Here is a 288,358-nt window from a genome sequence, read left to right on the forward strand (position 1 = left end):
GGTTACAGAGGGGGCCTAACAATATGAGGGCATAAAGGGGAGATAACTACTATATGAGGACACAGAAACGCTTTAACTGCTCAAAAAAGTTAAATACTCATCCATGAAGAGCACAGGGCACCAATGTTAAATCTGCCAATCTTTGTGTTCTCTGGTTGCAAGCACAACAAAGAGTTTTGGAAGTTGGGCCCTCATATTACCCTAATGGAGTCTGTTTCTGACAAACACATTCATATTAGTGGTCTGCAGGAGGTCATTTTTGAGGGCCATGGCCCTGCTTCTCTTGTTCCTCCTTGCACAAAGGAAGACAAAGTGGTCTTGCTGCTGGGTTGTTGCCCTCCTATGGTCCCCTCCACATTTCCTGGTATCTGCACCATGCTCTGGACACTGGAAACACACAGCTAACCTTTTTGCCACAGATCACTGAGCTGGGGCCTCCCGATGAGGGTAGTAGTAGGTGGTAGTACTGGGTAGGACCCGGGAAACCAGTTGCCAGATTTTAGGTCACGGTATTGGCACGAGGGGAGCTGACTAACCCACGGGAACCTGACCATGCGGGGCCCGGGCAATTCCTCGTTGTCCCTAGTCAAGGCACCAATAACTAGACCAATGCCAGCATTCGGAAATGACGGTATTTGTGCGTTTATTATAACTGTGGTAACCAATAGCAACAGTGTCTCTGGATGCAACCAGGATGGAGGCAGACTTGAATATAACTTGAGTATAACTGAGCAATGGGTGATGCTGCAGTAGGCTGTGATGGTATTGTTACTTGAAGTAAGGAGACTGAATGATGGGAGTAGTAGTGTCGGAGATACTGGGTAGAATGGATTGAACTGAATACTTGCTGATGATGAGAAGAGTAATGACTGAAGAACGGCACCCAGGCCTTTGCTGAAGATGAGAATCTTGAGAGTGAGGAAAGTCCCGACTGGACCGGAGTACTGTCTCTAGAACAGGGGAGCGAAACACCCTGAGCTGTGGCCTTGCTTGGAAGCAGCAGAGCACGTTCTCCCTCCTGAAGGTGGAGGAGAGAACAACACAACCTTCTCCCTTGAGGGTAGAGAGAGGACCACTGAGGTAGACAGGAAGTGACATAGCATCCCCAGCCAAAGCTCGACGGCTATTGGGGTTACTATGGCAGCCGATGAATAGTCACGTGACACTAAGCCCATTGCATCATCACACCATTAGAATACAGACAAAATGAATATGCATAAGGAAATAAATGAAATATTAGACCTGAATACTGAGGGGGGTGACATCATACAAACAGTTTGCAGTGGGACCACTTTTGAAGAACAGGAATAATTAGGAAATATACAAATAAGAACAAATCCTCTGTTCTGGGACACTGCATCACATTGATGTGCCATCCTGGATGAGCTGTACTATCCGAGCAACTTCTGTGGATTGTATACACCGCCTCATGCTGCCCCTAGGGGTGAAAGCAATGAAAAATGCTAATGTGACCAAAACAGCCGAAAAGGATGACAACAGAGAAACGGTCTGTGGTCTTCGCCTGCATGCGGGGTTGTATTGCTAATTGCCTATCATTTCTATCTGTTGTTTAAAGTGGTCCCTTTATTTTTTGAGCACTGTATATGTTGCAGGGAAATGATAGAATCAGGGATCTGATCAAATCCTGGGAAATGATGAAATAACCACACCGTTACATCATTTCCCTTAAGAAATTCGGGGATGTGATCAAATCCCTGACCCCTTTCAGGGAAATGATGAAATGAACAAGTCAGGAGTCGCCCGGCTCTATGTTTATTTATTAAGTAATACGACAATAGTTATTTACTTGAAACTAATTAACACAGGAAATAGGTAGTTAAGTTGATATTTTTACCGAATGTGATTAATAAATAACCATGTTTATTTATTTATTTATTTTTTTTATTAAAACAAGTTGTTGATTTGTGGCTGGCAACTCGAATTGCTGAGTACCTTACTTTTTTTTTTTTACAGGCACTTTTTTTTCCTTTTACATTGCATTTTGGACTGTTCACAGGAACACTTCTTTAAAGGGGTACTCCAGCGAAATGCTTTTTCCCAGTAATTGAAACACATTACAAAGTTAAATAACTTTATAATATGCTTCGATCACCTATCTGCCCCCCCCCCTTCCCTATCTTTTTCCCCCTCAACCCCCCACCAGGAAGTGAACTCATTCTTACCTAATGACTGTTGACCCCAGGCTGCTCTGTGGCAGCCATTTTGTGGCAATGACATCATCAAGAGGGAGGCTGGTCTAAGCCCTGTTAAGCCTCACTTTGTCAGATGACTCAGGTTGCTCAGCTCTGATTGGGTGAGCAAGATGTAAGCCATCTAACAGTTCTACAGAGTCAGTTAGACATCACAGGAGACAAAGTGCATCATGGGAAAGCCCAAACCAGGAAGTAAAGAAAAAACGGAGACACAAACTGGAGGTTCAGAGACCTGCAAACTGCACCCATATCCTTCTCCTATGGTATTGCCAAAAACATATAGCGTGCACCGGATTTTTTTTTTACAAATGTAACATGAATGGGCTCTGGCAGATTCCATTCCACAAACAACACTACATGCTTTAGTGTCGCCGACAGCTGCTTCCCCTTCCGACGCAAGTAACACTATAAACAATTGGCCCAATGGAGTAAGCAATGCTCCGGCAACTTGTTCATTTCATCATTTCCCTGAAAGGGGTCAGGGATTTGATCAAATCCTTGACATTCTTCAGGGAAATGATGTAACGGCGTGGTCATTTCATCATTTTCCGGGATTCTATCATTTTCTTGCAACATATATAAGGTCATAGAGGGGGCCTAACACTATATGGGAGCACAGAGGGCTATAAAGGGGTAGTGCGGCGCTAAACAATTATTCACAAAATAGCACACATTACAAAGTTATACAACTTTGTAATGTGTGTTATGTATGTGAATGGCCCCCTTCCCCATGTTCCCCCCGCCAATCGCGGCTGAGCTGCTGATAACGCGGCAGAGGGGGGCCGGCATGAGGGATGGATAAAGCAGTTCGGCCGGCCTCCCGAAGACTACGTCATTGTCCCAAGATGGTGGACGGGGGTCGACACGAGATGCGGTGAGTATAATGCATCACACTTCCAGGTCTAGCGTGGGTGGGGGGGAAATACGGGGAAGGGGGCTATTCACATACATAACAAAGTTGTACAACTTTGTAATGTGTGTTATTTTGTGAATGGCCCCCTTCCCCATGTTTCCCCCCGCATCTCGTGTCAACCCCCGTCCGCCATCTTGGGACAATGAAGTAGTCTTCGGGAGGCCGGCCGAACCGCTCCATCCGTCCCTCATGCCGGCCCCCCTCTGCCGCGCCATAACTGTGCTCAGCCGCGATTGGCTGAGCACAGTTATGCTCAGCCAATCGCGGCTGAGCTGCTGATGACGCGGCAGAGGGGGGCCGGCATGAGGGATGGATAAAGCAGTTCGGCCGGCCTCCCGAAGACGTCATTGTCCCAAGATGGTGGACGGAGGTCGACACGAGAGGCGGTGAGTATAATGCATCACACTTCCAGGTCTAGCGTGGGTGGGGGGAAACACGGGGAAGGGGGCTATTCACATACATAACAAAGTTGTATAACTTTGTAATGTGTGTTATTTTGTGAATAATTGTATTTTTGGGGCACAGAGGTGGCCTAAAGTACCATGTGAGGGCAAAGAGGGGGCCTAATATACATTGGGGCACAGAGTCGGTATAACACTATATAAGAGCACAAATACCTAATACTATATTTATTGCTGGATCTTATTGTGAGAGGGCTCTCTTACATGATGTAATTTAATAATACACACTGTGGTTACTATATTTAACCTTATAGTTTCTGTAGTACACATTTTTTTAATATTCTACATTAAAAGTTAAATTTTAAGAGGGGTGATTATCAAGGAGGTGTTTTCTGTACCCTGGGCCTGTGGATATTTGTTGTATACAGTAATATAGAGTACCTCCGCTTCACCTTCCATACTATATTTGGGGCATAGATAAGACCTAACTACTATATGGGGACAGAGAAGGGGCTGAACACTATAAGGAAGCACAGAGAACCCTAACAGTATTTTTGGGCACAGAGGTAGCCTAAACTACTATATGGGGCAGAGCGGGGGAGCCAATATACACTGTGGCACAGAGGGGGTCCAACACTATATAGGAGCACAAAGTGGGGCCTGACACTGTGTGAGACCTAATTACTATATGGGGGCCTAACACAATATGGGGGCACAGAGGGGCATAATACTATAAAGCGGATCACAGAAAGAGGATAACTAATCAATAGAGGCAAAAAGTAGGCACTATTAACTTATAGTGAGAGCTGTTTACTCGCCGTAATCAGGAATCGCATAATTTAATAGTTTGGGCGATTCTGCATGCGGCAATAGTAAATATGTTTATATTTGTACTTATTTTTATTTATAAAATGCAAAAAGGGGTGATTTAAACTTTATTATTGGATGTGATTTTTTTTTTATCAACGAAATCCCCTTTTTTTTACTGTAACTTCTATGCTAACTACACTGAACTCTCAAGAGATTAACCCCTTCAGTACTGCAGCATTTAACTATGAGTGACAGGAGCTGCACTCCTAACATAACATAACAATGGTGTTCCCATATGATGAATGTCGTAAATAAAGTGCAAGAATTGTGTTTTTTTATTTATTTATTTATTTATATAAGGAAAAATATCAAAATATCCCATCTACACTATGGAACAAATGAAAACTAGGGACTGTGGTGCAAAAAAAAAGGACCCTTAAACAGCCCTGTAGGTTGAAAAATGAAAGCGCTTTTGGCTTTTAGAAGGCGAGGATGAAAAAACAAAAAGACAAAAATGAGAATTGACGTGGTCCTTAAGGCCTAAATCCACTGTGTCTTTAACGGGTCTGTGTCTAAATCCTCTTGGTTAAATTGCTGGTGACATGTATTTTGCTCTGGCGTCAACATTCACGCCATCCACCAGAAACAATCTTTGACATCATCTAAACAACATCATTACTGGAAACACACACATCCCGCTATGAGATGAAAAGTGCGCAAAAAAGCCACTCCAGCCTGGACCACATTTAGATAAATTCAAGACAATGCAGATCCCTGACCTAGCATAAGAACTTGCACCTCTTTAATGAAGCCACATAATAGCTGCAACTTCTCTACTGGAAAGTACAGAAAAAAAAATTAATAAAAATTCAATACATGAAATAGCACTTTTGTGACAAAGATTGCCAATAAAAGTAAGCTAATGTAGCCTTATTACACTTTGGGGCCCATTTATCATCCGCACAATCCTTTTATGTGCTTGCGCATTTTTTCCGTACTGCACAAAAACTCACCGACCTTGCTCAAAATGTTTTGGCACACAGGCCTTGATGAATTTTGTGCTTTTTTTGCGTGCTTGGCTGAAAAACTATGCCAAGGTAGAAGTGGAGTACTGTTGCGGAATGTTTTGCATAAAAACTAAAAAAAAAAAAGACATGATAAATTTGGCTAATAAAGAAGCTAACATAAAACTACGCCCAAAAGCATTCGTAAACTGCTTAAAAATAGCGCAAATGCCATGGTAAATGTTGCTTGAAATTTTACACCATGGGCAAAAACACCAAATTAGCCAATATAATGGCACAAAGAGAATGATATCATAATTATAGTGCATGAAAAAGCACTACACTCACCAGCCACTTTATTAGGTACACCATGCTAGTAACGGGTGGTCTTCTGCTGCTGTAGCCCATCTGCCTTAAAGTTGGACTTACTGTGTGTTCAGAGATGCTCTTCTGCCTACCTTGGTTGTAACGGTTGGCTATTTGAGTCACTGTTGCCTTTCTATCAGCTCGAACCAGTCTGCCCATTCTCCTCTGACCTCTGGCATCAACAAGGCATTTCCGCCCACAGAACTGCCGCTCACTGGATGTTTTTTCTTTTTTGGACCATTCTCTGTAAACCCTAGAGATGGTTGTGCGTGAAAATCCCAGTAGATCAGCAGTTTCTGAAATACTCAGACCAGCCCTTCTGGCACCAACAACCATGCCACGTTCAAAGGCCTTAAATCACCTTTCTTCCCCATACGGATGCTCGGTTTGAACTGCAGGAGATTGTCTTGACCATGTCTACATGCCTAAATGCACTGAGTTGCCGCCATGTGATTGGCTGATTAGAAATTAAGTGGTAACGTGCAGTTGGACAGGTGTACCTAATAAAGTGGCCGGTGAGTGTATATTGTAATCCTTATTCTTCCAGCCATTCTTCTGCGATTAATACAGCCCGAACCACTTTGCGCACATACTCCATTCAAACTGCGTTTCGAAGCCCTCTGCCGTGACAGGTGTGCTATCTATGTTACTATGTTACCTGCCTACTGCTCCTGCCACACCTTGCCCGCCGTCACTAGCAAACCAAGCCAGGGGTAGCGTCCTGCGGGTCGCCTGCCGCAGCAAGCCCATCCCGCCTTGCGGCGGGCTCTGGTGAAAACCAGCGGCCCCTTAGACTCCGCTCCCTGATGCGGTTTATGCCCTCGCTAGTGACGGTACAGAGGATCCACGACTTCAGGCGTTACAGCCAATTGAAGATGTAGAAGATGAAAGGTCCTTACCCATTTTGTAAGATTGTCATGGTAACCAAACAATGCTCTTTACCATTATAAGTAGCAGAGTTCACTCAGTAAAGTAGCAGAGCTGAGCCAGCCGTGTAGCAGAGCCGATACCCGCACTACGTAGCAGAGCTGAGCCAGCTGTGGGACGATATCCAAGTTACTCTTAAAGGGACGGTACCCAAGTCACTCTTAAAAGGACAGTAATAAAGTTGTTCTCAAAGGTCGGGGTCAAAGTTGCTCTTAAAGGAACAGCACTAAAGTTGCTCTTCAAAGGATGGTACCTAAGTCTCTTTTAAAGAGACAGTACTTAAGCTGGTCTTAAAGGGACAGTATATAGGTCACTCAAAGCGTTGGCACCAAAGTCGCTCCTTAAGGGACTGTAACAAAGTTTCTCTTAAAGAGACTGTACCAAAGTCGCTCTTAAAGGGAGGGTATAAAGGGTTAAAGCTTCTCATAAAAGGGAAGTCACTGTTAAAGGGGCGCTCCTCGGTAAGGGGCGCTCCTCCACTGATTGGCTGAGCAGGACGTGAAGACGCTGGGAGCCCCGAAGCAAGCCAGAGCGGGGACCAGGTGACGTATAGGCTCCAGCGGCCGGGGGGTTAACAGGGCGGGCTGCGGACAAACTCGCAGCGGGATGTGCATCATGCTGCGAGTTTGTCGGCCCATAGAGTTCACTTGGCAGGGATCCGCAGCAGGTCTCGCTGCGAATTCAGAGTGAGAAATCTGCTGTGGATCCGGTACGTGTGAACGTACCCTTAAACCCTTAAATTTTCCCATAAGAAATCACTGATATGCAGACAATTGGTTCCACACCCCAAAAATAATGATTTTTTTATTCTGAATAAAATGTAGAACAGATGAAACAAACAATGAGAAACAGCTGACTATGTCATATTATAAGTTACTGTACAATACAGCAATCAGCATGTGGTGTATAATGTATAGTATGTGGATAAACCTGAAAAAACTGCCGCAGTTTGTAGATACAGGATGGAGATGCAGATCCCTATAATGCAGTAGTGTAGTACAACAGGCTAGAATAGAGAAGCAGGGCTGCTGTCAGAGGTCTGTGTGGTCACATGACAGCAATGGGGAAGGGGGATTCAGCCCGGACCAATCAGAAAGTGAGAATCACAGAGCTGTGCAGGAGGACAGTCACAAAAACTTCTCTATACGGCAGTGTGAATGGCTGAATGTAAGTGCAGTCACATTATAGCAGCAGTGTGTATAGTTGAGTGTAAGTGCAGGCACATTATAGCAGCAGTGTGTATAGCTGAGTGTGAGTGTAGGCACATTATAGCATCAGTGTGTGTAGCTGAGTGTGAGTGTAGGCACATTATAGCATCAGTGTGTGTAGCTGAGTGTAAGTGCAGGCACATTATAGCAGCAGTGTGTATAGCTAAGTGTAAGTGCAGGCACATTATTGCAGCAGTGTGTATAGTTGAGTCTAAATGCAGGCACATTATAGCAGGAATGGAGAGGATGGCAAACAAGGGCTGACAGAGTACACCCAGTACAGAGAGGTCTTAAACCAAAGCAATGCTCTTAAACCAAGTTACAATTTTGAAAAACTGTGAGCTCTTCTTGCAAAACGTTCTCAATCCAAGTTACTCTAAAAGGTTGTAGCTAAAAACTGGCATAAGACCATAATCAAAATCAAAATCCGGCGGGGATTCTACAAGAAACCTATCGTCGGAACCTCGCTGACACCCAACAGCAACTCCTGGTACCAAAGATTCCCCTACCCTAGAAGCTTTACGAGATTCTGTGGAACTGTATAAAGTGAATTTTATTACCCAATTTAATATACACAACCGTGAAAGCCGGTCCATTTTGGAGAAACACTGGAACATATTGAGATTAGATCCAGTGTTAAGATCCTTAATCCCTCAGAAACCTCGTATTACATTTAGAAGAGAAAAAACTTTCTAGCACCCAGTCGGTTGCAAGACCTAAAATGTAATAAAATAGGGGAGACACAAAGTGGGATTGTAAAAAAATGTGAAAAACTGGATTGCCTCTGCTGTCTGAATATAGGGGAGGATGTAAACGTTTCAAATCCAATATTTGGGGGGAGTGTTTCCCATTAAATCAATGTTGGACTGTGGATCACAATATGTGATATATCTTTTGGAGTGCCAATGTGGCCTTCAATATATTGGCAGGACGTCACAGACCCTTAGAAGGAGGCTGACAGGTCACCGATTTAATGTTGCCAATGGCTTCTTGAAACAATGGGGGAGATTTATCAAACTGGTGTAAAGTAGAATTATCTTAGTTGCCCCTAGCAACCAATCAGATGCCACTTTTCATTCCTCACAGACTCTTTGAAAAATAAAAGGTGGAATCTGATTGGCTGCTAGTGGCAACTAAGATAATTCTACTTTACACCAGTCTGATAAATCTCCCCCATAGTGTGTCCCGCCAAATGTTGGAAATGCACAATAAAGATTTTGGAGCCCTTCAAAGAGAATAGACAGAAGCTGCTGAATAGAAGAGAAGCCTTCTGGATATACAAATTAAAAACCTTGTTACCTGAAGGCCTCAATGAGGCAATAGCGCTTGTCACCTAGTAAGGTTAATAAAATATACCAAAAAATCCTAATAAGAAGTGAGAACACTGTCCCTATGCCTGTTCTACTTGTAGTTCTAACATAGTTCTTATGTTTTTTAAGGTACTGTCTATTGCTATTGTTTTTTTTTTTTTTAATGTAAGTTTACCACCTTGCTGCTGTATATAACCTCGCACTATAATTATTATCTGCATGTTATTCTGCCCTACTGTTTCCATTCAGTGACAGCATACAAGGTTGATGGGTGTTTCGATTCAGTGACAGCAAACAAGGTTACTAAACGTTTCTTCTCAGTGACAGCAAACATGGTCGCTGTTTACATTCAGTGACAGCAAACAAGGTTGCTGTGTTTTTCCATTCAGTGACAGTAGACATGGTTGCTGAGTGTCCCCATTCAGTGACAGCAAACAAGGTCGCTGAGGGTGCGTTTACACAGAAAGATTTATCTGACAGATCAAAGCCAGGAATGGATTTGAAAAGAGGATAGATCCCAGTCTTTCCTTTATGACCTGATCCCTGTTTAGAGTCTGTTCCAGGTTGTGGCTTCAAAGATCTGTAAGATAAATCTGTCTGTGTAAACACACCATGAGTGTTCCCAATTAGTGACAGCAAACAAGGTTGTTAAATGTTTCCATTTAGTGACAGCAAACAAGGTTACTATATGAATATCTATTTGAAGCATGGGAAGCTCTTGTTGTGATAGGGTACTTTGGAAGGTCTGACTATTTGTAATATAAGAACTTTGAGTATGTTTGTTGATTTTTAGCAATTTTATGAATAATGTTGGATCCATGCCGCATTGTGATGTTATGCCAGTTATTTGCTACAACCTTTTAATGGATACATAAAGATGTGGAAAACAGCAGGAATTTGTGTGCAATATAGTGGTGCTTTTATTAGCAACAAGAGTCCCTATTCCTGCGCCAAGGCTGAAGGCTGATCCACTTGGTGGATGCAAGTTGGTGCATCTATTCTCCTGTCACACACACACACACATCCCTGTTGTTACTCCTCTCTCTCTCACACACACACACCATCCTGTTGTCCCTCCTGTCACTATCTATACTCCTGACACACACACGTCCCTCCTGTCACTATCTATACTCCTGACACACACACGTCCCTCCTGTCACTATCTATACTCCTGACACACACACGTCCCTCCTGTCACTATCTATCCTCCTGTATCTCACACACACACACCCACCCCTGTTGTCACTCCTCTCACCATTTATCCTCCTGTCACACACACACATCGTCCTGTCACTATCTATCCTCCTCTCACACACACCCACACTCCTGTTGTCCCTCCTGTCACTATCTATACTCCTGACACACACACACACACACACACACGGCCCTCCTGTCACTAGCTATCCTCCTGTCTCACACAGACACACATATCGTCCTGTAACACACACCTGTCACTCACACACCCACCCACCTCTGTTGACCCTCCTGTCACTATTCATCCTCCTGTCACACACACACACGTCCCTATCCCGTCACACACATCCCTATCTACTTTCACTATCCTCCTGTCACACACATCCATATCTCCTGTCACACACACACCCATGTCCCTCCTGTCACTATCTATCCTCCTGTCACACACCCATGTCCCTCCTTTCACTATCTATCCTCCTGTCACACACCCATGTCCCTCCTGTCACACACATCCCTATCTCCTGTCACACATCCATATCTCTCCTGTCATACACATCCCTATCTCCTGTCACTATCCTCCTGTCACCCACATCCCTATCTCCTGTCACTATCCTCCTGTCACCCACATTCCTATCTCCTGTCACTATCTATCCTTCTGTCACACACCCATGTCCCTCCTGTCACACACATCCCTATCTCCTGTCACACATCCATATCTCTCCTGTCATACACATCCCTATCTTCTGTCACTATCCTCCTGTCACCCACATCCCTATCTCCTGTCACTATCCTCCTGTCACCCACATTCCTATCTCCTGTCACTATCTATCCTCCTGTCACACACCCATGTCCCTACTGTCACACACCGCTATCTCCTGTCACTATCCTCCTGTCACACACCCATATCCCTCCTGTCATTATCCTCCTGTCACACACATCCCTATCTCCTGTCACACACCCATGTCCCTCCTGTCACACACATCCCTATCTCCTGTCACTATCTATCCTCCTGACACACACCCATGTCCCTCCTTTCACTATCTATCCTCCTGTCACACACCCATATCCCTCCTGTCACACACATCCCTATCTCCTGTCACTCTCCTCCTGTCCACACACCCATATCCCTCCTGTCACACACTTCCCTATCTCCTGTCACTATCTATACTCCTGACACACACCCATGTCCCACCTGTCACTATCCTCTGTCACACACTTCCCTATCTTCTGTCACTATCCTCCTGTCACACACACCCATGTCCCTCCTGTCACTATCCTCTGTCACACACTTCCCTATCTCCTGTCACACACACCCATATCCCTCCTGTCACTATCCTCCTGTCACACACACCCCTATCTCCTGTCACTATCTATACTCCTGACACACACCCATGTCCCTCCTGTCACTTTCCTCTGTCACACACATCCCTATCTCCTGTCACTATCCTCCTGTCCACACACCCATATCCCTCCTGTCACACACTTCCCTATCTCCTGTCACTATCTATACTCCTGACACACACCCATGTCCCTCCTGTCACTATCCTCCTGTCCACACACCCATATCCCTCCTGTCACACACATCCCTATCTCCTGTCACTCTCCTCCTGTCACACACCCATATCCCTCCTGTCACACACTTCCCTATCTCCTGTTAGTAGCTTTCCTGCTGTCAGATATTTCCCTCGGTTATTGCTGTTCCTATTTCCAGTCACGGCTGGATGGCTACCACCAGAACAGCTGCACCGTCCTCTGCCAGTCCCAAAGTAAAGGTTACCAAGCCGTGCCCTCCCTCGCTCCCTCCTCAGGTGTCCTGAGCAAAACTCACATGACCAACCAGTCACGTGACCATCCCAGAAAGTATCTCTTCCTCAGCCAGCACCTCTCTCATAGACTGCAAAGATCAGGAAGCAGCTTAGTGGAACCTGGCGACACGTCCTATTGGCTGACACCTTTCCTTCCCCTGTGCTGATTTTTCCTCCTTGCTGTCATTCACCCAGTAAGCCCCGCCCGCTCCTTCCTCCATTCCTTACGACTCCCTGTAAACTTACACCACGGTATCTGTAATAGGCAGCTGCTCGTAGGCATCAGCCCGCAGGAACACAGGGGAGGAGGGCGCCCTGTACAGAGGACACAGCATGTCAGGGAACCTGGTGACAGATAACTTTGTATGCAGCTGAGGTGGGGGGAGCTCTGTGCTATGGAAGACATTGGGGAGTCCCTAGAGCTGCTTATCGTAGGGAGGAAGTAAGTTCAGTGAGGAGGAAGAGACAGTGTGTCAGTGTAACCCTATCCTGAGAGACTTGTCAGCCCCCCCCACCTGGTAGTCCTAGTATGGGGGGCAGCAGGGACCCCACTGTAGCTGGGAGGCCGGTCCCATTGTAGCTGGGGCTGATCTATCAGTCTGGATGTGTGATGACAACTCCTTCTGGGTAGTAAATATGGATGATAAGCTGGAGGAGATATTTGGGGATGAGGTGGAGAGCAGGAGCTCGCTGGAGGTGTACGATGAGATGGTCACCACCATGGCCGCAAGCATTTACTCTGAGCTCGAGAAACTAGTTGGCGCCTATGGCCAAGAGGCGGTTACAGGCCTGATGCCCCTAATGGTGTCTGTGCTGGAGAGCCTGGCAACAAGCTGTACCCGGGCCAGAGAGAAAGAAGACCAGCTGGAGATGGTCCAGGAGGACAAGCAGAGACTGCTGATCCAGTATGAGAGAGAGCGGGATGGACGCAAGCGAGCCGAGGAGGTAAGGTGGCACCTTGTACCGCACTCGCTTCTCACTTTATGCCTTTATAATGTCCGGATATTTTGGTTTGCGTTCACATTGAAGGGGCTCTCTCCTCCTAAATACGCTGACAGGTAAGCTGTGGTTATATGTACAGGTATGCTGGTTTTCTAGGTCAAATCATACAAGTGAGTAATATTAAAAGCAGCGGACATAGCCTATGGCACATCCTCCGCCATCATAGGGCAGAAGCTTATGTATTAAAGGGGCACTCCAGTGTAATAGCAGGTTCCCTCTCACTGCTGTCAGAGCAGGACCTGACTGGTCAGCTGATCACTGGCTGCAGGCGTTTCTCCGTCTTGGACAGTGACTGGCTAAGCAGGCTTAAACAGTTACAAGTCTAAGTGCAACCTGTATGATCAGTGAATCCGAAGCGTTAGCCCTGGCCGCTAGCTTTAATCTTTACTGATAATTGCAGGATGCACCTGGACTTGACACTGCTTAAGGCCATGTTCACATAACATGAAACACACAATTGCTGCTGTTATTGGAGATCATCCTGGCCGATACTGCAGAATTGGGATTTGACCGGAGCTGTACGCTCCATTGTGTGACTTGTCCGGCTTGTACGGCCGATAGCGATCCCAGCCGGAGTGCATACTATGTGTATACACTCCGTCCAGGATTCCCTCTAACTGCACTGCACGTAAGCTGTATACTAATCACAGCCTTTGTTGCACATCGGCAACAACGGCCATGATTAATTCTCAACTTACGTTATGTGAACATGGCTTAAGGGTGCGTTCACACGTACAGGATCCACAAGGGATTTGATCTATATAACTGAACGCAGAATCAAATCTGCGCCTTCAATTCTGCTGCAGATTTGCTGCGGATCCTATACATGTAAACGCACCCTAAAGAAGTTGTCTGGGGAATTTTTTTTTTTTTACATAAACATGTCTAGGCCCTGTTCACACACTGTTTTTTTTCCAATAAATAACAGCCATTGTTGCAGATTACAACCCCAGACTCTATTTATAAAAAAAGACTGAAATAACGTTGTTCTCTATAAGTGTATACATTCTGTATTCACTATGGCCGCACAGAAAACTGCCCTAGTCTGAGTTCTGAAATGAAAAACGTCTGTACTTACCTTCCTCGATCCCCCACATCCTCCGCTCTGCTGGTCTCTGCTGCAATCCATTTCCTGGGGCTAGGGACGGCATGAGACATTGACACTCAGACAGTACAGACTTTTTTTTTTTTTTCTTTTTAACTTTTTTTACTGGGCATATTTTTGTGAAAGAAAATCCCTTAATTAGTGACCGACCCTTTTAAAGCGGCAAAACCAAACCCAGTTGCACCCTTACAGAATGAAGGGAGGGATTGTGAAGAGGCGTCACTGCCCTCAGCATTTCAGGAACTTGGGAAAACCTCGGTGACAATTTGCATTTAAGAGTTAAAGCATTTTAGTACATTATGGAGGCACAGACAGATATATTAAAGATACTATATGTCCCCTTGACTTAAAGTGAATATACCATCAGGTACATTTGCTTTAATATGACCCACGGATATAACGGCACCGGCGCGGTCCGTTTTTTGAACCACGGCCTGGTTCCCATGAACGGGGCTGAAGCCCTGGAGGCGGGCCGGCCCACCCCCAGTGGGAGGAAATCTCCTCCATGACATGGCTGAATTAGAATCAATGGAGCCATGTCATAGAGGGGCGGGGGTTCCTCCCACCATCGGTGCTTCAGCCGCGGCCTGGTACCTGTGGATAGAACAGCTCTGTACACTGGAACCGCTGTTCACATAACGGACCGCAGCATCGGCTTCCCTGTGCAGGGACCGGTCTATCCATGGGTCATATTAAAGCGAATGTACCTGATGGTACAATCGCGTTAACAGACCAAAAGCCAGTACAATCTGCAGCTTGCATTTAATCCGAGCATGCCTGGCCCACCTTTATTAGGTATAACCAAGGGCAACAGGTTATCAATGCAGGCAGTTGGGCGATTAGGAAGTCAATATCTCTCAAACAGTACTATTTCAGAAATGCTTTTACTCTTAAAATATGTTTTATTTCACATAAAGCATCAGTTTAGACCCAGTTTGCATAATGACACTTGCCCTTTAAATAACCCTGTCAGTGTAAGATGCTCTGGGTTTATCAAGAAAGGTACATCTCTTAAAGGGGTTATCCAGGATTTAAAAAAAAAAACAACAAAAAGCACCACACATCTCCTCAGGTTGTGTAAAGTATTACAATTCAGATCTATTTACTTCAGTGCCACAGAGATGCAAAACCCAAACCCTTTTAATAAATCCGGGCACATGTTGGCTATTGTGTGCCACACTGAAATCAAAGCCTGCTCACGGCTGGCATACATTACAGCTAAAACTTACTTACACATCTGTGTGCAGGTGTAAGCTTCAGTAACTGAGGTGGCACATAAGAATCCACCCCCTTTCCACTAATCCCTGTCCACTTATGAAAAACGTTGCATGGGCAACATACAAACCTCCAAAAATTGGTGACTTTTTTATTTTTATTCTTGAAAGCAAGCATAAATGAATGATGAATTTCCTCTATGTTCAAATCATTTTCCGAATGTAGTCACTAGCCATCTATGTCCGAGCCATTATAGTCAGTGTGGCCCATGCAAATATAAGTCAGCATCCCATTTCGACTTTTTGCTGGCGTACATGTGCCATCCATGAAAACCACCAGAGCGCTCCTAAACATGCACAGAGAGTGTGCACCTGTATCAGTGTAGAGACTATAAAACATTACCCCACTATGTGCTATGGAGCCGTAATGCTACCTCAACATAGCCTAACCATACAAAACCACAAATAAGTTGAGCAAATTGTTGCACAAAATTATATCAGGTCGGTTTCACACGTACCGCATCACAGCGGATTTCACACTGTGAGTTCTGCAGCGAAATGTCATTTTTTATGGCTTCACATTATCACAGCGGATATATCATTAGGTTGGGAGAATGCTAAGCCTCTTCCCACTTAACCAAGTAGCTGCCAGGTTAATACATCACTTGCCCACGCTCCCGCTGGCTTCTCAGACTCCCGGCTCCCTGTGTCCTGCTCAGCTAATCAGTGGCTGCAAATTAGCACACTTGATTGGTTGAGCGGGATGTCGGGGAGGCGGGAGGCAGACAAGCAAGTGGGAGCGTGGGCAGGTAATGTATTAGCCTGGCGGCGGCAGGTTGTGGAAAGGGGCTTAACAGTACAGCGTATTGCAGTGGATTTCCCTGTGGACCTCAATACTGGCCTAAAAGGCCCCATTCAAACTGAGCAAGTACGGCGGAATTCTGCGGCAGAACTCTCCGTGGCGGAATCCCGCTGTGCTCAGTGTGCTGCTTTGAGTGATCACATGATCAGCAAGTAGGAAAAAGGACCAAATTACATAAAGGGCTAGTGCCTACTGGACTCTAAATAAAGTGCGATGCCCAAAGATGCAAATCTTATAATGCCCAAAGCCAGATCCAGATAGTTACCCACACAGTATACATTGTAGAAGTTGATGGTCCGGGACACCACCACCGCCACAACGTACGTTTCATTGTCCTTCGTCACCCCCAGACGATGGGCTGTGCTGTAACTGGTTGCTATGGGCAAATCAGACAGTTTTTGTTCAAGAAAGATTAATAATTTTGGTCTAGTGCATGTAGAAATACAAACACGTGAAGTTATAATTTTAATACTATAACATTAGAAATGGGTCGAATGGAGGACAGGTGATAAGGAATGAATGAGAATTCTTCTCTCCATAATACTACTTGCTTTAAATTAAAAAAAATTCTCCTTGGCTGTGTTCACATGCTGCATCTTTGCTTTATTTTTGGCTGCATTCCTTTGTAACGGAACAGAACATTATTCCTGCTTTGCCTGCGGAGAATGCTAAAAGGGAATCTGTCAGATGCAATTCCCATTCCAAACAGCTGGCACTGTTAGATGGCTGTGAGGACAAGGAGACATATGGTACCTTTCATTATTATTTGTGCTTTTAGAAAAATGCTTTTATTCTCCAGTGAAAAGTGTCCGAGAGGCTTTCCAATACTTCAGATTTTTTGAGGACTGAAACGCCTCCGTCCCGCCGCAGCCACTGATTGGCTGAGCGGGAAATCAGGATGCCATAGAAACAAACCAGGACAGAGCCAGGAATCACAGCGGATCTCGTAGCGTGAAATCCGCTGTGATTCCAGTATGTGTACAAACACCCTAAGAAAGAATATACAGCATACACAGGTAGAGACATACCCTTAGGCCATGTACCCACATGAATGTAAATCCATTCACCTTAAACTATACCCCCTTGCATTCTCCAGTAGCCACATGACATTGCCAAGATTATTGCCAACATTGTGTGGTCATCGGAGAACACAAGGGGATATGGCTTTATATACATTCATGTATATGCACGTGGGCAGGGGCGTAGCTAATGTCTCTTGGGCCCTGGTGCAAGAGGTCAACTTGGGCCCCCCCCCCTCCCTTCCTCAACCAAGCGATGTGCTATATATATATATAATCAAGACTGATATTGCCAATAATACCAGTATATAGGAAGGAAATATTACCGCCACACCACAGCCACCATATTGTTATTGACCAGATCCTGAATACTAAATCCAATAAAACAGAGTACCAGATAACAAGGTCCAAACAACACCACCACATACTGACTAATGCCACCGCTGCTACTGACTAATACCACCACATAGGGCTGGGCGGTATACCGCAAAAATACAGATTCCGGTTATTGGTTGTCGGTTAACCGACCTCAACCTAGCCAGGACGGTATATGCGGTAATTTTGTATTTTTAGCTTCCAGAGTACCCTCTCCTGTCTCCTCAGCGCGCTCCTGCACACAAACTCTCGGTCCGGCGTGATCGCTGCTCGTTATGTGCAGGGGCGCCGGTATCAGAGCGGGAGGAGCAGCAGGGTCCCGGTGAGAATGCCCGGGTGCACAGCCCTCCCCCCGCACCCGTCCAGTCCGAGCGCCTGCCCTCCCCCCGTCCCGTCCGAGGCCCGCCCCGCTGTACTTGTCCCTTCCGGCGTCCCTGCACACACAGGACATTAACATGTGCTGTGTGTGCAGGGACGCCGGTGTGCGCGCGGGGGAAATGGAGGAGCAGCAGGGTCCAGGGGGGAATATTCCTGAGTGCACAGCCTTCCTCCACACCCGTCCCGTCCGAACGCCTGCCCTCCCCACCGTCTGGTCCGAGGCCCGTCCCGCCGCACCTGTCTCGTCCAGTGTCCCTGCACACACAGGACATTAACGTGCATCCCCCGGCCGTGCGAGCGATGCACATGTTAATGTCCTGTGTGTGCAGGAAGTCGGCCATGTCACAGCTGAAGGTGGAGGAGCAGCACGTGGGGGCGGCTGTCCTGTAGTCCCCTCCGTAACAGTACAGGACTGTAACATAGGAGGAATAATTGGCTGCAGCAAGTAGGATAATAATTGGCTGCTGCAGCCCATCCATTCCTCCCATGTTACAGCCCTGTACTGTTACTGAGGGAACTACAGGTCCCAGCATGCAGCTTTCTGTATAGTAATACACCCCTGCCCGCCCCCCTATATAGCAATACACCCCTGTCCGCCCCCCCCCCCCCGTATAGTCATACACCCGTCCGCCCCCCTGTATACCCATACACCCCTGTCCGCCCCCCCCATGTAGTCATACACCACTATCCACCCCCCCCCTGTATACTCATACACCCCTGTCCGCCCCCCCAGTATACTCATACACCCCTGTTCCCCCCCCTCCGTATAGTGATGCACCCCAATCTGCCCCCCGTATACTAATACACCCCTGTCTGCCTCCCCGTATAGTAGGGCAGAGAGAGAGATAGATAGATGATAGATTGTACTGTACTGTCACTTGTATATACTATATACCCATCATATATACTCTGGGTACCTATTTTACATAGCTATATACTTGTATATACACGTCCTGTAGTGTGCACAGAGCTGTATGCTGTATACCTGTATATACACGTCCTGTAGTGTGCACATAGTTTGGGTTACTGCTCATTGAGTTACTGTACTTTTTTTTAAACTTTATTGAAACAAACTATCCCCAGTTTGGCACGGCCAAGTGGGTGTGGCTTGTAAAAGGGTGTGGCTTACAAAGGGGCATGTCATAGTTATCGGACAATTATTGTTACCGCAGCTACATACGCAATAAACCGCGATATTAATTTAGGCCAATATCGCCCAGCCCTACCACCACATACTCACTAACACCACCGCTGCTACTGACCAACACCACCGCTGCTACTGACCAACACCACCGCTGCTACTGAAAAACATCCACTGTACACAGATCACTATCACCTCATCCAGTCATATAGAGGTAGCCTCAGCTCTACACAGGTCCTGTACACCATATACACTACCGTTCAAAAGTTTGGGGTCACATTGAAATGTCCTTATTTTTGAAGGAAAAGCACTGTACTTTTCAATGAAGATAACTTTAAACTAGTCCTAACTTTATTTTTTATTTTTTTTTTAAATTCTTTATTTATCAATTTTTATCATAAGAAAAATAGTCAAGCGATTACAGACCGCAGATATACAGTGACTAATTGGACACCAACACGTACCGGTACAGTAGCCGCAAACAGCCAGCCATCATCAATAGTAAAATAACAAGAGCCACTACTCAGGTGTAGCTCTCAAACCTTTTAGAAAGATAACAATGGAAAAGAAATAACGAGAGGAAAGAGAAAAGAATGGAAAAGAGAAGAAGGAGAAGAGAAGAAAAAAAAAAGGGGGGGGGGAAGAGAGGGAGGGGGGAGGGAATAACACTCAGGGCTCCCGGACCGTCCGACGAAGTCCTTAGATGGTTAGAAGCTGCTTATACTCAGGAGACCCCTCAAAGACAGTCCAAGCCGTCCAAGCAGAGGCAAATTTGTCTGACCGTTCCTGTAAGGATGCTGTCAGCTCCTCCAACCTCTGAATGTCCTCCACCTTGCGAATCCAGTGACCCACTGTAGGCGGGATCCTTGACTTCCAATGAGCTGGTATGCAGGCTCTAGCTGCATTAACCAAGAATTTTAGTATGGACTTTTTGTATTGTTTAACAGGGATGTCTGATAAGTGCAGTAAAAAGAAAGCGGGAGTGTTTGGAATTTGAAGCTGTAGCTTGTTACTGATGACCTCATGAACCCCTTCCCAGAAGGGACGTAGTACTGGGCAGGACCAAAAAACATGAAGTAAAGTGCCCTCCTCCACACCACATCACCAGCAAACCAAAGGCACCTCTGGAAAGATTCTATGAAGCCTAACGGGCACATAATACCATCTGGCTAACAGTTTATAACCCGCCTCCTGAAATTTACTAGCAATAGAAGATTTATGCGTAAATTGGAACACCCTTTCTAACTGTTTGTCAGTGAATGTTATATTTAGGTCCTCCTCCCACTCGGCTATGAAGGGAGGGTGAAAGTCTTCAGGGGGTGAGACCAGGAGAGAATAAAATACGGAAAGGGAATGGCGCAATGGGTCAGATCCCAAGCAAATTGTTTCGAAAGACGTAAGGGGGCGGGCAAACCCCGACTGTGTCGGAAGTGTGAAAGTTGTCGTACCCTCCAGGCACCAAGACCAACCGGTTCCCGCACCTCTAAAAGTTCCTGAGCCGTAAGCCACCGATCGCCATGAAGGAAATCCTGTGCTCTGTATTTCCCTGCGGTCCGCCATGACCGAAATGGTCCCGACAGCCCTGGGTCAAACTGAGGGTTCCCCAAAACCGGAAAAAGTGGAGAGGGCCTAGGGGAAACATCCACCCTAGGGAACACTCGTTGGCAGGTAGCTAAAGTAGGGCCTATAGAAGGGTAACAAGACAAATTCCCCAGGTGCGCAAGATGGATCCAGGGAAGAGACTATGCCACCCCTATGTTTCGGTATGAACAGAAGAGCACGCGAGATCCTATGTGCCTTCCCTGCCCAAATAAACTTGGTCAAGTCCCTGGAGATGAGGCTAAAAAATTGGGTGGGAAGTTTAATCGGGAGGGTTTGAAGAAGATAGAGGATTCTGGGCAGCACATTCATTTTGTAAATGGAGTATCTACCGAACCAGGTGTAGAGGCCTTTAGACCACCTGGTTAAATCTCCATTGAAACTAGTCCTAACTTGAAACAAATACACTCTATACATTGCTAATGTGGTAAATTACTATTCTAGCTGCAAATGTCTGTTTTTTGGTGCAATATCTACATAGGTGTATAGAGGCCCATTTCCAGCAACTATCACTCCAGTGTTCTAATGGTACAATGTGTTTGCTCATTGGCTCAGAAGGCTAATTGATGATTAGAAAACCCTTGTGCAATCATGTTCACACATCTGAAAACAGTCTAGCTCGTTACAGAAGCTACAAAACTGACCTTCCTTTGCGCAGATTGTGTTTCTGGAGCATCACATTTGTGGGGTCAATTAAACACTCAAAATGGCCAGAAAAAGAGAACTTTCATCTGAAACTCGACAGTCTTTTCTTGTTCTTCGAAATGAAGGCTATTCCATGCGAGAAATTGCTAAGAAATTGAAGATTTCCTGCAACGGTGTGTACTACTCCCTTCAGAGGACAGCACAAACAGGCTCTAACCAGAGTAGAAAAAGAAGTGGAGGCCGCATTGCACAACTAAGCAAGAAGACAAGCATATTAGAGTCTCTTGTTTGAGAAACAGACGCCTCACAGGTCCCCAACTGGCATCTTCATTAAATAGTACCCGCAAAACACCAATGTCAACATCTACAGTGAAGAGGCGGCTGCGGGATTTTGGGCTTCAGGGCAGAGTGGCAAAGAAAAAGCCATATCTGAGACTGGCCAATAAAAGAAAAAGATTAAGATGGGCAAAAGAACACAGACATTGGACAGAGGAAGACTGGAAAAAAGTGTTGTGGATGGATGAATCCAAGTTTGAGGTGTTTGGATCACAAAGAAGAACGTTTGTGAGACGCAGAAGAAATGAAAAGATGCTGGAAGAATGCCTGACGCCATCTGTTAAGCATGGTGGAGGTAATGTGATGGTCTGGGGTTGCTTTGGTGCTGGTAAGGTGGGAGATTTGTACAGGGTAAAAGGGATTCTGAATAAGGAAGGCTATCACTCTGCAACGCCATGCCATACCCAGTGGACAGCGCTTGATTGGAGCCAATTTCATCCTGCAACAGGACAATGACCCTTAACACACCTCCAAATTGTGCAAGAACTATTTACAGCAGAAGCAGCAGCTGGTATTCTATCATAGGTAATGGAGTGGCCAGCGCAGTCACCAGATCTGAACCCCATTGAGCTGTTGTGGGAGCAGCTTGACCGTATGGTACGCCAGAAGTGCCCATCCAACCAATCCAACTTGTGGGAGCTGCTTCTAGAAGCGTGGGGTGCAATTTCTCCAGCTTACCTCAACAGATTAATAGCTAGAATGCCAAAGGTGTGCAATGCTGTAATTGCTGCAAAAGGTGGATTCTTTGATGAAAGCAAAGTTTGATGTAAAAACAATGTTATTTCAAATACAAATCATTATTTCTAACCTTGTCAATGTCTTAACTCTATTTTCTATTCATTTCACAACGTATGGTGATGAATAAGTGTGACTTTTCATGGAAAACACAAAATTGTTTGGGTGACCCCAAACTTTTGAACGGTAGTGTACATTACAGTGCAGTTACATCAGGTGACTCACATAGGACGTCTTCTCTGATCAGAGTTCTTCCCTTTTCATCTTCTTCTGTCCTGGGCCGTTATGAGAATTTCTCCGAGCCACAAATCCACAGAATCTGCCAGACAGACATGTTAGGCTCCTCACTTTGTCACCATCCTCATCTCTCTACACACTGCACATCTGTATTGACGCCTTTACACCCTCATTTAGTGGGTAGGCTGACTCTATGTGATCCCCTTATAGTATATGTCCCCCTCTGTGGTCTACTATAGTACATGCCCTATTGCATACACTCCCCATGTAGTCCCCCAATGTTTCCCCCTTATAGATGGCCCCTTATAGATGCCCCTTATAATGGCCCCCATTTTAATCCCCCTTATGGATGGTCCCCATTGTAACCCCCCTTTATAATCCCTCTTATAGATGGCGCCCATTATAATGGCCCCCAGTCTCTGCAAAAAAAAAACAAACACACAACTCACCTGACAACTCGCTCCCCCGCCGTGTCTCTCTCCTCCTCGCTCTGTCTGTCGGCTGCCGTGCAGCTCCCAGCTCCATGTCTGTCCCGTCCCCTGCCGCACACGCACCATAGAGCTTTGTGCGCGCCGGGATGGTACTTCCGGCACAGAGTACCATCCCCGGCGTACATAGAGCTCTATGGTGCGTGTGCAGCCGGGGACGGGACAGACATGGAGCCGCGAGCCGCGCGGCAGCTGGGGGCCGTCCCAGTCTCCCTCTTGTGACCGCAAGCAAAACCCTGCTTGCGGTCACAAGAGGGAATGGGAGGGGGGCAGTGCAGTGGCAAGGGGGGGCGTCGCGGGCTCCCCCTTGGTAGCGGCCCGGTCGCAGCTGCGACTGTGGTAGCTACGCCACTGCACATGGGAGTTCGGTCTACGGCTACAGTCACACGTTCCATAGTTATGTCCGTAATTGCGGATACATTTAGCCGCTTCCGGGTTAGTTTGGGTCTCCATGAATACGGAGACACAATGAGATGCTAATACGTGTTACCCTTTTTGAATCAAATGGGGGTCATGCACATTTAGCAGCATTGGATTGGATTAGCAGCATTTTAGTGTCACTGTCGTTTATTTATTTATTTATTTTTGCAGAAATCAATAGTACAGGCGATTTTAAGAAATTTTGTAATTGGGTTTATTAACTGAAAATGCATTTTATCATGAAAAAGCAGTTTGAAGCTCTCCCCCCTGTCTTCATGGTTCTCTTATGGAGAGGGGAGGGGTTGAAGGAGATGAGGCACCAAAACAGGACAACAAAGAGTTAATTTACAGATACATCATTTGGATATCTCTTTTGAAGTCAGTACTGACCTCTCTGACCTCTGAATACTGGCTTTCACACAGGTCCCGCTGTGTAATCCTTTGTTTTCTGCTCTCTGCTGGCGACTAATTTCCCTCCTTCCCCTCCCCTCTCCATAGGTTACACGGAGCTCGACTGATGTAAAAGAGTCGAGATTTTCTGATAATGAGCAGTGAATAAGAGAGAGTAGGGGAGGGAAAGTCTTTTTTAATGCTGATAAACCCAATCACAAAGTTTCTTAAAATTGCCTGTACTGTTGATTTCTGCAAAAAAAAACCCCAAAAAACGACAGTGACACTTTAAGGTTCTTTTACACTGGCCTATTATACAGCGTTCATTCGTGCGGCCGGATGCTCGATTGATCGTGTCATGTAAAAGCACTGCAGAGGAGCATCTCACTCCCTGATCGGCACTTGTTTGCGCCTGCGGACGGCTGAAGACTGTTAAGTGTAAAAGGACTAGCATAGTAGTGTTTCGGCCTGATGGTCTGACAGCAAAACCGCAAGGTAGCAAATTCTTTCAGTCTTGTTTTTCAGGATATTCCCCAGATGCTTCATCACTGTGAGATATGTAGAACTTGGAGGTCAGGTCAACACCTTGAACTGCTTGTCATGCTTTTCGAATGTTTCCTGATCCCATGTTTTGCAGGGTAATGACATCTTTATCTACCAGGCAACTACTCCTAGGGGATACATTTGTCATTATGGTGTTTAGGTGGGTAATACATTCCCAGCAGAACCTTTCACAATGGTGCCTGACTTGTTTTACCCCTTGGTGCCATCTTTCCCCAGGTTGGTGATGCACATTTACCCCTTTACTCACATTATGTAATAGAAAACATGGTTCATTAGAAGTAACTACCTCGTGGGATGTACAGGGGTCAGCATGGAAGCTTCGACTGGTCAGAAGTGACAGAGATCCTTAGGCTGTGTGTTCTTCTGACATGTTTTTGTGACAGACAGCATTATCTTTTAGTGATTTGTGCTGCTGTAAGGGCCCTATTACACGGAATGATAATCTGCCAAATCAGGCCGATTCGTCAGATTATTGCTCCACATAATCTTTTGGTCCTGATCGGCCACCATGCACATATGGCTACGTGTTATAGTGATGCATGACTGATAGCTGTGCAAAAAATAAATAACTTTTTACATTACCTCTCCATGCTCCCTGGTGTTCTCTTCTCCCTGCTCTCTGCAGCTGCCGGTGCAACATTATGGCAAGCCTCTAAAGTGACAGGCTGCTCAGCCAATCACTGGCTGGCCCGGGATTACAGCTGCCACTGATTGGCTGAGCAAGCTGTCACATCAAAGACTGCTATAGACGCTTCAGCGGCGGCTGTGGGGACTGGGGATAAGTGAAGAGAACATCAGGGAGCATTTAGAGGTCATGTAAAAACTTTATTTTACACCTTTAAAGCAAGTGCATAGCTAATGATGTCTGTGTAGCCCTTGCTGAATGATAATTGAGCTGTGTATAATGGTGCGTTTACACAGACAGATTTATCTGACAGATTTTTTAAGCCAAAGCTAGGAATGGAATTGAAAAGAGAAGAAATCTCAGTATTTTCTTTATGACCTGTTCTCTGTTTATAGTGTGTTCCTTGCTTTGGCTTCCAAGATCTGTCAGATAAATCGCTCTGTGTAAATCGAGCTGTCTAATGGTGCATTTACACAGACAGATTTATCTGGCAGATTTTTGAAGCCAACGCCAGGAATGGATTTGAAAATGGGAGAAATCTCAGTCTTTCCTTTATGATCTGTTCATGTTTATAGTCTGTTCCTGGCTTTGGCTTCAAAGATCTGTCAGATAAATCTGTCTGTGTAAATGCACCATCAGGGTCCATTTGCACAGAAAGATTATCTGACAGATTATCTGCCAAAGATTTGAAGCCAAAGCCAGGAATATGTATAAAAGATAAGGTCCCTTGTATTGTCAAGAAAATCAACACTGGTGCTATATGATGCTTCAAGATAGCAGCTAGATGTTAAGGAGAACCCTATTTGTATCCCCAGATAGTGAAAATACTAAAATAAAGTGAGCACATATGTGCTACATCCAGTGCTTGGAGTGATATTTCCGTAATAAATATGCCTATTGGTAAATATTGTGCATTCAAATATATTAAATCTCAGTCTTTCCTTTATGACCTGATCTCTGTCTATAGTCTGTTTCTGGCTTTGCATTCAAATCTTTGGCAGATAATCTGTCAGATAATCTTTCTGTGTAAATGGACCCTAATATGGCCCTAACTCTTTCCGCAATTGGGCCAGACAGACTGGCTTTCAGTCCCCATACACATGGCCTTGGACGCCCATCTTGTTGCTGGTTCACTGGTTGCATATCCTTCGTCCATTTCTAGAAGGTACTAAATACTTCTTACCTCAGAGCAGCCATCATAAATTGCCTTGTTTGGCCATTGAAATTTATCCCTAAGCCTGTGTGTCTACATCAGTGTTCTGTTCACTTCACCAAAATGGTAACATTTGCCTTGTCCTGGGGCCATTGTCATAGTTAACAGCAATCCTTTTTTGCAATGCATATACCTGCAAATTTATAACAAATTTAATCGATTGCCATGCCATGTTGCCGACATTATCAGCAACGTCATACGAGTATTGGTTAAGAATTGGGGGACCTGGTTGAGTTTGAAACGCATTCTGATTGTGAATAGGGAAACACAGCCTTCGAAGCTGTGCTCACACATTCATGGTGTTGGTGCGTTTTTTTAGTTTACAGTGTTGTTTGTGTGGGTTTACCATGTGTTCAGGACATATGGACACATGAGACAGTGAGAAAGAAGTTGTGTCTGATCTGTCACACAACCTGTCATGGTATCCAGAGTTTAATCAGACAAACTGCGTGCTATGCTCTGCCATTTAGTCCAAGATTTTTGATGGAACCTCCGATGCATATGTATTATGTAACCAGGACCTTATAAATAACATGGATTGTCTCATCACAATGGCATCTGTCAATGGGTGGGATATACTTGGCAACAAGTGAACAGTCAGACCTTGCTGTGTGTTGCAAGCAAAATAAAAAGGATAAGTATAAGGCTGTTTCCACAGTTGTGGTAGAGATCTGAGCTTTCCCATTGCTAGGGAAAGGCCTCCTGGGTTTTTGAGCCTGATTTACATGTTCACAAAAAGGATCATCTTGGCGCTGAGAAGGAATATGGCGATAAAAAAGGTATGCCCGAATTCGTGATGACTAGCCATAGGCTTACTTATATGTCCTGACAGGTCTGCTTTAAAGCGGCACTATCAGCAGGTTCTGCCGAGAGAACCTGCTGATATGCCACAGAAGCAAAATACCTTAGGAGTAGATTGATGCTAGAACCGCACCTCTGCGCCTCTGCATTGTTCTTAAATTCATTAATTGCCCCTATGCAAATTTGGGGCTGAAGAGCATTTGGGGCGTCGTCTGGGTCCGGGAGCACCACTTCGTTCTGCCCAGTCCACCCCCCTGCGCCTCCTCCCCTCCCATCCAGCTTGCCCAGCCAGCCTCCTCCTGTCCCGCCCAGCCACTCCGCCCACTATGCATATGCATTTATGCGTAGTGGGTCTTGTAACTGCGCCTGGAAATCGGCTGTACTTACAAGCATTTTATCCCCATTCCAGCGTGCCTGTCATCTGGCACCTCACCTCAGGGGATCTGTGCTGCCGCAGAGGGGTCTGATGATGCCTGTAATCCCAACTGTGTAATTCCGTGCTCGGTCAGGATTACAGGCCTCATCAGACCCCTCTGCGGCAGCACAGATCGCCGAGGGTGAGGTGCCAGGTGACAGGCACGCTGGAATGGGGATAGAATGCTTGTAAGGACACCTGATTCACAGGCGCAGTTACAAGACCCACTATGCATATATGAATATGCATAGTGGGCGGAGCAGCTAGGCGGGACAGGAGGAGGCTGGCTGGGCAAGCTGGACGGGAGGGGAGGAGGCGCAGGGGGCAGGATGGAGTGGTGCTCCCGGACCCAGGCGATGCCCCAAATGTTCTTCAGCCCCAAATTTGCATAGGGGCAATTAGTGAATTTAAGAACAATGCAGCGGCGCAGAGTAGCGATTCTAGCATCAATCTACTCCTAAGGTATCTGGCTTCTGTGGCATATCAGCAGGTTCCCTCAGTAGAACCTGCTGATAGTGCCGCTTTAACCTCTTAAGGACATCGGACGTACCGGTACGTCCTATGTCCTCACTTGCACTCCAAAGCGGGGCCGCGCGGCGGCCCCGCTTTGAAGTGCCGCGATCCCGGGTGCCACGTGTAGCCCGGAACCGCCGCTATTAGCGGGCACGGTCTGATCGCCGTGCCCGCTAATTAGCTAATCGGAGGCAGCTGTCAAAGTTGACAGCTGCCTCCGATTACCGGAGGCAACGTTTCCCTGGTGTCTAGTGGGGGAGATCGCTCCTCCGGGACCTTGTCCCGGAGGAGCGATCTCCGTTACTGATGCCGGCCGGGGACGCGTCCAAGATGGCGCCGTCCTCGGCTCGGCACTCGTTTACTTCCGGCTGCAGCAGCCGAAAGCAAACGAGTGCCGATCTCATGGATCTCTGCAGCATATCTATGCTGCAGAGATCTCAATGAGAGATCACAGTGTATATACTAGAAGTCCCCCATGGGGGCTTCTAGTATATGTGTAAAAAAAAAAAAAAAAGTGTTGTTAATAGTAAAAAGCCCCCTCCCCTAATAAAAGTCTGAATCACCCCCCTTTTCCCAGGTTTTAAATAAAAGTAAACAAATAAATAAATAAATAAACATGTTTGCTATCGCCGCGTGCGTAATCGCCCAAACTATTAATTAATCACATTCCTGATCTCGTACGGTAAACGGCGTCAGCGCAAAAAAATCCCAAAGTGCAAAATTGCGCATTTTTGGTCGCATCAAATCCAGAAAAAATTTAATAAAAAGCGATCAAAAAGACGTATATGGGCAATCAAGGTACCGATAGAAAGATCACATCATGGCGCAAAAAATGACACCTCGCACAGCCCCATAGACCAAAGGATAAAAGCGCTATAAGCCTGGGAATGGAGCGATTTTAAGGAACGTATATTGGTTAACAACGGTTTGAATTTTTTACAGGCCATCAGATACAATATAAGTTATACATGTTATATATCGTTTTAATCGTAACGACTTGAGGAACATGCATAACAAGTCAGTTTTACCCCAGGGTGAATGGCGTAAAAACACATTTCCCCCAAATAAAAGAAATGCGTTTTTTTTTTCAATTTCACCACACTTCGAATTTTTTTCTGGTTTCGCAGTGTACTTTATGCAAAAATTCAGCCTGTAATTGCAAAGTACAATTAGTGACGCAAAAAATAAGGGGTCATGGGGGTTTCTAGGTGGAAAAATGCATGTGCTATGACCTTTTAAACACAAGGAGGAAAAACCGAAAACGTAAAAACGAAAATGGGCCATGTCCTTAAAGGGTTAAGCAAATGGGACTCCAATCCAATGCAACGAGTTATAGAAAACATCTATATTGTATTAGATAAAAAAAAAAAATTCAGATGCTAGGTACCCAATAAAATAAAAGTTTACATTTGATTCTTCTTTGACATTTCATTTAAGACCTTCATGAGCTGGTAATTTATGCCTCTGGGACGACTGCCAGTACACGTAGTATATGTGTGCGTGTCCTCCTGACTTTATTGGGAGAATGTGACAAAGACTGTACGGCAAATCAGCTACTGTTTACTTCAATGGGAGTAATGCAGTAACCTGGCGTGGCCACTACACAGAAAATGGAGCCATCTGTCTCCATTCACTGTGTACATCTGGCCACTGCAGCTGTGTCAAACAGATAAAGATAGGCCATCAAAATGTTAATGGGGAAACCCCCTTTAAGGCTGGGTTGGCACCGTGTTTTGTACCTTCGAGGCATGGATACACTGGCAGAATCTGAAAACCAGCTGCTGACGCGTTAGTACTCGGATTGGCACAGACCTCATTCCTTTCAATTGCCTGAATAAAATCTGGTCTGGATTATATTCAGGTCCTTTTCCAGGGTTTTAATGATTTTGGCCCAGATGGATGAAAAGCGTAGTTTACAGCACTTTTTCGTCTGTGAATTGTATACGCTGGGAAAACAGGCTTGCTGCACCTCCCTGCCCGCTTGTGCAAAGATCTGTGCTTTTTTGACAATGTACACCAGGTACACTCTTAATAACCCTCCCCCCCAATCTATGGTCAGCAGTAAAATTAAAAGCTAGAAAGGCAGCGACCATCAATAATGCCTCATTCACACGTCTGTAGTGCAGCCACGAGTGTGGACCCGCGGCCGTGGACTGCACTACGAATGTGCTTCATTAGTGCTCTGTTTTTCACGGACCACTACATAGAGATCCATGCTGCAAATTTGGGTCTGCACCAGGACTTGTGTTTTTTTTTTGTTTTTTTTTACGGTACGGATCACGACCCTGTGCACACGTACAGACATGTGAAAGGGGGCATCGAAATCTATTGGCATAACTTTGAAAAGTCTGAAATCTGTGATGAGGGTTTCTTACTTGGTACCAGCTGGCACTCACTCTTTGGAACAGAAAGCATGTGTCTCCTTGGGGACCTTACAGCTAGTTTTACTTCCTAATTTGATGTTTTGCACAGTGGAAAAAGTTCTTAGGTATTTAAATATGTGAGTGACTGTTGCCCACAATGTCATAGTCACAACCGCCTACTGCTACTAGCTAAAATGAGAAGTCAAGTGTACAATACATGGTATCGTCATGACCGATTATTCAGACCTGGCTTTTAAGGGATTGTCCGAGTAAATATATTTATTCTTAGAAAAGTAGTCAGGGTGGGTACACACAAAAACAAAACAAAAAACAAAATAGAAAACACATACACACTCAAAAGAGGCATAAATGCATATGATAAAGAAATAGTTCTGCTATTATACAAAGTATAATAATAACACTTATCAAGTACTTGTATGGCGGTCTTACAGAAAGCTCCGCCCCCATGTTCTACGCTGGATTTACAAAGAGGCGGACCCATCTCAGTAAATCTGGGGCTGCCACACGGCGTAGATGGTGTAGATTTATGATTGGTGATGATTTATGCCTGCCAGTACGATAGTTCTCACGATCGGTCAGGGCCTGAAAGCTTTTGTCTTTTTGACATGTAAAAAGTTTTTAAAACAGTGACGCTATGAAATAAATACATGTTTTTGCGTCACCACATTTCAAGTCATATTTTTCTTTTTTTATTGACAAAGATTGATTACTATTATAGGCACCATTCTAGGATACATACAACATTAACCAATGACAGCTCAGGTTTTATATCAGTGATGGGAAAAAACACCATAATTTCACAATATTTATAGTTTAACCCCTTCAGGACCAGGCTAATTTTCGTTTTTGCGTTTCCTCCTTGTGCTTAAAAGGCCATAGCTGTTGCATTTTTACACCTACAGACCCACATGAGCCCTTATTTTTTTTTGCGTCACTAATTGTACTTTGCAATGACAGGCTGAATTTTTGCATAAAATATGCTGCGAAAGCAGAAAAAAAATTATATGCTCGGTGAAATAAAAAAAAAAGCAGTTCTTTTTCTTTGGGGGGGGGGGGGCTTCGTTTTTACGCCGTGCGTCCTATGAAAAAACTGACATGTTTTATATGTTCCTTAAGTCGTACAACGATATGTGACATGTATAACTTTCATTGTATCTGATGGCCTGTAAAAAATTCAAACCATTGTTAAAGGGGTAGTGCGGCGCTAAGAAATTATTCACAAAATAACACACATTACAAAGTTATACAACTTTGCCGCGGGTGAGTCCGGGGGGGGGGGGAGGGGTGGTGCTCTTGCCGAGGTGCCACGGGTGAGTCCGGGGGCATATGTGCCGCGGGTGAGGAGTCCGGGGGGGGGGGGGGGCTGAGGTGATGATTCTATGCATTCGGTGAGGGTGAAGGCATCTAGATAACAGCAAAACTGTGCAGAATTCATAATAAATTAATATTGGAAAGATGGAAAGCTACGGGTGGCCAACGTATTAATGCAAAATAATTTTTGGGGGGAATACCGCTTTACAGGGGTTGTACCATGAGGAACACCAGCTAGACATTCCCTTGCTGTTGTTATATAATTCATCTAATACAGGGACATAGAAGATTGTTAGTCCATCTAGTCTGTCATTATGTTATGTCCTTTATTTTTTATCTTAGGATAGATAAGTGTTTAGTTACTGTGAATTAACTAACTACATCTACTGGTAGTAATTCCTGGTAGTTCCTGTCCATAGAGTAAGGTCTATGATGTCTGTCTGCCCTTATGGAGCTCTTCATCATACAACCCCTTTAACTGCTTTATTAATCCAGTTACTAAGGCTGCTGCGATAAACTAGGACACTGTAATCTTCTTAGTCTTCATTGCCTGTGCTCTTCAGCGGTCATGCAGCTTTATCACGTACTCATAGGGCAGAAGTGTTTGACAACCACAAGGAGGGCTATGGCTGACAAGTATGGGGCGGGATGGGGGAAGGGTTGTGGCTAAGTACACTGTGTGTGTGTGGGGGGGGACGACCTGTGGCTGGCCACTACAAGGGTGTAAAGGGTGCTGACCTCTACAAAAGCTGTGTAATTTGCCCACAACAACCAATCACAACTCAGCTTTCACTTTAAGAGCTTATTAAAGGCCATATCTAGACCTCCTGACCCAGGTAGCAAACCATAGAATGGAATCTATGGGAGCAGCAGGGATGCGCGTGGCCGCCATCGCCCGTAAGCTGGTGCGAGCTGCGGAATCCGTGGCGGATGTTCCATCGGGATTCCGTAGTGTGCACATACTCTTCGGCAGTGATTGGCTGAGTAGTCTAAAAAGCAGGAGGTAGTGGTGACAGCAGTGGACCAGGTGACATGACACCAGGAGCTGCAAAGCACTTGGGAAGGTGATTTTACCTCTTTAAGAATTTTTCCAACAACCCCAGCCATATGCCAAAACTTCCTATGACCATCCCTTTACAACTTTATCCTTGTGATATCTGAATAGTGGTGATACTTAACCACCACGAAAAAGAATGGGTTGGTTCTTGTAACTCGTGTATTTGTATTCTGCTTCAGCGGTTCACCAATATTATCTACTTATCTGCCTTTATTTTCTTGTTGGGCTTCCTTTTTAGAGGTGTATGGAAATGGAAGATGGTATTGAACAGGAAAGGAAACTCTTCAAAGCCAATTTTCTAAATATGGAAGCTCAAACTAAGACCATGGAAATGAAAGCCCGCAGTTATGCCGATCAGAGTAAGTGCCAATGCTAATAAAAACCAGCACGGTAAGAACCAATACACACAATGGAATGATGAATTGTTAGAAGATGGCTGCGAATAAACATTTCTGCAACTTCCTCCTCCTCAAAATATCTTTATAATTAAATGGGATATTTGGGCAGCAAATGTATTTTCATAATTAAAGGGGTCGTCCAGGATAAATAATTGTGGATAGGCTGTCAATACTTGCCTGCTGATCAGCTGTTTGGCAGCCACACTACAGCGAGAAGAGAGACTGAAACAGTTAGCTCCCTCTCCCTGTATAGCAGGTGTCGCCCTCCTGCTGATCAACTATTGATAGCCTATTCTGTGGATAGGCTGTCAATTGTTTTATCCTGGACAGTGCCTTTAAGATCAGGAAGGTTGTAATAAAAAAAAAGAAAAGAAAATTCAGCTTATCACTAAATGTTGGTAACAGCAGCTCGGACAAGATGGCAGCAATACCAATGTGCAAAAATATAAAGAAAATTACAGTCAGAAAATAGAAACAGGTTAGAGAAAAGAACATGATTTAGTATCTGGCTGTAATCTGTAAAAGAAAATCTAGGCGATACAGTCTCCATTTACATCTTATGGCTTTTGTCCCTACTGCCAGCCCTGTTGGCATCCACCTTCTCAAGTCATACACAGATTCAATTTCTTCTTCTGTTGCTTTTATTGATTTACTGTCTTCCCTTTCTGACAGCCTGGATATATGTTATATGGAGATATGTTTGTTCGTATACACTTATTATGCTTTGTATGAGAGACATACGGGTGGATTACATCTGTCTTGGGGAACGCCCTGGATCTGGATCTGCGTTTGGTTGTATCAGGTATCAAGTTATACATATTTGTAAATGACTTAGTTCTTAAAGCGAATGTACCACTAGGTACATTGCTTTGGAGGTTTTCCACATGAACAGATTGGCACCAGTGTGGAGATGCCAATGGCGCATGTTTTTTTTTTTTTTTTTTTTTTTTTTTTTTTACCACCGTCCATTTCACACGCACAATGCTGGTCTATTCCCAAGCACCAGCTGAGCATGAAGCACTGGGGCAGGCCCGCTGCCCCCCAGTGCGACAATCTCCTCTCTGACGCGGCTCCATTGATTCTAATGGAGCCGCTTCACAGAGGGGGTTTTATTACATTGGGGGCTGGCGGGCCCGCCCCCAGTGATTTGTGCCGGCCGGTGTTCACGAATAGACTGGCACCGTGCGCAGGGCGGCGGTTCAAAAAAAGGACTGTACCACCAGCTTCCCTATGCCGGTGCTGGTCTGTTCATGTGAAACAGTGGTACATTTGCTTTAAAATCTCAAGCCTTCCAGTACTCTTAGGAAAATTATCATCAGGTTTGTACATATGAACCTGCTGATAGGTACCAGTATCGGTGGAGCTGCACATTCCAGCGCCAGTCAATATGCAAATTAGTCTATTCAGTGCACTGGGGGTGTTTCTCAGCTCCTGTCCGGTCCGGTGGCTGACTCCTATGATCCTTCCTACCTATGCATAGGAGATAGACATGACTTTTTATGAATAATTAGAGGGGCGTAGGAGACAGTGGTGGGGGGGCGGTCAGTGCTTTGAGGGACGCCCCCAGTGCACCAAACTGGCTAATTTGCATAATATCTTTGGATCAAACCTCAATAGAATGGCGCCACAGAGAGAAATAAGAAGACCAGCGCTGGAATGTGCAGCTCCACTAGTACAGGTACCTATGAGCGGGTTTACATGTATGAACCTGCTGATAGTTTCCCTTTATCAGCTGCTGTATGCCCTGCAGTAGGTGGTGTATTCTTTCCAGTCTGACACAGTGCTCTCTGCTGCCGCCTCTTTCTTCAAATCAGGAGAGGTTTTCTACTGCTCTGGACAGTTCCTGACATGGACAGAGGTGGCAGTAGGGGACAGGAAAGAAAATGCCACATTCTGCAGGACATACATTAGCTGATAAGTACTGGACTTGAATTTTTAAAATAAAAGTAATTTACAAATCTGTTCCCCCCCCCCCCCCCCCCCCCACTATCATTATCTGTGGTTTCCTGCAGAAATTCTCTTCTTACTTGATATTTATCTATTAACCAGGATTTTGAAAATTCAGACGTGAGGTCGGCCTCAGGCCTTATTTCCAGCGCAGAGGAGAACTTTTCTGGGCTCATATGACTGCTGGTCCATCCTCAGCTGTTCAGTACAGACAAATTTTACTTCCTTTCTTCATATAAGGACTGGGCAATATGGCCTAAAAATAAAATCACAATTTTTTTTTTCAAATTCTTATCAATATTAATCACTATTTTTTTTTCTGTTGACATACCATTACTTTAGGAAGTGGGAATCCACTTTTTAAAATGCTCCTTAATATCATATTGGCAAGCAAACTGTAACTTTCCAAGGATCATGGATACATAATATAACATTATTTTTTTTTCTTTATGATACTATAGGGGCACTACAGAGTGCTACAAGTACTGTGACCAACTACACGGTACAGAACTGTTATATGTACATCAAATAGCAGGGGAGAGGTATAAGATGGTTAGAGAGCTGGAAGAGGTGATAGATGAAAGCTAGGGGAGAGAGAGGATAGATGGATAAACATACAGAATACGCCCTATACACAACCTAATTGTCCGTATGCATATACTTTTTAGAAACCAGTAATTTGATCTATCGGTGAGAAAATGCTGGACACATTCATAGACATATTAAATGCTTTATTAATCATAGAGCAAATAGGCACATACGAGGTAGAAGTGCAAAATCACCTAGCGATTAGAGGACATAAAGTTATCAAACGGTATTACAATTATATGCAGCACATAATGGGCAGGGCAATAAATAGCAAGTAAATAACCCAACATACTAATCATAAACCAATGTATACCCAAGAATACAGGGGGAGTGCATTCTTCATCTATTGTGGAATCACTCCGAGCACATAGCTCCACACAAAATTGCTCTTCTACCCGTCCTTCACCACTCACAACCAGTGTCAGACTGGGGTATCTGGGGTCTACCTGAAGTAATGACCCTGGGGGCCCACCAATGAAGAACCAGTGAGAAAAGACATGTCAGTTAGTGTTAGTGCAGGTTCTTAAGCTGGGGGCCCACTGGAGGATCCTCTGGTGGGCCAGTCCGACACTGCTCACAAATGCAAAGCGATGATCTCACTAGTCAGTGCTATGCACTAGCATAGCATTGATCAGTATAAGCAATCTAACAATTGTGCTCTACATACATCAGACTGGTTTATGTTATAACCTATACAGCACACAGTTCAGCTGAAGTAGGACTGGGTGAATTAATTTGATTATTCGCCTTGTGTGATCATTTGAATGCAGGAGAGGAAGCTGGATGCCATGTGCACATTACATCCAGCTTGCCATGCAGAGATTACTCAGCAAAGATGGAAACTTTAAAGATGAGCATGTGACCAGTAAGATGCCTAGTGAACGCACACAGGGAATAGGCCTGCAAGAGATACATGTTAAAGAGCTCTGTGTGTGCAGTATACTGTCTTTAGCAAAGCTGTATTTGTGTGCGTTTGTGTGTAGAAAAGCTGGATGTTTGTACAGGATGTATCATGAGCACTAACCACCAATATAATTTGTTACTAATTAGTGTAATATTTGTTCCCTTAGTTGTTGGATTGGAGGAGCAGAAGGCACTTCTGAACAAGGATCTTGCCTCACTTACACAGCTCCATGCCAAGGTAACTATCTGATTTTTTTTTTCCTGATAAAAAATTTTCTCTGCTTCTGTAAAAACCAATACCGTAACATACATAAAGTATCACTGGGGCAACCAATTAGTTGCTGGGTACATTCATATGCTTAAAACTATGACAAAAACACTTTTATTTTGACGATGTGGTTTTGAATAAAAGTGTTCTAGGAACATTTTCTTTAAAGTGGTTGCAACTTTATAGTAAAATAGTTCAGTGTACAGTAAAATCTGCACAAAAAGCGTGTACCAGGAGCTTCAAAGCATAGGTTTTTAAGGCTGAGCAGCTGCATGCGCACCTTACATCCCTGAATATAAAGTAAAACAAGCTGTTGGATTCCAGAGCAATGGAGACTTGTTATGTGAAGGGGTTAATCATGCGGCTTTATTTTGCAGTGTTCTAGATAAATCAGGGTTTGGCAAATGATAGGAGAATGTTACATGCCTGGCGACATTGTGCCAACAGGATAGGATGGATGAAGCTCTGGGGTTGTATTCCAGGCGTTAGCCTAGGCCCTTTAGTTCTAGCAAAGTGAAATGTTGTTGTGGTTTTCATTTTGAATAATTTTCCAATCACAAGTTCAAGGGGTCGGATACTTTATAATAAAATTGCTCTTTGTCCAGTAGTAGGCTGGGTTCACACTACGTATATTTCAGTCAGTATTTTGGTCCTCATATTGCAACCAAAACCAGGAGTGGATTGAAAACACAGAAAGGCTCTGTTCAAACAATGTTGAAATTGAGTGGATGGCCACCATTTAATGGCAAGTATTTGCTGTTATTTAAAAACAACGGCTGTTGTATTGAAATAATGGCCATTATTTACTGTTATATGGCGGCCATCCAATCAGTTTCAACATTGTGTGGACAGATCCTTTCTGTGTTTTTAATCCACTCCTGGTTTTGGTTGCAATATGAGGACCACAATACTGACTGAAATATACGTAGTGTGAACCCAGCCTTAGTAAGTGTACTCATTGCACCTACTGATAGCAATTCCCTGTGTACCTCATAGAGCTATAATCAGACTCCTTCTCCTCCAGGCTGTGCTGCCCTGCTCTGTGGTGAGTCTGTCCATAAGATGTCCGACATGGAGGAGCATGTGACCATGCCCCCCCCAATGTTCACCACTGAGCTGGTATATTCCTGTGGAGGACAACAGGGGGGGGGGGGGGGAGACATGGTCACGTGCTGCTGTCAGTAAGTGCAAGAAGTACACTTTATAATAAAATTGCTCTTTGTCCAGTATTAGTAAGTGTGCTCATTGCACTTACTGACAGCAGCTCCCTGTGTAACTCATAGAGCTAAAATCAGACCCCCCCTCCTCCAGGCTGTGCTGTCCTGCGCTGTGGTGACTCCATAAGATGGTTGACATGGAGGACCATGTGATCATGCCTCCCCCCAGTGTCCTCCATAGGCATATACAGGCTCAGTGGTACACACTGGGGGTACGGTGGGGCATGGTCACATGCTCCTCCATGTCTGCCATCTTATGGAGGAGGGGAGTCTGATTTTAGCTCTATGAGGTACACAGGGAGCTGCTGTCAGTAGGTGCAATGAGTACACTTACTAATACTGGATAAACAGCAATTTTATTTTAAAGTATCCGACCCCTTTGAATTCTTTAAATTGAAAACCATAACAGAATTTCACTTTGCTGGAACTAAAGGGCCTAGGCTAACCCCTGGAATACAAACCCAGAGCTTTATCCATTCTCTTAGCATTTGAAAACCCTGATTTATCTAGAACACTGCAAAATAAAGCCGCATGATTCATCCCTTCACATCCTTCCAACAACAGCTTGTTTTGCTTTATATTCAGGGATGTAAGGTGCGCATGCAGCTGCTCAGCCATGAAAACCTATGCTTTGAAGCTTGTGGTGCACAGTTTTTGTGCTGATTTTACTGTCAGATGAGTAAACTCTACAGTTAGTAAGACAGCTAAGCAATGCCGACTTTTATGCACTATACTGCACACAGCACTTAGCCTCCCTACCCTATAACTTTATATAGTCTGCTACTTTATGGCTGACTTGCTGTGGTTTCAGTTCTCAATAATACCACTCGCAGTGGAAGATCCAGGAGAAAAGAAACTTCACAAGCTTCACAATGTTGCAGTGCTGGCATCCTGTTTCACTACCATGCATGAATTCTTTGAGCTCTATACAACGACATATTCTTTCACAAATATTAGTAAAGGCACACTGCATGGGTTGCTTCTGGATTTTTTTTAAATCCATGTATCCCAATACATTTCTCCATACAGTGTAGTTGGCTATCCCGCCAACAACCCTGTGCTTTATTAGTTCAGAGAGTGGAGAGAAGGGAATGAACCCAAGGCTTCATGAAGGGTAGATCACTTGGGCTGTAGATAGGGATTTAGGCTCTGGGGAAGAGGAGGGAAATCTCCTTGCTGTTAGATTTCTATTGCTCTTCCTTCAAGCTGTTCTTCTGTTCTTGTTCTGTGCTGTTCTGTGCTCTTTTTGGCTCCTTGTCTCATGAGTTCACTGTGACAGGGTTACCTCCATTCTCTATATTTTTTCTTCTATTTATGGGAGCTTTGCCTCAGGAGATTCGTCAAAACCATCTGTCGGTCAAGCAGAGTAACTAGTATTACCTCATTTGGTGGTTACTTTCTATCATTGGTTCATGGGATTTGATGAAAGTTACATGTGTTTGTCTGCTGCCAATGGGGTCACCATCTCGACTAGCAGAAGTTCCTGTAGGATGAAGCTGCTTGGACAGTTCCACACAAGATCTCCACCCTTATAGTTGCTGATGTGATTATACAGTTTCTGTCACGTACTTGCATGATAAACGTTTGATTGGATTCGATAACCATTTAGCCACCCTTTCTCAATACTTATATTCTAAGAACAGCAGAGCTGGGATGAAGTAGATGACACTGTAGTAATAGTTATGATGAGTGTGCTTTATATGGACAAAAACAGGAGTGGGTAAAGTCTAAGTTTATACAGGTGTGTTCCTAAATACTCCCGATCTCCTGTAGTTATCATGGCTAAACTGCAGTCTCAAATCAGAGCTCTGACTTAACTCAGCTGAGCATAAAGCAGACGTACTACAAAATGTGAGGAATGTAAATTGCAGGCAATTGTTCCCTGCAGGCACTGACATACATACGTATTTGTAACTGCTGACTGGACGGGGTAAAATGAATGCAACACATTATAAGGAACTGGCATATATAGCAGCAGTGTAAAGGTGTACGACCTATATACAACATGGCTACAGTTCTCATAATACCTCCTAATAGTGATAACGTTGTCATTCTTTTCTTTTGTGTATTCATATAGCAATATGTGAGTGTATAGTAAAAATCATGTCCTTATAGTATAAAATGGCTAATCTCTTTGTATGCATCCTGCAGATTGTAAAGAACTACAAAGAGTTAAGGTACCAAAGATCAATTTCTTCGGAGGCTGCTCGGCTCTCTGGGCGCAACACTTCACTGCAGGGCCTGTGAGTAGTGCTGAAATACATTTATATCATGGTTGCTGGCAGTTATAAATTGCAGCGACGTGATGCCGTCTATGCTGCTTGGACTTATTGACCTTTGTATCTCTCTTTGTCAAGCGTTCGCAATACTATATCAGTAGTGTGAATACATGTGATTGATAAATGGAGGGTTAAAGGGGAACTTTGCAGGGGAAAAAAATTAACTGGTGCCATAAAGTTATCAAAAAATGTAAATTTACATAAACGTAAAAGTGCTAGTGGAAATGAGCATATAGAATGAATATATATTTATTGACTATAGAGGATAAAAATAAGTGTATTGCATAAAAAGGGCACCTAGATAATAGGGGTTATATATCCTGCTAACATATAGTAGTACTATAATAATACTGCGGTACTATCATTCTTTGCCTGCACCACTGACCAGTGTAAATAACCTTTTTAAGTTATAGTCTAGTTATTGTTCAGCATAAAATCAGAACACACAAGTCTTTTTTTTGGAAAGTCTTATATGTCTGGCAGATAATAGACTGATGGAGATGGAGTTCAGATCACAAAAGGTTTCTGTAGCAAAGTACTACATGGTCAGTCCACCCATATGCAAAAAAAACCAAACCACTTGGTACCTGCAAAAAGGGGTAAGTGGTTGATTCGAGTGTCTTAAGTTGGACCCTTGTATCTAGTTGGACTTTTGTATTGAAAAATGAGCTTTGATTGCTTGCTAATAAGCAGCAGTTAATGGGATTTTCGCTCTTCAATTAGCTGGCCTTGGTGGCCAGCTAATTGGTAGCTGGCCTCTTTCAATATTCAGTGGTAAATCCTTCCAGTATACAGTGGCACAGGAGGTCGAAATCCTATCCAGAGTATGCATAGGATAAGGTGGAACTAAGAATGGGGAACCCAAAGTCCCCATAGAGTAGAACTGTGGGACGTATTCAATGGATTTCCATTCATTCTTTTTCCAGTTCCATGAGATCCCTGGGCTGTCTCACATGCAATGTCGGACTGGCCCACAAGAGGATCCTCCGGTGGCCCCCAGCTTTAGAACACTGACTGACGTGTGGTTTCTCACTACTTCTTTATTGGTGGGCCCCCAGGTTAATTTCCTCTGGTGGGCCCCAGATACCCCAGCCCAACACCGCTCGCATGCACTGCTCTTTTGAGTTTTATTCACAGGTTAGGGGACTGAAAGCCATGGGTAACCTTCAGCGAGTTCCTTTAACAGCTTGGAGCTGGCATAGTTTTTCTCTTATGATTTATGGCAGCTCCCAGGTATAAATCATAAGAAAGCTAGGATGCTATCATGGCCGTGTCCTCTTTGTTTCAGGCTCTGTACCATGGGCCCTGGGCTGTTCACAAAACTTGCCCCTCCTCTCCGTGCCATCTCTATAGTTCACACAGCGACAGGCATGCTTAATATTTTCTGAAACAGGCTTTAATGCAGAAAATTCCAGTGTATAACAGTACCAGAAAATTGAGTACTCTACACACCTATAGTCTTGCTGTTACCAAATACCATGCAGCTAACAGAAAAAGGCAGCACAAGACACCCTCCACCTGGCAAGTGACTAACTGGGGTGCCCAACCCAGATCCACAAACCAGATGCAAATCAACATCCCAGCCGAGTTGTTTCTTTATTGCAACCACACAAAAGTGCAGTTTTTAAGTAGAAGTGCCTTTTCGAAGCATACTTGAGAAAGGCGCTGGTGCTGACACATTGCACTTTTGCATGGTTGCAATAGTAGCTTGTGGATATGTTCCCACAGAGGGAAAATGGCCCAAAGACGATTGTTTAATGATAATCGCGGTCACAAATAATGATCATCAATGTTATTTGTGGCCATCATCATCAATAGACGTCCGTTTTTCGGTGATAAAATGTTTGCCATCGTTTTTCCGTTGTGGGAACATAACCTATATGTGACCAGACCTCTGACTACGCTGTGATCGTGATTCACTTCTGTTAATAAATGCAAGGTGTTAACCCATACAGAACTCCATATATAATACCATCATACTGACCATATCCAGTACAGTGAGACCAGCTCTATATGAAGACCAAATGATACCATCACACTATTATCAGATAATACTATCAAATAATTACTACATATTACTATTATATCCTTACTAAATACCATTATACCAAGGGCAATGGTAATACTGCCATACCATGACCAAGTATTAACCAACACTTAATGATTAAAGGAGAAGGGTAACATAATAAAGGAAATATGCTTACCGAGTTCCACCCCTGAGGCTCCATCCACTTTTTGAATAGTGGTGAGCGCAGTACCCAACAAACTGCAATTTTTTATTTAGAGTAAAGTCATCATAAATTAATTTCACATTTACTGATGCTGCACAATTAAAGGGGTTATCCCACGCAATGGAGAAAAAAAGGAAACCCTGGGGTATTACACCTCAGTCATTTTAATTCTTTATAGCCTATTTGTTTGCCACTCTGCAGCTCTGGTCTGTTTACTTTGTGTGGCCGGGCCCAGTGTTCTCATGTGACCAGGAAGCAGCTGTATTTCCCAGAAAAGCATTGCAATCTGGCACTTAGTAACTGCCTAAATAACCACAGATCACAGTCTCCCTCCACTGAACTGTATACAAAGTAGTCCTTCACACACCGCTCCAGATATCTCACTAAGGCCAGTTTCACACGTAACACATCTGAAGTGAAGCCGGCCAGGAAGGTGGGACCCTGTGCAGCAAGCTGGATTGAGGATGGGTGATGTATAAGGATAAGTGGATAAGTGTTGTAGTAGTACAGGTCTAGATGAGTGTGGGGGTGGTAGTAGTACAGGAACAGATGAGGGGTGTAGTAGTAGTACAGGAACAGATGAGAGGAGTATAGTAATAGTAGTACAGGAACAGATGAGGGGTGTAGTGGTAGTACAGGAACAGATGAGGAGTATAGTAATAGTAGTACAGGAACAGATGAAGGGTGTAGTAGTATACAAACATGAGGGGTGACTGGGGCAGACTGGGGTGACTCTGGGTCACTGGGGAAGCTGGGGCAGACTGTGGTCAACTGGGGAAGACTGTGGCTGATTGTGGCAGACTGGGGGTGACTAGGACAGGAGGGCACATACCCAGTATACCCTCCTTCACCTTCCACTCCACCTGGGCACGCACCTCCTCCTCCTCTCACCCCAGGCACCCTCCCAGCCACACATGGAGGTCCCCGTATTCTGAAGGAGACCGCAGGGACTACAGGATAGGGTGACATCGTTGCTGCGGTTTTTGGAGCTTTACAGTGGGATCGGGGGCCACAGTGCAGATCCCCCATCCTGCTGTACAGCTTCAGCACTTGCAGCAATGATATCACCTCTGCCCCAGTCACCCAAACCCAGCTGTCCCTGCGGCCTCCTCCAGTGGACAGGGACCTCCTTGTACAGCCAGGAGTGAAGCTTGTGTACTTTGGGGTGGGTCAGCGGTGGGGGTAAAGAAGAGGCTGCTGGGCGCTCTCCCTCCCCAGGCACTGCTTTAACAGCTGGAGGCCACCACCAACACGCCGCCCGCATTGCCCGCGCATACCCCTCCTGTGCATCTCCTGCCCACCTGCATCCAATTATTATTATTTTTTTAAATCGATTTACAATTTTCACAAAAAATCTAATCTAATCTCAAATTCTGTGCGATTAATCACCCAGCCCTACTACTAATATATACACAATATTTTTAGTGGTATAACCCCTTAAATAGTGACTCTCTAGGAACCCCCCCAAACTTACTATTTTATTATTATATAATACAGGGCTCCAGACTAAAAAATTTACCTAGGAGCCATTGGCTCCTAACCTGAAAAATTTAGGCGCCAAATAGAATATTTGGTCGCCAACATTTTAAACCATGTAAAATTAATGTTATGTTAAATGGGACTTACTGTGTGCAGAGGCCACGGCAGCATCCTCCTCCTTTAGATTCTCTCTTTTCTTAGTTTGAAAATGTTCAACATGGAAACTTGCAACCTGACAACCATATACAGTCTGACAACCATATACAGTCTGACTCAGTACTTCAGCTTCACTTGGCTAGCCTTTTAATGAGGCTTATTCTTCTGAACTTGAACTTAAAGGGAACCTGTTGACCCCCGTGCCAGGGTGACAGGCTCCCAACCCCCCGTTAGAGCCCCCTATACTCACCTCATCGCGCCGGGTCCCGCTTCTGAAGATGGTCGGGTCACGGAGATCTCAGCCGCTGCAGCCCGGCGTGCGCTGAGAGATGAGTCCAATGCTCAGAGAATGACAGGAGAGTCCAGCGCTCCGTCATTCTCTATGAGGGTTGGACTCATCTCTCAGTGTGCGCGCCGGGCTGCAGCGGCTGAGATCTCCGTGACCCGACCATCTTCAGAAGCGGGATCCGGCGCGATGAGGTGAGTATAGGGGGCTCTAACGGGGGGTTGGGAGCCTGTCACCCCGGCACCGGGGGTGACAGGTTCCCTTTAAAAGCTTGCAACAGTCTATACATACTGAGCTAGACTTATGACTGCAGCCACAGTGACCCCCCCACAAGATGAGTATATAGATAGATATATCTCTCACCTAGTGACTAATGCAAGTGACCCCCTACAATACAGACACCTGAGGGGCCCTGATAATAATAATTGTGCATATATCTATCTCCCAGTGTCTGCAGCCAGTTTGCCCTACACTTATAGATGGCCCCCTCCCCATTATAGATGCCCCCTCCTCCCTCCCATTATAGATACCCCCTCTCCCCCCCATTATAGATGCCCCCTCTCCCCCCCATTATAGATGCCCCCTCTCCCCCCCCCATTATAGATGCCCCCTCTTCTCCCCCCCTTATAGATACCCCCTCCCCTTATAGATGACCCCCTCTACCCCCATTATAGATGCCCCCTCCTCCCCCCCCATTATAGATGCCCCCTCCTCCCCCCCATTATAGATGCCCCCTCTTCTCCCCCCCTTATAGATACCCCCTCCCCTTATAGATGACCCCCTCTACCCCCATTATAGATGCCCCCTCCTCCTCCCCATTATAGATGCCCCCTCTTCTCCCCCCCTTATAGATACCCCCTCCCCTTATAGATAGCCCCCTCTCCCCCCCTTGAACATGGCCCCTCTTCTCCCCCCATTATAGATGCCCCCCCCCTTCTCTTCCCCCCATTATAGATGGCCCCCCCCCCCTTTCCTCTATGCTAAGCAGTATTTAAAAAAAATAAACACACAAACTCACCTGACAACCCGCTCCCCCGGCGACCCTCTTCTTCTTCGGACGCTGTCCCCGGCTGATGTGCGGCTGCCGGGGGTGTCCCGTCCTATCCCCGGCAGCGCCGCGCGTCAGTGAGCTCCCTGTACGCCGGGGCTGTGACTTCTGACACAGGAAGCGTCTCTGACGCGCGCTTCCTGTGCCGGAAGTCAGGGCCCCAGGCAGCTCACTGATGCGCCACGCTGCCGGGGATAGGATGGGACACCCCCGGCAGCCGCGCCGCCGCCGGGGCCAGTCGCAAATGGCGCCCAGATTAATAAATCTGGGCGCCATTTGCAAAATATTAGTCGCATTGGCGACCATTTTGGTCGCCATCTGGAGCCCTGTAATATAATAGAAACACTACTTTATTCCTGGTGAGCTTGTGATAGACATCCGTCTGTGGATGACCACTGTCACAGCAGCCAGTATATGATACTATGTAGGCATCCATCCATAGATCTGTATATATCTTCATTGTATTTGACAGAGCTGTTTCAGCGGAAACAGGAGCTAGTCTCCTTTTTTTTTGTTGAAAATACTCTTTTGCCACCTTGTTCGTACTTTTCTTCTGTCATTTCCTCCCTTTTCTGACTCAACCGTGCAATGACGTTATTGGTAATCCTCGTGAGAAGAGAAGTGCTTTCCCTACACTTTTGCCGCACCAGATTCTGACCTACAGGGTATTCCCACAAAATCCATGTTGGCTGTGCACAGGCAATATTATATGACAACCTTTGTTTTTGAAGAACAAAAAGTTGTTTTCTCAGCACTCTGGTGGAAATACGTGGTATAATTTATAGACAGCCGGGTCACTTTGAGAGGCCACAAAATGGGGAAATCTATTTTCCAAGACACTTAGTTTCATGTGGGTGTCTCAGAGGTTAGCCCTGCTGCCTTACCGCCTCAAACTATAGGCGTCAATCCAATATAGGCAACATCTGCATGGAATTAGTGTGTTCTCCCTGTGTGGTTTTCTCCAAGTACGCTTATTTTTCTCGTGTTCCACAAGCAGCTTTATGTAATTATTTTACTTAACCTGTAGAACTCTCTAAGTTCGCTCATCTCTAGCAATTTTATTTTAGAGTCAGTTCAGTAGAACCCAAACCTGATGATTAACGTTGCCTGGAAAAGATGGATACAGCCTGAGAGACCTACGACTGTCATCCTTTGGCCGAAAAAATCTGTCAGATAATCTGTCAGACATCTTTTGGTGTGATAGGGCCCTAACTATCTTTAGAACAGACTGGGTACGTCTGATGCAACAAGTCACAATTTTCTGATTTTGTTGCAGTGAATGGAAAAGAGGAGGGGGGGGGACCTGGGAAAAGGCTTTTTGAATGCAAATAATGGCATATTTGGCTAATAAACCCAATTACAAAGTTTCTTAAAATCGCCTGGACTATTGATTTCTGTAAAAAAAAAAATATGACAGTGACTCTTTAAAGGAGAAGTCCGGCAAAATTTTTTATTAAAGTATTGTATTGCTTCCCAAAAGTTATACAAACCACCAATATACACTTATTACGGGAAATGTAAAGTCCTTTTTCCCTGCACTTACTACTGCATCAAGGCTTCACTTCCTGGATAAAATGGTGATGTCATGACCCGACTCCCAGAGCTGTGCGGGCTGTGGCTGCTGGAGAATATGATGGCAGAGGTATGCTCAGTGTCCCTCCAGCGCCCTGTGTCCCTCAGTGTCCCCCTACCATCATCTTCTCCAGCAGCCACAGCCCGCACAGCTCTGGGAGTCGGGTCGTGACATCACCATTTTATCCAGGAAGTGAAACCTTGATGCTGTAGTAAGTGCAGGAAAAAAAGCACATTATAAGCATTTAATATGGTGTCTGGCTTACCATGAAGCTAGTGAAGGATTAGACACCTTATTTGTTTACACGTGAACGTGCCATTTTAACATTTGAAGTAGAAAAATTCACCATAATTTGATCTTTAAATTTTAGGGAGAAGAAGTTAATACTGCAAGATTTTCAGGATGCCCCATCATCTTTAGAAAGCGTCCCCGATGGTGGATACCCTTACAGCCTTAGTAGTGAAAAAGTAAGTGAGATTGACATTTTAGACCAGGTTTCGTCAGCAGCCTCGTAACCTATTTGACCTATCTAAAGTTCAGCTTTACCCAAGTCTTCCACTTTCCCTCAAGTCATACTCATAAAAGTGCAGGAAACCAAGAAATGATGTGTTTTTGTCAGCGAGTTCACAGTGGAGAAATGTGTTAGAAAGTTTGTGGGACCAAGGGAACAAGATGATCACAAGTGAACTTATTTTCTTAAAACCAAAATGCCAGGGCACAACAACCACATATTTAGAAAGCACAGAAAAAAAATTAAGGAAACACAGGGGAGCTGTAATTTTAATTTAACATTACTATGAATATAAGCTTTTTGTATTGCCTCAAATTAGTAAAATGTGCAGAATTGTGATGTCATTACAGTTCAAATGACAATACAGTAAAATACTTGTTAAGGTAGAGAACCGTCAGTGATGGCCACTATAAGGCTATGTTCACACAGCGTCTTTTTTGTGGCTATTTTACGCCCGTTTTCGGCATGGAGATTCCCGTGTTGAATCCCTCCTGCTATATCTTTTAATGGGAGGGCCTGCGCTCCTTTCCGCTCAATTAATTTACATGTCAATTATTTGAGTGAAGAGCGGAAGCGCACAAGTCCTTCCATTCAAAGACATAGCAGGAGGGATTCGCCACAGAGTCTACGGGCGGAGGTTCCTGGCAGAATCTCCGAGCCAAATCCGTAGTGTGAGCGGGCCCTAATACTGTAAAGAGGTATTGAGTTTTTATAAAACTTTTGACATGTCCTAGGGGCACAGAGTCCAAGCTTTTTCTCTTATGGATCTGCGTCACATGACCAAGACTGATTCCCAAGTCTATTAGACTGTCTTGCTCACACAGACAAATAGCAGGGAGAGAAGTGCATGTCTTTGCGTTTCTCTCCCTGTTTGTTCTAGAGATCAGTCATGGTCTGAACAACCTGGACACAAACTGATTAAACTTTTTGACATGTTCCTAAAACATAACCATAAATGAAAAGTCCAACAAAATTTATTATATTGGGTGATAATGGCAGACAGTCAGGCGATGCATGGAGGAACATCAACAATCCCAATAGAAGATAGAATCGAGTTTAAATATTTTCAAAAGTTTATTGTGCAACCAAGTACATTGTTACATTACAACCCCATAGGGTCTTTGCCAAGTATGGTATGGAGCTGAGACGTAGCTATGTACTTTGTTACACAATACATTTTTAAAAGTTTTTGAACCCTTCTGATTGTTGTTGGACTTTTCCGATGTCCCTAGGACGTGTCAAAAATGCTTTCTAAAGCTCGGGTACCTTTTTCATATAAAATATGTTAGTGTTCTGTTTTTTTATTTTGAGGTCTTTTTTTCTAAAGGTTATTCACTGCTCAGTCTTCACTGTTGGTCTTGGGAACCATGTTCTATTCCATTCCTTATTATGTTTCTGTTTAATTGCTGGATGTTTGGTGTTCTGGATTACCACATTTTGGTTTTAAGGAGTAAGAAAAATCTCTCTTTTTACTAGTTTAATAGCCTTTAGTCTGGAGGTTTGCATGTAGGCATCATTAAGTTTTCACCACAGTGTTCAGTGCAGACATGTTTTATTGGAGCACTAACCTATAGCAACCCGTTAGAGCTGTAGTTTGTTTGCACTGTTTTTCCTTTGTCCCACTCATGTGTGGGAGGGATTTGGCTTTAGTTCAGACTAAACATTTCTTTTCTACTGTTAAAAAGTTGGATGTATACTCTTTTTCATGTGCTATTTCGGCTGCTGTAAAATGATCTGGTTGTTCTCAACTTCTTAGACTAGTAGGTCACCACAGATGAGCAAAGTTTGACTCATATAATTCTTCGCTCAGATCTTGGCCAAAATGACATTTAAATGCATATAAGTCATGGTGGAATTTACTTACATTCATACCCGCACACAGGGAGACTGTAAGACTGTGTTTGTGTGCGTGTGTATATATAATAAATTGTACACTTTGCTTATGTATGCAGATTAGCGCTGACCTACCTAACTTGTACTTTGCACTGCATTGTATTCTCAAGGGACAAGAACCCCAAAACAACTAAGATCGATGTCTCCCCACTTTACAGGAAACTCTGGTTAGCTTCCTCTGGAGGAGAGCTAATTTGCATACTTTTTCCCCAAGAAGCATTGCCAAAAAATAGATTTCCATATGTCAGAGTCTGGGTCTCTTCAATGAAAAACAGTACCCCCTGTGTTTGTATTTGTCATAGTCTGTGACCTTAGAGGCCCACACTAGTTACCATCATTGTTTTTGCAGTTATACTGTGGGAGTCCAAGTTAACATGCTACCTTTCTAATAGGTTTTAATTGAAGAATGTAAACCAGTGACCACAGACAATAGTCCTCAGGTTGTCACAAATAGCCTTCCTAAAGAGGTACCTGAGGATAATACAGTTCCACTAGGAGATGAACTGCAGCCACAAGCTGAAGGTATAGTATAAGGCAAGATACTGTGCTAAAATGACCTAATACTGAACCCAGTACACTTACACTGTATTACATATCTGTACTGTGTCTTACATTCTATCTGTGTTTTTCTTGTTTGAGTTGCAGTTCTCTGTATATCTCTCTGTGTGTATGACATATTTTGCTTCTTTTTCTAAAATTATAATTTACTTTTATGAAAAATGTCACATACTGCACATGCCGGAGTACATCTGCACAATATGAACCTGCTTAGGCTTGCCTTCCAGTTAAGTTGCAAATTAAGCAGATTTTATTAGATATTATGTAAAAAATGCTCTAAATATAGCTGTTACATACTTGTCATAACACCCCATAGTGTGTTTAAAGTGACACTGTACCCACAATCTGCCCACCCGAAACCACTTGTACCTTTGGATAGCTGCTTTTAATCCAAGATCTGTCCTGGGTTCCGTTTGGCTGGTGATGCAGTTACTGTCCTAAAAAACAACTTTTAAACTTGCAGCCCTGTTTCAAACTGGCGTGGCCTAGAGTGTCTGTGCATTAGGCTGGCACAACCTCTCTGTCCCTCCTCCCCGCCCTCCTCATCATTAGGCATGCCCCAGGCAGGTATTCTCCTATTCATCACCTGTGAGAACACGGCACATGGGCTGGATCGTTAAGGCACCTGTGTAGTGTTCACTGCAGAGGAATAGGAAAAATCCTGCCAATGGCTGCAAGTTTAAAAGTTGTTTTTTAAGACAATAACTGCATCACCTGAAGAAGGGACCCCAGGAAGATCTTGGATTAAAAGCAGCTCTTCAAAGGTGGTTTGGGGGGGGGGGGGTACAGAGTTGCTTTAATTCTCTCTCAGAATGTCCACTTAATGCTAGTGGTCACACATGCTCAGTAGCAAAGTTCCATAAGAGAAACAGATCGCTGATCTCAGGGAGACCAGCCAAACGACAACACTGCTGGCTGCTAGTGAAAGCACTCAATGCAGTGAAGTCCTAGGTGCATTGCCCCCTGGGAAACATGAATATGCAAAAGAAGAGCCCCTGGAGCCTCATCAAAGAGTCTCGAAACACAGGACTAGCCAGATATCCCTCCAGGAAGGACCCAGCCAAGGAGCGGCTCCTGTAAGGAAACCACCATAACCACCATATTAAGTGGCCTTATAAGTCAATGTAATGACAAGGGAAAAACCAAGGCCAGGTAACCATCCACATACAGCTGTTTCGGGGTGTTGCCCCTCATCAAAGTGGAGCAGGATTCTGGCTAGGTGGGAGCAATGCCTAGTAGAGCTATAAGAGAAGCAGATCGCTGATCTCAGGGAGACCAGCCAAACGACAACACCGCCGGCTGCTAGTGAAAGCGCTCAATGCAGCGAAGTCCTAGGTGCATTGCCCCCTGGGAAACTTGAATATGCAAAAGAAGAGCCCGTGGAGCCTCATCAAAGAGTCTCGAAACACAGGACTAGCCAGATATCCCTCCGGGAAGGACCTCTTGGCTAGTCTCCCTGAGATCAGTGATCTGTTTCTCTTATGGCTCTACTAGGCATTGCTCCCACTTAGCCAGAATCCTGCTCCACACTGATGAGGGGCAACACCCCGAAACAGCTGTATGTGGATTGGTTACCTGGCCTTGGTTTTTCCCTTGTCATTACATTGACTTATAGGGCCACTTAATATGGTGGTTGTGGTGGCTTCCTTACAGGAGCCACCCCTTGGCTGGGTCCTTCCCAGAGGGATATCTGGCTAGTCCTGTGTTTCGAGACTCTTTGATGAGGCTCCATGGGCTCTTCTTTTGCAGTAACAAAGTTCCATCACCTGGCTTTACTTGTATGCGAGCAGTAAAGTAATTCCTGCTATTGTGAAGGATGGTCCTTTAAGGGGTACTCAGGAGAGTAAAGGTGTCTTTTTTTTTTTTTTTTTTTTTTTTTTTAATTTCCTTGTCTGGAGATTGTGTTTTTTTCCACTTCATAAAAATATATACAATTTTCTTAATATACTTTTGTTGAGTTGCAGCAGCAAGGGATTCCGCACGTAATCTCTGCCCCAATTCCGTAGTGTCAACGGGTCTTTAAAGATATATTACTATGTAATCTTCATTAAAGTAAAGGTATACTTTTTTCTTTATATACCAACTGCTGTTGAGTGGCAGCAGTAAGGGGCAAAACTAATCTCTACTGCCACCAATGTTTGTGTTGGGAACTGCAGGGCTGTCTAAGCCCTGCAGTTCCTCGACACCTGCTCGGAGCAATATAACTTTATTAAAGCAATCAGAATTTTGTACAACAATAGTGGATCACATTTTGGCGCCAAAGCCCTTTTTGAAAGCCAGGTTCAGATCTCCTGATTCAAAAGAAGATGCTGTCAGGCTTTTTGCTGATTAGTATCCTTTTTTTATTGTATAAATGTGTCCACCACCCCTTTCATCAGAAATCTTAAAGGGGGCATTGTTCATTTTGATGTCTGATGAAGTGGGTAGGGGACCCCCGAAAGGCGTCACATCTATACAATAAAGAAGGATACTAATCTGCAAAAAGCCTGACAGCATTTTCTTTTGAATCGGGAGATCTGAACCTGGCTTTCAAAAAGGGTTTTGGCACCAATGTGGGATCCACCATTGTTGTACAAAATTTGGATTTCTACATCGGGAACCAGAAAGGAACCTCAGGAGGTGGACAGCAGCAGACCCTGATTTAATACATTAAGCGCACATTAGAGTTGTACCTGAGCATGTACAACCACAACAGGTGAATGTGCACTTGGGATTAAAGGGGTTATCCAGCGCCACAAAAACATGGCCGCTTTTCCCCCTTTCTTGTCTCCAGATTGGGTGGGGTTTCAAACTCTGTTCCATTAAAGTAAATGGAGCTTATTTGCAAACCACACCTGAACTGGAGACAAGAGAGGGGGAAAAGTGGCCATGTTTTTGTATGTTGAATAAAACACGAATGTTCTAGTTATATTGATCTGCACATGCAGCCCCATTTTTTTTCTTTCTTTAAAGAAATATTAAAAAACGAAAAACTTTTAACCAAAACCAGGTGTGGGCTGAAAACAGAATCAATTGTTTCCAGTTTCCATTATAATTTTGCTGTCAGTTCCACTCCTGGTTTTAGCTACAAATACTAACAAATCCTTGCTTCATGATCGGCGGGAGTCTCAGCAGGTATGACAGGAATGCTTTAAAATGGCCATGTTGTGAATGTGGACTGACCGATTTGGCCCACTGAGGCCTCATAGATTTCGCCTTTTCATTATTGAATTAATTTATACATTTCATGGTGTCTTTTACTAATATATTGGCAATACTGTTTGTTCTATTTGTGTGTGCGCTGCAGAACTCCCACTGCCAGAAATCCCATCTGTTGTTGATGACATCATTAATTCTACTCCAGAACTGAAACTAAATTTGGAAGCTTTTGAAGCAAGGTTAGTGATTTATCAGCCTATTATGTGATTGAGCTGAGGGAGTATTTAGACAAGTGGATAATGTTCCCAAGAAGACATTGAAGTGCTATTTTGCTTTTTTTCTCAACAGAAAAACTAAACTTTAATTGATCTGTGCTTTTTAAGGCTGCGTTCACACTACGTATATTTCAGTCAGTATTGCAACCAAAACCAGGAGTGGATTAAAAACACAGAAAGGATCTGTTCACACAATGGTGAAATTGAGTGGATGGCCGCCATATAACAGTAAATAACTGCCATTATTTCAATATAACAGCCGTTGTTCTAAAATAACAGCAAATATTTGCCATTATATGGCGGCCATCCACTCAATTTCAACATTGTGTGAACAGAGCCTTTCTGTGTTTTTAATCCACTCCTGGTTTTGGTTGCAATACTGACTGAAATATACATATACTGACTGAAATATACGTAGTGTGAACGCAGCCTAAATTAGCTGTACTACTTCTTGTACGTAATGGGGGATATTTAAATGAAGCCCTGTCCCAATTAACCCCGCTGGATGTAATAAGATTTGCACATCTCTTAGTACATCTGGTGGGACCTGCACCTGCTGCATTGTGGGCACAGAAATCTACACCTGCTCTGGGGGTTTTGCCAAAGTTTACACCTGTTTTCAGCCTTGCCATGCTCCTCCTTCCTGCGTTCGCTTGGCATATGCCACTAAGAAGTATGCCAAGGGCGCACACTTATAAATGTGCCCCATTCTTTTTATTATCAGAACGCTCAATTTGCATCAAAATATAAAAAGAATTGCTAATTCACTGCATTACTGTCCTATACAGAAGTGGACAATTGCTGGACATGCTTGTACTTTGTATCATTAGGAACAGAATTGTATTAACCAAAAATGTCCATGTGCATATTACAGTTTTTATTTGTCTAACCTATGAGTTAAATATTAAATAGAATCTGTCAGTAGGTTTATGCTGTCATATGTAAGGTAACATAAACTAGTGATAGAGAAGCTGAACAGAAGGACGTATCACTTACATTATTCTGTGCAGCTGATTCAGAGATATGCTCCTAAATAACAAGGACTCTGAGCACTGCACACTAGTCCATTCTCCATTATGTGCCTGTGCACAGTAGTCATGGATATTTATGAGCACCTGCTCCCTTTACCCACCGGCCACTGATTGGCACTTGTCTATCTATACTGTGTACACTCACCGGCCACTTTATTAGGTACACCATGCTAGTAACGGGTTGGACCCCCTTTTGCCTTCAGAACTCCCTCAATTCTTTGTGGCATAGATTCAACAAGGTGCTGGAAGCATTCCTCAGAGATTTTGGTCCATATTGACATGATGGCATCACACAGTTGCCGCAGATTTGTCGGCTGCACATCCATGATGCGAATCTCCCATTCCACCACATCCCAAAGATGCTCTATTGGATTGAGATCTGGTGACTGTGGAGGCCATTTGAGTACAGTGAACTCATTGTCATGTTCAAGAAACCAGTCTGAGATGATTCTAGCTTTATGAGATGGCGCATTATCCTGCTGAAAGTAGCCATCAGATGTTGGGTACATTGTGGTCATAAATGGATGTACATGGTCAGCAACAATACTCAAGTAGGCTGTGGCGTTGCAACAATGCTCAATTGGTACCAAGGGGCCCGAAGAGTGCCAAGAAAATATTCCCCACACCATGACACCACCACCACCAGCCTAAACCGTTGATACAAGGCAGGATGGATCCATGCTTTCATGTTGTTGACGCCAAATTCTGACCCTACCATCCGAATGTCGCAGCAGAAATCGAGACTCATCAGACCAGGCAACGTTTTTCCAATCTTCTACTGTCCAATTTCGATGAGCTTGTGCAAATTGTAGCCTCAGTTTCCTGTTCTTAGCTGAAAGGAGTGGCACCCGGTGTGGTCTTCTGATGCTGTAGCCCGTCTGCCTCAAAGTTGGACGTACTGTGCGTTCAGAGATGCTCTTCTGCCTACCTTGGTTGTAACGGTTGGCTATTTGAGTCACTGTTGCCTTTCTATCAGCTCAAACCAGTCTGCCCATTCTCCTCTGACCTCTGGCATCAACAAGGCATTTCCGCCCACAGAACTGCCGCTCACTGGATGTTTTTTCTTTTTCGGACCATTCTCTGTAAACCCTAGAGATGGTTGTGCGTGAAAATCCCAGTAGATCAGCAGTTTCTGAAATACTCAGACCAGCCCTTCTGACACCAACAACCATGCCACGTTCAAAGGCACTCAAATCACCTTTCTTCCCCATACTCATGCTCGGTTTGAACTGCAGGAGATTGTCTTATGAAAAAGGAAAAAATGTCAGCTCACCTTTCTTGCTATAGTGGTTAACTCAGTTGGCAGTCTTGTCTTGAAGCACGTGGGAAAAACATATTGCGGGCCACAACCCGTAAAGCAATGAGCAAAAGGTAAGCGTCCACAGCTTCTTAGGATACAAAAAATCTTTAATATAACATCAAGAGCATAAAAGGACAGACAAAAAGTGAATAGTGAGCTAAAAAACGCCTACGCGTTACGAGGTTCTACCTCTTAATCATGGCAAGGTTAAAGCATGAATGACAGATTTTTATACATTGCTCTATGTGATGCAACAGGAATAGGGAACGCCCCTCTAAGGGAGGGGAAATCTCTCGTCAAATCGATCACATGATCGGCTTACAATTTATATACAAGAAAAGAGACGAAAGAAAAATAACAAAAACACAAAATGATAAATTCTCCCAAAAAATAAATGATAAACAGCAGTTAATACCTGGTGGGCTCAATAGATATATAGTAAGTCTGATTTATAGTTCAAACCTCTCGGGAATCTAGTATCTAAAAGGAGAATCCACAAGGCTTCTCTTTTCCGTAGGAGAGAAGTCCAATTACCTCCTCTTCTGGGTTGTTTAACCCTTTCCACGGCACTAATACGGAGACCACTGATGTCACCCGAATGACGCTCTACAAAGTGTTTTGCTAAACCAGATAGCGATCTGCCAGATCTGCCTAGAGAGTGTGATCTAATGTCCGTGAGGTGCTCCCCCAATCGGATTTTGAGTTTTCGTGTACTGGAACCTACATACTGGACATTACAGATATTACAACGTGCAACATACACCACGTAGTTAGTGTTACAGTTAATGAAGGATTTTATAGGGTAACTACGACCTGTACTACTAGAGGTGATAGAGTTGTTTTTTTCCGCGAATTGGCAAATACCGCATCGCGGTACCGCACATCTAAAAAATCCCTGGATTGAGAGCCAAGTATGTGCCCCTCTATCAGATACACTAGAGGAAACATCACTTGGTGCAAGTAGGTTACCCAAAGTGAGACCACGTCGTGCCACACACTTAATGCCGGATTTAAGGGCTAATTCACATTTGCTGTCCTGATAGAGTAAAGGCAAATATCTATTGACAATTTTACAAATGTCCTGAAATTGTGGGCTATATCTGGTGGAAAAAACTATGGGGTTATGAAAATGGTTAGATTGTGGATCATTCACACTATATTTTGGTGTCTCATGCCTGTCTTGCAAATGAAAAGAGCGGTCCCTACGTTCTGCTAGGGTCCTCGCTCTGGTGATGACATGCTGTTTGTATCCTCGAAGGGTCAAGCGGTAAGTAAGTTGCTCAGCCTGGCGAGTGTAAGTGTCTTTACTTGAACAATTACGTATAAGGCGAATGAATTCACCTATGGGTAGGTTTCTAGTGACATGTGAGGGATGGCTGCTAGAAGCATGAAGTACTGTATTGCCCGCACTAGATTTTCTGTATAGCTCAGATTGTATTCTGCCTCCCGCAAAGCTCAGGGTAACATCTAGGAAGGAAATGGAATCTGCTTCAAATTGGAAAGTGAAACTGAGGTTAAGTGGGTTATCGTTGATAAACCGCACGAAAGCTGCAGCCTCCTCATGTGAACCCCGCCAGACCAGGAGGAGGTCGTCTATGTAGCGTCCATACCAGGCTACCAAGCCTAAAAAAGGGTTATGGACACTACACAGATGAACCTCCTCCCAGTACGCCATGAATAAATTTGCAAGGGAAGGGGAGAAAGATGCGCCCATGGGACAACCAAGGACCTGTAAAAAGAAATCCTCACCAAACTGAAAAAAATTATTGGTCAACAGAAAAAAAGTAACTTTAAGTATAAATTCACACAGTACATTGCTGTAGTTACTATATTTTTTCAAATGAAAAGCCAGAGCGGTAATAGCGACATCATGGGGGATGTTCGAGTATAGTGCAACAACATCACAAGAGAGCCAGGAAACATCCCGTAGCACTGGAAGGTTCTCTATACTGGCCAGTAGACTTTTACTATCTCGAACATACCCCATGGTCCGAACCGCCAACGGTTGTAATAGGTTGTCCAACCAAACACAAAGCCTTTCTAACAGGGAATTTATGCCAGAAACAATAGGGCGGAAAGGAGGGGGAAAGATGTTTTTATGGGTTTTTGGTAACGCATGGAAAATGGGGATAACAGGGAAAGGGGGAAAAAGATAGATACGTTGTTTATCAGACAAAACATTCCACTCCACCCCTGTGTCCAACAGATCTAATAATTTATTTCTAATGGTCTCAGTTGGATCGCCCGGCAACTTTTTATAAGTTGTCGTGTCATCCAAGATACTGCGGACTTCTCGTGTGTATAGGTCCTTATCTAAAATGACCACAGAACCCCCTTTGTCAGATTTTCTAAATACTAGATATGGGTTGTTTCTGAGTTCTGTCAGAGCTGTACGTTCCCCCCTCGTTAAATTATCCTTATGTGCATTATCCCCAGGATGTGTGTATAGGTCCGTTAAACCTTCTTCTACCCTGTGATGTTTCCTCTAGTGTATCTGATAGAGGGGCACATACTTGGCTCTCAATCCAGGGATTTTTTAGATGTGCGGTACCGCGATGCGGTATTTGCCAATTCGCGGAAAAAAACAACTCTATCACCTCTAGTAGTACAGGTCGTAGTTACCCTATAAAATCCTCCATTAACTGTAACACTAACTACGTGGTGTATGTTGCACGTTGTAATATCTGTAATGTCCAGTATGTAGGTTCCAGTACACGAAAACTCAAAATCCGATTGGGGGAGCACCTCACGGACATTAGATCACACTCTCTAGGCAGATCTGGCAGATCGCTATCTGGTTTAGCAAAACACTTTGTAGAGCGTCATTCGGGTGACATCAGTGGTCTCCGTATTAGTGCCGTGGAAAGGGTTAAACAACCCAGAAGAGGAGGTAATTGGACTTCTCTCCTACGGAAAAGAGAAGCCTTGTGGATTCTCCTTTTAGATACTAGATTCCCGAGAGGTTTGAACTATAAATCAGACTTACTATATATCTATTGAGTCCACCAGGTATTAACTGCTGTTTATCATTTATTTTTTGGGAGAATTTATCATTTTGTGTTTTTGTTATTTTTCTTTCGTCTCTTTTCTTGTATATAAATTGTAAGCCGATCATGTGATCGATTTGACGAGAGATTTCCCCTCCCTTAGAGGGGCGTTCCCTATTCCTGTTGCATCACATAGAGCAATGTATAAAAATCTGTCATTCATGCTTTAACCTTGCCATGATTAAGAGGTAGAACCTCGTAACGCGTAGGCGTTTTTTAGCTCACTATTCACTTTTTGTCTGTCCTTTTATGCTCTTGATGTTATATTAAGGAGATTGTCTTGACCATGTCTACATGCCTAAATGCACTGAGTTGCCGCCATGTGATTGGCTGATTAAAAATTAAGTGGTAACGTGCAGTTGGACAGGTGTACCTAATAAAGTGGCCGGTGAGTGTATATGCAGACAGCTGTAGGAGGGTAGAGGGAATGGCACAGCAAAGCCCATTCTCCTGCATATAAAAAGAACAGCTGAACAGAATGATGTATCTGTCAAAGATTTGAAGCCAAAGCCAGGAATGGATTTGAAAAGAGAAATCTCAGGCTTTCCTTTATGACCTGATCTCCGTTTATAGTCTGTTTCTGGCTTTGGCTTCGAATCTTTGGCAGATAATCTGTCAAATAATCTTTCTGTGTAAATGGACCCTTAAAGGGGTAGTGCGGCGCTAAGAAATTATTCACAGAATAACACACATTACAAAGTTAAACAACTTTGTAATGTATGTTAAGTCTGTAAATCGCCCCCTTCCGTGTGTCCCCCCACCTCCGCACGTGTACCCGGAAGTGTGGTGCATTATACATACCTGTCACGTGCCGACCCCCGTCCCGATCTTCTGTGCCACGACGTCATCTTCGGCCGGCTGGCCGAAGCTCTCCCATCCCTCTGCTGCGTCATCAGATGCTCAGCCGCGATTGGCGAGCCCAAGATGGCGACGGGCACGACAGGGATCAGGTAATGTATAATGCACCAACAATTCCAGGAAACTCGTGCGGGGGTGGGGGGACACAGGGAAGGGGGCGATTCACAGACATAACATACATTACAAAGTTGTATAACTTTGTAATGTGTGTTATTCTGTGAATAATTTCTTAGCGCCGCACTACCCCTTTAAGCATTTCTATCATTAGTTTATGCTGCCTCATTGAAGGCGGCCTAAACCTAATGACAGATTCCCTTTTAAGTAATCAATTTGTTCACTTTTTTAGGGTATAAACTCACACACCGTATACGCAGCAGATACGCAACAAATACGCAGCAGATTTGTTGGTACAGATTTGATGCTGTGTTCAGTTATTTAGATCTAATCTGCTGCGAGTTTGCTGCGAGTTTGCTGCATATCGCAGCAGTAAATACGCTGCATATACGGTGTGTGGGTTTATACCCTTAGGCCATGTTCTCATGCTTTGCATGAACAGCCATATTTGAACCATACCTATGTCCAGAATTAATGATCATGATAAATTAATTCCGGTTGTAGAAAGCATTAAAAAACAGCTGTACATGTTGAATGAACATTGTTTGAACATAGCAAGAAATAAACCATATGGACTAACTTTTTTTTTTTAGGAAACAGAGGATATTTCATACATTTTTTAATGTTGGTACATAAATTGTTATTTATGGGGTTGTGTAATGAACACAACCCCTCTCCATACACCTTATCAGGCCTCTAGGGGAAAAATAATAGTACCTATTATTTTTATCATAGGATAAGTATAAGACTAGATGGATCTTTTGGTCCTTTTCTGCTGAAGTCTGCTTCTATATAAAAACTATTTTTTTTTGTAAATTGTGCAATGTGTGTTTGATGAATTGTTTAACAAATAAAAAATCCCTGTGTTTTGTGCCCTTATTTTAGTAATCCCAAAGTAAATTCGGATGTAGAAGAGGAAGTACATGAGAGGAACAATGATTCACTTTTTGATGAGATGTATGGAACCAGTCCAGAATTTATTGCAGATGTTGATGAGGGTGCAGACTTACAAGGTATTGTGTAATTTTTAGCTTATTATGTGATTATTATTAGCATCCCCAAACCAGGGAGCAAAGCTAGACAAAGATAAACGTATACATGCACATACAGGTGTCCTAAACCTGAATATACCCTGCTAAGGTGCCAACTGACTGTAGACGTCTGCTCTGTGCTACAGAGGAATCCCTCCTTTTACCAGTAGGCACTGTTCAATATAGAGAGGAAACTTTTATTTCATGCATTTCCAAAAAATTTTTTAAATAATTTATAAAGGAAATTTTAGGAACAAAAAGTAAAATAGGTAAGGGGGAGGACAAGGGATTAAAAAAATGGATTTAAAATATCAAACAAAAAATGTGTAATTAAAATTTGTTGGTGTCTTGCCAACATTTACTGTATATTATAAGTGCTTTGACTGTATTAGCCGCAACTTCTTTTGTCCAATTTAGTATAAATGCTATTCAGATACACCGCATGTCTTCAGATCATACTGTGATATTTATTTTGGTTTTTATAAATCTCAAGATTGTAGCCCTCCCAACATGTTTCACTCTATCGTCCTCTGGGTCATTCAGGGCTGCCAAGGGGTTTGGGGATATTTATTAAGTATCTCTGGAGGCATTTGCCTAAAGCCCCTATTACGCGGAACAATTATCGGCCATATTCGGCGTATAATCGTCCAGTGTAATAGAAGGCAACAATCATGAACGATGTCAGCTGATTGTTGCTGTCGTTTGTCTTTCAACATGTTGAAAGACAAATGACTGTGATAGCAGCGATCTGCTGCTATCTCTCCGTGGAATAGGAGTGGTGGCAGCAGACCGCTGCTATCCTCTATGGGCTGCCCGGACGATCTAGCGATCACCCGGGCAGCCCTCCCCCCCCCCCCCCCCCTCTGTACGTACCTGCTCGCTGCGCTGTATTTATTTGGTGGCGGTTTTCATTCCTTAGTCAGTCCCGCCATTTTTTAACATTTTAATCAAACAGAAATGTTTAAATTAGCGCATTAGGAGCACTGATAGCCCTCAAGATTACAGTTTGTCCCACCTGCCGCCTCCTTCGGTCATGCCTACCTATGTGCATATTCAATTATGCATGGCGAGGGTGAAGACGAAGATCGCCCCCAGTCCTCTTTATGTGCTAATTTACGTATTTCTATTTAATTAAATTTATAAAAAATTGTGGCGACCAAATAAGAAATAGGAGCAGCAATGGCAAGATGAGGTATGTCGCTGCAGGGAGCTGTAAGCAGGTTAGTTTGCCTGAACCCGCTGATAGTTTCCCTTTAAAAGCTTCCTGATAGAGAGCCTCCCCATCATAACTCTTAATGCTGGATGCTGCAGTAAAAATAAAACATGTCGGAGGAAAGGTGGGAGCTACAATCTTGAGTATTTTTTTAGTAGTCTGGCTACTCATTCTGATTACAACCAAAAAGGATAGGGGTAAAACATAAACTAAAATTGTCTGGTTTTGCTTGTAGCAGTCAGTCAGAGTTAAGGTTTCACATCAGCAGCGCTTGATTAGAAATGAAACTTGTGGGTTACTGTGGGCAAAACCAGAAGGTTTCTGTTGTCACTCTATTTATTCCCCCCACACACCCCTACTGCGTAAATGTATCTTCGCTGTGTGAATAACATTCATACTAACACTGGACAGATTGCTAGCTGGGTTCACACTGTTTTTGCAATCCATTTTTTTCATCCATTTTTTTTTGCAAACAACGGATGAAAAACGGACGGAAAAAACGGATGCATGTGTGCGCATCCGGTTTGATCCGTTTTTCCATTGAATTCCATTATATAAAAAAAAAAAAAAAAAGATCAAAACAGACACAAAAATGAGGTCGACTACGTGTTTGTGTATGTTTAAAAAAAAACGGATCCGTTTTGATCCATATTTTTTAATAATGGTATTCAATGGAAAAATCGATCAAAACAGATTTACACACATACATCTGTTCGGATGAAAAAATGGATCGCAAAAATGTAGTGTGAACCCAGCCTTACTAAAACAGTCAGAGCACCTATGATATGAAAGACCAGTCAAGCAGAACACCTGTAGATTTATTGTTGGAGACTTTGAATACTTTTCCTGAATAAAAAAACTATTTAAAAAGAAGCTATTTTAGATGAGCATGGAAAATGAATATTATTTTGCCTCAGGGCTAATTTATATAAAATTTTGGATACTCATATAATATGCTGTCTTTGCATAGAAAAGCATTTTCAGATATTAGATCTGCTTTAAAAAAAAACAAAACAAAAAAACAACCTGCATGTTCATAAAGAAATGCTGATTATACTGACATCTAGTGGTCAGCAAGAAAAGTTAATCATAGTGGCAGCTTCACACTTCATTTTTGCATTGACCGCTGCTCCAAAGCAGCAAATAGAATCAAATCTGTCAAATAAAAAATTATCTTATTAAAAATTGACTTTAACAAGGAAGTTAAGGCAGCACAGGTTAACAAAATGGTCTTTGTCTATTCAGCCCTTCAGTGACAGTTTTCCACCAGTCAGTATTTAAGTGGTTATGCAGCCTTTAAAAGGGTTGTCCAGGGAAATTATTATTTTTTCTTTATGGCTAGGGATGGTGGAAAAATATTTGTCTACCTTTGTCCCCCACATTTACTCTGCTGATGCTACTTCCCCTCCAATAGTCACCATTTCGTCCTGGTTCCTCTTATGTCCTGACCTCATGAATACTGCCCCGCTTAGCCAATCAGTAGACACAGTGGTGTCCTGCCACAGTCAGTGATTGGCTGAACAGGGCAGTGATCAATGGAGGACTGGAAGCTTCAGGATATCATCTGCTGGGAACTACACCATTCTCAGTCATGGAGAAAACCTTTGTTTTCCCTGGATTTACTCCTTTATTGTAGTCAGGAGGCATTTTTCATAATGCTTTAAATAGTTGTAATTTTAGACAACTTCTCTATGTTTTATAACGTATGTCCTATATAACATATTTGTAATTTTGTTTATGTACCAAAAATGAGTCTTGGCCACTAGGCATTTTTCTACCATCTGAGATCTTCTGGCTGTTAGGTTTAGTCTGCCCCTAGTAACTGACAGATCAGGATGGAACACAGGAAGTCGGGCGGGGCTTAGCTAATTCTGTGTGAAGAAAGCAGGTTGACTCAACTTGCAGGGGATCCACAGTGTCACTAAAAGGTCAGTTAAGCTGCCCTCTTATCCCTGAATAGTTATCCCTTGTGCTCCTATTACTGTGTGTCCATTGTGCATTCTCCCAAATGTAATTTTCCCCCAAACAAAGGGCTTAAGATGGTCATTATGTTCAGCAGCACTTCAGTGCTCGGTGTAACCCCTTTCTTGCTCTTATGCTGCTGTATCTTTCCTGTCTGCACACATAGGGGGAAATTTATCGAGGGCTTTGCGCCTATTTTTAGGTGAATATTTGGGTTTTTCGCCCAGTTTTGGTCTAAGTTTATGAACCAGTATTTGACAGGCGAATATTTTTTAGATGCGACTTTTTTAATCTGCCTGTTTTGAGTATTCAGCCAAAAGTTTGCATAATCTGGGATTATCGCCCAATTTATCATTTGCGGCTTTTTAAAAAGTTGCACAAACAGGTGCAGGCCTACGTTTGGTCAGTACCAGGTGAATAAAACTGCGCAATTTTAGCAGTTTTGCAACTTTTTGTGCGACTTTTTACTTAGATACATTTACTATGGCATTGCTACATGTTAATAAATCAGTCACAAGATATTAGAACAAAATATACACAAATCCCCATTAGAATAGTTGCACACATTAAACTCAGTAAATGTCCCTCATAGTGCTTTGCAAAGGCAGTGTATTAGTAAAGCCTTCTCCCTCCACATACCCACAGTATAGTAGTGTGCTGTAGATCAGCAGCACCTGCCTGTTCAGTACATGACACTTTCACCAGTGTTATGTCATGTCATAGCAGTATGTATAAATGCTTTTGTTTTGCTATGATGGACCAGAGAAGTAAGGGGAAGGGAGTACCGGTGTGTGTACTACTGGCAAACAACCCAGCTATGCTCCTGCCCCCAGAAGTGGAGATATTGAGAAACAGCTGTTCCACCACAAAGGGGAATCTCAGAGGCTCAATGCTAGCCGTTAAAGCACTAAAACGACATTATCTCCACTCAGAAAGGTCAATCTAAGAAAATCGTGCAGGTTTTAAAAAAAGAATTTGAAGTTTTTAGTAAAACAGTGGCGTTTCTATAGAGCCCCCATTTTTGAAGACGGTAATACATGGCCTGTGTTTCCTACCTTGGGCCTGTGGAAACAAGATTGTCCCACTTTGGAAGGTTTAAGTTCATTCGGGAACAGTAATCTCCAATGTAAAAGTTGATCATAAATTACATTTATAATTTTTTCCCTGGAAAGTAGGAAGCTGTAACTTCTTTTGTCCTGTGGATAACATTTCTATTTTGTACTATTTAAGCATGTCCTACCCATATACCTGTGCCTGTTGGAGAACACCTTCATACAAAATGTCAGAGAAGCCCTGTCACCAGCTCCCCACCACAACCTCAACCCAAAAGTGCTCACCTAGAGATGTCCCCAGTACACAGTGCTGCAGCGTGAGAGTGTCCCATACAGAGAGGCCAGAAAGTAACTGTAGTGTCTCAGTCAGTGGGAGTGCCACCCAGAAGGAAGTGTAGTATGAATGGCCATCAGTGGTCACTCTGTCCTTGGGGAGAGGTCTTGTAGCTGAGCAGTCTGACCAGGGTTTTTCCATAGCTGTGCTCCACTATGTCTCGATCTTTTGGTTTATTCTCTTTCCTACACAAATAACCTCTTCACCTTGTTGCTTAATTCCCCTTCCTTTTGCTTTTTCCTCTTTTTCTGCAGGGACAGGGTTTGTTAACAAGTTCTGATTTACTCTCAAGCTTTGCAGCCCATGGTTCAGGCAGCTTGAAACAACTGCCAGGTTCCCTGTAATAGTGAATATTATGCTGTTTGAAGCTTTTATTGTTGTACTTGTTATTTTTACCCACATTTTACATTTCATGTGTGTTGTGTTTATGCTCAAGGTGGTAATCCTGTTGATACGTTGATGATGGAGAATGCACAGCTGAGAGATGCACAGTAAGCCCGATTCATGTTCATTTTTGTTCTAGTATTTCATGTTTTTACTTTTTTTTTTTTTTTGTTTAGGATCAGAATGCACAGCAAAGATAATGGGGGAGATTTATCAAACATGGTGTAAAGTGAAACTGGCCCAGTTGCCCCTAGCAACCAATCAGATTCCACCTTTCATTCCTCACAGACTGAAAGGTAATGAAAGGTGAAATCTGATTGGTTGCTAGGGGCAACTGAGCCAGTTTCACTTTACACCATGTTTGATAAATCTTTCCCAATGTCTTACAGTTTCTTTATTTATTGTGTATATAATGTAATTCCAATGTTCAGCCCTGACTTTTCCCTGGAAAAAATAATATTAAATTCATAAAAACCCATAACCAGTTGACTAATGGGCCTGTTGGCTGTATTCTGTATACCTGGCCTGTTGGCTGTATTCTGTATACCTGGCCTGTTGGCTGTATTCTGTATACCTGGGTGTATGGTCTTCCTGGTTTTAAGTAAAAATACTGTAGAAGGTGCCAGAGCTTTTTTTTGTTATACATGGGAAAAAAACAATACAACAATTAAAGGTTTTACTTTTTTTTTATTCTTACAAAAGCAGTGCCACACCTGACAAAAAGTTGTGTATGATGTATAGCAGCTTAGCCCCGTTCACTTCAAGAAGTCATCCACAGGTGGAATGGATGGAAGCATCCACCTCGTTCCCGGACAGAAAAAAAAAATAAGCGGGGAAAGAGTACTTTATACATGCTTGATACAGTTCATGATATACAATAAAACCCTACTTTTACATGTACAAGAATTTTGTAACCACAAAATGGTATTCCCATAATTCAAAGGTTTCCACTATCCATAGAATAGCTAAAAAGAAAGAAACTAAAAGGTGCTTCATGTGTAGGAAGACTGGTAAGAGTGAACTGCCCTTCATTCTGCTCACCTTTTGTGGTTGTGATGAAGAAGGTACCGATACCTTTGGAACCTTTTTATTATTTTTTCATAGATATACTCATCGAACAATCAGCACCAGCACTCTCCCCCCTTTTTTTTTTTTTTTAACCATTCTGGCTTGAACCAAGGATATAGATATACTATCTATAGGATAGGGGATAATTAGGTTGATCAGTTGGGGTTCAACTGCTGGGACTTCTACCAATCACCTGAACGAAAGGGAAAAGTCCCCACAATGAAAGGAGAGGACTGCGCATGCACAGCGAGTACTTATTCATTGTTTATAGAGCAGCGCTCAGCACGGTTCAGCTTTATAGCCAATGAGTGGAGTGAGGGCTGCACATGCATGAGCCACTTCTTATATTGCGGGGGACATGTCTCCACCATTCACTCATAAACTTATTATGAATCTATGTACCAGATGCTGAGCTCTCCAAAGAAAGCTGAGGAGACACAATCAGAAATGATCGGCGCTCAGCTGAGCTCTTCTGCCCCATTGTTTTAGCCATCATGGCTGCTCAGCAAAACTTTAATACTTGCAACAAGGTTTAAAAAAAATGAATATGTATCTTTAAAATTTTCTTAAAGTTTATTTGCGATCACTATTTTTCCTGACAGGACTGAAGTTGACATGGCACGGAAGAGTCTTATTGCCAGAGTGGAGGAGCTGACAGCCGAGCGAGAGACGCTCAAAAGCGAGATTGAGACTGTGATGCAGAATCTGTCTCGCTGTGAATTCAAGCTAAGAGAGACAGAGCAGGATCTTCAGATGTGAGTGTTTAGTGTTCTCTAAATAACATCAATGGAGTCGCAGTATATTTCCGGCCTGTAAAAGTTTTGGGAATGTGACGTCATTATATCTTCAGCCAGAGAACTGTGCTGAGCTACCGGCTTGGCCAACATCCTTTTTCTAGACATTCCATTGATCAGAGCAGTATTATTACTGTCACCATTCTGCCAAGAGTGACTCAAGCATTCATGTGGTTTAACAATAGGTATTTTTCTTACCTATGATGTCAGATGTTAATTCCTGGCTTTGGGCATCTAGTCAGGAATTAACTGTACTGTTGTTTTTTTTTAGAACATCAATAGAGAATATTAATCTGACACACTGTATGTGCATTTCTTTTCTTTAACAAAGTTACATAGGTTGGTAGAGAGACAGAAGCCCTACCTAAACCTATTACTTTGTAGTGTTGAGAGGAAAAAATTCTTTCCTCACTCCAAATGTGACAGAATAAATCCCAGGATCAACTCCTCATCTCAGCAATCGCATAGAAATAGTCTGTAATGTTTATTTCTTATAAGAGAAACAATCAGACATCTTTTAAATGCATTTAGTGCTGCAGAAAGTTCCATGCTCTCACTCCTTTTTTAATAAGACAAGAATCTTTCCTGTAGACGTAATGACTTTCCCCTTGTCATAGTCATTGGTTTATGTAGATTACTGTTTTGACCTTTGGTCTGTTTGTACATAGTCGTTGTTACTTCCTGCAGTTTTTGCCCAAAACTGAACTGTTTAAAAGGAACTGTCTCTGGGACTCTAAAAGGCATGTGTCATCAGAAAATGCCTTATTGTTTAAATAATGTTTTTATGTTAAACAAGAATTTTGGAGACATTTTTCTAATTCTCTATTTTACCATCTATATCATTAAAAAATATAAAAACTTGCGTTCTCACCTCTGGAGCTAAAACTAAAGCCGAGACTCCCTATTGTGTCTGCAGTGATAAGAAGAGGCTACTGTAAAGTGACCTGTACAGCATTACAGAGACATGTGACACTAGTAGATACAATAGCAGCTCTCTGCGGAATGACTTCTCTGAAGGTCACAGAGTATGCTCGGTGATGTTTCATATTTATCTCAAGGGGACAGAGTCTGTCTATTGTCATCTATCTGCAAATAAGAAGCCTGTGGAGCCTCATTTAAGAGTCTCAAAACACAGGAATAGCCAGATATTCCTCCAAGAAGGACCCAGCCAAGGGGTGGCTCCTGTAGGGAAACCACCTGAACCACAGTATTAAGGGGCCCTATAAGTCAATGCCAGGTATCCATCCACAGACAGCTGTTTTGGGGTGTTGCCCCTCATCAGTGTGGAGCAGGATTCTGGCTAGGTGGGAGCAATGCCTAGTAGAGCTCCCACCTAGCCAGAATCCTGCTCCACACTGATCAGGGGCAACACTCCGAAACAGGGGTCTGCGCATGGATTTGGTTTTTCCCTTGTCATTACATTGACTTAAAGGGCCACTTAATATGGTGGTTTTGGTGGTATCTCAGGGAGCAATGTACCTAGGATTTCACTGTATTTAGCACTTTAACCAGCAGCCGACAGTGTTATCTTTGGCTGGTGTCCCTGAGATCAGTGATCTGTTTCTCTTATTGTTATCTATGTCCATGAGTCTTGCTGTAAAGCATATCACTAAATGCTGTTAAAAACAGCTCAAGCAATATGGGAGCCCAAATAGAAACAGATTTGAATAAAAGAACAAATTAAAGTGACATTCAAGGGATACAAAAAAACTTTTATAACTCCCTTGGGAAGTTATGTAAGACTGCAATATACTGTACTGTGAAAATGTACCCGGCGCTGCCCGGGTATAAAGTGTCAGTGTGTTAATTAGATTTATTCTAAGGTGCCCAGGAGGCCAATCTATGTCCTTGTTTTTTTTTGTTTAAGGGAAAATCGCCAGTAGCCCTATATGCCCCTATATACCCGACAGTTCTGCACTGTTTATGTAAATTGTAGCTTATGCACATTAGAAATAAACTAAAAACTTCAAACATCCGTCCCATATACCTGTAATGTATAGTTGGGGTGGGGGACTGTATACCTGTAGTGTATAGTTGGGGTGGGGGGGTGGCGGACTGTATACCTGTAGCGTATAGTTGAGGGGGTCCTGTATACCTGTAGTGTGTAGTTGGGGGGGGGTTGTATACCTGTAGTGTATAGTTGAGGGGGTCCTGTATACCAGTAGTGTGTAGTTGGGGGAGGTGCTGTATACTTGTAGTGTATAGTTGAGGGAGGTCCTGTATACCAGTAGTGTCTAATTGGGGGGGGGGCTGTATACCTGTACTGTATAGTTTGGGAAGTACTGTATATCTACAGTGTATACCTGGTAGAGGTCCTGTATACCTGTACTATATAGTTGGGGGTCCTGTATTCCTGTAATGTATAGTTGGTGGAGGACTTTTATACCTGTAGTTTATAGTTTGAGGGTCCTGGATACCTGTAGTGTATAGTTGGTGGAGGTCTTGTATACCTGTAGTATATAGTTCTGGGGTCCTGTATACCTGTACTGTATAGTTTGGGGGTCCTGTGTACTTGTAGTATATAGTCGGTGGAGGTCCTGTATACCTGTAGTGTAAAGTTTGGGGTCCTGTATACTTGTAGTATATAGATGGTGGAGGTCCTGTAGTGTATAGTTTTGGGGTGCTGTATACCTGCAGGGTCGTATTTGCCATTAGGCACTCATGGTCTGCCTAGGGCAGCACCTTGAATGGGAGCAGCACCAAGGAGCAGGGGGAAGGAAACAACTTTTTAATTTTTTTTTATTTTTCTAGTCTTCCACCTCCTGTTCAGACTTGCCAGAAAATCTAGTGTCTTTTCGAAGGGGGGTATGGTAGTATTGGTCAGGTGTGGTATGGCGGTGTTATCCAGTCTCAGTATGGCGATATAGGTCAGGTGTGGTATGGTGGTGTTATCTAGTCACACTATGGTAGTATTGGTCAGGTCTGGTATGGCAGTGTCATCCAGTCACAGTATGGTGGTATTGGTCAGGTCTGGTATGGCAGTGTGATCCAGTCACAGTATGGCGGTATTGGTCAGGTCTGGTATAGCGGTGTTATCCAGTCACAGTATGGCGGTATTGGTCAGGTCTCGTATAGCGGTGTTATCCAGTCACAGTATGGCGGTATTGGTCAGGTCTGGTATAGCGGTGTTATCCAGTCACAGTATGGCGGTATTGGTCAGGTCTGGTATGGCGGTGTTATCCAGTCACAGTGTGGTGGTATTGGTCAGGTCTGGTATGGCGGTGTTATCCAGTCACAGTATGGCGGTATTGGTCAGGTCTGGTATGGCAGTGTTATCCAGTCACAGTGTGGCAGTATTGGTCAGGGCTGGTGTGGCAGTGTTATCCAGTCACAGTGTGGTGGTATTGGTCAGGTCTGGTATGGCGGTGTTATCCAGTCACAGTATGGCGGTATTGGTCAGGTCTGGTATGGCAGTGTTATCCAGTCACAGTATGGCGGTATTAGTCAGGTCTGGTATGGCGGTGTTACCCATTCACAGTGTGGCGGTATTGGTCAGGTCTGGTATGGCGGTATTGGTCAGGTCAGGTGGTGTTAAAAGGGGGTCTACCAGTTATTTCTGTGGATGTTGTGAGGCAGCTTCCCTAGCAACCACAGCTCCCTGTGAAAATGAAAGTAATAATCCTATTGGTTGCTAAGGCTCTTAGCAAGCTGCAGCTAATTATATCACCTGTGTGTGCAGTGTGGAGATTTTCCCATTCATCTCTATGGGGCGCCGCTCTTCCCCCTCCTCTCCTGTACATCTGGCGGGGACGGGACCTTCGCTCTAACCTGCCCAGGCACCTAATGTATCTGTGTGCCAAATTTGGGGTCAAACGGTTCAGGCGTTTGGAAGTCTATAGAGGACAGACAGACAGACTTTTATTTTTATGATCTAGATTAATAAAATAAACAGTGTCTGATTTTTACTCTACTTCCTAGAAGCTCTGCACTCTTATTGTTTTCACCAAGTCTCTGTGGTGCGGCACATCCCACCCTTTGATTTTCACAGTCACATGCGCATTCATTCAGCCTTGCACATAAAGAAATGATACTTTGCTTCCTGAGAGCTCAATAAAGTAGAATTATTTTAAAATTGATATCCTGCATGGTTTCATAAAACCAACAATGCCAGATATTCGCCAATCAATCTATCATTAATAAATAATGATCACATTCCAAAAATAGGGATGGATTTTCATTGAAGAGGATAACCTTGGGTTTACTTTCCAAGTCAAGATATCTACTAAATGTTGTTCAGTAACAATTAAAGTGCTTTTACTACTTATAAATGTATACCTCTTATTTTTAAGGACTCGCATTGAACTGGATGAAGCAAGAAAATTATGCAGAGAGGATGCTGAGGTAAATGTCTGTGTTTTTGGCTGTGGAAATTTGTCATATAGATGTCTTAAAGAGACAAACGCAAAAAAAAGCCATAATTAAAAAAATAATAGTTTTATAATAATAAAAAATTATATATATATATATATATATATATATATATATATATGTGTGTGTGTGTGTGTAATCTTGAAGATTATTTGAGGTGGTGATGCTGAGTGTATTGTTGTTTCCTCTAAGGTGGACATTCCAGCTTCCCAGAGAAAGCGGTTCACCAGGGCAGAAATGTCACGTGTACTAATGGAAAGAAATCAGTACAAGGAGAAACTTATTGAACTTCAAGATGCAATACGCAGAACTGAAATGCTGAGGTATGGGAAGGAAAGAGCCTTGTTATATTTACAATAGACTTATTCAGTCCACAGCGCAACCTCAGGCTTTATACAGGTGTAAATGTCAGTCCACAGTCTATTGTAAGTGCTGACCCACTCAGTCCACAGTATATTAGAAAATTCTGACACTGGTTAGTCCACAGCCTAAAGTAAACACTGTCACTGGTTTGTACATAATCTAGTGTATATGCTGCTTCTGGTCATCCACAGTATGCTATAACCATTGTTGGTCCACAACCTAGTGTAATTGCTGGCATCAGTCAGTCCATATAGATGGAGAATTTGTACTTCCATTTCTATCAAGGGAGCGTTTGCCCTAGAGGCTCATTTACAACTGGATCTATACAAGGAAAATCTATGTGTTAACCTTTGTAATAGTTCATGTTACTTTTAGGGCTAGAGTAATCTGATTAACAAATAACATAGATTTGATGTATTGTATTTTGGTATATATGAAATATATAGATTATACTTAAAGACTTTTCTTAAAGTGTCACTGTCGTTTATTTTTATTTTTTTGCCGAAATCCAATAGTACAGGCAATTTTAAGAAGCTTTGTAATTGGGTTCATTAGCTGAAAGATGCATTTTTATCATGAAAAAGCAGTTTGAAGATCTCCCCCATGTCTACATGGTTCTCTATTTAGAGTGGAGGGGTGGAGGGAGATGAAGCACCAAAACAGGACAACAAAGAGTTAATTTACAGCTACATCACTGGGCTATCTCCTCTGAGGTCAGCACTGACCTTTCTGACCTCTGAATACCGCTTTCACACAGATCCCTGCTGTGTAATCCTTTGTTCTCTGCTCTATGCTGGTGACTAATCTCCCTTCTCCCTCTTCCCCCCCTTCCCTCTCCATAGATTAGACAGGGCCTGACTGATGTAAACAAGTTAAGATTTCCTGATAATGAGCAGTAGATGAGAGAGAGAGGAGGGGAGGGTGGACCTGGGGAAAGTCTTTTTGAATGCAGATAATGGCATATTTGCCTAATAAACCCAAATACAGAGTTTCTTAAAATCGGCTGTACTATTGATTTCTGCAAAAAATAAAATGAAATAACAGTGACACTTTAAAGCGACTCTGTACCCACAATCTGCCCCCCCTCCATCCCTCCTCCCCACCCTCTTCATCATTAGAAATGCCACTGAAACATTTTCTACTGTCTGAACATTGCACAGGTGCCTTAACGATCCAGCCCATGTTCAGTATTCACACAGCTGATGAATAGTAGGCAATCTGCCTGGAGCATTCCTAATGATCAAGAGGATGGGGAGTAGGGACAGAGAGGTGGTGCTAGCCTAATGCATACACAATTTAGGCCACACCCATTGGGCACGGGGCTGCAAGTTTAAAAGTTGTTTTTTAGGACAATAACTGCATCACCTGCCGAACGGACCCCAGGACAGATCTTGGATTAAAAGCAGCTATCCGAAGGTACAAGCAGTTGGGGGGGGGGGGGGGGGGGGGCAGATTGTGGGTACAGAGTCGCTTTAAACACATCACTAATCCAATATTTTTGCTTTTATGGTTATTCCTAAATAACATTTTATTTTTTATTTAGTTCATGTATTTATTGTTACATTATCTATTCATGTTTCTTATAACAACACATGGGCGTCATTTTTGCAGGGCTTCCAAGGAGGTACAAGAAGTACAGATGAAAAAATCTTCCTTTTGGAAAGTGTAAGTAATACACTCCTTGAAATTATATCTATAGTTACAGGTTGAGTAGTTTGGAGACTATTAAGAGAGTTTCACTCATTGCCTGATTGTTGCTAAATACAAGTATACACAGGCATTCGCAAGTTGTTGGAAGCAAAAGAAACTCTATACGTGTAAATATAATGATAATATATATGTGTGTCTGTGTGTGTATGATTTTAATATTGGACTTATTGAGAAAACTGTACAGTTGAAAGGAGACTCCAGCATCCAGATGTCATGTACAGGTGTACAGGTTACATTTAGCATCCTGTGATACATTTGCCCACAGATGTCGTTAGCGATGTCCGTGCAACCCTAGTAAATATAAAGTATATACGTTACCTCTCCAGGTTCCCAGTGTTCTTCTCCTTTCTCTCTGCGGCTGCCGCCGGACCTTCAGGGCCAGACCTGAAGTGATTGGCTGAGCGGTCTGTCACTTCAAAGACCATTGTAGAAGCTTAAGCAGCTGCGGCGGCAAGTGGGCAGAAATGATAAGAACACCAAGGAGCATAGACATGTATGTATAAGTCTCAGCGTCTTTATTTGGCTCCCTGATTTGGAAGATTATTGCTCCGTGTAATAGGGTCATAACTCTTCATTGTACTGTAAAGGCCGTATTGCACAGCATGATTTTCCTGGGGGGACCTGTCAGGTCAGCACTTGCTTCCCCCTCGTTACAGTCAAAGACAACGAGCAGTAAGGAGCTCCCCGAACAATTCTCAGATTGTTTGGGCTGCCCATTGAAGTCAGCGGCGGTCTTCTGCCACCGCTGCTATTACAGGGAGCGACAAGCAGCAGACAGTCACTGACATGATCGGGATCTTCCAGCATGTTAAACTGATCGTTACCTTTCAACATGATCTATTACATAATACGATTGTTGGCCTGAACTGCCCGTAATCGACCAAGTAACATATAAGAGTAGAGTCCTATCCATTGATTTCGGCAGGACCACTATCATAAGTGCATGGAGCTGTGCCGACATGTTAGCGTTCCACATAACTGAGCCTTCATTTTCAGGATAGATAAAAGTAAAAAAAAAATGTCAATCTGGGTATACATGTGCATTCTCTAGTCTGTTCTTTGGCAGCTTAATTCTTGTTTTTGCACCTCTCATAGACGTTATAGAGCTATAACTAATAATGGTGAACAGGGGACCTCAATGTTAAAATACATGTTTGTCCCATCAGTGGGACCCACTCCTCTCAGGCATATATGGCATATCCTATGAATATGTGAATACAGATCTCCATGAGTTAAAAACATGCACATTATGATCCTAGTAAGAGATTTTATTTTTAGAGCATAAAGATAGGAATTGTAATGGAATTTTTTTTGTATGTTGCTTTATGTTTCTTTTAATGTTTTTGTTATACCAAATGGCAATGAGGCAGTTTTTCCACCAGGTTAAGGCCTGTGTGAATGAGTGCATTCGCTGTTCAGTGCTGAAAATATGTTGGCACAGTCTATGGTTGCAGAAGAATGAGGTCTATATAACATGGCATATATTAACGGTAACTATTGGCAACAAAACAAACTTTGATATGTCCACTTTGATGTTTCTTTACACTGTAAGGCTGGTTAAAACTTTCATGCTATTTGCATTTTAGCATTCTCTCATCTACATCCTACATTAGGTTGTTCTTAAGTTCATTTCAGTTTAACCCCTTTAGGACCAAGGACTCAACTGTACGTCCTTTTTAGCAGTGCATTGTCGCTCAAGGACGTACAGTTAAGGGATGGAACGGGTGCAGGAGCTGTGCCCGTGCCATCCCGCGGCGGGTCCTAGGTGTCAGTGATATCCAGGCACCCGCTGCATCTGCCACACCCTGCGCTGAGTGCAGATAGCAGCAGTTAACACTATAAGGCCGATCGCAGCACCTGTAGTGTGGAATAGAGTGAGAATCTTCTCTCTATTCCCATCAGGGCTGTGCAGATTCGATCGCACGGCCCCAATGGTTTCTATGACACCAGGAGGCTTCCCTGAAGCCTCCTATGTCTTAGCTATTGTGGCTGAGCCTTTTTGGCTTTGCCTGTTTTACAGGCACATTACAATGCAATTCAGATCTGCATTGCAATGTACTGTGCCTGTAATCAGGCAATCAAATAGTGATTATGGTGGGACAGTAAAATAAAGTGTAACAGTAAATAAAACACACACAAAAATAAATAAAGTACACAACACATAAAATCCCAAGAGCCCCCAATACAATAATAAATGTAAAAGAATAAAAAATATAATAAAGTAAACATATTCAGTATTGCCGTGTGCGTAATGATGCTGGCAATAAAATTCACTAACTATTAACTATGAAAATCACTAATTTTGTCACTTTTTTTATGAAATGTGGGTATTTTTCACACCCAAATTGTACGGATATCGGCTAAATTTTACCACTAACATAAAGTACAATATGCCAGGAGAAAACATTCTCAGAATTGCTAGGATAAGTTATAATATCACGGAGGTATAACCACATAAAGTGAGACTGGTCAGATTTCAAAAATGGGCTCTGGTCCTCAAGGCACTATCTGGACCGGTCCTGAAAGGGTTAATATTTGTACCCAGATTTTGTACTGTAGCTGAAACTTAAAGGAGTTTTCCAGATATAGGGTATGTTCAGACTGAGGAATCCGCACAGAGAAGTTCCATTGGATTCCGTCCCTCGCCACTGCTTGCGGCCACGTGCATCGCCACCCGTGCAATAGAATCCATTCTAAGGTCGGACGGATTCCGCCGTCCGTCCAAAGAACGAGCTGGTTCATTCTTTTGACGGACGGCAGAATCAGACCAACCACAGAATGGAGCCTAACGCACGGGCGGAGATGCGCACGGTGACGAGCAACAGAATTCCTCAGTCTGAACATACCCATGCAAAGTGTGTTAGAATGGCGGCAGAGTGCTTTTACAATAAACAAAAAATCATACTGACCTACTCCCATCCCCCGCCGATGCACTGAGATTCCCATGGGTTCCTCAGCTTCCCATGATGATTCACGCTAAGCCATGTTATTGGCTAATATGAGTGTGCATTTAACCTATATAAAATCTGCAACATAAAGCCAAAAAAAAAAAAAAAAACTAAAACTGGCTGATTACTTGTTGGGCAAGTAAAGCTGGGTGCACACTACGTTTTTGCACTCCGTTTCTTTTATCCGTTTTTGCAAAAAACATGAAAAACCAGATGCATTTGTGTCCGACAATTTTGATCCCTTTTTCCATTGACTTCTATTATAAAAAAAAGTGTGAACCCAGCCTAACAAAGTTACTTTTCTCTTTATTCACTAATAAACATAGGACAATCTAATAGCAATGGTCTTATATTTGTTATCGCTTACTGCATGTTATATTGGAGTTTCTTTTTAATTTTGCTCTGTACAGATTTGACAGATTATTTAGTTCATCTACTGGACCACAAGGAAAAACCATATCACCACCGCCACCAACACATTCTCCAGTACTCCACAGAGCCCAGTCATCTGCTGCTATAATGTATTCTCCTTCAGGACACAGTATTACACGAAACCAGCCTGTAAATTTCTATATGCCGAATACCTCAGAGTGAGTTGTTTGTACTGTTAATTCTTACTGTTAATTCTCTAATGGAAATAGTGTGATAAGAAGAAGGTATGTAGGCGTTGTGGTGTATTTCAGTTTAGTCTGGTGGTGTTGAGTATACTACATGTCTTCTATACATTAGCACCTTTAAGAGCACAGTTAGGGCCCTATTCCACGGGACGATTATCGTTTAGATTATCGCTAAATCGTTCGAATTTAAACAATAATCGTTCGGTTGAATAGCAGTTAACGATTAACGACCGAACGAGAAATCGTTGATGGTTTAATAAGACCTGGACCTATTTTTATCGTTGCTCGTTCGCAAATCGTTCGCATTGAATAAGACGTTGTTCGCAGTAGTGACGAACGCAATAGCGACGACAAGACGACCGCAAGAACGATCATAAGTAGCTATTATCGTTCCATCTAAATGGGTGAACGATTTCAGGTCTTTCACAATAGCGGTCGTTTGGATCGTTTATCGTTAACGATTATGCGAACGATAATCGTCCCGTGGAATAGGGCCCTCAGTTATCACTCCCAGCTAGAAAATATTTTTACTATGCTTTAAATAGCATTGCTAAAGTGATACTCGTGATAACGGAATAAAATGGTTTAATAAATGTCCTTGGCCTTTATCAGTGATGTTGACGCTGTGTCGATAAGAGGAAAGAAACATGAACATTATCGGCAAATACGTAATCACATCTGGAAGGAGCACGGCAGAGCCCAGATTCATGGCTGGAGCATCCCTCCTGCTTTACAAAATAGAGTAAGTTGGTTTAAACTGACAGTGAGAACCCAACATATATCTATGGTTTTGTCCATGTAAATTACTAGATTTTTAGGCCCCAGCATTTGCTTTTTTGCATTTTATTTTTGACTTCACAAAAGCTGTGCCTCCCACATTTTTCACAGGTGATCCCATTCACAAGTTCTGCTTTTACTTAGTATGTGAGTAGCTTTAAGTGTCACTGTTGTTTAATTTTAATTTTTTGCAGAAATCAATAGTCCAGGCGATTTTAAGAAACTTTGTAATTGGGTTTATTAGGGAAATATGGCATTATCTGCATTTAAAAAGACTTTCCCCAGGTCCCCCCCCCTCCTCTCCTTTCTGTCATCCAATGCTCAAAATCAGGAAATCTCGACTGTTTTACATCAGTTGGATCCTGTCTGTTCTATAGAGAGGGGAGGAGGGAGATTAGTTGGCAGCAGAGAGCAAAGAACAAAGGATTACACAGCAGGGAGCTGTTCAGAGGTCAAAGGAGAGAGCCTGGTGATGTAGCTGTAAATGAACTCTTTGTTGTCCTGTTTTGGTGCCTCATCTCCCTCCACCCCTCCCCTCTCTATAAGACAACCATGAAGACAGGGAGAAGAGCTTCAAACTGCTTTTTCATGATAAAAATGCATTTTTCAGCTAATAAATCCAATTACAAAGTTTCTTCTAAATTCGCCTGTACTATTGATTTCTGCAAAAAAAAAAAATTAACAGTGACACTTTAAGGAGAAGCATGAGTGGCCAGTAGTATACTGCTGAAGTGCGACAAATGGCCACTGCTGGCAAAATCATGGCACCTTTAGCTGGCGCACTTCGGCTGCTTGTGGTCAGCCACCCCTGTGTGTTTACCCTCATAGCCCTGTACAGTACTGTAAACTGTATACATGCAACCACAGACATTCTTATAAGAATGGGACGGCCCCTTACCGCCTACACCAGACTTAACAGGCTGCTGGTGCTGTAGTTACTCAGGTAATAAGTGGTAGAAGGGACGCCCCTACCTATAATCAGAATAGCAGACTGACATATGAATATGTAATTTTTATAGAACCTTAATGTATATGTTGCATTTGTTGTATGGACCAGGGTGACTGTAATGCAGAAAGCCAGTCTAAGGATGTACCTGTGTTAGTACAACTTCGTCTATTGGATCAGAAGGATCCAAGAACAAAGGTAAGTGACATTCTATCCTCCCCACCAAAGGGGCTATTACCTTAAACAGAAGTTACTTTATTCCAATAAATTTGTTGACCAAACCAGTTCTCTCTCTCCATCATCAGACTTGCTTTTTTGTGATATTAGGGGAAAATATGTAAATATATATATATATATATATATATATATATATATATATATATATATTCTAAAAGACTGAATTTTAGGGTTACTTTGTGCTATTAATAACAAAAATTTAAACACATATATGTATCCCCTTTAAAGCGACCCTGTACCCACAATCTAACCCCCCCCCAAACTGCTTGTACCGTCAGGTAGCTGCTTTTAATCTAAGATCTGTCCTGGGGTTTGTTCAGCAGGTGATTGTTCTAAAAAACAACTTTTAAATTTGCAGCCCTGTGTCAAATTGGCGTGGCCTAGAGTGTGCGTCCGCCCTAGGATTGCAATGGGTTACTGAATGAAGAATGATGGGGGGGGGGACTTTCATTTTACATCATATTGCCAACGTATAAACCACAGCTACTCATCTCAGTAATGTTGTGTCTCCTGTGTGTCTCATATTACATTGATTGAGCCCCCTACAAGTAATCATGGAAAGATTTTATTTCTGAGGATATGTTGAAAAGCATAAATGCACTTAGCCTTGAGAATAGGCATTTATCAGAGGCATGATAGTTTTTATGACTATATAAAGAACCTATACAAAACATTTGTAAAGTAACAAAGCGTAACATCAAAAGGGGTTACTGCTTAATAGAGCCCCGTCCTATAGAAAACACTTGCTGTCTAACATCATAGACATCACCAATGCAGACTAGCAAGTTTCCCTCTGATAATACTGAGGTTCTTTTGTATTCGTTGCGTTGAGTTTTGTTTACATACAACACTCCTTATTATATTAACCTTTTTTTTTTTTTTTTTTATAGCTATGGTGTGCAACTGGAACATCAGGAACGGGATCGATGAACACAAGCAGCAATGATGTAAGGCTTTATTTACCTCTGCATTGGAGGTTACGTTATTATCCTCTATCACAGGTTCTGTATAATAAGATTACAGACAACACTGTGTACTATGCAGTACTACTTTGTCAGATAAAAGGCTGGACGCCATAATAAAAACATGATGGACCTCATTACCTGTTACCATCACTTCTGTGGCACTTCAGCTTCCAAGGAAACATACAATACAATATCTCTTCAAATGGCCATCAGCAAAGACAAAGGCATCATTTGTTAGCTATCTTCCTATGTCTGCAGCTGTGTACCTGCTACGGACCCAACAGATTCCCTTTAAAGGGCAAAGCCAATTATGCACAAGCAATTTCATTTAGATTCTTAGAAGAAATTCACACAGAACAGGCGTGAACACAATAATTTTCTCTCAGTGCAAGAGTCCATCATTCTAGCATGAATTGTGAAAAATTATAGAAAAGATTGACAAATATTCCTGTTCAGTTTCATGTATTAATATTCATTTATATTTTCATGGACAGGCTACGCACTTGAATAGCTTAGCTTGGATCTGTTCCGGCACCCATACTGTCAGCGAGATCATGGTGATAGATGCAAGCTCTTCGAACCATGTTATGGATCAGTTTGAAATTCCCAATGCACACGTCCTCTGCGTAACCTACGTGCCAGGTATTGCTTTTTCTTATTCGTGAGGAAGTGTGTTATTATTTTCCCTCTATCTCTTCCTACGGATCTGGAGCAGAGGATTTACAGTACTGTACCACAAAATACACATTACCATTACTGCAGAACCCTTTGAAAAAAGAAGAAAGAGTCTCATGTCAGTGGCTGCAAGCTGCTCCTCCATCTGAAATAGAAAAGGTTTTGCAGTTTTTTGCCAATGATATTACAGGATTGTATGAAAAGTGCCAACAACTGTGCCCCCCGTTTAGTGTGATTCACAATGCCCCCGGCCAGTGCTGGTTAAACGGGTTGTCTCACAAAGACAACTGTCCATGTGCCCTGGAGCAGGAGAATACAAATTGTGTACCAGTAATTCTTGTACTGAAAAAATGCTTAGAAAAATGTAATTTTATTTATTTAAAAAATTTTATTACCTGAATCTGTCAGCAATAATTTAGACACCAAACGCCTGACTTTTTTAGGGGGCATTCTCACGTTCTATGATTACAGTCCATGAATGGAAGATTTGCTATGGACCAGAATCACGGAACTCAAGGCATCATGTATTATTAACAAACAGTTTAATGTTCGCACTACTGTACTCACATGCTGTTGTTATTTTGTGTTATCTTGGTTATAAGTATCTTCTGTAATGTCATTATAATAACTCCATATATCCCTTTATAGCCCACAGGTTGAGTTGTGAAGAAGAGCAAGAAGCATGTAAGGATGTTAACAGAGATGCCACTATCTGGCTGGGGACACAGGAAGGAAGGTTAGAAGAAACCAATTTTTCCTACTGTCATGTCTATTTATTTGTGCATTTATTAGTATGTTTTAGTCATCAATCAATATTTACTCCATTCAGGCGGTGATCACAAATGCGCGCAAAAACGCGTGTCTGGGGTAAACTGTTGGTGAAATCTTTCTGCTGACATATAGACAGAGATAATAGAGTAAGACATGACTGCTGGATGAGACTACACACTGGTCTATCTGCAATAACAACTTTAAAGTAGAAAACCCAGTTATCCAGTGTTACCTAGTTAGGCCTCATTCACATCTATGTCAAGGCTTCCTATTGTTCTGCTTCGTCATAGGATCAGAAAGGGAAATTGCAGAGATCCATTAAGTAACCAAAACACACATTACCTGACAGACCACACTGGTTATAGTAGGCACCTTCAATGAGAAGTCCAGCACCATTTTTTTTTTTTTTTTTTTTTTTTTTATAAAGGGAACTAAGTCGCCTCTTCCCGTGTCTCTTCAGGGCTCCGGGAAATCCGGAGCTGTAGACATCATGACCCGGCTAATGGAGTGGCTGTTCAGCCAGTCAGTGACTAGGATGGGATGCCTCTCCAGTCACTGATTGGCTAAGCAGGCTGTCCATCAGCCTGGGCGGGCATTTTTCCATCAGTTGTGATAAAAAATGCCTTCCGACGGGGTCCTGAGGCCGGTGCCGCCGCTCACCACGGGCATGGGGAGAGGTAAGCAATGCTTTATTGTTGCCCTCTCCCCTGCCACCTGCGAGAAGTTAGCTGAGGACAGACTTCTCCTTTAATGCAATGTTATCCTAACAGATCTTTTGAGTGGTCTTTAAAAAAACAAAATGTATTGTGTAACCAGGTCAGGCCCTCCCTATCTGCACCCCCTTCATAGTAGATATAGGACTTAAGAGGCTATCTATCAGGGTGGTGTGGTGCTCTCCCCATCATGGAGGCACCCCGTGGCAACAGGCTATAGATATCTGGCTATCTCGTGTTTTGAGACTCGCAACCGAGGCTCCACTGACTCTTGTTTTACATATTTTAATTTTGGGGGGCATCAGTGGAGACTCTTGATTGAGTTCTTCACTGGAATTTTTTCACTGATCTCCTTGAGTTCAGTGATTACTGTGTTTTGTATATTTCCCCATTTGTCTCTGAATGAATGATTTTTTCCTTTTTCTATGTAGCTTGTTCATTCATTCGGCTGTATCTGGATGGAGGACCTGTCTTCAGAAAACACAGCTTAAAGATGCAATTCACAGTATTACGTAAGACAGAATTAATTGTGTGTTTTTAAGGGCAGAATAAGACTTTGTAAAGTTAAAGGTGTTATCCAGCGAAAATCTTTTTCTTTCAAATCAACTGGTGTCAGAAAGTTATATAGATTTTTAATTTAATTATATTAAAATAATCTCCAGTCTTCCCATACTTATTAGCTACTATGGGGGAGATTTATCAAACATGGTGTAAAGTGAAACTGGCTCAGTTGCCCCTAGCAACCAATCAGATTCCACCTTTCATTTTCCAAAGCGTCTGTGAGGAATCTAAGGTGGAATCTGATTGGTTGCTAGGAGCAACTGAGCCAGTTTCACTTTACATCATGTCTGATAAATCTCCCCCTATATGTCCTGCATGAAATGTTTTATTTTCAATCTGACACAGTGCTCTCTGCTGACATCTCTGGCCGAGACAGGAACTCTGTCTCTGTTTTCTATGAATCCCCATAGAAAACTTCTCCTGCTTTGGACAGTCCCTCTCTCAGCCAGAGATGTCAGCAGAGAGCACTGTGTCAGACTGAAAATAAAACATTACCTGCAGGACATACAGCAGCTGATAAGTAGGGGAAGACTTGAGATTTTTTAATAGAAGTAAATTACAAATCTATATAACTTTCTGACACCAGTTGATTTGAAAGAAAAGGATTTTTGCTGGACAACCCCTTTAACTTCTGAAGGACATATGACGTACCCGTACGTCATATGTCCTCATTAGCACTTCAAAGCGGGGCTGCGCGGCGACCCCGCTTTGAAACGCAGCGGTCCCGGGTGCCACGTGTAGCCCGGGACCGCCGCTATTAGTGGGCACGGTCTGATCGCTGTGCCCGCTAATTAGCTAATCGGAGGCAGCTGTCAAAGTTGACAGCTGCCTCCGATTACCGGAGACAACCTTTCCCTGGGGTCTAGTGGGGGAGATCGCTCCTCCGGGACGTTGTCCCGGAGGAGCGATCTCCCTGTCTGATGCCGGCCGGGGACTCATCCAGATGGCGCCGTCCCCGGCTCGGCACTCGTTTGTTTCCGGCTGCAGCAGCCGGAAGTAAACAAGTGCCTATCTCATTGATCTTTGCTGTATATCTATACAGCAAAGATCTCAATGAGAGCTCAAAGTATATATGCTAGAAGTCCCCTAGGGGGGCTTCTAGTATATGTGGAAAAAAAAAAGTGTTTATAGTAAAAAGTCCCCTCCCCTAATAAAAGTCAGAATCACCCCCCTTTTCCCAGGTTTTAAATAAAAGTAAACAAACAAATAAATAAATAAACATGTTTGCTATCGCCGCGTGCTTAATCGCCCGAACTATTAATTAATCACATTCCTGATCTCGCACGGTAAACGGCGTCAGCGCCAAAAAATCCCAAAGTGCAAAATTGCGCATTTTTGGTCGCATCAAATCCAGAAAAAATGTAATAAAAAGCGATCAAAAAGTCGTATATGCGCAATCAAGGTACCGATAGAAAGAAAACATCATGGCGCAAAAAATGACACCTCATACAGCCCCATAGACCGAAGAATAAAAGCGCTATAAGCCTGGGAATGGAGCGATTTTAAGGAACGTATATTTGTTAACAATGGTTTGAATTTTTTATAGGCCATCCGATACAATATAAGTTATACATGTTATATATCGTTTTAATCATAACGACTTGAGGAACGTGCATAACAAGTCAGTTTTACCCCAGGGCGAATGGCGTAAAAACACAGTTCCCCCAAATAAAAGAAATGTGTTTTTTTTTTCAATTTCACCACACATTGAATTTTTTTCTGGTTTCGTAGTGTACCAAATGCAAAAATTCAGCCTGTAATTGCAAACTATAATTAGTGACGCAAAAAGTAAGGGCTCATGTGGGTTTCTAGGTGGAAAAATACAAGTGCTATGGCCTTTTATGCACAAGGAGAAAAAAACTAAAACGCAAAAACGAAAATGGGCCCCGTCCTTAAAGGGTTAAGGCCACTTTCAGATGTTGCATACATTTTCCACTGAAGGATCTTGGCAAGGGTGTAACTGCTTTATAATTTAGTAAGAAGTGTACAGTGTATAACTCTTTGTAGGTTGTTAGCCACTTTTGGACATGCCATGGCGAATGCTTTTGAGTTTTATAGATCCTGACCTTTATAATTATTGTACGAATTGTGGGAAATTTACTTTTTTGTTACATTTTTGTTAATTTTATTCTGAAAGTAGTAAAACATATCTTTGCATTGCCATATTTTTACGCCCATTCTGACCCCCATAACCATACGTTTTAATGAATAAAATGTAACCCAAATATATTGCATTGTGAATGTATACATTATTAATAACTTTTTTTTTTTTTAAAGTTGGCATAACAATGACCGAGTCATAGCTACTTTGGGAGATGGGACACTTGCAATTTTTAAAAGAAATGCTGGTAAGGAAATAATTTGAAGATTTGAAGTGTTTTAATATGTACTTTTTATGTCCTGATTTTAATGAACTTTGTTTCTATCAGCTAGGAACTGGGATTTGGAAAACCCTAAAGTTGTGGACTTGGGTAGGCCGCAGCAATCAATCCGCTGTTGTGTGGCCGTCCATGAGGAAGTGTGGTGTGGTTACAGGAACAGAATATACGTTGTGGATCCAAGGATGGCCAAAATAAAAGTAATTGTTTCTGTACATTATAGGAATCATTTAACCATCATTAAGCATTTTATAACCTCTTCTAATGGCACAGATTGGGAACATTTAGTATGGAATGATTTTGTACCTGGCAAAACATTTAAACGGGCTTTCCAGGCAAAAATAGAGGGATGAACTTTCCACAGTATAGCTCATTATTCACTGACCGCCAGGGTGTCGACACCAAGCACCACCAGCTGTTCGGTACCCACACTACACAATAAACAGAGTTTGTCTCTGTTCACTGTGCAGCGGTGGTGACCTGTAACAGTTCAGCTCCTATGCACTTAAAGGGAACAGTTACACACCACTACACAGTGAAAGAAAAGAAACTCTGTTCACTGCTTAGTGCCCCATAGCCCACCTTAGGGGCCCACCTCCCCCACGCACAACACAAAGCACAGCGCATATATATATGCTTTACTGCTGGTGCACTGGTAACCCCTGACCTCTGCATGGAGCGCTGCACATTTTCCTTTCCTACTTGATTGCCAGCTAGAAAACAGAAGTCAGAGATTGTCAGAGCAGTGAAGCAGAGATCTGTCTTCTGCTTGTTAACCCTTTCTTTGTGTTGCAGCATGTAAGTAAACATTGGGTCACTTACACACTGCAGTACATGAGGGGTTAAGCAGAAGGACATGTTCTAACCTTCTTCCCCGGGGTCGCTCTACTGCACGGGCCCCATAGAAACTGCCTACCCTGCCTCTATGGCAGCTACGCCACTAAGTGGGCACCAAACAGCTGACCGAGCGGGTCTGATCAGCTGATTACGTGGGTCCAATCAGTATATTTTGCCCGGAACCCCCTATTAATATGTTGATACAAATTGGTAGGTAGTAACATGTTGTTAGTAGTAGTAGTAGTTCACACTTGTCTTTACATAGTGGGTCAGCACTTGTGGAGAATAAAGTAGAGTAAAATTATTTAAAGTGTAACTGTCATTTCATTTTTTTTTTTTTTTTGCAGTAATCAAGTACAAGCAATTTTAAGAAACTTTGTAATAGGTTTTATTAGGCAAAAAAGCCTCTTTCTGTACTCCAAAAAGCGGGGAGGGCCTGAGAGGGATGAGTGAGTAGGAAGAGGAGAAAAACAGTCCTGCCATTTGGAGACTGGGCACATAAAAAGCTGGATTCAAAGATCAGAAAGGTCACTGCTAGTCTGGGATCCTCCCCCGGCTCACTCATCCTCCTCGGCCCATTCATAGACCATAGTGTATACAGAAATCCTGCTTCTTCTGAAGTGAGGGGGGGGTGGAGACTGGGAAACCGTGGCATTACAGCACGGCACATATCAGTTCTCCCCCGCTCTCAGCATCTTATCAGATGCTGTCCAGGCGGGGTAGACTCCGTTACAGACATTCCTAGTCACGGAACGTTGGAATACAGCCTATTACAGAATTTCTTAAAATCGCTTGTACTATTGATATTTATTGATTTCTGAAAAATTACATTTACATGACAGCTAAGTGTTAAAGTTCTCTATCAGAAGCTCTGACTGTTATAAAGTTATATGCAGATAACAATTAGCAAAGAATGTTAGATGTGACAAAGATGGACACCTTTTTCCTGGCCCAGTTAATTCCTTTGTGCTTTTTGACAATTAGATATGGTTTGAAGCAACGTCTCGCTCTGAAAGCCAAGTAAGGCACATTGCTGCTGCTAGAGACGGAGTGTGGGTATCTGTGCGCTTGGATTCTGTTTTACGTCTGTTCCATCCAGAGACGGGGCAACCTTTACAAGAACTGGAATTAGAACCTTTCATTCAAAGGATGTTGGGTGAGAGATACTGACAGCACTTATCATATTGCATATTGTGATTCTTAAAGGGTTTTTTCCTGATGGAAAAGGAGATCAAGATATAAAATGTTTTAAATATATAATGTTGAGCTGTGCCTTGGTTGGCTGCTATTGTCATGTAATCTGATAGCAGTTTTTTTTCCACATGACAATGAATATATTTAAAGGCGATTTAAAAAAACTTTGTAATTGGGTTTATTAGGCAAATATGCCATTATCTGCATTCAAAAAGCCTTTCCCCAGGTTCCCCATTCCCATTATCAGGAAATCTTAACTCTTTTACATCCGTTGGGCCCTGTCTGTTCTATGGATAGGGAAAGGGGGGAGATTAGTTGCCAGCAGAGAACAAAGGATTACACAGTGGGACCTGTGTGAAAGCCAGTATTCAGAGGTCAGAGAGGTCGGTCTGACTGTTTGAGGAGATAGCCGGTGATGTCGCTGTAAATTAACTCTTTGTTGTCCTGTTTTGGTGCCTCATCTCCCTCCACCCCTCCCCTCTCCATAATAGAACAATGAAGACAGGGGGGAGAGCTTCAAACTGCTTTTTCATGATAAAAATGCATTTTTCGCCTAATAAACCCAACTACAAAGTGTCCTTAAATCGCCTGGTCTATTGATTTCTTTAAAAAAAATGACACTTCAATATTTCTATTTCCCGATTTCCAGTGAAAGATTGTTGTAAATCATGTGGTTCTCAGAAAACATCTTTAAAACAGAACTCTAGACATTCTGTTTTTCCTTATACATTGCTTTAATAAAATTACATTTGTAATAGAACTTCATTAAAATAAATGTCTACTTTTTATCTACCACTCAACCTCCATCGAGTAAGGGTGATATACATTCATCTGCTGCCACCAATGTTTGTGGTGGAAACTGCAGGGCTGTCCAGGGCTGCCCACCTGGTGTCCGGTAGCCTGGATGACTAACCCAATGAGCAGGACTAATCCACATCCATACAGTAGCTTACAAATAGCAAATCAAAGAGAATGCCTCAGACTTCTACCATCCAACCTTGATGGCTTTGTTCTGAACATACCCTTACCTGTTGGATGAGTTTCTATGTTAAGTGAGGGAATGGAACTTATAGATCAATGACCTATATAAATGCAATTGCTTAGTGACATTTAATCTTAAAGTTTACAATATGCAAAAGAGAAAAGAACAAAAGGAAACCTGGCCTCATTTGGTTTAGTAAGTTAAAGGGAAATGTTGCTGATATATCCCCTGAAGACGCAGGGGGCGAATCTAACCTTAAACTGCTTGCAACCATTTTAAATGTAAAATTTGCAGTGGTTTGCATATCATTGTCCGTATCCCACCTTCACCTGACAAAATATACATCTAAAATAATAATTATATTCAGTTTTGACATGTTTAAATACACCAGTATACAAAGCTAATTTTGAGATTGTGTGCAGGGGCGGATTAACTTTACCATAGGCCCCGGGCAGTTCACCAAGCCTGCCCCCCACCACCCACCCCACTGCACTAGCGTGGTGTTCAGAGTACAGGATAGATAATGTCATAATGCTCTGATTTGTGCAAAATTTCCATAAAATGCGATTTTTTGCAAATCATGGCAGAACTGTAGCCAGGAGACAATACACCCCTGAAAGTAAAAGTCTTTTTTGGTGGTCATGGGCCCCCCAGGAGCTCAGGGCCCCGGACTACCGCCCGAAAAGGGCCTATTATAATCCGCTACTGATTGTGTGACAATGTGTCTGTGGTGGGGGCTACTACAAGGGGCTGATCGATCTTCATTCACTCATTTTTGCTTGTAATTTTACACTCTTATTGCAAATCAGCATAAATCCCACCCCAACACAGTCCATGCACCCTGAATACCGACTGGCATACCTTGGGTGATATGTCCTGACACACACACACTCTCTGCTCTCGGCAATGAAAGGGTTAAAAACGCAGACATTTTAGAGCTTGCAAGGGCCAAATGTGATGGTTTAAACGTTAATGTGAAAGTCCAAATAAAATGACGTACAAAAGTCCAAAACGATTATAAAATGAAAAGGAGACAATAAGCAGAAAGTATGTAAGACTTACAGTATGTCTAGCCTCTTCTGCTTTCCCAGAGGGGAGGACGGAATGTATTGGATCAGAGCTGAGTCAGCCTGACCCCCCACACTGCGACCTATTTCCTGTGGTCACAGGCATTCTTTATAGCATCCTGCTCTAGATCAGGTTTCAGTTCATTATGACAATTTAGGGTTACTTATTGGCCGTTTAGGTGATAAAAGGGGAGAGGTCCATGAGTATTTAATTGGGTCTTAGTACAGAGGGTGTTAGGTTAGGATGTTCATCTGCCTGTTCTTTGAAGTTGTATGCCAGAAACCCAAAGTGTCAGATCCCTCCATAAACCTGGTCATAAAGGTTGCCTGGTTCACTTCAAAAGGTTTTATAAGCTTTCTTCTAGAAAGTAACTTTTGTTTGCCCTCTGTGACCTGGTCTTAAATCGTGGTTTAGCCTTTTCAAAAGGATCTTTTGGTTTTCCTTCCAGAGGTCAACTCTTGTGTGGCCAGGGACATTTATATCTTTCAGCTCTTTACTTGCTGTGTGCATCAGCAGTAACTTTTTCCCCTTGCTTTTTGTAGCATCCGTTGTATTACACTGCCTGAATGATTTATATGTATTTTTTGTGTGCCAGATTTGATGTACATTTATAAAGGGGATCTGTAATGCTCAGAGCTTCAGGCATAGTCCGAAAGCTTTAATAGGGAGATAAAAAGATCTGTTGGGTTCTTGCAAAGTTAGAAAATCACGTTTTCTTTCCAAGCTCAAGTGCCACATAGGCAGTGCTTAGCTGCAGCATGTATGTATGCCTCCACCCTCCGTGCCCTGGAGGATTAACGTACAGGGCTCAGTGCTGGAGGCAAAGCAGGGAGGGGTGGGGGAGAGGAGTTATATATGCTGCTGGTCAGTTACCCTCAGCTTGGAAGGAAAACCTGATTTTATAATTTGTGAACAGCTATCAGCTTAGAAGCTGGTATCATTTCTTTTATGTCTCTATCAGCCGTCTGCCCATGTCTGCAGTTTCTGTGCATAATATAAAGCTGATGTAATTTAAAATAAAGTATTAAACTTCTTTTGCAGGATGTAGCAGCTTTAAGTCAATGGCACAAGTCTCTGCACTGTCTGTATTATGTGATCGCTTGTGGGTTGGAACTTCCTGCGGTGTTGTTGTTTCCATTCCTTTCTCTAAGGGTGAGATGATTTATACAAGATATTTATGTGGCTTAAACATTGTAATAAAACTAAGTGCAATTATGAGTGTTCCCAAATCTCTCTGAATAGTTAAGGTCTTGTTCATATGTTTCCAGGAGGAATAAGAGAGGAATGCCACAAGTTTTATTTAAACGTTCTGCAGAATTGTTATCTCATAGGCATTTACTAAGGAAGATATAGTTTGTCCTCTTTAAAGTGTACCTACCATTTCAGCTTTTTCAACCCCTTGCATGTCTCAGCACCTGGAACCTCGGGAATATTTTATAATATCTTCTAAGTTCGGCAAAAGCGGATGTTGCGGTCATAAAGGTTGCACAGTTAGATCCTCCATTCTATAAATTAGGTAACCTTTCAATATCATGAGAACGTTTTAGGCAACTTTAAAAGGTATGGAGGAGGGTAACCTCTTCACCACAGCCCCTCCAACACCTAGGTGGAACTATGGGGAAGATCCGCTGCAGCCGAGAGGGGCCGTGATACCAAAGTGATAATATTTTAAAGCTCGCCTCTTGGTATCTAGAGGATTTGAGAAACCTGAGTGTCTGATGAGATCTCAAGGTCTGTCTCCCATTAATATAGGAAGAGCAAGGCATGTCGGGGGAGAGCCCACCAGGCATAGAGGATGGAAAGGGAATGCAGGAGGGGTCCAGAGCTTGAACATTAGGTTTCAAAGGTGCGATTAAAGGGGTACTCCGGCCCGGGGGTATTTTTCAGTTATGGCCGGGGATGGGGTGGTTATGGACGGCAGAGGCCACTTACCTACCCCGTTCCAGTGCCAGATCGCGCCGCCCGGTACACCCGTCCTGCGGCCACTTCCTGGTGTAAGCTGCCGCATGAGATGTGACGTCTCAAGGCAGCTCAGCCATTCTGCGGCCGTAGCAAAGTCCCGCTTCGGCCGCTGAATGGCTGAGCTGCTTTGAGACGTCACATCCCATGCGGCAGTTCACACCAGGAAGCAACCGCGGGATGGGTGTACCGGGCGGTGCGACCCGGGACCCGGTGCTGGAACGTGGTAGGTAAGTGACCTCTGCCGGCCAGTCTCAGAACATAATTGTCAGACAGAGTACACATACTTGTTTTAGCGTACAATATTGAATGCTGAATACAGTAAAAAGTATAAATGCAAAGTGCCACTACAATAATCCGGAGCTAAGCTATCGCTGTGCATACTAAGAATAATATCCCTCACGTATCAATGATACTATTACATAGCATTACCTATTGCCGGTATCTACGGAACTCTTCTGGGGTGCCACAATTATGTTCTGAGACTGTGACATAGTTGATGCTGGCAATATTAGTAATATCCTCCAGGACAGCCACTGTCTTTTTAATGTATGGTTCTTTTTAACATGCTTTTAGGAAGATTAATTATTCAATAAAGATATATTTGCTATGGAAACTCAGCATTGTTTTTTTTTTTTTTTTTTTGGGGGGGGGGGAATTGACAATCGGACAAGAGGAGAGGGTTGGGGGGGGTGAGGTGGCCCTTAGGTAAGTGTCACAGAGTTTGAGGATGGGCGTTATTGTTTGGTGGGCTAGGAATTGTTTAGAAGAGGAAGAGACCCAGGGAGCAGAGGTAAGGGGAAATGATGGGTGGAAGATATTGTGCTCCATAGAGACTGACAACTGAGTGGCAGCATGTCTATGCTGGTCAATGACCCTTGTAAGGTGGGAGGCAACAGAGTAAAGATGCAAGTTACCCCCAAGCATCTTAGTGCGGTACACAGTAGTTTTAGCTAGCCTGGCAGGTTTGTGAGCCCAAATAAATTTAGTGAGTAAGGAGGAAAGGTAGTAAAAAAAGGAGATGGGGATCTAAATCGGGAGTGTATGGAACAGAAATAGCAGATGCAGCAATATGTTAAAGTGACTCTGTACCCACAATCTGACACCCCTCCCCCCCCCCCCCAACCTCTTGTACCTTCGGATAGCTGGTTTTAATCCAACATCTGTCCTGGGGTACGTTGGGCAGGTGAAGCAGTTTAAAAACAACTTTTAAACTGGCAGCCCCGTTTCCAAAGGTCGGGGCTTAGATTATGTATGCATTAGGCTGGCACACCCTCTCTGTCCCTCCTCCCCGTCCTCCTCATCGTTAGGAATGCTCCAGGCAGATTGTCCACTATTCCTCAGCTGTGTGAATACTGAATATGGACTGGATCATTAAGGCACCAGTGCAATGTTTAGACAGAAGAAAATATTCCAGTGGTATTCCTAATAATGAAGAGGGTGGGGAGGTGGGACGGAGGGGTGGTACAAAGTTAGGGTACAGATACTCTAAACCTCGGCCATTGGGCACGGGGCTGCAAGTTTAAAAGTTGTTTTTGGGACAATAACTGCATCACCTGCCGAACGGACCCCAGGACAGATCTTTGATCAAAAGCCCCTATCCGAAGGTACAAGTGGTTTAGGGGGGTCCGATTGTGGCTACAGAGTTGCTTTAATTTTGAAAATAGAGCACCACCCAAACCAGATTAAAGTGCCTTTGTTCCACCTAGGAAGGTCGGATGAGATGGACTTCAGGAGGGGAGGGAACATAGCCTGAAACAAGACACGAGGTGTAAGGTGAACCCTGAGAATTCAGCAAGGAGGGGTACCACTTGAATGGAAAGAAAGAAGAGCATGATTGTACTGTAGAAGAAGGGAGAGACATGTTGAGGGTCTCAGATTTTTTTTTTTGCTAAATAATTTTATAATTGGAAAGGGCACAATACTGTATTAGTTCAGACAGCAGGTTATTGAGAGATATTAGTGGATTAAAAAGAAAGAACAGTAAGTCGTCCACATACACAGTAAGTTTATGGATATGTCCCCGGATAGAGATCCCTGTAATATTGACATTGCACCTAATGTAGCATAGGAGCAGTTCTAGGGTAAGAATGAAAATCGTGGGGGAGCGGGGGGCAACCCTGGCGGGTGCTGTTGGTAATGATAAAGGTAGATAAGAGAAGACCGTTGATCAAGACAGCTGTTGTGGGGGAAGAATAAAGAGAGCCCACCAAAGATAGCACGTTAGGGCCTAAGCCTGGGGGGAGTAGGGGGGCTTCTAATGAGGCAATGGCATCAGAGGGAAGTTTAGTTAAGCCTGAGTCAGAGATGTTTTTATCAATAAATGCAAGACCCCCAGGAATCCAAATGGAAGTCTATGGAGCTCAGTGTGTGCAATCACAAGCTTCTGCCCATTTATTCAATGGATCAGTGGGGGTCTCAGCACCTGGAGCCCCACAGATAAAAACTTTCAGAAATTTGTTGAAATCATAGGTACACTTTAAATTATGACTATGATTGTAGATGTTCTCTTTCCTTTTCTTCTCCATCTGACCCAGACTAATATTACTATGTCCTCAGATAACTCCAGAGTTTGTGCTGAGAAATCTTTAATTTCTGTTATCCATTCTAGCAACAGAAACCAATACAGACCCTACACCACACACTTAAGTTAAACCAGAGACAAGAAAGCTAAATTCATTTAGACTCACACAAAGTTATTAAATAAATCCAGACTCCTATGTTAATTATAACTGTGACAAGGAACAAATTGTATAGTCATCCGGTTATTGAGCAAATCCCAGTATACCAAGTCCGTTATTACTAATAGTATTACTAATAGTACCACTAAAGCACTACACTGTGACCACATAAAGACTTAAAAATACTGCCATCCTGTCACAGGTTAAAACCAATGTTACCACTATACAGTGATCATATAGTGCTAGATTTTACATAGTCTCTGTGCAAACCATAGAAGTGAATACAGGACAGTTAAATCCAGTGACTCATACATGATGTCTTCTCTGATTGGAGTCCATCCCATCAAAACGTCTTCCAACCATGACTAATCTTTGCAGAATTTGCCTCTCAAACCAGGTTGACCTTTCACTTTTCCAACACCATCCCCACTTTTTCCTCATCCTTGACAGACATGCCATCCATAGTAATAATGTCCCTGTTTGGTGCCCAAACATCATAATAGTATCCCTTAAAGGTGCTCTTTTATGCCCCCCCCAATACAGTAATAATGTCCTTTATGATCCCATACAGTAGTAATGTTCTCCATGTGCCCCCCATATAGTATTTAGTCACCTTGGCAGACTTCACGCAGACGTCCTCAGTGCAGTGTTCCCTCTAGGCCAGTGCTTCTCAAACTTTTTCTCCATCTGTGCTTGAAGTCCATGCAAAAATGAAAACTATTGCGAAGTCTACCCTTCATCTGGCTTGTAAACTCTGTATAACATTAAAATAAGTACAAAATAAGTCAATAATGTTCTTAAACCAAAGAATGTTACAGCCAAGGAAAGAACTGTGCAGCTCACTTTTGTGAATACTGCCTCCCCAGCTGTGCCTCACCAACAACTAGGGGGCGCCTCACAGTTTAAGAAGCACTGCTCTAGGCTGTGAACTCTGGAATAGAAAGTGTTAAAACAACATGCCAAATAGCAGCAGTAGGCTAGGTTCACACTGCGTTTTTGCAATCGTTTTTTTTTTTCATCCGTTTTTTGCAAAAATGGATGAAAAAACCCGAATGCATTTGTGTGCATCCGTTTTGATCCGTTTTTCCATTGTAAAAAAAGAACGGATCAAAACGCATCCTTTTTTTGGCGGACACAAAAGTAGTGTCAGCTACGTTTTTGTGTCCGTCAAAAAAAAAAAACGGATCCTTTTTTTTTTTTTTTTTTTTACAATGAAAGTCAACAAAAAAACGGATGCACCAAAATGTACTTTTTATTTTAATCCATTTTTTGCAAAAAACGGATTGCAAAAACGCAGTGTGAACCTAGCCGTAATTGTCAAGCTGATTTGGAGTTTTTAAATCTATCATTTTCAGAGTGCTCAGCTTAGTAGAAACAGTGCCTCAAAGTGCAGCCAGCTTCTTTTAGGGTGCAGGTCTAGAGTAACCTGTGGTCTATGAGAGTAAAGGTGGCCATACGTTTTTAATAACTACCGTATATCAGCCAAACGTCCATTTCGACAGAGATAACTTAAAGAGAATATGTCACTAGGTTTATGCTGCCTTAAATGAGGGCGGCATAAGCTAGTGATAGAAATACTGAACAGATCGGTGTATTACTTACATCATTCTATTCAGCCGTTCTCCTAATATGCAGGAGAATGTAATTCTTGCCACACCCCTCCCCCTACCTTACAGCTAACTGCCTATACATGGCATCGATGTATAACTGCCAATCAGCAGCCAGTGGGCGGAGTTTTCTGCTTCTCATGAATGTCCAGAACTACTGGGCTCATGTGCATAATTGAGAGGACTACTTATTGTCCATGTTGTTCAGGATGATATCTCTAGATCAGCTGCACAGAACAATTTAAGTGATATATCATTCTGTTCAGCTTCTTTGTCACTAGTTTATACTACCCTTAAATATGGACACCATAAATCTACTGACAGAGTCTCTTTAAAGTCATGGCATCAGAATTCTGTGCACTACAGCTTATGGATGCTTCTAATAGGACAATAGGGAGATGCCATGTCCCCTTTATTTAGTCATCTGTATACCTGTATACCCTCACTAATAATTAAAAAATCAATGAAACGGTTGTAATTATTTGCTTCATATTTGTAGAAACAAATGAACAGGCAGGAAGAATCAAAGAAAATGAGGATATCATGAATCAAAGTGGCCCCTACTGTTCCCTGGAGTGCGCACAAGTCTCGTTTCATGGTCACAGAGATTCCGTGAAATTCTTTGCATGTGTTCAAGGTAAGAATCAATTTCCTATTTAACCTGCGAAAAGTATTATAAAAAGCTCTAGATACCTTCCCAGTTTTCTCTTTATTGTTCATTGGCTCTCTAAACAATACTAAGCAACTCTCTATATAATCTTCATTGCAGATTTCTGTTATCCCTTCGTATAGCAGGTAGTGCAGGGTGCACTACTATGGTTGTGTATACTCTCTTTGTCCATCAAGACAAACATTTTAGCTACAGCCATTCATTAAAGCAGGGATGAGGTACAGTACATTCAGCCCTCCAGCTGTTGTAAAACTACTATGCCCATCATGCCAGGACAGCAAAGTCTTTTACTAAAGAGGAAGCCTGTTAATGGGGGGATTACTGTGCTTTTAGCCTTGATACCAAGTATATAGTAGCACAGTGCGACTCGCACACTTGCCTGATAATGTTGCTCTTAGGGATTAACATCTTTACTTGCCCCGAGGGCTGCCAGGGAAACATATATCCAACTTATGCAGCCGTGGGGAATCAAACAGTCATTGTTCGGGTTCGAATAACTTTACTGAACCTGAACATTTTGACAGATCCGCTCACCACTACTTGCCTCAGCAACTGATCACCAACCCTGTGCCGTGCAGGGGGCTGAACGCTTCTCTATCACGGGGACTGCCATAGCCGAGCACTGCACAGGAAGAGGCTGCTACTTCTTATGCGATCGGGTGGCCAGGAGTGTTTGGGGACTTTAAGGGGTCTAGTGCAAGGACTTGGGGCTCCTGTCAGGATGGGGGGGGGGCTGTTCACTACACTGGACAGAACTTCTGATGGGATCGGGTAGCTGAATTTTGGGCAGAAAAGCACAGGAATGGCCATTACATGTAATTTCTACATATACTGTGCCCCCTGCTGGATTCTGCAGGTATAGGCTGGGGATTTGTCTTTTTTAGACAAATTTTATGTGTCACTGTCGTTAATTTTTTTAAAGCAGAAATCAATAGTCCAGGCGATTTTAAGAAACTTTGTAATTAGGTTCATTAGCCGAAAAAAGCATTTTTATCATGAAAAAGCAGTTTGAAGCTCTCCCCCCTGTCTTCATTGTTCTCCTATGGAGAGAGCTAAATAAAACACCAAAACAGGACAACAAAGAGTTAATCTACAAATACATCACCCTCTATCTCCTCTGACAGTCACCACTGACCTCTCTGAGCTCTGATTACAGCTGTCACTCAGCTCCATGCCTGTAATCCTCTGTTATCTGCTTTCTGCTGCTATCCCTCCTCCCCCCTCCCCTCTCCCTAGAACAGACAGGGTTGTGCCTGATGCAACAAGTCACAATTTCCTGATATTTTGCAGTGGATGGAAAAGAGGAGGGAGGGGGGACCTGGGAAAAGGCTTTTTAAATGCAGATAATGGCATATTTGGCTAAAAAACCCAATTACAAAGTTTCTTAAAATCGCCTAGACTATTAATTTATGCAAAAAAAAATAAAAATACGACAGTGACTCTTTAAGCCTGCCTGATCTAGTAAATTGAGGTAAGAAGCACTATATGTGTATTCCCCATAATTAGTGTATATTAGGAATTTGTCTAACTGTGCTTATAAAATAACATGTTAAAAAATAGTTTTTGGCCAGATAATAAAAGAAGATAAAGAGAACAAAAACAAACAAGCAAGTCAAAAACATTAAAAAGAAAACTGATCCAATACCACTGATTTGTGAGCGGCAAAAGTATATAAACCAAAAAGGGGTCATTCACACATTCCGTGCACGGTCCGTAATTATGGACGATGTGCTGCAGACCGGAATTGGAAACTCCTGGCAAGCAGATAGTTTGAAAGTGAAGTCTGTCAATGTGATGACAATCAGTTGGGAGGAGGTGACCTGTTTTATTTACAGAACAGGGAGTCTGATCTTCACAGCACAGCTTTGTGCATGCTGTAACACCTATCCACAAAAGAGGTTTTTGAGGACCTCAGAAGTAGACACTTTCATGCTCATCAGGTTGGAAAGGGTTACTTAACCATCTCAGACAAGTTATTACCAGACCAGTCAGATTGTGTGCAAAAGCAGTTTTTGCAATTGTGTTATACATGAGAGGTGTAATTAGTTGGGATGGCCAGTAGATGTCAGTATATATCTAAACAAGGTGAGTGGATTTATATATAAGAAACACTTTATAACTTCTCTCTGAGGAGAACACAGTGTACCATATAGCGTAATTACTGAATGAATAAATGAAATCTCTGCAGGACGTGGTTCACAACTAGGTACAAGGTAATATACTCACAATTTGTCCACATGCAAAAAAAAATCTGATGATCAGTGTCTACTTGTAAGCATGAAGTTGTAGCAAAGAGAATCTTTATTAATTACATATTTAAAAACATTATAAAAAGAGAAAAACCAAACATTAAAAGAACAGTGGCTATTCAGGAGGAGATAACAAATAATATTTAATTACACAGGCCGCAATCCTTGAACAAAATGACATAAATGGGCAGATAAAATACATAGAAAATTCATAGGATAGACATCATACATGATTACAGAATATAAAGTGCTGGCGCATAAAAGGTACTGATAACATCACTATATCAGGAGTCTACCCCACTCAACTTAGGGATCCAGCAACGTCTATACCTTTTAAAGCTTTTCTCGTGACCAACCTCCGGGACGCCACCGCCTTGATGCACGTTTCCTTGCCTTCATCCAGGGGTTGAACAAAATGTGCGTTGGGCTAGTGGCGTCCTGGAGGTTGGTCACGACAAACTCTTCAAAGGAATAGATGTTGCTGGATCCCTAATTTGAGTGGGGTACGAAATATATACAGTTTTCAGTAGATAGACTCCAGATATAGTGATGTTATCAGTACCTCTTATGCACTAGCACTTTATATTCTATAATCATCAATGATGTCTATCCTCTGAATTTTCTATGTATTTATTCAGCCCGTTTATGCTGTTTTATTTAGGGATCGAAGCCTGTGTAATTAAATTATTTGTTATCTCCTCCTGGTTAGCCACTGTCCTTTTAATGTTTGGTTTTTCTCTTTTTATAATTATGTTTTTACACATGTAATTAATAAAGTTTCTCTTTGCTACATAAACTCACCTTATTTTGTTTTTTAGGTACAAGGTAAGTAGAATGAACCACAGACAAACCACTCCCACCTACAGCTACATAGCATAAACAATTATAATATATAGCAGGATTATAATAATACTGAAACCATGTATTCAACAGGTTGCATCAACCCCTCTTTGCCAGGAGGGGGCAGCGAAAATGCAAGAAACTCCAGCATGTTAGTAATGAGTGGAGGGGAAGGATACATCAACTTCAAGATCGGTATGTAAGGAGTTATGATGGATAGATGATCCCAGTATATTAACTCCACCATGTTATATGTTTTTTTTACTTTATATAGGTGATGAAACTGGAGACACAGATGAAGGTTATGGAGATCTTCTGCAAACAAATCCAAGATACAGGAGATCAGAAAGAAGCCATCTTATTGTTTGGCAGATACAATCTTAATAATAGGACATTGAATGACATTGAAATACACTGACAAGATGGACCTGTTCTGTAAAATTTTAACGTTTCGATTACTGTTTTGGTTTTTTTCGCCTGCTTCCTAGGCCCCATTCCTACCATGTTTTTGTACACACACCATTCTTTACATCATCTTAATGTCGGCAACATGTTGAAATGGGATGCCAATGTATAGCCTAGCATGTCCATTGACTTCTATGGGCGGAACGTGGTCTAATTTTGACTATGTTTTGTCTTTCCTGAACGTATCCTTTATCATTTTTGTGTCCCAAATGGATAAAAGATATGTTCAGGAAAATTAAAATAAGTGGGCACATATGGTTATTTATCTGCATCCCATTTTGACAGTCTGTCTAGATACCGGCCTGTGTGTGCACCAACACATAATGTGACTGGGGCCTTACTGTAGGTATAATGCATCTGCCTTAATGTATAACCTGACATTCTGGGTTCTGTGCAATTTAAATCTCTGGTATAACATATAGCTGTGCCGTGGATCTTATTTATTTTATTGTCTACCAGAGATGTCCCACAGTGATGCTCTAATGGGTTGTATTCTGTCTGTCTTTTTTGTTTTTTTTCCTTACTATTTTTGAGCTTGAACAAATGCGTATGGCATGTCTGTAGTACAACTGTATATGAGTTTATTTTTACTAAGTTTGAGACATGCTAAATATATGTACAGCAGAGGGATTCTCAGCACAGATTGGGGTGACATATTGTACAAAATAAGTTTCATCCAGCACTAAATCCACATTTTTTTGGTAGAAATCTTTATATCCTGTTATTCACTGGTAGTAAGTTTAAACTTGTACACTTTTTTGTGTGGAGGGTCTGTCCTGTTATGCACTGGTAGCTTGACCTCTGCAATAAAGCTATGTGTGTTCTATGGATTTGGTGCTGAATGAAACCTTGGCCTGATGGGACATCCTTCGACAATCTGAACAGCTCAATGGACACCCTAAGGGTATGTTCACACGTGCAGAGGTTGTATCGGATTTCACACTGCGAGTCTGGATCTGCATTCTCACAGCGGATTTTTCATTCCTTTGCAAAAATGTAGCCACTGCCTACTTAACCCATCAGCTGCCAGGATTTTAACCAGCTAATATATTATCTGCCCACGCTTCTGGCTCACTGGTGCCCCAATCAGCCAATCAGTGCACTGTCCTGTCTCAGCCACTGATTGGCTGAGCGTAATGTCAGTAACCTGAGAGTCGGAGAAGCAGGCGGGAGCAGCTGCTGGGTTAATAAGGCAGTGGCTACATTCTCGCAGCGGAATGAAAAATTTGCTACGAGAATGCACACCCATAGGCAATGACAGAACAGAGTATCGCAGCGGATTTCTCTAAGAACTCGCAGGGTGAAATCTGCTGCAAACTCTGTACATGGGAACGTACCCTAAATGTGAACAGGACATACGGAGTTGTTTCTCTATATTACATTGTTGCCATATTACTTTATTCTAGAGATTGTTGAGTGTCACAGAGGTGGAAACATTAGGGTTTTTCTAACAATTAAACCTATATTCTAATAAATGAACATATATTGGCAATTAAAATTTTTTTACTACCTTTTTGTTTTTATTGCTTTCTTTAATGCATTCAACTGTCTGCTGTGTTATCTTCATCAGCCCAACTTTTTTATTAGTGTACATCCTTGAATGGACTGCCTGTTTCTGTGAACACTCTAGCTGGGAATTTAGCTAAAGGTCCCCATACACTTAAGACTTTAGATTGCCAAACCTGCCGCTTTCAGCTGCTTTGGCTGTCAATATAAGATGGGCTCTCCCAAACAACTACAGATGGATGATGTTTGGTGCTGATAGGGGTTGGGTGTGATAGAGAGAAATAACTGATAGTTTGGCTGTCAGTATTGAAAGTGTATGGGAACCTTAACTCTCTTGCCCCTTACATTCTATAATTACCCCAATCAGATAGAGAGTGTACAGAAAGTCTGTTACAGGATGTACATCAGACAGTTGTGCTAATGAATACAACAGAGGAGACAGTTTGCATTAAAAGCAGAAGGAAAGCCAGAAAGACCATGGAGAGGTAGTAAAATCTCTTTAATAACTAATATATGCTAATTTATTACACAGTTGAAAATAGGTTACATTTTCGTAAAAAACACCTTTAAGGACATACACTTGCTATATGCCATTAGTATTTGTGCAGAGAAAATCCCTTTAAGTATTTATGGCTATAGGTACTTTTACTTTGTTGGAATTATGTAATGCATCTCATGTATACACTGTATGAAATTCAGCAGTGTTACTATCACTATATGCTGCTTATTCCTCCACAGGTTTGCAACCTCTTGATTGTATCAATGGTTTACAAAATTTAAAAATTTACTAAAGATTGTATGAGGTCTCAGGGCTCATTGATGCAGTACCTTAAAATTTACCAGCACATGTCACGCAAATGACTAGTCAGTTATGTGTAGCACTATAAAATGTGACAACTGACTATACAAGCACACACTGGACATTATTAATTCCTAGCATTCTGCTGATTCTCAGGTTTAGGATGCCTTTCGTACATTTTAAATGTCCTCATGAGCTGGACTATGTAATAGACACATGATTGATTGACTGACAGATAGCATCAACAAGACTTTGGCGTGTTCCTCTTTTCCTTACTTGTTCATGGGGAAAACAAATTGTTTGATTCCATCGAACATAGTTGACATTTAGTAAAGGAGACCCGTGCAAGTATTTGTACCTAATATTCAGTGTTAAAAGTGAGAAGTTGAACTAACATTACCAAAATGTCCGAGGATTATGTCTTGGTGAAGGAGCAGTGGGGATTCCTGAGTTAAGACCCCATCAGTTACCAATATTGCAGCTGTGTGTCGGAACAATCTGGAAGGTTTGTTGTCATTTTAATTCTCATTTGTTATAATATGGCGTATACTATGCTGGAAAATGTTAGGGCAAATGGAAATGTCAGAAATGTCTCTTATTTTTATATAGAGAATGTATAATTTATTTTATAAATATGCAGGGTAATGAATGTATAAATTCAGATCTGGACATATAGTAGGTAACGGAAATAATATACAAGTTTTCTCCATTCTTCATTTTCTGTTGTTTTATTTTCAAATAGTCATTCAGAGATTTTTTAACAGGTGATTTCTGTTACTAACCTTCCAAATATAAAAAATTTGACTGATAAAAAAAAATCGGGTGCTTTAATTAAATATTTTATGTTTCAATTCATGTGATGCATAATTTTTCTGCTGCAAAGTATAGTTATGATAGCTATAATGCAGTACACAGAGACCACTTATGCATTGCACACACAAAGATGAGAAGATCCTGCTCCTCTATATCTGTGTAAGTACTCCCTCAGAACCATCAGCAGCATGGATGACATTATAGAGCAGCACTGAGCAATGTAAGCTGTGAAGAGTGCACTGTGGTGAGATATAACACTAGACGTTTTAGAAGTTTCTCTGAGTGTCTTTGCCTCTTTCTTACTATCGAGTTTACTCCTCCTCCCCTCTTTATGCACTTACAGCAGTATATGGGCAGCATGTATCTTAATTTCCTACTAAAGGCCTTATTCCACTGATCAATTATCGTCTGATAATCGTCCTGTGGAATAGAAGGCAACAATCAGCCGACATCGTTCATGTCGGCTGATCGTTGCGCTGTTTGTCTTTCAAACATGTTGAAAGACAAACGACTCGTACAGCTATGATCTGCTGCCGTCACTCCGTGGAATAGGAACAGCAGCAGCAGACTGCTGCTGTATGCTATGGGCTGCCCGGACGATCTAGCGATCACCAGGGCAGCTCCCCGTGGCCCCTCCCGCACTCACCCGCTCACTGCTGCCGCATGGAATAGCGGCGGCGGCGGCAGCAGCGAGCGGGGAACGAGGAGCAAACGAGCGCTGACAGCGCTCGTTTGCTCCTCTATGTCGGCCAGTGGAATAGGGGCTTAAGCTAATAGTCTGTCTAGTCTCTAAAGACAGAGTGTTAGCAGTTTTCAGCAATAAGTTTAGGGGGGTGGGGGCAGAAGAAAAGGAGCCTAATAAGACATGTAGGACTCCCATAGAAAATACTTAAAATCTTAAAGAATCACATAGTATCCAAAGTAGAAATAAAATCATTGCTGTTCTGTCTCAAAAAAAAGTACCATATATGTCCTGGGGTTGTGTTTGGTATTAAAACTCAGTTCCATTCACTTTAATGGAACTAGCTGCAATACCACATAGAAACTGAGGACATGTATGCTGCTGTTTCTGGAAGAAACCAGCTATGATTTTTAATCTTGAGGTAGGGCATTGCAGAGCTTGGGGGAAAAAAAGTCTCAATCATCATTATTCCACACATTAACCCCTTCGTGGCCAAACTTCATTAATGCATAAATGTCCAGGTCACAGTGAAGCAGTGTTTTCCTTGCCTTTTAAAAGTCATAACACTCTTACTTTTTCACCTATGGGGCTGGTTGAGGGGGTCATTTTTTTGTGCCATGATTTATAGTTTTTATTGGTATCATATTGGTGCAAATGGGACTTTAGTTTTTGACCTCAAATAAAACACAGATCAATAATAAACATATGTATTTATTTTTTAAAGGTTTAATTCATCAGTAAACAAAAATGAAAGTTATATGAATTGCTGCAATTGTACTGATTTCAGGAATATAGATTACATGTCAGTTTTACTACAGGCCGAACAATATGATGAGCTCAAAGGCAATGTGCTTGATAATGCAAAAGGAGCTAAACCTGGAATACGGCTTTCTTCTTTTTTTAATCCCTAATAAAGGATACAGCATGTACAATTTTAACCTTACCCTACCATTGTTAACACTAATGCATTACGGACATACAAGTCCTTAGTCATTGTAAGGACAACAGTGTCTGGAATTCATTGTTGTATGGATATTGCTGGATATTTTATTATGGATTAAAGGAAGACATTTTTACAAATAAACTGGATTGTAGTTTTTGTTACTGCAGTCACAAAAATGTATATCTGCTGCCAAGTGGCATCACTACTGCTACAGATATAGAGCTGGAGTGTTTGTGTGTTTAATGCATTTGAGTAGCATGTTCAATATGTAGTATATCTTTAGGCTATGTTCACACTATGTAAAAACAACGACCATATTTTATAGCAACAGCTGCTGTTGTGCACAACAACACCATTGTTATGGAACAATCCCGTTCTTACCCGCTCGCTGTCAGCAAATATAGTAGTAACAGCAGCAAGCGGGGAACAAGGAGCAAGCGAGCGCTGATCTGACAGGTCGCCGTTTGCTTGCTCCTCACCATTGGCCCTTATAATAGGACCTTTCATTTTCTTTTGCCCCTTTTGCCACAGACCTGTCTGCCACATGATATTCCAGGAATGGATCATATCTCCTTCCCCACTATAATAAACAAAGCCAATGTGCAGTAGTTACTCACAAGGGCAGGGTAGTACTTGCCAGGTTGGTCCCATTATGGATTGTTAGGATTGTGTCTGTCCCTTTAGCTGTAAACTTTTGTATTGAACAGTTATTCTGGCCAGTAAAAAATACATTGCTTTATTAAAGGTATAATAATTTGTAATATAACTTTATAAAAATAAATAAATGTATACTTTTTGTTTATACTGTGAGAGTGGCAGCAGTAAGGGGAAACACAGGCCCTCTACTGTTACCATTGTTTGTGTCGGGAACTGCAGGAATGTCTTAAGTTCTGCAGTTCTCTACCCCCTGCCCCAATCGAGTGCTGACACACAGCGCAGGTTTGTATTTGGAGCATACTAAACCAAACATAAACAAAAATATCAAGACGAACCCCATTGAAGTCAATGGGAAACTCAAGCATTTTTGCAGGGCACCCAAGTTCGGTAGAGGGGAGGTCGTGTGAAAACCTGTCAACCTCAGAAAACGGATGAAAACACCAAGGAAATGGACAGGAAACATCAGGCGCAGCATGTATGGATGCCTCTGAGGCTGCCTAATCGCACCATTATGCCAAATTCTGGGCAACAGCTGTGGGATACAATCTGTTGGTGACTGCACCTATACACACTCTGTGACACCCCCTTTACACGGTACAAGCAGTAGTGAACTTAGATATGCCTTGCGTAAGAAATACAGAAATCAGGAAATATAGTAGAGGGCCCACTAGTTTTTAGGGGACTGTGGGATACAATCTGTTGGTGGCTGCACCTATACACACTCTGTGACAGCCCCTTTACTCTGAACAAGCAGTAGTGAGCTTAGATATGTCTTGTGTAAGAAATACAGAAATCAGAAAATATAGTAGAGGTCCCAATAAAATAGTACTGAGCACTTAGGGGTCTGTATGCAACACCTAATGTCCCCTTTCTGCCAGCAGCCGAACCCCACAGTGTGCTGCTGAAATCGTGGTAGCAGCACTGCAAGTCCCAGCCAGCAGTCTGTAGTAAAACGATTTGAAGCCCTTACAAGGGCTGTTTGGTTGTTTTGCTAGTATTCCCTGCCTACTGGAACGCTAATTCCCTCCCTAAAGCTCTCCCTGACCAGCAGCAGCTCTGTCCCTAATCTCTTCCAGCATGCATGAAAGCCGAGCCTTGGCGGCCGCGCTTTTTATATGGCAGGGTCATCTGATCTGGCCAACCAATAGCTGCTATCGACATGTATGGGTCCCATGTGATTGCAGGATGTACAAAAGAGTCTCCTGCATGTTTATTGGCTGAGAAATAGCGCCCAAACTTACAGGAAACGGATGATGAGATTTTCTTGAGTATCGCAAGATGCTCGTCCGAGTAACAACTACCATCGAGTACCCTAATACTCGTACGAGCATGCTCGCTCATCACTGATCACTAATTCCTGTTAAAAGTTTAGAGGGAATGTTATCAGAAAATTACTTATTTTATGTTAAACACAAATAGGACATGGGGCTTGCTGTAAAACACATCATTAAATGTTGTTAAAATTACTCTGGCTAGATGGCAGCTCCTATAATAATTTCCAAAAAAAAGGGGTTGGCCACTTAAAAAATTGTCATTATGCTTACAGCAGCTCCCTATGTACCTCATAGAGCTAAAACCAGACTTCCTTCCTCCAGGCTGGGCTGCCTTTCTTTTTGAGTATGTCCATCAGGTATTTGTTTTTTTGTTTTTTTTTGAACCGCTGCCCGCTTTCCATGCACGGCACCAGTCTATTCCCAAGCACCGTCCATGCATGAAACACTGGAGACGAGTTTGCCAACCCCCAGTGTGACAATCACCCCTCCCCTCTGTGACGCGGCTCCCACAGATGGGAGGGGGGTTGGTCACACCGGTGGCTGGCGAGCCTGCCCCCAGTGTTTCATGCCTGGACGGTGCTTGGCGCCGTGCATGGAAAGCGGGCAGCGGTTCAGGAAAAGAACCGCGCCACAGGCATTCCTGCACTGGCGCCAGCCTGTTTATGTAAAAAACCCAAAGCGATGTACCCAGTGGCACATTTGCTTAAGCTGGCCAACATGGAGAATCATGTGAACATGCCCCCGCCCCCAACTGTCCAACACTGAGCCTGTATATGCCTATAGAGGACACTGGAGCCCGGGGAATTGTCACATGCTCCTTCATGTCAGCCATCTTATGGACAGACTCACCACAGAGCAGGAAAGCACAGCCTGGAGGAGGAGGAGTCTGATTTTAGCTCCATGAGGTACACAGGGAGCTGCTGTCAGTAAGGGCTGTGAGTACACTTACTAATACTGTACACTGAGCAATTTAACTAGCTGGGACACCGCTCTGTAACCTGGCCTGTGTTCCTGTAACCTGGCCTTTGTTCTGTACAAAGTTGAATGTGCTGACAACAAAATCACACAAAAATCATCAATGAAATATAAATGTATTAATAGAGATAAGCAAACGGGGTTCGGGTTCGAGTCCATCCAAACCCGAACGTTTGGCATTTGATTAGCGGGGGCTGCTGAACTTGGATAAAGCTCTAAGGTTGTCTGGAAAACATGGATACAGCCAATGACTATATCCATGTTTTCCACATAGCCTTAGGGCTTTATCCAACTTCAGCAGCCACCGCTAATCAAATGCCGAACGTTCGGGTTCGGATGGACTTGAGCATGCTCCAGGTTCGCTCATCTCTATTTATTAACCAATGGAGGCCTGGGTTTGGATTTGAAGTCACACAAACTTAAAGTGGAAAAACACACTCCAGGCTGATCCAACTTTCATGTAATGTGCTTAACCCCTTAAGGACGGAGCCAGTTTTTATTTTTACGCTTTTGTTTTTTCCTCCTCATGATTAAAAGGCCACTGCACCCTATTTCCCGCTACAGACCCACATGAGCCCTAATTTTTTGCGACACCAATTTTACTTTGCAAATACAGACTTAATTTTTCTATAAAATATGCTGCAAAAGCAGAAAAAAATTATATGTGCAGTGAAATTTTAAAAAAAGGTGCAATTACTTTTATTTTAAGGGGTTTTGTATTTACGCCGTTCGCCCTATGTTACGATTACGATATGTAACTTGTATATCTTTCGTATTATTTGATGGCTTTTAACCCCTAGGCGACCCTGGACGTACCCATTCGCCGTGCCCGCTAATAAAGTAATCGGATACAGCTGTCAAAGTTGACAGCTGCATCCGATTACTTGATGCATTCCTTCCCTGGTGTCTAGTGGGGTAGATTGCTCCTCCGGGGAGCGATCCACACATCTTACTCTCCAGGGTCTGCGCTGTAATGGCGCTGATCCCAGCTCGACACTCTATTGCTTCCGGCTGCAGCAGCCGGAAGCAATCAATGTGACTATCTCCTCGATCTATGCAGCATAGATCTATATGAGAGATCAGAGTACTTATACTAGAAGTCCCCCAGGGGGGCTTCTAGTATAAGTGTAAAAGTACAAATAAAAGTGTTGTTATTAATAAAAAGCCCCCTCCCCTAATAAAAGTTTGAATCACCCCCCTTTTCCAAGGTTATAAATAAAAATAAATAAACATGTTTGGTATCGCCGTGTGCGTAATCCCCCAAACCATTAATTAATCACATTCCTAATCTCGCACGGTAAATGGCGTAAGCGCCAAAAATTTTTGGTTGCATCAAATCCAGAAGAATTGTAATAAAAAGCGATCAAAAAGTCGCATATACGCAATCAAGGTACAGATAGAAAGTAAACATCATGGCGCAAAAAATGACACCTGACACAGCCCCATAGACCAAAGGATAAAAACGCTATAAGACTGGGAATGGAGCGATTTTAAGGAACATATATTTGTTAACAATAGTTTGAATTTTTTACAGGCCATCAGATACAATAAAAGTTGTACATGTTACATATCTTTGTAATCGTAACGACTTGAGGAACATGCAAAACAAGTCAGTTTTACCCTAGGGCGAACGGAGTAAAAACGGAAAAAAAACCCAAAGAAATGCGTTTTTTGTTTTTTTTTAATTTCACTACACTTTGAATTTTTTCCTAGTTTCGCAGTGTACTTGGTGAAAAAATTCAGCCTGTCATTGCAAAGTACAATTAGTGGCACAAAAAATAAGGGCTCATGTGGGTTTCTAGGTGAAAAAATGCAACTGCTATGGCCTTTTAAGCAGAAGGAGGGAAAAACAAAAACGCAAAAATTTAAATTGACCCGGTCCTCTAAGGGTTAAAAAATGTAACCCTTTTATAGAAAACTAAATGTGTTTAAAATCGCTCTATTCCCATCCTTATAATGCTTTTATTGTTTGGTCTATGGGTATATGCGACTTTTTGATCCCTTTTTATTACATTTTTTCTGGATTTAATGTAAACAAAAATGCGCAATTTTGCACTTTGGCCGTTTTTTTACGCTTACCTTTACCGTGCGAGATCAGGAATGTAATCATTTAATAGTTCAGGCGATTACGCACGCGGCGATACCAAATATGCTTGTTTATTTTATTTTTTTTTATTTATAAAATGGGAAAAGGGGGAGTGATTCAAACTTTTATTAGGGGAGGGGGTTATTTATTAATAAAAACACTTTATTTTATTTTTACATACAGTAATTAGAAGCCCCCTGGGGGACTTCTTTATACACAGCACTGATATCCCATTGAGATCAATGCTGTGTATATAACAGAGCACCGATCCATCAGATCGGTGCTCTATTATAATGGTCTGCTGCAGACCATATCTATGGATTGCCGAGCCAGGATCAGCGTCATTCCAACGCTGAGCCCTGGCTGACTCAGTACAACGGATCTCCCCTCCGCGATCGCATCGCGGGTGGGGGGAGATCCCCCACTAGACACCAGGGACAGGGGCCACATACACTATTCAAATGCAGCGGCCGGCTAATACCACGGTCTCTGGCTGCACATAGGGACCGCGGAGTGCAGAGAGGGCTCACGCCGGGAGCCCTCTCTGATCCCCCTTAACGGCCGCATGACGGGTATACCTGTCATGCGTCGTTAAGGGGTTAAACTAGTCAAAATAAGGCTCAGTATTGTGTGTGGCCTCCTTGTGCCTGTATGACCTCCCTACAACACCTGGGCATGCTCCTGATGAGGTGGAGGATGGTCTCCTGAGGGATCTCACAAGGGGTCTGAGGATCTCATCTCAGTACCTAGTGGCAGTCAGGCAACCTCTGGTGAGCACATGGAGGCCTGTGCAGCCCTCCAAAGAAATGCCACCCCACACCATTCCTGACCCACTGCCAAATTGGTAATGCTGAAGGATGTTGCAGGCAGCAGATCAAATTTCCACCGCGTCTTCAGACTCTGTCACGTCTGTCATATTTGCTCAGTGTGAACCTGCTTCCATTTGTGAAGAGCACAGGACGCCAGTGGCAAATTTGCCAATCCTTAGTGTTCTCTGGCAAATGCCAAGCGTCCTGCTCGGTGTTGGACTGTGAGCACAACCTCCATCTGTGGACGTCTGGCCTTCATACCATCCTCATGGAGTCTGTTTCTATACGTTTGTGCAGACATAGCAATGGAAAAGAGATCCAGCTCACCACACCTGCAATCCTTTCACCTGTCCGGTGCTCGGCAGTGCAAGCTTCACCCAGAAATAGTTGTAGAAAGCCAGCAATCCAGGATATCATCCACAAAATTTTATTGAAGTCTTCACATAAAAACAGATTTAACAGCAGTAGCTGACATGTTTCGGCCACAAGGCCTTACTCATAGCTGGTTAGTGCAGACATATGCACATTTGTGGCCTGCTGGAGGTAATTTTGCAGGACTCTGGCAGTGCTCCCTCATGTTCCTTCTTGCATACAGGCGAAGGTAAAGTACCTGCTGCTAGGTTGCTGCCCTCCTATGGCCTCCTCCATGTCTCCTGGCCTGTCTCCTGGTAGCACCTCCAGCCTCTGGACACTACTTTGACAGACACAGCAAACCTTCTTTCCACAGCTTGCATTGATGTGCCATCCTGGATAAGCTACACTACCTGAGCCACTTGTGTGGGTTGTAGAGTCCGTTTCATGATACCAAGAGTGTAAAAGCACCACCAACATTCAAAAGTGACCAAAACATCAGCCAGAAAGCATAGGTACTGAGAAGTGGTCTGTGGTCCCCACCTGCAAAACCACTCCTTGGGTAGGTTCACACAGGACGACTCGCAGTGGAAATCTTACTGCGAGTTTTGCAGTGAGATCCGCTACAAGGTAAGGTCCTGCCAGATCCCTGTCAGAGTCTGAAAGACTGCTGCGAGTATGTAATTCACCCGCTCCCTTAACCCCTTAATCGTCTGCCGCTCTCTGTATACATTACCTGTCTCCTTGTTCCCTTAATTTTTTTGAGCAGTGTACATAATGTAATCTAATTACTCTGCACAATACAGGACTGGAATATTAGAGAATTCACAAAAAGAAAAGCATTATTCTAACTTGATGACTTTGTCTGGCTACACGCAACCCATTGCCTGAAGATGGCTATATATTTATACATAGTGTTCCACTATCACCATCTAGTGACAGAACCACAAACTGCATTGCTAATTCTTTCTACTGAACTGTCTTATTGCAACAGAGTACAGATAGCCATTAGCAGTTTTGATATACTATTGCCAGTGACAAATTACCCTCCTATAGTGTCTAATACCTAAAACCTACAACCTATAAGATTATTAGTATGAGATATTAGGTTATACCTAGCTAGTGATTACAAATTTTCTGCTAGCTATGAACATAGCAACTACAGAGACCATGTTCACAATGCAAAACATGGGCAGGGAAGAGAATGCCTCAAAATGTAACTAATCTATCACTACTTCTTACCCCATCAGCAGACATAAATAGACATTAACCCCTTAAGGACAAAGCCAATTTTCGTTTTTGCCCTTTTCCTTTTTCCTCCTTATGATTTAAAGTGCTCGTATTTTTTCACTTGCTGACCCACATGAGCCCTTATTTTTTGCAATGTGTGATATTGAAAAACAAAAGGCATTTTTTTTTAATTTCAGGGAGTTTTGTGTTTGCGCCGTTTGCCCTACGGTAAAACTGACATCTAAGTTCATCATGTCAGTACAATTACAATTAACCTTTATGTAATTAAAAAAAAAACTAAAATTTCTCTAATACCATCCCTTTTTTGGTCTATGGGGCTAGATGAGGCGTAATTTTTTGTGCCATGATCAGGGGCGTAGCTAGGATTCATGGGGCCCCATAGCAAAAAACTGTATGGGGCCCCATAAATCCTGTATGCCCCCCCCCCCCCCCCCCCAAACACAGACATTGACGCACATATACACACACAGAGGCACCATTAACATATATACAAATACGCCACTGACATACACACATATATACGCTGTAATGTGATTACACTAGTGCTGATGTATACACCATGAGTAGACTGTACACAGGGAAATCATCTCAGCGTAATAAGAAATACTCAACCAGAAATAAAAGAAAATGCTGCAGATATTAGTGGTGGGTTCTTTTATTAGAGCCCAGCATTAATAGAAGCTGCTGCAGAACATCTTTGGGAGCAAACACACACATATACACCAGTGCTACAGACATTGCTGACATACACAAACACATATATATAGCCACAGATACATGCACATACTGACATATAAATATATACACAGATACATATATACACTCACTGACATATACATATACCCACAGACACATATACACACACTGACATACATACACAGCACTTACAGCTCCCAGGCTTCCCCCCTCCTCCTCCTGTAGTCCGGGCTGATCTTCACATAGGTATTGAGGACCTTTGGGTCATGTGACCCAAAGGTCCTTAATCCCTCTCCTGTGCCGTCTGGCAGGTCCTGCTCCTCTGTTCAGCCCGCTCACCCGGCACTACAGTGAGGGGGCTGAACAGTGCAGTGGGGGTCCTTTTTCCTCTCTGGACCCCTGCGGGAGCGGGGTACCTACCATGAAGGCAGGGCAGGCTTCCTCGGGCCCCCTTCATGCAGGGGCCCCATAGCAGTCGCCTTCCCTGCCTTCACTGTAGCTACGCCACTGGCCATGATCTGTTCCTTCCTTCAGTACCTCGCTTGCGTATATGTGACTTTTTTAACACTTTTTATTACAATTTTTCTAGATTTGATGTAACCAAAAATTGTTAATTTTGCACTTTTACAGGTTTTTCCGCTTACACCGTCTACCATGTGCGATCAGGAATGAGATAATTAAATGATTTGGTCGATTATGCACACGACAATACCAAATATGTTTATTTATTTATTTTTTTTATATAAGATTGGAAAAGGAGGGTGATTTAAACTTTTATTAAGGGAGGGGATTTTTTTTAATTAAAAGAAATATATTTTAACTTTATTCTTTCCCCTGGGGGACTTCTATATACACAGCACTGATCTCTCATAAAGATCAATGCTGTATATATATACATACATCTGATCAACGAGATCTGTGATACATTGCTTTGGGCTACTGGAGACCAGAACAATGGATTGCCGAGCTGTAATCGACATCATTGCAACCCTGAGACATGGCCCACGCAGAAAGGCAGATCTCCCCTCCACGATTGCATTGCGCGAGGGGGGGGGGACGACGACAAGGGATAAGACCCACTAGAAATGTTACTAGTGCTAAGGTCCACATTACGTAAAGATATACTATAGAACATTTCATATTAAATGTTCAGAGATCCTCACAGCCATAAAACTTATATAAAGCCATACACTCACCGGATACTTTATTAGGTACACCATGCTAGTAACGGGTTGGACCCCCTTTTGCCTTCAGAACTGCCTCAATTCTTCGTGTCATAGATTCAACAAGGTGCTGGAAGCATTCCTCAGAGATTTTGGTCCATATTGACATGATGGCATCACACAGTTGCCGCAGATTTGTCAGCTGCATATCCATGATGCGAATCTCCCGTTCCACCACATCCCAAAGATGCTCTATTGGATTGAGATCTGGTGACTGTGGAGGCCATTTGAGTACAGTGAACTCATTGTCATGTTCAAGAAACCAGTCTGAGATGATTCTAGCTTTATGACATGGCGCATTATCCTGCTGAAAGTAGCCATCAGATGTTGGGTACATTGTGGTCATAAAGGGATGGACATGGTCAGCAACAATACTCAGGTAGGCTGTGGCGTTGCAACGATGCTCAATTGGTACCAAGGGGCCCAAAGAGTGCCAAGAAAATATTCCCCACACCATGACACCACCACCAGCCTGAACCGTTGATACAAGGCAGGATGGATCCATGCTTTCATGTTGTTGACGCCAAATTCTGACCCTACCATCCGAATTTCGCAGCAGAAATCGAGACTCATCAGACCAGGCAACGTTTTTCCAATCTTCTACTGTCCAATTTCGATGAGCTTGTGCAAATTGTAGCCTCAGTTTCCTGTTCTTAGCTGAAAGGAGTGGCACCCGGTGTGGTCTTCTGCTGCTGTAGCCCATCTGCCTCAAAGTTCGCCGTACTGTGCGTTCAGAGATGCTCTTCTGCCTACCTTGGTTGTAACGGTTGGCTATTTGAGTCACTGTTGCCTTTCTATCAGCTCGAAACAGTCTGCCCATTCTCCTCTGACCTCTGGCATCAACAAGGCATTTCCGCCCACAGAACTGCCGCTCACTGGATGTTTTTTCTTTTTTGGACCATTCTCTGTAAACCCTAAAGATGGTTGTGCGTGAAAATCCCAGTAGATCAGCAGTTTCTGAAATACTCAGACCAGCCCTTCTGGCACCAACAACCATGCCACGTTCAAAGGCACTCAAATCACCTTTCTTCCCCATACTGATGCTCGGTTTGAACTGCAGGAGATTGTCTTGACCATGCCTACATGCCTAAATGCACTGAGTTACCGCCATGTGATTGGCTGATTAGAAATTAAGTGGTAACGTGCAGTTGGACAGGTGTACCTAATAAAGTGGCCGGTGAGTGTATATAAAGCTCTAGGCTCTAATAAATATGGAAATGATCAATATAAAACATTTTTTAATCGCCATAAAGTATTCAAACTATATGCTAAAAGTCCCCCAGGAGGCTTCTAGTATATGTGTAAAAAAAAATTAATAAATTCTTGTTAATAAAAAGCCCCCTCCCCTAATAAAAGTTTGAATCACCCCCCTTTTCCCATGTTATAAATAAAAATAAATAAATAAACATGTTTGGTATCGCTGCATGCGTAATCGGCCGAACTATTAATTTATTTCATTCCTGATCCCGAATGGTAAACGGCATAAGCGTAAAAAATCCCAAAGTGGAAAATTGCGCATATTTGGTCGCATCAAATACAGAAAAATTGTAAAAAAAAAGAGCAATCAAAAGGTCGCATATGCTCAATCAAGGTACCGATAGAAAAAACACATCATGGCACAAAAAAATGACACCTTATACAGCCCCATAGACCAAAGGATAAAAGCGCTATAAGCCTGCTAATAGAGCGATTTTAAGGAACATATATTTGTTAACAATGGTTTGAACTTTTTACCGGCCATCAGATAAAATAAAAGTTATACATGTTACATTGTAATTACATGTAATCGTAACAACTTGAGGAACATATATAACAAGTCAGTTTTACCTCAGGGAGAACGGCGTAAAAACAAATACCCCCCGAATAAACAGAATGCGTTTTGGGTTTTTTTCAATTACACCACACATTTATTTTATTTCTGGTTTTGCAGTATACTTTATGGAAAAATTCAGCCTGTCATTGCAAAGTACAATTACTAGCGCAAAAAATAAGGGCTCATGTGGGTTTCTACGTGAAAAAATGCAAGCGATATGGCATTTTAAGCTCAAGGAGGAAAAAAAACGGAAGTGCAAAAATCGAAATTGGCTCTGTCTTTAGGGGTTAATATACAGAAAATGAGGGAGAGCAAACTTTAACATAATCTCTAACGGGGTAAGCCATTTTTTTACTCTCAGAATTGATCTAATGAATCCCACCTGCGCCTCTCCCACCCGTTCAGGCATATAATTGGCCAGCCGATCCTTTCTTATTTTTAGAGACCAAGTTGAGTTTACAACAAACCATGAAGCCTCTGATAATAGGAGGACAGCTGCCTTCTTAGCAATTGATGTGGAGAAGGTGTTTGATTTTAAGTGTGCAGAATAAAGTCCCATTGACAGATAGGTCTCAACTAGAGATGAGCGAAGCGGGTTCGAGTCCATCCGAACCCGATCGTTCGGCATTTGATTAGTGGTGGCTGCTGAACTTGGATAAAGCTCTAAGGTTGTCCAGAAAACATGGATACATGGATACCCGCTAATCAAATGCCGAACCTTCAGGTTCGGATGGACTCGAACCCAAACCTGGTTCGCTCATCTCTAGCCTCCACCTATTCAAAAGAGAATTAGGCAAAACAGTGTGCAGCGGCAGTGGGCACATAAGTAAGGCTGGGTTCACATCAGTGTTTTTCTCATTCATGAACAAAACCGTCTATATTAAATAAGCACAAACTGATTAACAAACTGATTGCACTATAATCATTTTTTAATGGTCCTTTTGCATTTTGGCTTTAAAAAACTGACTTTTGTACATCAGTTTGCTTCAGTCAGCATCCGTTTGCATATCAGTTTATATTTCTTCCTGGTTTCTTACTTTTTTCGCACATGCTCAGTGAAAAAACTGCTGAGGACCAATAACAGGCAAACTGATGTTAACAGAAACACCTTAGGTTTACCTCCTTCATCATTGACTATAATGTAAAAAAAAACCTGACGTTCACTTTCCATTCAAGATCCATTTTTTTGGATGGACAAAAAAAGAGCATGAACAAACTTTATGTCCGTCAAAAAATAAAATAAAATAAAAAAATGGAACTCTGATGGATTTGATGAAACCTGAGCACAAGTCAAACTGAATAGAATAAAAACCCATTGAAATAAATAGGAAGATGAAGGGATTTAGGTAAAATTAATTTTTCTATCGTTTTTTAGAGCAGCTGACCATCTCCTGACATCTGAAGAGGACATGCCAAGAGAAAAGAGGATTGGCTGCTGCAAATGAACCATGGGAGCAAGAGAGTAGGAAACACCTACCCCAAGGAGAAGAGGTAGCCAGGATGCATACTGTGATAACTACCTGGTCCATCTTGTCTTCCGTTATATAGTTTCCTTACCTATCCCAGGCTTGTTTAATGTAAATTTTTATATATATTTTTTTATTTTGTTTCTAATCTTTACCTAACAGGTCTCAATATCCTCAAATGTCGGACAGAATTAACTCTGGCAGAAGATTTAGACCAAGTACTCCTGGAACTCGAGGCTCCTGGAATGCCATTCCTTTATTCTTAGGGTGGTACAAGCACTTAGCAAACACTCTGACCCCAGCCAGCTGTCAAGACTAATTGACAGATTTAAATATGGAGATACCACCACCGCCCACCTCTCCCAACATGCATTATTTAGGCCATACTGGTATAGTCCTGGACCAAGCCAGAATTGGTCAGGAAAGGAGTATCTTCCAAAAATTGGTCTTTCTAAGCTTTCACTAATGTTCTTTGCATCTACTCAGATTTTCCCTTATCCTGAAAATTGCTTTGTATCCTGAGTTTGCTGCTGCCTGCAGTTCTGTGATGTGTCAGCCCTGCTCAGCCAGTCAGTGGTCAAGGCGGGGCCCCGCTATGGACGCTGACTGGATAAGCGGGGCTGACATGTCACGACCTGGGTCCCCGATCAAACCAGAAGCGGATCGGGAACCGGAATGGGGACAGCGCACCCCTGTGCTGGAACAGGGGAGATAGGTGCATGTTGTTATGTTCAGCCACCTCCTCCCTGGCTGTTTTGGAAAATAAAATGTCAGACTCTGAACTTTTTCAAGTAGGTAGGGGCAATGGCTTGGGGTGAGAGCCTAGCTGCACTTTTCTAACACCCATGCTCACCTCTCCTGGTCTATAAACTGCTCTCTGGTCCTCTTGTTCCCTACCCTGATGGTGCGCTCCCCCCGCTTAGGGTGAATGGAACAGATAGTTTGGAGTGCTAGTGCTGGACCAAGAGAGGTGAGTATGCTGTAGGTTCTTTCCCACTCCCAGCACTTTGTATCCAGATTATAAGTTATATCAGAAAACCCTTTAGTTTTCTTGTTAACTGTTAATATGATGCTTTTGTGTGTGGTCAAGGAACCTGGTAGGAAGTCTGTCATAATGACAACTTGTGGTTTATCATGCCCTCGCCATCTTAGAACCTAAAGAAAATTAGCTTTTTTTTTTCTAAGTGGGATTTAGGTGCAGATTTTTCCTGTTTTAGCCCCATTTAGCTGAATGTTAAATTTGTTACTTAGTTTGTTCTTGTGGATATTTTATATTGAAATAATATGTGTGATGGAGACTGAAAAGAAATGTTTGAAGACAGCGCACGTAATTTGTTACCTAAAGGTGTTGTCTGGAGAGCTGAAAATGTATTACCTCTTCTGCACCCTGACAGTAGCGGTCTTGGGCACCACGCATCCCACGCAATTGCGTAGGGCCCCGACATCCAGGGGGGCCCCGCTCTGGTGCCCAAGACCGCTGCGGCTAACTATGTGCGCTCGTAACGAGCGCACATAGTTACAGGCAGCAGCGGCGCTGACAGGGTAGAAGCCATTGGCTCCCTCTCTGTCAGTCACTCTTGTGGCCGCAGGAAGTGTTTTCCCTGCGGTCACAAGAGGCCGCTCTGTGTCTCTGGTGCCGGCGCTCGAGGCGTCACTGAAGCGCCGGTGCCATGACAACGGGAGAGCGGCCTTATGTGACCGCAGGGGAAACACTTCCCGTGGCCACAAGAGGGAAGGGAAGAGAAGAGAAGAGGAGATGCCGGTCCCAGGTGAGTAAAAATGTTTTTTTTTTTTCTTTTGTGTTATATACTATATAGGAGGTAGAGCACACAGTGGGGGCCTATATAAAACGGGAGGAGTGCACAGGGGGGCTATATAAACGAGGGGAGCGCACAGGGGGGCTATATAAACGGGGGGAGCGCACAGGGGGGCTATATAAACGGGGGGAGCGCACAGGGGGCTATATAAACGGGGGGAGCGCACAGGGGGGCTATATAAACGGGGGGAGCGCACAGGGGGGCTTCATAAACGAGGGGAGCACACGGGGGCTCTATATAAGTGGGGGAGTGCACGGGGGCTATATAAACGGGTGGAGCGCACAGGGGGGCTATATAAACGGGAGCACACAGGGGGCTATATACAAGTGGGGGAGCTCACAGGGGGCTATATACAAGTGGGGGAGCTCACAGGGGGGCTATATAAGGGGGGAGCTCACAGGGGGCTATATACAAGTGGGGGAGCTCACAGGGGCCTATATACAAGTGGGGGAGCTCAAAGGGGGGCTATATAAGGGGGGAGCATACAGGGGGGCTATATACAAGTGGGGGAGCTCACAGGGAGGCTATATATAAGTGGGGGAGCACACAGGGGGTATATAAAACTGGGGGCAGCACACGGGGGTATATACAACTGCGGGGAGCACACGGGGTATATACGACTGGGAGCAGCACACAGGGGGTCTATATAGTATACTGGGGGAGCACACAGGGGGGCTATGTATAACTGGGTGATCACACAGGTCTATATATAACTGCGGGAGCACACAGGGGGGTCTATATACCACTGGGGACAGCACACAAGAGGTATATACTACTGGGGGCAGCACACAAGTGGTATTTACTACTGTCGGCAGCGCACAAGGGGTCTATATAACTGGGGGCAGCACACAGCGGTCTTAATTACATTGGGACTGCACAGAAGGGCCTATATGCCTCACTACTATACTGGGGCACAGAACATACCTAATTATTAAGTGGGAGCACAGGGACACCTTTAATCTGTGGGGGCACAGAGGGGCGTAACTACTATATAGACGTAGAGGGGACCTAACTACTGTATGTGTTGGAGCCTAAAATATTTCTCTGACAGATTCTGGAGGGAAGATTCCCAGCCGGGAGAAGACTTCAAGGTGGCTCACGCTGGATGGAGAGAGAAAGAAAAAAAAGTAAAAGACGCTGATCAGAGAAGACGCCTCCTGTAAGTCACTGGATGTAACTGCACTCTGTTATAGGGTCTGTAGTGATAGGGGTCATGGTGTGGCAGTATTATGTTATGGCATCATTGGTAATATCTTCCTGTTTTGTTCAGAGCAGTTTTGAGGTGATATGTAATCTCTGTATGGTGGTAGGAGGGTTATAAGAGGACTACTGGGGGGGGGGCCCCAGACATGACTTTGCCTGGGGCCCCAGAAATGCCAAGACCGCCCCTGCACCCTGATACTCACTTCCACCCATGGCACGTCTCATAAATATCCCTTTCGAGATTTAATGGGGGCAGTACCAAGTCACGATCATCATGTTTGGGCGAAACCATTCCTGCATGGTATATCCTATGGTGCAGGTATTAGACATCACATATGGGCATGGTCTTATTTGCAATTGTGACTTTGTACCCACCGCCTTAAAATATATACTTCTGAGATGTGCCAAGAGTGGAAGGGGAGCATAGGGGAGCAGAACGTTTTCTGCTTCCTGGACATCCCCTTTATTCTAATACAATAGCAGGGAAACAAGGAATGTAGTAAAGTCTCACTGTAGTACATACCACCTTGCCACCTAGTACAAGGATAGGGAACCTTCAGCCCCCCAGCTGTTGCAAAACCACAATTTCTATCATGCCTGGACAGCCAAAGCTTTAGCTTCAGTTGTCCGGGCATGATGGGAATTGTAATTTTGCAACAGTTGTAGGGCCAAAGATTCCCCATCCCTGACCTAGTACCTTGATTTTGACTTTACCATTGATCCCCTAATACTTTGGCTCCTAGGCCATTCTTATTACACATATTTATAGCATTTGCACGGGGTGTACCATAAATGCCCTAGCTGGCCACTCTTTTATGATGAGGAAAACTGATTATAATGGTTATTAGAGATGAAATTTAGTGAAATCTAATGATGACATAAGCAGCATGTATGTGGAGTTATGTGAGACCGTATCGTACATGGTCCTAGATATATGGTCCTACATACACCCATCAGCACAGTGTGCCTTTTACCTCATTTTTCCATGCTATCCTGCCTAGTTAAGTTTTGTGAGATGTGAGTTTTATTCATCCTATCTGACCTCAGGAAGAGAGGGAGGGTTTGGAATTGTTAAAACAAAGGAAACTGGACTTCAGACAGACAGCCTTTTCCAGGGTTAGGATTGAAGGGAAGAGAAACTCCTGTTAAAACAGCCACAGGAACCAAAGGGATTCGTATTTATCTTCAGAACAGAATATCGGCCATTATTTACACTTTTCGCTTCACTCTTAAATTTCATTACACCATTATCTATTGTCTTTAGTCTTTGTGTAAGTTACTTGCCGTCTTTTTTTTTTTCTTCTTGAAAATGAATACTCAAAATGAATAGATTTGCCTAAGATGTTTAGCCCAGTAAATGGAGATATTTCTAAATCAAAGCCATGCATTCTGGAAGCAAGAATAAGATGAATAAGATTTGGTAAAGTGACATTCTGACATCGAGGAGGGAAGCGCTGCAGCAGAGCAGTCTGAAAAGCAAGACTTCCTACAACATATATCCCTGGTAAATATAGTTCCTATTCCATCATAATTCCTCTTCATCATTTTCATACATTATACCTCTATGTGATGCTGCTTAACATCTAATTGCTTGTACTGTTGTGATCCTATTGGTATTATGCTATTTCGGAGTTCCCCTAATATTTCCATTAAGGAACCTGCATAAAAATATAATTGCCTTCATGCTTACTAACAAATACATATTTTTTTTGGTTAATGATAGTGTATACTGCTCTCTTATTAGTGAATACAGACATCATATTTTAAGCCTGTATGCTCATATTGGGTGGGGTTTACTTATATTATTAGTCACTTCTTCTTTCCTGGTATTTGAAATGGGTACGGACATGTATTCACGTGTGTGTGTATATATATATATATATATATATATATATATATATTATACATGCATATATAATATATACATATATAACATATCTAAATGAGCTTTATAAACTACGGTGTAAAGTTAATGCCACATATATATATATATATATATATATATATATATATATATATAATGTGAAGGTACCATGTAATATATGTTAGCTTATGTTATTATGTTGCAGTATACAATAAGTTCACAATTATATCAAAGTTATTCTTTGGATCCATAGGAAACTTGACTTTTTTCCCTCTGCAGTTCTGAAAAGGTTATACAATGTTTCACGAAGAGAAGAAGGAAGGAAGTCCTAGATTCGGGAAACTCCATTTTCCTGTGGGCCTCTGGATTAATTCTCCAAAGAAGCACTTTGCAAAGCTAGGAAGACGGTGGCCTAGTGTTGGCTCTATCAAGTAAGAATCCAAATCATTTCCTCTTCAGTGGGTTTTACACTTTAGAGAATTCCTCTCAAAATTGCTTATTTGATGTTCTTCCTCTTATAAAGGTTGAGTTTATTTAGTAAAGTGCTACACTGCTTCCTTCTACTAGTTTAGATAAACTAAATGCTCATAAAATGTTTAGGATAAATTTTTGGCAAAAAAATCATTTAGTATATATTCTACATTATTTTATGTTATGTAGTTGTTATGTAGTTTTAGACATTATTTTCACATGAAATATCTTTGTAAATTAGCATTGTAAGTGTCAGGCCACCCCACCTTCCTTCCATCCTGTAACACAGTCATATGATAGATAATGAAATGAAAGAGTGGAATGGCAGGAAGTTGAAGAGGTGGAGACGCTGTACTGTATCATTTCCGTATGGCCTTGAAGCTAGAGACACTAGAGTAGGCTACAGAAAGTTTCTGGAAAGTTACTAATGTCCAGCATTAAAGTTTAACAATTAGTCATGACTAGATAATTCAGCTTAAGGTAGCTTATTTTATTTATAGTGATGAGCGAATAGTGAAATATTTGAATATTCGATATTCGTACGAATAGCTCCAGAGTATTCGAATATTCAATCGAATATTCAATCCCATTAAAGTCTATGGGAACAAGTAATCGATTATTGAAAAACATCTATTCGACCACTTGGAGGTAAAAAACGGAAGCTGGGGGATTTGAACGCATATTGAATATTTATCGAATATTCGGCGAACTATTCGATAATATTTGATAGATTGAATACCTTACTATTCAATCGAATATCCATTCGATCGAACAGTATTCGCTCATCACTATTTATTTAGCTTTCATTGAATATGTGCTTAAAGGGATAGTAAAAAAAATCTAATTAGTGTCAGAAAGTTATATAGATTTGTAAATTACTTTTATTGAACTTCAGTGCTTATCAACTGCTGTATGTCCTGCAGGAAGTGGTGTATTCTTTCCAGTCTGACACAGTGCTCTCTGCTGCCACCTCTGTCTAGTGTCTGTAGTTGTAGGAGGTTGCCCAGCAATAGCTTGACAGACATTTTTCCTTCAAATATCTAAATATGTGTTTACTCAATAAATGTACTCCAGGCTTGATGGTTACGTGTAACGTGTACAGATGCAGCTCAACACATGGGGTGCATAGTAGAGACACTTTGGGGGGGATTTATCAAGATTCGTTCACCTGCATGCCAGTCTTGCCTAAATCCTCACCCCCATGTCCCACGCTGGATTTACTGAGAGGTGCACACTTTTGTGCTACTCACATATTGGTAAGTTCACACTGAATAAATGGGGCGGAATTCCGCAGTGGAACTTTCTGCCCAAGGTATCCCGCCTGCTTCAGTGTAAGTTCACACTATGTATGTGTGCGGCTGTATTTTTTATGCGGCTGTAAATGTGCGGATGAAACTACGGCCGTGGGAAAAAATAGACATGCGGCTGAAAACATACGGTCATTTACTTGGAAATCTGGTTCAACTAAAAATAACAAATAAAATCTTAAGAAAGTGATGCAAACACCTCTGGATGCATCGGGGAAAGCAGGGAAACAGTTTACATGAATTGCTATTACCGGGGTTTGCGATCCTCTGCAGTAATGCCGATGCCTCTCATGGTTAATCTATTAAAATAATAAAACACATTTTCATTGTAATAAAGTCCCTTTCATTGTTCAATAATTAAATTTAAACGATTCCATCATTTTGCAATTAAATATACTGTTAAAATAAATATATATATAAATAAATGTATATTTATATATATATTTATTTTTTGACAGTATATTTAATTGCACAATGATGGATTCGTTTAAATTAAATTATTGAACAAAGAAACTGATTTTATTTCAACGAAAATGTGTTTTATTAATTAAATATTAATTAGTACAGGAAGCTCCATAAGCCGTTAATTCATATTGCCGGCAATAGAGCATTCTGTACTAATCATCACTTTACTTTAATGAAAACATCAAATGTTTCTTCTAATTATGTTATCACAATAGCATTATTAGAAGAAACATTTAGAATTATATGTGCGCTCAGCTGATCGGCTGATCGGCTGAGCGCACATATAATTAGCGGGTCCGCAGCACAGTGACTTCATTGTGCTGCGGACCAGCGAAGAGGACACATCGGGGTGAGTATACAGCTCTCCCCACCCCCTCCCCAGCACTGCACCCATCCCAGCAAGGAAGGGGGGTCCCTTAACCCCTTCCTTGCTGGGATGGGTGCAGTCTGACATCAGTCTGGCCCCCAAGGGGTTAAGGGGGATGCAATACTGTCGTTTGGTTTTTAACCCGGCTGGTTATAAAAATAGGGGGGACCCTATGCGCTTTTTTTTTTAAATAAATAAATAATTTAAAAAAAACGCATAGGGTCCCCCCTATTTTTATAACCAGCCGGGTTAAAAACCAAACAACAGCAGCCTGGTAACACCAGGGTGGGAAGAGCCATTGGTTTAGGCCCTCCCCAGCCTAAATCTTACCAGCCTGCTGCCGCCCGGTCCAGGAGCGCCAATTTTGACGCTCCGGGACCACTGGCACCCGGCTCTTCCCAGTACCCCTGGTGGCATTTTGTACTGGGGTAATAATAGGGGGTTAGTGTTAGCCATTTTATACCGGCTAACACTAGGCCCCAACTTAGTAATGGATTCCGTCTACTAGACGGCTTCCACTACTAAGTCTATAAAGTAAAGAAATAAAGACAAGACACAAGTTAAAAAATTTTTTTATTCAAATAAAAACACCCCCACACCCCTCATTGACCATTTTATTAAAAAAAAAAAAAAAAAAAAACGCTGGTCATCGACGTAGTCCACGGAATCCGACGTAATCCCCAGGATACCGATATCTGAAAAACAAAAAGGGAGAAACACACAAAAAACACACAAACAGGAGCACAACACCCATCATTGTGAGCGGTGTTGTGCTCCTTACAGTATGCAGCATCTTTACAGATCGCTGCTTACAGTCTGGCCCCCAAGGGGTTAAGGGAGGATGTATTGCATCCCCCTTAACCCCTTGGGGGCCAGACTGATGTCAGACTGCACCCATCCCAGCAAGGAAGGGGTTAAGTGACCCCCCCTTCCTTGCTGGGAGGGGTGCAGTGCTGGGGAGGGGGTGGGGAGAGCTCTATACTCACCCCGATGTTGTCTCTTCGCTATATTAACTATTAGAGGCATCGGCATTCGGCATCATTGCCGGCTATTTTTGAAGTACTCCGTACGGACCGCCTGTCAATCCACGGCCGCATTTCCAGCCGCAAACAATGGTCTTGTTCATTTTTTACGGGTCCGTTTACGATAGGGCCGTAGATTCATACATAGTGTGCACTGTGCAGCCGTATATCGTATACTTTCCAGCGTACGCATGAACCACCAAAAATACCGCCGCACAATTACAGCCGCAAATACAGCCGCACAGTTACATAGTCTGAACCTAGCCTAAGACTGCATCTCTACGGGAGGGCTTGCGTACCTCCGCTCTCCCATAGAGATGTGGTCTGACACTGAAGCAGGCGGGATTTCTTGGTGGAGAGTTCCGCCGCGGTATTCCACCCCATTTGCTCAGTGTGAGCATATCCTAAGTCTATGATGTCTCAAATACCACAAGTCCTCTGGCCTAGCTGTCACTTTGACTGTTACTGGTGGGAATTACACAGTCTAGTCACTCTACTGCCCAGTCATCAGATCCACTCCAGGCTTGCTCAGCTACAACTCTGACACCCTGGAGCAGTGGTAGCATATCACAGAGGCCAAAAAACACTCACAGTCTCTTGCAGCTCTTAGCACTGTGTTCATCTCACAGTGCTGGACAACACAACTCTAATGGCTGGTGGATGTTAGTTCCGACTTTGGACTGCCTCATCACCATATTGCCAAACCACACAGTAACTATAACTAACAAAACAACACTGACACAGAAGACTAAAGGGACAACACACCTTATGGCCATGTCCACACAACGTATGAATTTTATTTACAACAGCCATTCTTTTCAGTGAAAAGACCGCCGGTTGGTAATAAAATTAATACGTTTTCATTGATTTCAATGCTACAACGGCCATAGGGTATTCATTGTTGGCCGTTGTTTAACTGTGGCCACAGCAGTGCCGGCTTCAGGGTTTTGTGGGGCTTTGGGCGACAGAGCCTCAGGGCGCCCCTTTGTGGACCACTCACGTGGCGACAGTAAAACAGTTGGTCTTCCTCTGTGTAGCCCCCTTATAGATGCCCCCCTCTGCCAGACAAACATCTTATGCACTTCAACACCTTCCTCTATACAAGCTCCCAACAGTAACAGGACCCTCTTTGTGCCAGTTAATTTCCTTTCTTTATGCCCTCTGTGGTTAGGATCCCATCTGTAGTTGTGCCCCCTTTTTTTACCCCTATCTGTAGCTGTGCCCCCTCTTAGTGCGCATATCTGTAGTTAGGCCTCCTTTATGCCACGCATCTGTAGGTGAGCCCCTTTGGGCTTTAATCTGTAGTAAGGCCCTCTCTCTGTGCAAAAAGAACTTTGCCCTTATGATCTGTTGGCAAACTACAACTCCCATTATGCCCAGCCAGCAATGCATGGTGGGAATTGTAGTTTTTCAACAACTGGAAAGTCACATGCACTGGAACACTGCACTAATAAACTGTCCCCCAAGCCACTGTTTCCCAACGAGTAACCCTTCCAGGGGCGTAGCTAATGTCTCTTGGGCCCTGGTGTATAATCCACTGTACACAGATCACTATCCCCTCATCCAGTCATATAGAGTTGTCCCAGCTCTACACAGGTTGTATACACCGTATACATTACAGTACAGTTATATTTAGGGACTCACAGGGGACGTCTTCTGTGATCAGAGTTCTTCCCCTTTCATTTTCTTCTCCATCTGCCCTGGGCGTTATGAGAACTTCTCCGTGCCACAAATCCACAGAATCTGCCAGAGAAACATATTAGGCTCCTTACTCCAGCACCATTCTCATCTCTATACTAACTGCACATCTGTATTGGCCCCTTTGTGCACTTATTTGGTTGGTAGACTGACTCTATGTAACCCCCTTTATAGTATATGCCCCCCTCTGTGTAGACATGCATCCCTCTGTGCATGCCCTATTGCATACGCTCCCCATATTGTCCCTCTTATAGATGGCTCCCCCAATGTTATCTCCCTTGTGTTGTCCCCCTTATAGATGGCCTCCTTGTGTTGTCCCCCTTTTAGATGGCCCTCCTGTGTCATCCCCCTTATAGATAGCCCTTAAAGTTTCCCCCTTATAGATGGCCCCTTGTGTTGTCCCCCTTATAGAAGCCCCCCCCGTGTTGTCCCCCTTATAGATGGCCCACATGTTATTCCCCTTATAGATGCCTCCCATGTTATGCCCCTTATAGATGGCCCCCATGTTATGCCCCTTATAAATGGCCCCCATGTTAGCCCACCGTCGTGGCTCTTCTCTTCTGCAGGCTTGGTCTGGCCCCCGCCTGACGTGCGGCTCCCGGCTCTGTCCCGTCCCCGGCAGCACACACGCCAGTGAGCTCTGCGTGCGCCGGGAATGTTACTTGTGGCACAGGGGGCGCTTGTTATAGACGATCCCTGTGCCGGAAGTACTTCCCCAGCACACACTGAGCTCACTGGCGTGTGTGCTGCCGGGAACGGGACAGATCCGGGAGCTGGGGGGCCAGCCTCTTGTGATTGCAAGTAAAACACTGCTTGCGGTCACAAGGTGGAGTGGGAGGGGGGCAGTGCAGTGGCAAAGGGGGCACACAATGTAAAGTATGGTTGCCGGACTTACTCTACATTGTCTTCAAAGTGTTCAATGCTTAAATGGATTGCGGGCACACCCAAAGGTGCTTGTAATCAAAATGGGAAAAAGATAATTCGGGGAGACTTATCAAACATGGTGTAAAGTAGAATTGTCTAAGTTGCCCCTAGCAACCAGATTCCACCTTTTATTTTTCAAAGAATCTGTGAGTATTGAAAAATGGAATCTGATTGGTTGCTAGGGGCAACTAAGGGCCCTATTAATGCATAATCGTTAACGATTAACGATCTCAAACGCCCGCTATTGCGAAAGACCTGAAAACATTCACTCATTTCCATGGAACGATAATAGTTACTTATGATCGTATTTGCGATCGTTTTTTCTTCGCTATTTGTTCGCTATTGCGTTCGTATCTACTGCGAACGACCGAACAATGTCTTATTCAATGCAAACGATTTGCAAACGTTTTGCGAACGAGCAACAATAAAAATTGGTCCAGGTCTTATAAAGCGATCAACGATTTCTCGTTCGGTCGTTAATCGTTAACTGCATTTCAACCGAACGATTATCGTTAAGATTCGAACAATTTAACAATAATCTGAACGATAATCGTCCGGTGGAATAGAGCCCTAAGACAATTCTACTTTACACCAGTTTGATAAATCTCCCCCAATGTTCCTGCAGCCGATACGGCAGTGTTGGCTGAAGGAACATGTAATACAGCGGTTAAGTTGGCTGCTAAATACGAATACTACGGCTGCTGTATTATATTATGTGAACATAGCCTGTAAATTAACTGTAAAACCCACTATAAGGAAATGCAGCCAAAACAAACATTATTTGTACAAACATAAGAAACACTCCTGTTTTTCCACATATAATGCACTCTCACCATCATCACATCTACTACTAACAAAGTCATCTGTTTCATTTCAGCATTTTTTGCAGTAGATTATAAACAGTGATTTAATGTGAAATAAATGAAGCCTAAAAGTAAAGTGCTGGCATCAGGTCACTATTTTATGCGGACCTCAAATAGATTTCTATTCCGGATATTCCAGAGAAAAAGGTGTTTTCAAATCAACTGGTGTCAAAAAGTTACACAGATGTGTAAATTACTTCTATTTAATAAACTCAAGTCTTCCTGTACTTACCAGCTGCTGTATGTCCTACAGTCTGACAAAGTGCTCTTTGCTGCCACCTCTATCCATGTCAGGAACTGTCCAGAGCAGTAGTATACCCCATAGAAAACCTCTTCTGCTTTGGACAGCTGCTGTTAAGGACAGAGGTGGCAACAACAGCACTGGAAAGAAGACTGGAAAGAAGGCACCACTTCCTGCAGCTAAATACAGATAAAGGCTATGTTCAGACTTTGTAAGACACCGGCCATTCCGTGACCCGGCCTGGTCACTGCAGTACCAGCCGGATGATCTTCATTGCAGTTAAATTCGGATGCATCCGTGCGCACCCGCATCTGAATTTGCTGTTGCACTCAATGGAGCTTGCGGCCGGAGCTGCACGCTTCATTGTGTGCACTGATAGGTTTTCTGCGGTCGCTATTCATCAAATAACGGTCGCAGTAGACTGACATGTCAGTTTTTTGTGGCACCGCTAGGGGTCCTGGCCGAAGTGTGTACTATGTGTATACACTCCGGCTGGGATTCCCTTGGCCTGCAGCACAATGTGGGTAAAGGATTAATCACGGCCATGTTGCAAATCGGCAACAACGGCTGTGATTAATAACTTAGGTTGTGTGAACATGGCCAAATATTGGACGTTTTTTTTTCCCAAATAGAAGTAATTTATAATTTATACCCGGCCCGGTATAATATATAACTATCTCAACAGTTGATCTTAAAACTAAAGTGGGCGGAATCCCCTGCCCCTCTATGACGCGGCTCTGTTAGAATTAATGGAGCCGCATCATAAAGGGACGGGGGATTTTGCCCTCTGGGGTCAGGCTGGCCCGCCTCCAGTGCTTAAGCCCCAGCCCCAACCTGGTACTCGTGGATAGAACGCCGCCGTACACAGGACTGCGGCACCGGCTTCCCCTCCACAGCGCCGATCTATCCGTGGGTCAAATTAAAGCGAATGTACCTGATGGTTCATTTGCTTTAAGACTGTTTCCCACATTATTTTCAAAAACAGTGTGTGAACATAGCCTAACGATGAAAGAATAGTTTTGTAATCCCAAAAGTAAAAGAAAAGATATTTGAACTATTAGTCAGTGCCGTGTTTTGGCCAGGCCTAGGCAGTTTTGCACATTATGGATAGGATGTCCTTGACTATTTGGCCAGAATTATTGTTTCAGTTGAAATGTCTTTTCTCAGCTGGTCCTCCATAAACACAGATATGTTCTCATAGTGTTTAATAGGATTGCTGCCACCAGTGTCTGCAACACCACACCAGGTGTAGAGACCAGGAAATTCCAAAGCTCTGAAAAACTTCCAAAGAATCTTCTAAACAAATGGCCGAGAGAAGAAGTATTTCCAATTTACTGATGTAGGTCTAGGTAACCACAGTGGTGCAAAAATGCAAACTATTTAATAGAGTATTTACAAGATGTTCTAATAAGATCAAGCACAAAGCTAGGAACAAAGAAGTTTATGCTATGTGCATACAATTACCCTGATTCTCAATGGGAAAACTGTGCCATTCCGCCTTAAAGGGGTTGTCCAGGATTAGAAAAACATAACCATTCTCATGCAGAAACAGCGCTTCTCTCATGCTCAGTTTGTTTGAGGTATTGCAGCTCAGTTACATTGAAAAACAGAAAACAGCCATGTTTTTTTAATCCTAAATGATCCCTTAAAGGTATGATGTCATAATGGGATTATTGAGGATTACAAATAAATGAGGCTGAGCCACATTACCCAACACAGCCCATGTACAAGCGTGCCACGGCTTTTTGAACCCTGCAAATATTCAGAAACCTAAAAAATTTCTTAAAACATGTAACAAAGAATAAATCAATCAAGGGCAGACAGATTTAAATGCGATTATGTATGATGGCAAATTGTACATTTATATCTATCAGGAAAAAAAAAAAGACAAAAATGCTAAAAATAAAATGGATCTGTCAAATGATTGACAGCTGTATTCTGCTGCATCTCTGATATAGTACACAGACCCTTTTTTCCTGGGGGAAGCTTGAGGACACTTAAAGGGGTTGTTCAGCGAAAATCTTTTTCTTTCAAACCAACTGGTGTCAGAAAGTTATATAGATTTGTAATGTACTTTTATTTAAAAATCTCATACTTATCCCATACTTATCAGCTTCTGTATGTCCTGCAGGAAGTGCTGTTTTCTTTTCAGTCAGACACAGTGCTCTCTGCTGACATCTCTGACCGAGACAGGAACTGTCAAGAGCAGGAAAGGTTTTCTATGGGGATTTGCTGCTGCTCTGGACAGTTCCTGACATGGACAGAGATGTCAGCAGAGAGCATTATGTCAAACTGAAAAGAAAACAACACCTTCTGCAGGACATACAGCAGCTGATAAGTACTGGAAGACTTGAGATTTTTAAATAAAAGTAAAAGACAAATCTATATAACTTTCTGAAACCAGCTGAATTAAAAGAATTTTTTTTTTTTTGCTGGATAACACTTTAAAATAGCCATAATAGGTCTTGTGACCCAGCTGTCCCATACTTTCTAATGGCTCATGTGCAATCCATCTGCTGTTCCCATCCATGCATTTTACATGGTTTACCTGATTGAGCAATATATATCTTTACAAATATCTTTTACTTTACAGGTCAACCTCCTCAGACACAGCAATGTGCAGCGGTCGTAGCAATGAGACAGTGGAGTTACGTCAACCAACAAAAAATAAAAACAATCGCCACAAACGTCTCTCTAACATCTTTCACCGTGGTACAATACTAATGACTGGTAGCATTAGTGCCGGTAGTGCGGCGGGGCGTTGGGCTAGTGAGAAGAAATTATCAGAGATTATTGATTCAGTGCCAGAAGATCTGGTTGAGCTTTCCAGCCAGAAGAATTTGCCCGGTATTCTCAAAATATTTGGAGATGACATTTCATCTGGTACCAACTACAAAAGTGTTTTAGCTACACCACGGTCCATGGCCCGGGAACTAGTAAGAGAGGCTTTGGAAAGATATGCTGTGGCCGATTCGGATACAGAAGCCTTCGTTCTTTGTGATGTGGTGGGACGTTTCGTAGGCCATGAAGGTGAATGGAAGATGGAGTACCTGCGCATTGTTGGCGACCATGAACGACCTCTTGTCTTACAAGAAATGTGGAAGCCTAAGGCTGGGTTTTCTAGACGGTTTGAAATCAGGAGAAAGCAAGAGGTGGAGAAGATGGCTACAGCCGAAGACATTGAGACTGCAGGTGGGCATGGTGTAAAACTTAGGTTTTATATATATTTCACATGTAAAAATTATTATTTTGCCATATTTAGACGAAAACGTACTGAACAGAGTACTAAACAAACAAAAAAAACCACCATAACTTCTAGATTATTTTAAAAAATCTACTAGTGGTGTATCCTGCCATATACTGCAACGTATCTGACAAGAAGTATACAAGTATAGGTTAATTACACGGGTCTCCTGGTAGCTTTGACAGAACATCAGTATCTGTACCCCTGTATCCCAGGCTCATGTTCCAGGTCACTCCAAGGAATATAAATGAAACAAAATTCGGATTTCTTTCCCTATGTTTACCCTGCAAAAATCCTACCCTCAGTGGAGACTTGCCCCCAAAAGGCTTGGCGCTACTCCATCCCTTAGAAATCCTTATCCCATACTGAACAGGACAACTTATCATATATATATCCTGTATATATAAGTTGCCCTATATATTTATTTATTCATTTATTTAATAAGTACACATATAGTTTGTGTTGCATGGCTAGGAAGTAGGGATGGTCCGAACCTGCCGAGGTTCGGGTTCGTACGAACCCGAACGCTCGGCATCAGATTCCCAATGTCTGCCTGCTCCGTGGAGAGGGTGTATACAGCGGGAGGACCGCCTGAAAAACTGGGATACAGCCATAGTCATAGGCTGTATTCCAGTTTTCCGGGCGTTACTCCCGCTGTATCCACCCTCTCCACGGAGCAGGCAGACAGTGGGAATCTGATGCCGAGCGTTCGGGTTCATACGAACCCGAACCTCGGCAGGTTCGGACCATCCTTACTAGGAAGCATATGGCAAAATCCTCAGATTTTCTAGCACATCATTATATTCATAATACAGCTGTGTTTTATGTCTATTTTACTGTCATATCTTGCTTTTTGTTTGTTTTTCTGTGACTACAGCCTTTAAGGGAACCCATCACCATGAAAATGCTACCTTAGCTATCAGCATCATTTTATAGAGCAGAAGCAGCTGAATGGATTGATATACGTCCTTATGGGAAAAGATTCTGTATAACTATTAATTTATTGTTTGAAATCTCTGATGTTTCCATGCTGAAGAATCCAGTCTATTGAGTGACACCACCCAGTGGACTCCTTAACACTGAATGATCAGGGAGTTCAACCAATGAATTACAAGTTATACTGAACCTTTTCTCACAAAGATCTATATCAATCTGCTCAACCTGCTTGACCTGATTAACCTTTTTGTTTACTGATTAAAATCAAATACATATAGGTAGAGTTCTTTTTTTATTCTGTTTTTGCTTTATGATTGTAAATGTTTGTGTTTTGGTTTCTGTACATGATTATGGGGGCAGCCATCTTGCCTGAGCTGCATTTAGAGATATGCTTTACAGCAGTTTACTGGCCCATGGGAACCTGTAGTCTGTTTTGCCTTGCAGTGTTCTCCTTTGTGAGAACAGACAAATATGTTACAGCCATAGGTGATGTAAGTCACAGTCATATTTTATCATGGATTGTATGTATCATTCGTTTTGCACCATTATTTTGGTGAAAAACATGTTTTTGTGCATTTTTTATGCAGTTTGTGCCGGCTGTGCCTGTTATAATTTTTTCGAAGGGGATGTGGTTTTATGTTAGCTACTTTTTTAGCTATTGCTTTTGTGCAATTTTTTTAGTTTTGTGCAGCAATACTCCAGTAACACCCTGGATTAGTTTGTTAGCCTCTTTTTTTTTAGAAAAAAAAGATGCAAAATTGCGCAATATTAATCAAGGCAATATGGAATCATAGGCATATAGGCTTAGGGGGAGGAGTGGTAGTAGGGGATTGAGACAGGTTGCGGTAGTTAGTGGCGAGATGTCTCGCGGTTGGCGTAAGGGAGATTGGGCCTCTGCATATTTAATTATGGAAATCATGTCTGAAACTATAAATGTAATGACTGCTGATGTGTTTCTCAATAGTGGGGAATTATATGCTTTACCTCTCTTTTTCCTGCTTATATAAGTCTTTGGTTTGTTTTAATAAAAGCAAAAATAAAGTGTTAAAAAAAAAAATCAAGGCCTGTGCATCTATTGATACTTTTTGCACACGGACCTGAGATTTTTGTGCAGCGATTGAAATGTGTAAGTGCAAAAAATTATTGCAAATGATACATACCCCCCCCCCCCCCATGTAATTGGAGTGATGTAAGTCACACACTGCTATCGGGGCAGCAATGAAACACATTCACTCAAGTGATAAATGCTTTACCAGCTGGCAATCTGATGGGAAAATCTCAGTTTGACGTATGCAAGAGCAGAAGTAGTGCCATATCAGTTATTGGAGCTGCTTTGCGGCCCACTATATAAATCACAATGCGATACTCACATACCTGAAGTGTTATAAGCATTTAAATTATGATCACAAGTTATTAAGGTCCAACGTAGGTGTTTTTGAGGAAGGCTGAACTCTTAATATCATTATCTGTTGGACAAATGTCTGACTTTATTCAGTTCTGTTTTTAGCTCTTATTTGATTGGCTTTTGCAGCTGCTGCCTGACATTGAATATTACTGTTTACCTTGCTGGTAGCCAGTATAAAGGACCTTCCCTTGCTTAGTTATACCTAGTTGCATTTAAAGTTATTTATTTAATGTATGCACAGCCACATTCTTAATGAGCTCTGAGCAGATTGGATTACATTCGCCAACAATCTGTTAATAATGCGTCCATGTTTCCAGCATGTCTGGGTCTTTCTGTAATATTATACAGTCATTCAATATGTATTATACTAACAACTTACCTTCTATTGCCCCTAAGGAGAATAAGAGGAAGTAGGCTTATACCATTGCCAAGCCACTGGTACCATGGTTCCCTTACATGTTTTGCTTATACTGTGCAGTGTAAGTGCAATGGTCTGTAATAGATACACACACACACACACACACACACACACACACATAGCAAATCCACAGTGACTGCAACATAAAGTTGGCTGCTCTTGTGACATTACAATGTCCTGTATGTCATATCACGGCTGTGGTCAATGGATGGCTGCTGCAGTCACATGTCATTATATGATATATCATTGCATGTAAACAATGTACAATGAAGTCCCACTGTATCTGGATTATTAGTCACTTTGAACAGTTTAACATTTGTTGCTGTCAGAATTCTCCTTAAACATTGTGGGTTATTTACAGTATTTGTTACAGAAATTCAGTCTATTTTGTGTTCCACAGGATTAGAAAAACATGGCCACTTCCTTCCAGAAACAGCACGATCCTTGTCTCCAGGTTATGCATGTAGTTGCAAACCGTCTATATCCTTGCTGCCAGTTTCCAGCAGCCTGACACACGGTTATTGCATACTTAACTTTAGCGCTGGTTTGTGATTTGGCGTTTTGGTAAAAAACTAACTTCATTTTGTGCTGACAGTGTCACAGAGGCAGGTCTGTTACACTGTCTTTGCCCACCTCACTCTCCGACCACCACTCTGTCTTCAGGTCGTCCCCACCTCCTCCAGAATGATTGACATCTATTCCTGATCTATTCCTGTGTGGGATTTCAACATGAGCTGGCTGTCAATCATTCTGAAGGCGGTAGCGGTGACAGACTGGTGGGTGAAGACGGTGTAGCAGGCCCGGGCACGGGCGGTCTTGGCATTTCTGGGGCCCCAAGCGAAGTTATGTCTGCCCCCCCAACACACGCTCCACAAAAATAGACCGCTGTGTGCTGCCCCCAGTAGTATATACCCCTTGTGCACTACCGCCAGTAATATATACTCCTCGTGTGCTGCCCTCAGTAGTATATAGACCCCTGTGTGTTCCCCCAGTTATATATAGCCCCCCTCGTGTGCTCCCCCAGAAGTATATAGACCTCCTGTGTGCTGCCCCAGTTGTATATAGACCCCCTGTGTGCTGCCCCCAGTCGTATATACCCACTGTGTGCTGCCCCCAGTTGTATATACCCCCTGTGTGCTCCCTCAGGGATATTTAGCCCCCCCTGTGTGCTCCCCCACTTGGATATAGACCTCCTGTGTGCTCCCCCACTTGGATATAGACCCCTGTGTGCTTCTCCAGTTGTATATAAACCCTCTGTGTGGTTCCCCCAGTAGTATATAGACCCCCTGTGTGCCCCACCAGTATTATATAGACCCCTTGTGTGCTGCTCCAGTAGTATACAGAACCCTGTGTGCTCCCCCAGTTATATATAGACCCCCTGTGTGCTGCCTTTACCAGTATATAAACCACCTGTGTGCCTCACCAGTAGTATATAGACCCCCTGTATGTTCCCCCAGTAGTATATAGACCCCCTGTGGGCCCCACCAGTAGTATATAGACCCCCTGTGTGCTCCACCAGTAGTATATAGACCCCCTGTGTGCTCCACCAGTAGTATATAGACTCCCTGTGTGCTCCACCAGTAGTATATAGACCCCCTGTGTGCTCCACCAGTAGTATATAGACCCCTGTGTGCTCCCCCACTTGGATATAGACCTCCTGTGTGCTCTCCAAGTTGTATATAGACCCTATTCTGCTGCCCCAAGTAGTATATAGACCCCCTGTGTGCTGCCCCCAGTAGTATATAGACCCCTCTGTGAAGCCCCAGTAGTCTATAGCCCCCTGTGTGCTCCCCCAGTTAAATATAGCCCCCCTTGTGTGCTCCACCTGTTATATAGCCCCCCTGTGTGCTTCCCATTTATATAGACCCCCGATGTGCACTCTCCCAGTTAAACAGACCCCTGTGTGCTCCCCCTCCCATATAGTATATAACACAATAAAACAAACACTTATACTCACCTGGGTCCGGGCGTCTCCTCTTCTCTTCACTCTTGTGGCCGCAGGAAGAGTTTTCCCTGCGATCACAAGAGGCCGCGCTCCCCTTGTCCTGGCGCCGATGCTCCAGTGATGTCACTGAAGCATCGGCACCACAAGGACAAAGCGGCCACTTGTGACCGCAGGGAAAACACTTTCTGCAACCACAAGAGTGACTGACAGGAAGGGAGCCAATGGCTACCGCCCTGTCAGTGCTGCTGCATGTAACTGAATGTAGCGCTCATTACGAGTGCTCATAGTTACAGTTCAGATGGCAGCAGCGAGCGGGACAGCGGCCCTGTCCAGCCGTCTTGAGCACAAGAGCGGGGCGTGTGGGCCCCCTTGGACGTTGGGGGCCCCAAGCGATCGCTTGGGGTGCTTGGTGCCAAAGACCGCCACTGGGCCCGGGTGTTAACCTGAAATAAAGTTAGTTTTTTACCAACATGCCAGATCATAGAGTAGCGCTTAAGGTATGCATGCGATGCTACTGCAAACTGGCAGCGCGGATGTATGCATACCTAAGCTGACAGTCGCCTTTTAAAGTCAATGGCAGACATTGATGGAATATCCATCAACTATATTATTAGTATGTTAGAGAGGCCTCTTACTTTTTCTTGCATTGACCAGTTTACATACTGTATATTCCTACACACTATCCCCAATCTCTTCTAAATCCCAATTAATCCCTACCATATCCTACTGTATAACTACTTCACCCAGCTAAGGTTAACTCCGTGTCCAGCATTCCCAGTCCCAGTGATAGATTACCGTGTCTGTCCGCCTAATAATAGAAACCTCTTTAACCAGTGCTTGTCTGGTTGCTGCACTCCTAACTGAATAATCACTTTCTTGGTTGATAGATTACATATGCTGTTATAGTGTTGTTACTCCTGGATGTATACCCCAACCCCATACTTGCCTATTTTAATAGGTATATTATGTAAACTTCTAATATGGCAAGCTTTCAGCACACTGGTTATCTGTCACTTTGGATATTATGTTATGTTAGATAGCACCATTCAGGCTTGAATTGTCTGATAATGGTTATGGGGCTTCTGGCTGGAAGTGTTTGCTGCGGCTGACCACGTCGGAGGGAGATTAGCTGGGTATTCGGCAGCTGCAGTTTGTCTATGGAAGGGCCACTTGCACACAGCAGTGTTTGGGTCAGTATTTTGCATTAGCATCTGTGAGGCAGAACTAGAGGAATCATATGTACCTCTACTGTGTTTTGGAGGTACTCCTAGTTTTGACTTGCAAATACTGATGCAACGTACTGAACTGTATTTTGTACCTTACAGCTAAAGTGGCCTGAAGGTTGGTTTACTTACTGCAGAGATCTATAATATGCAAGGTTTGTGAACGTTGATCTTCAAACAGTATATCAATGAAATAATTAAACAACAACAAAAAACACTAAAGAATTAAGGAGAATATATTAAAGGGATCCTTTTGTCATGTCCTAGTGACATGTGAGAAGTTTTGCTCAGTAGGGGTCCCAGTGCTGAGACCCCTACAGGTTCCAAAAAGAACCAGACATCTGCACTTAGCTAGGCACAGTACCTGTTCCCTTATCTATGGCACTGCTCAGTCCTGCCGGGACAGTGATGTGTGCAGTGTCCAGTCAGAGTTGACCTAATGACTTTGGAAAATTTTAAGTAGGGCTCTGAAAAGTTATGTATGACTCTCTGGTTTCTATTACTGTATCCAACCCTACAAGCTCTTCAACAACAGGACAGCATTAGTAATGTCAAAGTGACAACAATTTTTAATGCTTTAAAAAATACAGAAAAAAAAAAGATCCGTTTTGGCTATGGATACCTGCTGGTGATTGTACATATAGGGGTATCTTACGCAATGACATCACAAATTATTATTATTATTATTATATACTGTAATATGCTAGAATGCAATACTCCCCTTTCTATATCATGACACTTTCCTTTAAGTCCAAAAGACCTCTTATTCATTCACAAAATATTGTTCCCGTAGCCTTTTGGTTTGTCCAGTCGATCTGTAGTAATCTGTTGACAGGCAGCAATGCTCTTTTTGGAAATCATTGTATCTCTTCTTGCAATCCTGCCATGCACGCCATTCTTATTCGGTGTCCTTCTAATGGTGGACTTATATTAATTAATGTGAGAAAGACCTTTAGTTGCTGAGAGGTTACTTAAGCCCCTATTACACGGGGCGACGAAAGGGAGCACCGACCTTTCTCCTCGTTCCCCGCTCGCTGTTGGCGCTATTACACACGTTGGCAGCGACCAGGTAAGAGCCAAGGGGGGGAAGAGGGGGCTGCGGGGAGATGCCCGGGTGATTGCTACATTGTCCTGGCAGCCAGCCTTTAGGGGACAGTGGCGGGGACAGAGCAACAGCAGCAGATCGTTAACAGGCTGATCATTAGCGTTTCAGCCTGTTGAAAGACAACGATCAACCTACATCGTGCTTACACAAAACAGTCGGTATTGGCCAAATACATCCGATGATCGCTTTGTGTAACAGGGCCTTAAGGGTTTTTTTGTGACCTTGTGGACTGTTATACACTGTGCTCTTGACTGATCCTTGTTGGGTGCTGTAATAATGATTTTAATCTTTCCTTAGTCTGTATTTATCTATCTTTCGTAATCTTTTCCAACTGATCGTCAACAACTTTTCTGAGGTCATTTTTAGCTCACTGTCCTTTATGTCAGGTATAGGGACACCATTAATTGCTTATTTTTTATTATTATTATTATTATTTATTAATTATTACTATTATTTATTATTATTTATTAATTGTTAATTATTATTATGTATGTTTTTTTTTCCAAAAAATTTACACTTCTTTATATCTGTTAACAGGAATCAACGCTCAAGCTAGAAAATTACAGAAAAGTCGTTCTCGTGCTGCCTCTGGTGGAAATGCCCCATTAAGAGAGAGAGAAGACAGCATTTCTCTTCGTCGCAGTATAAGTGATATCAACTTAAACACCAAGAAACGTAGAGAGAGAAAAAGCATAAAGAGTATGGTGGCAAATGACACAGACCCTGGCCAAGATGGAGGGCTAAATCAAAAAGATGGCAACATGCAAAACTCAACAGAACGCAGCAGTGGTGTAGATTGTCCAGAGGATTCTACGGACCAGAATGACTTTGATTTTGAGCGCCTCTCTCAGTGCCTAATCCAGCCACCTTCAGAACATCCATACTTCCTCCTTTTGCAAGGTTACAACAAAGATGTGGTAATTATTAAGTATTACTATCATCCTAATTATTTTTTTGGTGTATCATTTTCTTTATGTATAAGTGACCTATGATTTATACTTCAAACATCCATTAGTTGATATGTTTAGTGTTCTTGGCCCAAATTTATCTAGGCACAGAACCGGCAAAAAGTTTTCAATTTTTGTACCAGTCACAATTGTTTTTAAATTTGCGACTTTACCAGATCTGTGCAGCACTCGGCAAGTAGGCAGGTGCAACATGACGTGAGTGGGGGGGAGGTTGCAACTGCTAGCAGATAAATTAAATTATAGTAAAAATCTATACTAGTTTAGGCTGGGTTCACACTACATATATTTCAGTCAGTATTGTGGTCCTCATATTGCAACCAAAACCAGGAGTGTATTAAAAACACAGAAAGGCTCTGTTCACACAATGTTTAAATTGAGTGGATGGCCGCCATTTAATGGCAAATATTTGCTGTTATTTTAAAACAACGGCTGTTGTATTGAAATAATGGCGGTTATTTACTGTTATATGGCGGCCATCCACTCAATTTCAACATTGTGTGAACAGATCCTTTCTGTGTTTTTAATCCACTCCTGCTTTTGGTTGCAATATGAGGACCACAATACTGACTGAAATATACGTAGTGTGAACGCAGCCTTAGAGCTCATAGTTTTCAGTGAGGGCTCACAGTCAACACCACATGTGCCTTAATTTACGTAGTGGTATGTGCCTGTACATAAATTTGCCACATCTGTGTGCTCACAGGGGCTTATTTAAAGGGGTACCCCCATCTCAACTAACATAATTAAACTTATAGGGCAAGTCAAGTTAAATTTTTGTGAAAATATATTTAAAAAAGTATTAAGCTTGAAGTTTAACTACATTAGTTGAGATGGGGATACCTCTTTAAGAATGGAATCTGAGATGCCGGTCTTAGTAAATGAAGTGAAGGTTTAAGCACATATTTTTAAAAATTCATCAGCCATTTCAGGCTGGGAGAGGCTCACCATAATATCCCGTTATGTGATTGCTGTACAGGAAGTCTTTGTATAGTGTAGTATTTCCTCTGTATAGCGAACAAACCATTATTTCTGATACATTAAAGGATTAGTCAGTGGGGTCTGATTTTTTTTTGTAGATGTCATGCCATTCTTGTCTGGTCTGGACATAGCCCAAGGAGCAGAGTAGCCAAGAACCTTGGGAAAAGAAGAGCAGGCCATTTTCTTCTTGATTTCTAATTACATGACCTTGGTCCATGAACAACAAGTAACTTTAAACTTGAAGAAATAATCTGTATTATGGTAAATAAATACTTTTTTTTTTTTATTTGTGTCATAGGACTTTGTTATCTATGTGATGACCAGGAAGAAACATCTGTTCGGAAGATCAGAAAAATCTTCAAGAGATAAAGTTCCTTATGTCGATACCTTTCTGTCTGCTCCAGATATACTTCCTCGACACTGTTGTGTATGGCGCTTGGATTCTTCTACTCAAAAAAACATAGTCCGTGTAAGGCCTTATCGAGGCGCACTTGTTACTCACAATGGAGGAGTCCTACAAAGAGAAGCTGAACTGCATACTGGGGATTTGTTAGGGCTTGGAGAGCATTTTCTGTTCATGTATAAGGACCCTAGAGTGGCCCAGACTCGCCCTGCCTGGCTTCCACAATCCTGGTCTACCTCTGGGTTAAGTGGGGCATTTTCATGCCAGATGTGTGGCAGATCACTTCAGGAGCGTCAAGAGGCTGTTCAGGCCTACATAGAAAGCAGAGATTTCATTCTACAATACCGCTCTCAGGAAGAAGATGCTGTGTTGAAGGAGATTATTGAAAAGTCTGGTAACTCGAAAATTGAATTTAAGCTGGCTCCTGCTTACCTTTTCAGTCTTTGTATTGAACATTCCACTAGAGCACTGGACCCTGGACACTTTCCTAAACTATTAATGAAGATTGCCACCATGATAAAGGAAGTGGTTTGGGTAAGACAATTCAGTTTTTTTAAACCATGTTCTTTATTGTTTTCAATAATGAAGAGAATACAATCAATAGGGATTACAACATAAATATAAGTAACAAAGCTTCCAAAAGGAGAAAAGAAGGATGTAAAACATATAATGTACAAAATATCCAAGACTACTGTAGAGAGATAAGGTAAAGAAGAGAAACTAATATAACTAGTAGTGATAAGAAGTCATAAAGGTCACTAAGAAAAGTTCCCAGGCGAAGCTTGCAGTAACAAGTGACCACCTCTAAATCACAGGCTCCAACAAAAATAATGGTCAGTACCACAGTACAAAGTAGACTGTTGGGTACAATACCAAACAGGAGCTAACGAAAAACCAAAACAAGAGAATCAACCAAAATTAGCCCAATAGCAATAGTCCCTTATATGGGAAATACTTTAACCTTGTACCTTATTTTTTTCTTTTCAGCCAACCAGGGATCCCAGCTTTCATTACTTTTTGACTACCTAGTGAGCCTTTTATATCTTGTAGACAATACCATTTTGTGTATTGAAAGTGCTTCATTAGTGAAGCATTTTTTATGAAAAGAAACCATGTTTTATTGCCAAAGTTTGATCAAAATCTAGTAAATGCCTTAAGATCCCAATTACTGTACTTCTGATACTACAGGGGCAGATAAGGTTAACCAGTGTTGAAGAATACATTTCTTTGTGGCAAGAAGTGAAATGTGAGCACCTTGCGATAACAAGATAGCTTTTAAAGGCTCTTGAAGGCACTTAGGAATAAAAGGAAATAGACACTCAAGTGGGGAAGGGGGAATACTAACACCCCACATATTTTTGATCCAGGACAGGATTCCTGACCAGTTTGGATATTGGGGCATTCCCAAAAACAGTGAAACAAATTGCTTCTCCGTAGGGCACATTTGGGGCTGACCACATGAAGACCAGACAATATTTGTGATCTGATGTTGGATAGTTGCAATTGTGAACCCTAAGAGGTAAACAGAAGCAGACACTTTTTTAAAGCATAGGATTTCAACAAATGACATATGCCGAGAGTTTGCCATATCGGTACTTACTAGGGAATTGAAAGGATTGTCTTTCTCCAATTGTGTGAAGTTTCTAGCTAGAAATGAGCAGTAACCGCGTAACTGATGATATTGTAGCATCTGCGAGGAGAGGGGAGAAAAGCGAGAAGCTGCGTCTTTCTATTACAGTAATGTACTCTCTGAAATGTTGAGTAAGTCACCCACCTTGTTTGTACTCCTGGATCTCCCTTGAGGGAACGTTGGAGAATCCCGAATGGGGAATGGTTTCACACGTGGCTATAGTGTCATAAAGCAACACTATTGTTGGTCACAAAGGTGGTATCTAATTTTAATATATAAAAGAGTGCAAAGACATAATGGAGCTATAGTTTTTCTTTCTAGGGCAAAGTATGAAAAATGAAAGGTGTCAAAAAGCCAGTCTCTAATGTGGCAGAACAACACTGATAAATTATTATTATCTGAGATAAGAGAACTGTGTGCCACCTTCACACAACTTGTTATGAGCTATGGCTTTATGTTTTAAAAGAGAACCAGTCAACAATAAAAATGTTGGAGAGACATACAAACGTAATGGAGGACTGGACAAAGTGGATAATTGCTAGGACGTCACTGATTCCAAGTAATGGTCTGGTTACATAACATCGAAGAAAGTCCAATAACATCTAGGAGCAGTGAAGTAGTGAAAGTAATATCATAATAAAGACCTGCCAGGGTTGAAATTGTGCTTGGTATGAAAATATGAAAACAAGAGTCCGTGGAGTCTCGGTTGCGAGTCTCAAAACACGGGATAGCCAGATATCTCTAGCCTGTTGCCACGGGGTGCCTCCATGATGGGAAGAGCACCACACCACCCTGATAAATAGCCCTTTAAGTCCCACTCGGTTGCGTTGAGTTCAGTGATTACTGTGTTTTGTTGGTTGATTTGTCATTGCCCCAACTAGCCAGAATCCTACTCCACACTGACGAGGGGCAAATACCCCGAAAGGGCTGTCTGTGGATGGAAGCCTGCCTTGGCAAGCCCTTGTCATGATCGCAATACTCGTACCTTGAGTTAGACATTGACAAAAAGGGGCCACCCTGGTATTTCCCTATTTATGTTCCAATACTCGCAACCGAGTGGGACTTAAGGGGCTATTTATCAGGGTGGTGTGGTGCTCTCCCCATCATGGAGGCACCCCGTGGCCACAGGCTAGAGATATCTGGCTATACCGTGTTTTGAGACTCGCAACCGAGACTCCACGGACTCTTGTTTTGCATATTTTAATTTTTGGGGGCATCAGTGGAGACTCTTGATTGAGTTCTTCATTGGAGCTTTTCTCACTGTTCTCCTTGAGTTCAGTGATTACTGTGTTTTGTTGGTATGAGAATAAACTTAAAAAATTCACTACTATTGGATGCTGTTGGACTTTCTTTGATGTTATGTCAGAGAGACATTACAATTTTTATTGGTCAGGGTCTGTGTGTGCAGCGGTCTACTTATAGTGAGGCTACAGTGTTCCCCTATAATTCTGTTTGCATAAGAAACTATTTTAAAACAATTGTTTGCCTTATTTGAACTACTACTTTTAATTTTGAGAGTCCCATGACAATTGCTTTATTGATGCTATATGCTTTTCTCGGAGAAACCCATCAAATTGGATTTTCACAGAATGCAATATAAACACAGTGGAAATCATGCCCCCAGTTCTCTGTGCGTGATATAGGCGATACTCCCAGCAACATTGTGTGGCTATGGGTGGAAAACTGGGGGCATTGGTTTCCCAAACAGTTCAGATCGCATGTGGGAACACAACCTTAGTGTTCTTGTTTCCTTCCTAACAATAAAGCTAGCTTGTAATTGTAAGGCTATGTTCACACACCATGCTTTTTATCAAAAGAATGGCCATTGGTTTTAATTGTAACAACGGCTGTTCTTTTCATATTGCAATGATTTTCATTGAAGCCAATGCAAACAATGTGTTGCACACAATTTAATGAACAATGGCAGTTGTTTGGCTACAGCCGTCAAAATAACGTTCATGTCATTTATTTCCGCCCGTTGTCCATAGACATAGATTTTTCATTTTGTTTGGCCATTTGTTTATACGTAGTGAGAACATAGCCTAAAGTTTATTTCACCAGGTTTTTGCTTTAGTTGTAGTTTAAAGAAGCTTTCCAGTTTTTTTTTTTTAATCATATCATGCACATGATCATTTCACTGCGATTTAAGAAGATTGCAGCAAGAGCACAGCCAAAACATAGCAAAAATGCATTGTGTCAACACAGCTTGTAAAGTCTTCAAATCATCATAAAACAATTCAGTTGTCATTATAGGTTAAATCACTTTCTCCTCATAGCAATATATTTTTTAAAAACACACACTCAAATAAGAAAACACATAAAAACTGCATATATTGTGGACTGACACAGCCCACTTATGCAGTGAGGGTATGTTCAGACTGAGGAATCCACGCGGAGAGGTTCCAGCGGATTCCGTCCCTCGCCCCCGCTCACTGTTAGTTCTTTGGAAGGATGGCGGACTCTGCCCGGCCATAGAATGGAGTCTATGGCACGGGAGGAGATGTGAGCGGCAGAAACCGCAGGAACTTCTCCACGTGGATTCCTCAGTGTGAACATACACTGATTCTCATTAGGGTTTCATTACATGGCCCGATGATCGTTTAACAAGGACTGCATGGACATCGTCACCGATGTCCTTGGAGCCCTTGCTTAACCTGCATACATTACCTATCCATGGTCCAGGGCTCCTCTTGCGGTCCGCTTCTCTCCAGGTCCCGCGCGTTGCAGCATCAGTGCGGCCTGTCCTGGGCCAGTGATTGGCTGAGTGGCCTGTCAGCTAAGACAGGCAGCTCTGAAGCTGCAGTGCGCAGGACCCGTGGAGAAGCAGAGCGCAGGAGAAGCTCTGGACCATGGATAGGTAATGTATGCCCTTTGCAAATCGTCAGCCACCGGCCGTGCACCGCTATTGCACGTAGTGATGCGCGGTCGGTGCCTGACAATTATAGGTTCAAACCTATGTCAACGATCAGCCGATGATCGTTGTGTTTATTACACGGATCAATAATCGGCCGAATAGGGACGGTTCGGCCAATTATCGTTCCATGTAATAGTACCCTTAGACTAGACTCCAGCCCATAGATAATTAGGTTGGTCTTATTAGCTGACCAGCAAACATGATACCCCATGCCCACTTTCTGCAAAGACAGAAGCTTTATGGGAAATGTAGGCAGCATTAGAAAATCATCTCAGTATTCAAATAGAAATTATTATGGCTGAGAACCAATTTCTGTCACATCTCCTAATACAGTTAAGCATAAGACATACAAAAGATCCTTCACACTTTTCTTGAATAATAGCCTGTGGTGGACTATATAAGCTGAAAGGTAGCCCACCAGTTATGTTATACCGCCTGAAACCTGTGCGGCGTGATAGAGATTGTAGCTCATTACAGTGGGCTATTATTTAACACTGTAGCGTTTCCTGGTTTCAGCAGCGTAAAACAAATAACCTTCTGTAAAATATTTCAATGCGTTTAAAATGTTTTGCCTTTGTACAGTGTTTATGAGCAGATTTACTCTTAAGACCTTGTAATGTGTTATTATGTTACAACATTGATTGGCTTGGACCTTGAGAAAACAGCTATTCGATGGGAAAGTGTTTCATCTACAAAGTGATCGTTATTACTAGGGAAGCCAAATTAGAAAGGACAATACAGATCTAATGCAGATTGAGTACAGGTCAAGGTGTTTCATGTGTTTGGAGAATAAAAAATTTAAAATGTGTGGGCTACGCAAGGAGAACTACTGACATTGTTTCTATTCTTCAGATTGTGTCTCTCTTGTGGGGAAATCTACAAAAAGTTCCATAACATTATTTCCAAAACTGGAATGGGAGAGACTTAGTATACATCTCATGCACGGATGCCACGTGTGACAGGGGGATTGTGTTCACACAAAACAAATCTGTTGCAGAAACATCTGAAGGAGCTTGCAGGAAATATGTAAATGTGAAAAAGTGTACTTGTCATGATGTTTTTTCCCCCAATCGGCGTGCAGCCACCAGGTCAGTTCCATGCACCAGTCCCAATCTTATCCAATAGGGCTTGTGCACAGAACCCATCCAGCATGGTTGTATCCATAGTTACTGGTGGCAGAAGCGACTGCATGCCGATTGGGGGAGAAAAACATCATGACAGGTACTTTTTAAGCAGCACATCACTAGTATGTGAATATACCCCAAGAGAAAGCTACTCTAAGAGAAAAAGAAAAAGAATACTGATATCATTAATTACCGACTATTCATTGCTTTCTAGACCCAGGAGAAGTAACACTGGGCAAACCTTTGATTGGGCACTAGGTGCATAAGTTGGTTTTTAAACCACTTTAAATAAAGCATCTTTGGTTGCTTCCAATGAGTGAATGGTGCCCCCATTCCTACTTCCCACTCAGTGTGGGATGACTTGTGGATTCTGTGTTTTTAAAAAAATAAAAAAGGATTTATATTCTTGCAAAGACTATTGTCCAACTAACATCATCACTATCATCATCATCATCATCATCATCACTATGTAACTTGATACAGCTTAAAAAGTTTTTTTTAATTAATAAGATGTCCAAGTATTTAATGCTGATGGAGACTTTTGCACCAACTGTATTAAAAACTTCAATAGGGTTTTCCCAAAAACCAAACAGTATGTAAAACCAGCATAGCAAGGGATAATGTTTCGTCAGCGCTGCATTGCGTAATAGATATTGAGTAGTATGGCTTTGTTGTTTTTCTCAAAATAGTATTGAATTAAAGATGGATTTTATGCATTTTACAGGAGAAGATTAAAGAGATCGGAGACAAACAACCAGAAAAGTAAGTTGTGAACAATGTCTATTCATTGGACCGTCTAGAATTGATAAACAGCTGGGCATTTGTAGGACCCATTTTAGCTATGGAAACACCGGTTGTCCCATAATTACTTCTATATTAAGAAATGGTCATATTAAGCTCCAAGCCCATACATTGAATAGGACTCATTTCATCTGAAATAATTGTATGTACTGAAATGTATTTATGTGACACCAACATATTTTATAGCAATGTACAGAGGTTGTCTTAACCATCCAGTATAGAGAGTGGAAGGAAACCCATGCAAGCACACTGAGAACATATAAGCTCCATGCAAATGTTTTCCTTGGCCAGATTTGAACCCATAACCCGGGCAATGCAAAGCAATAATGCCAACTACTGAGCCTCTCTGCTGCTAGAGGAGTGCCCCTTTGTCATATGCCAGGCTGGCATGCATTGGTGTAGACAGTGATATTCCATCATGCCCAACCACTGTGTATCGATGGACTGTCAAAAGAACCCCATTATACTAATTACCGAACCCAATGAGGCAGTCTATAGTATAAAGTGTGTGGGCACTCTTAGGGAACCAGGCTTACTGGGTAATGATACGCTTTGGTAAACATTAGGCCCTTAAGTATAAAGATAGTATACAGGCCTGTTTTTTGTCTGAGTCTGTATGTTATCTACTTTTACATTTCCTTGCTGACCACTTTAAATGCTTCCTGTAGGAACTGTTGGATGCCCCATCCAGTACACCCATTGTCTATGGTCAGCACATTCATACCATTTTTAGTTCAGTCCATACTGAACTAAAAGTTATGTTACATGTGGCTTTGGGGTTAGCTAACCCTGTGGATCCTTCCTGTAGAAACTTTTGTCAAATAAGTTGTAGTGTGCAGTGCAGGAATAAACTTTACTGAGTAACAATGCTTTGCACAGCTGGCTAGTAGTGGCCTCAATCTATATCATTGTGAATTATATGTATGCATTTCTGTTTCTATCATTTGTTTTTGGGTCTCCATTGACAAAGCTGTATGATAGTTTGTTTTTCTGGTACTATTTTGGGGTACGTTTGAGGTAAACAATGTGTTCATTGTATTGTATGGGTGATTCTGCATGTGACAATACATGGATGATTTAAATTTCCATCAATAATAAATAACTTTGTGCAGAGAAAAAGCAATATTTATTATCTTTTTTTTATATATTTGTTTATGTGTAATTAAAAGTTTTAGTCCAAGTGGGGAACTTGAACATGTAAAAAACGGTTTGTCCTCTCTATTTAAATGAACGTCAGCACTTGCCCGTCAGCACTTGCCAGTGTAATTTTACACACTGTGTGCATGGGATGTCCGTCATTTCATTAACTTCATGGCATTGCATGTAATTAAAATAAATTGCAGCAATAACAGACGCCTTTTTAAATGGAAAGAACGTCCGCCTTTTCTCTTTTTTTGACGTTGTGTGAACATAGCCTAAAACTACGTGGTAGATCTAGGAACTATTGTTGAGCCCCTGTGGCCATAGTAACCTCTCCGCATCTCATGCATCAGCAATAGTGATGACAGAAGAGGTGCTGATTTAATATAGCAACTGTACTGTATTGTTAATGAAAAAGATATTTCTAGAGAATAAAATCTGATCACAGTCGTTCCTTCTTAGAAGAATTTTTATCTAATTTCAACTAGTTCACACTTTTCATGTGTGCAATTTCTTATTCTAGTCAGCAAGAGAAAACTATGGGAAGTACTTTAGGGATTGAAGATGTGGCCTCTGACCTTCGACCATTAATGTTGTGGATGGCTAATTCTATGGAGCTTCTTAATTTTGTACAGAGAAAAATCCTAGACATGGAAAAGGAGTGGGAATCAGAAGGTAAGAGTTGTATTTAGATTTTTTTTTTTAAACTAAAAACTATGAAAACTTTATGAAAATATTTTGTGCCTCCATTTTGTATTAAAAGTGTTCTACTAATTTCTGCCAAGTAAAGAAACTTAGTTATTTGTGATATTTTAAGTCTCCTGTCTGAACCTAAAGGTACCCTACCCTACACTTGCCAGAAGACATTACATAGGGAGTGTCATGGGGGCATCATCATTCCTAGTGTAACCCCCTTGCCCAGGGAAAAGCTTGGGAGGTCTGTTGGAAAAGACTTCAGCCACCATGAACACCCTGACCTGACCATATCAAGGGACTACTACCCCCATCATTCCAGTCAGACGGCCATCTTGCTGGGTATCTGCCCCTCATATGTAGTTCCCAGAGTCTCTGGCTCACAAAAGGTGCATGCATATATCCTCCAGACTTTTTTTTTTTTTGGGGGGGGGGATGCAAATATTGGGTCATACATGGTGGGCTTCACAAAGACTTAGCAATATAAAAGGTTGAAACATTGCCGTATTTTGTATGCATTAAGGTGTGCAATACAAAAAGTGGCTTAAAATGATTGAGCAGCAATTCTTTTTTTGTTTTCATATCTTGAGAGTTGACAGGTCCTCTTTAAGGTGTTTAAGATGCTTTGACATTTACCAGATCTTAAAATACCATTTTCCATCAATGCAATGTCAACGTCAAGGCAATTTTCTTCTTGCTCTACATAAGGTTATTCAGTTAGTAGCCATAGCTGCTGGGAACATCTTATAAACTGAACACACTAAATGATCATATTATGTTACAAGCCATAGCCATTGCATTGCATCATATCCATTTGTGAGTGCACGTATGTGACACAACGTGACTACAACACTTTAGCATTAGTACTTCTTTGTTTCTGAGATTCATACATGAGGCAACTGAGACCAATGCTAACCAAGAGATATAGACCTCATTAACATGGCCATACTAGGACCTACAATTCTACAGATTTGTAACACATCACATCACATCACAAGTGTATGTATGTCCATAAGTCTCTGATTCCATATGAAGCCTTATAGAGGTTAATTGCTCTATACAACTTGTTGAATGTACCAACTTCCATAGGATGGCATACAATAGAATTTCTACAAAATATATAATGTGGTATTGAGCATGATCCTGCATCACATGTAGCACCTATGGCTTCCTAGTCTTTGGCATACATCTCGGCCAAAAACTTAGCATGTAACCACAAGTGTGTGGTTATACTTCTACATCTGCAGCATGTATATAACAGGCACTGATAGCTACTCAGTAAACCTGGCAGCTTGATATGTTGGACAAAATAGTTCCATAGTTGCCAACAATCCCCGTTTTACCGGGACTGTCCTGATTCTGAGGAGACAGTGTCGGCAAAACTATGTCCCAGGAAGCTCGGCCCCCATCACCGGAGGCCCCGCCCCCTGCTAGCACGAGTGACGTCACTCAGAGCAGAGCAGGGAGAGGAGTTGCTGGGGGACTAGAGGAACCATACAGGTTAGTTAAGTATAGCTTAACTAACCACACCCATGATAGGCCACACCCACAAAGACCACACCCACAATAAGCCACACCCCTTGTTGTCAAAGCTTAAGTGTCCCTGGAAAAAATGTTAAAATTGTTGGCAACTATGTAGTTCATCCATGAGGTTATCAATGGAGTTGAAATTCTATTTACGTAACTGTTATATAGTTCAATGGAGAAAGCCATGCAGAAACAATCTAGAGATGTACATGCCACATATCAGGCAATACCCTTTAATTCTCTAAAATAATACATTTTTCAGGTACTTCACAGGATGCCTTGCTGTCAAGTGACCTAGAAGCCTGTGAGGAGTCCATGGCACTTCTCGATGAGGTTATTATGTACACATTCCAGCAGTGTGTTTATTACTTGACCAAGGTAAGAAAAAAGATCAGAACCAACGTGGGGATAAGAGGAGTTAGGCTTGGATCCCACATAGTCTTTTGGTCACTATTTTTATCAGGTGTGGATTCAATACACAGGAAAAGATGCAATCTTTCCATAATGTTTTTTCTCCGTTTCTCAGGTTCTGGCCAAAATAACTACCGTAAGCCCAACCGTAGGAGTTTGTTTACACATGTTGTGTATGATGCAGATTTTATGTAGTAGATGTAGTGTACTGATAATATTATTCAACCCAGCTTATCCCACTTACACCGACTTCATTGTTCTGGGCTATCTTTTTTGTTAGAAGAGCCCTAATATTTAGGCTGATGACTGGCCACCCATTGACGCCCCCACCCTCACCAGCTGTAGGTCAGTTTTTACATGAGCTTATTACGGGTGCATTTTCATGCCTGTAATACACTTAAGTGTCCTGGCCTTACTTATAGCATGGTAGATTCTTTAAGGCTCGCCTTAATCTGCTGATGGAACCTGGCAGGTGGCATCAATTGGTCACTTCCTTCGCAGCACTATGATAGAGGAAATAAAGCATTTTGTTTCATTTCATTCTGTAAACCCAATAATGTTTGAATACAAAGGGGGAGATTTATCAAAGGGTGTAAAATTTAGACTGGTGCAAACTGGCCACATCAACCAATCACAGCTCCTCTTTCCTTTCACCAGAGCTGGAAGCTGAGCTGTGATTGGTTGCTGTGGGTATTTGCACCAGTCTAAATTTTACACCCTTTGATAAATCTCCCCCAAACAGTTTTTTATGCTGTAGTTCTGAAGACTTATTTTCTCTCTACAGACCTTATATGCAGCGTTACCAGCCCTACTGGAGAGCAATCCCTTCACTGATCCGGGCAGTCTATCAGATGTAGGGGAGTTAAACAATATGCCAGAAGGCACCCGTGGCACCCTTGCCATATATCAGGCTACACTGGATTTAACTCGAGAGTGTGAACTACATCCAGATCTTGTGTCTCAGACTTTTGGATATCTCTTTTTTTTCTCTAATGCTTCACTTTTTAATACTCTTATGGAAAAAGGTAAAGCTATGTCAAAACTGAAATACAATTTTGCCAAAAACTGCTGGAATAAAAAAAATCATTTAAATGGATTAGATGGATAGATCCAAAAAAAAAGAAAATCTCAGACCAAGTGAACTTAGAAAAGACAGTCTGAGGCTATGTTTACACAACTGAAGTTTTCGTAAAACAATGTCCGCTCTTTTCATTTAAAAGTTAATGCGAATTACGAGTGACTGTACACACGGCAGTGAACACGCACATTTTTTGCGGCTGGTGTGTGAACAATGGACGTTATTTTAACTTGTTCAAACACAGTACTTTTTACTTTTTTTACACATCTTTTGCATTAAAGTCAATGGCTTTTGTTTTCCAAACAACGGCTATTGTTAGTACTTTTGTGTAAACATAGCCTAAAGATGCACCAGATTTATGGCAGTGGCTCAGGCTGTTTTAAAATAGCTGATCGTTGGGCAGCTGAACAGCTGATCAGAGGGATGTCAGCACCATCTGATCAGTCTGTTTTGCCTGGAAAACCCCTTTAAGACAATTTTTCTGACGCAGATTCCATCACATTCAGATGTTATGGTACGTTTACACGGAATGATTATCGTTCGAATTTTTGCAATAACAATCGCATTTGAGCGACAATTGTCTTGTGTAAACACAGCGAACGATCAAGCGACAAGCATAAAGTCGTTTACTGTGATCTTTCAACGTGTTCTCAAATCGCCGTTGATCGTTCGCTAAAAACTCGCAGATTGCTTTGTGTAAACAGTCTTTCAAAGATTCACCCTATGTGTTAGATGGGCTAAAGGAATCTTAAAAACTATCGCAAAAATGATTTTTCTAACGTCTAAACACTGATCGTTATAAAAAACAAATCGTTTAACGATCGATTGGGCGAATTATCGCTTCGTGTAAACGGACCATTATTCTAATCTTATAACGTGATAGGCCGCCCATTACCATATGATTGTGGGAGTCACTGGGATCTCTATGGATCCTGAGAATAAAAGTGCCACACTACGGGGACTGTGGCTGTACTATAGTACCCTGCACAGGCAGAGAAACAGGAGAGCCTCTCTGCAGGGAAAACATAGAAGGGAATGCATATTTAGAACAGGTGAAGGCTCTAGAGATCAAAACCTTACCCATTATAAAGTGATGGCATATCCTTATAATATGCTATCACTTTAAAAGATGGGAATATTCCTATCGGAGCCATACAGCTATATATATTGGAGAGAGAGAGAGAGAGAGAGAGAGAGAGAATTTGTATTGCACACCTACATTTAGTGCAAAACTGAGTATTTGAAGGTCATTTGCTGTCTTGTTCTGGGTATTCCAAGTCATGTTACGATAGCGTGGTTGAAAAAAGACATATGTCCATCAAGTTCAACCAAGGCAGTGGGGGAGGGGATGTGACTGGACGGGAGGGGTGTGGATAACTTTAGAATTTTATTTCTCAGTAAGGTAAGAAATCAGTAAGCAATTCTATATTCTTCTTCTTAGTAGTTGTAGAATTCTATGTTTGATAGGGTTTAGTAGAAGTCTGCTGCCTGAAGAGAATTCTTTGATAATTCTTTCTCTCATCTTGCCTGATGAAGGAGGGATCGGTCCTATGACTACATCCATGAGTTAGCAGTTCCTCTAATTGTCCTGGCAGATTATCTGCAGGAAGTTGTGTGCTTCCTCCTTGCATGGCTCTCACTACTGGGAGCATTTTTTTTCCTTCACAGCAGGAAGCAGAAGGTTGCCTGCTCTGAAAAAAGAGAATGACGTGTTTTTATTTTTCCATAACAGCATCTGAACTTAACTCTTTGCTTGTTCCAGATGGATTGTACAACTTTTTAAAAAAAGGAATATATTAATTGTAAATTGTGTAGGCCAACAAATAGATGTATCTGTATGTCACTACCCAGATCAGTGAATAAAATACAAAGTGAGTGAACAGAAGTGAAATCTAAAGCAAATCAAAATTTGGCGTGACCGCTCTTTGCGGCACTTCTAGGTAACTTGTACACAGTGTATGAAGGCACTCGACGGGGAGGTTGTTCCACCATCTTGGAGAACTTACCCCAGATCTTCTGTAGATATTGCTGCTCAAATCTTTATGTGTCTTTATATAATTCCAGACAGACAGGATGATGTTGCCATGGACCAAATAATAATTTTCAGGTCTCCTTGTTCTTCTTTATGCTAAAGATAGCTCTTAAATGCCGTGCTCCACTGGGGTGTCGGGCGGGCTCCGCCACGGCATCCCGACTGACAGGTTCCCTTCAATGACATTAGCTGCATCTTTGGGGTTGTTGTCCTGCTGCATAATACATTTTTGGCCAATCAGATGCCACCCTGATGGTACTATATGATGAATTACTATCTGCCTGTATTTCTCAGCATTAAATGCAGCCCTAGACTTGCAAGGAACCTCCTCGCACATCACTGTTTTCTGCAGACACTTCTTGTTGTAATGTTCTCTCTAAACAGTAGATGGGTGTACCTGGGTCCCACTGGTTTCTGCTAGCTTTGAGCTAAAGACACTGTTGGACAGCTTCCGATTTTGAAAGGAAGTAAGCATGGTTTTCCTTTGATTTCTTGGCCACCACTGTGTCTATGGTCGTAAACATTGCCCGTTTTTTTGTGCTTTTTGCTTGAACAACACATCTTGAAACTCCAGTCTGCTTCTAAATCTTTGCATGTTAGAAACTTTGCTGATGCAGCATAAGTACCTTATGTCTTATTGCTGTGTTTAGCCTTGCTATGGTGTATGGAAAGCTAAAGCAGATATACAGGTGCCATAGGGTGAAATCCGGGAGAAAGGTGGTGAAAACAAAGGCAATTGGATTTGCTCACCTACTCAGAGCACAACATCTAAATACGCTCTCAGTGGAGAAAGTGATGTAGGTCAGAGCAGCCACAGGTTTCTAGGTTGCTGGGATCCTGGGCTACCGGGTCCCGGCAGGATATGCTGAATGGTGGGGTGTCGAGTCCCCACCATTGGCAGCGGTGGATGTAGATGAAACCTTTGCAGGCACTGGCCAATAGTAGATATAGGACCTTTGGTGTATGGTACTTTTGTGTATGACCTGTGACTTGACACTTGCTTCTACAAACTCATATTTGTAACAGAGTTTGACTGTTCCTCACCCAGTATCATCTGTATAGGTATGGTATATAGTGCCACTGATAATGGGCACAACTTTGCCTTAAACTTTGAAGTATAAACATTTGCTGTTGCTGCTCCATTCAGGTATTCTTCAGCAGTCTGTTTTTTTCAGCATGAATTGTACAGGCTAGGAAAGTAGCCAGTAGCCAGACCAAAAAGGATCACAGAGTTTTGGCCCCTTTAAAGTGCTGCTGGAGCCTTCATATCAACCAGTTTTAGAGAGGAGCTGTCACGTTAACTAACTTTTGAGATGTCAGAGAGACATGTCAAAAGTTTTTAACAGCGTTCAGACCACAACCGATTGGAAGAATGAGCTGGGAGAGGTCATGCTCAGCGCATTCCTCTCCTGGCTCTTTGTCACGTGAGAAGAAGGCTGCATAATGGAAGTCTATGGGGCACGTCTCTTTACGCTGACACAGAGTGGGGAGGGGATTGTAAGACAGCTCACTCATTCTACTGACATGTCAACAGTTTTTTTTTTTTCCGTGACAGGTACACTCTAAGCATCCAACACAACTGTTTCTGTTTTTAACTGATGGTACTTTAACCTACAGAACATATATAAATGACAATATATAATTGGTTAACAATACCCCTGGCTATAACCCTCCAAAATCCCTGTCCTTGTGCAAGTATACTTTTAAGAATCGATGCTGTTTTGAAGGTAAAGGGCGGTCACACCAAATATACATGGGATTTTGATTTATCTTCTGTTCATTGGCTTTGTAGTTTGTTAAAGGGAATCTGTCAGCCCCTATTCTTGTTCTGAGGTGCTGACAGTGTGATGAAGGTCTGTGTCTCTTAGTGTGGTGTGTTACCTTTCTTTTTCAGATCGGTCCTGTACTTTGTCCCCATCTGTGCCGTAACCGTCTTCACAACTGTCAAAGAGGGGGAGTGGTGATGTCTTTGTGCCGCACTTCGGCCCACCTCACCACTACCTACTTCCAGCTTGTCTTGAATATTCATGGCGCCTGTCCCCCTGCCTCCTGGCGACGTCATCTTTAGCTTCCTGGTTCTGTGTACTCCGCGGCCTCATTCACGTATGCACCGTAGTGCGTCGGAGCGGAAGTGAGCAAAGCCATTGAGGGCATAGGCTTTGGCCCTCAGTGCACCTGCGCCGCTCCAACACACTACGGCGCAAATCAGGCCGTGGGGGCGTGCGCAGTACACAGAACCAGGAGGCTAAAGATGACGTCTCGAGGAGACCGGGGGACGGGCGCCATGAATATTCAAGACAAGCTAGGAGGAGGTAGTGGTGAGGCGGGCCGAAGTGCGGCACGAACGCATCACACCCCCCCCTCTTTGACAGTTGTGAAGACAGTTACATCACAGATGGGGACAAAGTACAGGACCAATCTGAAAAAGAAAGGTATGACACAGCACTAGGAGACACAGACCTTCATCACACTGTCAGCACCTCAGAACCAGAATAGGTGCTGACAGATTCCCTTTAACTGATAAAAATAAACTATTAAAATTTCTATTTTTAAAGCCTTCTTACTTTAAAAAAGTATAGTATATATATAACAATGTCATGTTTCAAAGTTTTTTTTTATCATGTTCTGCAGGCAATGGAGAACCATTTTACCAATGGTCAAAGGCTGTTCAGATCCGAACAAACCTCGACCTTGTACTTGATTGGCTTCAGGGAATAGGCCTTGGTGATATAGCAGCTGAATTTTTCCGAAAGCTGTCTACAACTGTGAACCTGCTATGTATTCCTAAGACCAGTCTTTTAAAGGTATTATACATAATTATTCTGGTTTATGTATTCTGTTTTACTATGAAAACAAAAATTACAACCTGTAGGCAATTATTATAGCAAGATACATGTGGCCATACATGCTATAGAAGCAGCCCCCTACAACTGTTGCTCGGGTCATCTATGTTCGGCCCTACTACCTTAATATTGGTTGTCAAGTACTTATGTTAGAGTGTCATTAGCAGATTATCCTCATTGTTAGACAATGACGGGGAGCTGAACTGGTCATAGGTTGAAGCAAAGTGCATAAAGAAAGAAGAAAAAAAAAAACAACAAGCCCTTTAAGGCCCTATTACACTAAATGATTATCTGCCTTACTTGGCCGGTTATCGGCCATTCAGGCCGATAATCGTTTTGTGTAAAAAGACATGTTAAAAGGCCACAATCAGCCAACAATGTGCATTATTGGCCTGAATGGCCGTAATCAACCAGGTAAGGCTGACAATCATTTTGTGTAATAGGGTAGTCGTAGTCTTTCAACATGTAGAAAAATCCTGATCATGTCAGCGACAGTCTGCTGCTCATCGCCCTGTATAATATAAGCAACGACAGCAGCAACCGCCTTTGTCTTCAATGGGCAACCCAAACGATCTATGGATCATTTGGGCAGCCCCTCCTGCTGCTCCCCACCCGCTTTTTGTGCTCACTTCCCCCTCATTATTGTGCCATGGTATACGCCCTTTAGTCCGAGGAAGTAAAACCATGCACTAGAACAGGAGGCTCAGTGTGATCATTATTATAGGGTCCCATGTTTTCCTAGCCTGCACCAAGCTATAGACTTCACAGTTGCATCAATACATTCAAACACCACTGAACATTTTCGTATTACGCATAAACAAAACATGTCATAATTGAGTAGACTAATACATATATATATATATATATATATATAAATATATTTATTGTAGGCTTAGTATTTAATGTATATAATATGAATTATTTAATGTGCCAAGACATTAATGTGTTAACTAACAATACATTTGTATCAGATTTCCTGGAGCAGTCTTCGGAGTGAGTACCCTGCACTTAGCAGCGCTCAGCTCAACCACTTGTTAAGGAACTATCATCTGGGAGTGGGACGGTCACATCCAGCTGCTTGGGACCCCCCAGAGGAGGAAAAGGATGAGATCACAAACAGTGAGTTCACTAAGTGCAGTCTCAGCTTGCTCTTTGCCCTAAACGCTTTGATTTGGTTTCCTTCTGGCTGCTATTGATGTTGAGGTTACTAGAAATATTTCATACAAAGTGCATCTTGTAGCCGAGATGCTGAAAACATATTGTACTTAGTAGTCAGTTTCTTATGATCAGTAAGAGGTTCTAACAAAAGAGAAATAAAATGCGAAAAGCACACAGGTGCTTAGTGTTTGTTTTACCCTTTCACTTCCAGAGGTCTTTGTCCATGTTGCACATCTGGTAGCCAGGACAATTTTCACACTATCAGGCTGCGTTCACACTACGTATATTTCAGGCAGTATTTGGTCCTCAAGTCAGGTCCTCATAGCAACCAAAACCGGGAGTGGATTGAAAACACAGAAAGGCTCTGTTCACACAATGTTGAAATTGAGTGGATGGCCGTCATATAACGGTAAATAACTGCCATTATTTCAATATAACAGCCGTTGTTTTAAAATAACAGCAAAAATTTGCCATTAAATGACGGCCTTCCACTCAATTACAACATTAAGTGAACAGATCCTTTCTGTGTTTTCAATCCACTCCTGGTTTTGGTTGCTATACAGCCTCACAAATACAGCCTCAAATATACATAGTGTGAACCCAGCCACAACATGTACAAATGAAACCTTAATTGCATAAAACAAAATAACCAAAAAAGAAAACATATCCCTTATATATTGCATTTTTTTGCGAGCCCACTGCCACATATTTTATAGTCTATTCCAGTCTTGTTTTAAAGGAGAACTCTGATGTTTTCTAAAAGCCAGCAGCCTGCAGGGGGATGGTGGAAATTTATTTCAAATAACCTCTTCAAGTGCCCGCAGTGAGTGGCGTGAACAGCCGCAGGACCCCTTCCGGGCTCTGGGATCTTCAGGGTGTCAACATCACAATCCAGCTGATGGATTAGCCGCTCAGCTAGTCAGTGCTGCTCCAGTCACTGATTGGCTGAGCTGCCAGTCCATCAGCCAGGACAGGAATTGTCCCCCGAGTCGTGACGTCATCAAAACTTGGGGGGAAAACGACTTCCATTGGGAGTCCCGAGGCCGCTCACCGCGGGCCCTGGGTGAGTTAAGTTGTCACTTGAAATCAATTTCCCCCCTGCCCCTGCAGGCTGCCGGCTTTTAGAAAATGCCAAACTTCTCCTTTAAAGCCAGAAATATTGGTTCTACCTGGTATACACCCTGAGATAGAACTATTCATAGTAAGGACATAGCTCATATGCCCTTGGCTAATAAATTGAATTGATTGTTAAAAGGGTTATTATTGTTCATTTTTTCAGAACGATCGATTTTGCGATCATTTACTCGCTTGTACAATACATTCCAGTACTAATATATTGCATTATTCTGTCATTGTGATGTTCTCTTTTTACACCCTGCTTATACACAGACCTCTACAGCTGCCATAAGAACAAACTGGCAACACACAAGTGCATGATTGAAGGCATGACAAACCCCGACAACTAACCACCTACATGCTGTGGTCACTGTTGATGTGGCATATAGGGGGTTAAAAGACAGAGTTATCTGAGAGAAGTCAGCACCTTTCCTGTATAGAGATGGCTCAGTTCCTGAGCCTGCTCCATACTTCCTTAAAACCTCCATGACATACATGTGTATTCATTTATAAATATAATGACTGAATGAGTGTTAAGAGCATTGGTATATGCATAAAGAAAAACTTTTTTGAATTATTCAAGAACAGCCTTTAGTAAAGGTGTTTCCCCATTTTGCAATGTGAGGGTCTCAAGGAGATTCAGCCCTGGTATAGTGTAGTATCCCTTTCACAGTTTTTTCTCTACATAGATGCCACCGGCTACCTGGCTGTCCAGGGAACTGCAGTGCAGCCCACTTAAAGTAAATGGGACAGGTTACAGTTCTCTGCTCAGTCAATTGGCCAGGAACACTGCTGATATGCCATATCTTTATAAGATGTAAATACTTCTTTAGGGTACAAACCCACTTGACGTATTTGCTGCGTGAATCAGTCTTAAAAATAAGCAGGCAAAACGCAGGTTGGCTTTATAAAATTGTTCTGAGTTAAAATACGCAATTGCGTATTTTTGAAGCGTGAAGCTACATGCGTTTTTCGCACAGGTTGTTAACAACTGATGCTTTGCTAACAACAAGCTTCACACTTCAAAAATACGCAATTGCGTTTTTTAACGCAGAACAATTGTATAAAGCCAACCTGCGTTTTGCCTGCTTATTTTTAAGACTGATTCACGCAACAAATACGTCAAGTGGGTTTGTACACTTAAAGTTTCCAGAGAGTACACCAGAGGACAAAACAGGGTGGTCATGCAATGAATGTAGAGTTATACAGCTAATGGATGCTCAAATTAAGATTAAAGTGTCACTGTTGTTTAATTTTTTTTTTGCACAAATCAATAGTACAGACCATTTTAAGAAACTTTGTAATTGGGTTTATTAGCCGAAAAAAATGCATTTTTTATCATGAAAAAGCAGTTTGAAGCTCTCTCCCCTGTCTTCATTGTTCTCTATGGAGAGGGAAGGGGTGGAGGGAGATGAGGCACCAAAACAGGACAACAAAGAGTTAATTTACAGCTACATCATCAGGCTCTCTCCTCTGACGTCAGCACTGACCTCTTTGACCTCTGAATAGGGGCTTTCAGCGTCTCCCCACTGTGTAATCCTTTGTTCTCTGCTGCCGACTAATCTTGCTACTTCCTCCTTCCCCCTCCCTTCTCCATAGCACAGACAGGATCCGACTAATGTAAAATAGTCGAGATTTCCTGATAATGAGCAGTGAATAAGAGAGAGAGGAGGGAGGGAAGGGACCTGGGAAAGTCTTTTTAAATGCAGACAATGGCATATTTGCCTAATAAACCCAATTACAAAGTTTCTTAAAATCACCTGCACTATTGATTTCTGCAAAATAAATAAATAAATAATAATAATTAATGACATGTACACTTTAAAGTAAATGGGACAGGCTACAGTTCTCTGCTCAGTCAATTGGCCAGGAACACTGCTGTTCAGGGCAGGGGCGTAGCTAGGATTCATGGGCCCCATAGCAAAAAACTGTACGGGGCCCCATGAATCCTGTATGCTCTCCTACCCCCCCCCCCACACACACTGCCAAACACAGACAATGACGCACATATACACACACAGAGGCACCATTAATGTATATACAGATACGCCACTGACATACATATATACGCTGTAATGTGATTACACTAGTGCTGATGTATACACCATGAGTAGACTGTACATAGGGAAATCATCTCAGTGTAATAAGAAATACTAAACCAGAAATAAAAGAAAATGCAGCAGATATTAATGGTGGGTTCTTTTATTATAGTCCAGCATTAATAGAAGCTGCTACAGAACATCTTTGGGAGCGAACCTTTCAATCACTTGAGACATTACTGACATACACAAACACACACATATACACCAGTGTTACAGACACTACTGACATATTTATATATAACCACAGATACATACGCATACTGACATATACATATATACCCACAGATACATACATACACTCACTGACACACATACACAGCACTTACAGCTCCCAGGCTTCCCCCCTCCTCCTGTAGTCCCGGCTGATCTTCACATAGAAGTATTCAGGACCTTTGGGTCATGTGATCATAAGGTCCTTCATCCCTCTCCTACTGTTTCGTGCAGGACCTGGCAGGTCCTGCTCCTCTGTTCCTCTCCTTTTGATGTTCAGCCCGCTCACCCGGCACTACAGTGAGGGGGCTGAACAGTGCAGTGGTGGGTCCCTCTTCCTCTCTGGACCCCTGGGGGAGCAGGGTACAGTGGTCGGCTGTCAGTGGCATACAGTACCTACCATGAAGGCAGAGCAGGCTTCCTCGGGCCCCTTCCTGCAGAGGCCCCATAGCAGTCGCCTTCCCTGCCTTCATGGTAGCTACGCCACTGGTTCAGGGGTAAAACAGTGAAGCTGATGAAGCACTTGCATACCCTGTATTGGTTGGCATTCCAAAAGTTGGATTGACCCCATGAAATATTAAGTGGGCATATCTTAGTGATATGTTATATCTTTATGAGATGTAAATACTCCCTTAAAGTTTTCAGGGGGTGGACCAGAGGACAAAATATCATGCAATGAATGTATTGTTATACAGCCAATAGATGCTCAAATTAAAATTAAGTTTATTAAACTTGTATTTCTGAAAAGACTGTCTGTTCATATGGAACTCTGACAAACCTCATATGGACAGATATTAGCAGTGGGCTGCTCTCCTTTTTCTCTTTAGCACCCAGGTCTTGTCTTATAGTCCCTCCTCGTGCTGACAAACACCCATACTGTAAAGTCTGATGCTACCTAATAATTTATTTCTATACTTTTTTGTCCATATCAGATATTTTTGAGAGCTTCACCGACCATCCACCGCTGATTCTACCTTGTGACAACTTCCGTATGCAGCTCTCCCAGCCCATGAATAATGACGCCTTTCACAAGCAGTTGTGTCAGCTTAGACGATTTGTTTGGGACCTTGAACAGAAATCACTGCCTGCCAACCAAAGATCTCTATACCGGGTGGAGAATAGCCAGTAAGAGGATATAATTAATATACTGTTTCCAGGACTACAAAGAGCAAAATAAAAACTTCAATATAGGACTTGAATTTTATCCATCCTGATTGAAAAGTATCATATAAGCCATTCAGGTAATACATTGTGGATGGTGTTGACTGTATATATATTTAGTGTCATTTACACTTTTAGACTATGTTCACACATGTTACGGCCATTCTTTTTAGTGAAAAGAACGTTTGTTGATAATGAAATCAATACATTTACATTGACTTCAATGCAACAACGGCCATAGTGTATACACACAGTATATACTACGGCCATTGTTGAACTGTGGCCATAGAAAATAATGAGGATGTCTTTTGCCTACGACCACACTTCGGCAAACAGTGTGCGTTGAAAATAGTTGTACATACAATGTAAAGTACGGCTGCCGGCCATACTTTACATTGTGTTCAATGCTTAATTGGATTGCGGGCACACCCAAAAGTGCTAGTAATCCAAATGGGAAAAAGATAATGTTCCTGCAGCTGATATTTCAGTGTCGGCAGCAGGAACATGTGATACAGCGGCCGTTGAATACCGCAACTACTTACAGCGTGTGAACATAGCCTTAGAATGCACAGCATAGATTAGAAAGATATATATAGCCAAACAAAAACACTTTGCAGTTACTGAATGCTAGTTCTTACATTAATTTATAGCCTTATATATGACTGCTCCTTGGCATAATACATCTACAGCCATTTTATATTCTAGTTTGCCTTCTCAAAATGCAAATGCAAATGCAAAATGTTTTAGATGATTCAGGAATAATTTGTCAAATGCATGCTCTAGATACAATAAACTACCACTCGTCTGTATATGTTCTTTATATTCAAAAAACAAGGACTGAAATGTTATTAATAAAATTTAGCTTTTGTCTTCTATACTTTTATGTCAATTTATGTCAATTTAGAGGGCGGATTTAACCATTAAAACTGTTATTACAAATATACAAATTCAATGGGTTTAATAAAGAGATGATCACACATACTTAATGACCATTCTGGCAAATCATATTCAGATGACAGTTTGGGAAAATAATTACATATTGTTTTTTTTTATGTTGAGTTAGAGCCCAGCTGTGAACCTCGAGCAAGCAAAGAGTGCGGCATTTGATTATCAGTGGCTGAAGAAGTTGAATGCAGCCCTAGGGAGTCCTGGAAAACATAGATACAGCCCATGGCCATGTTCACACAAAGTATGTTTTGCATAAATCACGGCCGTTGTTGCAATTTGCAACGACGGCTATAATTTATACAAAACATACGTTGTATTTAAATGAATGGAATCCCGGCTCGAGCTTATACACATAGTATACGCTCCGGACGGTATTCCATCCGGCCGCACGAAAAATTGACATGTCAGGTTTCTGTGGCCACTAATCATTGAATAGCGGCCGCACAGACATGTCAGTTCACACAATGGAGTGTGCAGTTCTGGCTGCACGCTCCATTGTCTGCAGCGGTGAATTGGGATACGGGCACACACGAGTGAGCCCGCATCCGAATTCAACAGAAATGAAGATCATACAGCCGAGATGGTCACAGAACAGCCAGTGTTATACGTAGTGTGAACCCGGCCTATGGCTGTTTCTATGTTTTCAAGGCAGCCTTGGGGTTGCATCCAACTTCTTCAGCTATCGTTAATAAAATGCCGGATGCTTGTGTTCATACAAACCAGAGCGGGCCCAAGGGTCGTTAATTTCTGCTTATAATCATAGAAACGTCAGTTACTCATACAACCAAACTATCACCTATTATGCCGGGTTCACACTGAGCAAAACTAGCGGAATTCTGCAGTGGAATGCCATTAGCCTCCCTCTCATAATGTGAGTCTATGGGAGACGTCTGTTTCTGTTCTCACAGCGTCTCTCCGCGCTGAAGAATGAACAAGTTCAATGTTCAGCGCCAACAGAACAGGAGCGCGCGCCTCCCATAGACTCCCATTATGAGAGGGAAGCTAACGGCATTCCGCGGCGGACAATTCCACCGCGGAATTCCGCTAGTTTTGCTCAGTGTGAACCCGGCCTTATACTAATTGAACTACATGTATATGAAGAAAATCCAGTTGCAGATGTCATGGGCAAATAAGTATCAGCATGTCGGTTCCATTGTTCTCAGAATGATGAACCATTTCTAGGGGTATCTGGAAGAGAATATTTCCATTCTATCCAATGTGAACACGTACTTGTGTGACCCATCTTATTGGCTCAGGATAAAGAACATGATGTTATCAAAACAATGCAGACACATGGGGGACTAGTAAATCTATTTATCTCAAAAGTACATTTCCAGAAATGCTTGTACATTTGAAATATATTTAATCTCTTATGGGCACACAGCATAAGCCTGTTCATATACAGCCTATACTGCTCTTTTAGCTGGCCAGAAACATGAACTATACCTGTATACCTAAATGGCAAAGAAAAAAATACAAGGCAGAGCGCCTCATAGGGTGACACAGTATAGCACTTTAACCCTTAGAGGACCGGGCCAATTTAACTTTTTGCGTTTTTGTTTTCCCTCCTTGCGCTTAAAAGGCCATAGCACTTGCATTTTTTCACCTAGAAACAAACATGAGCCCTTATTTTTTGTGCCACTTATTGTACTTTGCAATGACTTGCTGAATTTTTTCATAAAGTACACTGCGAAACCAGAAAAAAATTCAATGTGTGGTGAAATTGAAAAAAAAACCAAAACATTTCTTTTATTAGTTTTTTTTTCAGTTTTTATGCCGTTCGCCCTGGGGTAAAACTGACTTGTTATATATGTTCCTCAAGTCGTTAGGATTACAATGATATGTAACATGTATAACTTATATTGTATCTGATGGCCTGTAAAAAATTCAAACCATTGTTAACAAATATATGTTCCTTAAAATCGCTCCCTTCCCAGGCTTATAGTGCTTTTATCCTTTGGTCTATGGGGCTGTTGAGGTGTCATTTTTTGTGCCATGATGTGTTCTTTCTATCGGTACCTTGATTGCGCATATACAACTTTTTGATCGCTTTTTATTACAATTTTTTTTGGATTTGATGCGACCAAAAATGCGCAATTTTGCACTGTGATTAATTAATAGTTTGGGCGATGACGCGATGGCGGCAATACCAAACATGTTAATTTATTTATTTATTTATTTTATTTATAACATGGGAAAAGGGGGGTGATTCTGACTTTTATTAAGGGAGGGGGCTTTTTATTGATAATAACAATATTCATAATAACAATATTGATAAGTCCCTGGGGGACTTCTAGTATAAGCACACTGATCTCTAATTGAGATCTATGCTGCAGCCAGAAGCAATGGAGTGCCGAGCTGGGATCAGCGACATTACGGCGCTGAGCCCCGGCGGAAAAGGATGTGTGGATCGCTCCTCCGGGACAATGTCCCAGAGGAGTGATCCACCCCACTAGACACCAGGGAACAGCTGCATCAAGTAATTGGATGCAGCTGTCAACTTTGACAGCTGCATCCGATTACTTTATTAGCGGGCACGGCGATCGGACCATGCCCGCTAATAGCTGCGGTCCCGGGCTACGAGCGGCACCCAGGACTTGCATTTTTTCACCTAATAACCCACACAAGCCCTTATTTTTTGCCCCACTAATGCAATGACAGGCTGAATTTTTGCATAAAGTACACTGCAAAACCGTTTTTTCACAGTTTTTCAAAAACAGTTTTTTCACAGTTTGCCGTGGGGTAAAACGGTCTTGTTATATATCCTTGTTATATACGGTATTACGGCGCAGATCCCGGCCGGCTCCAGATGCCGGGATCGCTCCTTTGCGACCATGTTGCGGCGGGGGGGGGGAGAGGGGGGAGGGATGGGGGATCCCATCCATTAGACACCAGGGAAGGGGAAAAGCTGTTTTTTAAATGTAGCTGTGAACTTTGACAGCTGCATTTAAAAAGCTAATTAGCGGGCATGGCGATCGGACCGTACCCGCTAATAGCCGCGGTCCCGAGCTGCATAAAGCACCCCCGTGCGGCTCCCCTAGCGACGCCAGGACGTACAGGTACACCCTGGGTTGTCTAGGGCTTAAGAATTTCCACATCATCAAAGTACAGTATAAATCATCAAACAAATCATGGTTATTGCAAAGAAATCTACAGACTAGATATAAAACAATATATAAACATATAAGCATGTGTAACACTTACATGTCAGCGAGTCCCCATTCTAATCATCAGGAGAGGACCTTTCCACATGCTCTCTCTGGCCAAAGCCATAGCAACCAGAGTGTGCTGCAGGTCCTGTCAGGTAAAAACACAGGGCATAATCATACGGTCTGCACGGAGGCATCTTCTTTTTGTTCGGACATTGTACCTATATACCTGAATGTACTCTTTGAGGAACAGGTACCTCACAAGTCCTGCTAGAAAATATGGACAAAAATACACTCATCTAAAAGTGGTCCAGTGGTCTCATGTGTTGACCACCACTAATAATGACAGAAGCAGTGTGGCACTAATAGAGCATGAGGCAGGCTATATTAGCAGATTGTCTAGTGAACAGCACAGGAGCAGGACGGTATCCTGAAAATAAGGGGAACTGCTCCAGATAGAGCAAAGTTGCTACAAGCCTACATACTCTATCTTGCAGCGCGGGTGTAACCAGGAAATCCTGACCACTCTGCTTAACCCAGGTATCAAGGACTGGGGCTTGTGTCACCCTAGGAAGACCAACACTTTAGGGCAATAGGTGGTATCAAGACAGAAGTCAAAACACGGGCCCAAGTATTCCCTCTACTCTCAAGTATTCTACTTCTTCTACTACTAAAGTTCTGGCAGAGCACATTACTACTTAGATTGGGACTCTGACGACCTACTCCTCAGTACGCAACCAAGCCAGCACGGCTGTATTCATGGCGTGGGCTGGAATGATCTCTGACCCTCTGTGAGTGTTTAGCACTGCACAGTGTCTGTGCTTCCCGTGTGCATCTGTCCACTACCTTACTCCAGACTAGACTACACTGGACTTGTCCTGGAGAGGGAACCTGGCAGAGCTCCTGGCTAAACTCTGCAGGAGACTCTGGTTTGTGCGTCTTGCCTGTACGAGAACCAGGGAAACTATTCCATCTGGTGGCTTACAGCACTAGCGGATTATAATAGGTCCATTCTGGGTGTTAGCCCAGGGCCCTTAGCTCCTTGGAGGCCCATGGCCACCTAAAGACTTTGAGTGGTGTATTGTCTCCCAACTACTATTCTGACATGATTTGTAAAAAAATCTATCCCGTGTCTATGAGCACCCCGCTAGTGCTGCCATAGTTACAGTGGGGTGGGGGGCCCAAGCTGGTGAACAGTCCTGGGCCTATAGTAAAGTTAATCCGCCCCTAGCTTACAGGTGACGTCTTCTCTGACTGAAGGCATTATCTCTATTTCTTTCTCGAATGGGACCAAACTGCGAAGGTGACTTCTCTCACAGCCTATGTTTAGAAATCTTTGCCCCTCACTTTGCAGCCACTTCCACGATCTACAACTACACAACTTCTCTCCATCCTATAACACTGAAACTGAGATAACAGAAAGATGACTATGATGATGACTACAATCAAAACCTGGCTGGTGTCAATCTGGTGCGTACTGTGGTTTGTGTTTAGGTTAGGTTTGATGTCGCACAGGTATTAGTAGTATGTGCATGTTTTCAGTCTTTGACTGATGTGAGTTGTTTGTGAGGTAGGTCTGATTAAAGGCCCTATTCCACGGAACGATTAACGTCCGTATTCGGCCGATATCGGCCGCTACAGACGATAATCGTCCCGTGGAATAGAGTGCAACGATCAGCAGACATCGTTCATGTTGGCTGATCGTTGCAGTCGCTTGTTTTTCAACATGTTGAAAAACAAGCGACTGATACAGCAACGATCTGCTGCATCAGCTCCGTTGAATAAGAGCATTGGCAGCAGACGCTGCTGTATCCTATGGGCTGCCCGGAAGATCAGCGACCACCCGGGCAGCCCCCCCCCACAGCTCCCCACGGCCCCTCCCGCACTCACCCGCTCGCTGCTGCCACGTTGAATAGCGCCGGCAGCGAGCAGGGAACGAGGAGCTCCTCTAAATGACCAGTGAAATAGGGCCATAGAAGTCTCTTGCTGCAGGGTAAGATGATGAGGGTAGTAGTTATTTTTAGTCTCTGATGTAGAGTTTTTGAGGGTAGAGGCAGTGAAAGGGCACAGGGATACCTTTTCAGGAGCTGAGGCACACAGCTTATTTATAAGGTCAACTAAGAGCACTGGGCACATGCAGCCTGGGGTGTTAACAAAGGTATCCTTTAAGGCCAGGCATTCCCAATACAGTTTATATGTTCACTTCAGGCCTAATTGTGTATTCTTCTTGACAATGCATTTCTAAAAAAAAAAAAAAAAACCCTGAATAGGTCTAGCCATTAGGATAGCTTATTGGCTGAAGAATAAGTGAAAATTTTGACTTTACAATTTTTACTTCTCAACCATATTGTAATATACACTAGAGATTGGCCTTGGATTTCAGCACACTTTGGACCACATTTTTGTCAAATTTTGGGTGCAGACTAGTTTTACTTTAATGGGGCTTAAAGCGACTCTGTACCCACAATCTGACCCCCCCCCCCAAAACCACTTGTACCTTAAAATAGCTGCTTTTAATCCAAGATCTGTCCTGGGGTCTGTGCGGCAGGTGATGCAGTTATTGTCTTAAAAAAGTTTTTTTAAACTTGCAGCCCTGTGCCCAACAGGAGTATCTGTGACCTAACTACCCCTCCGTCCCTCCTCCCCACCCTCTTCATCATTAGGAATGCAACTGGAACATTTTCTGCATCCTGAACATTGCACAGGTGCCTTAACGATCCAGCCCATGTGCCGGGCTGCCACAGCTGGGGAATAGGAGGCAATCTGCCTGGAGCATTCCTAACGATGAGGAGGGTGGGGAGGGGTGGTGCAGGACAGATCTTGGATTAAAAGCAGCTATCCGAAGGTACAAATGGTTTGGGGGGGGGGGGGGTCAGATTGTGGGTACAGAGTCGCTTTAACTGTGTCCTGTGTTTCGAACACACATTCCCCAGAAATTCACTCAGGATAAATAACATGTCTCTTATGTGCGCTCAAAAAATATGTGCCACAATTCTGAACAAGAATTGTGACTTTGTGTTGAGCAAACTTGCTGAACATATGATGAACCCAAACACTTGGGATTTAACTCCCGGTGGCTGGAAAAGTTGGATACAGCACTAGGGATTCCTGGAAAACATGGACACAGCACTAGGCTGCTTTTTCCTTTAGGCCACGTTCTCGCATACCAAGGAATACATGGGACTGAACCCATGCCCCCATGTGTTCACCAATAGATGTCCAATTTTCCCAATAATCCTGACAATATTGGTTCTCCATTGGTAGATCATCTGCATGCCTTGGGAACACAGCCTTTAAGTGTACCCATTTATGATCTGTTCCTGGCTTTATATTTGATATTTGCACTGAACGTGTGAACACACTCTTAAAGTGTACCTGTCCTTATAAAAAATAAACTTTTGACATGTCAATAGTTTTGATCTGTCAGGGTCTGAGTGCTCAGACCCATACTGATCAAGAGATAGAGCGGGGAAAGGACTGCGCTGCAGCGTCTCCACTCTCCTCTCTGAATTAAAAAAAGGGTTGGACTTATGGGTTCCTATGGAACACGATTCTTTAAAAAAAAAAAAAATAAGAGTGGGGAGAGGATGCTCTGCAGCTGCGGTCCTCTCCCGGCTCTATCTCCCGATTGGTGTCCCTATGACTTGTCCAAAGTTTTTATAATGACGGATACACTGTAACATCCTAGATGTTCACACATTCAAATTCAATTATTAACTCCTGGTGGCTGAAAAAGTTGGAGGCAGCCCTAGGGAGTCCTGGAAAACATGGACACAGCCATAGGCTGCTTTTTCCTTTAGGCCACGTTCTCACATCCCAAGGAATACATGGGACGGAACCCATGCCCCCATGTGTTCACCCAATAGCTGTCCACTTTTCCCAATAATCCTGACAATATTGCTACAGTATTGGTAGATTATCTGCATGCATTGGGAACACAGCCTTATAAGTGGCCCCATGTATGATCTGTTCCTGGTTTTGTATCTAATATTTGCAAATAAAACCCTGAACGTGTGAACGCAATCTTAACATCCTTAGGTTATATTCACACACTCATTATTCTCACACAAATGCAATTATTAAATCAAACTTAACATGAATGGAGGACACCTATACAGGAAGGACTGAGACCTCTTTTTTCAGATACGTTTGTGGCTTTGTATTGAATAAATGCAATGAAAAACCTGAATTTGTGAATACAGTGGTACCTTGGTTTAAGAGTAACTTGGTTTAAGAGCGTTTTGGTTTAAGAGCTCACAGTTTTTCAAAATTGTGACTTGGTTTAAGAGCATTGCTTTGGTGTAAGAGCTCCCTGTACTGGATGGGAGGAGGAGTGGGGGAGGGGCATGGTCTCCATACCTGGGGTCTTCAGCACTTAACGTTGGCCACACGGTACACTCTGTTTGGTCAAAATGGTTTGCTAGGATCCTCACTTTTCAAAAAAAAAAAAAAAAATGATATTTAATTTTTAATATCTGCAGAGTAGGTGTTTGCTGTGTGTACGCTGGGAAGAGTATATACGGTAATCCCTTGCACCTGTGGGTTGCTGTTGCACCTTTTGTTTTTTGTCTACAGCACTGTACTCAGGAAGTCTCTCTCACCTTCCAAATCATAGCAGATCCACTTCAGGCTGGGGCTTACATCAGAGGACAGGACTGTGAAGGTAATCTCTCCATAGCTGTAACCCCTCTCTCCCCGGACAGAGAGTGCTGCATGTATGTGCACACATGTGCCCTGCTCATTCCTTCCTGCTCCCTACAGTCTCTGTCCACCCTTGTATTTCCCATCCTCTCCATTACTGTACAGTAACTTATAATATTGCATATTCTGCTGTTTCTGAATGTTTGTTTCATTTGTTTTACATGTTATTCAGAATAATAAATCATTATTTTTGGGGTGTGGAACCAATTGTCTGCATTTCTATGATTTCTTATAGGAAAATTTACTTTGGTTTAAGAGTGGATTTGGATTACAAGCACAGTCCCAGAACAAATTATGCTTGTAATCCAAGGCACCACTGTACATCCTTATGAGCTTAAGTAATTGGTCAAATCAATATCAGTGCAAACACACATTACAGAAAAAAGTCAGTTTTATGGATCCCAAATATGGTAGGAATGTATTCATATTGAAGCTTAAAAAACTTTTTACGCTGAATTCTCTTTGGGAAAAAAAAAAATCAAAGTGCACTCTATTCAGACTTGAAGCAGTTTCAGGGGATACATGGCACTACATGGACTGCAGTACTGTGCATAGCTAGCTAGTTAAATGTTTTTTGTTTTTTTTTTACTTCTTTATGTAGATACTTTACTCTGTGAGAAATGAAAGATTAGTGTGTGAGCTAAGGGTTGTAAAGACAGGGGATGGGAAAAGGGAAGAAAAAAATGAGTGTGCATATCTTTAAATACTCAGAGCTGAATTTGACACCGCAGCGTCAGTGAAATCCTGCTCGTACTTTCAGGATGGCTAGCAGCAGGTGACACCTGTTCCAGGAAAAACAGAGAAAAAAAATTAACCAGGGTAACGTTCGTATAGCAAAGGCTGGATTAAATCAAAGGGCAAAGTGGAGTCCTTTGCTGCCAACTCTACCGATAACATTTAGTGAGACCTCCTCTATAAAGAAACTTTCAGGATCACATTAATAATGTCTATGGTATTACCTGTACAAGTGCCAGCTTAGTCTTTTTTTTTTTTGAACAGTGCATTTTATTGCAAATTTTGTGAAAGTTCAAAAACACTTGTCAAATGCACAACATGTACATATAGTAAAATTGGCACAGATTCTCTGTATTGGGGTTTGCTATACAAACGTTAAAGTGTACCACTTAGGCCTTATTCACATGTCCATGGAAGGCCTGACATAAAGCCCCCCCAATTCCCCTCTCCCATGGCATCATCTCTCAGTATGCTGCTGACAGGGGCGTAACTTGATATAGCTGGGCCCCATAGCAAACTTTTGATTGCCCCCCTCCCCCTTTCCGACTGACCACTAAGCCGGCAAGTGTAGTCATTACTGCATAACTGCAAGAGCTTTCAGTTAAAGGGACATTTACAGATCCCAGGAGGCCCGCTCGGCCACCTGGTGGTGCAAATGGTGACAACTAAGGGGGCCCAGTGTATTGCAGGAACAGGCCATGGGGTCCCCTAATGTGGCGGGCCCCATAGCTGCCGCTATGGCTGCTACTGTGGTAGTTACGCCCCTGGCTGCTGGGAGCGGGGAAAGTCATTGAATATTTGCTGCACTGTAATGAAGTAGGCCGCTCCCAGCTCCCACTAAGTATTAGGGCCCCTTAGAGCAGCCCCTCCCATCACTGTGCCCCCCATCACTTAGCTATGCTACTGAGTATGTATAATCAGATACCGTAGTAGTTGTTTCATCCACAAATCATGCGTCTATCTTCTGTCGATCAAATGACGAGTGGTCGCCTGTGCCCACAATCACTGATGATAATGTCTCCTGTGACTCCTTCTTAATAATGCCTTCTTTGCCCCCCTCCAATTATTAAAAACTCTATCTGTGCCCCTTTGATCATAGTAATGCCTCCTGTGACCCCAATCCGTAATGATTCCCAGTATTGAGGCAATAAAAAAAAAAAAAAGCTACCAAACTGTTGCTACAATGCTATGCTCTTTTGTCAGTCCTGTCCTGCAGCCTAAGAGATGTCACACAGGTTTACTCAGCAAGTGTAATGTAATCACATCACCATGCTGGGCACTGAAGGGATCCCATGCTGGTGGCTCATAGGTCTTCAGCCTATCAGCATAAATAACAGAGCTTATATGTTTCTGTATTCCGTCATATTCAGCTGCATCTGTGCCGAAAGGACACAGATGAGGCTGTTGTAGGATGCAACAGGCCAAAAATCAGAAAGATATACTATATAATGCATGAATAATTCAGCCACATACCTTATAGGTCTATAATATTTTATGTTTCATGGATTTTTTTATCAAGTATTTTTAGGCACTTTCTGGAAGCACTTACTTCCATTTATTTTTAAGTGTTTTTTGATGTTTTACTCCTCAAGCCATACAGTGCAAAAACTACAAGTGAATTATCGTTATGCTTTGTTTCTCTTGCTGAGTAGAATATCACTTTATTCTCTTCTACTTTGAATAAAAAAATCTAGTCTTATAATATGCATATATTTTACAATAGCTAGGAAATAGAGTGGTGCCTTGGATTATGAGCATAATTCGTTCGAGGACCAGGCTTGTAATCCAAATCACTCTTAAACCACAGCAAATTTTCCCATAAGAAATCACGGATATGCAGATAATTGGTTTTCAACCCCCAAATAATGATTTTTTATTCTGAATAACATGTAGAACAGATAACACAATGAGAAACAGTAATATGTGATATCACTGTACAGTATAGCAATCAGCATGTGGAGTATAATGTATAGTAAGTGCATAAACCTGGAAATACAGCAGATCCCCACAATGCAGTAGCATAGTACAACAGGGTAGAATAGAGAAGCAGGGCTGCTGTCAGAGGTCTGTGTGGTCACATGACAGCAATAAGGAAGAGGGGTATGCTCAGCATGGGCCAATCAAGAAGTGAGAATGTGTGGGAGGACAGTGACAGAAACTTCTCTATACAGCAATGTGAATGGCTGAGTGTGAGTGCAGCACATTATAGCAGCAGTGTGTATACCTAAGTGTAAGTGCAGGCACATTCAGTATTGGGTTATAACATTTCCTTTTCGGGCAGTAGCCCAGGGCCCTGTGCTCCTGGGGGGGCCATGGCAACCCAAAAAGACTTATACTTTCAGTTGTGTTCTGTCTCATGGTAACATTTCTGCCATCATTTGCCAAAAAATCGCAGCTTTTTTTTTACCGCAGTTTTGTACAAATCAAAACAACATGATATTATCTATCCTGTACTATGAACACCAGGCTAGTGCCACCATATTTACAGTAGGGTAAGGGGGGCCCAGGCTTGGTGAACAGCCCGGGGCCTATGGTAAAGTTAATGGCGCGGATCCCGGCTCGGCATTCAGTTGCTTCCGGCTGCAGCAGCCGGAAGCAATCAAGTGCCGATCTCGTCGATCTATGCTGCATATCCATGCAGCATAGATGTGAATGAGAGACCAGAGTGCTTATACTAGAAGTCCCCCAGAGGGGCTTCTAGTATAAGTGTAAAAGTGTCATTATTAATAAAAAGCCCCTTTCCCTAATAAAAGTCAGAATCACCCCCCTTTTCCCATGTTATAAATAAATAAACATGTTTGGCATCGTCGCGTGCATAATCGCCCAAAATATTAATTTATCACTTTCCAGATCTTGTACGGTAAATGGCGTAAACACAAAAAAAATACCAAAGTGGAAAATTGCGCATTTTTGGTCGCATCAAATCCAGAAAAATTGTAATATAAAGCGATCAAAAAGTTACATATGCGCAATCAAGGTACCGATAGAAAGAACACATCAAGGCGCAAAAATGACACCTGACACAGCCCCATAGACCAAAGGATAAAAGCGCTATAAGCCTGGGAATAGAGCGATTTTAAGGAACATATATTTGTTAACAATGGTTTGGATTTTTTACAGGCCATCAGATACAATGAAAGTTATACATGTTACATATCGTTGTAATTGTAACAACTTGAGGAACATATATAACATATCAGTTTTTCCATAGGACACACGGCGTAAAAATGAAGCCCCCCCCCAAAGAAAAAGAATTGTGGTTTTTTTTTCAATTTCACTGCAATTTTTTTCAGCTTTTGCAGCATATTTTATGCAACAATTCAGCCTGTCATTGCAAAGAACAATTAGTGACACAAAAAATAAGGGCTCATGTGGGTCTGTAGGTGTAAAAATGCAACAGCTATGGCCTTTTAAGCACAAAGAGGAAAAAACTAAAATGCAAAAACAAAAATTAGCCTGGTCCTGAAGGGGTTAAAGGGGCCACAGTGCTTATGTTTGCTGTGCTTACCGGGCATAAATATAGACATTTGGTAGCAACTATACTTGGTATTGCTGCTCTTCCCATTGAAGTGTATAGGTCGAGCTCCAACATTGTGACTACAGCACTTCTTAGTGAGAGGCAGAATACACAATGACATCCATTTACAGACAGGTGACATGTAAAGAGAACCTATCACCTAAAACTCACTGTCCCTATTATCAAAGTTCATCTCTCCCTAAGTCTATCTATGAAGATACATACTGCCTTTGCAGCCTGTATCTTATGCTTTACCCAATCTTCTTTTTCGGTGCAGGAAGGCCGGGCGCCACCATCTTGATGACGTCACTTGAGTTCCAGCAGTGGAATGCAAGTGACGTCATCAAGATGGTGGCGCCCGACCTTCCTGCACTGAAAAAGAGGATTGGGTAAAGCATAAGATACAGGCTGCAAAGGCAGTCTGTATCTTCATTTTGTCTATTTATGAAGATACAGACTTTACCTAATCCTCTTGATCGGTGCAGTAAGGCCGGCGCCGCTCTGCATGACGGGAGCTTCCTGTCTCACACCGGCTCTTTTGAAAAGAGCCGCCGAAAGACAGAAAAGGAAAAAGTCTAATTAAAAAACGTGGCCGTAAAAATAATTAATTGTATTTACAAATATTAATAAAATTATAATTTACAACCAATTAGGAATTTTTTTTTTTTGTTGTTGTCCATGAATAGTTCTCTTTAACCCTTAGGGGACCGGGCCAATTTAAATTTTTGTGTTTTCGTTTTTCCCTCCTTGTGCTTAAAAGGCCATAGCACTTGCATTTTTTCACCTAGAAACCCATATGAGCCCTTATTTTTTGTGCCACTAATTGTACTTTGCAATGATGGGCTGAAACCAGAAAAAAAAAAAATTCAAAGTGTGGTGAAATTGAAAAAAACAAACGCATTTCTTTTATTTGTTTTTTTATTTTATTTGTTTTTACGCCGTTCACCCTGGGGTAAAACTGACTTGTTATATATGTTCCTGAAGTCGTTATGATTACAACGATAGGTAACATGTATAAATTTCATTGTATCTGATGGCCTGTAAAAAATTCAAACCATTGTTAACAAATATATGTTCCTAAAAATTGCTCCATTCCCAGGCTTATAGCGCTTTTATCCTTTGGTCTATGGGGCTGTGTGAGGTGTCATTTTTTGCGCCATGAGGTGTTCTTTCTATCGGTACCTTGAATGCGCATATGCGACTTTTTGATTGCTTTTTATTACAATTTTTCTGGATTTGATGCGACCAAAAATGCGCAATTTTGCACTTTTTGCGGTGATACCAAACATGTTTATTTATTTATTTTTATTTATAACATGGGAAAAGGGGGGTGATTCAGACTTTTATTAGGGGAGGGGGCTTTTTATTTATAACAACACTTTTATTTGTACTTTTACACTTATACTAGAAGCCCCCCTGGGGGACTTCTAGTATGAATACACTGATCTCTCATACAGATCTATGCTGCATAGATATGCAGCATAGATCGATGAGATAGGCACATCGATTGCTTCCGGCTGCTGCAGCCGGAAGCAATCGGGTGCTGAGCCGGGATCAGCGCCATTAAGGTGCTGACCCCGGAAGGGGTAAGATGTGTGGATCGCTCCTCCCCACTAGATACCAGGGAAGGGCTGCATCAAGTAATCAGATGCAGCTGTCAACTTTGTCTGCTGCATCCGGTTACTGTATTAGCGGGCAAGGCGATCGGACCGTGCCCGCTAATAGCCGCGGTCCTGGGCTAGGAGCGGCACCCGGGACTGCGGCGGTTCAGACCGCGGCTGCCGCGCAGCCCTGCTCTGAACACATGGAGGCGGCCCTGGACGTACGGGTACGTCCAGGGTCGCCTAGGGGTTAAGGGGAACGTACGGGTACGTCCAGGGTCGCCTAGGAGTTAAGGGGAACTCGATGCAGGTGATATGATGAGGTCATCAAGCCCGCATCCTAAAGAAGGTACTCTACAGTGGTTTAGGAAGCTGAGCAGGGCTTCAACATACAGCACCACTAATATTTACAGTAATTGTATCTGCATGTGAATAGCACAGATACAATTGAGTAGACCCTGGCCCAACTGTAAGTATGCCAGATGCCTGTGCCCAGTCAGTGAGCAGGCTGGAAATATTTATTCAGTAGAGCCAGAGCAGAGATTGTGCAGCCTCCATAGACTTGCAGTAGCCAGTGCAAAATATTATATGGGAACTTTGAGTGGCCATGAGACTTGGGAAGCTGCCTCAAACGATCATGCACCACTGGGGAACACTGTGTAATAAATCTGTGCAAAACCCAACCTGTGGTGCACATTTTAAATCCACAGCATGTCAGTCCTGGTGCAGATTTTCCCTATTGGCCTGAATGAGAGTAATAATCTGTAATTTTGCAAGAGTGGATAAATTATTTCTTTATTTTTATTTCATTTGCATAGTCAGCATGAACGTACACTCTGGAAAATGTCATCATACCCCAATTAATTCATCCATCAGCTTTAGCCTGTGTTCACAAACATAGCAGAAGTGCAGCATATATACTGAAATCACACAGTACCAGGTCAGTACTGCAACAGTACAGCAATGAAACTGTATTGTGTAAACACAACCTTAGCAGATCACGGATTATAGTGATCTAATGCCAGTTGAATAGAAGTGATCTATAAACAGAGGATTGCTGGGACAACAGAGGTCCTGACCTCTCTTGTGCTCCTCTCACCAGTTTTACTGCTCTGCTGGGAGTCAGCTGCCCAAATGCAGGAAGTAGGCTTCCTGAGTCTGTCTTCTGCTGCTAAGCACAGAACACATGCTGAGAGCTCTATATTGGTGTTTTATCTGACACCTTAGGAAAGTTGGGCTGACACAATGTCAATCTAATTTCTTTAATGGCAGAGTACTGTGCGGTGTGACCTGCCAGAAAGATATATTTCCTGGATGTCCAGCATCAGAAGCTGGGACATATAGCTTCAATAAAGCAAAAAGCAAAAGCACCAAACTCTGTCAGTGTAAAAAATATGCAACTAAACAATTAATACTAAAATGCCACATACATCAGCAGCCCACCAAGATACAAAAACATATGTCAGAAACACATGTAGACCAAAAACACAACCGAATTTTATTTTGAAAAATATTCTTTACCATAGTCAAAACAAAACATATTTAGATGAATATGGAGGCAAACAGACAATAACAGCAGGGGACGGTTTGGTAAAAACTAACAATCACACATATTAGCCACTGATGTTTGTAAAGAGGAAAGTGCAGTGTGCCTTGTGCAATTTATAAAATATCGGTGGCAAGATGTATGCATAAATACTGTCCAAACACTATACCAAGAACAATGAAACCCAAAGGAATAAATGAAGTGATAGGTATTAGATATGAGCGAACCGGGTTCGGGTCCGAGTCCATCTGAACCCGAACGTTCGGCATTTGATTAGCGGTGGCTGCTGAAGTTGGATAAAGCCCTAAGGCTATGTGGAAAACATGGATATAGTCATTGGCTGTATCCATGTTTTCCAGACAACCTTAGAGCTTCAGCAACTTCAGCAGCCACCGCTAATCAAATGCCGAACGTTCGGGTTCAGATGGACTCGGACCCGAACCCGGTTCGCTCATCTCTAATACCTATCACTTCATTTATTCCTTTGGGTTTCATTGTTCTTGGTATAGTGTTTGGACAGTATTTATGCATACATCTTGCCACTGATATTTTATAAATTGCACTTTCCTCTTTACAAACATCAGTTCGGAAAGTTCGGGTTCGGATGGACTCGAGCATGCTCGAGGTTCGCTCATCTCTAATAGGTATACGTGGCATTCAAGACCCTAGTGTATCAATAAAGTGCAGGCGCAAAACAGACAGAATGGGTCAAAAATGTCAGACATCCAAACATACGAAGAAAAAGTAGGACCACAGACAAAAGATTCTAAAAGTGCTTTATACAGTGCAGGCCTCACTCCTAAGAAACACCACAATGCAAGTTTTGGTCAAACTTCATCAGGAGGGTGCTAGAGGGTTCAACTGGTGCTAGATACTGATATAGATTTGCTCCTCTATGTTAAAAAGCCTTCCAGTATCATATGCACTGTAGGCACTCACACTATAGAAATCTATGGAGGGGGAATGGAAGAAGAAGGAGATGAAGGGACACTATCTGGAGTGAGAGAAGCAGACATAGAAGACACACAGAGACTGCATGGATTTGTACTATTAGATTTCACCCTGGTGCAGTATTAACAGCTCCATCTGCTTAGCGCTGTTCTATAAAACCCCCCACATTGCTTCTGCTGCTTCTAAGGGTCTGATATAGAGGTATAGAGGAGGAGGATCTCCTGTTCTATGCCTCGCCAATTATCTGAGGGACAACTGGAAATTCTAGGGTATGGACATCTGAACGTTGCGACTGAACACATTTGCGAACATGGTGCATGACCGTGCAGGCTAAGGGGCGGTTGCAAGGTAGGAGGCACACATGACTGCGCAGGTGAAGGGCAGGAAACACAGGGAAAGAGGCAGTGGTGTCACCTGCAGGCGCTGATTGTGAAGCACAGTCTTCATTTCACCCAGTTTGGTGCTTTGATGACATGTGCTGGAACATGCTGGTGGTGATTTGGCTGCTATTGGTGGCTCCCCTGCTGATCTTGGCACGGCACAGGTTTTAAAACACAATTTATTTATCCCCTGTACTTTCCTTAAAAAACAAAGACCAACGAAGACCTACCCCACTCCATGGGAGCTTGCCGTGAGAGGGTGCGACCCACCTTTTCCCTCTGGCCACCCCACTGCCTCTTCCAGCCTGTGTCAATGCAGGAGTAAATACGAGTTAATATATAACAAGTATCCTTTAGATTTAATTTTATAACATATTGAGAGCATGCAAAGACAACTTCAAAGTATTACGTATCAATTGGCGTCGGTGGAAGAGTCTCTGAGATCTACATCAAATGCTGAAGAGCTTACCTAATTCTTGACCAAACAGAATAAGTTTCTGGACAAATTCAGACTTGACTTACAAGAAGTGAAAAGACATAAATGGGTTAGAAATGCAAAGTACAATACCATAGGCCGCATGTATGTCTGGTCTATTGATGTGAATACTGGCTCAACCTACAAGGAGAAAAGCAAGAGGAATATGGTCATTGCACTACATCTACCAGCTAAAACAATGCTTTTTTGGACGACGCCTAGATGTGGGGGGCAGAAAAATAAACAGACTACATAACAAGCAGAACACAGAGGAGAAGCAAGAGCAACACCCCGAGGAGCAGCAGCTGGAAGAAGATTGATAACATAATACAGTAGGGTATTAATCATAATATTAATGATGACAAAATGAGAGATTTTCTGACCATCAAGTATCCTAAAATGCCTATGCTTTATCTATTACCTAAAACTTACAAAAACTTGGTAGACCCACCCAGCACACCCATTGTCTTGGGTAGTGGTTCAATTTTAAGCAAAATATTCATTTTCTTAGATAGGGTATTACAACCATTGGCCATTCAAGCTAAGTCATACATAGAGGATTCCACAAATCTTTATTGAGATTGCTAAAATTGGCATTGATCAATAATTACTTTATGTTCAATGATAAGGTGTACTTACAATGCAGAGGTGTGGCCAAAGGTGAAAATGTTGCACCCACATACAGTGTCCGACTGGAGTGCCTTGGGCCCACCAGGGGAAATTATTCTTGGGGCCCACCCTTCAGCCACCACACTTATCTATGGTAACATTAATAAGGGTCCATTAATACGGCGTGATATGGGGCGGTGTAGGGTTGCAAACCATTGCTAATCTGCAGGGCATGAATATATAGAGATGTGCGGCCGACAACAATGATTTTTACAGCCGCACAAAAGATCAAATCAGCCAACTATGGGGCATTTGCTCACTTGTCAGCTGATCTCTGGCACTTTTACATGGGCCGATCATCGGCTGAATAGGCTTCCTAGGAGCACTTGTTACTGATAATTGGCCTATATAATAAGCCTATAAGACAATCTCCTTTGCATGATAACACTGCATACTTAGATATAATAGTCATACAGCTACCAATAAGACCAGTATATAAAGAGCAAATATCCCCACACATATTACCGCCATACTGTTACTGACCAGATCCTGTATAACAAGACTGATATTACCAATAATACCAGTGCATATAAGGGAAATATTATCACCACACATATTACCACCATACTGTTACTGACCAAATCCTGTATACTATGACCAATATTACTAGTATACAAGGAAGAAATATTACCGCCACACCATAACCACTATCATCATCACCATATTGTTACTGACCAAATCCTGTATACTAAATCCAGTAAAACACAGTACCAGATTATAAGTAACAAATAATACCACCACATACTGACTAATACCACCACATACTGACTAACCCCACCGCTGCTATTGAATAATTCACTGTACAAAGATCCAGTCATATAGAGATGGACCCAGCCCTACACAGGTTCTGTACACCATATACATTACAGTGCAGTTACATCAGGTGTCTCACAGGGGGCGTCTTCTCTGATCAGAGTTATCCCCTTTTCATCATTTTCTCCATCTCCCCTGGGCCATCATGAGAACTTCTCCAAAGCCACGAATCCACAAAATCTGTTAAATAAAGATATTAGGCTCCTCACTCCTCAAGATCCTCATCTCTTTACAAACTGCACATGTATCACGGCCCCTTTAATTCCTCTTTCAGTATGTATATATATATATATATATATATATATTTCCATTATAGTATTTGCCCCCCTCTGCGTAGATGGTCCCTAGTTCAGTTCTCCATATAGATGGCCCTATGTGCATCTCCTATAGTAGACAGCCACCACTGTGTAGTCCCTATATAGTAGATGACACCCTCTGTGCATCCCCTATACCAGGGGTAGGGAACCTTGGCTCTCCAGCTGTTGCAAAACTACAACTCCCATCATGCCTGGACAGCCAAACCTAAAGCTGTAGTTTTGCAATAGCTGGAGAGCCAAGGTTCCCTATCCCTGCCCTATAGTATATGGCCCCCTCTGTGTGTTCCCCTTATAGACCCCCCCCAGTGTTGTTCCTCTTATAAATGCCCCCCTTATGTTGCCTATCCCCATCATCCATATAGGTAGCCCCCTATGTTGCCCATCCCCACCCCCCATATAAATATCCACCTTATGTTGCCTATCCCATTATAAAGGCCTTATGTTGTCCATTCCCTATATAGATAGCCCCCCTTTGTCCATCCCCCATATAGCCCCCAGTGCTGTTCATCCCCCATATAGCCCCCTATGTTGTTCATCCCTCATATAGCCCCCTATGTTGTCCAGCCCCCTATAGCCCCCATATATAGCCCCTTGTCTATCCCCATATAGCCCCCAGTGTTGTTCAGCCCCATATAGCCCCCCAGTACTGTCCTGCCCCCTCTAGCCCCATATACTGTCCAGCCCCCTTATAGCCCCCAGTACTGTCCATCCCACTCATAGCCCCCCAGTACTGTCCAGCCCCCTTTAGCCCCCCAGTACTGTCCAGTCCCTTTATAGCCCCCAGTACTGTCCAGCCCCTTTATAGCCCCCAGTACTGTCCAGCCCCCTTATAGCCCCCAGTACTGTCCAGCCCCCTTATAGCCCCCAGTACTGTCCAGCCCCCTTATACCCCCAGTGCTGTCCAGCCCCCTTATAGCCCCCAGTACTGTCCAGCCCCCTTATAGCCCCCAGTACTGTCCAGCCCCCTTATAGCCCCCAGTACTGTCCAGCCCTTTTATAGCCCCCAGTACTGTCCAGCCCCCGATAGCCCCCTAGTACTGTCCAGACCAGTGCTTCCCAACCTTTTCCACCTCGGGGCACCCCTTGGAAAAAAAAAATTCCTCGGGGCACCCCTACTAAATAATGTTCTACAAAATAAGAAAATGGTCATACAGTGGCTCACAGGTAACGTCTTCTTTGATCTGAGGCGTCACTTTCCCTTTTCCTCTCCATCCAGTCCAGTCCTCCATGATGATTTCTTCCAGATTCGTTTCATCCCCTCAGAACCTGCGAGACAAACAATTTAGGCTCCGCACATTTCCAGCAACTTCCTTTCCTTTCTCCCTCCTGTAGGCTCCCAAAGTAACTGCGCTGTTTGGTGTTATGTGGAGTAAAGCGAGTAGGAATGTGGGATGCCCCCTGTATGTAGGATCCCCTGCTGTGCCCCTATGAGCTAATAATGCCCCCAGAGGTGGCCCCCATGAACTAATAATGCCCCCAGAGGTGCCCCCATGAACTAATAATGCCCCCAGAGGTGCCCCCATGAACTAATAATGCCCCCAGAGGTTCCCCCATGAACTAATAATGCTCCCAGAGGTGCCCCCATATACTAATAATGCCCCCAGAGGTACCCCCATATACTAATTATGCCCCCAGAGGTGGCCCCATGAATTAATAATGCCCCCAGAGGTGCCCCCATGAACTAATAATGCCCGCAGAGGTGCCCCCATGAACTAATAATGCCCCCAGAGGTGTCCCCATGAACTAATAATGCCCCCAGAGGTGCCCCCATGAGCTAATAATGCCCCCAGAGGTGGCCCCCATGAACTAATAATGCCCCCAGAGGTGCCCCACATGAACTAATAATGCCCCCAGAGGTGCCTCCATGAACTAATAATGCCCCCTGCTCTGCCCCTAAAAAAAACAAACATCCTACTCACCTAATCCGCGCTGTGGCTGCAGGCAGAAGCTCTCCTCCTCCTCTTCTGGCTCCATCTTGTGAGCCGCGGGGACGGGACGTCCGGCAGGCGTGATGACGTCACATCATCACGCTTGCCGGAGAGGTCACGTCCCGGCCTCCAATAGGCTGCTGGCATGAAGTGTCGGCAGCCTATGGGAGTGAATGTAGGAGCAGGATGCTCACTTTAACGTTCCGCCCGCTCACTGTGCGGGCAGAACATCAAAGTGATCTGTGCATCCCGAGAAGCTGCGCGGCCGCAGCTTCTCGGGATGCTTAAAGTGACAGCGCACATTTCCCACCGGGATCCCGCGGTACCCCTGGCGGGTTCTCCCGGAACTCCAGCGTGCCGCGGCACCCCGGTTGGGAAACGCTGGTCCAGACCCTTTATAGCCCCCAGTGCTGTCCAACCCCTTTATAGCCCCCAGTACTGTCCATCTCATTTATAGCCCCAGTACTGTCCAGCTTCTTTATAGCACCCAGTACTGTCCAGCTTCTTTATAGCACCCAGTACTGTCCAGCCCCCCCTTATAGCCCCCAGTACTGTCCAGCCCCCATATATAGCCCCCAGTACTGTCCAGCCCCATATATAGCCCCCAGTACTGTCCAGCTCCCATATATAGCCCCCTGTACTGTCCAGCCCCATATATAGCCCCCAGTACTGTCTAGTCCCCATATATAGCCCCCAGTACTGTCCAGCCCCCATATATAGCCCCCTGTACTGTCCAGCCCCTTATATAGCCCCCAGTACTGTCCAGCCCCCATATATAGCCCCTAGTACTGTCCAGACACCATATATAGCCCCCAGTACTGTCCAGCCCCCATATATAGCCCCTAGTACTGTCCAGCCCCCATATATAGACCCTAGTACTGTCCAGCCCCCATATATAGCCCTCTACTTCCGGTATGCAATCTCTGTACTGGAAGTCCCAGGTGCCGCGGCGCACACTGAGGTCAGTGGTGCGTATTGCATGGGACTCCGCCACAGAGCTGCTCATCGGGTGGGTGCGGGGGCGACACTCTTGTGACCGCAAGCAAAACGCTGCTTGCGGTCACAAGAGTGATTGACAGGGTGGGAAGCCTATGGCTTCTTGCGCTGTCAATCACAACACTACTACATTTAACTGGAAGCGCTTGTTGCAATCGTTTCCAGTTAAACAGGAATTCGGCGATAGAGTGGGCCCCCCGGGAGCACAGGGCCCCGGCTGGGCTTGCTGTAGTCTCCAGCCATATGTACCCTGACAGGGGGGCGGGCCCACTCCAGCTCGGGGATTTCCCCGGCTCCCCAGTGGCCCAGTCCGACACTGCCGACATATGCTAATGCAGTTATGGCCCTCCTGTAATAAGTAGCATTATCAATAAACACAGGGATATTCCTGAATTTCATTGCTATCACACAGAAGGGGTCAGAATCTTAGAGGCCAATTAGTACAGACTGCCGTTAGTAGCCAGGGAGGAAAGATACAGCGACATCTAACAAAGGGGATCATGGGAACTTTTCCTTGCCTCAACTGTGTAAATTGTAAGTACAAGCTTCAAACATTCGATTACCCCCCACAAATATAAGATACAGAAATATTTAACGTGTTTATGCAACTGGGTGGTCTATATGTTAATCTGCCCCTGCAATTTGACCACCTATGACCTGAAAACTGGGCTGAATAAGCATAGGTACAAAATAAGATAGAAAAATACTGAGAAGGATTTGAGACTTATGATCTTCGACTGAGTGGTCCCACCTAAGATAGGAGGAGACAGACATTTAACAATTATGAAAGAAGAACTATATTGGATTTATAAATTAAATGCTCTTATGGTGCGTTTACACAGGCAGATTTATCTGACAGATTTTGGAAGCCAAAACCAGGAATGGAGTTGAAAAGAGGAGAAATCTGAGTCTTTTCTTTATGACCGGTTCCTTGTTTGTAGACCGGTTCCTTGTTTATAGTCCGTTCCTGGCTTTGGCTTCAAAAATCTGTCAGATAAATCTGCCTGTGTAAACGCACCATCATTAGCCCCTAATGGACTAAATGTGGAATATAAAATGAGCTACAAAACATTTAAGTGATTTGGTGTGTGTGTGTGTGTGTGTGGGGGGGGCTAAATAGTTGCACCTGCTTAACCTTGGGGATCTTGCTGTGAACCAGAATGAATTAGAAGAAGTATAATATTATCAGATGACCTTTGGATAATGTAATAAAGAATAAAGAATGATATTGATTTATGTTTATTTAACTTTATTTTTCTTTTATAATATATAATCTTTGACTACTGTGACATGGACAGCAAACTAACGAAGAATAGAGTTACTCATTACTTTTTTGTGCCCTTACCTTCTAATGTTTATCAGTGATGAAGTTGGTCCAAGTTCAGACAATGTGGCAAAGTCAACATGACTTTAAGCCTGGAGGGGCTAGAAAATGCAGGAGTGGTCACAAGAGGCCGTTCCCTTCCTTAGAGCTGTGGAACATGAGTGATGTCACTTGTGCCCCACAGAGTAGGGAGAGAGTTGACATGAGAAGACTACAGAACAGCAGGTAAGTATGGCTTTTTTTCCTTAGTTATAGAGGAGGAGACCTATGTGGGTGGGACTAACTCCTGGGAATGATGTTATCTATGGCGGTTGGGGTATGGGATGTGCTGGCTAACTGAAAAGGGGGTGCCTAATTTGGAGGTACATTCTACTCACAGTGGTGGTGTTTAACCCCTTAGTGACCGCTGTGCTGCCTTTTCACGGCGGCCACTAATGGGCTTTATTCCAATGCGTACGCCTTTCAACGGCGGACGCATCAGAATAAACTGCCGCCCGGCGGCAGTGTGGAGGATCGTCTGTCAGCATGACAGCTGACCCGCTCCTGTAACTGCACGGAGCAGAGGATTCTCCGCTCTGGGCAGTTTAACCCGTTAAATGCCGCTGTCAGAGCATGACAGTGGCATCTAACGGGTTCCGGTGTGTCCCAGACGGCGCTGCAGGTCCACTTACGTGGCCCCCGGTCATTAGGCCCCTGGGCTTACCATGGATAAGCCATCCTGCTGACAGGGGTGGCTGTGGCTATTGCCTGTCAGCAGGATGGTCCCATTATACAATACACTGCACTGCAGAAGCAGTGCAGTGTATTGTATTAGTGATGAAAGTGTTACACTAGTGTACAGTAATGTACACTAGTGTAAAAAAGTAAAAAAAGTGCACCAAACACAATCCCCCCAGCCCCCCCCCCATAATAAAAATGCATTACATTCCCTAAACCCAATAAAACATTACATAAAATAGATCAAAAACACAAATCCTATATATATTTGGTTTCGCTATGTCCGTAACGACCCAATCTATAAAATGATATCAATAATTATATCGCACGACACACGCTGTAAAAAAAATAAATAAAAAAAACAGTACCAGAATAGCTGTATTTTATCAATCTGCTTTAGAAAATACGTCATAAAACTCCTCTAATACCTGTGGGGTCAAAATGCTCACTGCACACCAAGATGTATTCTTTGAGGGGTGCACTTTCGAAAATGGGGTGACTTTTGGGGGGTTTCTCTTCTGCAGACACTACAGGGGCACTGCAAACGCACCTGGCGCTCAGAAAAATCTGCACTGCAAATGCTAATTGGCGCTCCTTCCCTTCTGAGGCCTGCTGTGTGCCTATACAGTGGTTTATGCCCACATTTGGGGTACTCTGGAGAACCTGTGTTACAGATTTTGGGATGCGCTTTCTCTCCCTTTCCTTGTGAAATTGAGAAATTTCAAACTAAACAAACATATTATTGAAAAAATTAAAGTTGTTCATTTTTACTGTCGAATTTTTAATACTTTCCTCTAATACCTGTGGGGTCAAAATGCTCACTGCACACCAATATGTATTCTTTGAGGGGTGCACTTTCCAAAATGGGGTGACTTATAGGGGGTTCACTCTGCTGACACTACAGGGGCACTGCAAACGTACCTGGCGCTCAGAAACTTCTACAGCAAAATCTGAACTGAAAATGCTAATTGGCGCTCCCTTCCTTCTGAGCCCTCCTGTGTGCCCATACAGGGGTTTACGCCCACATATGGGGTACCTTTCTACTCGGAAGAACCTGTGTTACAGATTTTGGGGTGCCTTTTCTCTCCTGTTTCTTGTGAAATTGAGAAATTTCAAACTAAACAAACATATTATTGGAAAAATTCAAGTTTTTCATTTTTACTGTCTAATTTTGAATACTTTTCTCTAATACCTGTGGGGTCAAAATGCTCACCGCACACCAAGATGTATTCTTTGAGGGATTAACTTTCCAAAATGCGCTGACTTTTGGGGAGGTTAAACTTTGCTGGCGCTACAGGGGCACTGCAAACGCACCTGGCGCCTGAAAACTTGTACAGCAAAATCTGCACTGAAACCGCTAATTGGCGCTCTTTCCGTTCTGAGCCCCGCTGTGTGCCCATACAGTGGTTTACGCCCCCATATGGGGTACCAGTGTACTCAGGAGAACCTGCGTTAGAAATTTTGGGGTGCTTTTTCTCTCCTGTTGCTTGTAAAAATGAACGAACATATTTGAAAATTTCTATTTTCCATTTCTTTCTGGCCTAATTGTGAATACTTTACTCCAGCCCCTGTAGGGTTAAAATGCTCATTATACCCCTAGATTAATTCCTTAGGGTGTGTCGTTTCCAAAATGGGGTCATTTATGTGGGTTTCAAGTATACAAGGCTCCTAAACACACTTAAAAAAAAAACTGGTCCCTAAAAAGTTTAGTTTTGGAAATTTCATGAAAAATTAGTAATTTGCTGATACATTTCTAAGCCGCGTAACACCCAAGAAAAGTAAAATATGTTTATGAAATGAAGAATAAAGAGGACATATTGGTAATGTGACCTAGTAACTAATTTATGTGATACGACTTTATTTTTTTAGAAGCTGAGAATTTCAAAGTTTGTAAAGTGCAAATTTTTCATGATATTTTGATGTTTTTCACAAAAAACACAAAAGATAGTGACTAAATTTTGCCACTTTTATAAAGTACCATATGTTACAAAGAAACAATCTCAGAATTGCTAGCATATGCTAAAGCATATGCTAATGCGCTATAAGCGCATAAAGTGAGACAGGTCAGATTTTGAAAAATGAGCCTGGTCATTAAGGCCCAAATAGGTTTGGTCCCTAAGGGGTTAACCACCAGGAGGATTACCAGGGAGATTACTGCTGGGAAAGGGGGTGGCTGCATGGGGAATACATACCAGGGTGATTACCTTCATGAGATGGTGCTGAAGGGGATGCCTACATGGAGGATACTACCTTGGGGGGGGGGGGGGGGGGGGGGCTGATTGCCTGCACAAAGAGGTCTAAATGCTAGATAGATGCAGAGGGAAATAATTACTATATTGGGGCAAAGAGGGCCTTACTACTATATGGATGCACAGAGAAACTGAATTTCAATATGAAGGTACAGAGGGGCCTGACTACTATATGGGGGTGCACAGGGAGGGTCTATCTTCTATATGAAGGAACAAGGGAGGGATAATCTACTATGTTAGGGTATAGATGGTGACCTTTTTACTATATGAGAGCTAGAAATGAGCGAATTTGCCGAAGTTCGGTTCGGCATGAACCTGAACTATCGGTTTCTGATTCCAGCTGTCTGCAGCCTCTGTGAACAGGGTGGATACAGCCTTACGGACTGCCCGGAAAACTGGGATACAGACATTGGCATAGGCTGTATTCCAGTTTTCCAGGCGGTCCTTACACTGTATGCACCCTGTTCACGGAGGCTGCAGACAGCGGGAATTAGAAGCCGATAGTTCAGGTTCATACGAACCCGAACTTCGGCAAATTTGCTCATCTCTAATGACAGCATAGAGGGACCCTGCGAACTATATAAGGGCTAAAATTAGATCTAAATGGAGGCATAAATTGGCTGCTCTGATATACTATGTACACCATGATTATCGGGGCTGATTTCTCCTACATTTCTATGAATAAATAAAGTAATTATTCCATTTAGTTATGTTGCAGTAGTTTGGCTTTTTTGTATATAGGTTATTTAGTATAGTTGCTTTGAACTCCATGGGACTATTGTTATTACCCAACATTTGTACTATACATTTACTCTATTGGTACTGCGGGTATCCCCTTCGGGTGTTGCTAATTTGGTCATTGACCATCAGCTATGGTGTAGTCCTCATGCTGCCCAATAGATATTAGACAGACAGATATCAGATAAAGAGATAAAAGAATGGATGGATGGCTAATTAGAAAACAAAAACAGCGCCATAGCTTCCTCTATGTTGTTTGTGGTATTATAACTTGGTTCCATCCTCTTTTAGTGGAACTGAGCTGCACTACCACATCCAAGCTTTGGAGGAGAGTGGCGCTGTTTCTGGAAAAAAAAGGCAGCTATGTTTTTGCAATGCTGGATAACCCCTTTAATTTTTACATGGTTATATATGTGAAATATAGAAAGTCTTTTCCACTGTTCTCAGTCCCTGTTCAATATGAGTAATGTAGTAAAATATACACTTTATTACTGAGGTTTCCTATGGCTAACATATTCGGTTGGGGGCCCACTGAGACTCACTCGCCCCCCAGGGTAAGCCCCTAGCTACACCCCTGATTGGAGCTGATCCACAAGGACCAGTTGGGCCACAAATCCCTTTAAAGCAGGCCAAGCGCAGGTGAGTATAAACAAAGTCGTAAGCAGCTCCACTGTCACTAAGGAATGGAGCGGCTTACGACTTTGTTTCCACTCACCTGCACTTGGCCCGCTTTGACGGGATTTGTGGCCCAACTTGTCCTTGTGGATTGGCTCAAATACTGTTCTGTACTCCGGAGACTTACCGGTCACCCTGGAGAGCAGCTGTCAACCATTGATTTATAAGTGCAAGATAGATCTGTGCCTATTACAACTTTGTGTATACTGATTTATACCTTGTTGGATCTCTTTGTGCCCCTCTCCTCTTTTCTTGTGTATAAGTAAATATTTATAGCTGTTAGGCCTTAAGAGGTGGGCATTTGTGCAATCTATTTATTGAGTTTAATACTATATACTGTACTTTGTATGAGAATGGTGAGTCTTGCCACTCTGTGGGTAGATTATATCTATATCATGTTACCATTTTCCAGCCTACATATGATCACAATTTCACCTTTATCTTACTGTGTTGTATATTAAGAGAACAACACTGTGCAGAAAGAGATTATATTGTGAACACTGCTTCTAGTATCTAATATGTTTGTATTAGTTACCACTTTTTGAGTGGCATGGATTTTCCCCAATGACTATTGGTGCCTAATTTGAGCACCTGTTTTAAGTGGTCACAGCTGTTATCCTGTTTACACTTAAAGTGTCCCTGTGGTTATAACTTTCAAAGTCTAAATCAACAGTAGATATAAAGCAAGTTTGCAATTTACATTCATTATATTTTTTTTAGTTATCATGGAAAACACAGCACTTCCTGTTTTCTGGCTCTTTTTTTTCTCAAAAAACAGGAAACTGTCAGAAAACAGGGAGTCCTGTGTATCCCAGGCCATCTGAGCGCTCACAGAAAGAAGGCAGTCATGTGATTGATGGACTCATTGAGCTGTGACTCTCTGTACTGGCCGTAATTCCTGTGTTTAGTCTGTTTTTTTCAACCAGCACAAGTCAGAAAATCTGCCTTCAGGAGACTGGACCTGGATTTCTGTTAAAGCTACTCTGTACCCACAATCCTACCTCCCCAAACCACTTGTACCTTCGATTAGCTGCTTTTAATCCAAGATTTGTCCTGTGGTCCGTTTGGCAGGTGATGCAGTTATTTTCCTAAAAGACAACTTTTAAACTGGCAGCCCGTGCCCTTTGGCCGTGGCTTAGTTTGTGTATGCATTTGGCTAGCACAACCTCTCCGTCCCTCCTCCCCACCCTCTTCACCATTTTTCCTATTCTCTGCGGTGAAAACTACACAGCTGCTTAACAATCCAGCCTATGTGCCGCGCTAACACAGCTGACGAATAGGAGGAAATCTGCCTGGAGCATTACTAATGATGAGGAGGGCGGGGAGGAGAACAGAGAGGTTGTGCCAGCCTCATGCATACTCAATCTAGGCCACGGCCAAAGGGCACAGGGCTGCCAGTTTAAAAGTAGTTTTTTATTACATTAACTGCATCACCTGCTGAACGGACCCCAGGAAAGATCTTGGATTAAAAGCAGCTATCCGAAGGTACAAGCGGTTTGGGGGGGTCAGATTGTGGGTACAGAGTCGCTTTATTAACTTCAGCTTTGTTTTACAGTATAACAACAACAACAACAACAAAATAATAATGAATGTATACTGCAATCTATCACCTAGGGAGAAGGAGCTTCTAAAAGTTATCTTTCAAAGGGTGTTATCTAACGTAAGGTTGGCACTGGGAGGTATTGTAACAATTCATGAGTTTAGGCTCCTTCTTTTCAATCAGCACAAGACTTCGGGACACTGGACCTGAATTATAGATAAGTATAGCTTTGTTTTATAGCATGATAACTAAATAATAATAATAATAATAATAATAATAATAATAATAATAATAATAATAATAAATGTAAATTGCTTTATTTCACATATACTGTTGATTTAGATGAAGAAAATAATCACGAGTGACACTTTAAATCCCAAGCCACAAAGGACAATTCTCTTAAAGGGGTAGTGCGGCAGGGGGGCTTTTTTTCGATCTGGCCGGGGAGGAGGTGGCTGAGGGCAGCGACATCCACTCACCTCCTCGGTTCCAGACCAGGAAGCGGCCGGGCAGCAGGGACCGGAGCGCCGCGATACGGGACCCGTCGCTGTAACCGGGGAGGTAAGTGGACGTTGCTGCCCTCAGCCACCTCCTCCCTGGCCCGATCGAAAAAAAGCCCCCCCGCCGGAGTACCGCTTTAATAGTTTCCCAAATCCCTAAGGCCCATAAGATATTTAAGTACGCCCATTTGACCAGGGATGGACAACCAGAGCCAAACGGGTCAAGCTTAAAGTGTTACTGTCGTTATAACTTTCAAAATCTAAATCAACAGTAGATGTGATAAAGCAGGTTTGCAATATACATTCATTATTTTTTGTTGTTGTTATTATGCTGTAAAACAAAGCAAAAATCCCGGTCCAGTCTCCTGAAGGCAGCTTTTCTGACTTGTGCTGGTTGAAAAAAAGACTAAACACAGGAATTCCGGCCAGTACAGAGAGTCACAGCTCAATATGTCTGTCAATCACATGACTGTCTTTTCTCTGCCAGCGCTCAGATGGCCTGGGATACACAGGACTTCTTGTTTTCTGACTGTTTCCTGTTTTTTGGGAAAAAAAAAGACAAAAAAACCCAAGAAGTGCCGTGTTTTCCACGATAACTAAAAAAAAAAAAAAAATGAATGTAAATTTCAAACTTGCGTTATATCTTGTCTACTGTTGGTTTAGATTTTGAAAGTTATGACAGTGACACTTTAATATCACACATAGTGGCCCTGGACGTCCTAATTAGGGATAGTCCGAAACTGCCGAGGTTCGGGTTTGTATGAACCCGAACGCTCGGCATCAGATTCCCGCTGTCTGGCCGCTCCGTGGAGCGGGTAGATACAGCGGGAGGACCGCCTAGAAAACTGGGATGCAGCCTATGGCTATGGCTGTATCCCAGTTTTCAAGGCGGCCCTGCCACTATATCCACCCTCTCCATGGAGCGGCCAGACAGCAGGAATCATTACCGAGAGTTTGGGTTCTTACGAACCCGAACCGAACTCGGTTCGGACCATCCCTAGTCCTAATCCCAATATTTTCATTATTTATTTAAGAGAGCTATATTAACGATAGGGGGTGACAAACAGAACATTACAAAATCAAAACACGTTACATGAATGTAATAAATGTAATAAAAGCAGCAAAAATTCACAATGAAAGGCAGGTAGCTATAGAAAGCAAAAGAAACCCCAAAAAATTCTTCAAATATATTAATGCAAAAAAAACAAGGTCAGAGCATGTAGGACCCCTAATTAATGGCGACGGGGAATTAATAACTGGGGATCAGGAGAAAGCTGAGTTACTTAATGGGTTCTTCAGTTCTGTATATACAAAAGAGGATAGAGCTGTGGTGGGTGGGGCCAGTACTGAGGTGGGTGGGGCCAGTGCTGCTAACACATGTAATGTACTGAACTGGTTTACTATAGATATGGTCCAAGATAAATTAAACAAACTCAATGTAACCAAAGCTCCAGGGCCAGATGGATTGCACCCCAGAGTTCTTAGGGAACTCAGTTCTGTAATTTCACTACCCTTGTATGAAATATTCCGTGATTCTTTGCTTACTGGTATTGTGCCGAGGGACTGGCGTAAGGCAAATGTAATGCCGATCTTCAAAAAGGGCTCTCGAACTTCCCCAGGTAACTATAGACCCGTAAGCTTAACGTCCATTGTGGGAAAACTATTTGAGGGGCTTATAAGGGACTACATCCAGGAATATGTAGTGGCTAATAGTATTATAAGTGATAACCATCATGGTTTTACTAAGGACAGAAGCTGTCAAACCAACCTAATATGTTTCTATGAAGAGGTAAGTAGAAGCCTGGATGGTGGCGCGGCTGTGGATATTGTGTACCTGGATTTTGCAAAAGCGTTTGACACAGTTCCTCATGGACGTCTGATGGGTAAGTTAAAGTCTATCGGTTTGGAAAATTTAATGTGTAACTGGATTGAAAACTGGCTTAATAATCGTACCCAGAGAGTGGTGGTCAATGATTCCTACTCCGAATGGTCCCCGGTAATAAGTGGTGTACCCCAAGGGTCAGTACTGGGCCCTCTTCTGTTTAACTTGTTTATTAATGATATTGAGAATGGAATTAACAGCAATGTTTCTATCTTTGCAGATGACACCAAGCTTTGTAGTACAGTACAGTCTATGGAGGATGTGCAGATGTTACGGGATGACTTAGACACACTGAGTGTTTGGGCGTCCACTTGGCAAATGAGGTTCAATGTGGATAAATGTAAAGTTATGCACCTGGGTACTAATAACCCGCATGCATCATATGTCCTGGGGGGAGTTACTCTGGGAGAGTCACTGATAGAGAAGGATCTGGGTGTACTTGTAGATAATAGACTACAGAACAGTACACAATGTCAGTCAGCTGCTTCTAAGGCCAGCAGGATATTGTCATGCATTAAAACAGGCATGGACTCACGGGACAGGGATATAATATTACCGCTCTATAAAGCTTTGGTGCGGCCTCATCTGGAGTATGCCGTCCAGTTTTGGAACCCGATTCATAAAAAGGATGTTCTAGAGCTGGAGAGGGTACAAAGACGGGCAACTAAATGAGGGGAATGGAGCATCTTAGTTATGAGGAGAGATTAAAAGAATTACATTTGTTTAGTCTGGAGAAGAGACGTGTAAGAGGAAATATGATTAACTTATTTAAATATATAAATGGCCCCTACAAGAGATATGGGGAAAAGATGTTCCAGGTAAAACCCCCTCAAAGGACAAGGGGGCATTGCCTCCGCCTGGAGAAAAAAAGGTTCAATCTCCGGAGGCGACAAGCCTTCTTTACCATGAGAACTGTGAATCTGTGGAACAGTCTACCACAGGATCTGGTCACAGCAAAAACAGTAGAGGGCTTCAAAACAGGGCTAGACAAGTTCTTAGACCAAAATAATATAGATGCATATGTATAGAACCTATCACCCCTCCCCCTTCCCTGTATCCATCCCCTCCTTGGTTGAACTTGATGGACATGTGTCTTTTTTCAACCGTATTAACTATGTAACTATGTAACTATGAATAAAGTAAACGCCAGACTGGTAAATAGAAATAAAGGAACCTGCCCGCGAGGGTTTAGAATCTACAAGGTAAGAGAAGGGAGACAGAAGATAAAGGGCAGCCTTTCAAAGTGTGATGCAGAATTATTGTAGACCGTAGCCTAGTTTAAAGAGATGCATTTTTAGGTTGCTTTTGAAGGTCTTAATGGTACATGGAAACTGGATGTGTGGGGATGGCTTGAGAGTATGGGGGAGGCTTGGGCAAAATCTTGGAGATGGTTGTGTGAGGTACAAACAAGAGGGAGGACTTCTTCTAGGATAAGTTCTGCTTTGTCCATTTTGTAGTTTAAAAAATAGGAGGAGAAGAAGGAAGATATAACTGATAGACACTCTATGATCCTAGATAGCAGAGGGTTGACATCAGGGACAGAGAGGTAGATTTGAGTGTCATTTGGTACAGAGGTGGTACTTGAAGGCCTGGGATAATATAATGTGTCCCAAGCCAAACGTATAGAGAAAAAAAAGAGGCCCTAGGACAGAGCAGTGGGGGTGGAGAGGTGGGGAGGTGGTGTGGGAGTGGGAGATGCTAAAAGTGTGGTCGCAGAGGTAAGAGGAGATCCAGAGGAGGGTCACACTAACTTGACAAGACCATAGGTAGGGTTGCCTTAGAAGGGGTGGATAAGGACACAGACAACGAGCTATACTGTGGTCCAAGCAAGTTACCCTGCCTACTTGCCTCAACAGTCCTAGGTGACTGCAGACAACCTATGGAGACGGTCCCTACTTGCAATAAGGTGATTACATGAAACAAGAAAAATACAAACTTACATACAAGGGGCAGTCAACAGGCTGGGTTCAAACGAATTGGGCAGCATGTTACAAAAACAGGATCCAAAAAAATAATCAGGTAAAGGAGCTGAAGTCAGGGAAAGCCAGGTAACAACAGAGGAAGAGATATGGAGACGCGGATATCAGGGCACTTAATAGGACATCAGGGACCCGTAGAGATATAGCAGGGACCAGGGTCCATACTATATCTCTACGGGCCATAATGTTATTACTTCACTGGTTTTCTCACCTCTGGCCCAGGCCACAGTATACCCCTGGGGATATATTCTATACCAGGGGGTGTAAAACCGCCTAAGCCAGAATATATCAGGTCATGTTACCTTTTCACTGGTTTTCACACTTAGGGGGAGAATTATCAAACTGGTGTAGAATGGTCTTAGTTGCCCCTAGCAACAAAGAATCTGTGAGGAATGAAAGGTGGAATCTGATTGGTTGCTAGGGTTAACTAAGACAATTCTACTTTACACCATTTGATAAATCTCTCCCTGAATGTCTAAAAGTGCGCAGTGTTGAAAAGTGCGCAGATCTTTTTTTCTTTTATCATACTCGGATACATAGCTGCTTCCTTGTTGGGAAATACAGTACAGTGCTTACATGGAACTGACAATAGATGGCGCTGTCCCATCACTGCATCATCTGCACAATTTACGAGCTTTTTAGGAACTACGCAAATCTTTACGGTTCATCATTAAATCATCATTAAATGCAAGTGCCTTGATCAATTTTGCACAATTTATTGCACAATGTATGCCTAAGGCTGAGTTCACACAGTTTTTCGCATTCCATTTTTTTCATCCATTTCTTGCAAACAAAGAAAAACATAGCGAAAAACAGATCAAAACGCATCTTCTTTTAGTGTACACAAAAAACGCTGTCATCCACGTTTTTTGTGTACTCTAAAAAAGGATGCATTTTGATACGTTTTTTATTTTGGAAGTTAATGAAAAAACTGATCAAAACGGTGGCACACACACGCTTCCTGTGTGTGCCAGGAAGGCAAAAAACAAAGTGTGAACCCAGCCTAAAACAGCTCGGCTACAAAGCTACACTAGGGTGGGATTTTGCGCAAAAACATAAAATGTGCACATGCTAAACCTAATGAAAATACTAGGTAATAGAAAACCACACCCCCTCCCAGTGCAAACATTGAAAAAAGGTGCAGGCATTTGAAACTGATGTAAAATAGCCCAAAGCCGTTAAAGGACAACTCCGGCCAAAACTATTTTTTTTATATGTTATTACTTACGGAAAGTTAGACAAATTTCTAATGTACATTAATTATGGGAAATGCACATATAGGGCTATTTCCCTTAATTTAGTAGATCAGGGAGACTTCAGATTCTCTAAAAAGAGATGACGTCACGAACCGCGGGTGTAATTACAATGGATCGCCAGCAGGGGAGCACTATATATAGAAGTCAATGAGTACCATTGACTTCTATATATAGTGCGCCCCTGCTGGACACTCCATTGAAATTACAATGGATGTGCATGTACATGTAATACAATATACAGTGTTTTTGATTGAATACATTTATGGAATACTTTGGGGAGCAAGTGTCCTTGCTCCCCAAAGTATTTCATAAATGTAATCAATCAGTACATAACAGTAAGCACGCCGCCGTCGCCGCCGCCGCCGCCACCGAACCGCTGCTCTGGACTACGCTCAACTACTACTCTCATCAGAGAGAGTAGTAGCTGGGTTCTATTGCCGCTGCTGCTGATGGGCGCAGGGGAGTCGCTCATCACTCTGCAGTTATCATCCCCCTCCGCTCCCCCCTCCCCATCCGGCCAAACTTTACTCTATGTGATCGCTGAATCCCCGCCGGCGCCGCTCTCCGATCACACATACCGGCTCCCGATGCTTCCTGGTGTCCCCGGCCGGCGCAGGCGGGGATTCAGCGATCACATAGAGTAAAGTTTGGCCGGAGGAGGAGGAGGGGGGGGGGAGCGGAGGGGGATGATAGCTGCAGAGTGATGAGCGACTCCCCTGCGCCCATCAGCAGCAGCGGCGGCGGCAGCGGCGATAGAACCCAGCTACTACTCTCTCTAATGAGAGTTGTAGTTGAGCGTAGTCCAGAGCAGCGGTTTGGCGGGCGTTCGGTGGCAGCGGCAGCGGCGGCGGCGTGCTTACTGTTTTGTACTGATTGATTTCATTTATGGAATACTTTGGGGAGCAAGGACACTTGCTCCCCAAAGTATTCCATAAATGTATTCAATCAAAAACACTGTATCCTGTATTACATGTACATACACATCCATTGTAATTTCAATGGAGTGTCCAGCAGGGGCGCACTATATATAGAAGTCAATGGTACTCATTGACTTCTATATATAGTGTGCCCCTGCAGGCGATCCATTGTAATTACACCCCCGGTTCGTGACGTCATCTCTTTTTAGAGAATCTGAAGTCTCCCTGATTTACTAAATTAAGGGAAATAGCCCTATATGTGCATTTCCCATAATTAATGTACATTAGAAATTCGTCTAACTTTCCAGAAGTAATAACATATTAAAAAATAGTTTTGGCCGGACTTCTCCTTTAATAAGTCCTGCACAGATATTAATGAATTGCACAAAATCTCCTTATTAGCAAAAAAAAAAAAATTCATAAATTGTGCTTAACTTAGGGTGCGTTCACATGTACAGGATCCGCAGCAGATTTGATGGCCCAGAATTGATTTGCTTTGAAACTGCAGCTTCAAATCTGCGCCATCAAATCTGCTGCAGATCCTGTACGTGTGAACGCACCCTAATGGTGCATTTACACAGAGATTTATCTGACAGATCTTCAAAGCCAAAGCCAGGAACAGACTATAAACAGAGAACAAGTCATAAAGGAAAGACCAATATTTCTTCGCTTTTCAAATCCAATCCTGGCTTTAGCTTCAAAAATCTGTCAGATAAATCTGTCTGCGTAAACGCACCCTCAGGCTGCGTTCACACTACGTATATTTCAGTCAGTATATGTATATTTCAGTCAGCTGTTATATTGAAATAATGGCAATTATTTACTGTTATATGGCGGCCATCCACTCAATTTCAACATTGTGTGAACAGATCCTTTCTGTGTTTTTAATCCACTCCTGGTTTTGGTTGCAATACTGACTGAAATATACTGACTGAAATATACGTAGTGTGAACGCAGCCTCAGGGTGCGTTTACACAGACAGATTTATCTGACAGATTTTTTAAGCCAAAGCCAGGAATGGATCTGAAAAGAGGAGAAATCTCAGTCTTTCCTTTATGACCTGTTCTCTGTTTATAGTCTGTTCCTGATTTTGGCTTCAGAAATCTGTCTGTGTAAACGCACCATTATGCTATGTTCACACGGAGCGATAATTCGCCCGATCGTACGATTAACGATTTCTAAGTAACGATTTTTTTTTTAGATGGAACGATATATCGTACAGAAAATTTGTTTTGCGATTGCTTAAGCCTATCTTGCACATAGGTAAAATCGGTGAACGACTGTTTACACGGAACGATCTGCGAATTTTTTGTGAACGATCAACGACGATTTATTAACATGTTCTAAGATCAAAATGAACGATTTTTAGCTAATCGCTTGATCGTTCGTTGCGTTTACACAGAACAATTATCTCCCAATGCGATCGTTATCGCGAAAATTTGTCCGATAATCATTCCGTGTAAACGTAGCATAAGGGTCCGTTTACACAGAAAGATTATCTGCCAAAGATTTGAAGCCAAAACCCGGAACAGACTATAAACCGAGATCAGATCATAAAGGAAAGCCTGAAATTTTTCCTCTTTTCAAATCCATTACTGGTTTTGGCTTCAAATCTTTGGCAGATAATCTGTCAGATAATCTTTCTGTGTAAATGGACCCTAAGTGTGTTGTTTACACGTACAGGATCTGCAGCAGATTTGATGGTGTAGATTTAGGGTACAAACACACACACCGTATACGCAGCGTATTTACTGCTGCGATACGCAGCAAATACGCAGCAGATTAGATCTAAATAACTGAACACAGCATCAAATCTGCACCATCAAATCTGCTGCAGATCTGCTGCGTATCTGCTGCATATACGGTGTGTGTGTTTGTACCCTTAAAGCTGCAGATTCAAAGCAAATCAATTCTGGGCCATCAAATCTGCTGCAGATCTGCTGCAGTTTCAAATCTGCGCCATCAAATCTGCTGCAGATCCTGTTAATGTGAAAGCACCATTAGGGTGCGTTCACACCTACCGGATCCGCAGCTGATTTTCATGCTGCGAGTTTGCAGCGAAATCAGCTGCGGATCCTGTACTGTGAAGCTCAATGGGTCCCATACATGCTGCCTGCATGGGACCCGGCCCCTTTAACCCCTGCGCCACCGCCGCCCGCAGCTTACAGCCCCGGCCCCCTTAAACCACCGCACCGCCCAGCCCCTCCGCATGCCCCGGCCTCGAGCACACATCACACAGCCACGGGTCGAGCAGGTGATGTATGCTCGGGGCCGGGTCTGCGATCGGGCATGCGGGGGGGCCGGGGCTGTGATCGGGCGTGCGGGCGGTGCAGGGGTTAAAGGGGCCGGGTCCCATGCAGGCAGCGGATCTGCTGCGTGTATGGGACCCATTGAGCTTCACAGTACAGGATCCGCAGCTGATTTTGCTGCAAACTCGCAGCATGAAAATCAGCTGCGGATCCAGTAGGTGTGAACGCACCCTAAAGTATCTCCTTTTAGGTGTCCAAGCTATCTGTATCACCAATCTTTAACTTCAGTCGTGAACATTGTTTGGGGATTAGGCCTTATCACTATCACACAGTTAACATAAAGTGTTACACCAGCAAATGATGCTGTGTTTTTCCAACTGAACCCCATACATCAGGACGTAACTACAGCTGGTCTCTGGACTTGTATCGGCCACTGTTTGAGAGAATTGTTCTTTTTTGCTCATGTCTTCAACAAATTGCCCACCTGCTTGTATGCTTCCTCTCGAAACAAAAGTCACTCTCTGTGCAACAACAGCTGGAAATCCTGTATACCACAAGCCGTGCTAGGACTTAACAGCCAGCATAACACTCTGGCTGTAGTTACACTAGTTTAGCCCCTTTCTTTGGCTGGACATGGAGGTGGCACAGGAACAACAGGTGTGCTGTTAGCCACTCAAAGGACAGACGTTCATTAACGTTTATTTGCTAACCAGCCTGCACATGTTACTGACTGTCATGGTCCTTGACAAGGGGCTGGGGATTACTTTAACACAATGTTGCAGGCTTGTATTTTTTTTATTTTTATAGATAGCATATAGATCTAAAGTAACACTAAGGCTATGTTAAGTTTTTCAGTGTTTTGAGCCCACTCCTGGGTTTGACTAAAAATACTACATGTGAACCTATCCTTTGGCTATGTTCACACACTGTCATAATAATGTCTGTTTTTATTGGACAGATGTCATTTCATGGCAAACAATGGCCATCATTTTACATTGGGCGTTATTATATGAAAAATGGCTGTCATTAAAAAAAGAAAAAAGGTCCATTATTTGCCATGAAATTGCTGTCGTCCGAGAAAAATGGCCTTTATCTTTGACTAGTGGGAATGTTTGGTTTCAGACAAGTGTAATATTTAGCATCTGTATTATTACTGCAAGGCATGGCAACAATGCAGCTCTGTATTATACTTGTTTGAATCCAGGGTAGATTCACATGTACTTGATTCGCAAAATCCGTTGCGAATCCATGTACTGTAAAGTTGATAGGTCACATACCTGCAGCGGAATTTTCATTCCGCTGCCAGTATGTAACTCTTCCCCTTTAACCCCCCGCAGCCCGCGCCCAGAGCATACATAGCCTGCTCAGCACCGTGGCTGCATGTGAGGCTCCAGGCTCCCCTTGGTCCCCATCAGCCAATCAATGTACGGTAGCAAGCAGGTAATATATGCTCCGGGCTGGGGGCTGCGGACAGCGGGGGATTAAAGGGGCCGGATTATATATTCATAGCAGAATGGTAATTCCACTGCATATACTGTATGTAACCCCATAGGACTTCACACTACCAGGATTCACAGCGGATTTTGCTGCAAACTCACAGCGTGAAATCGGCTGCAAATCCGGTACGTGTGAAGCTACCCTAAAGCCAGGTTAACGTCTATATTATAAGGCTATGTTCACACATAGTATTTTGATCAGTCTTTTTGCAACTAAAACCAGGAGTGGAAGTGACTCTGCAAAAGTATAATGGAAAGATTTGTACAGCTTCCGTGTTTCAACCCCCTCCTGGTTTTGGTTAAAAAAAAGACTGACCAAAAGACTGATGGAAATACTATGAGTGGACATAGCATTGAAGTGAATGTCTGTTTGTCATCTATAGGCATCCAAACACGTGAACTGTTTGACCTCATAGACAGAGGTATATGACTCCATAGCTTACTACTTTAGCTACTAAGAATTTAGGAGCTTAAGGCTATGTTCTCAAAAAGACAAAAAGACTGTTTAGTCAGTCAGTGGCTAGGGCAGCACGGTGCTCCAGTCCCTGGTTGTCTGAGTAGCCAGTCCATCAGCCAGGTCAGGCCTTTCCCCCGAGTCGTGACATCATCACAACTTGGGGGAAAAATGCCTTCTGGGGGGATCCTGAGGCCGGTCCTGACGCCCACTGCGGGCACTGGGAGAGGTAAGTTCCTACTTATAATCAATTTCCCCCCTGCTGGCTGCCACATTTTAGAAATTGCTGAACTTCTCCTTTAACCTCTTAAGGACGGAGACAATTTTCGTTTTTGCTTTTGCATTTTTTCACCTAGAAACCCACATGAGCCCTTACTTTTTGCGTCACTACTTTGCAATTGCAGACTTAATTTTTGCATGAAATATGCTGCGCGGTGAAATTGAAAAAAAAAAAACGCATTCTTTTTCTTCATTTTTACGACGTTCGTCCTATGGAAAAACCAACATGTTATATATGTTCCTCAAGTCAGTACAATTAAAACGATATGCAACTTGCATAACTTTTATATTATTTGATGGCTTTAAAAAAAAATAAAACCTTTTGCAGGAAAAAAACGTTCCTTAAAATTGCTCTATTACCATGCTTATAACGCTTTTATCCTTTGGTCTATGGGGCTGATTGAGGTGTCATTTTTTGCCCCATGATGTGTCCTTTCTATCGGTACCTTGATTGCATATATGCGACTTTTTGATCGCTTTTCATTACAAATTTTCTTGATTTAATGCAAACGTAAATGCACAATTGTCGCACTTGGGCGGGTCTTTGCGCTTTCGCCGTTTACTGTGCAAGATCAGGAATGTGATAAAATTAATAGTTTGTGCGTTTACGCACACGGTGATACCAAACATATTTGTTTATTAATATTTATAAAATGGGAAAAATGGGGGTGATTCTGACTTGTATTAGGAGAGGGTTTTTTTTTTTTTTTTTTTAAGTAATAAAGGTTTTTATTTTTTTACTCAAACATTAATTAGAAGTACAACTACACTGATCTCGCATATCAGTGTAGCTATATAACACAGCACCGATCCATGAGATCGGTGCTCTATTGCTTTGGTCTGCTGCAGCCCAATGCAATAGAATACCAAGCCGGGATCAGCGTCATTCCGACGCTGAGGCCCGGACCGGTAAGACCAAGGGATCCCCCCACTAGACACCAGGAATGGGCTGCAAATAAGACTGTTAGATGCAGCTGTCAAGTTTGACAGCTGCATCTAATGGTCTTAATTAGCGGGAGCGGCTCGCTCCCGCTAATAGCCGTGGTCCCGTGCTGCAGATGGCAGACGGGATCGCGGCAGTTCAGAGCGGGGCGTGGCGCGGCCCCCCTCTAAACACCTCTTGCGGACGTATGCCGTACGAGTACGGCATATGTCCTTAACAGGTTAAAATATTGCATTATTGTATTTTGCTTTTTCCTATATGAACGCAGGGGGAGATTTATCCAACATGGTGTAAAGTGAAACTGGCTCAGTTGCAACCAATCAGATTCGACCTTTCATTTTCCAAAGAGTCTGTGAGGAATGAAGTGAGGAATGAAAGGTGGAATCTGAAAGGTGGTTGCTAGGGGCAACTGAGCCAGTTTCACTTTACACCATGTTTGATAAATCTCCCCCTATGTTCTCTGTTTGTGGCAAATACCCCATCTTCTCCTGTACGGAGTCTTAAGGCTATGTTCACACATCGTTGCCATAAGACCAAAACACCATTGTTAGTGATGTCCGTGCATCCCTTATTTTAAAAAGGAAGTTCATAAATTACCTCTCCACGCTCCCTGATGCTCTCATATCTACTTCCCCCTGTCCACAGCCTCCGGTGGAACTTCAGAGACGGTCTCTGAAGTGACAAGCCGCTCAGCCAATCACCGGTGGTAACAAGAAGTTAGGAAGACACTGGGAAGTGTGGGCAGATAATGTATGAACTTTAGCATTTTATTTACAGATAAGATGGCCATCATTTTTACATAGTGTGAACCTAGCCAATAGGTCTGTGAAAATATGTATTTGTGGGTCAATTCCCTGGCAATCCCTGAAGGTTCCAGGGGTTTTGGCAGGCTTCTGACATCAAAGGGTGCCTTTACATAGAAAGATTTACCTGGCAGATTTTTAAGCCAGAAAGAAAGCCAGAAATCTCAGTCTTTTTATAGTCTGTTTATAGTCTGTTTCTGCCTTTGGCTTCAAAAATCTGTCAGATAAATCTCACAGTGTAAAGGCACCCTAAGGGTGGGTTCACATTGAGGTATTCTGGTGGATAAACTCCGCGGAATTCCTCCGGCTGTACGCGCTCACGGACGTGCGCCTTTCCGCCGGCTCTATAGACACCATTCTATGGGCCAGCTGATTCCGCATTCCGCCGAAAGAATTGACATGTCATGTAAGACTGGGTCACCTGTCATAACACCAAGATTCATACTGTACGTAACACAAATTTGTTGCTAATTTGGTGTGATTTATAGGCCTTATGTCATACTAGAGAAAGTACCTGCCACTGCCTGGGTATAAAGTAGCATTCATTTTACCAGTGCTGTTTGAGAAATAAAAGTTGAGCTGTGATTGGCTGTTATGGGCAAATAAGACAGTTTTATTTTCAGGCTGTGGGGGAGATTTATCAAACATGGTGAAAAGTAGAATTGTCTTAGTTGCCCCTAGCTACTAATCAGATTCCACCTTTTTTTTTTTCAAATGATCTGTGAGGAATAAAAAGTGGAATCTGATTGGTTGCTAGGGGCAACTGAGCCAGTTTCACTTTACACCATGTTTGATAAATCTCCCCCATAGTCTTTAAGTAATGCAATTTCCACGTAGATACAATGAACAAGGTAGCACTCACCATCCGATGATATTTCATAGCTTTTATTTCATCATAAAAAGCAGGACAAACAAGGTGCGGACATAATCAAGGCAGACGCCAAACAGGCAAAGGTAACGCTTCTACGGACCTACAGAGGCCATTTAATACTTTACCAGTCCATGCTCCAGCGTGCTTCTGTGGCTCCCTGCTCCCTGATCTCAATCAGTGCAGTGCCAGCCACTGATTAAGATGTCAGAGAGCCAGGAGCCACAGAAGCACGTCGGAGCACGGATGGGTAAAGAATTAAACGGCCAGCGGTGGGTTAAAGTGTGCCTGTCATTATAACTTTCAAAATCAACAGTAGATGTGATATAAAGCAAGTTTGCAATATACATTCATTATTATTTTTTTTTTAGTTATCATGAAAAATAGACTATGCCTCAGTGTCACAATTTTGTTTAAAAAAAAAAAAAAGCTTTTGTGTATTAACCAGTAGATAGGAGTGATTTTTTTCATTAGTATCACAATAAATTCAGTTTGTCAGAGCAGGAATCTGTCCCAGTACATGTAACTTTAATTGCTAGGGGCTAGAAGGGGGTGTGTGTATGAGCATTGTATGAAAGAAGAGCCCTGCTGATGCAGCATTGCATGCCTGCTGCAGAGTTGTGGGGTGTCAAGTGTCAAAGCAGATGGCATTTTATCACACATGGAGGGGACAGTCAGAGAAAGGGGGCGGGCAAGAGGCCTTGCAGTACAGAGAGAACTTCTGTGTCTCATAGAGAGTGAGAAGGGAGATCCTTTAACGAATGACCACATCTAGCAAAGCTCCCCAAGCATATAGAATTTGGGGATCTCTCTGGACTCACTCCCTTCTCTTTTCATCATCTTTTCCTCCTTGCACCTTTGCTTCAGACAAGTAAACAAATCCCAAAAGGAGCCTTTGCAAAAAAAAAAAAAAAAAAAAGTCACCATCAAGAATAGCCAAACAATTGAAGCAACTCCTGACCACAGAGCAGCACTCAAGAGAAAAAGATCTTATGAAGGATTTGTGACGCCTGATCCAAAGAACTTTCAAGAACAATATTTATTCATCTTTTTTTTTTTTTTTTTAGAATATTATAATTAACATATTTATTTTTCATCTTTTAACATATTTATTTATTATTATTTTTCAACCTTGGAATTTTTTTTCCCCGTAAAGTTTGTTTTTTAAAGGGAGCAATTACGTCTGTCTCTATACCTTTCATTCAGTCCATTGGGACAACTGGGATTTCACCACCAAAAATGACCTTGCTGGCATCAGAGCGCTCTCTGCTTATCAGAAGCAAGTTCCGCTCAGGTAAGGTATTATTGTAAATGACAAGAAGCTTACCACCTGTACCATTGTACCAATAGAACTGCTGTCTCCTAGTAGTGTCATTCTGTAATCTCCATTTAAATCATATAATATGCAGTTGTATTATTTACATTTGTTATGACTTTTGATTATTACTTGATGCATATTGTTGCTTTGTATTACAATGCTGGCAATATGTACTTATTATCATTTCACAGTTTACTTGCAAGAATGCCTTGTAGAAAAAAAAATGGTTGATAAACGCTTTCACCTAAAGTATTAACCAGGTAGTAGTATGAAACTAGGAACTATTTGTAGTTTTTCCAGGATTTTTTTTAGCTAATAAAACACTGCAAAAAGGTATGAAAAAGGCCAAATGCATGTATAAATGTACAGTAAATAAGCCTCATTGTAAATACAGAACAATAATATAAGTGCATGTTATATGCTTAGTCCACTTCTATTCTCAAAGAGCTGTAATAGTTTCACAGAAGCAACAGTTGTTGTCTGAGCTGACATTGTACACTACAAATGATGCTTTGACAGCTGTTTGCTTATAGGAATTGTTCCTTTCCCCCTTAGCTGCAGTTGTCTTATAGACACATAGTGATGAGGTAGATGTCATGTCTCCCTTTCCAATCAATGTAGGCTAAATGTAACATCATCCTTAGGCCGTGCACTAGCAATCCTTACAGGATCCGCTCACTTAATTCCTTTTAGTTACTGTACGCTGAGTCCAGACATCATTGTTCGGTTTAGAGGCCCAGAAAATCTACATGGATGTTTAAAAAAAAAAAAAAAAAAGTTACCCGGATTCTACAAACTGAATCTGAAACCTGGAAAAGCGATTGGATGCTCTCTAGTGACTGTCAGAAAACTGATATGTCTTCCACTATGGATGGGCTCACACTAGTCTGATTACATCTGTGTTATGGCCTACATTTCTTTACATGTATTTATCATTTAAACCATAACTGAATGACTTTATTTCTGCACATATGCCTATTTGAACGTGATTACAATATCTTTAATAGGGTATGTTTACACAGACAGATTTATCTGACAGATTTTTGAAGCCAAAGGCAGGAATGCATTTGAAAAGAGAAGAAATCTCAGCCTTTCCTTTATGACCTGTTCCCTGATTATAGTTTGTTCCTGGCTTTGGCTTCAAAGTTCTGTCAGAGAAATCTTACTGTGTAAACGCACCATTAGTCTATGCAATTTGTCATAGTCATGGCCTTTTTGTTTTCGAGGGGCATAGAAAAAATCATTACTACAACTTTTAGTAAGGATAACTGTATTGCAGTAAGTACAAACTTCACAACCGCTCTCATTGTCTACTAGGCCCAGCCCAATGCTCTCAGCGTTGTCACAATTCAGACCCCCCTATTAAGAGTATACATCAGGCCTGTAGGGCAACTAAATCTCACTGTAGCTTTAGGCTATGTTCACACTACGTATATTTCAGGCAGTATTTGGTCCTCATAGCAACCAAAACCAGGAGTGGATTGAAAACACAGAAAGGCTATGATCACACAATGTTGAAACTGAGAAACAGCCGTTGTTTTAAAATAACAGCAAATATTTGCCATTATATGGCAGCCATCCACTCAATTTCAACATTGTGTGAACAGAGCCTTTCTGTGTTTTCAATCCACTCCTGGTTTTGGTTGCTATGAGGACCTGACATGAGGACCAAATACTGCCTGAAATATACGTAGTGTGAACATAGCCTAATAATGGCCCAAAAGGACAGAAAGCTGTGCTCTAATTGGTTGCAATAAGAAACAAGATGAGACTTAAAGGAGTGCTCCAGCGTGGGGGCACTTTTTTGGGGGGACCGGGGAGGAGGTGGCTGAAATAAAAGACGTCCACTTACCTCCCTGGTTCCAGCGGCGGGTCCTGCATCACGGCGCTCCGGTGCCCGATTCCCGGCCGCTTCCGGGTGTCTGACGCCGCCCGAGACGCTACGTCTGAGGGCCGCTCAGCCATTCAGTGAAGGAGGCGGGATCCGAGCGGACTTCAAACGGATCCCGCCTCCTTCACTGAGCTGCTGAGCAGCCCTGAGACGTAGCGTCTCGGGCGGCGCCAGACACCCGGAAGCGGCCGGGAACTGGGCACCGGAGCGCCGTGATGCGGGACCCGCCGCTGGAACCGGGGAGGTAAGTGGACGTCTTTTATTTCAGCCACCTCCTCCCCGGTCCCAAAAAAAAGTGCCCCCACGCTGGAGCACCCCTTTAATAACAGATTGCTTAGACTTTGAAAAATAAGGTTTGTAGTTCCAGCAAGAGAGAAAACACACAGTTTGATAAGGCAAAAAAAAAAAAGGTATGTCCTATTTGTTTTATGATCCAGGTTCTGGGCCAATGCATCAACCATGACATCTACAGTCGTGTGAATTGGCCCATAGTATTGGACAAGTTCTATAACAGGGGTAAGGAACCTTGTCTCTCCAGTTGTTGCAAAATGACAACTCCCATCAGGCCTAAAGCTTTGGCTGTCCAGTCAAGTTGGGAGTTGTAGTTTTGCAGCAGCTGGAGAGCCAAGGTTCCCTACCCCTGTTCTATTCTATTCTATTGTGGATCCACAACTGCAGACTGCAAATTACAGTTGTGTTTAAAGGGACTATAAATTTTATTATATTAGTCTCTGTTCATTTTTCCTTTAACTGATTCTTTCTTTGAAACACAGCGACATCAGCACAGCACAGTTACTTATTGGAGTTCTGTGTATATTAACTCCTAGTCAGTGCTGCAGGGGCTGGAACAGTACTTCCATTAAACCTTCCCCCCCAAAAAACCCAAACTACTGGACACCATATCTGCATCCTATGCTTTATGTTTTAAAGAGGTTTTCCAGGCAATATTAACTGATGGTGTATCCTAATGCTGCATTTACATGTAACGATTATCGTTCGAATGTTCGTGTAAACACAGCAAACGAGCGAGAAATCTCTTATTTTGATCTTTTAACATGTTCTTAAATAGTTGTTTGACGTTCGCTAAAAATTCGCAGATCGCTTTGTGTAAACAGTCTTTCAAAGATTCACCCTATGTGAAAGATGGGCTTAAGCAATCTTAAAACCGATCGCAATAACGATTTCTCTTAAGAATTTTCTAACGATTTTTCTAGCGATTTATTCGTCTAAACAGTGCCCATTATAAAAACCAAATCGTTGCTTCAAAATCATTAAACGATCTATTGGGCAAATTATCGTTTCGAGTAAACGCAGCAAAAGGATAAGCCATTGATTATTGATCAGTGAAGGAAAGCTGAGCTGTAATAATACAGGACCACCACTAAAACAGCTCCCTCCCTCAAGCCCTGTTTATTGTATGGTAATACTGAACAGCTGATCGGTGAGGGGCCAGGTGTTGGTACCCCACTGGTCAGCAGTTGATGGATAGGCCATCAATCAATTTTGCTCTAAACCCCCCCCCCCCTTTTTTTTTTTAATGTACACAAAAGTAAGGTCAGCAACATTTTTCATTTTTGTGTATGTGTTTTGATCCGTTTTTTTTAAATGGAAGTCAATGAAAAAATTGATCAAAACAGATGCACACAAATGCATCCGTTTTTCACATGTTTTTTTTTTTTGCAACAACGGATGAAAAAAAATGATTGCAAAAACGTAGTGTGGACCCAGCCTAACTGTGAGACGTGCATTCATGTTACCTGCTGCTCTGCAGTAAATCCCAGTATCCGCCTGTACACTTCACTGACCTTAGATGAAACCAGAGAGACCTGGAGCTTTTTGCATTTCTTGTAAATTCCTGTAGGAATTTTAGCTGTGCCTCTGCAGTAAGTCTGGCAAGCTGCCCTTCTGCAGGATGAGATTTCATCACCATGCTAAGTCTCTTCTAGCTGGAGGTGATGGTTCTCATTGTGGTTTACTAGGTAGTATAGAAGTCTTGGAAATGTGTTTAGAAATGTGTTTTCATGTGCTCTGCAGAAATCTCCTGTCCATGCACACAATTTATCATTAGGCTTTGATTCATCTTGGGCAATTTTTGCACACTTTTTTTGGCTAATACAGCTTGGCTAAAAAATTACTAGATTACTGCTATACACTTTTGCGCAATAACTAAAAAAAAAATCACAATATAGTAACTAACATGAAACCACACCTCCTCTGAGTAAAAAAAAAAAATTGCAACGCAAATTGCTTGAAATGAATGTAAAAATTAAAGTATAAATGTCTCAAAGTTTTACACTGTGTGCAAAAACACCAAATTGGCCAAAATGATAGCACAAAGACAATGTTAAAGGGAACCTGTCACCGGGCACGGGGGCACAGAGCTCGCCTGACCCCCCCGATGCAGCCGCCGGATACTTACCCTTTGCGACGAGTCCCGTTCCTGGAGCTGGTCTCGGGGCAAAGATATCAGCGCCCGAAGCCATGCGCGCACGCCTCTGAGATGAGTCTGACGCCCAGAGAGAGTGACTTCAGCCGTCATTCTCTATGGCCATCGGACCAATCTCGGCGGCGCGAGCGCACGGCTTTGGGCGCTGTCACCAGGGGGTCAGGCGGGCTCTGTGCCCGCGTTCCCAGTGACAGGTTCCCTTTAAGTTTGCCCTAAGGCTGCATGGAAAACATGGGTATAGCCAATAGACTGTTTACTAGGACTCCCTAAGGCCATGTTAATACACTGTATTTTTACAGAGTGTGCGATTACATTGTAGTGTATAGAACACGGGCTGTAATGTATACATGCTGTATACACTATGGCCGGTGTTCTATGCGGCTGCACAAAATAACTGACAGGTCTATTTTGTGCTGCCACTATTCAGTAAACAGTGGCTATACAGAACAGTCTGTTCCCACAATGTAAAGTACGGCTGCCGGACGTACTTTGCATTGTGCTCTATAGCTAATTGGACTGCGAGCAGGCATCGGCCGTTGTTTGACCCAGACAGTTCAAACAACCTCCGATGTTCACACTGCGTGTGAACTTGTCCTAAAGATGTATCCAACTTCTTCAGCCACCGGCAATCAAACTCTGCGCTCGAGGTTTGATCTCTCATTAGCACTGATGCCTTACAGCATTGTGGCACTAGGTTCCCATTCAACTAAGGGCAGCACCTACAAGTCTTCCCATGTAGGTTTTCTGTGGGTACATCCCAAAAGCATACTGGTAGGTTTGCTAACAATTGTAAATCCCACTGCGGACAGGCACATATGTGACTAACAGGAAATAAGAAGTACAAATAGCTAGACCTTACAGTACTTACAGAATTAAAAATCAATTGTTTAAATAAAAGCATCACCTGCAACTGTGCTACAAATGCTATGGGGTCCTATACAGAAAAAAACAAACAATTTTCATCACCCAACAACTGCTGCTGGGTAATCTTTCTGGATACTTAAAACCCATGTGATATTAAGATGATATTCTCCTAAAATCGAAATATCTCATTTGATCAATGAGATTAGGATGTCCAAATGTATTTGAATTCCCAGACTTTGTCAGCATTGCTGTCTGTCTGTTTGGAAATTTGATCCAGATCCAGACATTGAACTGCTGTTTGTGGGTGTCAAATCAAAAGTCTTAAAATCACCAGCTGGTACTAAAAACATTTGGATAGCCTTTAAAGCAAATTGTCCATGTAATCCAAATGGCATAAAATATAAAGCATAGAAGGTTATCGGTATGCAATGACTTACGCAGTTTTATCATGGAATCTGAATGATTGCGGTGAGAGGAAATTGTAGCACTCTAAGTTAGTGGACAAAGGTCTTTTTGGGTCACCAGTGTCTGTAATATTATTAACATAGCAGACTGTAAGCTACAGAGAATCTGACCTTAGCTGACCTTATAACTACATATTTATAGATTAATATTATTTTGAAGAGAAAAATAAAAAATTAAAACACAGGCAGCAGTGTAGGGCTATGTCCCCATTGGCGAAAATTGACAAATTATGTAAAGTGCTGCGGAATTAGTTGGCACTAGGGATGGTCCGAACCCACCGAGGTTCGGGTTCGGCTGAACCCGAACGCTCGGCATCGGATTACCGCTGTCTGCCCGTTCCGTGCAGCGGGCGGATACAGCGGCAGGACCGCCTGGAAAACTGGGATACAGTCTATGGCTATGGCTGTATCCCAGTTTTCCAGGCGTTCCTCCCGCTGGATCCGCCCGCTGCACGGAGCGGGCAGACAGCGGTAATCATTGCAGATGGTTCGGGTTCGTACGAACTCCATACGAACTCGGTTCAGACCATCCCTAGTTAGCACTATACAAATATAAGCATTAAAGCAAATGTACTATCAGATACATCGTTTTAAGTTTTTTCATATGCATAGACCGGCGCGGGGATGCCGGTTCCACGGTCCTTTCTTTGTACCACGGCCTGGTGCGCATGCTAGGTCTAGTCCTGGCCTAAAGCATTGGAGGCTGGTCTGCCGGCCCTCATTGTGACGAAACCCCTCCCTTTTTTGACAGGGCTCCATTGATTGTAATGGAGCCACGTCACAGAGGGGAAGGGGTTTCCTTATACTGGGGGCTGGTGGGCCCACCTCCAGTGCTTCATGCCAGGCCAGTGCTCAGGAACAGACTGGCGCCGTGCCCGGAAACCGTGCTGCGGTGCAAAAAAAGTCTGTGGCACCAGCATCCCTGCGCCGGTCTATTCTTTAAGCAATGTACCTGATGGTATTTTCACTTTAAAAGCATTACTGCGTGATAATATTTGCAGAGGGCAGCCGTCTCAGTAAATAGATGGCCTCTAGTAATGATTATGATCACTATTAGCGGCTGTCTATGTTACAAGATGGCCGCCCTTCGCCGTGGAAACATAGTCTAGTAGTAACAGTATTTTATTTGCATGAATTGAATCTTTTACAGATGGATCAGTTGTTATTTCTCAACAGTATGGCCTCCTTGCTCACCCAGTCTCACCCTGTGTACCTTTAATTATGGGGTTTCCTGAATGATCTACTGTGACTGACCTATTTCAGTGCCAGATCTGAAGGACAGCATATGTTGGCATGTTGTAGTCATTAAACCTTAAACATGGTGTAGGTATATATATATATATATATATATATATACCTACTTATTGTCACTCTGGGACTGAATCTAAATAAAGGCTTCGTCTCTGGGAAAGAACCGAGGTTGGATTGAATTTTTACCTGGCAGTGGTAAAGAAGATTCCACGTACACATTAGATCACAACACATGGTTTGTCGAATAGAGAGCTACTGCTTGAGTTGGACTTATCTCTAATAATTAGATTATAAAAAATACTGCATTTTGATCTGAACTGCAGCCTCAAAACCTCCTTAAAGGTGCTGTCGCACATCCTTTTTGTGTGGCGTTTTTCAGGCCTCCAAAAACGCCAGAAAAAGTGCCCATGCGTTTTTTCTTGCGTTTTTGAGTTTTTTGTGGTTTAGATGTGTTTTTGTGCTGAACTTTTTTTTCCCTCTGCCATCACATGACCTAGTTGCTGGACCACAAAAGGTGACAAAAATGCCAGAGGGAAAAAAACACCCCTGCCCCCCCCCAAAAAAAACACCATACACACAGTAATGGCATTTTTGAGACAACCAGAACAATCCCATTAAAGTCTCTGGAAGAAAAAAAAGGCCACAGTTTGGCCAAAAAAAAAAAAAAAAAAGTCACGCGTGCTGCGTTTTGGAAAAAATGCCAAAGACACTTAAAAAGTGCAAGAGAGGAGAGAAAAATGCCACACCAAAAAAACGCCAAGTATGTAAGGCAGATCATAATCTTCCACTACACTCTGTATACACTATGGCCATGGTTCTCCACGGCCACACAAAATAATTGACAGGTCTATTTTGTGCAACCGCTATTCATTGAATAGCAGCCGCACAGGACAGCCGGTTCTCACAAGGTAAGGTACAGCTCCGGGATGTACTTTACATTGTTCTCTATGGCTAATTGGAGTGCGTGAACACCCGAATGTCCCCGCATTTCAATTAAAATAAAATGATGTTCACCCGGCTTATACTGTAGTATCGGCTGGGTGAACATCTGAAACACCAGCTATGTCACACAATGGCCGATGTTTATACAGAATGTGGCCATAGCCACAAAATAAAAAAATTTAAAAAAATAAAGGAAAAATTTAGAAAAACTGTCAAAAAGCACTATAAACCACTGGCTGTTTTTTTGTGGTTTTACAGCTCCCACAAAAATGGCATACAAAATCTGTGCCTGGCGGAAACCTCAGGGAATGCTTGCATGTAATGATTTACCAAAAATTCTGTGTCAGAAAATCTGAAGCATATATAGTACGTGTGAACATACCCTAAAGGTTAAAAAAGTGAGACATTTTTGTGACCATTCATGCGGGCAGATTGGAACACTTTTAATGTAACGCTAAATAGGCTTGAGTGAGTGGTGAGTGACACAGGGATTCTCTCTTTGGTGTTCTTTTGAAGGCTAATGTCATGCATCAAGCCTTCAGGCACAGATGTTGCTTAGAGTGTTCCTTTAATTGGTCTGTTAGTTTGCTTATAGAGTATGCCAAGAGTTTAGATGTAGAATGTAGATTGGACAGATAAAAAAAACTTTCATGGATTAAAATATTTTAAAATTTCACATTGTGCATAGAGTTGAGCAAACATCGAGCACGCTATGGTTTGCCCAAAACCGAACATTTGATTACTAGTGGCTGCTGAAGTTGCATGCAGCCCTAGGAAGTACTGGATAACATGGATACAGCTATAGGCTACAGCCACTGCTAATCATATGCCACATACTCGGGTTTAGACGAACCCAAACATACTCAAAGTTCCCTCGACTCCACTTGTGCAAAGTACTATTCACTAAATAATGCTCCATTGCTGCAGAACTCTGTAAGAGTCACGTCTTGGGTAGTTATGTAAATGATTACAGATGTAGTCTGACACTGGGTCTTACCACAAGTGGGCGTAAAAGGGCTTCCCTCGCGGCCCTATAAAAAGGCTATTGGGTAATGAACCTCTTGGTGAGAGATGATTTACTGCAAGACATGCCTCTGTGACACACTTGAAGACATTTTGCCCAGCTGGCAGACCTTGAGAGGTGGCACATCATTTTACTGAGAGAAGCAGAAGGTTATTTCAATGAATTGGCAGCCTGGACAGCTATGAACTGTTCGGGATGGGTGGTTGGAGTAGAAAGCATTGTGCGTTAATCCTCCCTTATCTGCCTTATACTGCCCAAGCTACTGGTATGATGAACTAGGGATCCATCAAGTCGGTTACCCCATGTAATGATATAAGGCAAAATAGTAGCTCAGTGAAATGTGCAGGACGTCCTGCGGCCTCATGCTGTCTCTCATGGCAAGGCTTTCAACTGATATTTATCAGCAGGATAATACTCGCCCACATATAGCAAGGGTTTCCCCGCTATTTCTCTGCCATATTGCAACACTTCCTTGGCCTGCATGTCCATCAGACTGATCATCACTCTATGGGACACCAGCTTCAGCAACCTCAGAGGTATGTACGGTCTATGGGCCCAGCTGCAGCATATGTGCTGCAGGATGTCATGCAGAATCTGCATGCCTCCATGCCCAACTATCCAACAGTTTTCCTAATATAATGTATCCTTTCACACAAATTATAACCACTTACATATGTCATTATTACATTCATACATATAAAGTTGATTTTTGTCAATGAGACTAAATAGGTAAAAGGGGTATTTTTCTGTATCTGTTGTCAGGATTCAGTTAACTAAACAAAAATCCAATAAATACTGTACCTTATTCACTGCTCTGCCTATGCCGTCAGGGGCTTGGCTCCCACTGCAAAGCTCTTTCTTGTATCAGCAGTGTCAGCACCTGCCTACTCAGCCAGTTACCGAGATGGGACACTGCCATGGCCACTAATTTGGCTGAGCAGGAAATTTCTTGTATTGTCACCAAAACAAGTAAGAAGAGGAGTGAGAGAAACAAGTATACTTGTAGTATTTTATTTTAAATATGTAACTATACCCTGAGAATATTAACTGAGACAGTAACTGTACCCTGAGCACAGTTAGATAGAAAGGCGTAAGTCAAGTCAGAAATCTAGGCCAGCTCAGAGCTGTAGATATCTGCAATTGCCGTACAGTTATTCCGCTGTTTACAGTGCCATATAGTGTATAAGGGCTTGTTTTTTGCGGGTTCAATTGTACTTAGTAATGAAATCTTACAGCATTTGCACAGTGATCTGGGCCATGATGCATAAATGATGCACATTAAGAGGTATTGCATCTTTTAAATCTATACTACAATCCATATACACTATTAGATACAAGAGGTGTATAAATCCTGCAGTGCTGATTCAACACATCAGTCCTTCCCATAATGGGAATAGAAGAGCACCCTAAAAATTATTGCAGTATCCCCTACTATAACTAAAACCAAGAGCGTCGATTATTCTCCGCATAAAGGGTTAGTCAGTCCCTACATGTGAGAGGTTTGGTTGAAAGCTCTTTTACTGGCACAAGGTTCTCATGTGTGACCCCATCTGGGATAATGGTTTAAATCCCATATTGTTTGGGTGTTTGCAATAGATCTGAACTGATGTATTCTCCTTGGGCAGTTTCTGTAATTTCTGTAAAAATGACAGGCAGAGGGTGCAGGAACATAATAAAGAAACTATACTTATCTTTCTTCATGGCCCTGTAGTGCTGCTCTCTGGCCTATCCAACAGCCGACCAATGCCATTTTTGACCAGCAACCGGGTATGCCACGCTGAAATTTCAGGGCCACATTGATGGATTGCCTGTTCAGCCACTCATTGACTGCAGTGGTTTCCCGCCCTAATCACTGATTGGCTGAGCAGGTAATCCATCAATGGCACAGCAGGAGCTACAGAAGGCGGCTGTCCAAAATCTGTAAGCAGTGCTGTGGAGGCAAAATTATTATGACGTGCGAGGTCGAGAGAGGGGCGGCAACTAGTCATTTGGGGGGGGGGGGGGGGGGAAGCTGCCCATGACTGGTCACGGCTGCCTGTCAGCGCACAATGTGGGAATGATTGACAGCAGAAAGGCCTATAACGGGTATCTCTGCCTGTTAATCATCCCTGCAGAGGGCTTTGACTAGTCACAGGCAGCTTCCCACCCAAATGACTAGTTGCCGCCCCTCCTCCAGGCCCCATGCGGCATAGTAAAACTTCCTTTTCACCTTTATAAAGCTACTGCTGCAGCTGTGTCTGGTATGGTCTGCGAGCTGCACAGTAGATCTATATTGTGCTGCAGGGAACCATATTAACACAATTGTGCTGATTGGTTCCCTTTCAGTTATAACAGCAGGATTCTGCGCTTCTTAGGTGGCGAAAATTAGAGATGAGAAAACTTCTAAATTTCAGTGAGAACCCAAATGCTTTGCATTTAATATATTTTTTTTTTTTTGGCACAATTTTTTGTGGTTTGCATAAACATTTGCATCTTTTTTTTTTTTAAACCACAAAACTGGTATCCATTCCATATAGTGAGTACAAATTGTTATATGATTTTCGTCCTTTAGTCAATTACGTATAATATTAAAATAATTTGGCTTAAATTGACACCTTTCTTTTGGATTTTTAGTAGATCTAGTTCTATCTAGCAGATGAGAGCCAGCAGAGGATTTATTAGCTGCAGATGAATAGCAGACATATGCAAACCAGTTAATCCCATGTGAACCCAACCATAAAATACTGTAACACACGGGAACAACTTGTGGCAGTACAAAATGTCTTCCTGGCACATCCTGGCATGATGTAACACTGTAACAGTATTCACTACTGAGCAGAATGCTAAAGCGACTCCCATGTGACTCCCATAATTATAGATTATAATAATTTTATTGAATAATATTGAAGGTTGTCATCAGGAGTTGCATCAAGAATGTGAATACACTGAGCACATGCCTGTTAACAAGTATCGCTCGGGTCTCCACCACAACCTCACTGTCCCTGGTTGTCTAATGATGTCATATCTGAAAGGACAGTTGAAACTTGGGCCTGTCAATCACCCTCTGGCACCTGTGCCATTAGATCTGTGTAAATCCTGACTTGGCTGCAACCAAACACTGCCATATTACCTCACTGGAGGTTTGCTTTTTTTAAGTTGCCTTTTTTTCTTCCTCTCTGTGGCACCCAGATTAGTCAGGATTCCCCTTACATACCAGATCACATTTAATGTTTATCATGTAGAAAAAATACCTTGACAAGTGTTAGGCTTCTGGAATGAGCAATAGGGCAGTTACATTCTCTCACAAGGGAACGCTCGTGATAAAGCACCGGCTCTGCATTGTATGTTCTAGAAGATTATTTGCAGTAATATATTTTTTTAACCCTTTTTTCTGGCATACCAAATTAGGCTATGTTCAGACAACATAAAAAACACGGCCGTATTTCATAACAATGGCCGTATTTGCGCAAATAACGGCCATTGTTTGTGCAAATACGGCCGTTGTTATTAAATACGGCCGTGTTTTTTACGTAGTGTGAACCTGGCTTGAATCTTGAATTTATGAGCATACCTAAAAAAAGCAACAAACCTGTCCTCAGGTAAGGCTGGGTTCACAAAAAAAAAAAAAAAGATAAAAAAATTAAAAGCATTTGTGTGCATACGTTATTGACTTCCATCATGTAAGAAAAGGACCAAAACAGATCCACTTTTTTAACGTACACAATCCCATTTTTATGTCCGTTAAAGAAAAACAGTTTTGAACCGTTTTTTTTTTTTGTTTTTTTTAAATAATGGAAGTCAGTGGAAAACAGATCAAAAGGGATGCACACAAATTGGAAAAAAACTGATGAAAAAATGGATTTAAAAAACGCAGTGTGAACCCAGCCTAATTTGTATTCTTCAAAGCTACACTTTTCATTTAATTGGAACCGAGCTGCAATACCACACACAAACTGAGGACAATGGCGGCGCTGTTTCTGGGGGAAAGCAGCTAAGCATCTGGAATCCTATACTATTGACAAGGTCTGAGCATTCATGAGAAACTGATTATTTTAAAAGGATTAATGTAACATAGACTGTCTCCTATACTTCCTAAAAGCTTACGGTTAACTGCTTGAAGACTAATGGTACTTTTACACGGAGCGATAGTTCGCCCGATTGCACGGTTAACGATTCCGAATGAACGATGTGTTTTTCATAACGATCAGCGTTTAGACGGAATGATATATTGTACGGAAAAATCGTTTTGCGATCGTTTAAGTCTATCTCACACATAGCTTAAATCGGTGAAAGACTGTTTACACTGAACAATCTGAGAAGTTTTTGCGAACGACCAACAATGATTTGAGAACTTGCTGAAAGATCAAAATGAACGATTTCTCGCTCGTCGCTTGATCATTCGCTGCATTTACACGGAACGATTATCCCAAATGCGATCGTTATCGCGCAAATTGGAACGATAATCGTTCCGTGTAAAACCACCATAAGGAATGATACAGTTACCCACTGTTCTGAGATTTGTGAAGTGACACAGTGTATTATTTGTTTTTCGTTCTGTGTTTTGTAGGGGAGAGAGAGAAAAGGGAGTGGGCGTCTGATCAAATTACTGGAATAAATAGAAGTCCCCGTCACTAAAAATCATTCAGCTGCTCAGCACAAACGTTGGCCAGGGACAACTGTGGGGGGCATGAAACTGCTGGAAATAGAACATGACCCAGTCTTAGTATGTCTCCTTGGTCCTCCGTGTAATCCCAGAACTAAAGAAATATGTCGGCATGAAATTTAACACACTGGTGGCAATGTGTCCAGTTCAAGAACCTGTACAGTTTTCTAGATTATAGAGCAGTTATGGAAGTTAAGCTAGTATTCTTTTTTTCTAGCTATAAAGCTGAATCATTGTTACTGTTATGATAATTAAAAAAAAGATATTTTAATTTAAAAGATACCAAGAAGGGATTATGGGATTGTAAGAAGTGAATATAGACATGGTCAAAATAAAAAATAACTGCATCACCATTACAGAAAATAACATCTGCGATTGTCTCAAATGGGGGAGTAATTGCATTGTGATTAACACTCTGTGGGTATTGGCCATCGCATGCAGGTGTGGGGTTGTCCACATGTTATGATTGCAATGTGAAACCTGACCCTTCTTGCCTTGAAAGTATATCTTCAAAGACGAGCGCAGGAGGGAAGTACAGTGCTAGGAATCGGGAAAAACAACAGTTTTTTTTTTTTGTTTTTTTTTTTGAGTGCATGGGCATAACTACCACCATAGCTGACATAGCGACTGCCATGGGGCCCGGTGGCCCACTCCTGCAATACACTGGGCCTCCTGAGCTGTGATAATATGCAGCACCCGCTGGCTGAGCAGGCCTTTAGGATCCTGCAAATGTCAAGCACTTGCAGTTAAATGTTAAAGGTAATGAATACACTTGATGGGTTTGTGGTAAGTCGAAGGGAGGAGGCAATCAAAACTTTGCTATGGGGCCCAGCCATGTCTAGTTACACCCCTGTTGGAGTTCAATACCAAGCTACTGCTGCAGTCCTAAGGAACATAATGATTTGAATGCTGCAGAATGTTTACTATTTAAAGGTAATCCTTCACACTATCCAGTCAGCAGGCACCAAGTTTTAAAGCAAAGTGAGCTGTGCAGATTGATATATGCAGGTTGTAGAATATATATAGGTGGTAGAATATATATTCAGTGCCACTTATTGGGTTTTAGTGCGACATATTATTTGTATAAAAAAAAAGGAACTGGAAAACCTTGTTGTTGCAAAAACACGCAAGTTGTCGGCCACATTTCAGCAGGCAGCTTGTGTGTTTTTACCCTTATACCTGCAGAAATGGTTCTGGGTGGGTTTAAAGGGGTACTCTGTTTTTCTTTAAAATCAACTGGTTTCAGAATGTCATATTGATTTGTAAATTACTTCTATTTAAAAATCTCAAGTCTTCTAGTACTTATCAGCTTCTGTATGTCTTGCAGGAAGGGGTGTTTTCTTTCCAGTCTGACACAGTGCTCTCTGCTGACATCCCATTCCGAGACATGAACTGTCCACAGCAGGAGCAAATCCCCATAGAAAACCTCTGCTGCTCTGGACAGTTCCTGCCTCGGACAGAGATGTCAGCAGAGAGCACTGTGTCAGACTGGAAATAATATACCTTTTCTGCAGAACATACAGCAGCTGATAAGTACAGCAAGACTGGAGATTTTTTTTTTAACGTAAATTACAAATCTATATAACTTTCTGAAATCAGTTGATTTAAAAGAAAAAGATTTTTGCCAGGGTCCCCCTTTTACAATTAATGGAATACCACAACTCCCCAGCACCCCGTCAGAGCCTCAAAGAAATTGTGGGTGCACATTGGCTTAGAGAGTCAAAGGTTGGTGTTTACTGTGATACAGAGATGTTGAAAAAGAATAAAATTGTGAAGTACTTAAACTCATGATAGTCACAGACATAATACATCATAGCATGTTCCCATCTTGTTAGGTAATTTTGTTCATCCATATTTTTCAGTTCTTCAATTGCGAATGCAACATCGTCGCTCACAAGAACAAATGTCTGAACGGAACTTGATGCCATGTGAGTTTTTGCTTTTAATTAGTTTAATATAAAAAATATACACATATCCATATGTAAACCAATCAAAAAGTTTACGGCTCAAAAAAAACCAAACATTGATGGATGAGGAGGTTTACGAACTGCTGATGTTGCAGCAACATTGTGCAGCTATTGAACATTGGGCTTGGTGTCGCTGCACATGATGACTGGGATATACATCCGCTCCCTCCATGTCTCTAAAAGTTTCATTCTGAGACGCGGAAAAGCCTTATATAGGCATCAGTTCAGCCATCTTCGCCTTGTCAGAAACCCCTTTACGTGCAAAGTCCCTTTTTCTGCTGTTTATGGCTCCAAAAACATTCTAAATAAGGACATTTTGGGGCTGTAAACAGCTGGAAAAGGCATTCAATGGGTGAGATTTATCAAACATGGTGTAAAGTGAGACTGGCTCAGTTGCCCCTAGCAACCAATCAGATTCCAACTTTCATTCCTCACAGACTCTTTGGAAAATAAAAGGTGGAATCTGATTGGTTGCTAGGGGCAACTGAGCCTGTTTCACTTTGCGCCATGCTTGATAAATCTTTCCCATTGTGCCTTGTTTAGTAACATTGTACAGAATAGAACTTGGCAGACTTTCTTCCACTGAATTAAGTGGAGGTCAATAGGTAGAAAAATGGCTGTGTTATGCCCCGTCTTATGAGTCGTAAACTGTTCCATTTGGGTCTTTTATGGATCAAAAATTGTTATAAAATCCTGTGTGTGAACATTGCCTGACTCTGTATTGTGCCATTCCTCTGTCATTATTCCTTGACATTAATGAATAAATACCCTTTGTCAGTATGAAAGGTGATCCTTACTCCTGTTCTGCTACATCTGCCCCACTTGTCCTTGCATCATAGTGAGCCTGTACCTCTTCTTCCTCTGTCTCTTGTCTCATCTGTTCCTGCCCAGTGAACTGGGAACGCAGGCCTAATGCTGAGCTAATGTTTAGAGGGAGTTAAAAGGGAGAAATGTTGGTGCTGTTGCATGTACAGAAGATGGCAGATATAAAGAGACTCTGGAATACCCCTTAGGCTATGTTCACACTCCATAAAATACAGCCGTAATTAAGAGGTAAAAATACAGCTGTAATTTCAGTATAACACCCCTAACTGAAGTCAATGGAAAATTGGCCGGCAGTGCACACACCGTATAGAATAATGGCTATTATTGATTATGACACTCTAAATGAGCATTATTTACCACCTGTTTTTGTAAAATACGGCTGTTTATTTTCATCTGTTCACACGTTTTATTTAAATTAAAATTATGCTTGTATTATGCTGACACATATTTTATTATCCTCTTAGCTGTCAATAAAACACATACAAACTTCCCAGACCAAAATGGAACTTTGGGACAAAATAAAGTAAGTGTCATTCACATTTGTCATCTGTTCCATAAATGGACGTCTATTGTTTAAACTAATACTACATTTTTTTTTCCTTGTATGTGGATTGGTAGCAATAATGCTTGATATGCTATGGGCTATGTTCACACAATGTAAAAACAAAGTCCGTATTTCATAACAGCGGCTGTTTAAAAACCGGCCATTCTTTGCGCAAAAAAAGCCTTTGTTGTGAAATAGGGTCGCTGTTTTTACATAGTGTGAACATAGCCTTGAACTGCAGAGTGAAATTAGCAACAAAAAGACACACTGGTGGACATTTATTAGGACATTTATTAAGATCCCGCCAGTTTTTCCTGGCTGAATTTACAAAGAGAGGCAAACCTCTTACTGAATCCGGCCGGCTGTGCGCCCAACCCTGTGCCCGGCATACCAAATCTACATGTGCTTCCAGCAGGTGTAGATTTGAATCATGATTTACACCTGTGAGCAATATTAAATGATAAATGAGGCATAGGAGAAGGCCATGACTCCTTCCTGTCTTCCCAAACCTAAGGGTTCAGCCATTGATTGCTTTAGTTTAGTGCTGCTTTCAGACTATCCTAGGTGGCTGAATGAGTGAATTCTGAAGTGGTGCATGGTGAAATGGTGGGCTCAGGTTCTGATAATGTGTATTGATAACAAGAAAGTTTAAGGCTGGATGTACACAGGTCCTGTATAGATAATGGCCATTCCTTTGATAGAATTCCCTCTGCTCGGCCCAAGGGAACCCAGTCTGAGGCTATTTGTACAACATTTCATAATTATATTATTTGCTGTGGAATCCACATAATAATTCACTTCCAGCCATATAGTTATCTTTCAGTATATACTCCCATAATGACAACACCGCAATATGTCCAGCATTATTTAAAGATACATCTTTTTCTATTCATTGAATTATAGTGACAGTCATTTATTTTCCAGCCTGAGGATTTCATGAAGTGCAAGACTCAGAACAAACCCCACAAAGTGACTGCTGTGAAGATGCCATTTTCTGAAGGTTGGATTTATTTTTAACACGCTTGGGAGGTGGGTGTGTGATGTCATGTCTACTGATCTCTGAAGTGGAACATGGAAGGTAGAGAACATGCCAGTATCACAAAAAAAATGTGTTCCGTACATGTTCCCCGAAGCAAGTGAAAACATCAGAAAATGAAGGTTTTGACTGTTTTTTTTTTTTTTTCTAAAATATGACTTAGTGTTTAAAGAGTACCTGTCTTTTTATTTATTTTTTAAAACAACAGATCCTGAGCTTACTGACAATCTTGTAATATACTAATATTTTGGCCATAATGTGTTTTAAACCTAGGCTATACTTTCAAACACCAGGGGGCGCTGTTTGCATTATTTCTTATTCTCTGTTATACTGGCCGAAATCTTGACTCTTTCTTTATTAGAAAAAAAGGTGAGACATAGGAAGTGTGCCCGAGCAAGGCAGTCATTTGATTGACAGCCCTGCCCAGTCTGTGAACTGTGGGTGCTGGAGCAGACCAGAAGAAACAGGTTGGGGAGTGTGTGTGACTTGTACCAGCATAGCTAACCAGTAGGTGGGGAGGTGTATCAGCGGTTTAGTGGGGCTTATCGGCAGAGTTGGGGCTTATCAGCAGGTGGCAAGGTATACCAGGGGCTTACCATAATTATTGAATCTCGCATTATATTTTCGTCCTGTCTGCACGGAAAAAGCATCTGCACACAGATGGGATGGCAATACAGGCTGGGATGCAGCTGATTGGCCCTTGGCATGTGTAGGGGCAGTGGGAGATGGAGGCTGTTCAGCTTCCAATGACAGGCTACGCCATTTGATGAGAGTGAATGACATACTGTATAGGGAGACTGGGGAAATATCTGGGCACCATAGCTGCGAAATGCTGCGAAAATCACCAGACAGCAGCCAAAGAGGTAGTCCTAACTTTATTTTTTATTTTTAACATAAAATGACAGGTGCAATTTAAATCAATGCAATCCAAAATCTTGTAGTTAGCACTTGCAGGTAAGGCATGTTAAATATCTGTTAGATCAGGGAGACACATGATATTGTTTATATATACATCTGTGCTTCCTCAATATAGAAAAAATACTTTTCTACCCTAGTGCAAAGTGTCAAAGAGGTGTCCTAAGCCCCTGAAGTGCTTCCAGCTGTAATTTCCCCCCATACACCCCCCCCCCCCCATTCAAATCCCAACTTGACTGAAAGCTGGAGACCAAGACCAACAGGTATAAAATGAGGGATTTGGAGACATTCCAGCTTAGGAACTCCTCTTTGACACTTTGCACCAGAGAATAAGAGCTTTTTATTTATGGAAGCACAGATATATGAAAAGGCACCATGTGTCTCCTTGACCTAACAGCTGTGTAGAGTTTCCCATTTCCCAGACTCCCATACTCCCATACTAGCCGTCTTTTATGTGTGTAGTCTATAGCGTACCCTTAAGCCCCTATTACACGGGGTGATTAAAAGGAGCAAGCGAGTGGTGACCTGTCAGGTCAGCGATCGCTTGATCCTCGTTCCTCGCTCGCTGATGACACAATTACATGCTCTCACAGCAAGCAGGTAAGAGTGGGAGGGGAGCTGCCTGGGTAATCGCTAGATCATCCGGGCAGCCCATAGAAGATAACAGCGGTCTGCTGCCGTCGCTCCGCGTAATAGGATCGCTGCTGTCTGGATCGTTGATGTTTCAACATGTTGAAAGACAACAATCAGCCGACATCGTGCATGTCAGCTCATCGTTGTCTTCTATTACATGAAGCGATTATTGGCTGTGACTGAAAACGGTCGATAATTGCTTTGTGTAATAGGACCTTTAGAGAGGCAACTAGACGCAGATCTCCCTTGCCTCTAGCTTGTAAGAGCAGTCATTTACGTTTCTGTAAAGTATAGAACTGCTATACTAAAGCTACCCATACCCCTCCCTTCATCCACATCTTCTTGCCTGTGTCTTTTTTCAATCATATTATGTAACCATACAAGTATGCACAAGGCATGCACAAGAGCCTCTACACTATTCTTTAACAATTACCTATTTTGCATTGTACAGTACATGCAAAAAATAAAATCTGTGCTTTTAATCTGAAGCTTTGAGCAGACTGCGGCACACATAGCTAATCATGCATGCTGTACTTCAGCTAATTCCCTATTAATTAAAGCTTCTCTGCATGATGATTATACTGAACAATGGGTTTTACATTAATACTTATTATTTTATTCTCTGAACCCTTCAAGTGAGGCCCCTATAAATGTATACTATATTGTATACTATGTTTTAGATGGTGCAATTGAATCTGATGAGCTTAAAGAGAAAAAAGCTCGCTTGGCGGAAGATTTGAATGAAAAAATTTTACATCGGCCGGGACCTTTAGAACTGGTAAAGAAAAACATCCTGCCTCTGGCAAATGGGATAAAGAATGGAGTAAAAGGTTAGGACAGTTGTTTTTTTTTAACTCCCATAAATTCATGTGGCAGATTTGTTTAGTAATTAATATAGGATTTTGTAAGGTTGCATTCACATCTACAGTGGTACCTTGGTTTAAGAGTAACTTGGTTTAAGAGCGTTTTGGTTTAAGAGCTCACAGTTTTTCAAAATTGTGTCTTGGTTTAAGAGCATTGCTTTGGTTTAAGAGCTCCCTGTACTGGGTGGGAGCGTGAGTGGAGGAGGGGCATGGTCTGCATTGTGTGGTCTACAGCCCTGTACTCTGACCCAGGAAGTCTCCCTAACCTTGCAAATCATAGCAGATCCACTTCAGGCTGGGACTTACATCAGGGGACAGGACTGTGGAGGTAATCTCTCCATAGCTGTAACCCCTCTCTCCCCGGACAGAGTGCTGCATGTATATGCCCACATTTGTCCTGCTCATTCCTTTATGATCCCTGCAGTCTCTGTCAGCCCTTGTGTTTCCCATCCTCTCCATTACTCTACAGTAACTTATAATATCACATATTCTGCTGTTTCTGAATGTTTGTTTCATTTGTTTTACATGTTATTCAGAATAATAAATCATTATTTTTGGGGTGTGGAACCAATTATCTGCATTTCTTTGATTTCTTATGGTAAAATTTGCTTTGGTTTAAGAGTGGATTCGGATTACAAGCACGGTCCCGGAACAAATTATGCTCATAATCCAAGGCACCACTGTATTACTATTTTTGTGATATATGGCACCATTAGAAAAAATTTTGTGAGTTTACCATGAAAATGACACCTGGCAAAGATTTCCATAATCTTACTGCTCTTAAATAATCTCTTTTATGTTAATATAGAAACCTACTTTTTACCTACTTTTCTTTCAATTTTGTATATACTTTTGATGTGGATTTTTCTTCTTCATTTGCATAACCTCACATTTATGAGTATTGTAACTCATCTGACGGGTCTCGGCCTAAATCTCCAACCTATCCAAATTAATTTGCAACAGTGCCCTGATCTCTATTTTGTTAATCACTTTACACAGTTTAGTTTCATCTGAAAAAATAACTACAGAAAACAGCTTGAGCGAGGACAAGAGCTCTACATACAGTGGGGAAAAAAGTATTTAGTCAGTCACCAATAGTGCAAGTTCTCCCACTTAAAAAGATGAGAGGCGTCTGTAATTTACATCATAGGTAGACCTCAACTATGAGAGACAAAATGAGAAAAAAAATCCCGAAAATCACATTGTCTGATTTTGTAAGAATTTATTTGCAAATTATGGTGGAAAATAAGTATTTGGTCACCTACAATCAAAATTTCTGGCTCTCACAGATCTGTAACTTCTTCTTTAAGAGTCTCCTCTTTCCTCCACTCATTACCTGTAGTAATGGCACCTGTTTAAACTTGTTGTCAGTATAAAAAGACACCTGTGCACACCCTCAAACAGTGAGACTTCAAACTCCACTATGGTGAAGACCAAAGAGCTGTCAAAGGACACCAGAAACAAAATTGTAGCCCTGCACCAGGCTGGGAAGACTGAATCTGCAATAGGCAACCAGCTTGGAGTGAAGAAATCAACTGTGGGAGCAATAATTAGAAAATGGAAGACATACAAGACCACTGATAATCTCCCTCGATCTGTGGCTCCACGCAAAATCTCACCCCGTGGGGTCAAAATCATCACAAGAACGGTGAGCAAAAATCCCAGAACCACGCGGGGGGACCTAGTGAATGAACTGCAGAGAGCTGGGACCAATGTAACAAAGCCTACCATCAGTAACACACTACGCCGCCAGGGACTCAGATCCTGCAGTGCCAGACGTGTCCCACTGCTTAAGCCAGTACATGTCCCGGCCCGTCTGAAGTTTGCTAGAGAGCATTTGGATGTATTGGGAGAATGTCCTATGGTCTGATGAAACCAAAGTGGAACTGTTTGGTAGAAACACAACTTGTCGTGTTTGGAGGAAAAAGAATAATGAGTTGCATCCATCAAACACCATACCTACTGTAAAGCATGGGGGTGGAAACATCATGCTTTGGGGTTGTTTCTCTGCAAAGGGGCCAGGACGACTGATCCGGGTACATGAAAGAATGAATGGGGCCATGTATCGTGAGATTTTGAGTGCAAACCTCCTTCCATCAGCATGGGCATTGAAGATGAAACGTGGCTGGGTCTTTCAACATGACAATGATCCAAAGCACACTGCCAGGGCAACGAAGGAGTGGCTTCGTAAGAAGCATTTCAAGGTCCTGGAGTGGCCTAGCCAGTCTCCAGATCTCAACCCTATAGAAAACCTTTGGAGGGAGTTGAAAGTCCGTGTTGCCAAGCGACAGCCCCAAAACATCACTGCTCTAGAGGAGATCTGCATGGAGGAATGGGCCAACATACCAACAACAGTGTGTGCCAACCTTGTGAAGACTTACAGAAAAAGTTTGACCTCTGTCATTGCCAACAAAGGATATATAACAAAGTATTGAGATGAAATTTTGTTACTGACCAAATACTTATTTTCCACCATAATTTGCAAATAAATTCTTACAAAGTCAGACAATGTGATTTTCTGGATTTGTTTTCTCATTTTGTCTCCCTTAGCTGAGGTCTACATATGGTGTCAATTACAGACGCCTCTCATCTTTTTAAGTGGTGGAACTTGCACTATTGGTGACTGACTAAATACTTTTTTCCCCCACTGTGTATGTGTGTAATATATATATATATATATATATATATATATATATATATATATATATATATATATATATATATATATATATATATATATATACACATGCATCATTGGTGGTTTAGTGGTCAGAAAAAAAGAGGCTTTCTACTCATCAACCTCTACAATTCCTCCCTTATTATTATTATTATTATTTTTAAAGAGGACATTACTTTCAGTTTTGATATTTATACTATGTATAATTGTATAGTGTAATTGTATAATTGACGAACGTTTTAGGGTTAGTTTTACATTTTTTGGTAAAAGGCAAAAATTGCTGCCGCAAAGCTTACTGACTAGTAACTGAAAAGTAATTGCAGCACAGATTGTCCTATAGAGGGACCGTGTGTAATTTTTGTTGATACCTAATTTTAATCCAGAATAAAATACAGATGAGTAATCCATTTTAAACCTTTTGACTTATTTAACTATTACCTTCCCTTCTTTGCTGTTCTGCAAAGAATAAGAATTATAGATGCATTAGGACAAATTTCTTGTAGATTGCTGACAAAAATTGTGTATGATTGCAGACATCATATACGGTCTGGAAGAACTACTGAACGTGTGAATGTAGCCTTTATTTGTTTTTCAAATATTACATTTTTTTCCCTAGAACTTTTTAATGCTTCCTAATTGCACTCCTGTTTTTGTAACTTAAATACCTTGTTTTCCCTATTTCTTGCCCCCTGATTGAACTTCACCTTCCTATTAATTTCTTCTCAACATAACACCCTATTGAAAGACAGATAGAAATTCTTTACAGCATTACAGCAGCCACATGGGCCATAAGATCTGGACCTGAGTTACTGACTTCTATGGGAGAGTGTTCTAGACATTCTCTGTGATCAGTGTTTAGGGAAGGGGAGGAGGTGAGATGTGACCATCATCTATTGTGATTGGTGGGAACCACAAGTGTCGGCCTATTATTGATCTTAGTGGCCAGATTTTTTCAATCATGGCAATTCTGTGATTAATAAACAAATTGGTAATGAGGAAAATAAAAAACTAAAACAAAAAAAATCACGAATTCTTTAATATTATGTTTTTACAACTTGATCTAGCTGTTACAACAGAATTTCCCCTGGATAACATATAATAATTTTTTTTCTTTAAAGACCAGATCCAGGTCTCTTCATCTTCTGATACTTTTTCCTTTGATGATGACATCACCAGCTCTTCTTCCTCGTCTACTTCCTCTTCACCTCGCTTTGCTCCTTCTCCTGGTCTTTCAGTTAACCTGTCCCCAACACCCACAAGCAATGCATTTCAGGTATGACTGTACATTGCATATGTGCTGTATTATGAAAATCCTAGTAAAAAATTATCTAGCTAGCGATAAACCATTCTGTATTTTACCAATTTTAGAGAGGTGAGAAATCATTAATGGTTGGAAATTGAAAAAAATTACATGTATTTCATAGACAAGCCCCCCTCTACAACCACAGTAATATTTATTTATACTATTTTTTCTAGTTGGATCTTCCTCAAATAATTGAGGTGAACCAGCCAGTTGCAGGGACTATTGTAGAGACTGACCCATTGGCAACCAATAGGCCAGTCATCCATCATTCAGTGCAGACTTCATCTGGAGTTCCAAAGGTATTTTCTCTTATAGATTTATATGTTTATTATGTTATGTAAATCAGAATATGACATGTATTGGTATTACTTGTTTTTATAGTATAATTATTGCTTCATTCTTATAAGTATTCTCTGAAATATATTTATACAATTATAAGGCTACACATAAAATTATTAGGAAAGACCTTGAAATGTAACATTCGTGTCGTAGGATCATAGCATATCTGTCAGGAGTCTAGGGGCATTGTGCTTTTAGATTATGTTCATACTCTCATTTTGTGATGTAAAATGGCCAAAAATGTCAGTATTATGATTCAAATGTTTAAGGCTACGACCACACAACATCCTTTCTTGTACGTTTAAAGGCTATTTCTTTTTGGATGGCTGTCATTTCGCCGCCAAATTTTGCGGCTTTTACTCCAAAATTATGCCCATTGTTTTAAAATATTGTTTGTTGTTTGGCCCTGAAATGACGGCCATCTAAAAAAAAGTCAGTCAAATGGCCAAAAATAGACGTTATGTGGTTGTAGCTAAGAACTGACTTATTTTCCCCTCTGAATTTTATTTACCTCAGAAGAAAAACAGCTCTTTATTAAGGATCTGCACAACAAAGTTGATAAATTCCCCCCATCATGTTCATATTTTGACATATGATTTGGTCTAATTTGCAAAGAGCTAATTTTTAGGATATAGTTTTTGTTTAACCCCACAATGTCTTAAAGGAGAAGTGCGGTAAATTTTTTTTATTAAAGTATTGTATTGCCCCCAAAAGTTATACAAATCACCAATATACAATTATTGCGGGAAATGCACATAAAGTGCTTTTTTCCCTGCACTTACTACTGCATCAAGGCATCACTTCCTGGATAACATGGTGATGTCACTTCCTAGATAACATGTTAATGTCACGACCCGACTCCCAGAGCTGTGCGGGCTGTGGCTGCTGGAGAGGATGATGGCAGGGTGATGCTCAGTGTCCATCCAGCGCCCTGTGTCCTTCAGTGTCCCCCTGCCATCATCCTCTCCAGCAGCCACAGCCCGCACAGCTCTGGGAGTCGGGTCGTGACATCACCATTTTATCCAGGAAGTGACAACACCATGTTATCCAGGAAATGAAGCCTTAATGCAACAGTAAGTGCCGGGAAAAGAGCACTTTATAAGCATTTCCTGTAATAAGTGTATATTGGTGATTTGTATAACTTTTGAAGTCCAATACAATACTTTAATAAAAATTTTCACCAGATTTCTCCTTTAACCCTTTGAGGACCAGGCCCAAAATGACCCAGTGGACCACGCAAATTTTGATCTTAGTGCTTTCGTTTTTCCCTCCTCCCCTTCTAAGAGCTCTAGCACTCTCAGTTTTCTATCTACAAGCCATGTAAGTGCTTGTTTTTTACAGGAATAGTTGTACTGTGTAATGGCGTCATTCATTTTACCATTACATGTATGATGGAATTCCAAATATATTATTTATGAAGATATAAATAGGTGAAATCGTAAAAAAGAATGCAATATGGTAACGTTTGGGGGGTTCCTGTGTCTACGTAATGCACTATATGGTAACAGCGACATGACACTATTATTCTATAGGTCAGTCCGAACACAACCATATGCAGGTTACACAGATTCTCTAATGTTATATATATTTTTTTTATGAAATCCTTTTTTTTGCCAATTAAATATTAATAAAATGGGCCTATTGTGACGCTTATAACGGTTTTATTTTTTCACCTACGGGGCTGTATGGGGTGTCATTTTTTCCGCCATGATCTCTAGTTTTTATTAATACCATATTTGTGAAGATCGGACGTTTTGATCACTTTTTATTGATTTTTTTTAATATATAATGTAACATAAAATCGGTAATCTGCGCACTTTTTCCCCTCTTTTCGTGTACGCCGTTTACCGGTCACAATGACGCTTGTTATATTTTAATAGATCGGACAATTACGCACGCTACGGTATATTATATGTTTATCTATTTATTCATTTTTATATGTTTTATTTATATAATGGGAAAGGGGGGTGATTTAGACTTTTATTGGGGGAGGGGCTTTGGGGTTGTGTGTTAGTGTTTTGAACTTTTTTTTTTTTACACTTTTGAAGTCCCTTTGGGGGACTTCTACATACATTACTTAGATTTCTACACTGATGAATGCTATGCCATAGGCATAGCATTGATCAGTGTTATCGGCGCTCTGCTCATTGAGCCTGCCTGTGCAGGCTCAGTGTAGCAGATCGCCGATCGGACCGCACGGAGGCAGGTGAGAGACCTCCGGCAGTCCTTTTCAACGATCGGGACCCCCGCAGTCACACTGCGGGGGTCCCGATCGGTAAGTGACAGGGGACTCCCCCTGTCACTTACACTTAAACGCCGCGGTCGCGCCGTGATCGCGACGTTTAAGGGGTTAATGACACGCGGCAGCGCGATCGCTGCAGCGTGTCATTACCGGTGAGGTCCCGGCTGCTGTTTGCAGCCGGCCCCCACCTGCTATGAAGCGCGCTCCGCTCCGGAGCGCGCTTCATAGCGGGAAAAACACCCAGGACGTAAGGTTACGTCATGGGTCGTCTGGGGACAGACTTCCATGACGTAACCCTACGTCCAGGGTCGTCTAAGGGTTAAAATGCAGCAAAAATAGCCCCAAAATCCAAATAAACCTAAATGCAAAAAAAGAGAGCAGAAAAATGTCAGAATATTTATATTTTATATTTAAATCACCTCATGATGATATATAACTTACTATTATAGTGCAATTACAAATAGCACTGGTTTTAGTGTGCTTCATGGGTTTGTCCACGAATACAAGTTATCCCCTATCCACAGAAAACAAGATAACCATATGATTATATTGAGGTATGACTGCTGAGATCCTCTGAAACCTCCAGAATTGGGAATAGAATGTTCTCTGAGATCAGAGTGGTCTACCCTAGGAATAAGGCCGGGGTCGCACATGCACATTACTGCTATGGAAGCTGTCAAAGAGTAACAAATTCTGTGCTTGGTTATCTGTGGCAACCCCATATTGTGTGGGGCAACATAAATCATTTGAAATAACCCAAGTTTAAAAAAATATCCCATTCTTGCATGGCACCATACAGATTGTTTTGTTTTGATTCATTAAGGTTCCAGCTAAGTCATCTGACATGGGAAAGAGCCAAAGGCAAAAAAAGCCCAAAGATTCTAAACCCAAGGTGAAGAAACTTAAATACCATCAATACATTCCACCAGACCAGAAGGCAGACAGGTCTCCGGTTGCAATGGATGCAGCCTATTCTCGCTTGCTGCAACAGCAACAGATTTTCCTCCAATTGCAGATACTGAACCAACAACAAAACCAAACTTTTTGTGTTCAAACAGTTCACCCTCTGACAACCAGGTATTTGCTAACCTAAATAAGAATATTTCCAGATGAATCACAATGTCTATTTACTGTCCCTATGTTCTAATTCATTTAATTTGTCATCTTTTAGTATCTCTGCAGATCAGGTGATTAGCTTCACAGGAGCTACACAAGCTGGGGCACCCACCATCAATCTCTCATCTGCCCCTGGTACAGCCATGGTGCCAATGCCCAATTCACAGACAAACTCTCCTATGAAACCAGAGCTGTTGCCATCAAATTTGGATGATCTCACTGTAAGTTTGAACACATTGAAGGAGATTTTTTTCTAAAATTAAGACTGCATAAACCTTTTCAGCGCACATTGTTGCATTTCAAGATAAGCAAACCTCGAGCATGCTCGAGTCGATGCTAAACCGGACTTTCGGCATTTGATTAGCGGTGGCTGCTGAACTTGGATAAAGCCCTAAGGCTCTGTGGAAATCATGGATATAGTCATTGGCTTTATCCATGTTTTCCAGACAACCTTAGAGCTTTATCCAAGTTCAGCAGCTGCCACTAATCAAATACCGAACGTTCGGGTTCGGATTGAACACGAACCTGGTTCGCTCATCTCTAATTTCAAGCCATACATAGTAACATAGTAATAAGGTTGAAAGAAGACAAGAGTCCATCAGGTTCAACCTAGGGAAAGGGATATCTCTCTGCTAAGCTAACCCCAATCCGACTGAACTACACCCAATTGTCTAGTAGCGTGCAAAAAGTGTCCAAAAACATATGTAGCGTGAGTCATATACATGGGTGCAAAGATGGGAATGGCCCAATGGGTCTGGACCCTCAGAAGTGCTAAGATTTTTTTTTATTTGAACTTAATTGTTTTGACTAAATCCTTGCACTGTGGACAGTGCTAGTACTGCTAGTGTCATATGCAGGAAATATGGATCAAGTCTGCTTAACCAGTTCTCCTAATAACTGGGCAAAGCACTGATGAATTACTTTGCCTCATCATGTTGAGAATTGTACAATAGCTGTACTGTCCTCTCTCTGCTCCCAGCTCTCATCTCTATGTTCAGGAAAAGTAGGAAATGGGAGCCGTCTGCATTGAAAGTTTAAACCTGCAGGAGCACCAACTCCTTCTATAGCTCCACCACACCCCGATAATCAGTCATTTGAATAACTCTGGGATAGTGCATAAATCTTATCTAGATATAGGAAAAAAATATCTTGTGGGTAACTAAATGATACATGTTGTGTTTAGAATTTTTCATGCTGTTTATTTCTTGACAATTCGTGGTATTCAATGTCATGGGTTACTTATAGACCCCGTGACAGACCTGTTCTTTTTTTTTTTTTAATTCACCAATCTATGTTATGGAATACCATAATAAAATCTGAAAACAACATACATGACTTTGTGGCCTGTAAGATATTTTGTTTGGTATATTTTGAAAAGATTTTTGCACCATCCCAGGCTTATTCAAAAACTTTGGAGAGAGTAGCGGCTCTATGGAATAGGGAGAAGAGGAGCTATCCTTGAGATAGGACAAATGGAGTAGTCTGTTAGCTTGGGGAAAATGAAGCTATCTGTGAGATGGGGGGAATAGAGCAGCTTGTGAACCATGGAGACATATGGATCAGTCTGTGAAGGATATTAGCAGTATTAGAAGCAGTCTGTGAAAGATGGGGGAATATGGAGATGTCTGTGAGCCATTTAAGTCATAGGGGGATAAAGATCTATCTGTGAATAACAGGAGCATAAGGAACTGCCTACCAGCAATTGGGGCATATGGAACTGTCTGTGATAGATATGGGAAAATGGGGGTATGCAATGGGGGATTATAGAGCAGTCTGTGTGAAGAGACAATGGAGCTATCTGTGAGCTATACAGACCTGTCTATAAGACATGGGGGCACTTCTCAAAAGTGTGTTTATGAGTAAGATCACCTTGAAAGCCTCACCTGATTTACACAGTGGTTTGCTGTGGGAAAAAGATTTTCACTTGCTAACCCCTTTAACCAGCATTATGGTGCATTTAGTATTTTTCTAACCTTTTAAAACTTGTTTGTATTATTAAATTTGTAAGGTTTCAGAACTACGCCAGCATCTACGCAAAAGAGGGCTACCTGTGTCAGGAACAAAGCCAGCTTTACTAGAACGCCTTAGGCCGTACCAAATCCCCCGTACGAAGACCATTCCAGCCCCTATTCAAAGTGCGGGCTTGTTAACTTCAGTCATTGATTTGCCTTCCCTCCAAAATCAGCCAACATGTGAGACTACTCCCACTGCACTTTGCACATTTCAGAACTCCCCATCACCAACTTATGCTGAAGCTCTACATGAGACGTCTAATACAACTTGCAGTGTTCCGGAGAGTTCTGATACACAGGCGCAAATTCAAGACAAGGACATGACATTGCAGGGAATCGATGATGACCAAGTTCTTATGGAGAAGCAGAAAGTTATAGAAAATCTGACATGGAAATTAATCCAAGAACAAAAACAGGCGGAAGACCTTAGAGTTGAATTAGAAATGCATAAACGGTTAAAAAACAGAAGAAAGAATGACAAGTTGAATGCCAGGATATCAATTAAAACGGAAATAGATGAATCCGTGACCGTTTCTTGTGCTAAAGTGCAAACCGAAGAGACGCAATATCTATATAGCCTCAATAGTGATCGTCCTGAACTAGCAGCACCTGTGCAGGAGCAACTGATGAGTCCAGAAGTTAATGACAGCTATATGGTAAGTAAAACTGTTTATCTTTTTTCATCGTTTTTACTATTTACTATTGGACTTTTCAATCAAAGACACATCCAAAGGCCAATTAGTGCACCTAAACTAAAATAATGTACCAACGTCTGTCATTACACTGACGGGTGGCCAAACAGTGAAATGACGGTTGTAATTTTTTCATTTAAAAAACGGAGAGGAAAAAATGTTGTTGAACATAGCCTTCCTGTGAAAGATTTTTAGTTCCCCATATATTTTGCATACTGGTCATTTTCTATGAGACCACCCTCTAGAAGACCACTTTTTAGTTCAGTTTTAAGCGGTGTCTTAAAGATTTTTAATGTCCAATCTTTTGCAGCCTCCCCCATGTGAGGTCATTGGCCAGGACTTTGAGCTTCCCATGCAGATCACTGCAAGTCCGGAAAGTCCTGTACCGAAGCCTCGGTCCTTTGAGGAGGAACTTCAGGAGGCTATACAGAAAGCACAGGTATATTGAGTAGTTTGCATTTCTGACTCAAATCAATATTTTAGTCACATAAAGCAAAATCTAAAATCCAAATTGTTTCTTTCTCTATAGATGGCAATTTCTCAATCAATTGACGACATATTAGAAGATGAGCCACTATTACATACAGGTTTGTATTTTATCTGTCTACCTATCTATCTAGAAAATAAGCTGTAAACGATTTAGCACATCGCTTAGCAGCTGCTATATACCCCTTTGAAGCTGATTAATGTTAAATTAAGAAAACCCACCCCGCTGTATAGAGCTATTCTGAGACCACATCTTAAATACTGTATTCTGGAGACCTCCCCTACAAAAAGATATTGATAAAATAGAACAGGCGCAAAGAAGAGCTACAAAAATGGACAGTCTTAAAGGGAATGAAGCATTTAAGTTAAAAGGGTTGGCCACTTTATAGTGAAATAGTTCAGTGTACAGTATTAGTCAAGTGAATAGGGTCCGCTCCAGACCCTTGTGTTTAGGTCCATGGGGCTTACTGTAAAACATATTGTTAAAGATGACTGCCCCCATAATGATGTACAAGAAATTACTTTAAAAAAAAAAAAGAAAATAGAAACAAATAAGAAAGCCCTTTAGTACTTATCCGATGTTGTATACCTTGCAGAAAGTGATGTATTTTTTCCAGTCTGGCACAGTGCTCTCTGCTGCCACCTCTGTCCGAGACAGGAACTGCCCAGAGCAGGAGAGGTTTTCTGCCAGATTTTGCTACTGCTCTGGACAGTTCCTGACATCAACAGAAATGGCAGCAGAGAGCACTGCGTCAGACTGGAAAGAATACACCACTCCCTGCAGGACATACAGCAGCTGATAAGTACTGAAAGACAAGGTTTTCACACAGAACTTATTTACAAGTCTGTATTTTTATTTCTCCTGACTTTCCCCTTAAATGTTTTTTTAGTTCCATGTATATGCTTTATAAACAACCAAACTCATAAGTATAGAAAGGATTTTCTTCTGCAGAACATTTGCATTGAATTCACCCCCTACTGTATGATCATGCCCCAATAAAGAGACATCCTATATATCTCAAATATATTTCGAAGGGATACAGCTTTCATGGTTGAGCTGTCAAAATGGTAATAACCTCGAAATAAATATATATCTTGCAGTTTTAAACCCTATGTTATGTTCGATTCTTTTTTTTTTTTTTGCAGATGAATTAATGCATGTCGATACAATCCCAATGGAAACTTTACATCCTGACATCAATCATCCAAACACATCCCCGGCAGCCCAAAATGGTAATTTTGTGAAGCAGATCCAGTGTTGCATTGATGCCCAGCCACCGTCACTAGTGCCCAGTTCTGGCATCCTAGAATTTCCTGTGTCTGGGAATTACGATTTCCTTTCTGGCCAGGATAGTCTCTCGGCCGTCTTTTCTCCAGATCAAATTGAAATGCCATCTTCACCAGATCAGCAGGAAAACAATATGTCTCCGGCATCATCTTCATCATCTTCGTCTAGTGCTGCTTTTGATCCAGCAGACTGGCTTGAAGCCCTAACATCAGGATCTACTTCCAATTTCGGCCCTAATAGTCCCGTCGGTTCTAGTATTTTTTCCACTGACATTTTTGACTCACCGGACTTAAGTATCAACAGAATGATTGATTTAATGGTGGAGCAGTGGTAATATAACAATCAAAAAGGACACTAGAAACAAACTAAAACTCACCCTGATATAACTAATAAAGGAAAGATAATCTTTCTTATACCTGTAGCTTTTGCTAGCCGTGGTAAAAGGGTGGAATGTGTGGTCGACTCTCAGGACATACGATAGATGACAATGTGATGGTCATTGGTCACAGCTGCTTCCTGTAGACATTGCCCTGGCTGCACTAATGCTAAACAGAAACGTTAAGCGATCAAAAGGGTTCACTGCTGCTCATACGTTTATCTACAAAATATGGCTGTTCATTTTATACTATTCCATTCATGCAGGGAATAAATAACTCAATGTTTTAAGAACGTCAATTTATTTTTAAAAAATTGAACCGAAATGGAATATCGAATAGCTGTTAAATGGAAAAAAAAAAATAAAATCATCAACTTTCGCAATTGGGTAAGATTTATCAAACATGGAGTAAAGTGAAACTGGCTCAGTTGCCCCTAGCAACCAATCAGATTCCACTTTTCATTCCTCACAGACTCTTTGGAAAATGAAAGCTGGAATCTGATTGGTTGTTAGGGGCAACTGAGCCAGTTTCACTTTACACCATGTCTGATAAATCTGCCCCATTGACTCTATGAGAGCCTGCTTTTTTATATGAAGGCTCAATCTAGTTGCAGTATGCTTGATTAGAATGGTTGAATTCGAGATGTTGGTAAGTCAGACAGATAAAAGATTTCATGGATGTTTCTTTATCATTCAGGTTCCATCGATATTGCCACCCATGGTAATACTAGTGTTGTAAGGTACATTGAGAAAACACGTATCTAAACCTACTTGCTCTCATAAAGTGAGATGACTCCTTAAAGGAGAGATCATTTTCTAGAAAATATTTTTGCTGCCAAAGGTGGCAAATGTATCTGTCGGAGCACTTGAATAACTTTTGATAACACAAAGAATTCCTGTAATTCAGCAAGCTATATAATATAGCTTTACTGGATATCAATAATGTGCATCAATATGGCAGGAGCATACAGTATTGGGGCAAGTAGGGTACCTTTAAATTTTTTATGGGTACATAAAGTATGGATGTCTGAACATTGTCACAGGAGCCTGCTCATAATTTTCTTGAGATTAAGAACAATCCTGAAGACACTTACAAATTTTGTCTTCCAAATAGGGCAGTATATAGAAGGGGCAGGGGCTTGGACTGGCAAAGAAATCAATGGACAATATGAATTAATATGAATTTGTCTTACAAAAGTGAAGCCCATATTCAATGGACATTTAAAGAGGCTTATGGCAACAATAACGACAACAACATTTACCATTGTGTCCTATTGATGGTATAGTATAAGGTGGGGTGTTACGTCACAATACGCTTGTAAGAAAATAAGGCACATAAGCACAAACGGGGAAATGTCTGCTTTTCGGCATACAAAAGTCAAAAATTTTTGTCAAGCCCCAAATTTGCACAAAAAATTGTGACTTTTGCATTTTTACACCTGCTATAAAACTTTTCAAAAAGTCGACATGGCTTGTTGTAAAAGGGGATGGGGATTCCTACACACCTGCTAGACATAGATGTGCGTGGATTTATTGTGAGGCGTGCACCTCTATATACACTCACCGGCCACTTTATTAGGTACACCATGCTAGTAACGGGTTGAACCCCCTTTTGCCTTCAGAACTGCCTCAATTCTTCGTGGCATAAATTCAACAAGGTGCTGGAAGCATTCCTCAGAGATTTTGGTCCATATTGACATGATGGCATCACACAGTTGCCGCAGATTTGTCGGCTGCACATCCATGATGCGAATCTCCCGTTCCACCACATCCCAAAGATGCTCTATTGGATTGAGATCTGGTGACTGTGGAGGCCATTTGAGTACAGTGAACTCATTGTCATGTTCAAGAAACCAGTCTGAGATGATTCTAGCTTTATGACATGGAGCATTATCCTGCTGAAAGTAGCCATCAGATGTTGGGTACATTGTGGTCATAAAGGGATGGACATGGTCAGCAACAATACTTAGGTAGGCTGTGGCGTTGCAATGATGCTCAATTGGTACCAATGGGCCCAAAGAGTGCCAAGAAAATATTCCCCACACCATGACACCACCACCAGCCTGAACCGTTGATACAAGGCAGGATGGATCCATGCCAAATTCTGACCCTACCATCCGAATGTAGCAGCAGAAATCGAGACTCATCAGACCAGGCAACGTTTTTCCAATCTTCTACTGTCCAATTTCGATGAGCTTGTGCAAATTGTAGCCTCAGTTTCCTGTTCTTAGCTGAAAGGAGTGGCACCCGGTGTGGTCTTCTGCTGCTGTAGCTCATCTGCCTCAAAGTTGGACGTACTGTGCGTTCAGAGATGCTCTTCTGCCTACCTTGGTTGTAACGGTTGGCTATTTGAGTCACTGTTGCCTTTCTATCAGCTCGAACCAGTCTGCCCATTCTCCTCTGACCTCTGGCATCAACAAGGCATTTCCGCCCACAGAACTGCCGCTCACTGGATGTTTTTTCTTTTTCGGACCATTCTCTGTAAACCCTAGAGATGGTTGTGCGTGAAAATCCCAGTAGATCAGCAGTTTCTGAAATACTCAGACCAGCCCTTCTGGCACCAACAACCATGCCACGTTCAAAGGCACTCAAATCACGTTTCTTCCCCATACTGATGCTCGGTTTGAACTGCAGGAGATTGTCTTGACCATGTCTACATGCCGCCATGTGATTGGCTGATTAGAAATTAAGTGGTAATGTGCAGTTGGACAGGTGTATCTAATAAAGTGGCCGGTGAGTGTATATCCAGTACAATGTACACTTGTGCAATGTTAAAAACAGCTGCAATTGACGTTCCAAAAGCTGACATTGCTGTTAGGTCAAGGAGACATATGATACCTTTCCTATATCTATCTGTGCTTCCAAAATGTTAAAAATGCTTTTAATTTCCTATGCAAAGTGTCAAAAAAGTGTTCCCAAGTCCATGAAGTGCTGAGAGCTATAATGCATATTCGCTTCACTCCCCCTCCCATCCCTGTCCGAGCTTGATTGACAGTCCAGCTGTCTAACAAGTTGGGATAGAGATTTGAGGGGGAGCGAGGAGCCATACCAATATTTTAGGAGTTTGGGAACACCTATTTGACACTTTGAAAAGAAAAAGAAAAGCATTTTTCTATGATCTGGAAGCACAGACAGATAAATGATTCCAGACAGATAAATGAAAGGTATTGTGCATACTGTTGTCCTTACAGCTATCTAAGACCCCGTTCCTGCTTTGAGTGAATGAATGTCATTTCTTTGAGCGGAGAGGGGAGGAAGCGGACGCGTGATCCCTCTCCTTCACTCACAGTGAGACACTGAGCAACGTGGTAATTTCGAGTGTGAACAGGGCCTAACAGTGTTTAGAACCTGTTTTGAAGCTAAAACAAGATGCGTGTAGGAAACATTGGTGTCAGAAGATACACCACCCCCATTGTGCTAAAAAACCTTTAAGCCTTATTTTTCTTATAATTGTTTTTCAAGGTTCTTTACCATTTATTGAATCTGCATATACTTTATGGATTTACAGTGTACATTCTCACTGTAATAAAAACATTTAATCATATTTATATATTGATAGTCTTTATTTATATAACACCAAGATATTCCATGGACATTTACAATTGGGGCGGCAGTAAATAATATGGGAAAACACACTAACTAAACAAAAGAGAGGACCTTGCTTGTTAGGCTGCGTTCACACTGCGTTTTTGCAATCCGTTCAACGTATCCATTGTTAATTTGCTTTTGTGTCCGTTATAAAAAACGCATCCGTTTCGATACTTTTTTTTATAATAAAAGTCAATGGAAAAAAGGATCCAAACTGATGAAACACAATTGCATCCGTTTTGTTCCATAAAACGTATACGGTAAACAGATTGCAAAATCGCAGTGTGAACCCAGCCTTACAGCATGATAGTAGTCACACCCTGGAAGATTATCTCAGTTTGTAAGGTGCATAGAAAAGGCAGACAAAGACAGCAGATAAATATGATAATAAGCTTTGGAGCTTACTGCATATTTTATTATTGATTTCAATGTATAAACAGCATTGAGGCCATACTTAACCCCTTAACGACCATGGGCGTACATTTGTACAAAGGTACGCCCTGCCGGGGTCCTGGGCTGAGCTCGCTTAATAGCAGGTAAGAACCGGCTGCTATCATCAGCCAGGCCCTCACCCTCAATGGCGGGCTGCGATCTCATGGCCACCTGCCGTTAACCCCTTAAAGCGGCGTTTAAGTGTGACAGCAGCATCTCCTGTCACTTACCGATCGCAATGCCTGACTGCCGGAGGTCTACTGTTTACCTCCGTGCAGTCTGATCTTCTGAGTCTGCCACAGGCCACAGGAGGGCTCTTTCAGAATATCAGATTACACTGATCCCTGCTATGCTATGGCATAGCAGTGTTCATTGTATGAAATCTAATGTTCTACAGGGGTTGTCCAGCAAAAAGCTTTTTCTTTCAAATCAACTGGTATCAGAAATTTATATAGATTTGTAATTTACTTCTGTTAAAAAATCTCAAGTCTTCCCATACTTATTAGCTGCTGTATGTTCTGCAGGAAATGTTTTATTTTCAGTCTGACACAGTGCTCTCTGCTGACATCTCTGGCCGAGACAGGAACTGTCCAGAGTATGAGAGGTTTTCAATGGGGATTCATAGAAAACCGAGACAAAGTTCCTGTCTTGGTCAGAGATGTCAGCAGAGAGCACTGTGTCAGACTGAAAATAAAACAACATTTGCCTCATGATATATGAGAGCTAATACATATGGGAAGACTTGAGATTTTTTAATAGAAATAAATTACAAATCTATATAACTTTCTGACATCAGTTGATTTGAATTAAAAAATTTTTTGCTGGACAACCCCTTTTATGTAAAAGTCCCGTAAGGAGACTTAAAAAGTGTAAGAAAAAAAATCTATAAAAGTTAAAAAAAAAAAAACTTCAAAGCCCCTTCCCCAATAAAAGTGAGAATCACCCCCATTCCCGTTTTATACATAAAACACATAAAAATAATAAAGTAAATAAACATATAATATACCGTAGTGTGCATAATCGGCCAATCTATGAAAATAAAACAATAATATTCCGGCACGGTGAACGGTGTGAACAAAAAGAGGTGAAAAAAATGATTGTTTTTTTTCAATTACATTTTATGTATAAAAATAAATAAAAACAATCAATACGTCTCATATAGAAAAAAATGTTACTAATAAAAACTAGAGATCATGGCGCAAAAAAAAAAAGCCCCAGACGACCCCATAAAAGAAAAAATAAAAGCGCTTTAAGAGTCACAATAGGGCCATTTTAAATATGTCAACTCTCATTTTATTAAAGTTTTCAAATAAACATAGAAAGCCTCAGATGCATGTTGAACATGGGCAAACAAAATGCTTGACAAAATACAAGCCACACTGACAAATCTGTAAGACAAGTTTGCATCAGTAACAGTAGTACAAACAGAGCATGTAGCATGATAAGAGGCTCCAAACCCCAGTACAGATAGCCCCACACGCACAGGCCTCGATCTCGCTTTTATCACTGTACTACAATTTAACATAGCCTACGGCACACTATGAAAATAAAGCATGGTATCTCTCGTAATGAGCAGTGCCCACAACATTTAGTAAAACAATATAAACGGAAAGGAAGAGAAAAAAAAAAAGAAAAGAAAAAAAGGAAAAAAAAGGGGGAAAGAGTAACACCAAGACCAGACAAAACACAAATACACCCACAAAGTAGACACACACACCAGGATAAACATGCAACTGGCTAGAAAGAAGGCACCTCATACTGTACGTGTCAGAAGAGCCATATTCTTATCTAAGAAGACAGAAGAGACTGGAAATCTGCAGAACTCTCAAAGAGAATCCATGGAGTCCATACCTTAGAACATTTCTCCGCACGGTCCTGTACCTCGGCCACCAATTCCTCAGATTTTTGTATAGTTTTTCGTTCACGGTGCCACTCGGATAACGTAGGCACTATCGCAGACTTCCAATGTCGCGGAATCACTGACCGCACAGCAGCCAACAAGTGTCTTAACATGCCTTTTTTCCGTGCCGCTAGGGTACCTGGTAGCAAAGAAAGAAGTGCTACCTGGGGGGTATGTGGGACAGGCTTCCCTGCAAACTTTTCATATACAGCGAAAACTCCCTCCCAAAAACGCTGGATCAGGGGACACCCCCACCAGACGTGTAACAGAGATCCTTCGTCTGTATGGCAACGCCAGCACCTATCTGATGCCTCAGGGTACATGCGGTGGAGTAAAGTCGGGCATCTATACCAGCGCGACAACAATTTGTAATTTTTTTCTTTGGAGTGGGAATCAAGGGACAACCCATGCGAGAAAAGGTGACATTCAGATCCCTTTCCCAGGCTGAGAAGAAGGATGCTCTGTCTGCATTGCTCAGTGTAAGAAGCATAGCATACATTCTCGACAGTGTCTCAGACTCCCCCCCCCCCCCCCCGAAGACAGGACCCAATTGTCAAAATCGGTAAGATCAGGGCTAGCCGGCAGACCTGCGTGAGATGCACGCATGAAAGAAGTGAGCTGATTGTAGGCGAACCAGGAGAGGGTCCTGTCAGGACACACAGCCTGCAGATCAGGCAAGGATGGAACCTGGGATGCTATCAGCAAGTGGTGGAGCCTGGGCACATCTCCACGACTCCAAATCATGAAAGCAGTGGCCAACATGCCAGGCTCAAATGCCGGATTAGAAAAAAGCGGGGTCATGGGCCCCGGCCTGTTCGAGATCGTATATTTAGCCAGCCATAACTCCCATACGCAAAACGTATGTTTGGCCAAATAGGGCCAGCCCGTCAGTGTCTCTCTGTCAGTTTTAAGTAGCCAAGGGGACGTGACAAGGATCGCCGGGGCGAGATGCATTTCCAAGGTAACCCATCTCTTAGGTAACCCTATCGAAGGCCTTCTCTGCATCAACCGAGAGAAGGCACATTCCAGGAATAGAATTACGAGCATGCGCCACCAGAGTGATGGTACGGAGGGTATTGTCCCTCGCCTCCCTCCCCGGGACAAACCCCACCTGGTCATAATGAATAACATGCGGGATAACCCCATTTAATCTAGTGGCCAACATTTTGGAATAGAGCTTAATGTCACAATTAATTAAAGAGATCGGCCTATAGCTGCTGCAGTAGGAAGGATCTTTGCCCGGCTTTGGCAGGACCACAACATGGGCCTCCAACGACTGCTTAGGGAAGGGAGTAGAATCTGAAACTGAGTTGAAAACCCTGGTCATGAAGGGGAGCAGCCTCTCCTTGAAGGTCTTGAAGAACAAGGCGGTAAACCCGTCAGGGCCAGGGCTTTTACCGTTCTTTAGAGATGACATAGCCATACCCAGCTCCGCCTCCGTGAAAGGCATCGCTAAGCTTTCCCTAGAGTCCTGGTCAATAGAGGGCAATGCCGTGGCCTCAACATAGTTCTGGATTTTCACCTCCAGCTGCTGAGGAGGGAGATCTGCATAGTGGCCCGCTATTGAATACAAAAAGCTATAATAATCTCGGAATTCCTTAGCTATCAAGCGAGGATCATGGACTAGCTTGCCCGTGCGGTCTCTAATATGAGGGACATACGTCGGAGATGTGCGAGGATGGATATATCTGGCAAGAGCCCGACCACATTTATTTGCATTGGCATACAAATGGCTCTGAAAGCGAATCTTTTGATTATGGTCTATATCAGATATACGTGACTTGAGTTGTTCCCTCACACTAGCTATCGACGGCAAGAGGAGTGGGTCGGACGTTTGTTTATGTCTACGGGACAGGTCTGCTAGTTCCGCCAGTAGCGCTTTGATTTTGGCGCTCCGTTCCCGCTTAAGGCGGGCACCCTGTTGAATGCATATGCCCCTCACTACGCATTTCAAAGCTTCCCACTGCACAGGAAGAGGAGTAGAGTCATGCACATGCACAGTGAGAAATTCAGTTATCGCTTTCTCTATTCCCGTTTTACAGACAAGGTCCTTCAAAAGGGTTTCGTTGAGACGCCACGTCCATTCTGTGGGTACCCCACTGGGAATCGTCACGGAGAGGAAAAGCGGACAGTGGTCGGACCATAAAGCAGTGCCTATGGTAGCATGTGGAGCATGAGTCAGAGCATTGTGGGAGAGAAAGATCATGTCAATCCTGCTATAGGAACCATGCGCAGGAGAGTAGTATGTATAGTCCCTATCCGTCGGGTGTAACACCCGCCATATGTCTACCAGTCTGTGAGTGTGTAGGGCTCCTGTCACCATGTTCACCGCGGACTTGGGGACTACTGAGCGACCTGTCGAGGTGTCAATAGTAGGGTCAAGAGGCAGGTTGCAGTCCCCCCCAATAATCAACGTGCCCTCCATGAAAGCGTCCGCTTCCAACAGTATGTCCCTAAGGACCCTGCCCTGGCCCGTGTTAGGGAGATAAACATTGCCTATTGTATATGTAGTAAAGGCTACCCTGATCTTGATAAAAGCATACCGACCACTAGGATCAACCAAGGTATCCAACAAGTCGTGCTGAAGGGATCTATGCAGAGCGATGGATACCCCTTTGGCTTTCGCTTCCGGGTTGGTGCTGTGCAGCCAGTATGAGTAGTGGCGATTCTGCAGCCGAGGTACATGGTCCGTGCGAAAATGGGTCTCCTGTAATAACAGAACATGAACATGTTGTTTATGCATAGCTTATGTAATATGTGATCTTTTTATTGGCTCATTAAAGCCACGTACGTTCAGTGACGCTACCTTGAGTGAGACCGGCGCCATTGGGGCCAGCGAAATGTGGGAATAGACAAGAAAGGGGAAAACAAAATGACACACAGACAAAAAGACACACAAAAATACCACAGGACAAGACACCATGTAAACAAGGACTTACAGGCGAAGTCCTGTAACTGCAGAGTCCTAAGCTCCACAGAAAAAGAAAAAGGTAATAATCAGCGCTATCCGCGCTCCTAAAAATAGAACCTGGCTAACAGTGATAACGGCGGCTCCCACCGCGAAGTAGACATTGAAGAGCATACCAAACTCCACATATAACCCGCTAAGATTAACAGAATAACAGCCATACATGTATAGAGATGCATATTATCGCTTGAAGCGTGTGAAGGTTACCCCCCTCCCACTCAGTGAGAACCCCCCCCCCCTCCACACACACACACGACACATAGGAAAACATAGTTACTTAAATGAGTCAGAAACTTAAAGAGCAATACAACAGTACAACATGGTCCCAATAGGAAGGGAGAAGAAAAAGATAATCCTAATAAACGCTAGGGGATCAGGGTCTGAGATGGGACCTATGAGCACCAGACCATGTCGCAAACAGAGGCGACAACAGATAACTATAAAGGCCCCATCTAGGTACATCCACAGAGTCAAGAGTTAATGTAATGGTGGACACCAGCTTCATCCCTCTGAGGTTGTGCGATCAGAATCAGGCCTCGTAGCACTTCCCATTTCAGTGATAGCGGGGGTAAGCGACCATCCTGGCAGACGAACCATTGGCAGCCCCAAAGCACTCAGGAAGGAAGGCAATTCCATGGGATCTTTGAGAGTGTGTCTCTTGCCTCCTTGGCGCACGATAAGTTGGAATGGGAAACCCCACATGTAGGGAATCTCCTTCTCCCGCAACATTTCCAGCAGAGGGCGCAATGCGCGACGTTGAGTGAGGGTATGACGCGACAGATCTTGCAAAAGTGTTAAAGATGCACCATCAAAGTCAATAAATTCCTCCTTCCTGGCCTTACGCATTATTTCCTCTTTAACCGAGTAGTAGTGCAACCTGCATATGACGTCCCGGGGTCTGTTGGGATCTGAGCTCACGGGGCCCAGAGCTCTATGAGCCCGATCAATCTCTAGGTCCTTTGTGAATGGGCACTGTAGAATGGAGCTAAACACCCCCTGTAAAGTTGGTATCAGGTCCACAGTTTTAGTAGCCTCAGGCAAGCCCCTTATGCGAATGTTATTGCGTCTGCTCCTATTTTCGTTGTCATCATGCAGACGGTATAACTGAGCAATATGACAATCATGGGCATCCACCCTACTCACTGTTTCCGCCATCTGAACAGATATTGCAGCATGGTCAGCAGCTAGGTCCTCTACTTTAGACTCAGTTGTAGCAATAGTAGCTTTAATGGAGGTGAGCTCCTGCTTATAGGAATTTTCTAGTCTTTGCACAAAGTGCTCCATCTCCTGGCGTGTGGGCAATTGCTTAACATATTCCTGCCAGTCCCAGGACTGTGAGCACTGCGACACCTGTGAGGCGTCTTGTGGGGATTCAGGGGCCACATGTTGTGAGGGAGAAGGAGCTGCCATGTGTGCAGGAGAAAATGGCGCCGCGGCCGCCGACAGTGTGCTGGCAGCAGGTGTTACTGTGAGGCTTGTGGGGCGTGTCTCCGTATCTCCGGTTCCGGTCTGGGTGGGCGGCGGGGTCCCCCCTGCTTCCTCCCTGACTGACCTCTGGCTCCGGTGACGGGAGCGCTGTGTGCTTGTGCGCACCGGCGGGCTCTGTGACGTCTCCGGCGGGGATGTACTAGGCCGCGTCCCGGCCCTGACGAATCCGTCCAGGCGGCTCTGCCGGGGGGCCACACGCTTGGTCCGGGCGCCGGATTGCGTCTGCCGGCTTCTCCCTGTCATATGGCCGAGCGAGCAGGCTGAGGAGAGCGGGGTTAAGCGGAGGAAAGAAGCTTCGCGGCGGGAGCTCTACCAAGGTGCGTCTTCACTCCTCCATTGCTAGGCCACGCCCCGGGCCATTTTAAATATACCTATTTGCAATTTTTTTTTACTGCTAATAAAAATAGTAAAAAGTTATAAAACCTAGTAAACATGCATAGCGCTGTGTTCAGACTGACCTATAGAATAAAGAAAAAAATGTCAGTTTTAATGTAAAGTGCATTACATAAAAATGGAAACCCCCCCAAAATTAGTGGAATCACATTTTTTGGCCCAGATTCACCCCATAAATTATATTTTGGGGGTTTCATTAATTTTATGGCCGATTGAAAGATGCGTTGCAAAGTACCCCTGTTCCTTAAAAAAACAAGCCCTCACATGGCCCTGTAAGGGGAAAAAATAAGAGTTATGGGTCTTAAAAGGTGAGGAGGAAAAAACAAAAACGCAAAGTAACAATTGGCCCGGCCCTTAAGGGGTTACAGAGCAGTAAAGATCCTACCTAGGTTTCTTCCTCTGATTGTCTCGGATGATAATTTCTGAGAAGTGAGGGGGACAGGAGCATGTCCTGGGTAGAGATGATCGAACAGCGCTAATTTTCAGGTTCGTTTGAACTCGATCCATTGGCATTTGACTTCCCATTTTGAAAATCAGCGCTGTTCAATCATCTCTAGTCGTGGGTAATGTTCAATAGCTGCTCTTTCTCCCCATTCTCTCCCCCTCCCCCCTCTCGTCTAAGAAGTTATTATCCAGGATGGTCAGAGGAAGGAAGTGAAGCAACAGAGAGCAAAAAATGTCCTACCTGTTCTGCTTTCTGTTGCTTCTCTTCCTCTCTCTGACCATCCTGGATGATAACTTCTGAGACAAGAGGGGAGGGGAGGGGGAGAGAGGGGACAGGGCAGATAACCCATTTTAACAGGTTATTCTGATATCATTTTGTTATCCCCTATCCCTAAGGGATAGGGAAAACAAATTGATCTATGGAGTTCTGGCCACTAGAACCCTCACTGACACCATAAAATATTTGAACTAACCATAATTATAGTTTAAACATAGCTTACAGGGGTTTTCAAGGATTGAAAAACAAAACATAAACATAGCTGTGTTTTTCTAAACAAATCAAGACATCACACACACACACACACACACACACTATACACTCTGTGATGTGGCAAAAAATCTCTTGTGGCCAGAGGCAGAATCCTGTCCTGGCTGTAGCCACAAGATTGACTGGCAGAGCAGAGAGCCAATGGCTGCTTGCTATGACAGTCCACTGTTTTTACCTATAAGGGCCCATTAGGGGGCATGAGCAGACTACCTTTTGCTTAACCCCTTATGTACTGCAGTGTGTAAGTGACCCAATGTTCAAAATACAAGGATAACAACTAGTGATAAGCGAGTACTAAAATGCTCGGTTGCTTGTTTCTCGAGACGAATATCTCCCGATACTCGAGTGCTTGTTCCGAGTAACGAACCCCATTGAAGTCAAAGGGAGACTCGAGCATTTTTGCAGGGGACCCAAGTTCGGTTGGAGAAAGGTCGTGTCAACCCTGTCAACCTCAGAAAATGATGGAAACACAACAGAAATGGACAGGAAACAGCAGAGGCAGCATGTATGCATGCCTCTGAGGCTGCCTAATGGCACTATTATGCCTAATTCTGTGCAACAGCCTGGTTAAAACAGAGGTAGGCATATGGACCACCCAAAAACTCATGAACCAGTCAAAAATTCAGCCTGACAAAGCATGGCAGTGAGGACAGGGTGAACAAGGTAGAAGCGGTAACCAGTCAGCCTTCCAAAAATTATACCAGACCTAGCATGGCAGTGAGCACACAGAGAACCATTAAAGGTGAGTGAGGAAGCAAGTGAGCCTCCCCAAAAATAGACCAAACACTGCATAGCATTGAGCACACAGAGAACTCACGGGAGCAGCAGTAGCCAACATGGAGGCCAGGCAGGAGCAACAGTAACCAACATGGAGGCCAGGCAGGAGCAACAGTAACCAACATGGAGGTCAGGCAGGAGCAACAGTAACCAACATGGAGGCCAGGCAGGAGAAACAGTAGTCAACATTGAGGCCAGGCAGGATCAGCAGTAGCCAACATGGAGGCAAGGGCAGGAGCAACAGTAACCAACATGGAGGCCAGGCAGGAGCAACAGTAACCAACATGGAGGCCAGGCAGGAGCAACAGTAACCAACATGGAGGCCAGGCAGGAGAAACAGTAGTCAACATTGAGGCCAGGCAGGATCAGCAGTAGCCAACATGGAGGCAAGGGCAGGCACAGCAGTAGTCAACATGGATGTCAGTGAAGGCCCAGCAATAGTCAACATGGATGCCAGTTAAGGCTCAGCAGTAGCCAACATGGAGGCAAGGGCAGGCACACCAGTAGTAAATATGGATGCCAGTTAAGGCCCAGCAGTAGTCAACATGGATGCCAGTTAAGGCCCAGCAGTAGTCAACATGGATGCCAGTTAAGGCCCAGCAGTAGCCAACATGGAGGCAAGGGAAGGCACACCAGTAGTCAACATGGATGCCAGCTAAGGCCCAGCAATAGTCAACATGGATGCCAGTTAAGGCCCAGCAGTAGCCAACATGAAAGCAAGGGCAGGCACACCAGTAGTCAACATGGATGCCAGTTAAGGCCCAGCAGTAGTCACCATGGATGCCAGTTAAGGCCCAGCAGTAGCCAACAAGTAGCCTTCTCCCCCCAGCACCCTTTCAATTTTCAATTTGACTGTAGCAGTTGGGTTAACATTCTATTAAAGTTCTATGCAGGTGTACTACAAATCCCAGCAATACAGTGCAGTACACACTAGTTTTTTGGAGGGGGCTGTACGGTACAATCTGGTAGTGGCTGGACCTATACAAACACTCTGTGATACCCCCTTACAATGAGCAGTGAAGTTTAATGCCGGTGTACTACAAATCCCAGCAATACAGTGTAGTACCCACTAGTTTAGGGGGGGGGGGGGCTGTACAGTACAATGTGGTAGTGGCTAGACCTATATACACACTCTGTGATACCCCCGTCCAATGAGCAGTGAAGTTCTATGCAGGTGTACTACAAATCCCAGCAATCCAATGTAGTACAGCAGCACCACCAGCCCCAAAATCAAAAAAGAGTACACTGACCACTTCTTAGGGGTCTGTATGCAATACTAGTGATGAGCGAATACTGTTCGATTTAATAGATATTCGATCGAATAGTAAGGTATTCAATCTATCGAATATTATCGAATAGTGGCCTACAATATATGTGTCCTAACTTTGCAACACCCCTCCGTCCCTCTTCCCCACCCTCTTCATCATTAGGAATGCCGCTAGAACATTTTCTCCTGTCTGAACATTGCACAGGTGCCTTAAAGATCCAGTCCATGCGCCGTGCTAACACAGGTGAGGAATAGTAAGTGAGCCATCAAGCCATCAAGCGGCAGCACCCGGCCACACTACACCAGTACAAATGATTAGGTAAAGTATAAGATACAGACTGCAAAGGCAGTCTGTATCTTCATGAATAAACTAATTAAAAAATCCCCATCCCTAATAAAAGTTTCACCCCATTTCCCATTTTATAAATAAAAATAAATATTTAGTATTGCTGCATGCGTAATCCCCCAAACTGTTAAATTATAACATTCCTGATTTCGCACGGTAAACAGCATAAACGCAAAAAAAAGCAAAAGTTGCAAAATTGCGCATTTTTGGTCAAATCAAATAAAAAAAAAAATTGTAATATAATGTGATCAAAAAGTCACGTATACGCAAGCAAGGTTCCGATAGAAAGAACAGATCATGGCGCAAAAATGATTTCTCACACAGCCCCATAGACCAAAGGGTAAAATCGTTATAAGGATGGTAACAGAGCAATTTTAAACACATTTAGTTTTTTTTAAAGGTTTTCATTATCTAAGAGCCATCAAATAAAATAAAAGTTATACAAGTTACATATCGTTGTAATCGTACTGACTTGTGGAACATAGATAACATGTCAGTTTAACCATAGGGCGAACAGCGTAAACACGACCCCATCCCCCCTCAAATCAAAAGAATTGTACATTTTTCTAATTTTAATTTTACTGCACAAGTAATTTTTTTTTTACGGTTTTGCAGCATATTTTATGGAAAAATTAAGTCTGACATTGCAAAGTATAATTGGTGTGAGTCTGTAGGTGGAAAAATGGCATGGGTCTCCAAACTGCGGCCCTCCAGCTGTTGCCAAACTACATTTCCCATCATGCCTGGACAGCTAAAGCTTTGGATTTGGCTGTCCAGGCATGATGGGAAATGTAGTTTGGCAACAGCTGGAGGGCCGCAGTTTGGAGACCCATGCTCTATGGCCTTTTAGACCGCACCAAACCCCCGCCCGCCCATCAGGCAAACAGGATGTGTGTAGTGAAATAGGTGGTTAGCACAAAAATCTGTACCTTTTCCCCCCAGAGAATTAATTCACTGTTCTTGAGTTTGCCGCATGTGCTGAGCTGTCAATTGGCAGGCCAAGCGTCATGACAGTGGAGAGAAAGTCCTTGCATATCAAAGTTCTGTGCAGACATGAAGACATCAAGCAAGCAAAACAGCATGCAAATAAATATGAGAATGATTCCAAACAGCTTGGCTCTGTGTTTAGTTATTACAAGCTTACACAATATGTATATAGTTGCTTATATGAGAAACAGCAACACTACCATCTCATGGTCCAGGTGTAGATAAGTGGGGTAAGGAACAAGATAGAATATGCGTGAGTATATGATCACTGCGGCATGCTCTCTCCCTTGTATCTCAGAAGACTGTAGCACATTCAAAGAAAGAAACGTCAGGAGGCACTTCAGAAAACACTTAATGGCGGTTTCAGGCAAATGCGCGTTTCATCAGACGTTGCTCCTCCTCCATCTCTCGTGGGCATTACAAAAACTTAAAAACATAAAAATAACACCTGTGGCAGAGTCGGGGAGTATGTGGTACAGTTTTGCACGCTAGCCGCAGAACTCAACTGGAATAACACTGCCCTAGTTTTCACATTCAAGAAGGGTCTCTCCACTTGAGTAAAGGATGTGCTTTCCAGCCAGGACCTGCCATGCTCCTTAAAGCGACTGTGTACCCACAATCTGACCCCCCCCCACCCAACCGCTTGTACCTTCAGATAGCTGCTTTTAATCCAAGATCTGTCCTGGGGTCCGTTCGGCAGGTGATGCAGTTATTGTGCTAAAGAACAACTTTTAAACTGGCAGCCCTGTGCCCTATGGGAGTATCTGTGCCCTAACTTTGCACCACCCCTCCGTCCCTCCTCCCCACCCTCTTCATCATTACGAATCCAACTAGAACATTTTCTCCATGCTGAACATTTGTTCAGGTGTCTTAATGATCCAGCCCATGTGCCAGGCTGACACAGCTGACAAATAGTAGGCAATCTGCCTGGAGCATTCCTAATGATGAGGAGGGCAGGGAGGAGGGACAGAGAGGGTGTGCCAGCCTAATGCATACACAATCTAGGCCACTCCCGCGGGGCTGCAAGTTTATAAGTATTTTTTTAGCACAATAACTGCATCACCTGCCAAACAGACCCGAGGACAGATCTTGGATTAAAAGCAGCTATCTGAAGGTACAAGTGGTTTGGGGGGGTCAGATTGTGGGTACAGAGTCACTTTAAATGACTTGATCCACCTGGCTACTCAGATGAAGAAGTTTGTCAAGAAAGTGAGTTGGGTCATCCTGGCCGCATGTTCCACTTGGCTCCCACTTCCCAAAAGCCGTCCTCTCCATCATCCCAGGCAGCTATTAGAGACCCATGCAGGTAGAAAGCGTTTGCCTGACGCCAGGGCCCTTTTATATTAAACCGCACGCAGGAGTACCTATTATCATTCCCTTTACTCATTTTAGGTAATGGACTGTCACATTGTTTTTCATTTTCTTGTAATATTTCTTACTTTATGCACTCATTATTTATACTGAACTGCATGCTGCGGAATTCATGCTTTCGCTGTCTTTTGCTTCTGATCTTTGCTGCCATCTGCTGGCCTGGAGATTGAAAAGAATGACTGCACATGATTTATTTTATTTGATGCCCATTTCCTCACTTTGCTGTTGGTCTCTGTCTGTCTCAGCTTGTTCCTGTTTATCCACCTGTGAGTAGTGACATTTCTCAAACTATTGTCTTCTTTCTCTAACTGTATAAAGAGAATCTGGAGGATGGACGCTTGTTGCAGGATAATTTACGGGGGCAATTTATGGTAGACCGACAGAAAGTGCTGTTATATCTGTCATGTTATATCGAGCATGTTGAAAATATGACTGTTAACCCCTTTTGCATTTTCGTTTTTGCATAAAATGTGCTGCCAAACCAGAAAAAAATGTATATGCGTTGTAAATTTTTAATTTGGGGGAGTTTTGTGTTTACGCTATTTACCCTATGGTAAAACTGACATGTTGTATATGTTACAATTACAATGATGTAGTAGGGCTGGAAGTAGTAGCAACATTAGGGCTAGGAGTAGTGGTAGCAGTAGGGCTGGGTGTAGTAGTAGAAGTAGGGATGGGAGTAGGCGTAGCAGTAGGGCTGATATTAGTGGTAGCAGTAGGGCTGGGAGTAGTAGTAACAGCAGGAGCAGTAGTAGTAGTAGTAGTAGTAGTAGTAGTAGTAGGGTTTGGAGTAGTAGAAGCAGCAGCTGTAGTGCTAGTAGTAGTAGTAGTAGTAGTAGTAGCAGCGACAGTAGTAGGGCTAAGAGTAGTAGTAGGGCTTGAGATAGTGGTAGCAGTAGGGCTGGGAGTAGTAGTAGTAGCAGGGCTGGGAGTAGTGGTAGCAGTAGGGCTGGGAGTAGTAGTAGCAGTAGGGCTGGGAGTAATAGTAGCAGCAGAAGTAGTAGTAGTAGTAGGGATGGAAGTAGTAGCAGCAGCAGTAGTAGTATTAGGGCTGGGAGTAGTAGTAGCAGTAGGGCTGAGAGTAATACTAGCAGTAGTAGTAGTAGGGATGGAAGTAGCAGCAGCAGTAGTAGTAGTATTAGGGCTGGGAGTAGTAGTAGCAGTAGGGCTGGGAGTAGTAGTAGCAGTAGGGCTGAGAGTAATAGTAGCAGCAGCAGTAGTAGGGCTGGTAGTAGTAGTAGTAGGGATAGGAGTAGTAGCAGCAGCAGTAGTAGTATTAGGGCTGGGAGTAGTAGGACTGTGAGGAGTAGCAGCAGTAGGGCTGAGTAGTAATAGTAGGGATAGGAGTACTAGTAGCAGAAGTAGTAGTGCTGGGAGTAGTAGTAGTAGGTCTGGGAGTAGTAGTAGCAGTAGTAGTAGGATTGGGAGTAGTAGTAGTAGCAGCAGCAGCAAAAGAGCTGTGAGTAGCAGTAGGGCTGAGAGTAGTAGCAGCAGCAGCAATAGGGCTGGGAGTAGTAGTAGCAGCAGCAGCAGCAGTAATAGTAGTAATGGGAATAGTAGTAGTAGCAGCAGCAGTAGGGCTGGGAGTAGTGGAAGCAGTAGGGCTGGGAGTAGTGGAAGCAGTAGGGCAGGCATGGTGGGGGAGGGGCAGGGCACTGTGTCTATTCCTTAACAACTTTCCAGTGGCTCTCTGTATGTCTCTCCTGCTCCTCCCAACAATCTTCTGTGTTAGATGCTGCAGTGCTCCCTGCTGGGGTGGCTTGGGGGAAGGGGAAGCCACTCTAGGCCTAGCAACAGGCAGGAGTGGGGAAAAAAATGTTTTTTTTTTATATAGCGCACAAAGATTCCGCAGCGCTTCACCTATCTGTATGTTTTTGGGTGTGGGAGGAAACCGAAGTACCCAGAGGTAACCAACGCAAACCCGGAGAGAACATACAAACTCTTTGCAGATGTTGCCCTTGGTGGGATATGAATCCAGGACTCCAGTGCTGTAAGGCTACAGTGCTAACTACTGACCCACCGTGCTGCAAGAAAATATTTTTTAATCCTGAATCGATAATTTATTTTTTGTAAAATTCATTCTTATTCTTCGGTTTTTAAAAAAATAAATAATAAAAAAAAAAAATAGTAGGGTTCCCCCTATTTTCATAACCAGCCGGGTTAAAAACCAAGCGACAGCAGCCTGCTAACACCAGGGTGGGAAGAGCCATTGGTTTAGGCCCTCCCCAGCCTAAATCTTACCAGCCTGCTGCCGCCCGGGCCAGGAGCGCCAATTTTGACGCTCCGGGACCACTGGCACCCGGCTCTTCCCAGTACCCCTGGTGGCATTGGGTACTGAGGTAATAATAGGGGGTTAGTGTTAGCCATTTTATACCGGCTAACACTAGGCCCCGACTTAGTAATGGATTCCGTCTATTAGACGGCTTCCACTACTAAGCCTATAAAGTAAAGAAATAAAGACAAGACACAAGTGAATTTTTTTTTTATTCAAATAAAAACACCCCCACACCCCTCATTGACCATTTTATTTAAAAAAATCCAAACAACTGCTGGTCATCGTCGTAGTCCACCGAATTCGACGTAATCCACTGGATACCGACATCTGAAAAACAAAAAGGGAAAAACACACAAACAGGAGCACAACACCCATCATTGTGAGCGGTGTTGTGCACCTTACAGTATGCAGCATCTTTACAGATCGCTGCTTACAGTGTGGCACCCAAGGGGTTAAGGGAGGATGCACTGATCGCACTGCCAGTAATGTATTATCCCGGGGGAGTTAATGGGGCCGGGAATTACATACTGCAGCGGGATGACAATCCCGCTGCCAGTATGTAATTACATTGATATTCACAGGGGCGGTATCCGCTGCGGATCCGCCCTTGTGAATTTACCCGAGCCGGAGCTGACACACTGAGCTTAGTGTGCCGGCTCCGGCGAAGAAGATAGAAGACCTGGGAGCGTGAGTAACCCCCCCTCCCCTGCACCCCTCCCAGCAAGGAAGGGGGGTCACTTAACCCCTTCCTTGCTGGTATGGGTGCAGTCTGACAACAGTCTGGCCCCCAAGGGGTTAAGTGGGGACCCTTACTTAACCCCCTGGGGGCCAGATTGTTCAGTATGGCACCCAAAGGGTTAAGGGGGATGCAATGCATTCTCCCTTGACCCCTTGAGTGCCACACTGTAAGCAGCGATCTGTAAAGATGTTGCATACTGTAAGGTGCACAACACCGCTCACAATGATGGGTGTTGTGCTCCTGTTTGTGTGTTTTTTGTGTGTTCCTCCCTTCTTTTTTTTTTTAGATATCGGTATCCAGTGGATTACGTCGGATTCGGTAGACGGAATCCATTACTAAGTCGGGGCCTAGTGTTAGAAGGTATAAAATGGCTAACACTAACCCCCCATTATTACCCCAGTACCCAATGCCACCAGGGGTACTGGGAAGAGCCGGGTGCCAGTGGTCCCGGAGTGTCAAAATTGGCGCTCCTGGACTGGGGCGGCAGCAGACTGGTTAGATTTAGGCTGGGGAGGGCCTAAACCAATGGCTCTTCCCACCCTGATGTTACCAGGCTGCTGTTGCTTGGTTTTTAACCCGGCTGGTTATGAAAATAGGGGGAACCCTACGTGTTTTTTTAAAATTATTTATTTATTTATTAAAAAAAAAAACGAGTAGGGTTCCCCCTATTTTCATAACCAGCCGGATTAAAAACCAAGCGACAGCAGCCTGGTAACACCAGGGTGGGAAGAGCCATTGTTTTAGGCCCTCCCCAGCCTAAATATTACCATCCTGCTGCCGCCCCAGTCCAGGAGCGCCAATTTTGGGACTCTGGGACCACTGGCACCCGGCTCTTCCCAGTACCCCTGGTGGCATTGGGTACTGGGGTAATAATGGGGGGTTAGTGTTAGCCATTTTATACCGGCTAACACTAGGCCCCGACTTAGTAATGGATTCCGTCTATTAGACGGCTTCCACTACTAAGTCTATAAAGTAAAGAAATAAAGACAAGACACAAGTGAAATTTTTTTTTTATTCAAATAAAAACACCCCCACACCCCTCATTGACCATTTTATTTAAAAAAAAAATCCAAACAACCGTTGGTCATCGACGAAGTCCACCGAATCCGACGTAATCCACAGGATACCGATATCTGAAAAACAAAAAGGGAGAAACACACAAAAAACACACAAACAGGAGCACAACACCCATCATTGTGAGCGGTGTTGTGCACCTTACAGTATGCAGCATCTTTACAGATCGCTGCTTACAGTCTGGCCTCCAAGGGGTTAAGGGAGGATGCATTACATCCCCCTTAACCCCTTGGGGGCCAGACCGATGTCAGAATACACCCATACCAGCAAGAAAGGAGTTAAGTGACCCCCCTTCCTTGCTAGGATGGGTGCAGTGCTGGGGAGGGGGTGGGGAGAGCTCTATACTCACCCCGATGTGTCCTCTTCGCTGGTCCGCAGCACAATGAAGTCACTGTGCTGCGGACCCGCTAATTATATGTGCGCTCAGCCGATCAGCTGATCAGCTGAGCGCACATATGATTCAAAATGTTTCTTTTAATAACGCTATTGTGATAACATAATTAGAAGAAACATTTGATGTTTTAATTTAAGTAAAGTATTGATTATTACAGTTTGCTCTATTACCGGGTATATGAATTAACGGCTTAATAGAGCTTCCTGTAATAATTAATATGTAATTAATAAAACACATTTTCGTTGTAATAAAATTAAATTCGTTGTTCAATAATTTAATTTAAACAAATCCATACTTGTGCAATTAAATATACTGTAAAAAATAAATATATATATATAAATATACATTTATTTATATATATATTTATTTTAACAGTATATTTAATTGCACAATGATGGAATCATTTTAATTAAATTATTGAACAACGAAAGTGACTTTATTACAACGAAAATATGTTCTATTAATTAAATATATTAACCATTAGAGGCATCAGCATTACTGCAGAGGATCGCTAACCCCGTTATGCCGATTCCTCTAATACTGTTTCCCTGCTTTCTCAGATGCATTCCAGATGTGTTTGCATCACTTTTTATTTTTTTGATTTTATTTGTTCTTGTTATTTTAACCAGATTCGTTACGAACTTTCTCAAAGTTCGGTTCGGTGACGAACCAAACTTTTTGCAAAGTTCGTAACGAATCTGGTTCGTTACGGTTCGGTTCGCTCTTCCCTAACTCCTTGCAATGTTCCCTGTAATTCAATGGTGGAGAGATGATTTGTTGCTGTGACAGCCAGGCCATCTGCTATAGGAAGCCATACTAGCAGATCACCGATCTGACAATATTCTACAATGCAATGGTGCTGGAGCCTACTGTTTAAACAAAAGATTGATTGTATAATTCCCCAGGGGGACTAAAAAGTGTAAAAAAAAAAAAATTATCTTACCCAGATAAAAATCTAAACAAACTCTCCTTTCCTCCCAATTTTTTGAAAATAAATCTCAGGCTGTGTTCACACTATGTAAGTTTGCAACAACAGCCGTGATTACTACGGAACTTACATAGTGTTGGAGGCTAAGGGGTCTATTCCATGCAGCGATAATCGGCCGAATCGGCCCGATTCGGCCGATTATCATTCCATGGAATAGACAACAATCAGCCGATGATCGTGTCATCGGCTGATCGTTTATTTCGGTGCAAACCTAAAATCATCTGGCACCCACTGTACATCGCTACGTGGAATAGTGGTGCACGGCGGGCGACCGACGATTCCACAAACAGCATACTTTACCTAACCATGCTGCAGGACTTCTCCTGCGTTCCTTCTGCCGGTCCTGCGCACAGCAGCAGCTTCGGAGCGGCCTGTCTGAGCTGACAGACCGCTCAGCCAATCACTAGCCGGGACCGCCGCGGCCAGTGATTGGCTGAGCGGTCTGTCAGCTCAGACAGGCCGCTCTGAAGCTGCTGCTGCGCGCAGGACCGGGAGGCAGGCCTGTATTTAGAGTTCATGCTGCCCTAGGCACTTTGCACGCAGAGGCGCCCCCCCCCCACGTTGCTGTACATGCATGGTATATACCCTGGCACTTGGGTGCCGCTCTGCTTGATGCCCGCTGTTCTCATCAAACAGACGTGATGGAGGAAGGAAGGAGGCCGGGGACGTCTTAGTTTGGGGGCCGCTTCTGTCCAGTGTTGGGCTGGGGTACCTGGGGCTCACCAATATACAACCAGTGAGACACGACATGCTGACCCGCTTCTTTCCCGAATTCATCTGTATCTGTGACAAATCTCAGAACACCCTCCATTTATACAGCTCTCAGGGTATGCTGGGAGTTGTAGTCTCTGAGAGGACAACCCTTTAATAAATCACTGTGTGCAGAGTCTCCTGGTGGCTGCAATCTGTGGGTGACAACCATCAGCCCTGAAGGTCCAGCAAAACATCTGTCTACAGCCGCAGTTATCATAGGATTGTACTACTTTACTACAACTCCCAGCATATCCTGAGGGCTGCAGACTGTCATGGCCTATTTCATGTTTCGGAGGAAAAAAAGTTGTTGCATACTATATAACTGATCAGAAAGATTGCAGTGCCTTTACACAGTACCATTAATTGAGCAGCCGGGCCACATAAACAATCACTTTATTGTTTGTGTGGCCATTTTAATACATTGCTATTGGCCGCATATCACTGTGGTTATTAAGAGGTTAATATAATTTAGTAAAAAGTTTCTCCTTGCAATCATTTATTTACTTATTCATGTTACTTATTCTAATGACATAACTAAGAGTTGCTGGCCATCTCCCAATAATTGTCACTGACTAGGTGTTAACTGAGAACCTGTCACCAAACACAGATTAACTTTGAGTGAAAATGATTCCATGTGAAAGTGTATAGAGAATGAGCTCACATTCATGCCATGCTAGTCACAGATGCTTTACTCTAGCAAACAATACATAACAGAGTATGAGGGATGGTAGGGCTCACGGGGGTAGCAATGTGGAGTTCATGAAGCCATAGCCTAACAACTTTCAAGGACAATATGAAATGCATTTGACAGCTGCTTGTAAAATATATGACTCAATGCCTGTAGGCTGTATAGAAGAAACAGAAATGTATCCTGTTTAGCATATATGTTTATTTATTCATGTAAGCATCATGGTTCACTCAGTGAGAGATTTACTTTTTCATATGTCTATATGCTTTATTTATAAATCATCGGAAAATAAAAATATTTAAGGTCCAAGCTACCTTACGTAAATGTATAGTATACGTGCTGGGGAGTAATATAGCATTATGAAACATTAACACTTACTGGAGCAATTTAGCATTGGGTTATACAAAATAATTGAAAGGGCAAAGGGACTTGCATCAAAAATGTTAAAGGGGTACTCCAGAGAATTTTTATTTAAATCAACTAGTGTCAGAAAGTTATACAGATTTGTAATTTACTTCGATTTAAAAATCTCAAGTCTTCCAGTATTTAACAGCTGCTGTATGTCCTGCAGGAAGTGGTCTGACACACTGCTCTCTGCTGCCACCTCTGTTCATGACAAGAACTGTTTAGAGCAGCTGCAAATGCAGCAACAGAAATAATGTCAATATGCATATAGACATGAATCACAGGCCCTGCTGTGATTTCACAAAACTGAAAAAATGACAAACTGCCCTGAAAAAAATAAAAGTCCCCCCCCCCCCCTGAAAAAAACCCAGCCTAATAATGTCAGTGTCATATGTGGCAGAGCTAGGTTCACACTTGCTTCTTTGCAACTGGTTCAACAACCAATGAGAAATAATTACCAATGGTTGGAGATATATGTAACCTGTGCAGCTGCAAAGGAACCAAGTAGGCAAGGAGATAGGGGTGCTCAATGTTCTGTAAGGACCTAAAGTAATCAGTTCATGGAAGGAAACCCACCAACAAAGCTGTACAGAGGATTGGGCTATGATTCCTTCGGGCTAATGTTCAGGACTACTTAACACATTTTCTTGCACCTCTGTATGTATGATGAACATGCAGATGAAAATATAAGTTTCTGACCATTTTTCTTGTTTGAAGATACATCTGGATCAACATTGGCTGTAAGTGGGAGTAAATCACATTTCCGCATTTATCAGTAAGACAAATATTTGTTTGACAGATGCAAAGAACTTGTTCTTCCCAAAGTTGTAGTGCCAAATGTAAAGTTTAGAGAAAACATAATTTCTAGCCCCCCCCATGGTTAAGAATTAGTTCAGTTGAATACGCTTAATACAACATCATGCAATTTATCTCTTGCATACAAGTTTATTAGAGTAATGTTATAAACCTGGTGCATTGTATTGTACAAAGTATCCTGGTACCTGATCTGCTTGCTGCTAATTTTTTTTATGACAGTAGATGCAGTCGGTGTAATCCAGTATAGGGCTATGCTCACACTACGTAAGTTCCGCAGAAAACACGGCTGTTGTTATAACGGCTGTGATCTCTGCTGTACTTACATAGTGCTGCAGGCTGAGGGAATCCTGGCTGGAGTGTATACACATAGTATACACTCTGGCCGGAATCCCTAGCAGCGCTGTAGAAAACTAACATGTCAGTTTTCTGCGGCAGCTATTCTGTGAATAGCGGCCACAGAAAACCCTGTCAATTCACACAATGGAGCGAGCGGCTCTGGCCGCACGCTCCACTGTGTGCTGTGTGGAGTTCTGATTGCGGGTGCGCATGTGTGCTCCCGCATCAGAACTCATCGGCACTAAAGATCATCCTGCCCACTCAGCCAGTCAATGACTGGGGCGGGCGGTCTCTTTGGAACGACACTATGGGGCAAAAGGATAGGTAAGTATACAGTGATACCTTGGTTGAAAAGTAACTTGGATTGAGAGTGTTTTGCAAGAAGATTTCACAGTTTTTCAAAATTGTAACTTGGTTTAAGAGCATTGCTTTGGTTTAAGAGCTCCCTGTTCTGGGTGGTATGAAGAGTGGTGGAGGGGCATGGTCTGCCTGGTGGGGTCTATAGCTCTGTACTCTGACCCAGGAAGTCTCCCTCACCTTCCAGATCATAGCAGATCCACTTCAGGCTGGGGCTTGCATCAGGGGACAGGACTGTGGAGGTAATCTCACCATGGCTGTAACCCCTCTCTCCCCGGACAGAGAGTGCTGCATGTATGTGCCCACATGTGTCCTGCTCATTCCTTCATGCTCCCTGCAGTCTCTGTCAGCCCTTGTGTTTCCCATCCTCTCCATTCCTGCTATAATGTGCCTGCACTCACACTCATCTATATACACTGCTGCTATAATGTGCCTGCACTTACACTCAGCCATTAACACTGCTGTATACAAAATTCCTGTAACTGTCCTCCTATACAGCTCTGTGATTCTCACTTCCTGATTGGTCCATGCTGCACCCCTCCCTCTCTTCCCCATTGCTGTCATGTGACCAGACAGACCTCTGACAGCAGCCCTGCTTCTCTATTCTAACCTGTTGTACTACATTACTACATTTTGGGGATCTGCAGCTCCATCCTGTATCTACAAACTGCTGCAGTTTTTCAGGTTTATGCACTTGCTATATATTATACTCCACATGCTGATTGCTATACTGCACAGTAACTTATAATATCACATATTCAGCTTTCTAAATGTTTGTTTCATTAGTTTTACATGTTATTCAGAATAAAAAATGATTTTTGGGGTGTGGAACCAATTGTCTACATTTTAATGACTTCTTATGGGAAAATTTGCTTTGGTTTAAGAGTGGATTTGGATTACAAGCACGGTCCGGGAACAAATTAATCCAAGGCACCACTGTACTTTGTTTATTACCCCCCCCCCCTGCCTTCTTGCTTTTTTTTTTAAATTTATTTATTTTCATGGGACCTCTCCTTTAATCTGTGCATATAGTGTTGGTGCCGTGGATATATTCTCTGTGCTGCCACCTCTGGTTGATTACATATAATCATATGAGAGGTAGGTCCCATGACCTTCCTACGTGCTTTACCAGATAAGCCACTAGCATGTCTGTGGGAGTAGTCACCAAGTCCTGGTTAGGCTGGGGAAAGATGTCTAGGGAGTCACTGTAGTTCTAATCTGGCTCACATCAGTGAAGGAACCCTTGCGAACATCTCTGCCAGCATGTCTTCTACGCAGAAATTCCTGGTACTGAAGTATAATATACACCCACAAGCTGCTATCCATCCATGTGGAGGAGATATCTACTAATATCTTTATTCCACCTCAGAGATAAAGGTAATAGAAAGGAAATGAACAGTTGCCCTCCTGTATCTACTGGACTCTTAGTGCCCCTCCAGCCGGAGGCATTGTTCCGTGACTTGCAATCCACAATCTAAGTGCCTAATAGCCTCATTCTCTGCTATGGAAATCATAGCACAGCAAGCCATGAATAACAAAAGTCTTCTAAAGAGTCTTACATGTAGCATACTAGAGCATACTTCCTGTGGCTGGGCTTAGAAAGGAACCTGGTAAATCTAAGGTAAAATGTTTTTATGTGAAACTATGCTATGTATTCTCTGTAACAGTGTAACTGGCAGGCAGAAAATTAGTTACATGTCTTTCACAAAACACACACACACACACACACACACACACACACACACACACACACACACTAAGCTAAACTGTTAGGCAACAGTGACACCTGCAGGCTTTAGTGGGTACTGCTTAGGTAGTGTAGAAGGTGTCCATTTTATACTAGAACTTGTTAGCAGGTGGCTGAAGCAGGCTCCACACAAAACCTTAGCTGTAAGGGCCAGTTCACATGGAGTAAAACTCGGAATCTCGCCTACCTCCATGTCAAACAGTCTGTCTACGGGTGGACTTGTGTCAATTCTTTGAGTGGAGAGGCGCGGAGAGAAAAATTGTTTTAGAGGTCAGAATATGGTATTTATTTTAAGGACTGAGGTCTTAATGTTCCTTACTAATGTTCCTTCCTCCCACAATCCGGTATATGTGAGAAATATTACTTTTAACACTAGGTATCGATATGCAGACAGGGCCGTGACTAGTCATACCTGTCTGCCTGTCAGCATGTTTGGGGAAGGTTGATTGACAGGAAAAAAAAGTCTTTTGTGTCCTGGCAGCACGTGAAGTACAAGCCTCTTTTCCTGTCAGTCACCCCTGTGGAGCTAATGCCTATGTGGAGCTAATGAATGCTAGTTCCCTTTAAAAGTAGTAAAAAAACAAAACAAAAAGGAAAACAAACTGTTAAAAGGCCCTGCAAAAAACGAACCCTCTTCAAAATTAGCAAAATTGTGATGTTGTCGTTTTTTTTCAAAGGTTGCAATCCATACTTTAAGTATTTTTGTTTTTTTTACTTGCCACAGATTTAATGGTATAATAAATGGGACATTAGTTATAAAATCTTATCTATTGAGAGGAAGGGGGGCATTTTCGGCAAAGAGGTGTTGATCCTAGGCCAAACTTCTTTATAGTTGAATTCAGTGGTATTATTTAAATACTTGCATTGCAATGTACATAAGACTATTATTAGTTTATACGAGATTTTGGGGGTGACAGATTTATGCTGCCAGTCTTTCTGTCCTGTATTCTGCAGGATGCATATAATAAAAATGTATTACAGTATTAATTGGTTACTAAGCCTTATTAAAAATAAATCATACTTGATGTGATGTGCAATTGAGAATAGCACTAAATATAATTGAAATTGTTTTCAGCAACTAAGCTGTATCTGAAGGCAAATCCTTATTTCCCAGCTGAGTTTAAAGTTTAATTGCTATTTCTTTCGGTGTAATATGATTTCAGCATTTATACACAGCCTCCAGAATTCTGAAATGACTTTATCAAAATGTTTTCCATTTGAATGTGAGACGCCATTGGTGTTCCTAGGTACTCATATATTGTTGCCGTAATTCTTTAAAGTATTATATTTTACTATCCTTAATATTAGTCATAAATTTCAGGCAAACACAATGCACCTCTTGCTCATCACTGACCTCCATTTTAGTGACAATCCTGAGCTGTCAGCCACAGCATCAACTATAACTTACAGTCTCATTGATTACCTTACAGGGGTGGTATAAGGCTGAAATGGTGGTTTTATTTAGGGTGCTGTTTGCTGTGATTTGGGGAGTGCTGGGACAATACTAAACAAAATAACCTTCTTATAAAATCGCTCCTCATATCCTTGTCTCAGTTTAATCCTGTCAAATAAATCTGTAAATAAAGAAAATCAGATCAAATTGTTGTTTTATATAGTTCTACCTGAATGTTCCATACTGTTTGGCATTGCATATTACTTTTCTTCAAATCCCGGCTGGTTTACATTTAAAGGGTTTGGCCACTTAATAGTAAAATTGTTCAGTGTACAGTATGAGTAAGTGTACTCACAGTATATACTGACAGCAGCTCTCTGTGTGCCTCATAGAGCTACCATCAGGCTCCTCTTCTCCAAGCTGTGCTGGCCTGCTCCGTGGTGAGTCTGTCCATAAGATGGCCGACATGGAGGAGCATGTGACCATGCCTCGCCCCTCAGTGTCCACCACAGAACTTGTATATGCCTATGGTGGACACTAGGAGGTGGGGCATGGTCACATGCTCCTCCATGTCAGCCATCTTATGGACAGACTCGCCACAGATCAGGGCAGCACAGCCTGGAGGAGGGGAGTCTGATTTTAGCTCTATAAGGCATACAAGTAGCTGCTGTCAGTAAGTAATGCGAATACACTTACTAATACTGTACACTGAACAATTTTACTCTAACGTGACACACCCCTTTAAATATATGTACATTTTAGTGATATCTGTTCATATATCTTTTTACATTATTAGTGAAAAAACTTTACCTACAGTATTTGACAAAAGTGCCACAGTCTTGGAAACACAAATAGGGGCAGGTTTCATCAGAAAATACAGTGTAAAGAATAACAAGGGGAGCACGATGGCTCAGTGGTTAGCACTGTTGTCTTGCAGCGTTGGGTTGGAGTTCACATCCCACCAAGGACTTCAGTTACTTCAATGGGAGGCAAAAACATTTCTGCACAAGTTTCCATTGAAGTCAAATGGAGCTTTATGGCTTTCTCCCCATTCTGATTGTGGAGTGTGGGCTGCAGTGTAGTGGTGCAGATTATGCCCATGTGCACAGGCTCTTAGACAATTTAATTTCTATCAATTAAAGAAAACTAGTCAGCTCAGCTATTGACTATGACAGACAGGGGTGTGGCTAGCATTAGCTTAGGGAGCATTCCTAGATTCATTTCTTGTTATTTATTTTAACATGGGTGTAACCACTAAACTATGTGCTCTGGATAGAGGTACCAAAAAGGCGTCTTGTAGAAATGATGCTGCATTTTTGTTGACCAAAAGGAGAAAAATGTATAAAATGTAAATAAACTATATGGGGCCCCATGAATCCTGTACAGGCCCTCCCCACCACATACTCACCTGGCAGGTGCAGTCCCCTAGTATTCCTTCTTCTCTCCATGATGGCATCGGGGAACTGGGAGAACAAGCACCAGGGGACTGCGCTGGGCCAGGTGAGTATGTGTACGGGGGGAGGCCTCTTGTGGCTGGAGGTACAATGCTGCCTTTAGCCGCAAGAGAGATTGGCAGGGCACAAACATTAACAGTTAAAGGGCCATGGGCCTGCAGGCCCTGTAGCAGCGGCATGGTCTGACTTTATGATAGCTACGCCACTGATGACAAATAAGTACAATCTATTGCTTTCCGGTTTTAGCCACCACCTGGCAGTTATAGAATACAATAAACAGTATTGACAGGTTGACGTTACATCTATCTTTATTATAATCAGATGTAGCTGACACCAGAGATATAGATTTTCTGGTGTAAGCCATAGCAGAGGTAGAAACTGATTATTATTTTACAGGTAGGACATAGTGGCATGGTTTCTAACAGTGGCTCATTTATGTCCGTAAAAAATGTGTGCTGTTTGTGACTTTTGATTAAGTTTTCCAGAAAGAAATGTTGGGCAAAGTTGGCAACACTGACAGAATCTCCAAGACCTCAATGTGATGCACTGTATGGCAGATCTCATTGACAGGCAGTAACATCAAGCTTCAGCCCTATGCAACTGGTTAAACCACTGCTATTTATGCTAATAGGTCTTCAATTTTTGTCATCTAACGTAAGCTTGCCAAACTTATATTTCTTATACGGAATTTATAACATTACATTACAATACATTTTTCTCCTTTTAGTCACCAAAAATACAGTATTATTTCTACAAGACGCCTTTTCGGTACCTCTATTCAGAGCACACAGTTCAGTGGTTACACCCATGTTAAAATAAATAACAAGAAATGGATCTAGTGACTGGTGGAGCTTGTCTGGGGTGAATAATCCTGTTACATATATACACACTTGCTGTAAGCAATGCTCAACCAATAATAAACCCTTTCATATAATGACACGTAACTATGGCTATGATTCTTGCACTTTGTACGTGATGTAATAAATCTTACTAAAACGGCAAATGAAGCTGCAGAAGTTTTAACATTTTGCTCTTAAAGCCAGGACATATTACCTAGGTTGGATTAAAACTTACAACCATGTTCGCAGCCTTTCCTGATCTTCCATAGACACTCTAATATCCTTCATTTATGGTCATACTCCCTCTAATTAGCTCCAGTGCATGACCCCATTTTTGGCTTTTTTTTGGCTCTAGAGCTGAATAGATGTGAACTTTTCAACTCGTTGATATTCAGGGCGAGTGTTCCTCTTTTTACCACCGCTCATTACTTAGATCTCTCATCCTCTCTGTTCACTGGTGTTACACGCTGCAACAAATATGTCAACAAAACAGAGTTATATATAACAAAGAAAAAAAATCTATGTGCATTGTATTTATCACTTCTGCCATGTTTCCTCATATATACAAACAGTAGATATCCCCCCCCCCCCCATAGTTATTGATGAACAAATAGCAGTAAACAAATGATCAGTGGGTAAGAAGTACACCTAGGAATTAAAGCTTGAAATTAGATGCAGAAAACATTGATTTTGGGATTATATATAGCGCCGTTTGTTTTTCTGAGTATTCATAATTCTTCTCTTGCCTACAGGAAAGTGGGATGTAAATTTGCATAGAGAAATATGTCAGTACTATTTGTAATCTAAAAATCCAAATAAGACATAGTAAAAGAAACAAAAGGATAAAAAGTATAGTTAAAGATGTGTTTTTATATCTGCAAATTCTACATTTCTATTGATGGCCAGTATAAATAAATATTTGTTATATATATATATATATATATATATATATACAGTATATATATATATATATATATATATATATATATATATATATAAAATTTATTTTTTTCTTAACTGGTCAGTCCAGCACTCCCTACTAAGCTTGTTACAGCACCAGGACCTTCATTCTTGCGATTGGTTGTCAGATTATTATGGATCAGCTAGTTACCACCTATACTGTGGATATCTCAGTATAAGAAGCTAAACTAAGGTCTACAGTGAAAAGAAGAGCTGATGGTGATCATAAGGGACGCAGGAATTTTAAATGATATAAATGCATTTTACACAGTGCAGCTCCCTCTTATGTCTTTTGCAGAATTTGGCTTATTTGCCTGCAATGTTGACTGGTGCCACTAGATGATGCTATAGTAGCATGGATAGGAGTAGAAGGCTCTAAACAGGAAGCTAGTCCAGCAGGGACCTTGAAGCATAAATGGGCATATTGTCACAAACCAAGCCCACCAAGAAGTATTTATGCAGCCTTATATTTCTTATGAATATGAGGCCAAATACTATAAATTATATATATATATTGTGACCATTAGGTCGCATTGCTGTAGTGTTGTAGTTCTCCTAGTAATTTACTTACTTGGTTAACTCTAGATGCACATCAGCTTTAGTACACTGCCTAAAAAAAGATTCCAGGTTGCCTGTATGTTTCGCCACCAATATTGATTGATAGATTTCTACCTTGATAGAACAAAATTTATCAAAGATGGCTAAGCCGCCAGAGACCAATTCAATCACTCGTGATTCAGGTAGCATGAAAGTGACGTCAGGTTCCCTTTAATTAAACAGGGTCATTTACTTAATAAGAACATAGTGACATAGAACATGTGAGGGGGTGAACACAGAGTATAGACCATTATTTCAATATACCACCCAAGTCATTGATTTTGGAAATGAGGAAAATAACTAGTTTATTATTGATATGGATTTACTGTATTTAAGTAAATAAACATATTTTGTGTTCCTGAATATTATTTATTTATTAATTAATTTAAGTCTTGGTTTCCTTAATTTTTCCCCATTAAGGGCCTGTTCACACTGAGCAAAAGTGGCAGAATTACAAGCTGAGCTGGCGCCGCTGACGCCGCTTGATATTCTGCCTGTGCCATTGTTTCAACAGGTTTTCTCGTGCGCCTCTGCTCTACACCCAAAGAATTCTTTTGGCGTAGAGCAGAGGCGCACAAGAAATCTCTTTAAACAATGGGACAGGCGGAGTTTCAAGCAACGTCCTCGGAGCAGGCTCCGCTTGAAATTCTGCCACTTTTGCTTACTGTTAAGCATGGCCCAATCCGGAAGTGAGAATCACAGAGCTGTGCAGGAGAACAGTGACAGAAACTTTTCTATACAGCAGTATGAGTGACTGAGTGGGATTGCAGGCACATTATAGCAGCAGTGTGTATAGCTGAGTGTAAGTGCAGCAACATTATAGCACCAGTGTGTATAGCTGAGTGTAAGTGCAGCCACATTATAGCACCAGTGTGTATAGCTGAGTGTGAGTGCAGGCACAATATAGCAGCAGTGTGTATAGCTGAGTGTAAGTGCAGGCACATTATAGCAGTAATGGAGAGGATGGGAAACACAAGGGCTGACAGAGACTGCAGGGAGCATGAAGGAATGAGGAGGGCAGATAAAGGCACAGTATAATAGCACTCTCTGTCCAGGGTGAGAGGGGTTACAGCTATGAAGACATTACCTCTCTCTGGATCTGCTATGATTTGGAAGGTGAGGGAGACTCACCTGAATACAGTGTTGTAGACCAGCAGTTTTTCAAAATTTAACTTGGTTTAAGAGCATTGCTTTGGTTTAAGAGCTCCCTGTACTGGGTGGGAGCGCGAGTGGCAGAGGGGCATGGTCTGCATGGAGGGGTCTATAGCACTGTACTCTGACCCAGGAGGTCTCCCTCACCTTCAAAATCATAACAGATCCACTTCAGGCTGGGGCTCACATCTGGGGACAAGACTGTGGAGGTAATCTCTTCATAGCAGTAACCCCTCTCTCCCCAGACAATAAAGGGGGAGACATGCTCAGCACGCTCTGCCCCTTCATCTCCGCTATTGTGTGTCTATTAGATACTTGATAAAGAGACTGGACCGGTCTCGAAACGTGTTGTGTAGCTGGCATAATTCTTTTAATAAATTTCATGATATTTTATATCACTATTACCTCTTGGACCTGCGCCTGTTTTACCCGTCTTGGAGTGGAGGAGGATACTGACAGACAATAAAGGGGGAGACATGCTCACCACGCTCTGCCCCTTCATCTCCGCTCTCACTGGTAAAATAGCAGTGGGTGGAATTATAATGGAGTATATAGAACTTCTGGAAATCTTGTCTACCAGAAGTTCCATAGGCTCCCATTATAATTCCATCTACTGCTACTTTAGAGTAAAAGTGGAGATGGAAGGGCAGAGCATGCGCTGCTGAGCACGTCTGCCTTTTTGTTCTACATGTCAGAAGTTTGTATAAATAATAGGTACACGTTTTGGCTATGTTCACACTACGTATGAGACCGGCCGTTCCGTGACCCCGTTCCGTGACTTAAGTACCGGCCGGGTGATCTTTCCGCTCGCTTCACTGTGTCAACTGACAGGTCTTTCTGCGGCCGGAATTCAATGAATTCCGGCCGCAGAAAATTGACATGTCAGTTTTTTCCGGCGCCGCATGGGATCCTGGCCGGAGCGCATACGATTAGTGTACGCTCCGGCCGGGATCCCATTGAAGATAGGCTATGTTCCACCCCGCAAAACTACGGCCGTAGTTCTGCGGCGAGAACTACGGCCGTAGTTTTACGTAGTGTGAACATAGCCTTAAGCTTACAGTTGGTTGCTTACATTTGCAATCGCCGGGTCCTATTCCATGATCTGCTCTCTTCTCCGCCATACTGCCACCTGTTTTTTGTGCTTGTTCTGACTTGCAGGATGTAAGTGCAGCTACTAAAAAAGGTCAGTGAATACTTCTAATCTGCCCCCTGCCTATCTCTGCCCAGCAGTACATATTAAAGCCCACTCAGTCCACTTACCTGGGTTTTATTGTTGTTTCGTAGGGTCCATAGGACTCTGTACTGAATTCTCGATCCTGATATCCATTTATTAGCTGTACCTGTTTCTCCTGACTCCATTTTGCCTGACCCCAGTATACCCTACCTCCTGTCCTGTGTCTAACCCAAAATGCTGACTAACAACCTGCGCCCTTTCCTATGACTCTTTTGCTTGTTTTCGACTACACTGCCCAACTGTCTACCCACAAACTATATCTGGATCCCAGTGTATACCACTTGACCTTCAACGCCTCACACTGGTCGGGCCAGCTTCTACCCACTTAGGGACCACTCTTGGGAAGTGACCTGGTACCCTTTATCAGCAGAAATCCAGCTTCTGAACCCTGGAGCAGAACAAGAGGTAAATACCTACAGGATATTTACCCTCCTGAACATGTCCTTGAGCCAAACTAGTTATTTGCCAGCCACATTGCCTATTGAACTTTCATAGTCCACAGAACAAAGTCCTTCTCATAATAAACTCGATACAAAGTTTAAATTTGCCCTTTAAGGAATTAGTTTTGCCTCTTTAAACCACAGTTACCCTTTATACTTGGGAAACTAGTTAAACATAAATACTAGTCCCATCTGTAACTATTGTAATATTGTGACATTTAGCATCCGGGGAATAGTTATGACAGAGGAGAGAATTCACATCCTCACCCATGTGAGCTCCTGCTTTGCTTACAAAGTCATTTCAGGTTCTGTGTTTTCCCTTGTGTCTTTTACTTGATCATTGTGAATACGTGAGAACTGGATATTTAAATATACATTCCAAGTATTTCTCCTTTTTTGTTGATATACTGGCTGACTGACTTTTCATGGTGTTTATACAGTGCACTGTTACAACATATAGCTGTCACTTAAATGATGTGTCTGGGACTTAATCTGAAAAGTCATATAGTAATTTCACCTCGCCTTTTTAGAATTCGATGGTTTTCACTGTTTACATAAGTGTGTAAAAATGCAAGTGAAAACTCTACGGGGGTGAAGAAAATGTCTTGTTTATTTAGGATACATTTAATTTACACTAACATGAAGCATGGTCAGAATTACAAGGATACGTCAGCACAAAGCGCTTTCTGCTTTTTTCATTGTGCATACCACCCACTAACATTGTAACTAGCTGTACTTAAGCTCTCCACATAATGTAATTGCCATTTCACTTATAAAATGACCTTTGTTCCAAGCAAAGAATTTTAACTGAAAAATGAATATGTTTAACATATAAAACAAGGAACCATAAAAGTTATTTATGATCATCAGTAAAAGTTTTGGCATTATAGATTCCTGCCCAAAAATACTTTTCAAGATGGTATGCAGTGATGGATATTAGGTACAGAAAGGGATACTTAGAGTCTTCATTTGTTTATCCACCATCCCATGTTAAATATTCAGATCTCTCTCAGAATATCTTATTTTATGTTGTGGTAATTTTATAAAATTGGTTTCTCGGCCCCAGCGTGACCATCAATAATCAAGCCCACAAAAAATAGGACCATTAGGATGATTCACATTGATATCTAGTTTTTGTATATTTCCAAGAACAAATTGTTCTCATAATGTGCAAATGGGCTAAGCCACTAGAAATGTACTGGAACTATGCTACTACCTTTTATAAGTACTAGAGGAATCATGCTACTACCTTTTAAAAGTGCTACAGAAAGTGTGCAGTCCAATCCCTTGGTGACCTGGTACCCTTTACACCAGAACTGAAACTTTCCCCCCTTCATTGTGTTGAACCAGCAAAATAGAGAACAGCCAGTCAGAAGCTGCAGCAATGTTGTTTCTCGCTTATTGGCTGACCAAACACTGCAGGTGCTGACCAGGCACACATCAAACGCTACTCTATGTGTCAGGGCTGGTGAAGATAGACGATATAAGCTCAGGAGGGTAAGTATAATTCTCCCCTCCTGCAAGAGAACAGTTTGGCCGCCTCAGGTTAAGTGGCGATGCTATGCATCCACCCTTAACTTTCTGGGTGCAAGACTGTGCTCCATCTGCTGTGCTTTTAAAGGACAACTCCGGCGAAATTTTTTTTTGGCTTATTTAACACACATTACAAAGTTATATAACTTTGTAATGTGGTTAAATACCCGGTCTGGCCCCTTTCCCCCACTTTCCCACTCCCGACCCCCCACCCCGGAAGTTAAAGAATGTATACATTACCTATTACGGTCGTCACGGTCCTCTTCTCCCGGGCGGCATCTGGTGACGGGTGACGTCAGATCTGGGGGGCGGTCCGGGTCCTTTTCCTCTTCGTCTTCATTGAGAGTAAATGGGAGAGAAAAGGCTGCTGGTGCAAATGCGCACCAGCAGCCTTTTCATTGGCTGGAGCGCATCACATGGCTTCCAGCTTGCTCAGCCCTGATTGGCTGAGCTTGCTGGAAGCCATGTGATGCGCTCCAGCCAATGAAAAGGCTGCCGGTGCGCAGCCTTTTCTCTCTCATGGACCCGGAAGCAAGAGACATCGCTGGACGGCGGACGGCGGAACCTAGGATTTCTCGAGGTTCGATCAACACTACTCTTAATCCCCTGGGAGCTAGACTGTAAAACCCACTGTCGCACAGGTTTTGTATGGGCCATTTAGAAACTGATTATATCCTCCTTAAACATCTGTTCTCAAGACTAAACACATTAATTTTTTTTACTTTTTCATATGTAAAACCCTGGCATATTCCATTTGAAAATGGGTTCAGCTTATCCTAGTGTATATGCTTACTCATTATACCTGGTAGTAATGCAAGAGCAATTAATAAAAAAAAGTTTGCCTCCAGTTGGCTAGTCATATAACAGTTCATTAGATTTAACATTCCACAGAATCATTGAGAACTTAGAAAGCAAAATCACCATATGCTAAAAACTGGTTAGATGGAAGGTAAATACAAGGCTCACATTATGGAATTGTGCTTGGCACAGCTATAATCAGCCTTTCTCGGAGCCAGATGACTGCTGCTTTTTGTGTACCCACACGTATGAATAAGGTCAGTTATTATAAACAAATCCTGCTGGGTTCAGATGAACAGAGAATGGCGGGAAATGATCATCTATTCAGATCAAAAACAGCATAATGAGCCAGAGCAATGTAGTGAGTGATAGTCTATGACTAGCTGATAAAGTCCTTGGCACCAGAATCCAGGTGCCAACACATTAGTACATCTGGACCAATATTGTATAATCTTAAAATGATTTAATTTCACTTATTTTCTGTATATAACTAACTTTACACAAGGTCCTAGAACAGAATGAAGATCTCAAAGTATTCATTAATCTCCTGAAAATACTGGCAGTGGGTCTCAACTGTATAGGCAAGCAATAGGGATTATGGGAAAGTGAATGAATGGTTGCATGGCAACAGCTGGGTCACAGTTCAAACCAGGAAGTGATCAAATCCATGGGGGAGAAAAACAGTGCAGTTATGTGGGTCATTTAATTAAATAGAAACTGCACATTTGCACTCCTTTATATATTTACACAACTGTGCTTTGTGGCCAAACCCCTCTAATTAAAATCTGTTGGTCACGCTACAGCTGAGACACGTAATTTCCGTACATGACACCCGGGCTATTTTTCTTTACTTATTGTGAATGGAGCTGTATTGAAACAACAGCAGTCTGTTGAGTAGCTTTGAGTAGATTTTTACTATAAAGTGAGATCAAACAAACTTCAATTTATATCCAGTACACATTCTAGCCTGTATCCCCAATCAGATTTATCCTTTTTGTATCTCCAATACAGCCATTCATCCTTTTTGTTTCATTTTTATTACTATGTTTTTTTTTGTTAGCTCTCTATTGACACTCAGTCTAATCTTAGGCTTGGTTTACACTATGTTTTTGCAATCAGTTTTTTTCATCTGTTTTTTTTTTTGCAAAAAACGGATGTAAAACGGTTGAAAAACAAACAAACAAAAAAAAACCATATGCATTTGTGTGCATCTGTTGTGTGCATCTGTTTTTCCATTGACTTCCATTACACAAAAACAGAGTCAACTAATTTTTGTGTCTGTTAAAAAAAAACATAATGGAAGACAATAGGAAAAACACACACAAATGCATCCATTATTTTTATCTATTTTTCATCCTTTTTTTGCAAAAAAAGGATGAAAAAAAACCCCCATAGTATGAACCCAGCCTTACCTTAATATAATAATAATAACAATAATAATAATAATAATAATAATAATAATAATAATAATAATAATAATAATATTATATTAGGGCACAGGATACCAATAAGCTTAGTAGCATTTTGGATGAAGGAAGAAATATCAAGCATAGGGAACATTAAATTCCATGTGGTTATTATGCTGTTTACATTCAAAATCAGAATCAAAATGTTCTTTTTTTTTTTTTTTTTGATGCATATTGGAACACACAACAAGGTGTCCACTGGCAAGCATATTACTACCAAGAGATGCCAGCAAAATATTATTTCCTTTTATGTATGTGTATGGCATAATGTATTGCCAACAATTAGTTGTATCAGTCGTATATTTCTGATCAGGCATTTAGTGCTGGTTGTGTCTGACTGATAACAGAAGAGGGCACCACATCCTAACTCCACTTTGATAGCGGGCTCCGTGTTTCTTAGTGACACATATCAGACTCTCCCCGTAACTCAAAAACAGAAATCTGAGAGTCCCAGTGGTTATAACTCAACTGACAGCAAAATAACTTCATACTCCTGATCAAACATGAAGTAAGCCAGAAAACTGCTAATCAACTGCTTAGTGAGAGTGATGCAGTACATAATGTTACATCTTAATGGAGCAATTAATATTCCGTCGGCTGGTGACATACAGTATTTTCATGGTAATGTCTGCAGTGAGTAGGCTGCTCAGTTCTCAGTGTCATTTTTCATCTCTAGTGATTTTGCACTCAGGAAGCAGGCGATAGAATCATTTCCAAGCATGTCTACAAATGTGTGCACCTGCACTTTTTACCCTCAAAGTATTACACTCGTGAATTTATATGCTTAGCTTAGATATGTCTGTTAAACAAGATAAATGATTCAGTAATTTTATCAGAAGAACTAACTGTCTTATTACAACAATTAATCATAATAACATGTTTAATGCAATGCAATCTTTTTTTTAACTCGTGTCCAAATATTGCAAATCTGAATCCAATCTATTCATTGTACCAGAAAATAATGATATCTAAACAATATATAATAAACAATGTACAATTTGCCATATTTGTTAAAGGATGCAAAAGAACTTTTGCTGAATGTATTGTACTGAGGACTAAAGCGAATGTACCCTCTGTACATTCGCTATAAGCTTTTCACATGGATAGAACGGTGACGGTGGGGGGAAGCTGGTGCCGCAGTCCTTTTGGTGAACCGCGGCCCAGTTTCCGCATACAACGCCGTTCTAATACCGAGCACCAGCCAGGGCTGAGGCACCCCACCCCTCTATGATGCAGCTCCATTGATTCTAAGAGAGCCGCGTGTAAAAGGACGTCGCCGTACGCAGGAATATGGCTGCGGTTCACAAAAAGGGCAGCGGCACCGTCTCCCCCGCACTGGCACCATTCTATCCATGTGAAAGACTTAAAGCGAATGTACTGATGGTACATTCACTTTAAATAGCCCTGCAGTTCCCAGGATGAGTTGGTGATGAGTTGGTGGTGTGGTGTCCCACCACGGGTGTTGCTACTGGTTACACCCCTCGCAAAAGCCTGTACTTATTGTAAGTGGTGATGTAGTAGTGATAAATTTTTAACCACTAGATGTCGCTATTTTATATATATATATATGCACTCAGTTGTTGCACGGCTGAAGTATGGAAAGGATTATTGTTTATTTGTGTGTCACATGGATCTATGGTGAACCTATGAGAGCATCTTCTTCTTCTGTCCTATCATCTCTTACTTTACTTCTTCTTATGCACTCTTCACCCATTTACAGCACATTTTAGATATGCTGGAGATAGGAAGTCACATGGATAGAGGAAGTGTAGAGGTCTTTTGTCACTAGACTCTGTAGGGGAAGGATGCAAGCTAGAATGCTCCCTACAGTGGTCCCTTTGGGCCCTGGCCCTCTGCCAGATCCCCCAGCCTTCGTATGTAGTCTTAGGTTCCTGTGTGGTGAGGAAGCAAGACAAGACGCACCTAACAGTTTCTCCTCAAGCAACCTTACTAAACACTATGCCGTGTTCAAACCTCTCACAGGAAAGGACATGTCAGAGATCATCTCAACCCACGCTGTGGACTAGGAGAGTCACAGTGCAGGACAGTATCCACAAAAGGCAAAAAGCTAGGAACTGATCCGAATAGAGCAAAGTTGCTAGAAGCCTATGAACTCTATCTCGCAGCGCGGTTGTCAGCAGGGAAACCTCAGCATTCCGCTCATCCCATTTAACAGGGTCTGGGGCTTGTGTCACCCACTACGATGGGTCCCCCAACACTGGTAGGGCATTAGGTGGTGCAAAGACCCAAAGGTCAAAACACGGGCACAAGTATTCTCTCCTTCTTCTTCAGTATTCTTCTACCTCATCCTCATACATCCTGGCAGAGCACATTACTACTGATTCTTTGTCTCCCTCAACACGCAACTCAGTCAGCACAACTGTACTCTTCACTATACTCCTATCACAGAGCTGGATCCTGTATTGTCAAGTGTACTGACAAGTGTGTTCTCAAGTGTACTATCAAGTGTACCGTATCCTTAGTGCATAGGTGTATGTTCTGCTGCACTCAAGGTTTTTCAGATTAAACAAGAGATTATTTATAGTAAAGAGACTTTGTGGTTCTTCACCACACACCGACACACTATACACACACTTCTTGGGACATTTCCCCTTTCTGTGGGTGGCAGTGCCAGAAGTCCAGAAGGGTCACTAGACCACTCCGGCCAACTGTGATAACAACGCAAGGGATCCCGTAGCAGCCTGGCAGGACACTGTTCACAGGGGTACCTCTGCCATAGCACCGCGGGGGCTCACCACAATGGCAGCCACTCAACAGAGGTGAAAAGATAAAGAAAAAAAAGAATACATTTATTTTAATGAAGTTATATGGCAAACTAATCTAACTTTATTGAAGCAAAGTATTAACAACAAAAAAAAAGCTTGATTCTATGACTGTGGCGTACCACCTTAAACCTTCTTGTTCTCTAGAAACAATAATCCAGAATACCATTATGTCTGTAATACAGCAATCAATGGAACATTCCATAATTAGTTTTTCTCCTAGATTCATATGTAATCCGAGCGAGGATAAACCTGTGGGGATGCCATGTTACGGCTCTGTACAACTTGTAGTACAGCTGTGTGCATGTCCTAAAGCTATGTTTATGCACGCAGTTATTGGCGTAGTTTTTATATGAGGTAAATTGTAAGGAAAAGAGAAATATAAAGGATAACTATATTTGTCTTCCTTGTATCGGCTTACACCCCTAGTTTTGGATAAAAACATGTTATTAACACCATATCCAAATAAGTGAGCGTTAAACATAGTATGAATAAGAATGAATACTTTTGTAACAGCAGGAGTCGTGGATCCGCTGTACCACCGCTAGCGATGACTAAGCCACACCAAGGAACGGCAACTAAGGGGCTGCTGGTCTTCAACAGTGTCCACCACAAGGTGGGATGGATTTGCTGCGGCAGGTTACCCCCAGGTCACTACTACTGGCTTGGCTGCTAGCTGCGGCGGGTGAGGTGCAGTTGGAGACAAGTAGGCAGGAACACAGCAGGACTCACAGCTGGAACCCGGACAGCAGTTATGGGCTGAAACCACTGCCAGCAGGGGCTGAGCTGGTACCACACACTGGGGAAGCATGCTTCAACAAGGAAACCTGGAGCATGTGCCCTTAAATAGGAAAAGGCTGCAGCCTGCAATTAATTGAGGGCACGCTGGGCCTTTAAATCTAGAGTGCCTGGACATGTGCACCCCAGGATGCAGGCTGCGTGCGCCATGCAGAAGAGGGTCGGACAGGAGCAGGACCAGGTTAGGTGCCTGTCAGAGCCAAAGAAATTGTGGCGCTGGGCCCCTGCATGTGGACTCCAAATACTGAGAGGGAGAAGCGGGTGAAGTTGCGTCCGAAACACAGGAGTTTGCCGCAGCCAATACAATTATCATTTCCTCTCCTTGCAAACATTTGGCTTGCTGCACCCATGCATAAATGCTATTACCTCCTCCCCCCTTACTGTAAGAAACTGCCCCATTGTCATATACAATAAATATGGTTGGGGTCAAGTATTTGGACAGTGACACAAATTTGATCATTTAGCCTCTACATACCACTACACTGGATTTTGGAATTATCATTTAGGAAATACAGCACTTTTTCAAATACTTCCTTCATATTCACAGGCTTCTTAAAGGGGTTGTCCAGCGAAAATCTTTTTCTTTCAAATCAACTGATATCAGAAAGTTATATAGATTTGTAATTTACTTCTATTAAAAATTATCAAGTCTTCCCATACTTATTAGCTGCTGTATGTCATGCAGGAAATGTTATTTTATTTTCAGTCTGACACTGCTCTCTGCTGACATCTCTGGCCGAGACAGGAACTCAGTCTCAGTTTTCTATGAATCCCCATAGAAAACCTTTCCTGCTCTGGACAGTTCCTGTCTCGGCCAGAGATGTCAGCAGAGAGCACTGTGTCAGACAGAAAATAAAACATTTACTGCATGACATATAATAGCTGATAAGTATGGGAAGTATGGGACTTGAGATTTTTTAGTAGAAGTAAATTACAAATCTATATTACTTTCTGACACCAGTTGATTTGAAAGAAAAAGATTTTAGCTCGACAATTGTTTTAAAGCATATAAATCGAATATCCTAAAGCATAGTCACATTACGTTTTTCAACAGAGTCACTTATCTGACCACAAAATCGGACCTACATAAGCATAATAAGGGTACCTTTTGCCCCCAAATTATGGCTGCAAGTCCTGGTCTGACTGCAGGTCTAATGACCGGTACTAGCAGCATCATAGTGATCTATAATGTTATCAGTTTGGGTAATTAACCCTTTGGCCCGGCCCAAAAATTTCAGCCATAATGCAGGTGCAAAAATGTTATGTTAGGCTTCTGTGAGTCCAGCTTAATTGAGCATGCTCTCCACTTTCTGAAGGAAGAATTACAACTGAAGTAACTGAAGACAAAAACAATAAAAGCATGACAAAACATCTCAAGCCCTTAAATGAGTTTTCCAGGCAAAATGGACTGATGAGCAATTCACAGGATTTCTAATTTCTGGCATATGTGTTAAAAAGGTATTCCTATCACATAAAGGTGTCTCAAGCCCCCTCTGGCAGCCGCAGGTGGATGGGAAATGAAAAACAGTGAAGTGTGGGAGTTATACAAATTGCTTAACTCCTATTGACTTTAATGGGGGCTGCACAAATGGTGTAGCCCCAAGAACTATGCTGTTTATGTAACTTCTGAACCTAGGTAAATAGTGTAGCTTGCAGGCCTACTTTGTTTGCTCAGCTCAGCTGGCTATGAATACCAAAGTTATCATTTTGTATCATTCTTTATACAACACCCTGTATTTTAGGGGCCTAAATTTGAAGGTCGCAGGAATGGACAGGACAAAAAGTAGTATTACACAAAGACAGAAAATACATACATATTAATACTCACTCACCTTTGTCTTTATCCTTCATCGTCAGAGACTAGTACAAGAGGAAGAGTTCCCTGCAGAAATGTTCAGAAGATGACACACACACACACACACACACACACACACACACACACACACACACACACACACACACACACCTCCAAATGGTAAAAGTACCTATTCCTTTTGAGGTGAAAATGTTGATTATGTGTCAAAACTGGCCTCTCTGTAAGTGCCAGTCTGTCTTAATTCTATCAATTATCTAGTGGATCAGATAACACAGCAGGGGAATGTTAAAAATGTGAGGGAAGAAGACACAAGAAGTGAAAAAATAAACTGTGCCTAGGAACCCCTCAGTCACAGCATGATATGTGACAGGATGCTTCACAGATGGTTGTTACTTACTCGTATTCTGAGAGACAAAGTCATAGTCAGGGATTGTGTACTGATAAATACTGTTATACATATTATGTTGCCCAAATCTCATAATAAACTCAATTGCTGTAAAGCCTGGCACAGAGCAAGTAAAAATTTGCCCAATAAAGCAAAAACTATGAATGTATTTCAAAACAAATAAATAAATGCAAAGTAAAAATAATAATAAAAAGATAATAAAAGATTTTGGGGGAGATTTATCAAACATGGTGTAAAGTGAAACTGGCTCAGTTGCCCCTAGCAACCAATCAGATTCCACTCTTCATTCCTCACAGACTCTTTGGAAAATGTAAGGTGGAATCTGATTGGTTGCTAGGGGCAACTGAGCCAGTTTTACTTCACATCATGTTTGATAAATCTCCACCAATATATCAATTATATTTCCATGGCAATCCAGATTACACACAGATAGCATGAAGGAAGACTGTAGGAAAAAAAATTAAATACAAACACTATCTTAACAAAAGAAGATTAGCAAAAGTAAATATATTGATCAGTAAAAAAAAGAAATAAAAATCAATGAACAGGGGAAATCTGCACGTTTGACAGATCTAGCTGTATAATATTGGAAAATTAGCTCCAGCTAATAAAATGTTCTATAAAAACAACCTTTTTTGCTCCTTTCCACAAGTTAAAATAAGATAAATCACAGATTAAAGCGACTCTGTACCCACAATGTGCCCCCCCCAAACCACTTGTACCTTCAGATAGCTGCTTTTAAACCAAGATCTGTCCTGGGGTCCGTTCAGCAGGTGATGCAGTTATTGTCCTAAAAAACAACTTTTAAACTTGCAGCCCTGTGTCAAATTGGCGTTGGCTAGAGTGTCTGTGCCCTAGGCCTGCACCGCTTCTCCATCCCTCCTCCCTGTCCTCCTCACCATTAGGAATGCTCCAGGCAGGATTTCTCCTACTCATGACTTGTCTGAACACTGCTCATGTGTTGGATCATTAAGGTACATGTGCAGTGTTCATGATTAGCAGAAATCCTGCCTAGGGGAATTCCTAATGATTAAAAGGGCGGGGAGGAGGGATGGAGAGGCGGTGCAAGCATAGGACATGAGTACTCTAGGTCACGCCAATTTGACACAGGGCTGCAAGTTTAAAAGTTGTTTTCAGGACAATAACTGCATCACATGCCGAACGGACCCCAGGACAGATCTTGGATTAAAAGCAGCTATCCGAAGGTACA

At 42.5% G+C, this 288,358-nt stretch overlaps 3 protein-coding genes and 1 long non-coding RNA gene across 11 annotated transcripts; 3 read left to right on the forward strand and 1 right to left on the reverse strand.

Moving 5' to 3' along the window:
* Positions 1 to 12,363: 12,363 nt before the first annotated feature.
* Positions 12,364 to 103,516, forward strand: LOC138769988 (C-Jun-amino-terminal kinase-interacting protein 4-like). Its single transcript, XM_069948794.1, has 27 exons — positions 12,364 to 13,096; positions 33,219 to 33,339; positions 36,984 to 37,054; positions 40,453 to 40,544; positions 47,724 to 47,820; positions 50,150 to 50,279; positions 53,602 to 53,692; positions 60,964 to 61,091; positions 66,107 to 66,161; positions 67,725 to 67,877; positions 72,206 to 72,257; positions 72,477 to 72,607; positions 74,259 to 74,312; positions 77,716 to 77,895; positions 78,535 to 78,664; positions 79,757 to 79,843; positions 80,773 to 80,829; positions 81,342 to 81,489; positions 82,171 to 82,258; positions 83,438 to 83,518; positions 85,845 to 85,915; positions 85,997 to 86,145; positions 87,767 to 87,938; positions 91,068 to 91,178; positions 96,773 to 96,910; positions 100,126 to 100,227; positions 100,307 to 103,516. The coding sequence occupies exons 1-27, from the start codon at positions 12,755 to 12,757 to the stop codon at positions 100,414 to 100,416; spliced, it is 3,141 nt and encodes a 1,046-aa protein (XP_069804895.1). The 5' UTR covers positions 12,364 to 12,754; the 3' UTR covers positions 100,417 to 103,516.
* Positions 103,517 to 121,985: 18,469 nt separating this feature from the next.
* RASIP1 (Ras interacting protein 1) lies at positions 121,986 to 165,521 on the forward strand. Of its 2 annotated transcripts, none has more exons than XM_069948795.1 (12): positions 121,986 to 122,365; positions 123,005 to 123,156; positions 132,677 to 133,284; positions 140,897 to 141,276; positions 142,604 to 143,242; positions 149,101 to 149,138; positions 150,841 to 150,992; positions 152,800 to 152,915; positions 153,733 to 153,973; positions 158,690 to 158,862; positions 159,873 to 160,020; positions 164,420 to 165,521. In XM_069948795.1, exons 2-12 carry the CDS (start codon positions 123,023 to 123,025, stop codon positions 164,614 to 164,616), a joined length of 2,826 nt encoding a protein of 941 aa, XP_069804896.1. In that variant the 5' UTR covers positions 121,986 to 122,365; positions 123,005 to 123,022; the 3' UTR covers positions 164,617 to 165,521. The 2 variants fall into 2 exon arrangements, with proteins under 2 accessions (XP_069804896.1, XP_069804897.1); XM_069948796.1 differs by having other exon boundaries at positions 132,677 to 133,275.
* Positions 142,623 to 168,868, reverse strand: LOC138769991 (uncharacterized). Of its 3 annotated transcripts, none has more exons than XR_011359366.1 (5): positions 168,801 to 168,868; positions 153,365 to 153,451; positions 144,483 to 144,600; positions 144,309 to 144,398; positions 142,623 to 143,019 (listed from the first exon to the last, which is right to left on the reverse strand). It is a non-coding gene; the product is annotated as an uncharacterized lncRNA (long non-coding RNA). The 3 variants fall into 3 exon arrangements; XR_011359365.1 differs by lacking the exon at positions 142,623 to 143,019 and adding an exon at positions 143,352 to 144,220; XR_011359367.1 differs by lacking the exons at positions 142,623 to 143,019; positions 168,801 to 168,868 and adding exons at positions 143,352 to 144,220; positions 160,257 to 160,337.
* A 1,274-nt stretch (positions 168,869 to 170,142) lies between these two features.
* Positions 170,143 to 242,740, forward strand: LOC138769142 (myocardin-like). Of its 5 annotated transcripts, none has more exons than XM_069947390.1 (13): positions 170,143 to 170,215; positions 224,948 to 225,013; positions 226,342 to 226,400; positions 227,346 to 227,421; positions 229,686 to 229,835; positions 233,664 to 233,818; positions 234,022 to 234,147; positions 237,253 to 237,506; positions 237,601 to 237,766; positions 239,554 to 240,213; positions 240,560 to 240,688; positions 240,779 to 240,836; positions 241,882 to 242,740. In XM_069947390.1, exons 2-13 carry the CDS (start codon positions 224,962 to 224,964, stop codon positions 242,355 to 242,357), a joined length of 2,361 nt encoding a protein of 786 aa, XP_069803491.1. In that variant the 5' UTR covers positions 170,143 to 170,215; positions 224,948 to 224,961; the 3' UTR covers positions 242,358 to 242,740. The 5 variants fall into 5 exon arrangements, with proteins under 5 accessions (XP_069803491.1, XP_069803492.1, XP_069803490.1 ...); XM_069947391.1 differs by lacking the exon at positions 170,143 to 170,215 and adding an exon at positions 173,394 to 173,408; XM_069947389.1 differs by lacking the exon at positions 170,143 to 170,215 and adding an exon at positions 208,967 to 209,537.
* The last annotated feature ends 45,618 nt before the right edge of the window (positions 242,741 to 288,358 follow it).

This window comes from Dendropsophus ebraccatus, chromosome 12, assembly GCF_027789765.1.
Source record: "Dendropsophus ebraccatus isolate aDenEbr1 chromosome 12, aDenEbr1.pat, whole genome shotgun sequence".
Classification (NCBI taxonomy): domain Eukaryota; kingdom Metazoa; phylum Chordata; class Amphibia; order Anura; family Hylidae; genus Dendropsophus; species Dendropsophus ebraccatus.

Bases quoted from the DNA above. Each gene is read 5' to 3' on its own strand.
- RASIP1 (XM_069948795.1), top strand. From the start codon at position 123,023: ATGTTTCACGAAGAGAAGAAGGAAGGAAGTCCTAGATTCGGGAAACTC. The intron at 150,993-152,799 runs GTAAGAGTTGTA...TACATTTTTCAG, and splicing joins AAAGGAGTGGGAATCAGAAG to GTACTTCACAGGATGCCTTG. The intron at 152,916-153,732 runs GTAAGAAAAAAG...TTCTCTCTACAG, and splicing joins GTGTTTATTACTTGACCAAG to ACCTTATATGCAGCGTTACC.
- LOC138769142 (XM_069947389.1), top strand. From the start codon at position 209,483: ATGACCTTGCTGGCATCAGAGCGCTCTCTGCTTATCAGAAGCAAGTTC. The intron at 226,401-227,345 runs GTAAGTGTCATT...TTTATTTTCCAG, and splicing joins GAACTTTGGGACAAAATAAA to CCTGAGGATTTCATGAAGTG. The intron at 240,837-241,881 runs GTTTGTATTTTA...TTTTTTTTGCAG, and splicing joins TGAGCCACTATTACATACAG to ATGAATTAATGCATGTCGAT.
- LOC138769988 (XM_069948794.1), top strand. From the start codon at position 12,755: ATGTGTGATGACAACTCCTTCTGGGTAGTAAATATGGATGATAAGCTG. The intron at 53,693-60,963 runs GTTAGTGATTTA...CCCTTATTTTAG, and splicing joins TTGGAAGCTTTTGAAGCAAG to TAATCCCAAAGTAAATTCGG. The intron at 85,916-85,996 runs GTAAGGAAATAA...TGTTTCTATCAG, and splicing joins AATTTTTAAAAGAAATGCTG to CTAGGAACTGGGATTTGGAA.